We start from the raw sequence: 288,358 nt of genomic DNA on the forward strand, positions 1-288,358 counted from the left end.
TATCATGAATTTTTCGAGCGACTCGCCCACGGATGTTCGTAACGTCCAGAAAACGTTCCTCTCGAATGTTTCATGCTGTTTTGGTGCGAAGTAGTTGTCCAGTTTCTCAATTGCAACCTCGAACGGGTCGACCGTCCTTGAACCCTCGACATCTGCTCCCGGGATCGTGCTGAAGACCTCTTGTAAGTCGGGCCCGGCTTTTGCCAGGAAGATGTTCTTGATCCGCGTTCTGTCTCTCTCCCCCGTAGCAGAAACTACATACATGAAGTGGCGTTTGTATTTGATCCACTCGGACCGGACCTCATTCCACGGCAGGGCCTTGAATTTGAACGGTGGTATGTCCCACTTGTCCATCCTCTAAAGCGAAGAAATTAATTCTTATCAGAATTTTCGTAAATCAATCAATTTGCCTAATAAGTACCGTTTTCTGTTTGACGACTTTCCACTTCCGTCGGGCGGAATGTGCTTGCTTTCGGGGTTGTACCTCTCCGCTGGTCGCCTTTGCGAACTACGCCACTGGGCTTGCCAACTTGGTGGCTTCGAAACTCGGCTGCCTTTGCAGCTGGGACTACTGCCAACCACCTTTGTGATTGCTTTTCGACTGAGCTTTTAGCTCAAGCTCGGGCCACTCCGGCGGCCTCGACTGTAATTGAAAAGAAAAAAACCCGCAACGTTAGCCAAACTTTCTCCCTTGTTTTCTTAACCTCACTTTTGGTAAGCTTCGTTAATCCCTCCCCAAAAATAAAAATTGCTGAAAATCTCATGAATTTCTCTCCCCTCTCAAAGACTAGTAGCGTATACTTTACCTCGTCGCCATATGTACTATCCGACCGTCAAATAAATAAATGAAACAAGCAATTACCTTCTGATACCAAATTGCCGTTTATTCTCCGCGTGTTCTCCTATCCGATCAATCCTCTTCCCCCCTGTGTCTGACAGTTCCCCCTAACGCTCTCCCTCTCTCTCTCTTACCTCGAGCACGTCAGGGACGTACTCAGTTCCCACAGTGTTCAAACACGCAATACATGCACACGTAGATAACTCTATCCCACTCTTACACAACGATAACCAAACGATAACTGTCACCAGAGCAAGTGGGATAGACTGTTTGTTTACATTAATGGTTTCGTCATTTTAAAAAGTTACTAAGGAACTATTTAGGACACAGGGCCAGTACGCAGATCGAAAAGGAAAGGAGTCAAGAAACATTTTTACGAACAGCAGAACAACGAAGCGATTTTTGGGGGGGTTTTCTACACCATCTCTGGCTTGCTTTCGCTGCTGTTGTTGCCCATTTGAAATTTTCCTTGACTGGTTTCTTACCAAGTGCATACACTGCTTCAAGTGGTAGAAATCTCCCAGTTACGACAATCTAGCACAGTTCTAACAAAGCTGGAAATTCTTACAGCATTCTAGCAGAAATGCTCCACCGTTCTAGCAGAACCAGCTGCTGCTAGAATATTTCGTGACTGGGCTGGCTGGACCAACATTTGAAAGGGGTGGTACTACATTGCGGTCTTTCTCCCCATTTAAACACATGCACCATTCGAATCGAAAATTTGCCACCATTTCAACATGCTTCTTGCATAGTTCTTGGGCAGACTGGTCATGTGTAACATAACCTCCATCGGCTCATTTTTTTTTAAAGGTCCTATAAGCGAGGGGCGTGACAATCCAAAATAATTAAATAATTTAATTAATTAACTGCAGAAATTAACGAATTAACGCAAAATTAATTTTTGTTTACGATCAAAACATCGCCACCTCTTTTTACACCACATTGAACCAGTTTGACATTGCGAGCGTTTGTTTTTGTTGTTTTTGTTGTCAGAGAGAAGTGCCTACAGGAGAACGCGCAAAAAAAGAAAAAGAGACCGAGGACACGGTGAAGAAGGGATTCCTGGGACCACTCCAGCTGCTCGGTAAATAGCTTCAGCCAAGGCGCCCCCGCTGGTCGGCGGTCGATTCAGAAGACGTTTCTGTGGATGAGGCCAACAACATGCAGGACATTTGAGTAAGTTTTCAGTGGAGGATTCCTAATTCCAGGGGTAACTCCTTATTCCTATTTCAGACTTCTTCAAGGTGAACGACCAACATCAGAAGAACGATTCCACGCATGTTTCGATGAGCAAAGACCGCCTCCGCGACGTTACCAATCGCCATCCTGATCTTCATCGACCTTATCGGTTGAAACTTGTCCTGTTTCCGTGGGACAGTCCGCGGGACTTCTGAACCTTATGACGGCTGGGAAGCCTCACGGCCGAGCTGCGAGAAAACGCGCCACAACAGATCGTTCAACCAGTGCTGGCCCCTCTGCCAGCTGACGACCCGGACAGTTCCAGCGGAAATGAACTTAGCTATCTTGAGACTCTAGTGGCGGTCACAGTCGAAATGGAACGTGAGATGTTGAGATTAAAAAAGTAAAAATAAAAATAGTTGAAAAATGAAACTCGAATAAAATTGAACTCTAAGCGAGACTCAAAGGTTTCTTAAAATTGGGGAGCATAAACACAAGCAGAAGATTCTTTATTTGATGTTTCAGATCAAACAATTGCATGCAGCTGAATAAAAAAGCACTACAAAAATGCACAATTTTTGTTTGTGGATAAAACGCCAAAGCAACCGGCAGCAGCCATCCGGCGATGTTGCCACGAAGAAATCCTCATTCAAAGAGACCGAATCCCATGTCGTCATCATCCTCGGATTCGAACTCTTTTCCTTCTTTTGCTCTATTCTTCTCCTTGGCGGCAGCGGCCAGGGCAGCACCACCGGACGGCATCCAGGAGAGCTTTTCGCGGCGGGTAGCGAATCGCTACTAGCGATCAGTTTCACGACGGACTTGCCCTTCAGCTCGTTGACCAGCTTGGTGACTCGGGTTGAGTCGGCCTCGATACCGACCGAGCTCAGGACCTTCTCGATGTCGGGTTTCGACGGAACGGCAAGGAGACATGCGCAACTGCGGCGAACAGGCCCAACAGGAAGTTCAGATGAATACGGTCAAGACCTCTATGGTCGTTATAAGCTGCCGGTTTTCCGAGAATCCGAAATCTTCGATGGAAACTAGATGCGGAAATGGACGATGGATCACCTTTTGCAGCTTCTAGCAACAGAAATTTACTGATTCCTTCCGGAAACATTCGCAAAAACAAATTGAAAACAAAAAAAAACTGATCAGCTTTGCCAAATTTGTGACCAAGATCAAATAATCAACACAAACTTGACAGGAGGGTGCGCGAAGGAGACGCAAAACAAATCAATGTTTTCGACAAAGCAGGTTGGGCGCTGTCAAATGTAAGTTGACAAGAGGAATTTAATTCCTTAATACATTAAATGCGCAAATTAAATATATTAAGGCCAGTTTCGCGCCCCTCGCCTATAAGCTATTGTGTTTCATATGTTTAAAGGACCTATTCAAAAAGACTCTAAATGTTAAACAGTACAATTTATTAAAAATTATTACTTTTATTGCATGAACTGTTTGATAAACTTGATAAACTCAAAAAAAAAATCTAACCATCCACATTAACGACCCCCGGGTCTTTTGTGGTCTCTATTGCAAGTTTCTGCTCGATCCTAGGAGTCCGAAGGCTTGAATGGGGAGAGCACCCAAACCTCTTTCTACTCGAAGGAACCTTCCATCCCAGTGTTTGAACTGACGACCTTCGGATTGTGAGTCCAATCGCCGCCAGCGATTCCACTGGAGTAGGCTTGGTTTGGTGTGTTGTTTGTACTTAGGCTGGTACAAATATTTTTAAAAGTTTTTGTCACCCCCCCCCCCCCTACAAAATTGGCCCGAAAAATCAGGGGGCAAAAAAAATATTTTTAAACTAAACTTCAAAATTTCAATGAAAATTCAAGTGCAACCAACTGAGATCAAATTAAAATACATTCTCCTGCGTTTAAAATCATTTTTAGCATGTTTGGGTTTATTGAAAAATCTTATGATTTTTTGAAAATTTTCGATGCAAAATATTTTTTTCGATACAATTTTTGTTTTTGTCAGATCTTAGATTTTTTGAAAACTAATGATTGCAAAACAACTGAACTAGTGTAAAATGCATTTTAAAACACTTTTTTCATTTAAATGTGAAGACTATGGCTTGCTATTTAAATTTTTATATTTTTTTATTTTTTTGCCCCCCCCCCTTGACCTCGGCCAGGGCCGAGGGACAAAAACTTTTTTAAATATTTGCATCGGCCTTAGATATGCGTCGCAACCTCCCGCGGAAAGTAAAACACCAAACAGCAACCGGTTCCTCGATCGCAAACTGATTCCTTCCTGTCCCGTCTTCCGGAATGCCGGTCGAGTATACCATATTTCCCGTCCTCCTCCTCTTCCTCCTATACCGCCACGAAGACCAAAATCTGGAATACAAAACACTTTGATTCGGTCGCTCGCCCACTCCGGCCGGAACTTTCCGGCAGAAAAAAGTAATTCAACCTAGAACACAACTAACCTTTAAACTGTCCAAAATCCTCCCAAAGCCTAAAATTAACAACAACGGGTTCGACTCGGTTGCAATCAAGTCTGAACAAGATCAACTGAAGAGAACTGTCAAACTGTTTGCGTCGACGATAATCGACGTCGAATTGAAGGTAAATCGATGGAAAAAACAATGTCGGGCATGTCGAGTGTTTGTCGCACGTTTGTCGTCCTTTCGACCAATCGATATCGAAACGGTAAAATCAAAACCGTGCGACAACTCGTACGACGTGCAACATTTTCAAACAGGGTCGGGACAGCCAAAGCCAGCCGCACCTTCACACTCACACACGCACGCGAAAAAAAAAAACGAAAAACACACCGACGGCGGACGCGAAAATTCTTACGACCCTACGGAAAGGAATCGCAGATCTGACTGGCTCAACTGTCATCGGGACAGCCAAAGCCAGCCGCACCTTCACACACACACACACGCGAAAAAAACGAAAAACACACCGACGGCGGACGCGAAAATTCTTACGACCCTACGGAAAGGAATCGCAGATCTGACTCTCAATTTAGCTAAATTGAAATCAATTTAACTAAATTGAAATCAAATTAACTAAATTTAAACAAAATTAACTAAATTAAAATCAATTACAAAACTCTACAAAATGAAACATTATTTTACGATTTTTTTTTTCAAGATTCAACTAAATTATAAATTATGTTAAATTTAGATTAATTAAGGAAAATTATGTTAAATTGTGCAAAATTATGTAAAATTGAGTTATATTATGTTATATTAAGTTAAATTTAAGTGAATTTAGTTAAATTTTGTTTAATTCAGTTTAATTTAGTACACTTTAGTTAAAATTAAGTAAATAAGTAAAATTATGTTAAATTAAGTTTGATTAACTTAAATTAAGTTGAAATAAGTTTAATTAAGTTAAATTTAGTTAAATTTAGCTTAAATCAGTTAAATTTAGTTTGAATTTATTTAATTAAGTTAAATTGAAATAAATTAAGTAAAAACAAATATATTAAGTTTAATTAAGTAAAACTTAGTAAAAATTAAGCAAAATTAAGTTGAACTAGGTTCACGTAGTTAAATTTAGTAAACTAATGCTGAATTCAGCTAAATAGGTAAAATTTAGTTAAATTTAGAAAAAAGAAATTGCTGAAATCTACTAAATTTAGTTCAATTTAATCAAAAAGGGTAAAATTTAGTAAAATATTGCTGAATTTAGTAAAATTTTGTTAAATTTAGTAAAATATGTAAAACTAAATTGAATTTAGTCATATTAAGTAAAATTAAGTAAAGTTTAGTTCAATTTGGCAAAATTTAGCTCATTTAAGTAAAATTTAGTTGATTTAAGTTAAATAAAGTAAAATTAAGTTGAATAAAGTTAAATTAGGCTAAATTTATCTTTATTGAAGTAACATTTAGTAAAATTAAGTTAAATAAAGCTAAAATTGGCTAAACTAATCTAAATGTAGTAAAATTATGTTAAATTCTATTAATTTGATTGTATTTAATTGACTACATTGACATCAAACTAATAGAATTTAACATAATTTTACTTAATTTTACTTTATTTAGATAAGTTTAGCCAAATTTAACTTTATTCAACTTAATTTTACTTTATTCAACTTAAATCTACTTAATTTTACTAAACTCAACCTATTTCAATTTAATTTTACTTAATTTAACTAAATTTAGCCAAATTCAACTAAATTAAACTCAACTTAACTAAACTTAACTTAATTTCACTAAATTTATCTTAATTTCATTGAATTCAACTAAATTTTACTAAATATAACTAAATTAAACAAAATGTAACTTAATTTTACAGATTTAACTAAATTTTACTTAATTCAACTAAATTTCGCTTAATTAATAAGCCTATTTTTTCTTAATTTATTTGAATTTAACTCAATAAAACAAATTTAATTTAATTTAGCTAAATTTAGGTAAATTTTACTTAGTTTAACTTATTTCAACTTAATTTAAGTTAATTAAACTTAATTAAACTTAATTTAACGTAATTTAAATTAGTTTACCTGAATTTTACTAAATTAAGCAAAATTTAACATAATTTAACTGAATTTAACTTCATTAAACTTTATTTAACTCAATTTTACCATAATTCAACTTAATTTATTTAAATATATCTAAATATATCTTAATTTAACTAAGTTTCACTATATTCAACTATACTTTGCAAACTTTATTTAAATTTATTTAATTTAATTTAGTCAAATTTAACTTAATTTCTCTAAATTTAGCTTAGTTTAACTGAATTTACCGAATTCAACTTAATTGAACTAAATTTAACAACATTTAACTTATTTCAGCAAAAATTTACTAAATATATCTGAATCTATTTAAATTTATCTTAGTTTAACTGAATTCAACTGATCCTAAATAAAATCAATTTAGTTTAATTTACCGAAATTTAACTAAACTTAACTAAATTTAAATTCAATTAAAATTTTACAAAATTCAGCTAAATCTAACTAATTTAACTAAATTTTGCTTACTAAATTTAGACAAATTCAACAATTTTTCTTAGTTTAACTGAATTTTACTAAAATTAGTTTACTTTAACTGAACTTATCAAAAATTAACTAAATTTAACCAAAATCAACAAAACTTGGCTAAAATTCACTAAATTTGACCACATTTAACTGAATTGAATTAAATTTAAATAAATTTAACTAAATTTAATCAAATATAACGAAATTTTATCAGATTTAACTTCAACTTCGTTTAAAATTAGTCAAATATAGTTAAATTTAGTTTATTTTTGTTTAGTTATTGAAGAATTAAACAAAAATAAACTAAGTATACTATATTTGACTGATTTTAAACGAAACTTCACTAAATTTCAATAAATTTAGTAAAAAGATAACTAAGGTTTGCTAAATTTAACTTATTTTAACTTAATTTTTCTTAAATTAACTGAATTCATGTGAATTTAACTTCATTAAACTTAATTAAACTTTATTTAGCTTTTATTAAATTAGTTTATTTTAATTCAACTTTATTCTACTTAATTTAACTTGAGTTAACTAAATTAAACTGGTTTCAACTTGATTTAGCATATTTTAACTTAATTAAGCTTCATAATTTTACTTAATATAAGTAATATTTACTAAATTTAAATAAATGTAACTAAAATAATATTATTTTTTTTAAATAAGTTTAATTAAATTCAAATCAATTCAGTTAACTACATTTGACTAATTTGGACTAAATTTTAATAAATTTAACCAAGTTTAATCGAGTTTAATTAGATTTTTCGAAATTTATTTGAATTTAACTTAATTTATTCAAATTGAACTGAAAAATACAATCAATTCATTTGAATTCAACTAAATTTAATTAAATTTATATTAATTCAACTAAACTGAACTGAATTTAAATAAGTTTAACTAAGTTTAATCAAATTTAGCTAGATTTTACTTTATTTAAATTAATTTTACTCAATTTAACTTAATTTAACAAAATTTCACTGAAATATACTAATTTAAACTGAATTTAGCTAAATTAAACCAAACTTGACATTTAACTCAATTATTCTAAATTTACCTTTATTTATCAAAATTTATCTAATTTTAACTAAATTTTTCTTATTACTACTAATTTAAAGTTATTAAAACTATTTTGGTTAGTTTAGTAAAATAATTTTATCAAATTCAGTTATTTATACCAATAGGACCAATTGAAATTTATTTAAACATAATAATTCAACTTTTATTTATATAAGCTAGTTTTAAATAGATTTAGTGGCTTTTATTGTAATTTTAAGAGCTCTTTGAATAAACTTTTCAATCTGTTTTGTTTATTTGTCACCCTATTTGTATCGATCACCCTAACCGCTCTAAACTGAAACCGAAAATACTAAAGAAGAAGAAGCACCCCCAAAATGCGGCCCGTTCCGCTTCCGCTTTTTAGCCCGTTATCGGGGACAAAATGTGCCCAAAAGCGTGCCACAGACGGGCGTAACACATCGGCCAAAATACGTAACGCCCGCCTAAATGTTGCATTCTGGCACGCAATGGGCCACAACGAGGGGAAAAAACGTGCTGAAAATGGGGCCCGTTTTCAGGCAAAACGTCCCCGCCTTTTTCCGCCCGTTTTTCTATCTGGGTACTTTTTCTGCAATATTGTACACAGCTTGCAAATTTTGTATAAAAGTTTTTTTTTAATTATTTCAAAACCGAACTTTTGGTTTGAGGTATAAATTGCCGTCTAGTTCCCATGCGTACCAATTATTTTATATTAATTATGAATAGGTCTGTATCGAAAACATACGTCGTATCGCCGGACCGCATGACGTCATTGTTGTTGCAGGTGACAACAACCAAGGAAGCCTAGTCTGGAAGCACCTTTCTGGTAACCGATCCTACGTCGATCCGCAGCTCACGCGTACTAGAACCGAGAAAGAACGACTCACGCACGGAGTAATGTTAGATGGAATGGCTAACTGCAACATGCATCAATGCAATCTGGTGAAAAACGATCGTAACCGCATCCTAGATCTGATATTTGTCAGTGACGACGATTGCACCGTAGTTGCTGCTGCTGACGAGCCACTCGTGCCTCTGGACGCCCCCCATCCAGCGCTGGTGTTTGACATTGACGCATCTAGGACCGTGTTTGTACAGGTAGACAACAACGACCGGGTATTGAACTACAAACGAACTAACTTCGACGAACTGCAAAGGACTCTGGCGGATGTTGACTGGACCCCAGTTACCTCTGCCATGGACGTAGACACAGCTGTTCGGGAATTTTCAAACCTATTGAATTTTCATCTTGCCCAACACACTCCTCAATTCAGAACTCCGCCTAAACCAGAATGGTCGAACCTCGGGTCGAACGCTCGTCTTAAACGCCTGAAAAAAGAACGTGCCGCTGCACTGAAAACGTTCACCCTGCGCCGCTGCCGCATGACGAAACTGGCCTTCAACGCCGCTAGTTCCCGTTACCGCCGATACAATCGTTACAGGTACAACGTCTACATCCGTAAGACCCAATCGCAACTGCGGCGAAATCCCAAGAAATTCTGGACTTTTGTTAAATCGAAGTACAAGGAACGTGGCCTTCCTGCAACGATGGCGTTGGGCGATTCGACTGCAACTACAAACGACGAGAAATGCGAACTTTTTGCCAGACACTTTTCGTCCATATTCCGGGAGCCCGAAATCATTTCTTTCACTCATCATCTTGACGCTGTTCCCCGTGATCTGGTCGACATCAACACGTTTGTCATTTCGCGTGACATGATCGAGAAGGCGACGAAGAAGTTGAAGTCATCATTCTCACTTGGACCCGACGCTGTGCAAATCAACTGATTGAGCCACTTTTGGTTATATGTAACCTTTCCTTGCGTCAAGCCACATTTCCAACAGCATGGAAGAAATCTTTCATGTTTCCAATTTTCAAGAAAGGTTCAAAGTGTTCCATTGAAAACTATCGAGGGATCACGTCTTTGTGTTCCGGTTCTAAGCTTCTACAAATTATCGTCAGCGATGTGATCCTGTTTAACTGTCGAAGTTACGTTGCACCGGAACTACACGGACCTGAAAGCTGCTTTTGATCGGATTGACCACGATATTGCACTATTCTCCAAACTGGGTTTCTCGCCGATGCTATGCCGTTGGCTAGAATCTTATCAAAAGGGTAGAATCATCCAGGTGAAGATCAGCGCATCCGTTTCACTGGAATTTACCAACGGCTCCGGCATGGCTCAGGGGAGCAACCTCGGCCCTATAGTTTTGTCCGGGTTCTTCAACGACGCCAATTTCCTGTTTAGCGGAAACTGTAAGCTATCCTTCGCTGACGACTTCAAGCTGTTCATCCCTATCGACACGTTGGCCGACTGTTACGTGCTACAATCAAGGCTGGACAAATTCTCGGAGTGGTGCGGGCACAACCGATTGGAACTCAGCTCCGCAAAATGCTACGTCATATCCATCAACCGGAAACAAAGTCGAGAATTGTTCACATTTGATTACCATCTCGGTTCTCACGTGCTGGAACGCCTAAAAGTTGTCAAGGATTTGGGTGTTCTTCTTGACCTGAAATTGAATTTTCACCTGCAACTATCTTCCGTAATTGACAAAGCCAACCGGAAACTTGGTTTTATGTTCAAGGCTGCTCAAGAATTTGACGATCCGTTATATCTTAGGACATTGTACTGTGCTCTAGTGAGATCGCACCTTGAGACGTCAGCAGTTGTGTGGGCACCCTATCACCAGAATTGGATCGATCGCATTGAACGTGTGCAAAGGAAATTCGTCTGGTTTGCTCTGAGACGCCTCCCGTGGAATAATCCTGCTCAGCTACCAAGCTACGAAACTCGGTGCAACCTGCTTGGAATAGAGACGCTCCAAAACCGGCGAACAATCTCAAGGGCTGTATTCGCTGCGAAAGTTATTACCTCTGAAATCGACTCCCCTAATCTTCTTTTCCAGTTAAATGCCAGAGTGCAGCCAAGGAATCTACGCCCAACCCCTGGATTCCTCTCACGCCCGTTGGTCCGTACGTTTTATGCGGAAAACTCCCCTATTCGTAAGCTGGCCACAGCTTTCAACGAGTTCTACGGTACTTCTACCATCTGTTCGACTTTCACGAACCTGTGAACCGATTTTTGGAAAGACTTCGAACTGAACTCCGAGATCGTTTTCGTTCATCTCGTCCTGCTGAAAACCCACAACAACGTGCATCAAGGACAAGAAGATCTAGCCGTTAAATCATGTTTTTGTGTGGGCCCGAATAGCCCCCTCGATCTGGTTGCGTACCAGACGCAGCCTTCGAGTGACAGCGCATGGACGCACCCTAATGGATCTGACAGTTCGCGGGTCAGAGTCAGCCGTCGACCTCTTTCATCAAGCAACCGTCGAGTAAGTTGGTCGGCACGCTGCGATCATTCCTCAAGGAAACCAACTTCTCCACAATGGCGATCCTGCCAGGAGATCGATTATTTTGTTTTGACAAAGAACTTTGTCCTAAGGGCTCTATTCTGGTGAGGTGTCAATCCAGAAAAACGAAAAATGTCGCGCGTTACGAAAATGTTGCATGCTTGGTACTGCGGAAGGGGTCAGCAACGAATGAAGTGTGGCAACAATGGTGCAACATTCTCGCGTGACAGTTCCAAGAAAGCAGGAGACGAGGCAAAATTTTCACCATGTTGCCACATTTCATGCGGACTATATAAGCTAACAGATAGCCTCTGAACAGTTAGTTTTGACCAAAAATCCGTCAGAGACGGATCGACGGTGGTAATTTTATTGCTCACACACACATACACACATTGAAAGACACAGGTTGTGCACCAACTTGGGAGGAATAGAACGGTCACTCGGAAACCAGAATGATTCAAGGCAATGGGGTTGGGACCAAACTGGTAGGATATTGGCCACACCCGGAGTGGCCATGGCCCTGAGGGAAGGTTCTACCGGGGGGACATTTATCGAACCATATGACTTGGGGCAATATGGGTATCGAAATTCATGGTTTTTGATACTGGTGATGAAAATGGCCATTTTGACAGGATTGGCCACACCCGGAGTGGCCATGGCCCTGAGGGAAGGTTCTACCGGGGGACATTTATCGAACCATACGACTTGGGGTAATATGGGTGTCAAAATTCATGGTTTTTGATACTGGTAATGAAAATGGCCATTTTGACAGGATTGGCCACACCCGGAGTGGCCATGGCCCTGAGGGAAGGTTCTACCGGGGGACATTTATCGAACCATACGACTTGGGGCAATATGGGTGTCAAAATTCATGGTTTTTGATACTGGTGATGAAAATGGCCATTTTGATAGGATTGGCCACACCCGGAGTGGCCATGGCCCTGATAGAAGGTTCTACCGGGGGGACATTTATCGAACCATACGACATGGGGCAATATGGGTGTCAAAATTCATGGTTTTTGATACTGGTGATGAAAATGGCCATTTTGATAGGATTGGCCACACCCGGAGTGGCCATGGCCCTGAGGGAAGGTTCTACCGGGGGACATTTATCGAACCATACGACATGGGGCAATATGGGTGTCAAAATTCATGGTTTTTGATACTGGTGATGAAAATGGCCATTTTGATAGGATTGGCCACACCCGGAGTGGCCATGGCCCTGAGGGAAGGTTCTACCGGGGGACATTTATCGAACCATACAACATGGGGCAATATGGGTGTCAAAATTCATGGTTTTTGATACTGGTGATGAAAATGGCCATTTTGATAGGATTGGCCACACCCGGAGTGGCCATGGCCCTGAGGGAAGGTTCTACCGGGGGACATTTATCGAACCATACGACTTGGGGCAATATGGGTGTCAAAATTCATGGTTTTTGATACTGGTGATGAAAATGGCCATTTTGATAGGATTGGCCACACCCGGAGTGGCCATGGCCCTGAGGGAAGGTTCTACCGGGGGACATTTATCGAACCATACAACATGGGGCAATATGGGTGTCAAAATTCATGGTTTTTGATACTGGTGATGAAAATGGTCATTTTGATAGGATTGGCCACACCCGGAGTGGCCATGGCCCTGAGGGAAGGTTCTACCGGGGGACATTTATCGAACCATACGACTTGGGGCAATATGGGTGTCAAAATTCATGGTTTTTGATACTGGTGATGAAAATGGCCATTTTGATAGGATTGGCCACACCCGGAGTGGCCATGGCCCTGAGGGAAGGTTCTACCGGGGGACATTTATCGAACCATACGACATGGGGCAATATGGGTGTCAAAATTCATGGTTTTTGATACTGGTGATGAAAATGGCCATTTTGATAGGATTGGCCACACCCGGAGTGGCCATGGCCCTGAGGGAAGGTTCTACCGGGGGGACATTTATCGAACCATACGACTTGGGGCAATATGGGTATCAAAATTCATGGTTTTTGATACTGGTAATGAAAATGGCCATTTTGACAGGATTGGCCACACCCGGAGTGGGCATGGCCCTGAGGGAAGGTTCTACCGGGGGACATTTATCGAACCATACGACATGGGGCAATATGGGTGTCAAAATTCATGGCTTTTGATACTGGTGATGAAAATGGCCATTTTGATAGGATTGGCCACACCCGGAGTGGCCATGGCCCTGAGGGAAGGTTCTACCGGGGGACATTTATCGAACCATACGACATGGGGCAATATGGGTGTCAAAATTCATGGTTTTTGATACTGGTGATGAAAATGGCCATTTTGATAGGATTGGCCACACCCGGAGTGGCCATGGCCCTGAGGGAAGGTTCTACCGGGGGACATTTATCGAACCATACGACTTGGGGCAATATGGGTGTCAAAATTCATGGTTTTTGATACTGGTGATGAAAATGGCCATTTTGACAGGATTGGCCACACCCGGAGTGGCCATGGCCCTGAGGGAAGGTTCTACTGGGGACATTTATCGAACCATACGACTTGGGGCAATATGGGTTTCAAAATTCATGGTTTTGATACTGGTGATGAAAATGGCCATTTTGATAGGATTGGCCACACCCGGAGTGGCCATGGCCCTGAGGAAGGTTCTACCGGGGGACATTTATCGAACCATACGACATGGGGCAATATGGGTGTCAAAATTCATGGTTTTTGATACTGGTGATGAAAATGGCCATTTTGATAAGATTGGCCACACCCGGAGTGGCCATGGCCCTGAGGGAAGGTTCTACCGGGGGACATTTATCGAACCATACGACATGGGGCAATATGGGTGTCAAAATTCATGGTTTTTGATACTGGTGATGAAAATGGCCATTTTGATAGGATTGGCCACACCCGAGTGGCCATGGCCCTGAGGGAAGGTTCTACCGGGGGACATTTATCGAACCATACGACTTGGGGCAATATGGGTGTCAAAATTCATGGTTTTTGATACTGGTGATGAAAATGGCCATTTTGATAGGATTGGCCACACCCGGAGTGGCCATGGCCCTGAGGGAAGGTTCTACCGGGGGACATTTATCGAACCATACGACATGGGGCAATATGGGTGTCAAAATTCATGGTTTTTGATACTGGTGATGAAAATGGCCATTTTGACAGGATTGGCCACACCCGGAGTGGCCATGGCCCTGAGGGAAGGTTCTACCGGGGGACATTTATCGAACCATACGACTTGGGGCAATATGGGTGTCAAAATTCATGGTTTTTGATACTGGTGATGAAAATGGCCATTTTGATAGGATTGGCCACACCCGGAGTGGCCATGGCCCTGAGGGAAGGTTCTACCGGGGGACATTTATCGAACCATACGACTTGGGGCAATATGGGTGTCAAAATTCATGGTTTTTGATACTGGTGATGAAAATGGCCATTTTGATAAGATTGGCCACACCCGGAGTGGCCATGGCCCTGAGGGAAGGTTCTACCGGGGACATTTATCGAACCATACGACATGGGGCAATATGGGTCAAAATTCATGGTTTTTGATACTGGTAATGAAAATGGCCATTTTGACAGGATTGGCCACACCCGGAGTGGCCATGGCCCTGAGGGAAGGTTCTACCGGGGGACATTTATCGAACCATACGACATGGGGCAATATGGGTGTCAAAATTCATGGTTTTTGATACTGGTGATGAAAATGGCCATTTTGATAGGATTGGCCACACCCGGAGTGGCCATGGCCCTGAGGGAAGGTTCTACCGGGGGACATTTATCGAACCATACGACTTGGGGTAATATGGGTGTCAAAATTCATGGTTTTTGATACTGGTAATGAAAATGGCCATTTTGACAGGATTGGCCACACCCGGAGTGGCCATGGCCCTGAGGGAAGGTTCTACCGGGGGACATTTATCGAACCATACGACTTGGGGCAATATGGGTGTCAAAATTCATGGTTTTTGATACTGGTGATGAAAATGGCCATTTTGATAGGATTGGCCACACCCGGAGTGGCCATGGCCCTGATAGAAGGTTCTACCGGGGGGACATTTATCGAACCATACGACATGGGGCAATATGGGTGTCAAAATTCATGGTTTTTGATACTGGTGATGAAAATGGCCATTTTGATAGGATTGGCCACACCCGGAGTGGCCATGGCCCTGAGGGAAGGTTCTACCGGGGGACATTTATCGAACCATACGACTTGGGGCAATATGGGTATCAAAATCCATGGTTTTTGATACTGGTGATGAAAATGGCCATTTTGATAGGATTGGCCACACCCGGAGTGGCCATGGCCCTGAGGGAAGGTTCTACCGGGGGACATTTATCGAACCATACGACATGGGGCAATATGGGTGTCAAAATTCATGGTTTTTGATACTGGTGATGAAAATGGCCATTTTGATAGGATTGGCCACACCCGGAGTGGCCATGGCCCTGAGGGAAGGTTCTACCGGGGGGACATTTATCGAACCATACAACATGGGGCAATATGGGTGTCAAAATTCATGGTTTTTGATACTGGTGATGAAAATGGCCATTTTGATAGGATTGGCCACACCCGGAGTGGCCATGGCCCTGAGGGAAGGTTCTACCGGGGGACATTTATCGAACCATACGACTTGGGGCAATATGGGTGTCAAAATTCATGGTTTTTGATACTGGTGATGAAAATGGCCATTTTGATAGGATTGGTCACACCCGGAGTGGCCATGGCCCTGAGGGAAGGTTCTACCGGGGGGACATTTATCGAACCATACAACATGGGGCAATATGGGTGTCAAAATTCATGGTTTTTGATACTGGTGATGAAAATGGCCATTTTGATAGGATTGGCCACACCCGGAGTGGCCATGGCCCTGAGGGAAGGTTCTACCGGGGGACATTTATCGAACCATACGACATGGGGCAATATGGGTGTCAAAATTCATGGTTTTTGATACTGGTGATGAAAATGGCCATTTTGATAGGATTGGCCACACCCGGAGTGGCCATGGCCCTGAGGGAAGGTTCTACCGGGGGACATTTATCGAACCATACGACATGGGGCAATATGGGTGTCAAAATTCATGGTTTTTGATACTGGTGATGAAAATGGCCATTTTGATAGGATTGGCCACACCCGGAGTGGCCATGGCCCTGAGGGAAGGTTCTACCGGGGGACATTTTGATACTGGTAATGAAAATGGCCATTTTGACAGGATTGGCCACACCCGGAGTGGCCATGGCCCTGAGGGAAGGTTCTACCGGGGGACATTTATCGAACCATACGACATGGGGCAATATGGGTGTCAAAATTCATGGTTTTTGATACTGGTGATGAAAATGGCCATTTTGATAGGATTGGCCACACCCGGAGTGGCCATGGCCCTGAGGGAAGGTTCTACCGGGGGACATTTATCGAACCATACGACTTGGGGTAATATGGGTGTCAAAATTCATGGTTTTTGATACTGGTAATGAAAATGGCCATTTTGACAGGATTGGCCACACCCGGAGTGGCCATGGCCCTGAGGGAAGGTTCTACGGGGGACATTTATCGAACCATACGACTTGGGGCAATATGGGTGTCAAAATTCATGGTTTTTGATACTGGTGATGAAAATGGCCATTTTGATAGGATTGGCCACACCCGGAGTGGCCATGGCCCTGATAGAAGGTTCTACCGGGGGACATTTATCGAACCATACGACATGGGGCAATATGGGTGTCAAAATTCATGGTTTTTGATACTGGTGATGAAAATGGCCATTTTGATAGGATTGGCCACACCCGGAGTGGCCATGGCCCTGAGGGAAGGTTCTACCGGGGGACATTTATCGAACCATACGACTTGGGGCAATATGGGTATCAAAATCCATGGTTTTTGATACTGGTGATGAAAATGGCCATTTTGATAGGATTGGCCACACCCGGAGTGGCCATGGCCCTGAGGGAAGGTTCTACCGGGGGACATTTATCGAACCATACGACATGGGGCAATATGGGTGTCAAAATTCATGGTTTTTGATACTGGTGATGAAAATGGCCATTTTGATAGGATTGGCCACACCGGAGGCCATGGCCCTGAGGGAAGGTTCTACCGGGGGACATTTATCGAACCATACAACATGGGGCAATATGGGTGTCAAAATTCATGGTTTTTGATACTGGTGATGAAAATGGCCATTTTGATAGGATTGGCCACACCCGGAGTGGCCATGGCCCTGAGGGAAGGTTCTACCGGGGGACATTTATCGAACCATACGACTTGGGGCAATATGGGTGTCAAAATTCATGGTTTTTGATACTGGTGATGAAAATGGCCATTTTGATAGGATTGGCCACACCCGGAGTGGCCATGGCCCTGAGGGAAGGTTCTACCGGGGGACATTTATCGAACCATACAACATGGGGCAATATGGGTGTCAAAATTCATGGTTTTTGATACTGGTGATGAAAATGGTCATTTTGATAGGATTGGCCACACCCGGAGTGGCCATGGCCCTGAGGGAAGGTTCTACCGGGGGACATTTATCGAACCATACGACATGGGGCAATATGGGTGTCAAAATTCATGGTTTTTGATACTGGTGATGAAAATGGCCATTTTGATAGGATTGGCCACACCCGGAGTGGCCATGGCCCTGAGGGAAGGTTCTACCGGGGGACATTTATCGAACCATACGACATGGGCAATATGGGTGTCAAAATTCATGGTTTTTGATACTGGTGATGAAAATGGCCATTTTGATAGGATTGGCCACACCCGAGTGGCCATGGCCCTGAGGGAAGGTTCTACCGGGGACATTTATCGAACCATACAACATGGGGCAATATGGGTGTCAAAATTCATGGTTTTTGATACTGGTGATGAAAATGGTCATTTTGATAGGATTGGCCACACCCGGAGTGGCCATGGCCCTGAGGGAAGGTTCTACCGGGGGACATTTATCGAACCATACGACATGGGGCAATATGGGTGTCAAAATTCATGGTTTTTGATACTGGTGATGAAAATGGCCATTTTGATAGGATTGGCCACACCGGAGTGGCCATGGCCCTGAGGGAAGGTTCTACTGGGGACATTTATCGAACCATACGACATGGGGCAATATGGGTGTCAAAATTCATGGTTTTTGATACTGGTGATGAAAATGGCCATTTTGATAGGATTGGCCACACCCGGAGTGGCCATGGCCCTGAGGGAAGGTTCTCACTGGGGACATTTGATACTGGTAATGAAAATGGCCATTTTGACAGGATTGGCCACACCCGAGTGGCCATGGCCCTGAGGGAAGGTTCTACCGGGGGACATTTATCGAACCATACGACATGGGGCAATATGGGTGTCAAAATTCATGGTTTTGATACTGGTGATGAAAATGGCCATTTTGATAGGATTGGCCACACCGGAGTGGCCATGGCCCTGAGGGAAGGTTCTACCGGGGGACATTTATCGAACCATACGACTTGGGGTAATATGGGTGTCAAAATTCATGTTTTTGATACTGGTAATGAAAATGGCCATTTTGACAGGATTGGCCACACCCGGAGTGGCCATGGCCCTGAGGGAAGGTTCTACCGGGGACATTTATCGAACCATACGACTTGGGCAATATGGGTGTCAAAATTCATGGTTTTTGATACTGGTGATGAAAATGGCCATTTTGATAGGATTGGCCACACCTGGAGTGGCCATGGCCCTGATAGAAGGTTCTACCGGGGGGACATTTATCGAACCATACGACATGGGGCAATATGGGTGTCAAAATTCATGGTTTTTGATACTGGTGATGAAAATGGCCATTTTGATAGGATTGGCCACACCCGGAGTGGCCATGGCCCTGAGGGAAGGTTCTACCGGGGGACATTTATCGAACCATACGACTTGGGGCAATATGGGTATCAAAATCCATGGTTTTTGATACTGGTGATGAAAATGGCCATTTTGATAGGATTGGCCACACCCGAGTGGCCATGGCCCTGAGGGAAGGTTCTACCGGGGACATTTATCGAACCATACGACATGGGGCAATATGGGTGTCAAAATTCATGGTTTTTGATACTGGTGATGAAAATGGCCATTTTGATAGGATTGGCCACACCCGGAGTGGCCATGGCCCTGAGGGAAGGTTCTACCGGGGGACATTTATCGAACCATACAACATGGGGCAATATGGGTGTCAAAATTCATGGTTTTTGATACTGGTGATGAAAATGGCCATTTTGATAGGATTGGCCACACCCGGAGTGGCCATGGCCCTGAGGGAAGGTTCTACCGGGGGACATTTATCGAACCATACGACTTGGGGCAATATGGGTGTCAAAATTCATGGTTTTTGATACTGGTGATGAAAATGGCCATTTTGATAGGATTGGCCACACCCGGAGTGGCCATGGCCCTGAGGGAAGGTTCTACCGGGGGACATTTATCGAACCATACAACATGGGGCAATATGGGTGTCAAAATTCATGGTTTTTGATACTGGTGATGAAAATGGTCATTTTGATAGGATTGGCCACACCCGGAGTGGCCATGGCCCTGAGGGAAGGTTCTACCGGGGGACATTTATCGAACCATACGACATGGGGCAATATGGGTATCAAAATTCATGGTTTTTGATACTGGTGATGAAAATGGCCATTTTGATAGGATTGGCACACCGGAGTGGCCATGGCCCTGAGGGAAGGTTCTACCGGGGGACATTTATCGAACCATACGACATGGGGCAATATGGGTGTCAAAATTCATGGTTTTTGATACTGGTGATGAAAATGGCCATTTTGATAGGATTGGCCACACCGGAGTGGCCATGGCCCTGAGGGAAGGTTCTACCGGGGACATTTATCGAACCATACGATTTGGGCAATATGGGTATCAAAATTCATGGTTTTTGATACTGGTAATGAAAATGGCCATTTTGACAGGATTGGCCACACCCGGAGTGGCCATGGCCCTGAGGGAAGGTTCTACCGGGGACATTTATCGAACCATACGACATGGGGCATATGGGTGTCAAAATTCATGGCTTTTGATACTGGTGATGAAAATGGCCATTTTGATAGGATTGGCCACACCCGGAGTGGCCATGGCCCTGAGGGAAGGTTCTACCGGGGGACATTTATCGAACCATACGACATGGGGCAATATGGGTGTCAAAATTCATGGTTTTTGATACTGGTGATGAAAATGGCCATTTTGATAGGATTGGCCACACCCGGAGTGGCCATGGCCCTGAGGGAAGGTTCTACCGGGGGACATTTATCGAACCATACGACTTGCAATATGGGTGTCAAAATTCATGGTTTTTGATACTGGTGATGAAAATGGCCATTTTGACAGGATTGGCCACACCCGGAGTGGCCATGGCCCTGAGGGAAGGTTCTACCGGGGGACATTTATCGAACCATACGACTTGGGGCAATATGGGTTTCAAAATTCATGGTTTTTGATACTGGTGATGAAAATGGCCATTTTGATAGGATTGGCCACACCCGGAGTGGCCATGGCCCTGAGGGAAGGTTCTACCGGGGGACATTTATCGAACCATACGACATGGGGCAATATGGGTGTCAAAATTCATGGTTTTTGATACTGGTGATGAAAATGGCCATTTTGATAAGATTGGCCACACCCGGAGTGGCCATGGCCCTGAGGGAAGGTTCTACCGGGGGACATTTATCGAACCATACGACATGGGGCAATATGGGTGTCAAAATTCATGGTTTTTGATACTGGTGATGAAAATGGCCATTTTGATAGGATTGGCCACACCCGGAGTGGCCATGGCCCTGAGGGAAGGTTCTACCGGGGACATTTATCGAACCATACGACATGGGGCAATATGGGTGTCAAAATTCATGGTTTTGATACTGGTGATGAAAATGGCAATTTTGACAGGATTGGCCACACCGGAGTGGCCATGGCCCTGAGGGAAGGTTCTACCGGGGGACATTTATCGAACCATACGACATGGGGCAATATGGGTGTCAAAATTCATGGTTTTTGATACTGGTGATGAAAATGGCCATTTTGACAGGATTGGCCACACCCGGAGTGACCATGGCCCTGAGGGAAGGTTCTACCGGGGGGACATTTATCGAACCATACGACTTGGGGCAATATGGGTATCAAAATTCATGATTTTTGATACTGGTGATTAAAATGGCAATTTTGACAGGATTGGCCACACTCGGAGTGGCCATGGCCCTGAGGGAAGGTTCTACCGGGGGACATTTATCGAACCATACGACTTGGGGCAATATGGGTATCAAAATTCATGGTTTTTGATACTGGTAATGAAAGTGGCCATTTTGACAGGATTTGCCACACCCGGAGTGGCCATGGCCCTGAGGGAAGGTTCTACCGGGGGACATTTATCGAACCATACGACATGGGGCAATATGGGTGTCAAAATTCATGGTTTTTGATACTGGTGATGAAAATGGCCATTTTGATAAGATTGGCCACACCCGGAGTGGCCATGGCCCTGAGGGAAGGTTCTACCGGGGGACATTTATCGAACCATACGACATGGGGCAATATGGGTGTCAAAATTCATGGTTTTTGATACTGGTGATGAAAATGGCCATTTTGATAGGATTGGCCACACCCGGAGTGGCCATGGCCCTGAGGGAAGGTTCTACCGGGGGACATTTATCGAACCATACGACATGGGGCAATATGGGTGTCAAAATTCATGGTTTTTGATACTGGTGATGAAAATGGCAATTTTGACAGGATTGGCCACACCCGGAGTGGCCATGGCCCTGAGGGAAGGTTCTACCGGGGGACATTTATCGAACCATACGACATGGGGCAATATGGGTGTCAAAATTCATGGTTTTTGATACTGGTGATGAAAATGGCCATTTTGACAGGATTGGCCACACCCGGAGTGACCATGGCCCTGAGGGAAGGTTCTACCGGGGGGACATTTATCGAACCATACGACTTGGGGCAATATGGGTATCAAAATTCATGATTTTTGATACTGGTGATTAAAATGGCAATTTTGACAGGATTGGCCACACTCGGAGTGGCCATGGCCCTGAGGGAAGGTTCTACCGGGGGACATTTATCGAACCATACGACTTGGGGCAATATGGGTATCAAAATTCATGGTTTTTGATACTGGTAATGAAAGTGGCCATTTTGACAGGATTTGCCACACCCGGAGTGGCCATGGCCCTGAGGGAAGGTTCTACCGGGGGGACATTTATCGAACCATACGACTTGGGACAGTATGGGTATCAAAATTCATGGTTTTTGATACTGGTGATGAAAATGGCCATTTTGACAGGATTGGCCACACCCGTAGTGGCCATGGCCCTGAGGGAAGGTTCTACCGGGGGGACATTTATCGAACCATACGACATGGCAATATGGGTATCAAAATTCATGGTTTTTGATACTGGTGATGAAAATGGCCATTTTGACAGGATTGGCCACACCGGAGTGGCCATGGCCCTGAGGGAATCTCGGTGACATTTATTGAACCATACGACATGGGGCAATATGGGTATCAAAATTCATGGTTTTTGATACTGGTGATGAAAATTGCCATTTTGACAGGATTGGCCACACCCGAGTGGCCATGGCCCTGAGGGAAGGTTCTACCGGGGGACATTTATCGAACCATACGACATGGGGCAATATGGGTATCAAAATTCATGGTTTTTGATACTGGTGATGAAAATGGCCATTTTGACAGGATTGGCCACACCCGGAGTGGCCATGGCCCTGAGGGAAGGTTCTACCGGGGGGACATTTATTGAACCATACGACATGGGGCAATATGGGTATCAAAATTCATGGTTTTTGATACTGGTGATGAAAATTGCCATTTTGACAGGATTGGCCACACCCGGAGTGGCCATGGCCCTGAGGGAAGGTTCTACCGGGGGACATTTATCGAACCATACGACATGGGGCAATATGGGTATCAAAATTCATGGTTTTTGATACTGGTGATGAAAATGGCCATTTTGACAGGATTGGCCACACCGGAGTGGCCATGGCCCTGAGGGAAGGTTCTACCGGGGGACATTTATCGAACCATACGACTTGGGGCAATATGGGTATCAAAATTCATGATTTTTGATACTGGTGATTAAAATGGCAATTTTGACAGGATTGGCCACACTCGGAGTGATCATGGCCCTGAGGGAAGGTTCTACCGGGGGACATTTATCGAACCATACGACTTGGGGCAATATGGGTATCAAAATTCATGGTTTTTGGTACCGTCCCAAGTCGTATGGTTCGATAAATGTCCCCGGTAGAACCTTCCCCAGGGCCATGGCCACTTCGGTTGAGGCCAATCCTGCCAAAATGTCCATTTTCATTACCAGTATCAAAAAACCATGAATATTGATACCCATATTGCCCCAATTTATATGGTTCGATAAATATCCCCCCGGTAAAACCTTCCCTCAGGGCATTTGAATAAATTGATTACTCCTTTATTTGACCTCCTAGCCAAATGGTGTCTTCGGAAGAGTTGTTGTACTTGATAAGGGCTATCTTTTAAAGTTATTGACATACAGGGTGACGACCTTCCAGGGTGTCAACCAAAAACTAACTCTGTTGGATGACGTTGCAGGGCTTTGGTGTATTGCGCAAAGTTGTAGAGGAGAAAATTTCATGAAAGTTTGTCACCCGGTCACGGAAATTTCTAGCAGAGCTGGTTTTGCTAGAATCCTGCTAGAATGATTCTAGCAGGCCTGCCAGATTTCTGTGAGAATTTTGTTAGAACTTTCTGGCAGAGCAAAATTTGGCGAGAATGACGTCATTTTTGCCGAACCGCATTGTGACCGCCATCTTGTGAAAAAAAATCTTGTGGGCAAAAGCCACAATTATTTTTAATTCGGTAAAAAATGTGTATTCAGTGCATTTTTGTGGGTTTTCTGGTCACCTGGAGTTGGTAGGATGGTTATAAATAAGTCGTGTACTTTGAAGTAACAAAATTTTCTTAATTTTAATTCCCTAGGTACAATTCCGATTGGCAACTCCGGAAGACACGGCAGAACTTCACTATAATCTATCAACTCCGGCAGCCGCTTGACGGCCATCATCTAAGGAATTTTCCCGATCATTCCACCTCAGCAGGAGATTCCGGCCAAGCCACAAAGAGTGTAAATAGTAGAAGCCAGGAATTATTCAAAGAGAAGCAAAAAGGAACAGTGACAGTGATTTTTGGTTTCCTTAGTGTTTTTCATAGTGCAATAAAAATGGTAAAAATCTTGTTTCTTTTCACTGACATTAAACATAAATATGATTAATTTCTTTCTTTTATTATTTGAATTAAATTCTAGGTCGTCATTTTCAACCAAAATTTTAAGCAAGAACATTCTAACAAAATTCTAGCAGGATTCCAGCAGAAATTTTTGCCATTTCATTCTAGCAAGATTCTCACAGAATTCTAGCAGGATGGCCTGTCAGAATAGTTCTAGCAAATTCTAGCAAGATTCTAACAGAACCGGTTGATTTCGCCGGCTCCTGCTAGAACCGGTTATTGCATTTGAGCTAGAATTCTCAAAGAATTCTTGAGAAAATCTAGCAGGATGATGGCAGCGTTCTAGTACGAACATTTTCGCTCTGTAAGATTTCTATAAGAATCCTGTGAGAACGCCGTGACTGCACAGTAAAAAATTGTGTAAATTTTGAAGCTTTAATTTTGGAAGGTTGAATATTACCACTTTTATGATGTAATTTTACCTCAATTTAGACTGAAAAAGCGACATTACAACAGAAAAGTGGTAAAATTACACATTTCCAAAGGTAAAATTACACATTTTTCTGACATAAAAGATGTACCACTTCCCAGATGTAATATTACCATGATTTTTTTTCTGTGTGGGCAAATGCGCCAAATTTGTAGCTCTTAATCAACTACGTCATTTTTTGCAAAAATGGTAAAAAAAGCACTTTTTTGTGATAACTTAAAATGTTAGCATTTTAGCGGCCTACTATGTTCTGAAGAGTTGTTTATGACATAAAATTACACATCTTTGCCCAAGACAGCAAAATGTTGTAAGCCTTTATTGAGGAGTTATAACCAATTGTAAGTGATTTTGAGCATATTTTTAAATTGCAATGTTTTCGAAATGGCGAATTTTGGCGCAAAACCGAATAATGCACATGAAAGTACACACTTTCAACTACATTTTCTGAAAATATCTCCGTGTCTATCGGTGTCGATTTAGAGATACAGTGGATTCTCTCGTTGTAGATCTTCTCGATATCAATATTACTCCAACTGTCAATAAATTTTTCAGTCCCTTCAAATAGATTGCTTTGATGTTTTGTTCTATAATTTGATAACTCCTGCTCTCGACGGTCCCTTCAATATCGACAACGAGAGATTCCACTGTATCTCAATTTGAATTTGACGGTATTTAATCAATTTATTTATAATTTTTAAGCGGAATCTTATTGAAACGTGGCAAAAAACGAAACTATTGGCACTACGCCCCCCGGGGCATGGCCTTCCTCTAACGTGGGATTTCTGCTCCAGCGCCTCTGACGAGACAGGAGAAACCGGGACCGACGTTTTACTTCACCATCCGATAGAAGCTCAGTGGATAAGGCGGGAATCGAACCCGCGTCTCATAGCATCATCGGGATCGGCAGCCGAAGCCGCTACCCCTGCGCCACGAGACCCACAACGTGGCAATAATCGGTAAATTGAAAGGGTAAATTGATCGATTTTAATATTGCTTATTGCGAGATAAAATCACGTTTCTCCTTCGCTGTGAGTGACAGGAGATTATTGCCGCCTTATTACCGCAGTGTAAAAATCAGCAAGTTGAACTGAAATTCTGGTTGATTTGGCTGTCAACTTGGTTTGTTTTCAATATTTTCCAAAAAGTCAGTTCAAAACTCCAGGCAACCTTTGAACCTTTCTGTTAGCTTATATAGTTCGCATGAAATGTGGCAACAATGGTGCAACATTCTCGCGTGACAGTTCCAAGAAAGCAGGAGACGAGGCAAAATTTGCACCATGTTGCCACATTTCATGCGGACTATATAAGCTAACAGATAGCCTCTGAACAGTTAGTTTTGACCGAAAATCCGTCAGAGACGGATCGACGGTGGTAATTTTATTGCTCACACACATACACACATTGAAAGACACAGGTTGTGCACCAACTTGGGAGGAATAGAACGGTCACTCGGAAACCAGAATGATTCAAGGCAATGGGGTTGGGACCAAACTGGTAGGATATTGGCCACACCCGGAGTGGCCCTGAGGGAAGGTTCTACCGGGGGGACATTTATCGAACCATACGACTTGGGGCAATATGGGTATCGAAATTCATGGTTTTTGATACTGGTGATGAAAATGGCCATTTTGACAGGATAGGCCACACCCGGAGTGGCCATGGCCCTGATAGAAGGTTTTACCGGGGGACATTTATTGAACCATTCGACTTGGGGCAATATGGGTATCAAAATTCATGGTTTTTGATACTGGTGATAAAAATGGCCATTTTGACAGGATTGGCCACACTCGGAGTGGCCATGGCCCTGAGGGAAGGTTCTACCGGGGGACATTTATTGAACCATTCGACTTGGGGCAATATGGGTATCAAAATTCATGGTTTTTGATACTGGTGTGGGTCTCGTGGCGCAGGGGTAGCAGCTTCGGCTGCCGATCCCGATGATGCTATGAGACGCGGGTTCGATTCCCGCCTTATCCACTGAGCTTCTATCGGATGGTGAAGTAAAACGTCGGTCCCGGTTTCTCCTGTCTCGTCAGAGGCGCTGGAGCAGAAATCCCACGTTAGAGGAAGGCCATGCCCCGGGGGGCGTAGTGCCAATAGTTTCGTTTTTTCGATACTGGTGATGAAAATGGCCATTTTGACAGGATAGGCCACACCCGGAGTGGCCATGGCCCTGAGGGAAGGTTTTACCGGAGGGACATTTATCAAACCATACGACTTGGGACAATATGGGTATCAAAATTCATGGTTTTTGATACTGGTGATAAAAATGGCCATTTTGACAGGATTGGCCACACTCGGAGTGGCCATGGCCCTGAGGGAAGGTTCTACCGGGGGACATTTATTGAACCATACGACTTGGGGCAATGTGGGTATCAAAATTCATGGTTTTTGATACTGGTAATGAAAATGGCCATTTTGACAGGATTGGCCACACCCGGAGTGGCCATGGCCCTGAGGGAAGGTTCTACCAGGGGACATTTATCGAACCATACGACTTTGGGCATTATGGGTATCAAAGTTATGGTTTTTTATACTGGTGATGAAAATGGCCATTTTGACAGGATTGGCCACACCCGGAGTGGCCATGGCCCTGAGGGAAGGTTCTACCGGGGGGACATTTATCGAACCATACGACTTGGGGCAATATGGGTATCAAAATTCATGGTTTTTGATACTGGTGATGAAAATGGCCATTTTGACAGGATTGGCCACACCCGGAGTGGCCATGGCCCTGAGGGAAGGTTCTACCGGGGGGACATTTATCGAACCATACGACTTAAGGCAATATGGGTATCAAAATTCATGGTTTTTGATACTGGTGATGAAAATGGCCATTTTGACAGGATTGGCCACACCCGGAGTGGCCATGGCCCTGAGAGAAGGTTCTACCGGGGGGACATTTATCGAACCATACGACTTGGTGGGTCTCGTGGCGCAGGGGTAGCGGCTTCGGCTGCCGATCCCGATGATGCTATGAGACGCGGGTTCGATTCCCGCCTTATCCACTGAGCTTCTATCGGATGGTGAAGTAAAACGTCGGTCCCGGTTTCTCCTGTCTCGTCAGAGGCGCTGGAGCAGAAATCCACGTTAGAGGAAGGCCATGCCCCGGGGCGTAGTGCCAATAGTTCGTTTTTTTACGACTTGGGTAATCAATTCATGGTTTGATACTGGTGATGAAAATGGCCATTTTGACAGGATGAACACCCGGAGTGGCCATGGCCCTGAAGGAAGGTTTATTTGGGACATTTATCGAAATCCATATGGCAGACAATTGGGATCAATATTGGTGATAAATGGTTATCGATTGGCCATTAGTCTGGAACATGGTTTCGAGGGAGGTTTACCGGGGACATTTATTGAACCATTCGACTTGGGGCAATATGGGTATCAAAATTCATGGTTTTTATACTGGTGATGAAAATGGCCATTTTGACAGGATTTGCCACACCCGGAGTAGCCATGGCCCTGAGGGAAGGTTCTACCGGTGCCATTGTTCGAATGAATTTAATTAGAATTAGTTATTCAGGATTAAATAAATAGGCAAAGAATTAAAAAATATAAATAAAAAAGGTGCAGGTGGTTATGTTCTACATGACCAATATGACAAAGAACTTTGTACAAAACTCTAAAAATTATGCTATTTTTATTTATATTTTTTATTTCTTTGCCTATTTATTTAATCCTGAATAATTAATTCGAATTAAATTTATTCAATCAATGGCACCGGTAGAACCATTTTCATCACCAGTATCAAAAACCATGAATTTTGATACCCATATTGCCCCAAGTCGTATGGTTCAATAAATGTCCCCGGTAAAACCTTCCTCAGGGCCATGGCCACTCCAGGTGTGGCAAATCCTGTCAAAATGGCCATTTTCATCACCAGTATCAAAAACCATGAATTTTGATACCCATATTGCCCAAAGTCGTATGGTTCGATAAATGTCCCCGGTAGAACCTTCCCTCAGGGCCATGGCCACTCCGGGGTTAATCCTGTAAAATGTCCATTTTCATCACCAGTATCAAAAACCATGAATTTTGATACCCATATTGCCCCAAGTCGTATGGTTCGATAAATGTCCCCTGGTAGAACCTTCCTCAGGGCCATGGCCACCCGGGTGTGGCCAATCCTGTCAAAATGGCCATTTTCATTACCAGTATAAAAACCAGGAATTTTGATACCCATATTGCCCCAAGTCGTATGGTTCGATAAATGTCCCCGGTAGAACCTTTCCTCAGGGCCATGTCAAAATGGCCATTTTCATTACCAGTATCAAAAACCAGGAATTTTGATACCCATATTGCCCAAAGTCGTATGGTTCGATAAATGTCCCCCCGGTAGAACCTTCCCCAAGGCACTGGCCACTCCGGGTGTGGCCAATCCTGTCAAAATGGCCATTTTCATCACCAGTATCAAAAACCATGAATTTTGATACCCATATTGCCCCAAGTCGTATGGTTCGATAAATGTCCCCAGAACCTTCCTCAGGGCCACACTCCGGTGTGGCCAATCCTGTCAAAATGGCCATTTTCATTACCAGTATCAAAAACCAGGAATTTTGATACCCATATTGCCCAAAGTCGTATGGTTCGATAAATGTCCCCCCGGTAGAACCTTCCCCAAGGCACTGGCCACTCCGGGTGTGGCCAATCCTGTCAAAATGGCCATTTTCATCACCAGTATCAAAAACCATGAATTTTGATACCCATATTGCCCCAAGTCGTATGGTTCGATAAATGTCCCCCGGTAGAACCTTCCTCAGGCCATGGCCACTCCGGGTGTGGCCAATCCTGTCAAAATGGCCATTTTCATCACCAGTATCAAAACCATGAATTTTGATACCCATATTGACTTAAGTCGTATGGTTCGATAAATGTCCCCCGGTAGAACCTTCCTCAGGGCCATGGCCACTCCGGGTGTGGCCAATCCTGTCAAAATGGCCATTTTCATCACCAGTATCAAAACCATGAATTTTGATACCCATATTGCCCCAAGTCGTATGGTTCGATAAATGTCCCCTGGTAGAACCTTCCTCAGGGCCATGGCCACTCCGTGTGGCCAATCCTGTCAAAATGGCCATTTTCATTACCAGTATCAAAACCAGGAATTTTGATACCCATATTGCCCAAAGTCGTATGGTTCGATAAATGTCCCCCGGTAGAACCTTCCCAAGGCACTGGCCAATCCGGTGTGGCCAATCCTGTCAAAATGGCCATTTTCATCACCAGTATCAAAACCATGAATTTTGATACCCATATTGCCCCAAGTCGTATGGTTCGATAAATGTCCTGGTAAAACCTTCCTCAGGGCCATGGCCACCGGGTGTGGTCCTATCAAAATGGCCATTTTCATCACCAGTATCAAAACCATGAATTTTGATACCCATATTGCCCAAGTCGTATGGTTCGATAAATGTCCCCCGGTAAACCTTCCTCAGGGCCATGGCCATCCGGGTGGGCCAATCCTGTCAAAATGGCCATTTTCATCACCAGTATCAAAACCATGAATTTTGATACCCATATTGCCCCAAGTCGTATGGTTCGATAAATGTCCCCGGTAGAACCTTCCTCAGGGCCATGGCCACTCCGGGTGTGGCCAATCCTGTCAAAATGCCATTTTCATCACCAGTATCAAAACCATGAATTTTGATACCCATATTGCCCCAAGCCGTATGATTCGATAAATGTCCCCCCGGTAAAACCTTCCCTCAGGGCCATGGCCACTCCGGGTGTGGCCAATCCTGTCAAAATGGCCATTTTCATCACCAGTATCAAAAACCATGAATTTTGATACCCATATTGCCCCAAGTCGTATGGTTCGATAAATGTCCCCTGGTAGAACCTTCCCTCAGGGCCATGGCCACTCCGGGTGTGGCCAATCCTGTCAAAATGGCCATTTTCATCACCAGTATCAAAACCATGAATTTTGATACCCATATTGCCCCAAGTCGTATGGTTCGATAAATGTCCCCTGGTAGAACCTTCCTCAGGGCCATGGCCACTCCGGGTGTGGCCAATCCTGTCAAAATGGCCATTTTCATCACCAGTATCAAAAACCATGAATTTTGATACCCATATTGCCCCAAGTCGTATGGTTCGATAAATGTCCCCTGGTAGAACCTTCCCTCAGGGCCATGGCCACTCCGGGTGTGGCCAATCCTGTCAAAATGGCCATTTTCATCACCAGTATCAAAAACCATGAATTTTGATACCCATATTGCCCCAAGTCGTATGGTTCGATAAATGTCCCCGGTAGAACCTTCCTCAGGGCCATGGCCACTCCGGGTGTGGCCAATCCTGTCAAAATGGCCATTTTCATCACCAGTATCAAAACCATGAATTTTGATACCCATATTGCCCCAAGTCGTATGGTTCGATAAATGTCCCCCGGTAAAACCTTCCTCAGGGCCATGGCCACTCCGGGTGTGGCCAATCCTGTCAAAATGGCCATTTTCATCACCAGTATCAAAACCATGAATTTTGATACCCATATTGCCCCAAGTCGTATGGTTCGATAAATGTCCCCTGGTAGAACCTTCCCTCAGGGCCATGGCCACTCCGGGTGTGGCCAATCCTGTCAAAATGGCCATTTTCATCACCAGTATCAAAACCATGAATTTTGATACCCATATTGCCCCAAGTCGTATGGTTCGATAAATGTCCCCCGGTAAAAGCTTCCTCAGGGCCATGGCCACTCCGGGTGTGGCCAATCCTGTCAAAATGGCCATTTTCATCACCAGTATCAAAACCATGAATTTTGATACCCATATTGCCCAAGTCGTATGGTTCGATAAATGTCCCCTGGTAGAACCTTCCTCAGGGCCATGGCCACTCCGGGTGTGGCCAATCCTGTCAAAATGGCCATTTTCATCACCAGTATCAAAACCATGAATTTTGATACCCATATTGCCCAAAGTCGTATGGTTCGATAAATGTCCCCTGGTAGAACCTTCCTCAGGGCCATGGCCACTCCGGGTGTGGCCAATCCTGTCAAAATGGCCATTTTCATCACCAGTATCAAAAACCATGAATTTTGATACCCATATTGCCCCAAGTCGTATGGTTCGATAAATGTCCCCCGGTAGAACCTTCCTCAGGCCATGGCCACTCGGGTGTGGCCATCCTGTCAAAATGGCCATTTTCATCACCAGTATCAAAACCATGAATTTTGATACCCATATTGCCCCAAGTCGTATGGTTCGATAAATGTCCCCGGTAAAACCTTTCCTCAGGCCATGGCCACTCCGGGTGTGGCCAATATCCTACCAGTTTGGTCCCAACCCCATTGCCTGAATCATTCTGGTTTCAGATGTTCGTTCTTGCAGCTCCCAAGGTGGTGCACAACCTGTGTCTTTCAATCGTATGTATGAGCACAAATACTTGTCGTCGATCCGTCTCTGACGGATTTTCGGTCAAAACTAACTGTTCAGAGGCTATCTGTTAGCTTATATAGTCCGCATGAAATGTGGCAACATGGTGCAATTTTGCCTCGTCTCCTGCTTGCTTGGAACTGTCACGCGAGAATGTTGCACCATTGTTACCACATTTCATGCGGACTATATAAGCTAACAGATAGCCTCTGAACAGTTAGTTTTGACGAAAATCCGTCAGAGACGGATCGACGGTGGTAATTTTATTGCTCACACACACATACACACATTGAAAGACACAGGTTGTGCACCACCTTGGGAGGAATTCTGTTCTAAAGAACATTGTAAGAACGGTCACTCGGAAACCAGAATGATTCAAGGCAATGGGGTTGGGACCAAACTGGTAGGTTATTGGCCACACCCGGAGGCCATGGCCTTGGGAAGGTTCTACCGGGGGCATTTATCGAACCATACGACTTGGGCAATATGGGTATCAAAATTCATGGTTTTTGATACTGGTAATGAAAATGGCCATTTTTACAGGATTGGCCACACCCGGAGTGGCCATTGCACAGTGTTCGGAATGGCAAAATTAAGAGGAATAAATTGATAACTCTTTATTTGAAGTCCTAGCCAAATGGTGTCTTCGGAAGAGTTGTTGTACTTGATAAGGGCTATCTTTTGAAGTTATTGACATACAGGGTGACGACCTTCCAGGGTGTCTACCATAATTAACTTTGTTGGATGACGTTGTAGCAAAGTTGTAGAGGAGAAAAATTCATGAAGGTTGGTCGAAGGCGCCAAATTTGTAGCTCTTAATCTACTCGAGATATACGCCAGTTTTGCAAAAATGGTCCAAAAAGCACTTTTTTGTGATAACTTAAAATGTTAGCGTTTTAGCGGCCTACTATGTTTTGAAGAGTTGTTTATGACATAAAATTACATATCTTTGCCGAAAACAGCAAAATGTTTTGAGCCTTTATTGAGGAGTTATAACCATTTTTAAGTGATTTTGAGCCTATTTTCAAGTTGCAATGTTTTCAAAATGGCGCATTTTAGCGCAAAACAGAACAATGCACCTGAAAGTACACACTTTCAACTACATTTCCTGAAAATATCTCCGTGTATATATTTTAGATATCTCAATTTGAATTTGCCGATTTTTAATCAATTTATTTATAAATGTTATTCGAAATCATAATGAATACATGGTGAAAATCGTTAAATTGAAGGGAAAATTGATCGATTTTTATGGAAATTACATTGTCTATGAAAAATACGACAACCTTTCCAGAGTGACCACATATAAAAGGAAATACTTAATTTTAAATACGAACAATTATTTAAAATTTTCACTTACATTATTTTTAAAAACATGTATTTATTCATAATTTTAATGTGTATCATAATTTTAAGCATGAACAATGTTTTACTGCGGGCGTCAATAATTAGAGTTCACGTGCGGTGATACGACCGTAAGATAATGGTCGCATGACAGCCGCAAGACAACCGCAGAACAAATTTTTGGCTGTTGTCAAAGGTTGCCTGGAGTTTTGAGCTGACTTTTGGAAAATATTGAAAACAAACCAAGTTGACAGCCAAATCAACCAGAATTTCAGTTCAACTTGCTGATTTTTACACTGCGGTAATAAGGCGGCAATAATCTCCTGTCACTCACAGCGAAGGAGAAACGTGATTTTATCTCGTAATAAGTATTAAAATCGATCAATTTACCCTTTCAATTTACCGATTATTACCACGTTTAAATAAGATTCCACTTAAAAATTATAAACAAATTGATTAAAACCGTCAAATTCAAATTTAGATACAGTGAACTCTCTCGCTGTCGATATTGAAGGGACCGTCGAGAGCAGGAGTTATGAAATTATAGAACAAAATCAAAGCAATCTATTTGAAGGGACTGAAAAATTTATTGACAGCTGGAGTAATATTGATATCGAGAAGATCGACAACGAGAGAGTCCACTGTATCTCTAAATCGACACCGATCGACACGGAGATATTTTCAGAAAATGTAGTTGAAAGTGTGTACTTTCATGTGCATTGTTCGGTTTTGCGCCAAAATTCGCCATTTCGAAAACATTGCAACTTAAAAATATGCTCAAAATCACTTACAAATGGTTATAACTCCTCAATAAAGGCTCACAACATTTTGCTGTCTTAAAAGATGTAATTTTATGTCATAAACAACTCTTCAGAACATAGTAGGCCGCTAAAATGCTAACATTTTATGTTATCACAAAAAGTGCTTTTTTACCATTTTTGCAAAAATGACGTAGTAGATTAAGAGCTACAAATTTGGCGCCTTTGACAAACTTTCATGAAATTTTCTCCTCTACCGCGCAATACACCAAAGCCCTACAACGTCATCCAACAGAGTTAGTTTTGTTGACACCCTGGAAGGTCGTCACCCTGCATGTCAATAACTTTAAAAGATAGCCCTTATCAAGTTCAACAACTCTTCCGAAGACACCATTTGGCTAGGAGGTCAAATAAAGGAGTAATCAATTTATTCAAATGCCCTGAGGGAAGGTTTTACCGGGGGGATATTTATCGAACCATATAAATTGGGGCAATATGGGTATCAAAATTCATGGTTTTTGATACTGGTAATGAAAATAGTCATTTTGGCAGGGTTGGCCTCAACCGAAGTGGCCATGGGTACATTTCGTACACTTATGTGTTAGAAGTGGATGCAACTTCACATGAGATCATGCTAGAAGCCGAACGAGTGAACTTAGGCTGGGAACGTTGCAGAGTGATAGAGTGTTTCGGAATAATTCGTTGCTTCAAATGTTGTAACTATGGACACAAAAGTACAGAGTGCAAAGGAAATGAGGTGTGTGCTAAGTGTACTGGACAACATAGAACAGCTGAGTGTACATCTGAGCGGGCGAAGTGCATAAACTGTGAACGGATGAACAAGTCTCGGAAACTGAACTTAAGCATTGACCACTTTGCGTTCAGTCATGAATGTGCCATTTACAAAAGACTAGTCGCGAAAAACGTCAGCAAATTGAACACGATCAATAGCAACCAGTTCCATCAGGAGATATCCAGTGATTTGCCTTAATTGTGGTGGTTTGTCAGCAAATTTGTAGAAGTGAAGTTGTTGATCGAATCTGTGAAACCAAAGCTGGCCTTAATTACCGAAACACACGTGATACGAGAAATGGAAAGATCAGTTCATTAGAGGTTACACGCAGTTAAACTGCTACTCGTCCTCGCGGCACACCGGGGAGTGTTAATCTATGTCCATTCGAGTGTTGGTTACAGTAGCTTGATAAATAGTCAAAAGGGGAAAAACTGGCTTCTCGCTATTGAAGTTCGCAGGGAATGAAACCCGGACGCTTTGGTGTGGTGTACCATTCACCCAGTGAAAGTGATTCAGTGTTCCTAAACATCTTAGAAGATGAGTGGCTTGAAGAGTTCTTGGATCTGTCGAAGCAAAATATTTTAGCAGGAGATTTTAACATGGATTGGTCAAATGCAACAGATTCACAAAACTTGAAGCTAGTAACTGAAGCTGTGGGACTTAAGCAACATGTGAATCAGTACACCAGAATAGCTCGCTCTAGTCAAACGATGATAGATTTAGTTTTCTCGAACTGTGATATCAATGTTTGTGTTGTCAATGATTTTAAAATATCTGACCATGAGACTCTTTGTTTGTCCTTTCCGAACGAGACCGATGCATGTGAAGAAACGGTAGTGAAGATAAAATGTTGGAAGAATTATTCACGGGGTGCTTTATTGAGCTTGCTGAGAGAAAAAATGGCAGCTGTAAGATCTGCTGAAAATATCCACGAGCAAGCAAACTGTCTGGTTCAGGTGATTCGCCAGTGCGTCGGAATGTTGGTAGTTGTAAAGTTTGTGAAAACGAGAAAATCGAACAAGTGGTACACAGTTGAGTTAATGGAAATGAAAAGAAGGCGTGATAAACGATACCAACATTACCTCGAAGGGAAGTGTGAATGGACTTCTTATAAAGTGATCCGCAATGAATACTCCTGTACCCTCAGACGAGAGAAGAAAGTGTTCATACAGCGCTCGATAGAACAGAACAAAAACAACACCAAAGAACTTTGGAGAATTTTGAAACGATTGATAAAACTGAACAAGCACCATCAAACTGTGTGAACTTTGATGGTACAGATATCCGAGAAGAAAGTCAAATAGCGGACAAGTTCAACTCGTACTTTGTGGATAGCATTGAAGAAATAAGTAGTTCAATTGAGGATGTTGCAGAACCAAGTGCGTTGAATGGCTCGTTCACAGAAGCAGAGTTGAAATGTTTCTCAACAATTACTTTGGAAAAATTGCGCTCCGTTGTGTTGTCTTTGGAAACCAAGTCAGGTTCGGACGAAATCAGTTCACGTGTGTTAAAAGATTCGTTTGATGTTGTGGGAGAGTTTCTGCTCGAAGTGATAAACTCGTCCTTGTCCTCGGGTGTAATGCCGGGTTCATGGAAGGAATCAGTTATTGTGCCAATAGAAAAGGTTCCAGGAACGACCAAATCAACTGAATTTAGACCAATAAACATGCTCCCTATTTATGAAAAAACTTTGGAACTGATTGTGAAAGAACAGTTGTTGAACTATATCACGAGTAACAATTTGTTAGTGCCAGAACAATCGGGGTATAGAAGGAACCATTCGTGTGAAACTGCGTTGAACCTCATTTTAGCTAAATGGAAAGACGAATTAGAAAAGAAATCTAAAGTTATCGCAGTGTTTCTCGACCTAAAACGTGCGTTTGAAACAATATCTCGGGAAAAGCTCATAAAAGTCCTCGCCAAGTACGGTTTGAAGGAAAAACACTTGAATGGTTCTCGTCGTACCTGGAAACTAGAAGCCAAAAAACGAAATTCAACTCTGTGATATCTAGTCCGCTAGAAACCAAGTTTGGTGTCCCACAAGGCAGTGTACTTGGCCCAATCCTGTTCATTCTGTACATCAATGACCTGAAAAGAGTGCTCAAATACTGTGATATAAACCTTTTGCTGACGATACTGTGATATTTATTTCTTCCGACAATGCTTTTGCTGCTATTCAAAACTCAACTGTGATCTGTGTAATCTGTCCAACTGGCTTAAACATAAGAAACTAAAACTAAACGTCTCGAAAACAAAGTGCATGATAATAGCCAACAAAGCAGTGAATGATCATTGGAATGATGTGAACATTTCTGGAGAAGTTGTAGAACGAGTCACGGAAATCAAATACCTTGGCGTGTTGATAGATGATAAACTGAGTTTTAAGCAGCATATTGACCACATAGTGAAGAAAATAGCGAAGAAGTTTGGTGTTTTGTGTAGATTGTCGAAGGAATTGTCACAGTGGAGCTTAATATTTTTGTACAAAGCGTTGATATCTCCCCATTTCGATTTTTGTCCCTCAATTGTGTATCTGGCAAATGAACAACAAATGAATAGACTGCAAAAACTACAAAACAAAGTGATGAGATTGATTCTCAAATGCAACAGAAGGACACCTAGGCGAGTTATGCTGGAAACACTGCAGTGGCTATCAGTGAGACAAAGAGTAACGTTTTGACATTAATGTTGGTGCACAAAATTGCAAAAGGCCAAGCTCCAGAGTATTTGAATGAAAGGATAAAAAGGGGACGAGACATACATTCACATAGAACTCGGTTTGCAGATGAAATAAGAACTGCTTCGTTCTTACTTGCATCTTCACAGAACTCTTTATATTATAAGGGCATAAAATTATACAACAATTTGCCAAGTGAAGTAAAAAATGAGGACAATTTTAATGTGTTTAAACGGCATTGTTTGTGTTTCGTTAAGAATAATGTTAATTTGTGAAGTTCACGTGTGTTAAATCCCTAGAGGGTTGCTGTGAAGGAGGCACGTTATGACAGTCGGCATCCGTATAACGGCACACGTCTCTTTGGGTACACGAGAACAAACGTCTCTGGGCCGCGTATGTGAAGTGTTATGTGTATGTCAATGAACTTTTTGTTCCAGATGATGATGAGTGAATCATTGCACGTGTGTTAAATCCCTAGAGGGTTGCTGTGAAGGAGGCACGTTATGACAGTCGGCATCCGTATAATGGTACACGTCTCTTTGGGTACACGAGAACAAACGTCTCTGGGCCTCATATGACAAATTTATCAAAAGCAACGCGACTCTGGGCGCGGTAAAACCCTTGAATGGACTCATATGTGTGTGAGATGGGGCGGGGGGAAATAATCTCAATACCCAGATGGCCCCTGTTCAATGCAATGTTAAAGAAATAAAGGTTTTTTGATGGACGCGCATGGTTTAAAACAAGAGAATAAATACATAAATAATGAATCAAAAACACAGTTAAATTACAAAAATATCTAACAAGATAAATAAACTTCATGTAATCCCATGGGCGGGGGTTAGTGGAGGGCCATCATCATCATGGCCCTGGGGAAGGTTCTACCGGGGACATTTATCGAACCATACGACTTGGGACGGTACCAAAAACCATGAATTTTGATACCCATATTGTCCCAAGTCGTATAGTTCGATAAATGTCCCCCCCGGTAGAACCTTCCCTCAGGGCCATGGCCATTCCGAGTGTGGCCAATCCTGTCAAAATGGCCATTTTCATCACCAGTATCAAAAACCATGAATTTTGGTACCCATATTGCCCCAAGTCGTATGGTTCGATAAATGTCTCCCCGGTAGAACCTTCCCTCAGGGCCATGGCCACTCCGGGTGTGGCAAATCCTGTCAAAATGGCCATTTTCATTACCAGTATCAAAAACCATGAATTTTGATACCCATATTGTCCCAAGTCGTATGGTTCGATAAATGTCCCCCCGGTAGAACCTTCCCTCAGGGCCATGGCCACTCCGAGTGTGGCCAATCCTGTCAAAATGGCCATTTTCATCACCAGTATCAAAAACCATGAATTTTGATACCCATATTGCCCCAAGTCGTATGATTCGATAAATGTCCCCCCGGTAGAACCTTCCCTCAGGGCCATGGCCACTCCGGGTGTGGCCAATCCTGTCAAAATAACCATTTTCATTACCAGTATCAAAAACCATGAATTTTGATACCCATATTGCCCCAAGTCGTATGGTTCGATAAATGTCCCCCCGGTAGAACCTTCCCTCAGGGCCATGGCCACTCCGGGTGTGGCCAATCCTGTCAAAATGGCCATTTTCATCACCAGTATCAAAAACCATGAATTTTGATACCCATATTGCCCAAAGTCGTATGGTTCGATAAATGTCCCCTGGTAGAACCTTCCCTCAGGGCCATGGCCACTCCGGGTGTGGCCAATCCTGTCAAAATGGCCATTTTCATCACCAGTATCAAAAACCATGAATTTTGATACCCATATTGCCCCAAGTCGTATGGTTCGATAAATGTCCCCCCGGTAGAACCTTCCTCAGGGCCATGGCCACTCCGGTGTGGCCAATCCTGTCAAAATGGCCATTTTCATCACCAGTATCAAAACCATGAATTTTGATACCCATATTGCCCAAGTCGTATGGTTCGATAAATGTCCCCCGGTAAAACCTTCCCTCAGGCCTATGGCCACTCCGGTGTGGCCAATATCCTACCAGTTTGGTCCCAACCCCATTGCCTTGAATCATTCTGGTTTCTGAGTGTTCTTACAATGTTCTTTAGAACAGAATTCCTCCCAAGGTGGTGCACAACCTGTGTCTTTCAATGTATGTGTGTATGAGCAATAAAATTACCACCGTCGATCCGTCTCTGACGGATTTTCGGTCAAAACTAACTGTTCAGAGGCTATCTGTTAGCTTATATAGTCCGCATGAAATGTGGCAACATGGTGCAATTTTGCCTCGTCTCCTGCTTGCTTGGAACTGTCACGCGAGAATGTTGCACCATTGTTACCACATTTCATGCGGACTATATAAGCTAACAGATAGCCTCTGAACAGTTAGTTTTGACTGAAAATCCGTCAGAGACGGATCGACGGTGGTAATTTTATTGCTCACACACATACACACATTGAAAGACACAGGTTGTGCACCACCTTGGGAGGAATTCTGTTCTAAAGAACATTGTAAGAACGGTCACTCGGAAACCAGAATGATTCAAGGCAATGGGGTTGGGACCAAACTGGTAGGTTATTGGCCACACCCGGAGTGGCCATGGCCCTAAGGGAAGGTTCTACCGGGGGGGCATTTATCGAACCATACGACTTGGGGCAATATGGGTATCAAAATTCATGGTTTTTGATACTGGTAATGAAAATGGCCATTTTTACAGGATTGGCCACACCCGGAGTGGCCATTGCACAGTGTTCGGAATGGCAAAATTAAGAGGAATAAATTGATAACTCTTTTATTTGAAGTCCTAGCCAAATGGTGTCTTCGGAAGAGTTGTTGTACTTGATAAGGGCTATCTTTTGAAGTTATTGACATACAGGGTGACGACCTTCCAGGGTGTCTACCATAATTAACTTTGTTGGATGACGTTGTAGGGCAAAGTTGTAGAGGAGAAAAATTCATGAAGGTTGGTCGAAGGCGCCAAATTTGTAGCTCTTAATCTACTCGAGATATACGCCAGTTTTGCAAAAATGGTCCAAAAAGCACTTTTTTGTGATAACTTAAAATGTTAGCGTTTTAGCGGCCTACTATGTTTTGAAGAGTTGTTTATGACATAAAATTACATATCTTTGCTGAAAACAGCAAAATGTTTTGAGCCTTTATTGAGGAGTTATAACCATTTTTAAGTGATTTTGTGCCTATTTTCAAGTTGCAATGTTTTCAAAATGGCGCATTTTAGCGCAAAACAGAACAATGCACCTGAAAGTACACACTTTCAACTACATTTCCTGAAAATATCTCCGTGTATATATTTTTAGATATCTCAATTTGAATTTGCCGATTTTTAATCAATTTATTTATAAATGTTATTCGAAATCATAATGAATACATGGTGAAAATCGTTAAATTGAAGGGTAAATTGATCGATTTTTATGGAAATTACATTGTCTATGAAAAAATACGACAACCTTTCCAGAGTGACCACATATAAAAGGAAATACTTAATTTTAAATACGAACAATTATTTAAAATTTTCACTTACATTATTTTTGGGAAAAACATGTATTTATTCATAATTTTAAAATGTGTATCATAATTTTAAGCATGAACAATGTTTTACTGCGGGCGTCAATAATTAGAGTTCACGTGCGGTGATACGACCGTAAGATAATGGTCGCATGACAGCCGCAAGACAACCGCAGAACAAATTTTTGGCTGTTGTCAAAGGTTGCCTGGAGTTTTGAGCTGACTTTTGGAAAATATTGAAAACAAACCAAGTTGACAGCCAAATCAACCAGAATTTCAGTTCAACTTGCTGATTTTTACACTGCGGTAATAAGGCGGCAATAATCTCCTGTCACTCACAGCGAAGGAGAAACGTGATTTTATCTCGTAATAAGCAATATTAAAATCGATCAATTTACCCTTTCAATTTACCGATTATTACCACGTTTAAATAAGATTCCGCTTAAAAATTATAAACAAATTGATTAAAACCGTCAAATTCAAATTTAGATACAGTGAACTCTCTCGCTGTCGATATTGAAGGGACCGTCGAGAGCAGGAGTTATGAAATTATAGAACAAAAAATCAAAGCAATCTATTTGAAGGGACTGAAAAATTTATTGACAGCTGGAGTAATATTGATATCGAGAAGATCGACAACGAGAGAGTCCACTGTATCTCTAAATCGACACCGATCGACACGGAGATATTTTCAGAAAATGTAGTTGAAAGTGTGTACTTTCATGTGCATTGTTCGGTTTTGCGCCAAAATTCGCCATTTCGAAAACATTGCAACTTAAAAATATGCTCAAAATCACTTACAAATGGTTATAACTCCTCAATAAAGGCTCACAACATTTTGCTGTCTTGGGCAAAGATGTGTAATTTTATGTCATAAACAACTCTTCAGAACATAGTAGGCCGCTAAAATGCTAACATTTTATGTTATCACAAAAAAAGTGCTTTTTTTACCATTTTTGCAAAAATGACGTAGTAGATTAAGAGCTACAAATTTGGCGCCTTTGACAAACTTTCATGAAATTTTCTCCTCTACAACTTTGCGCAATACACCAAAGCCCTACAACGTCATCCAACAGAGTTAGTTTTTGGTTGACACCCTGGATGGTCGTCACCCTGCATGTCAATAACTTTAAAAGATAGCCCTGATCAAGTTCAACAACTCTTCCGAAGACACCATTTGGCTAGGAGGTCAAATAAAGGAGTAATCAATTTATTCAAATGCCCTGAGGGAAGGTTTTACCGGGGGGATATTTATCGAACCATATAAATTGGGGCAATATGGGTATCAAAATTCATGGTTTTTGATACTGGTAATGAAAATAGTCATTTTGGCAGGGTTGGCCTCAACCGAAGTGGCCATGGCCCTGGGGAAGGTTCTACCGGGGACATTTATCGAACCATACGACTTGGGACGGTACCAAAAACCATGAATTTTGATACCCATATTGTCCCAAGTCGTATAGTTCGATAAATGTCCCCCCGGTAGAACCTTCCCTCAGGGCCATGGCCATTCCGGGTGTGGCCAATCCTGTCAAAATGGCCATTTTCATCACCAGTATCAAAAACCATGAATTTTGGTACCCATATTGCCCCAAGTCGTATGGTTCGATAAATGTCTCCCCGGTAGAACCTTCCCTCAGGGCCATGGCCACTCCGGGTGTGGCAAATCCTGTCAAAATGGCCATTTTCATCACCAGTATCAAAAACCATGAATTTTGATACCCATATTGTCCCAAGTCGTATGGTTCGATAAATGTCCCCCCGGTAGAACCTTCCCTCAGGGCCATGGCCACTCCGAGTGTGGCCAATCCTGTCAAAATGGCCATTTTCATCACCAGTATCAAAAACCATGAATTTTGATACCCATATTGCCCCAAGTCGTATGATTCGATAAATGTCCCCCCGGTAGAACCTTCCCTCAGGGCCATGGCCACTCCGGGTGTGGCCAATCCTGTCAAAATAACCATTTTCATTACCAGTATCAAAAACCATGAATTTTGATACCCATATTGCCCCAAGTCGTATGGTTCGATAAATGTCCCCCGGTAGAACCTTCCCTCAGGGCCATGGCCACTCCGGGTGTGGCCAATCCTGTCAAAATGGCCATTTTCATCACCAGTATCAAAAACCATGAATTTTGATACCCATATTGCCCCAAGTCGTATGGTTCGATAAATGTCCCCCGGTAGAACCTTCCCTCAGGGCCATGGCCACTCCGGGTGTGGCCAATCCTGTCAAAATGGCCATTTTCATCACCAGTATCAAAAACCATGAATTTTGATACCCATATTGCCCCAAGTCGTATGGTTCGATAAACGTTCCCCCGGTAGAACCTTCCCTCAGGGCTATGGCCACTCCGGGTGTGGCCAATCCTGTCAAAATGGCCATTTTCATCACCAGTATCAAAAACCATGAATTTTAACACCCATATTGCCCCAAAACGTATGGTTCGATAAATGTCCCCCGGTAAACCTCCCTCAGGGCCATGGCCACTCCGGGTGTGGCCAATATCCTACCAGTTTGGTCCCAACCCCATTGCCTTGAATCATTCTGGTTTCCGAGTGACCGTTCTTACAATGTTCTTTAGAACAGAATTCCTCCCAAGGTGGTGCACAACCTGTGTCTTTCAATGTATGTGTGTGTGAGCAATAAAATTACCACCGTCGATCCGTCTCTGACGGATTTTCGGTCAAAACTAACTGTTCAGAGGCTATCTGTTAGCTTATATAGTCCGCATGAAATGTGGCAACATGGTGCAATTTTTGCCTCGTCTCCTGCTTGCTTGGAACTGTCACGCGAGAATGTTGCACCATTGTTGCCACACTTCATTCGTTGCTGACCCCTTCCGCAGTACCAAGCATGCAACATTTTCGTAACGCGCGACATTTTTCGTTTTTCTGGATTGACACCTCACCAGAATAGAGCCCTTAGGACAAAGTTCTTTGTCAAAATAGCATGATTTTTAGAGTTTTGTACAAAGTTCTTTGTCATATTGGTCATGTAGAACATAACCACCTGCACCTTTTTTTGTTCTCGTTTGGCTCTAGTGTTTTTTTTGTTGGTTTTCGGTGTATCCCCAGCGTGATGGGTCACAGGTGAGTGAAATTAAAAAAGAAGGTCAGTGAGTTGATTTTTTGGCTGTGGAGGGGGATCGACTAGAGAGCCTGGAGCTTATTAGAGAACGGACATCTCAAACCAAAAGTACCAATCGAAGCACGAGAACTGTCAAACGGAGGTACCAATCGAGCATAAGACAAAGGATTTTGCTCGATTGGTACCTCCGTTTGACAGTTCTCGTGCTTCGATTGGTACTTTTGGTTTGAGATGTCCGTTCTCTAATAAGCTCCAGGCTCTCTAGGATCGACCGATTGCTGCTCAGAAGCTGAATGTGAGTTTAGCAGTCGCACTGAGAGCGTGAACTTTCGGCTGAAATTTTTGATTTCTGCGACATTTGCATGGTTTGTTTTGCTGTGGTTGAGGAATGTGAAGACGGAAACGAAAGAGTGGGAGACTGGAAAAAGCTGAACTGCAAGAAAGAGAATGCTTTAAAGACTGCTCTTTCTGCATTGTAATTTAAGCTCTTGTTAACTATAAATACCACTAAATATAGAAGACTAAAATGTGGGCTGTGTAAAAAACGGTCGAAGTTTTTTTTTTCTTTTTTTCGAAAAAAAAAGGAGTTGGCTTGGAGTTGGTCTGTGAATGTCACCCATTCCTGACGGAGAGATGGCTTGTGAATATCCACTGAATAGGCCTGGCGAAGAGGAGGCTTGTGGATGTTCACTAAATAGGCCTGGCGAAGAGGAGGCTTGTGAATATCCACTGAATAGGCCTGGCGAAGAGGAGGCTTGTGGATGTTCACTGAATAGGCCTGGCGAAGAGGAGGCTTGTGAATATCCACTGAATAGGCCTGGCGGAGAGATGGCTTGTGGATGTTCACTGAATAGGCCTGGCGAAGAGGAGGCTTGTGAATATCCACTGAATAGGCCGGCTGGAGAGACGGCTTGTGGATGTTCACTGAATAGGCCTGGCGAAGAGGAGGCTTGTGAATATCCACTGAATAGGCCTGGCGAAGAGATGGCTTGTGGATGTTCACTCAAGGAAACCAATTTCTCCACAGTTTTGTTTAAATTTATTTTTTGATAACTTAACTATATTTATGTTTGTAAACTTCTTATTAGTTTTAAGTAACCAAACCTCATTGAGACCACCGGGTCAGATGATTTCAAATAAACAAACATATCACATGGAAACACGCATTCAAAACTTTGCCCCCGGCTTGCCGGTACTTGTCGGGTATCAGAAAATGAGTACCCGACAGGTACCGACACATATTTTTCTTCTACAGATGAACTTGAGATCAAATTTGATACCTGGGTCATTCCACCTGAAGGGTGCAAGAAAAAATGCAACTTTGAAAATTACCATCTCCGATTCTGCTCAAATTTGGCAGAGCTGTTAAGACTATCAAAACATGCAAAAATCCCGAATTTCATCCAAATCGGACCACCCCCTCCATTTTTGTACCCTCCCAAAAAATCGACTTTTTGGCGATTTTTGAGCGAAACCTCTATCTTCAAACGACGATAACTCAGGAACCACACATCTTAGAGGACTCAATTTTGAAGGAAATCTCAAAACAGCCCTATTTATTTTTTAAATTTGACCTCACCATCGTATTCCCCGTCCGACTTTACATAACAATCACTTATCGACAGCAAGGAATATGTTTCGTTCCAGAGATATCGAATTTTATAGTTTTAAGTATTTGAGATTACCTGTATTTGCTTTATCTGCCGCATCTGCTAGAAGCACTCGGGCGCGCTGATCAATAACTGCTACCTGTGTATTTATTGAAATAAGATTTCATCCGAAATAATCATTAGCAAATTAGGCAAAAAAAGAATGTACACCATTGTAGGAAACTGCTGTATAATCTTAAATAAAAAAAAAAAAAACAAAGTATACGGTGAACTTGTGTGCTAGCCCACAGGAAAGAGCAAGAACGACACGCAATACAGGGCAGAATGAAATTCCCGCAGTGCTAGCAGGAAATTGCAATTGGGTACTAAAGCCCTATGTCAATTTTTATGTACAACGGTAAAAAACACGGTTAAAAACCATTTCTGATCACTTTTTTCATTTTAATGCAAAAATTTTTTTTTGACTAGACAATGAGTGCACTGAAAATTACCCGGAGAGAGTGGTGCTCTTGTGCGGTACAGTCACGTTCGTGCGGGGCTAGTATTGTGGATTTAGCTCGTAGCTGGATTTTCTGGCATCTTCTCACGGTCATTGGAAACGGTCGTGGATAGACCTAGGGGTTCCCAGTTGGAGTGAAAAAAATCAATTTATAGAAAAATTATGGATTAAAATTTTGCTTTTTTATCACTTCTCCGACATCAGGAATAATTGTTTGAACATGCTCGCAATTTTTTTATTCGGTCGGAAAAATATTATTTTTCTTGTAAAAACTTTCATTTTTAATCACATGATCACCCCTAATTCTGGCTCGATGCCGCCATCATGCGACCGCGTGCTCCGTTTGTTTGTCAACAAAGCTGCAGCTGGATGGTGAGACGAAGTGAGGGGGGAAGAGATTTTGACATTTTTATGCCCGCATCTGGCCCGCCGCCTATTTCGTCGGTCACTGAGTCGCCGGTCGTTTCCAGTGACCGAGTCCAGCTAGGAACTAATCGTACAATATTTGAAGTTGGTTTTTAGCCGTGTAAAAAGTGACGCGTCTGGTTGAAATTAGTGCTTCGTGTTGTGCAGTGAGAGCGTGCATGCACCCGTGAAGAAATTTTCGCGAAATTCCTGGAATTAAGCCAGAATTCAGTGTTTGAATTGGTCGAAGATTTAATATTTTGAAGGCGGCCATGTTTTTTTTCACTTTTGCCAAGCCGAGGCATTTCGCGAGAGTTCTATTTGCGTGAGAGGAGAAGAGGGGCTGAGTATCGTTGGTGTTGGTGTTGGCAGTGCCAACTTGGCACGTTATTTCTCTCAAAGAGCGTCGGCGAGAGAGGAGCGATTCAAAGTGTGTGTGTGTTTTTTGGTTTGGCGATGACGAGGTGGCTCGGCGGCGCGCACGCCTTTGTGTGTGTAAAGGTGAAGCATAGCAACCCAGCGTGCGGGTGAGCTTTCGGTGTGTTTGCATGTTTTCTGCTGGTAGCGATGGCAGTACTTACACACACTAACTAACGCTCTGGTGTTGAGTGTGCAAGCGAAAATTCTTCAAAAGAACTGGGTGAGCGAATTCCAATTGGATTTTTTATATATGTGTGTAAAGTGTGTTTGATTTTGAGTAGGGTTGTTCTTGAATGAAATGTTTTTATTTATTTAAGAAGATTTGAATCGGCATTTCAAATAGGAGTTATATCGACAAATAATCCAGTAGTTCAATCGCGTGTGTGTAATTTTGTCTTTAGCTCTTGTGAACATTCATATTTAACTACATAACGCGTTCGGAATTAATACTTAAAATCCAGCAGTATTATAATTCATCATAACTCGACATTTTTGATTAGGTCCTATAAACATATGAAAGACAATCGCTTATAGCATTTTTTCAAAAAAAAAAAAAAAAACTCTGGATAAGACAATTTTGTTTCGGTTTTTCGTGTTTGTGACTTCTTCGTCGGTCTTTTGTTCGAAATACTATGAATCTCGTTTTAAATATATCAAAACAATAACTATTTAAACTTAGTATCAAAACTAAATTTGAATACATTAAAATAAAATAAAACAATTCAACAACTAAAAACCAAGCCTTAACTAAATTTACCATCAGTACACTATTAGTTTAAAATCATTTTCTACGTATGAAATAAAATTCAATTAAAATTTACATAATAAATAGTTAATTTCACTCTACAGCCGGCTGTTTGAGTTTAACTTTTAAATTTTAGTGCAGATACTGCTCAATACACTATCAGTTAAAAACTTTTGACACACCCGCAATACCTGTCAAGGTATATCCTAGGGTCTTACCTTTCTACTAACATTGAGTCCAAAACCTCCCTACAAACATCTATACCACTAAGGTGACGTAGGGGTCCCTGCGCACTTTAGATAGGTGTTTACTAACATTCCTTCATTTCCCCGAGGATAGCTTGGACCCGGCGTGGACCCCCTTATGCCCTGGGCTGTATTACACACTCATCAAAAGATGAAGACATGGTATCTCCCGTGTTGGATTATTATTCCGGATGAGGGTCTAACACAACCACACCAAACAGTGGGATAAGCGTAGTGGAGCCTTCCGGTGGTGGGGCGTCCTCCAAATGCTAATGCTAATGCTAATGCTAAATTTTTTTTGACTAGACAACATTTTTTCGATGGATCAACTATGGTCCCCTTGGAACTAGCTATCAAGTAGGAGCTTTTCTGTCAAGAAGGATCGCGAGGTTAATTTTTCAAAATTGATTTAAAAATCCATTTTAAACTCTTTGTGGTCGTACAAAGGGTCATTGTACTCAGAAAAATAAGCTTTATCGCTGTAAACAATAATATCAGCAATCTAAGCTTCATTTTAGGACCCAATTGATCTTGTAAGTAACACGTTAGAAAAAGTTTACGATACATTATCGTGTTAAACATTATGAATCAGCATGAATATAACTCTCGTGAAGGATTAAGGAGGAGGATTTCTGAAAAGTATAAAACTGAAAAATGTACACTGAAATGAAAATCATGATTGTCGCTATTAGTTTCGCATATAGATTTTTGCAAAATGCTTCTTCGCTTCGCTTCGCTTCGCTAGGAAACGGTGATTTTAGCGGATTGCAGACTGGATTTCGCCATGTTAAGTGATGATTGTCTAAGCCCAAGTTGCCTAGGAATTGATAACTGGGAAAAGAACCAACTCCACCTGAACCAGATTCTCAACACCATGGTAGCCGTCCATTGCCGGCCGCTCCCATCTCCACCGCGCACCAGGGACAAGGAAAGGGATTTGGAAGACGGGAAGTGTTGATGCTCCACTTTTTTCAGAGTATTAAGGGAAAATCTCCACGGTATCCTCAAGTAAGTTTCGCTTGGAGTTGGACGGTTTTTGGGAAGGTAAAGGTCTAGGATACGCTCTAAGCAAGCGTTGCGACCATTGGCATGGTGTGTTTAAGGGCTATAGTTTTATTCTCAAGGCAAGCAATCGGATGCTGCTGTAGAGACAATTCCCGTTTAATTACATTGGATTTTGATTATTATTCTCAAGGCAAACATCTGATGTTGCTGTCGAGACAATTCCCGTTTAGTATTAAATTTTAATCAAACAGTTCAAGCCTAGACAGCCGGCTGTGGAAAGCTTGAACTGACCAAAAGAGCATATAACTATGTAAACCACTTGAATTAAACGCGTCCGTTGTGAATATGCGATTTCATTCTCTCATTTTAAAGAAATATGTAGCGAATTTATCGAATATAGAATGCATACAAGACGCGATTTTAAATAAAACAAAAGAAAACACAAAAAAAAACGGCCACGCATCTTCGCTCCTTCCACAGAACTAGAAATTAATTATTTTAAAGAAAAACTATGTAAATAATCTAACAGGAAATAAATAATGTTGTAAATGCGCGATTCACGTGAATTATGATTCATGTTGAAGGAATGTACCGGTGTTGGAAAAAGGTACACACATACACGCACACACACACGCACACACACGCACACACACACACACACACACACACACACACACACACACACACACACACACACACACACACACACACACACACACACACACACACACACACAAACGGGCGCGAGCGCGCGCACCAAGCGTTAACACGGAACAAACTCACCGGAGTCATGCTTAATTTTTGAAATCCACAGGAGCAGCTGCAAAGATAGCAACAGATTTTTCTTCCTTTGTACAGATTTTGAAGAAATTGGTTTGGCACCATCGTCGTCGAAAAACGCGCGCGCTTTCTGGTGGTTAGTAGCGGAATCTTATCCCAAACAAAGAAGCAAAGAAAATGCTGGATGACGTAGTTCGTTTCCCGACGAATGCACTGGGATAGGCAATCAAACGTCAAAATTACCCCCCACTAGAGGGCGCTCAAACTTGGGGTGATGTTTTCATTATAACCTACAGCGAGTAAATTGGTTTGAAATTTGAAATTGTTTTATTTCATCATAAAATCGACATTAATAGCAAATTATACAATTTTCAGGTAAGAAATAAATAGCTTAATTGATATAAACGAAAATATTTTTGTTATGGCCGATTTAACCTGTTCATTATCTGATTCAAAATAAGGGAGTTTTTTAATCAACCAAAACCTAACTAATCTATTGAGAATGTAGATTATTCAAGTGGACAAATATTTTTTAAAGTCACTTCTACCATAAAAGCAAAGATCTGCTTGAAAAATGATAATTGGATTGATTTTCAAAATTAGCAATCTAACCTCATTCTCGCGTTTTCAATCCGGATCTCAGAATTTTCAATGAAAAAGGCAACTTAGCAAAAAAATCAAAAAGTCAGTCGATAAAACTTTTTATTTCTTACCTCCTGTTAACTTTATTTTATTCCAAAAGATCAATTTTCTTTTAAAAAACCTTAGAATAGTTTTCACTCCCCTTTGCACCTATCGCGCAAAAACGTAAACGTAACCTTGCACCAAAGTTCTCCTACTCGAATGTAGGTGGCGAATAGAGTTATTAGCTTTGGTTTTGGGGGCCTATTTAGGCACACGAAATTCCGTCTAAGCACTGAGTATTTCTCTAATATTCCACTATGTACATCACGTATACGGTCTGAACTTTAACAAAAACAAATAATAATACGATAGCACTTGAAAAAACACCAAAAATCAACCAAATTTCCGCGGACCGCGACGCGCTTGCAACCGACTGAAATGGCAGTGCTGCCGACTCCCATGGACAAAAGCATTCCATTTCATTTATTTACTTACTTTTTCATAGAGTTCTATCCACTTTTCTTCACTTTATGCAAAAGACTTAATTTTACATCATTTTTATCGCAAAAATCACGCCTTCACGAACGAGCTTCAAAAGCCGATGACAGTTTCTACCAAGGGGCATAGATTTTTGCAAAATGCTTCTGCACATAAACGGCGTGTGGCCCGCATATAAACTGTAAAAGCATAGCATACACATGGATACGAATTTGAACTAAGTTACCACATATAAAATATATGTGAGCGGCACTTGAACGGTAAATGCAATACTCACAGATTTGAAGATGAACTCACTTAAAACCTATATCAGTAAAGTTAATAGTTTTTATGACATTTTGCATTAGATTTTTAATAGTAATGCATTTTATTGTTACTTACTTATTCCTTATGATATTTTTCTATTTTAATTTTCTTTCAATTTTTATTAAGTACAATATTTTTATGATGCTGTTTTTTTTTATTTAAACGAGTTTAAAGTGTTTTTTAATTGCATTTTGAATAATATACTTTTACACAATCTTTTACAAGCAATTACGGCCGATGACGGGAACCTTTTTTGGCAGAGCCGGGGTGATCTCGTTGAATTAGGCCGCCGAATCGCGTCCTCCACCTGGTCCGCTTGTCAAATCCATCAAACTTAAATCGCAGTCGTCAAACAGCAACCGCCCAAACATGCAAACCTCCGCCATGGACACTTTTCCAACTCCTCGAGGAAGGGTCTTGTGGGTTACGACGTAGCGCCAATCTCCGGTGAGGAGTTCCGGGAGGAGGTTGTGTCGTTCGTTGTTTTGAATGAGTGCGAAGAAGTTAAAACACCTGCTCCGAGGTTCTCGGTCCCGGCAACACTTTATCAGACCATCCAAACCCCTCCGAATTGCGTCACACTCCTCTCCGGAACGAATCCTGGACGTTTCCGATCGCAACTGACAAAGTTCCCGGCTCAACTTTTCGCCAGCTGAAATGACAGAAAGGTGAAGGGGGTTACAAATCTCTCTCCAGCGGCCGTGTCGAATCTTTGCATGCAACAAAGCACCTCAACCAAAACTCACCATTGGTACTGCCCAGCGAAAGTCCACTCAGGTCCGATAGTAGATCGTTGGACGCCGGTTTTGGCGCAGGCTATGACACACCGAGCGTTGAGGACAAGCTGGAAGCGTGCGAGTGGTCCGTAAGGGAGAACGTCGATGACCTTTGTTATCTACATAAGCAAAATCACAAATAAAACCTTCCAGCTCAAATCAAACTGCCCCAATCAACTCACCTCCCCAATCCTCACTCGCTCCGTATATTTTCGCACCTGCTGTCCCGATAACCTCCGTACTATCCACCTCCCCCGGATCCACCGAACCGCATTCCAACTGCCGCGACAAGACCACATTCTGGAGAACATTCTGGTTTCCGGGTTACCGAAATGATGCCGTCGGACCAAACGGACGCCGAACCATTCACTAGGCAACCAGTTTTTTAACTCGCTTGATTTTTAATAAAATTTCGGAACTGCAGCAAATTATTCTGTTTGCCAATTTTCGCCATCTTGTTTGACTAAAAGCATTTATGCACACATTCGAGCACGCGTACATAATTGTTGTGAACATTGCATATAAGTTTTATGTGTAAAAGCATACTGCAAAAATCTATGATATCTCGCACATACAGTTTATATGCAATGCTCACAAAGTGTATTGGCGAGCATAACGATGTTTATCAAGCATAAAGCAAGCATGGTTATAGGCAACACGCATATAAAATATATTGAGATTTTGTTTAATAAACATATTTATGTTGCCAAATGAGGTTCATCAAGCTGTGCTATAGATTTTATAAAGCAAATTTAAAGTTCGTTTATATGCATTTCGCATATAATCTCAATCATGATTTTATTTTCCGTGTAAGAAAATCACAAAGATTAATCTGATTTATTATCTGATTATAAAGTGGTTTTCGGAATGGCAGCGGAAAAACGAAATTAAAACGAATTTAAGTTCGACTACAAAATTTCCGCGTGTTTATTCGAGAACGTTTTACTTGAGAATGATGTTTGACAGCTACACTCGCGCCGTCAGGTTGGTACTACTTCCGGGGTACAGGGTTGATTTAGTTGGCAGAGGTTGCCTTCCTAACACCCCTGCTCAACCGCTGCAACGCTCCAGTCCGATAGCGGAACACTGCTTGCGAAAAGCTGCTACAGGTAGCCCCTTCGTCATCATGTCCGCTTGCTGGTTCGCCGACGGTATGAACTCCAGCTTGATCCGCTTCTGCTTGATGAGGTCACGGATGAAGTGAATCTTGACATCAACGTGCTTGAGACGCCCGAAGTCTTTTGCTTCCTCCGCAACCCGGATCGTTGATTGGTTGTCTTCGTGAACTCGGACCGGTTCTTCTGGCTTGAATCCGAGATCTTGCAGGAGACGTCCCAGCCACAACTCGTGACACACCGCAGCACAAAGCGCAGTGAGCTCAGCTTCAGTCGAAGATAGCGAGACCGTCTGTTGCTTCCGTGTGATCCAGGCCACCGTCGATCCGAACACCTTGAAAATCCCACCGCTTACCGACCTTCTGTCCAGCACGTCGTTCGCCCAGTCTGCATCGGCGAAGACTTCCACGGTTGGCGCTTCCAAGTTCTTCCGGTACACAAGGCCAACGCTGAGAGTTCCTTTGATGTAGCGCAGAATCCGTTTGAGGTGTTTCCAGTGCGCTTCATTCGGGCAACTCTGATACTGGCTCAAGAAGTTTACCGCTGCTGCCAGATCCGGCCTTGTGGTGAGGCAGGCGTAAGTCAGGCACCCGATGAGCTCTCGGTAGGGCTGACTCGTCCGTTCCTCCTCCGTGCCCTTGTGCAGCTTCAGGCGACTTTCGATGGGAGTGGAAACAGGTTTGCAGTCTTCCATCCCAAATCGCCGCAGCAAACTCTCCATGTACTGCTTCTGGCTGATCCGCATCACGCCTTCCTCCCGGTTCCGTTCGACTTGCATCCCGAGAAAGCACTTTATCTCTCCGACGTCGGTCATGTCGAACTCGTTGAAGAAGCAGCGTTTGATCGTCTCCACAGCCTTCAGCGTCGTGCCGGCAATAACGATGTCATCGACGTAGAGCACGATGATCAAAGTCTGCCGTTCGTCCTTTCGTGTGTAAAGACACTGATCGTTCAGGCTCCGCTCGAACTTCAAACGATCCACGACGAAGTTGTTGAACCGCTCGTTCCAGGCGCGCGATGCTTGCTTCAGGCCATACAGCGACTTCTTCAGGCGACAAACGAGATCTGTCCTTCCTCGAAGCCCTCAGGCTGAGTCATGAAGATTTCCTCTTCCAGGGTTCCGTTCAGGAACGCCGTGCGCACGTCCATCTGGTGCACGACGAGCTTCTCACGATTGGCAACGGCAAGAACCGTCCGCAGGGTGTCCAGCTTGGCGACGGGCGAATAGGTTTCCCGTAATCGAATCCCTTGCGTTGGCTGAAACCTCGTGCCACGAGGCGCGCCTTGTACCGAACTCGATCTCCATCCAATCCGCGCTTGACTGCAAACACCCACTTGCAGCTCACGGGGCTCGGCCGTCCGGGAGTTTGGCCAGAGTCCACGTTCCGTTCTTCGTAAGCGATTTCATCTCGTCGTCCACCGCCGCCTTCCAGTTCAGCCAGTCACTTCTCTTGCGCGCCTCAGCCAGCGAACTCGGGACATCGTCCACGTAGCTGGTTGCGTTCAGCGCGAAAGCTGCGTACTCGACCTGGTAGTCCTTGTGCCAGTCCGGTGGATTACGCGGACGCTGCGGCCTGCCGCCGCTTGGTCCTGGTTCTGGTGGATTCTCGACGTTCGGCTCTTCCTCGTGTGGTTCACCTTCGGATTCCTCCTGGAAACTTTCGTATTCTTCGTCTGTCTCCACCTGGCTTTCTTCCGGTTCTTGCTCGTCATCGGCCGCAATCGAGTCTTCGTCGACCTCAGGTGACGGCAACAGAGCCACGTCTGCGTCGTTCCACTTCGCCTTGTGTTCGGGCTTCTCCAGTTCCAGGAAGTCCACGTCTCGTGTGTGCACAATGCGCTGCAGTTCTGGGTTGTAGATCCGGTAGCCGCCGCGGGTGTATCCGAGGAAGATCCCCTTCCAAGCTTTGGGATCCAACTTCTTCCGCAACTCCTTCGGCACGTGCGCGTACACGGGACAGCCGAAGGCACGCAACTTGGAGACGTCAGGCTTCTTACCTTCCCACTGCTCGTACGGCGTCACATCCGGAGGAAGCGCACTCGACGGACTGCGGTTCGTCAGATACGCCGCTGTCTGGATCGCTTGACCCCAGAACTTCTTGTCAACACGACTGTCCTCGAGCATGGCTCGAGACTTCTCGACGAGGGTGCGGTTGAACCGCTCGCTTGTGCCGTTCATCTCGGGTGTGTATGGCGCCGTCCATTCCACCTGGATGCCCTTCTCCTGACAGAACTGCTCGAACTCGTTGCTTCTGTACTCCCCGCCGTTGTCGCAGCGGAGCCGACACACTAGGTCTATTCCCGTACTTGCAGAATTGCAGAATTTCTGCAGCTTCTGCAGAATTCTGCAGCCCGCATAAGTCACTTTTTTGCAGCACGTTCCCGTACTTTTCAACTCGCTCTCTTCATCTCTCTCTTTTGCAGAAGTTCTGCAAGGAGAGAAGCAGCAATAATTTTGCCTGGGTAGCGCGTTCCAGTACTTTTTCTGCAATATTGTACACAGTTGAGTGGATTTACTCAAATTTGGTATTAAAGTTATTTAATGATTTCAAAAAATTAAAATAGAGGGATTGACGAGGGGATTGAGAAAAATAGTAATTGAAAGAAGTTTGCCTCTGGAACGGGGCATCATTTTTTTTATTCAACTTTATATTTTATTTAAAAGCATGCACCATTTATTAGAAAACTAGAAATTAATTATGCTTAGGTAGAAATTATACATTAAAATACATTAATTCAAAACTTTTACATTAGGTAAAAAATAGTGAGGGTTGCAGGTACGTTTTAAAAAATTATTTAAAAATGACAAACAAAGGTACCATAAATACACGTTTTAATAGCAAAATGTTTGAAATATTATTCAGGAAAACATAAATAAATTATAAATGGATGTCACTTGGAAGAACAACGGTGACGCAGCGAAATTGACAAATTTAAAAAATAAGTGAATCACAAACTCATAAATTTAGAAATCTAGACATTTAGAAATTCATGATTAAAAATATTTACAAAAAAAACTTATATTTTCAAATTGAGAAACTTAAAAAAATTCTGATATTGAGAAATTTAAAAATGCAAATATTTATATCAGAAAAAAATAAATAAAACGCAAATTCAAAGCCTCGTTCGAAGCTTGAAAAATACAAATAATTAAAAAATAAATATATCAAAATGTTCAAAATATCAAAAAAATCATAATTTTAAAAATTCAAAATAAACTTAAAAGTTCCTAAACTTAAAAATTCTTAAATTTTGAAATTCTGAATAAAAAAATCAAAAGCTTGAATATTCCAGAACAGAGTCCAGAACACCAAAACTTCAAAAGCTACAATAAAAAAAAAATAAAGCTGCTAAAAAATTTAAAAAATAAGTAATGTTTTAAAATTCTGTGAATCAAACATTTTAAAATTCAGATATTAAAAAAATAGAAACAGATAGTACTCTATTTTCCGAAGAACTTGTCAAAATTTCCAACCTCTAAAACCTCTAATCTGCGCTTCTAACCTAAAATATGACTCCAATAAAAATTGTACTTTTTATGATTCAAGATGGCGGCATTTAAAAATTTCCGAATTTTAGAATTTAATTTTTTTTTAAATAGAAGAATTCGACAAAACTAGGGTATTTTAACCATTAGTGGACCCGAAGCGCATTTTTCATAAATTTTCAATATTTTAAGCACTTTTTCATAACCCTTTGTACAAAACAATGAAAACTGAAGTCTTTCGAACAATTTTGACTATTTGTTTCATCAGTTATTTGTTTTTGAGCAGAAAAATAGCCAATTGAAAAAAAAAAGTTTTTTTGCCTGTTGTGGACCCCCTTTTCCTATAGTGGACCCGGGTCCATAATCCGATTGTGGACCCGGGTCCACTATAGGCAAACTGTTATTTTTATACCAAATTCAACCGATATTTGATGTTTTGATGTATGGTGTAGGTCTAATGATAAATATAATGAATAAAAGATGAATTTTGCTCACTTTTCATCATAAACAAATATTTTTTGTTAACAAATTTGGCTTTAAATAACAAAAAATCAAAAAGACATTTAAACACATTTATTTCCGAAAAAGATCAGAGAAAACGTCTCAAAAACCACTGTAAACATAAAAATAATTTAAAAAGAGTAATCTTGATGCAAATTTTTCCATATTAATTATATAAATGGTTGACCGATACTAAACAATAGAATTGTTTACAGTTGCTGATAAAACCACGCATGTTTATTGGAAAAAAAATGTTTTGTTATTGATTTATTATTATAAAATATCATTTCAAACTGCAATTATAGTGCTACAGTTAAGTACAATTAACCATAGTTTTGATTAATTATAAATTCTTACGGCTTCAGCATTATTGGTACTTTTAACATGAAAACAGCTATATTTATACTCATAATTGAAAAAATATGCGTTTAGGTTGATAACAACAAGCATTTATTGCATGTTTTAGAGAAACTTTTGCTTGAATACACAGTTTTCATCATTTTTCAAGGTTTAATAAACAGGGGTCCACTTTTGGAAAAGTTTGGATTTTCGTTGTCCTATATTGGACCCCCATATTTTTTGCTAGAAAATTGCATTTCTTCGCTTTATTTTAGTAAATATCCTTAAACATACATTACTTCGACTTGCTGAAGTTAAATAATCAGTCAAAAAATGATTGGATGGCTAATTCAATCATAAAATATAAATGCAGTTTTGTTGTGAAAATGCTAGTGGCCATGGCTGATTTCAGATGTCGAACTCAAAACACTTATTTTGGTGAAAAGGACAATTCAATGTCAGTCATCATTGTTCTAAATGATGCTGAACATGCCAAATAAAAGATTTGTAGACAACAACACGCTTGAAATTGTGATTTTATTGAATTTTCCATTAAAAACCCTTCAGAGGGTCCACTATAGGAAAGGGGTCTACTAATGGATAACGTACCCTACATCAAATTTTTTTGGTTCATATAAGAATACGAATTGGTAGCACCGTTAAAGGTACAATGTATTATTTGCCAATTAAATTTACCTATTATTTAAACACACATATTTAGTCTTTTCACAAACAATTGAAGATCAAAAATTATTTCTAAACAAATATTTATTTGAAATTATTAAACACAAAAGAAATGTGTCTTTTAAAAGATTTTTAAAACAATCTTTTATTATAATATTTTTTTTGTTGAGGTATTAGCCGTGCTGTAATACTGACTTTAGTTATCTTTTTTTGTCAGGTTAAAATATTAACACTAAAACATCGCTATATCATAATGTAGTTCAGCCTGAAACCCATTTCAATAAAAACAGACATTAAAAAAACTACCCCAAAAATCCATTAATTCAAAATATACAAACTTCCCTTCAAAAAGACTACTTCAATTTAGTAACAATAAAACATAAAGTTTATTGCAACTAATAATTAAATTGATGATTTCACCCAACTTGCAAATTTTACGTAAGCGTGTACTCAACATCCATCACACCAAATTGCAGTAACTTTTCAACAAGAAAGAGAAGAGAGAGCTTGCAGAAAAGTACGGGAACGGTTTTGCTGCAACTTCTACCTCTCTCACTGCAGAAGTTCTACCTGAGAGAAAAGTTACTTTTGTTGCAGAAAAGTACGGGAACGCTCTGCTGCCGTTTTTGTGCAGAATTGCAGAATTCTGCAGTACGGGAATAGACCTACTTTCTTCCCGAACTTGGCGGTCGCCATGGCCTCGTACATCTTGAAGTACCGGAAGACCTCGCTCTTCGCCTCCACCAGGTAAACCACGACGAAGTGGCTCCAGTCGTCGATGAAGGTCACGAAGTACTTCGCTCCGTCCAAGCCGTCCGGCGAAATGGGTCCGCACACATCCGAGTGTATCAACTCGAGCACTCGCGACGAACGTTTGCCTTCGCGCACTGCAAACGGCTTCCGGGTTTGTTTGCCGAGCACACAAGCTTCGCACGTAACGAGTTCTTTGCCATTCTGCCCACCGTTGAGCTTCAAACCCGAGACCATGTCCCGGCGAATCAGCTGGTCGAGCGACTTCGCGTTCAAGTGGCCGAACCGACGGTGCCACAGCTGGACGTTCTTCGGCACGAGTCCGCACGTCAACATCGACTTGTTTTCGCCAACGCGCGCGCGCACGAAGTTCAAACGGTACAGCTTCCCGTCTCGTTTTCCACTCGCGACGAGCTCCGACCCACGGTAGATCGCGACTTCACCCTCGGCGTAGGTCACACGCATTCCCGCATCGTCAACACGCATGACCGAGAAGAGATTGCAACGCAATTCGGGCACAAACAGAACGTTTTCAATCGTGCAGAGAATGTCCTTGTCGTTCACTTTGGAGATCACTTTCACCTTGCCAGAATGCTTGGCCACGATACACTCGTCGTTCTTCGCGATTGCAATCTCCACCGGACACTTCAGTGGTTCGAGTTCCACGAACAAGGACTTGTCGTTCGCGAGATGGTCTGAGCAGCCCGAATCGATGTACCAGGTCACTGGTTGCTCCGGAACACTTTCCCCTGCTCAACCCAGCGAAACACACTGCACTTTGTTCTTCCGCCATGTTTGCACTTGCTTTCACTTCCTTCTTCTTCTTCTGCGGGCAGTCGGACATCTTGTGTCCTTCTTCTTTGCAGTTGTAGCACCGCAGCTTCTTCTTCTGCTTCGGCTTCTGCTGCTGCGCCTTCGCCCCGACGAACGCCGTCTCCTCCTTCTTCGGGATCACAATCTGGACGCTCTTCTGCTTCGTCTCCTCGTCAAGTAGTCTGCACTTCACAAACTCGAGCGAGAGCTGCTCTTCCGGTTGCGTCTCCAGACTCGTCACGACGGCAGCGTACTTGGGGCTCGCATTCAGCGTCAGAAGAAGATGGCAGATAGCGTCGAGCTCGTCCATGTCCGCTCCAGTCGCACGGTACTGCCGGACCAGTTTGTCGAAGGTCAGGAAGTGCTGCTGCAGCGACGTGTTCCCCAACGCGAGCGTCAAGATTTCCTTCTTCAGGTACATCCGGCGCGCCAAACTTTTCCGTTGAAAAATGTGCTCCAACGCGTCCCAGATGTCCTTGGGGTGGTCTTGTCCTGGACATGCTCCAACTGATCGTCGTTAATCCGGGAGATGATCAGATTCTTGCACGAACGATCCCGCTTCGTCCTCCTCTCCCGCAGCCGCGCCTTTTCCAGCTGCTTGGCCGCGTCATCACCTTCCTCGTCCTTCAGCGCCGGAACATCTGCCACGTTCGCCTCGATGCACTCCAGGAACTCGCGTTCCTCCAGGAGGGACAGCATCCGATACCGCCAGGCATTGTAGTTGGTGCCGTCAAAGAACGGAAGGAACAACTTTTCCGACTTGTCCCCGTCCATCGCCGAAAACACTTTGACCGCGATAACCGGTAGATCCGAAACGTTACCTGGGCCCATAACCTAAAGTGGTTTTCGGAATGGCAGCGGAAAAACGAAATTAAAACGAATTTAAGTTCGACTACAAAATTTCCGCGTGTTTATTCGAGAACGTTTTACTTGAGAATGATGTTTGACAGCTACACTCGCGCCGTCAGGTTGGTACTACTTCCGGGGTACAGGGTTGATTTAGTTGGCAGAGGTTGCCTTCCTAACAGATTAAGATCAACTTCAGTTGTGTTGATTTCGACACCGTCCGAACCATAATCTTTTTTTGTTTGTCAACCATTTCGAAATCTTGGAAGACGATACAGGTGCTGTCCACATGTATCAGAAGTATATGGTTTTGTTTTTGAAATTGAATGTACCAGAATTGAAAAAAAAACATCAGTTATTCAGATGAAACTGGCTCACAATATAAAAATCGCTTTAATATGATCAATCTTTCAAATCAGATTTTGGGGTTTTTGCTGAATGGCACTATGTCGCTACCGCACATGGCAAAAGTTCTAGAACCCATGAGAATTATTTCATCTACTACAGCCAGCTCTACATTTGTTCTCGCTTCAAATAAAAGAAATAATTAAATTAAGTGGGAAGGAATGAAGAATTATAAAAAATAAAAACAATAGAAAAATGATTTTTGTTTTGCAAATAAATATTAAAAGTTCAAATTTTACTTAATATGGTTCAATGACACTGTGATCAGAAAAAACAGTGCATTCAAAATTACCCAATAGATTGTTCAAGGTATTGATTATCTCAAAATCGTATAAAATTATAAAAATAATTCATCTTACAGAACACCAGGTATTTATTGATCAGCACGACTGAGTGCTTCTAGCATATGCGGCGAGTGTAGCTAATTTAGGTAATCTCAAATACTCAAAACTTTAAAATTCGATATCTCTGGAACGAAACATATTCCTTTCTGCCGATAAGTGATTCTTATGTAAAATTGGACGGGGAATACGATGGTGAGGTCAAATTTTAAAAAATAAATAGGGCTGTTTTGAGATACGGCCATTTAAAGTTTTCAGTTGCGCAATACAGACAGAAAAAATATTTTAATCTAAATTTGGTCACGGAAATGGATTCTACGTCCGATTTCCTTCAAAATTGAGTCTAAGACCGACCCTCTAAGATGTGTGGTTCCTGAGTTATCGTCGTTTGAAGATAGAGGTTTCGCTCAAAAATCGCCAAAAAGTCGATTTTTTGGGAGGGTACAAAAATGGAGGGGGTGGTCCGATTTGGATGAAATTCGAGATTTTTCATGTTTTGATAGTCTCAACAGCTCTGCCAAATTTGAGCAGAATCGGAGATGGTAATTTTCAAATGCTGTTCCGCTTCAGATGGAATGACCCACCTGCTTTGCTACGCGCGGTGGGAGACTCGGGGGCAAACTCGAGAGCAAATTTGGTGGGAATCAAATTGGGTACCGTAAACTGGGGTCAATCAAGACACATGGGGCGAATTGGAACAGCAGTTTTAACCATGTTGGAGCACAGTATTTTGATTTTTGAGCATGAGCATGAGAGACCACCCATGGCTGTCCTTCTCCGTTGCTGAACAGGACCGTAATATCCTATCAGCACAAGCGATCATACGCTTCAACGATCTAGTGATGTTTCCCTTATCAACAGCATGCATGAATGCGCTGAAAAGATAAAACATCAAGATCATCAAAACTAGAGCTGCTGTAGATAGGTAACAGTCGTTGGCCACCAACGGCGCCTGCCATGTCAGTTTGTAGATCTCGGGGGGATTGGGACTAGAGATCCTAAATAGGGAGACTGGACGAAGTGAATTTGACGTACCCAAACAGACGCGAGTTTGACGTATCCAAACGAGCATTTGCCTTTACGCCCAGCAAAACTTATCAGTGTTGCCAAGCTCAAAACATACGTTGCCAGATCGATTTAGCAAGCTTAGACCAGTCTCCCTATTTAGGGTCTCTAATTGGGACGGGAATGTTAATTAGCACAGGCTGCTAAGGGTGGGTTCTATACGATATTCACACCCCCGCGTGTGCCGGAAAACTACTTCTACTTGGGATTTTGTTAGTAGGGAAGGGTAATGGTCAGGATTCATCATAAAAGATGATGATGTGACCCAAATAATCGATAAGTTTTGTTTAATGGGTTGATGTATTATTCCCAAGGCAAGCGATGCTGCTGTTGAGACTATTCCCGTTTATTTGTGATTTATTTACGTTTAGATGGATTTTCTTAGACAGCCGGCTGTGGAAAGATAAAACCACAAAGAATGTATTTAACAGGTAAAATATTAAACCCTACGTTAAGTGTTTAATTCGAGTGGATCATAGACGATTTCAACTTTTGAATAACTATAAGATTAGCGACCGATAACTGATGAGTTACGAAGCTACAAGAAGGGCTTAACAACCGCGTAGGAGAAATACTCGTTATCGTGCTCTCCGAGCTTTAATGCTGAGAGTTATTTTTTCATGCGTTTTACGGAAAACGTCTCTTCAAATTTAAAATGTATGCCTCGCAAGCGTATAGCGAACCTACAAAACGCATACTGTCAAATCGTAGAAATAATACAAGGAAAAACGGCTATATCGTTTATCAAACACGGTGACGAACGCGCAACACAAAACTGACCCGACGCGGTGCTAATCGGACTAAATTTCATTAAAATAAAATCGATCTCACGCTACCCGTTTGTTCTTATATTAGCAGTAAGCTTGCCCTGAAAACAAATATCAAATCAAATCAAATTATTCGCTCTACAGCATTGCCTTGGCGTTTTGTTGAGGCAATTGCGAACCTCTTTTTACACCTTAGCTTCCATCCACCCCGGGATTCGAACTGACGACCTTTGGATTGTTAGTCCAACTGCCTACCAGCGACTCCACCGAGGCAGGACCCAGGGAGACGACTCCTACACCTGGACTGAGCTAACGACCTAACCTTTTTAGCAAGGGTCCTGATTGCTCAAAATCAACCACTCCATTCGCGAGCACAAATAGCAGGCGACGCGATACTGCCCTGATGAATTCCTACCGTTTGTCACTTTCAAACCATTTGCTCCCGAACACTCTCTATTCTACTCTCCTTCTCTCTCTGATCGGCTCAGTCTCCGAACGGCTCAGGCAGGCCGAACGTCACCGATCACTCTGAACTGAACACATTTTTTCTCTGATGCGCTGCGTTATACTCATTGATTTGGGTTGCCTAAAATCAATGTTATCAATTAAATTGTGCATTTATTTTGATTTCATAACATTATAGATACCATTCAAAGAAACTTCCACCAAGAAAAAATCAAATTGATGGCAAACTGAGGGCATGAAGACAAAAAGGCTGCCGCGCTGGCATTTTGTGAGAATGGCTCTTTGTTGAGCATGGTAGTGTGTGAGTGTCGTCAAGCGACGGAGTAGGCAAATATGTTCACGATGTATTTGTTCGCTGAGTGAACAGTTCAGGCCACTCGCTAGCTGCTTGCGAGTATCATTCGCTCATGAATGCTAGCGGGTTGGAATAGGCGACGAATGGATAGGCGATGAGTGAGTGGTTTCTGTTCATTGAATCGAAAATCAGGACCCTTGCTTTTTAGGATAGTCCGGGGCCAACATTTACTTCCCGTCCGACGGAAGGCGTGATCAGACAAATCTCGTCTCGAAAAATGCCACCGGGACCGTCTGGGATCGAACCCAGGCCGACTGGGTGAGATGCAATCACGCTTACCCCTACACACCGGTCCCGGCTACAAATATATCATTAGTAATTTACATACTCTTTCAATCATTCATTCACTCAGCCAATCACACAAAAAACTAATAAATTTAAATTACTGTTTTAAAGACTTGAAATGTTCAGTGTCGAGATTTGCTTAAAGTTACGTTACAGCAAAAAGAAAAAAAAAACAAATACACAAACACACATACATACACCCGCACACGCTCAACCTTCATTCATCCCTTCCTCATCACGTTATTTAATCAGACAGAAAAACACCAAAGTTGTATTGTTAATCCGTTTCCGGCCAACCGCGGTGGACCTTCCTGAAATAATTGGAACCGTCAAAAATCCACCAAAGCTGGAGCAAAGTATTTTGATTTTTCTGGTTAAAACAGACTCAGGCCAACAAAATGTGTACATCCATTTCCAAATTTAAAAGCTTTAAGTGCGCTAAAAACTGCTGTCCCTATTCAGACTGTAGTCCCAATTCATCCCAGAATACGGTAGCAAATTGTTTAACTTTCGACATTTTCGAGAAATTAAATTCTTTGAAATTTTCAATAGGATTAAAAAGTTTAATAAACTTTTAGCATTTCTAGGTATGAATCAACACATAATTTTTGATTTTGAAGGTAAACGAGAGCAAAAAATTATAAAAAACTTATACTTGACTCGTATCGGAAGAGTAGCTTTAGAGCATCGCGATTCAGAGAGAGGTCGTTAGTCTGGTGTTTGATGTTGAAGCGAACAGTTTAGTTTTATGTGGTGGGTGGTGAGATCATAGAACAAAACGAAAGTTCGCTCCCAAGTGCGCTCAAATGAAAATATAAAGCTTGAGTTACGACAGTAGCAGGCTTGGCCGAATGGTTACGCTGTCCGCTTTGTAAGCGGATGATCATGGGTACGATTCCATCGGATGGGGAGGTAAAGTGTCGATCCTGGCCTTAGTTGTTGTTAGGCCGTTAAGTCATTCCAGGTATGGGAGTAGTCTCCCTGCTAAGACAAACATCACCAAGCCTACTCCGGTGGAATCGCTGGCGGCGGTTGGAGGCACAATCCATCCTCGTTCTGGTGGGCATGCTAGTGATATTGAATATGAAAATAAATTGCAAAAATATAGATAATCAATTGTATTTGTTTCACTCAGATCATGGTATTAGTTTCATTTATTTGTGCACCAATTGTATGCTTCGACAAACATATGATGCCACGGAGATGTGTGATATTTAAATGAGTTTGAGATATATGGCCATTGCCACATTTTTGTGCAGCGTTCAGGATGGGGCATGATTGCCAAATGTCTTCCATCTGGGGAACATAAACCAGCAACTCCTTCTATGCTACCGTTAGGGTTCATTGGATACGCAACGGTCGGTTCATTGTTATCGTCGACGTATTGCATAGCTATGCATTTTTTCCGTTTTAAACTTTCAAAAACTTGTTTGTTTTTAAATGAAAATTGCCCTTCACCATGAGCAATCCAACATCCCAATATACTGTTCGATAGCTTGCGTAGCATAAAAGAATTGCTTTCAGAAATCTTGAGTGTACTCCATCGACACTCAAACCGCTCTGAAACGTTTTGTATAAGAACAACATCTGGCACATCGATCGAATTATCAAGGTCATCTTCAGTTGAAATCCACCCAAGTAGCGCCATCAGTTGGCATCCATTGCAAACACCGAGGGAGAATGTATCCGCTCTAGATTTGAATGCTCGGAATTGCGATTTCAAAACCTGACTATGTAATATGCACGCAGCCCAGCCTTTGGCAGATCCTAGGGTGTCCGCATAACTGAATCCTCCTGGAATGCAATAAAAAATACATGTTTGAATGAAGTTTGACTGTCATCCACGCAATTTGAATTGTAAGGGGTAGGCGTGACTGAATGTTTACGCTGTTCGCTTTGTAAGCGAAAGGTTCTGGGTTCGATTCCCATCTGCTCCTATCGAGAAATTATGGAAAGAAGGAATTCTGAACACTTGAATATGAACGAAAAATTCATTAGCTCGCGGCGGGGTTCGATCCCCCATCCTGTGGGTCAGCAGACAAAAATGCTAACCACCAAACCACCGAGGCTTAGTTGACTATAAGGATTAAGAATGCTATAAGAATCCAAGAAACTTGATTGGAATCTGTGAACTTAAGAACAGGATAAATACATTGAATGCCAAGTTGAATTCAAGAACCTACTCGTTAGGCGAATATTGAACTTTTAACACAACCAGAATTCGCAATTTTCAGTGTAAGAACGGGCTGTGACCACCATGTTCCCGATGAACACGCACTTCGCTTACACCTACATCTCACCCTTGCTCTGAGTCAGTACGAGCAAAACGCTAAAACACGCATTGAGTGTTCCTGCCAGGCATGCACACCTACTTTTCCGGTTACGCATTTTAACTCAGCCGGGGGTGGTACATTGTGTTGGGTTTGATGTAAGTATAAGCGGCTAACCATAGTGTCCCTTTTAACATTTATTTAAGCGAAAAATGTATTATTAATAGTTTGAATTCAAAATCTAACTTTTATTTACTGGGTATTGTTTTCTCCTTGAATCTTCCCTATTGTTGAGTCGTGTTTATTGTTTATCTGTTGCTATTTCTTTTGTCGCGGTGTTTTGTTACAATATTTTGGTCCTAAGCATTTTATTAAAGTTTTTCAAAAGTACAATACTAATATTTGTGTTAATCCTTTAATCATTTCATAAGTTGAGTAAGGCTTAATCCATAAAGTACGTCATGCTAAAATCAGCCAAAATTTACAATAAAATCAAAACCAAATTGTGGATAGTAAACAGAAGAATCAGTGAATAAGTTTGAATCAGTTGAGCAAAATAAAAACAAAAGATAGATGGTAGATAAAAATGGAAAGAATAGAAACCCCGTTCTGTGATGTTTCAGGTACATCCACAGCAGTTGACTCAACATACTGCGAATCAAAACAATACCGTCTACAATCACAAATTATTTCCCTTTCCCACATTGTTGCGCCCCTTTCTTTCAGCCGTCTCGACTCTGACCCGCGGTGGTCAAAGGTTTACGAGCCGTTTCCACAGGCCACCAGCTAGGTTACACTTTGTCATCATGATGACTAAACCAAGCCAACGTGGAGGTAAGAAAATAGGACACTTGCAAGGAACCAGAGCTGTACTGTTCTGATCAAGATCATACAAATGATCTAACAGGATGTAGTTAGTTGCGCTCCTTCCAGGATGTTCCTTACCTGGATGTCAACCGAAGAGCACGCAACAACCCTTTTCCCTTTTGTACATGTAGGACCTCCTACATTTGAAATCACTGAATAGCGATAATAGCTACAATAAATGAATAAATGAAAGTTGCTGGTATTTAAAATTGAGGTGAAAAGTAATCGATTGTGATTGGACACTCAATAATATTTTAACTGAATGAATGTACATGAAAGAGAAAATCTGAATAAATATAAATTAAAAAAAAGAGCACGCAACAAGGTCAGCAGTGTTGCGATCCTCACGCGCTCGTGAGCGCTCATTTTTCGCTCATTCGTGAGGAGGAGCGCTGTGCGAGCTAGCTCACGTTTGTCCACGCTCACGTTTGCTCCGATTTTGTCAGCTCGCGTTTGCCCCACGCTCGCGCTCATTTTTCGCTCACGGAGCGCTCACTTTGGAAGTATCGCGAATCGAATCGTTTTTCGTTTTTGAGAAAGTTGTTGTTTTTCAATCCTAGTTAGATTTTTTTGCGCAGCATGTCAGTTGAAACATCACTTAGGAATAGCTTATTTTCATTAACTATGTTTTTGAATACTAAATTGGATTCACAAAGGTCAAATCATGTTGGAGACCTACAGTCAAAGTTGAAAATATAAATATTTTCGAATGAATCGGCCTTACCTTAATAATAGTTAAGGTAAGCAGAGACAATTGCTGGGGGAAGGGTATGAACGCGTAAACAAAAAGGACTGAAAACCTTAGAAAATCTTTCAAAACAATGAATTTGTTTGCGCACATACTAGCGTCAGATTCCCGGTGCCGTGCAAAATCGTATCTCTCTTGTAAATCAGAACTCGCGGGTTAAACAGAAAACATTTATTCTCAAAGTCGTTAAGTTATATTTCGCGGTCAGTAATTGGACGGACTAAAAGTGGACTGTAAACACTTAATCTTAGCTAAACTGCGTCTGAAATGGTCTGAACTGGTCAGTAGTACGGTTCGCAGAGCATTGCCCAACCGCTAGTCGGTTCCTGCTGGCCAAAGCTACTTAATTTGAACTCTGAACTCCAGGCACTCACTGGATGTTCTGTTGTTGTTGTATGTGTTATGCTGTCTGTTTTTGTGTTGCTGTACTACCCGAGCAGGGGTAAATAACACGGGAATACCATATTTTGGTTTTACTTGGCATAATAACAAATACCAAAATGTGCCCTTGGTTGCTCAGTAATAGATGGTATAATAACATGAAATCATATCAAAAAACTGTATGGGGAAGACTAAAGCAATACCAAAACGTGCCATTCCAAGGGCAAATGAATACCAGACAAAACACAACTTTACGGGTAAATAAAAATCTCATTGGACAAAAAACAAAGAGAATTCTCTATAGGATTACAGCTGGAATTTAATTTGGCTAATGGGATTGCAATGAGAAATGGGTAGAATATTAATGTTATATTTAAATCCTTGGAACAGGCAGGAAAACGAATTCTTGCTTTGGAGAGCCAAAAAATAACAGGTAAAGAAAACTAGAGGAATACTGGAATCGAACTCATGACAGGTAAGGTGCAGACACCATTTTAGCTACCCGTTTACCAACTGAGCTATCAACGCTTGTTGAAAACGAGCTGCTGCTGCATCAACATGTTTTAGCTGCAGGCAAAAATATCAGGAAATTCAAAGAATGAAAAACAAACTAAACCAGAACGAGAAAGGCTATAGCCCAGGCAGCGTGGCATTTTTCGTGGGATATTCGAGGATGCATGATTCCAGCTGAATAGGATTCAACACAAATCCAATATTAAAAGGATTTTAGAACGAAGTTCGAATACCACATGCATACCAACATTCTGGTATTGAAAGAGTTATTTTATCAAATTATCAAAGATTGACATTATTTTTTTGAGTTTATCGATTTTGACGAAAAAGGCAAACAATGTTAAGTAAAATCCATGCTAATATTTTAAATTTTTCACGTTTAACCTATTGCTTTTCTTATCATTTTTAAATGTATCAGCATACTTTTAAGAATGTTAAACATCATTTCAAATAGATTTTTTATTGAATCTCCATTATTTTATAATATTTTTATTTAAAATATCTTTATAATACCAATGTATGGTATTCCCTAATTTATAAAGATCATTAAATAACTTTTTGAGACCAAAATAAAAAAGTTGGCTTTAATTTGGAGTAGATTTGCGTTTTTAAGTATGTAAGTAAGAAACAGTATGTCAAAATTCGACATTTTCCTAAAATTTTCCCAATAACAAAACAATACCAAAATTTGGTATAATACCAATGATTGGTATTAATTTACACTTTAGACATTTTTTCAAGGGCTCTCGAAAACCAAAACTTGGTATTGATACCATTGAATGGTATTATTTTGCATTTCCCTTGTTATTTACCCATGCTCGGGTAGAGCATAATCTGTACTGGCTCACAAAATCTGTTCTGACCTGATCTGGGCGCGATCAGAATTAATTCAAGAAGATTTATGCTGTGGTAAGTTCGATTCAATGTTATGTGCTTGGTTGATTAAAATATAACATTAAACTGTTTTATGTACCTAAACAGTTTGTTGACTACCTTTCCAGCATTCGACCATTAAAAAAAGTCATTCCGTTTAATAAATCGTTCAGTGCTTGGAAATGGCTGATCAGTTTTTATAAGTATCTTTCTGTTTCTCATTCTAGAAAATAGGGTAAATTGATGAAACAGTTTTTTTTTACAAAAATAAATCTCTAAGCTGCTAGTGTTTGAAATAAACCATTTGAATGAAATAATATAAATTGCCATTGTTTTGTTTTACCACATAAAGGGTGGCTACTCTTCCCCCAAGTAAATTATATTTAACACGTCCGCTACCAAGCCTCTGAAAATATTCAATTACAGATTCAATAAGTGATTTTTTGAATATGGACATTCTCCATAATGTTCCGAATATGAGGGATGATTATAACTTTTATAAAGCTTACTGCTGGGTTTTTTTAAAGGTCCAATAAAACATTTTTTTTGCTTTTTTTGATGTTTTTAAAACGGCCTTGAGTCAAAACTCCGGATTCTTAAAACTTAAATTAAACATAATTTGTCAATTAATTAATTTTTTTGTACATATCAGTGCATCATTTCACGTCAATGAATTTTTATATTAAGAAAGAGTTAGCTCTTTGTTAGCTCACTCAAGGGTGAATCATTCTACCCCTTGGCTAATTCTAAATTTAAAAAAGGACCTATATTTCGGTTCGCCGACTATATCCATTCATTGCTTACTTTTGTTTGTTTGACCACTTTCTTGTTTGTTATTGCTGCCAACTACAACTACCTACTTTTGCTCACCAACTCACGTGAGCGCAAAACGCTCCGGTGAGCGTGATCGAGCACGAGCTACCTGGTAAAAACTCACGCTCCAGCCCAGTTAACTCAATCCGAATTCTGAAACGGAATCTGATTAGAATCGGATACAAATTCCGTTTCAAACGCAACAACCGGTTCCGTGTTCGAACCGGTTGTTGCGTTTGAAACGGAATTTGTATCCGATTCTAATCAGATTCCGTTTCAGAATTCGGATTGATTTGACTGGGAGCTGGAGCGAGCACTCCTTCCGTGAGCGCTCGCTCATTCGCAACCCTGAAGGTCAGTGCCATTGTATGCTCTTAGGTATCAATCCTTGGCCTGCCACAAGACCAGAATTCACCACAAAAAGCTTGGTGAACAGAATTGGAAAGCTTTCGAAATGAATCTAAAAACATACGAAAAATTAAGGACTATAAATAACTTTGACTAGAGAGCCTGGATCTTATTAGAGAACGGACATCTCAAACCAAAAGTACCAATCGAAGCACGAGAACTGTCAAACGGAGGTACCAATCGAGCATAAGACAAAGGATTTTGCTCGATTGGTACCTCCGTTTGACAGTTGTCGTGCTTCGATTGGTACTTTTGGTTTGAGATGTCCGTTCTCTAATAAGATCCAGGCTCTCTAACTTTGACCGGCCACATCACCCCAGTCAAATCAATCCGAATTCTGAAACGGAATCTAATTAGAATCGTATACAAATTCCGTTTCAAACGCAACAACCGGTTCCGTGTTCGAACCGGTTGTTGCGTTTGAAACGGAATTTGTATACGATTCTAATTAGATTCCGTTTCAGAATTCGGATTGATTTAACTGGGACTTACCACGGTGAATCCTGGCTTCACACCCATCTTTCTAACACCTTCAAAACCTCACGTGATACTCTTGTCGAAAACGCAGTCGATTTAGCGGTCTTCGTCACTCAAGTATCGGACTAAAAATTCCTATCCACTTCCCCGTGTCTTGACTAGCATGATAGGGACATTTGAAAGTTGCCAAGTGGTGATGATTGGTTCCTACTCTTCATCTGTGATCCACGGAGCAATTCTTGGAGGTCCTGGTCAATAACAGAGTAGCAACTACGGGTAGACACCAATTCAAAATGCTCAAAAATTCAATGTTAAACATTCAATGTTATTTTAAAAAATCTTTCCATAAAGAAGCGACTTTGCTCTTGTTGCGCAACCCTACATTAATTCAAACTGCTAGCTTTTTTCTAAAGAGTATGCATTACACTGAAACCCCGATGGCTCGACACCAATTTTTGTCAAACGATCGGGGCCACTTTTTAGTTTGACTCCCTCATCCCACAGAGCTCACACTGACTACCACACGTTTGACTTGATAGTAAATGTGAGTCCCGTGTGCTATTTCGAAGGTTATTGTGAAACTTTTTTTCCTTCAGTAGATTTACTCGATTCTTTAAGCACCCGCAAACTCTAATCCTTACATTGAATTAATCAGCTGTTGAAAGGTAGTCCACATCTCAGCTTAGGATAGTAACTTCATACAAGTAACGCTTAAACAACTAAATAAATTAAATTAAATTAAAAGAAATTAAATGTGAGTCCCGTGTAATAATTAAAAAAAAAGAACGTGGAAATTCCGAGGATTCCGAATAAATGTCAAAATTGAGCCAGAAAAGTGCCGTCTTGTAGGCTTACATGGTAAAAGTTAACGGTGTTGAAAGATTTTTTTAGAAAATTTGTATAATTCGACGGTAACATTTCAAAAGGCATCATGTACATTTTGACACTTTCTGGTTTATTGCATATTCTAAAAGTACTCCTAATAAGCTACCTCTCCACCAAAAATGAGCAAAAGTTACTTCAGTAAAGTCTGTTTTATCATGATTTTAAATAAAGTAACATAAATAAAATCTCTGCCATCAGCAGTCCCTGTTAATATAGCCCTGCAACCCGTCAAACAAAAGACTACATAAACCTCGTGACGAAATAAAGCATCATGAACAAAGCGCCATGTACATTCGGCGAAGAAAAACGAATCATTACAAAGCGCTCCCTCCAATGCCAGCAGGGTGATATAGACGTTGGTGATTTCAAGAGGAGTTATGTTTGTTTTTCTCAAATAAAACGACGGAAATAATGTTTTATTGAATTTGGATGATCAAGTATCGATGAAAGCAACGTTTTTCATCGTTTGTTATTATTAGAACATCTTATTTTGCTTTTATATTAAAATGGGAATTGAAATGCGTTTTTCTCAAAACGCATGGTTTGTACATGATGCTTTTTGAAATGTTGGCGTCGAACTATGAGAAAAACTGCGATTGGCAAAAAAGGAGTGCTTCAGAAAACAAAAAAAAAACTTCAAAACCCCCACGAAGTGCCAGCAGTTTTAAGATGATTACATAATATCGTGCTTTCCATTTCATTAGGGCACAAAACTTTTGTAAACAACACAGAAAAAATTGTGTAAATTTGGAAGCTTTAATTTTGGAAGGTTGAATATTACCTCTTTTATGATGTAATTTTACCTCAATTAAGACTGAAAAAGTGACATTACACCAGAAAAGTGGTAAAAATACACATTTTTTCTGACATAAATGTCCCTTCCCAGATGTAATATTACCATGATTTTTTTTTCTGTGAAGAGTGTGTCCCTCTCACACCTTATGCAAACTGTCATTTGAGTGAAAGGGATACACTATTGTTTACAAAAGTGTTGTGCCCTTTTGAAATGTTAGGCTCCATATAATAAGTGGTTATAATTAGTCTGAATCCACACAGAAAAAAAACATGGTAATATTACATCTGGGAAGGAGTACATCTTTTATGTCAGAAAAAAGGTGTAATTTTACCACTGGAAATGTGTAATTTTACCACTTTTCTGGTGTAATGTTGCTTTTTCAGTCTAAATTGAGGTAAAATTACATCATAAAAGAGGTAATATTTAACCTTCCAAAATTACAGCTTCCAAATTTACATTATTTTTTTCTGTGCAGTTTAAAACCTAAAATTAAGGGTGGTTTCCTTACATATAAATTTCGTACCTGGGAAAATAACACCACGATAGTTGTCTAACAGTGTCCTTCTATTAAGCAAATCACTCATAGTTACGTCATGTACTTCAAAGTTGGCCTCAAACAATGCCATTGACATTTCTCGATCACCGTTAATTCCTTCCTCACGCAAAACTGCTACTTTTGGCTTTGGTGTAATCAGTTTGTTAAAGTGCGCGATATCGGGATTAAACGAACAATAATAAGATGGGCCGCAACGGTAATCCAGTGTGGAATATTCTTCAGCAGCACATTGTTCGTTAGCTTGTCGTTTTTCAATTTCAAAGCTAGTTCTTTCCCATTGCTTGAATAAATCTAATAGGCGAGCATGAACGATTTTTTCATTACCAATATTTACACACAATGATCCCGGACTGCGAATGTCAGTTTTAAAGCCTTTACCAATGATGTAACATGGCACATTCGCTAAACAATATGCTTCAGTTATGCTAGAAACGTTTTCAGATTCAACTTCAATTATCCAGCCACATTCTTCAGCGAAAAGCAAATGCAACGAGTCCTGTTTAAACTCAGTGTACAGTTCAGTTAAATCAAGCTTCAATCCAGCCAATCCAGCAAATGCCATTTCTAGTGCACATATCAATAGTCCACCTTCGCTTATGTCATGGCCCGCCAATAACTTGTTAGCTTTTAGTAACTTCTGAGTCGTTACGAATGCTCGGGCTAGAGCATTCGGGTTTTGAATATCTGGAGTAATTACGCCTAGCTGATTGAAACATTGGCCCAATATTGAACCACCTAGCCTGAACTTCTTCTCAATGCATATGTATAATAATGTGGACTCAATGTCACGCGAAGCCGCTTTCAAATCAGGAGTAACCTTTACTCTTATGTCTGGGCATGGAGCGTAAGCCGATATGACCAAGGTTCCAGGACTTGAAACAGTTTCTGCAGAGCTCACACGCGCTGCCATTGATAGCGAATCTTTTCCACCATCTATTGCGATATTCAAATCTTTCATAATTTCGCACATTGCTTTGCATGCATCCACTAGTTTAGCACCTTCTCCATCCAGCTTGGCTGCCCACATCCAATTTCCAGAACACTTAACGTCAGCTAGCTCTGTGATCCCTGCAAAAACTAAATTAGATATCGCTTCTGCAACAGACATACGTGCTCCAGCTTTGTTATCAACCAATCCTTTTATCGGTTGGGTTCCTATTGAGGTTGCAATTCCTTCAAAACTATACTGAGATACTGCGGTCACAGCGAAATCTGCTAAAGGCGTGTGTAGTGGTCCTATACATTGTTGTTGTGCTATCAAACCGGTGACGCAGCGATCAACTTTATTTGTTAGGAAACGCTTACTTCCAACTGTTACGGAAGACAATACGCGCATTAGCGCTTCTAGAACTGTAACGTTTTCGACACACATTTCTTGTAACGGCAAAGGCTTACGACGTAATTTGAACTCTTTTTGGGGCATTTTTCCAAGCACATTATCTAAATGCATATCATACGGCAAATTTCCCCATGTTTCTCTTTTATTTCTTGAGAAGAATTTTTCAGTTTCAAAGTCACCATCGATAAGAGATATGTATCCGTCTCCAGTAACGAAACCAACAACACTAATTGGGCATCTTTCCCTCTCGCATATGCTCATCAACAACTGTTTTTTTTCTGGAGTTATCAATACAGCGTTGTTTTCTTGATACTCGGCTCCCCAAAGTTCCATAAGAGATATAGTAGGATCTCCTAGGTGAAATTCTTTTGAAAAAATTACGGCACCAGCGCATCCAGGTTCAACGAGTTCCTTCAACACATTTCCGTTACCACCGGCACCTTGGTCATGTATCGAAAGAATAGGATTGTCTGCGCCCATTTCGATGCAAGCCCGTACAACTCGATTCAATTTGTTTTCCATTTCAGCATCGCCACGTTGGACCGCATTAAAATCTAGCGTGCTGTCGTTATTTCCTTGAACATCAACAGAACTAGCTGCTCCACCTCCTACACCAATTCGGTATACAGGACCTCCCAACTTAACGAGTAACATGCCTGAGAAAAGTTAAATAAAAAATATAACAAATGACAAATCAGAATATGCAATAGGGTGACAATAAAAAAATCGACATCAGGATACCCTCTGATTCGATTCCTTAGGCCTTAGGCAAAAATAAGTATTCGTGCAAATTTTGAGCCAAATCCAAAGTTTATATGGAGAAAATCGCAAAAATATAAGTACGGTACCGTAAACTGGGGTCAATCGGGACACATGGGGCGAATTGGGACAGCATTTTTAACCATGTTGGAGCACAATATTTTGATTTTTCTGGTTGGTTTCGGTTAGAACAGACTTAGGCCAACATAATGTGTACGTCCATTTCCAAATTTAAAAGCTTTAAGTCAGGGGTGCCCAAAGTATGGCCCGCGGGCCAAACGTGGCCCGCAAGGTGATATTTTGTGGCCCGCGGACCCATTCTGAATGATCATGTAAAATGGCCCGTTGACCACTTGTAAAGTGAGTTTATACCTTTTAAAAATTAAGGTTTATTTTAAACTTTTATATGCTTATCTATTTTATTATTTGTTAATAAAAAAACGAAGATAGAAATAATTTGTTCAAATTATTCTATTATTAAAACAATTTCACACGTTTCAATGTGAGTGAAACTAGCAAATGTCGTCAAAACTTTCATCAAACATTTTTAGAAATATCAAAAAGACGTTCAAGTTTGACTTATGAGCAATTCTCTGAGATTTCGGTCATTCGATTTTTTTTTGTATTTTTTAATCCGGCTAAAACTTTTTTGCTGCCTTCGGTATGCCCAAAGAAGCCATTTTGCATCATTAGTTTGTCCATATAATTTTCCATACAAATTTGGCAGCTGTCCATACAAAAATGATATGTGAAAATTCAAAAATCTGTATCTTTTGAAGGAATTTTTTGATCGATTTGGTGTCTTCGGCAAAGTTGTAGGTATGGATATGGACTACACTGAAAAAAAATGATACACGGTAAAAAAATTTGGTGATTTTTATTTAACTTTTTGTCACTAAAACTTGATTTGCAAAAAAACACTATTTTTAATTTTTTTATTTTTTGATATGTTTTAGAGGACATAAAATGCCAACTTTTCAGAAATTTCCAGAATGGGCAAAAAATCTTTGACCGAGTTATGATTTTTTGAATCAATACAGATTTTTTCGAAAATTATCGCAAAAATTCTCAACTTCATTTTTCGATGTAAAATCGAATTTGCAATCAAAAAGTACTTTAGTGATTTTTTGATAAAGTGCACCGTTTTCAAGTTATAACCATTTTTAGGTAACTTTTTTGAAAATAGTCGCAGTTTTTCATTTTTTAAAATTAGTGCCCATGTTTGCCCACCTTTGAAAAAAATATTTTTGAAAAGCTGAGAAAATTCTCTATATTTTTCTTTATTGAACTTTGTTGATACGACCCATAGTTGCTGAGATATGCCATGTAAAGGTTAAAAAACAGGAAAATTCATGTTTTCTAAGTCTCACCCAAACAACCCACCATTTTCTAATGTCGATATCTCAGCAAGTAATGGTCCGATTTTCAATGTTAATATATGAAACATTCGTGAAATTTTCCGATCTTTTCGAAAAAAATATTTTAAGAAATTTTAAATCAAGACTAACATTTCAAATGGGCGTAATATTGAATGTTTGGCCCGTTTGAAATGTTAGTCTTGAGTTCAAAATTTTGAAAATATTTTTTTCGAAAAGATCGGAAAATTTCACGAATGTTTCATATATTAACATTGAAAATCGGACCATTACTTGCTGAGATATCGACATTAGAAAATGGTGGGTTGTTTGAGTGAGACTTAGAAAACATGAATTTTCCTGTTTTTTAACCTTTGCATGGCATATCTCAGCAACTATGGGTCGTATCAACAAAGTTCAATAAAGAAAAATATAGAGAATTTTCTCAGCTTTTTAAAAATATTTTTTTCAAGGGTGGGCAAACATGGGCACTAATTTTAAAAAATGAAAAACTGCGACTGTTTTCAAAAAGTTACCTAAAAATCAGTGTTGGTATTCTCGCGCTCTCGCGAGAAAAAATCCTCTCTCTCGAGTTCTCGCCGCGAGTCTCGAGCTGCCGAGAGAAACTCACCGATTGCCCGTGCTCTCCTCCGCTCGCGAACGGGCTTTCTCGCGAGCCAGAATTGCCCGTTCGCGAGAAGTTGAACGTGTTAGAAACGAACAAAAAACAACACAGCGATTGAAGTTACACCTCAATATCATCGTCTGGGTCGCATTCATAAGCATGATAAACAAATTGCTAGCTTGGGACGAAAGACTAGCACGAGGCGCTCGCGAGCGCTCGCGGCAAGAGCGAGAACGCGAACGAAAATGCGAGCGCGAGCGAGAAGAGAAAAATACTACAAGTTCTCTCCCTCGCTCGCGAACGAGAAATGCTTTCCATCTTCTCGCTCGAATTACAACACTGCTAAAAATGGTTATAACTTGAAAACGGTGCACTTTATCAAAAAATCACTAAAGTACTTTTTGATTGCAAATTCGATTTTACATCGAAAAATGAAGTTGAGAAATTTTTGCGACCAATATTTCGATTTTTTGAAAAAATCTGTATTGATTCAAAAAATCATAACTCGGTCAATGATTTTTTGCCCATTCTGGAAATTTCTGAAAAGTTGGCATTTTATGTCCTCTAAAACATATCAAAAAATGAAAAAAATTAAAAATAGTGTTTTTTTGCAAATCAACTTTTAGTGACAAAAAGTTAAATAAAAAATCACCAATTTTTTTTTTACCATGTATCATTTTTTTTCAGTGTAGTCCATATCCATACCTACAACTTTGCCGAAGACACCAAATCGATCAAAAAATTCCTTCAAAAGATACAGATTTTTGAATTTTCACATATCATTTTTGTATGGACAGCTGCCAAATTTGTATGGAAAATTATATGGACAAACTAATGATGCAAAATGGGTTCTTTGGGCATACCGAAGGCACCAAAAAAGTTTCAGCCGGATTAAAAAATACAAAAATTAAAATTAAAGAAAAAAGACCGATTCCGTAGAGAACTGCTCTTATGTAGAATTCTGTAATAGTTGCAAAAATAAAAGTTTTCTTTATTAATTTGCAAGTCACCCTCAAACTTACATTGCACTTCCTTAGGGATTCGAACTCATTACAGTTAGATAACGAATCTGATTGACTATCAACTGATTCAGGCAGACAAAATGTGGAAATCGGAGGACAAGCTTTCGTCGATCAACCCACCCCTCCACCATTATTGAAAAATTGACTCGAAAAACCAGGAGCAAAAATAAATTTTCAAAAAACTTAAAATAATGAAATTTAAGGGCATTCAGCTGGAATTAATTAAATATGCATTCCTTTGCATTTAAAATCATTTGAACATGTTTGGGTTTATTAAAAATTATTTGAATTTTAGTGAATTTTCGATGAAATAAATAAATGTTGTATCGCTTTTTTTTTTTTTGAAAATAATGATTGAAGGTTAGATACACGGAAGTTTAAAACGTTTTTCAAAAAAAAAAAAATTTCATTGAAATGTTGAAATTCTGAATCTCAACGATTTTTCATTAGCCACACTAAACTTATAGAAGAATTGTTTCGTTTTCGTTTTCGTTTTACGGAGCAAGGTGGGGGACGCGGCCTCAAGTCAGTCCAAGTCCGGTTTCTTGTGGAAAAAAGGGTAGTGGCCGAACTAGTATTGCATACCAAATGAACACCACCGGAAGATATAGGGGATCGGGAGGGGGAAGGTGAAAGAAAATTAGTGTAGGTGTGAGTAGTAAGAACTTGGATGACTTGAGCAGTTACGTTAATCTAACTTTAAAACTGAATAAAGGAAATATGAAATTATGATTCAATCAAAAACTAATTTGAAATTTATACAAAGGGAATCTGTAATGTATTTTAAATTTAAGGGAAATCAAATATATACTGGAAAATAAAAGATGAAAACTATTTTGTCACGGGAACATAAATCTCGAGGCCTTTATTCTGGCCCCCGTTCTGTCGCGTCCGTCAGTAGTCTTGTCTGTCGTACATTACAACTAGAAGCAGATCTGCCTATGAAATAGTACACTTTAACTAATTAAACCAATTTAACTAATCATTTGTGCCCAATTATTCATTTCAGGAAAGCTAAGCAACTTGAATCAACAACCTCAACTAAACTGTCTGAAAGTAACTTAAATCTCAAATCCTCGAAATTTTAATTACAAATCCAAACATTCCTTTACCTAATTCTTAAACCTGTTTTGCTGCTTCCAAAAACAATAAACATTATTGAAACGTTCATATTTTACAAGCTAAACACTTGTTGTTAAGACGACTAATTCATGCCTTACATTTCATTAGGGCACACAAGCTTTGCAAACAAGAGTGTGTCCCTATCATACTTTATGTAAACTGTCATTTGAGTGAAAGAGATACACTCCTGTTCACAAAACCAATGTGTCCCTTTGAAATGTTAGGCTCCATTTGATCGTCAAAACTCCAGTAGATCCTCGATTCGCAAAAATGGTCGATACAACCCTAATCCGAAAACCGTTAGTTCAACAGATTAACGAATTTTGTCCGATATCATTTCATTATTGATTGATCGAGACTCTATGGATTTTTTGACAATTCTGAATGGTTATTATTAGACCACATAAATTGAAATCAGAGATTCTGATAGCATTACTTAACTCGCTTACACATAGATAGAGTCTGGAACTATTAAACAACCTAAAGTTACAAAAAAACTAACTATTCTGAGTGCCTTGCAAAAAAACTCAATTATCAAAATACCAAATCCTAACCTTACACCCACTTAAAAAAAAGAAAAAAAAAATCTCAATGCATAGAAGAGGCCTCTTTTACTGTTGTGCGTAAGCGTTGCTTTGCTTTATGGATTTCTACCTAAGCTAACGATGTATCAAAAAGATTTAAACCTGTTCCTACCAGAACAAACAAGAATATTGAGATGCAAATAAAAAAAATCAATATCTTGTAATTTTACATAGTATAATAGTTGTGATTTCTATCAACACAAGTATATAAATATAAAATAAATGTGTGATATATATATCAACATCGGAAACCATCTTGGCAAATAGCCCTGAAACGACGGCAACGTGTGGCTCCTCTCCAGGGACTTAACTTATAGAAGAATTGTTCAACATGTAATGTCACCACAATTTTCGAAATATTAAAACAAAACTTTATTTTTTTTTTGAAAACACAAGTACATTCAGCTAAGAACTTTTTTTTCAAATACCAGAAACAACAATACCGATAGAAACTCGTTATTTTGTGGTTTCTATTATTTTGAAAAGATTTTTTTTTAAATAACAGAAATGTCCGATCTTAACATTAAAATCACGTAATTTATTTTTTTTAACAACCTTTTTTTTGCAAATTTGGCCCGCAAGCTCATTTGAGCTTCAAATTTGGCCCGGTCTTCAAAAACTTTGAGCACCCCTGCTTTAAGTGCTCCATATATACAGCAATTCCCCACGAAAACAGCATGATTCAAAAAAAAAGTTCTCCGATCGGGCTCAAAATTTTTCTGGGGGATCCTTGGAGGAAATAATTACACCCGTATTTTTTTGATTGGCCATTCGGGTGACCAACGCCGTGTTAGGGTGGTTCGAAAAATGGCAATTTTCGTCGATTTTCGCAAAAACCACTTTTTTCAAAAAATCATATCTCCGCGCCATTTCATCCGATTTTAGCTGTCCTAGACGCAAAAGAAAGGTGATTAGTTGGGCTATTTGGGAAAAATAGTAATAAGTTTCAAAAATCTAGCTTAACATTAGAAAAGGTTGAATGAAAACATAAAATGCTGTTTTGAAGGTCTCGGGACCAAAGAGCCTATGTCTGAAAATATTTTTATCGGATTCCTCGGAAAATTTCACATCACATATCAGAACATGGTGAAGTTATATTTTCGATACTCTGAGATACGATTTTTTGAAAATAAAAACTGGGTTTTTCGACGCACCACGCGCAAAAATAGGAAAATGACGAAAACGGGAAAAAACGACTTTTTTCACTAAAACTGCGATAACTTTAAAATTTCAGCGATGACCTATATACATATTAGGATACCAAAATTTTCGTTATTGAAAGACGCAACTTTTGGTACCATACCTACGCCGTGTTAGGGTGGTCTGAAAAATGGCAATTTTCGTCGATTTTCGCAAAAACCACTTTTTTCGAAAAATCATAACTCCTCGCCATTTTAACCGATTTCAATTGTCTTATACGCAAATAAAAGGTGATAAGTCGGCCTTTCAAAGAAAAATGGTAAGAAGTTTCAAAAATCTAGCCTAACATATGAAAAGGGCGTATGAAACTTTAAAATACCGTTGCGTCTTTTAATTACGAAAATTGGTACCCAAACATCTATAGGTCATCGCTGAAATTTTAAAGTTATCGCAGTTTTAGTGAAAAAAGTTGTTTTTTCGCCAATTTCGTCATTCTCTGGTTTTTGCGCGCGGCGCGTCAAAAAACACGGATTTTATTTTCAAAAAATCATATCTCGAAATCCTGTTAATGAACTCCTCCAATTTTTTAGTATGTTATGTAAAAATGTCCGGGGAATCCAAAAAATATTTCCAGACATAGGCTCTTTGGTCCAGACACCGTCAAAACGGCATTTTAAAGTTTCATACGCCCTTTTCATAAGTTAGGCTAGATTTTTGAAACTTCTTACTATTTTTCTTTGAAAGGCCGACTTATCACCTTTTATTTGCGTATAAGACAATTGAAATCGGTTAAAATGGCGAGGAGTTATGTCACCCTAATGGCCAAACAAAAAAATACGGGTCTAATTATTTCGGCCAGGGAACCCCCAGAAAAATTTTGAGCCCGATCCGAGCACTTTTGTTTTTTTCCATGCTGTTTTCGTGGGCAATTGCTGTATGTATAAAAAATTTCGACGGTTTTATTTGAACGCGAATCAATTCAACACGGAACGTCGGATCGAGGCGCTTTTTGTTGCGTTGGGTTCGTAAAAGCCCAAGGAAGGTTCTTACGTTAACTAATTTACACATTGGCCTCTCTGGAACCGATTCCGGAGCATCGGCAAATTTTACGGAGAAAGTTACGTAAAATTATATTTTGATCTCAGGCTGAATAAGCAAAAAATCAATAAACGTCAACAAACTAAAAAAAGGCAGAACGAAGTTTGTCGGGTAAGGCTTGTTACGAAATAAGAAAATTAAGAAATTAGGCAATTAGGGTATTAGGAAATTTAGATGTTAGGAAACTCGGAAATTTGGTAGTTAGGAAATTGAGAAATTAAGAAATTGATGAATCAGGAAATTAGGAAATTAGTGAATTAGGAAATTTGGAAATTATAAAATAATGGCTGGTACAAATGTTTAACAGTTTTTCTTATATTCTTAAATTCTTAAGAGGTAGTATTTGTAAATATACAGAAAAAAATATTCCAATAAATTTACATTATTTATCATGTACTAAAAGGTATCATGATAAATGATGTATATTTACAGTTCATTCATCATCAATTCTGATTGGCCAATGGGAATGAGAAGCTCGAATTCCCAGTCAAATCAATCCGAATTCTGAAACGGAATCTAATTAGAATCGTACACAAATTCCGTTTCAAACGCAACAACCGGTTCGAACACGGAACCGGTTGTTGCGTTTGAAACGGAATTTGTATACAATTCTAAATAGATTCCGTTTCAAAATTCGGATTGAGTTAACTGGGTTGGATTGCAGTAGGAAACCCACTCAGCGCGTTCCGTTTGAATTCCGTTTAGAATTCCGCTTGAGCGAAAAAAGTTCGATTCGAATTCTAAACAGTGTTCGTTTTAGATTCTAAAACGTATTCCGTTTCAAACGCAACAACCGGTTCCGTTTGAGTTTTCGCCGCAAATCGGTTCAAGCGGAATTCAAACGGAATCGAAACGGAATGGACGGATTAGTTTTGACAGCTGCTTCTTCTTCTTATTTTTTGTTCTTGGTTTGCTGTTTTGCTTTGGTTGAAATATATTCAACCAGAAAAAAAATTGCCTGAGTGTTTTTAAGGTTTAAAACATTTTATTGAAAATGCAAACAATGAAAACAAAGCCCCAAACCACATTAACCCCATAGTTAGTTTTAATGTCATAAAAAGATTTTACAATGAAAGTAGTGACCAAAGTGATGCGCTACCGTCTCGGGAACGTTCCGGAGGAATCTGCTCGTAGAAACGTCGGCTCCAATCTTCGTCATCTGCATGACTTCCACTCGACCTCGCTCATTGGGGCAACCGCGAGTTGACAGATCGGCCTTCCCCGCAGCTCCACGACCTTCGGTTTCGACACTCCATCCTTTTTGGCTGGCAGAATCTAGTCGTTTCGCGGAGTTTCTCCAGTTGATTTGCATCAGGCAGCTGGTCCTTTTCCGGATCCTGGATCCTGGGATTTTGGTTCTTCAGCTGCCGGACTTATGTGAACTGTCGCTCTCATTCTGCAGCAGGTTTCCCAGCAACGGCCTGGTCATCGCGACGTTGCCATCAACCGACTGCGGTGCTGGTCATCGTTGTGCTGGAGCGAGGCCTTATTTCTGATAGGCGGCGGCCGCCACCAGCTACCGGACATTTGCCGATTCCAAATCATACTGGGGGCAGCTCTCTGGAAGAATAAGTTGTCATTAGGTTAGGTTAGGTTAGGTTAGGTTAGGTTAGGTTGAAATAATCCAGAGAGCATTTGTTTTAGGCGCGATCATGGCATTTGGAACATCTAACAATAAGATCTGGACGAGTTACTTACCTCATAAGAAGCAGCAGGAACAATTCTGTCCAAAGAAAAGTCCGCGTTGAAGAATCTGCTACGGCTCGGGAAGAGGATTTTGGGTGAAGGACCACTGAAAAGGGAACATGAAACAAAAAAAAAACAATTACACGATTGTCGTGAACGTGAACATTGCTCCGATACGGTGACTAAGTCTTCTTGTAAACATGAAAAAAATACAAATCTTACCATTTTTACGCAAGAAACGGATCAAAGATAACCCGGAATGCCCGGATCCTTCACCGTCCTGAGTTGTGACGAAATTTTGACACTTTGCACTCACACAACCATCCCAAAACCGCTTCGGCGAATCGCGGCGAAATGTCATCGAGGTTCCACCGCACACCAGTAGGTGTCACCCTAGTGCAAAAATGGTTAAACGGAATCGAAACGGAGTCCAACCGGAGATTCCGTTTAGAAAATTTCGAAACAATTTTCGAAGCGGAATGAACCCGTCATGCGGAAAACCGTTTGATTGGGAAAGGGTGTGGCCTATGTTCTATTTTAAAATGATTGAAGCTCTTAGATGGGAAGTTATCCTGGGAGGTTATCCTACGGCTAAAAACGGCGGCCATCTTTATGGCATCCAGGATAACTTTAGGTTATCCTACGGCAGATTATGAAAAATAAATATGATTCAAGAAACTGAACACTGTTCAAACAATAACATAGTTTGGTTTTCCAAAATCTTAAAAACGGTGAATAATTTAGATAACGGATTCAAAATTCAATAAATTCAAACATTCTGAAAAATCCCAAGGCTCCTCAGAAATAAATAAAATGATTGAAGTAAACAGTCAAAACCTCGTAGGGCCAACTGTGAGGAGTTTATATGATTATCCTAATGATGCAGAACAATATTTCCAAGTCCTACTATCATGGTTTTCAATTCGGCATGCTTGCCAAGTTATTTAAAAAATGTTTTCTGAACATATTTTAATAAAATTTGGAAAGAATTCAAAAAATTCTCAAAGAACCTCGTAGGGCCAGCTATAGGGAGTTGATAAAATTATTCTAAAAATGTAGAACATTATTTCCAAGTCCTACAAGCATGTTTTTCAATTCGACGTGCTTGCCAAGTAATTTTAAAAATGTTTTCTGAACATATTTTAATAAAATTTGGAATAAATTCAAAGAAATTCTCAAAAAACCTCGTAGGGCCAGCTATGAGAAGTTGATAAAATTATTCTAGAAATACAGAACATTATTTCCAAGTCCTACAAGCATGTTTTTGAATTCGGCATGCTTGCCAAGAAATTTTTAAAATGTTTTCTGAACATATTTTAATAAAATTTGGAATAAATTCAAAGAAATTCTCAAAGAACCTCGTAGGGCCAGCTATAAGGAGTTGATAAAATTATTCTTGAAATGCAGAACATTATTTCCAAGACCTACAAGCATGTTTTTCAATTCGGCATGCTTGCCAAGTTTTTTTTTAAATGTTTTCTGAACATATTTTAATAAAATTTGGAATAAATTCAAAGAAATTCTCAAAGAACCTCGTAGGGCCAGCTATAAGGAGTTGATAAAATTATTCTAAAAATGTAGAACATTATTTCCAAGTCCTACAAGCATGTTTTTCAATTCGGCATGCTTGCCAAGTAATTTTAAAAATGTTTTCTGAACATATTTTAATAAAATTTGGAATAAATTCAAAGAAATTCTCAAAGAACCTCGTAGGGCCAGCTATAGGGAGTTGATAAAATTATTCTAAAAATGTAGAACATTATTTTCCATTCCTACAAGCATGTTTTTCAATTCGGCATGCTTACCAAGTAATTTTAAAAATGTTTTCTGAACATATTTTAATAAAATTTGGAATAAATTCATAGAAATTCTCAAAGAACCTCGTAGGTCCAGCTATGGGGAGTTGATAAAATTATTCTAAAAATGTAGAACATTATTTTCAAGTCCTACAAGCATGTTTTTCAATTCGGCATGCTTGCCAAGAAATTTTTAAAATGTTTTCTGAACATATTTTAATAAAATTTGGAATAAATTCAAAGAAATTCTCAAAAAACCTCGTAGGGCCAGCTATGAGAAGTTGATAAAATTATTCTAGAAATACAGAACATTATTTCCAAGTCCTACAAGCATGTTTTTGAATTCGGCATGCTTGCCAAGAAATTTTAAAATGTTTTCTGAACATATTTTAATAAAATTTGGAATAAATTCAAAGAAATTCTCAAAGAACCTCGTAGGGCCAGCTATAAGGAGTTGATAAAATTATTCTAAAAATGTAGAACATTATTTCCAAGTCCTACAAGCATGTTTTTCAATTCGGCATGCTTGCCAAGTAATTTAAAAAATGTTTTCTGAACATATTTTAATAAAATTTGGAATAAATTCAAAGAAATTCTCAAAGAACCTCGTAGGGCCAGCTATGGGGAGTTGATAAAATTATTCTAAAAATGTAGAACATTATTTTCCATTCCTACAAGCATGTTTTTCAATTCGGCATGCTTACCAAGTAATTTTAAAAATGTTTTCTGAACATATTTTAATAAAATTTGGAATAAATTCAAAGAAATTCTCAAAAAACCTCGTAGGGCCAGCTATGAGAAGTTGATAAAATTATTCTAGAAATACAGAACATTATTTCCAAGTCCTACAAGCATGTTTTTGAATTCGGCATGCTTGCCAAGAAATTTTTAAAATGTTTTCTGAACATATTTTAATAAAATTTGGAATAAATTCAAAGAAATTCTCAAAGAACCTCGTAGGGCCAGCTATAAGGAGTTGATAAAATTATTCTTGAAATGCAGAACATTATTTCCAAGACCTACAAGCATGTTTTTCAATTCGGCATGCTTGCCAAGTTTTTTTAAATGTTTTCTGAACATATTTTAATAAAATTTGGAATAAATTCAAAGAAATTCTCAAAGAACCTCGTAGGGCCAGCTATAAGGAGTTGATAAAATTATTCTAAAAATGTAGAACATTATTTCCAAGTCCTACAAGCATGTTTTTCAATTCGGCATGCTTGCCAAGTAATTTTAAAAATGTTTTCTGAACATATTTTAATAAAATTTGGAATAAATTCAAAGAAATTCTCAAAGAACCTCGTAGGGCCAGCTATAGGGAGTTGATAAAATTATTCTAAAAATGTAGAACATTATTTTCCATTCCTACAAGCATGTTTTTCAATTCGGCATGCTTACCAAGTAATTTTAAAAATGTTTTCTGAACATATTTTAATAAAATTTGGAATAAATTCATAGAAATTCTCAAAGAACCTCGTAGGTCCAGCTATGGGGAGTTGATAAAATTATTCTAAAAATGTAGAACATTATTTTCAAGTCCTACAAGCATGTTTTTCAATTCGGCATGCTTGCCAAGAAATTTTTAAAATGTTTTCTGAACATATTTTAATAAAATTTGGAATAAATTCAAAGAAATTCTCAAAAAACCTCGTAGGGCCAGCTATGAGAAGTTGATAAAATTATTCTAGAAATACAGAACATTATTTCCAAGTCCTACAAGCATGTTTTTGAATTCGGCATGCTTGCCAAGAAATTTTTAAAATGTTTTCTGAACATATTTTAATAAAATTTGGAATAAATTCAAAGAAATTCTCAAAGAACCTCGTAGGGCCAGCTATAAGGAGTTGATAAAATTATTCTAAAAATGTAGAACATTATTTCCAAGTCCTACAAGCATGTTTTTCAATTCGGCATGCTTGCCAAGTAATTTAAAAAATGTTTTCTGAACATATTTTAATAAAATTTGGAATAAATTCAAAGAAATTCTCAAAGAACCTCGTAGGGCCAGCTATGGGGAGTTGATAAAATTATTCTAAAAATGTAGAACATTATTTTCCATTCCTACAAGCATGTTTTTCAATTCGGCATGCTTACCAAGTAATTTTAAAAATGTTTTCTGAACATATTTTAATAAAATTTGGAATAAATTCATAGAAATTCTCAAAGAACCTCGTAGGTCCAGCTATGGGGAGTTGATAAAATTATTCTAAAAATGTAGAACATTATTTTCAAGTCCTACAAGCATGTTTTTCAATTCGGCATGCTTGCCAAGAAATTTTTAAAATGTTTTCTGAACATATTTTAATAAAATTTGGAATAAATTCAAAGAAATTCTCAAAAAACCTCGTAGGGCCAGCTATGAGAAGTTGATAAAATTATTCTAGAAATACAGAACATTATTTCCAAGTCCTACAAGCATGTTTTTGAATTCGGCATGCTTGCCAAGAAATTTTTAAAATGTTTTCTGAACATATTTTAATAAAATTTGGAATAAATTCAAAGAAATTCTCAAAGAACCTCGTAGGGCCAGCTATAAGGAGTTGATAAAATTATTCTTGAAATGCAGAACATTATTTCCAAGACCTACAAGCATGTTTTTCAATTCGGCATGCTTGCCAAGTTTTTTTAAATGTTTTCTGAACATATTTTAATAAAATTTGGAATAAATTCAAAGAAATTCTCAAAGAACCTCGTAGGGCCAGCTATAAGGAGTTGATAAAATTATTCTAAAAATGTAGAACATTATTTCCAAGTCCTACAAGCATGTTTTTCAATTCGGCATGCTTGCCAAGTAATTTTAAAAATGTTTTCTGAACATATTTTAATAAAATTTGGAATAAATTCAAAGAAATTCTCATAGAACCTCGTAGGGCCAGCTATGGGGAGTTGATAAAATTATTCTAAAAATGTAGAACATTATTTTCCATTCCTACAAGCATGTTTTTCAATTCGGCATGCTTACCAAGTAATTTTAAAAATGTTTTCTGAACATATTTTAATAAAATTTGGAATAAATTCATAGAAATTCTCAAAGAACCTCGTAGGTCCAGCTATGGGGAGTTGATAAAATTATTCTAAAAATGTAGAACATTATTTTCAAGTCCTACAAGCATGTTTTTCAATTCGGCATGCTTACCAAGTAATTTTAAAAATGTTTTCTAAACATATTTTAATAAAATTTGGAATAAATTCATAGAAATTCTCAAAGAACCTCGTAAGTCCAGCTATAAGGAGTTGATAAAATAATTTTAAATTGCAGAACACAATGTTGAAGTTCTAATAGCATGTTCTTTTATTCGGCATGCTTGCCAAGTAATTTGAAAAACATTTAAAGAAAATGTTTAAAAAAAAGTAATGTTCTTCATTTTTAGAATAAAGTTTATCAACTTCTTATAGCTGGTCTCACGAGTTTTTTTTTTTTTTTTTTTGAGATTCATTGAATTTATTCAACATTTTAAAATAGTTCTAAAAACCATATTTGAAGTTATTTGGCAAGCATGCCGAATTGAAAAAACATGCTTGAAGGACTTGAAAATGATAATCTGCACTTTTAGAATAATTTTATCAACTCCAAGTACGAGGTTTTTGAGAATTTCTTTGAATTTATTCCAAATTTTATTAAAATATGTTCAGAAAACATTTTTAAAATTACTTGGCAAGCATGCCGAATTGAAAAACATGCTTGTAAGACTTGGAAATAATGTTCTACATTATTAGAATAATTTTATCAACTCCTCATAGCTGGCCCTACGAGGTTCTTTGAGAATTTCTTTGAATTTATTCCATATTTTATTGAAATATGTTCAGAAAACATTTTTAAAATTACTTGGCAAGCATGCCGAATTGAAAAACATGCTTGTAGGACTTGGAAATAATGTTCTAAATATTTAGAATAATTTTATTTCAATTCAATTTTGTTTTATTAGTGGTAATTATCGGTGTATAAGTTGTGGTATTTAAAATACATTAAATAGAGATATGGGGTTCCTTTCAACTATTACTAAGTACACAATAATCTTTCGATGTTTTGAATTTTGAAAAGGGGGTGACAGGAGCAGGAAAAAAACTATCAAAAAACCTGCAAAAAAATACTTAAGGAAGGGGACAGGGAAAGGAAAACTTAATTCTAAAATGCAAAGCAAGCCAGAGCACTTCCGGCGTCGTAGATCTTCAGCACGCGCAGCAGTGTACCCTGCTCTCACGTACTTAATCATCAGCTCGCCGAGGGCCATGAATTGCTGTTCCTTATTCTGGCAAGCACAGAAACGGGGAAACATTTCCCGAGCCAGAGAAAGGAACTCAGTTAGGGTGAATAGATCAGCCCCTCCAGCAGCAGCAGCAGCAGCAGCAGCAGTGGTAGACGTTTCATCGCTAGCCGAGGCAGTCACGCTAGCGTAGGTACGCCCCCAACCAGGTGGATGCGTCAAACGTTGGACCGTCGAAGACGATGATTTAGCTGGTTGTTTGTTGGCTGGTTTCTTCCGCTGCCGCGAAAATTTGCTGTGTGGTTCCCTTGGCAGTTGACACACTTGACCAAAGCTTTATTTCGCTCAGCGTAGTCATTGTCCCCAAGTTTCGTCTTCCGAGGTAGTGAGCACTGGTCTGTGAGATGGGCCTCCCCGCATTTAACACACTTGGGAGGAAGCGTGCAATTGCGAGAGCCGTGTCCGAAGCGTTGACATCGGTGACATTCCCGAGCAGGGGTAGATAACACGGGAATACCATATTTTGGTATTACTTGGCATAATAACAAATACCAAAATGTGCCCTTGGTTGCCCAGTAATAGATGGTATAATACCATGAAATCATACCAAAAAACTGTATGGGGAAGACCAAAGCAATACCAAAACGTGCCATTCCAAGGGCAAATGAATACCAGACAAAAAATAATGAGAATTCTCTATAGGATTACAGCGGGAATTCAATTTAGCTAATGGGATTGCAATGAGAAATGGGTAGAATTTTGATGCTATATTTAAATCCTTCGAACAGGCAGGAAAACGAAGTCTTGCTTTGGAGAGCCAAAAAATATCACGTAAAGAAAACTAGAGGAATACTGGAATCGAACTCATGGCAGGTAATGTGCAGACACCATTTTAGCTACCCGTTTACCAACTGAGCTATCAAGGCTTGTTGAAAACGAGCTGCTGCTGCATCAACATGTTTTAGCTGCAGGCAAAAATATCAGGAAATTCAAAGAAAGAGAAACAAACTAAAGCAGAACGAGAAAGGCTATAGCCCAGGCAGCGTGGCATTTTTCGAGGGAATTTCGAGGATGCATGATTCCAACTGAATAGGATTCAACACAAATCCAATATTAAAAAGATTTAAGAACGATGTTCGAATACCACATGCATACCAACATTTTGGTATTGTAAGAGTTATTTTATCAAATTAACAAAGATTGACATTATTTTTTTTTTTTGAGTTTATCGATTATGATGAAAAAGGCACACAATGTTAAGTAAAATCCATTCTAAAATTTTGAATTATTCACGTTAAACCTATTGTTGTCGTAAAATAAATCGTCTAAATATATAAATGTTTTTCTTATCATTTTCAAATGTATCAGCATACTTTTAAGAATGTTAAACATCATTTGAAATAGATTTTTATGAATCACCTTTATTGTATAACAGTTTTGTTTAAAATACCTTTACAATACCAATGTATGGTATTCCCTAATTTATAAAGATCTTTAAATGACTTTTTTAGACCAAAATAAAATAGTTGGCTTTGATTTGGAGTAGATTTGCGTTTTAAAGAATGTAAGTAAGTAACAGTAAGACAAAATTCGACACTTTCTTAAAATTTGCCCAATAACAAAACAATACCAAAATTTGGTATAATACCACAGGTTGGTATTAACTTACACTTTAGACATTTTTTCAAGGGCTCGCGAAAACCAAAATTTGGTATTGATACCATTGAATGGTATTATTTTGCGTTTCCCTTGTTATTTACCCATGCTCGGGATATGTGGGATGACTGTAATACCAATGATTGGTATTAATTTACACTTTAGACATTTTTTCAAGGTCTCTCGAAAACCAAAACTATTATAAATTATTCGCTCTACAGCATTGCCTTGGCGTTCTCGATTGCGAGATTCCTACTCGAAACTAGGTGTCCGAAGGCTTGATTGTTGAGGCAATTGCAAATCTCTTTTTACACCTTAGCTTCCATCCACCCCGGGATTCGAACTGACGACCTTTGGATCGTTAGTCCCAACTGCCTACCAGCGACTCCACCGAGGCAGGACCCAGGGAGACGACTCCTACACCTGGACTGAGCTAACGACCTAACCATTTTTTAGGTTAGTCCGGGGCCAACATTTACTTCCCGTCCGACGGAAGGCGTGATCAGACAAATCTCGTCTCAAAATTTGCCACCGGGACCTTCTGGGATCAAACCCAAGCCGACTGGGTGAGAGGCAACCACGCTTACCCCTACACCACGGTCCCGGCTATTGATACCATTGAATGGTATTATTTTGCATTTCCCTTGTTATTTACCCATGCTCGGGCATGCACACCTAAAAAACGTCAAACAAAAGAAAGACAAAAATCGCTGCTGCACCACTAATCGCCTCCACTGCTGGCACTGAACCCGCAACCTTTGGAGTGTTAACATTCACACAAAAAAACATTAACTAAATTGAGTAAACATTGCCACAAAATCCGCTTTGTTAATACCACCCCGATACTCTTCAAGAGGTTTCCCTTAAAGTAACTGGGAAAGATATACTTTTTACCAAAATGTCCACCAAACATACAAATAAGAATAAATCAAATCATAACAACAATAAAACATATCAAATTCTTAGTATTCCAAATGATTGCACATCTGCCAACAATATTTATAAGGGGTGTCACATAAATTACACCACCAATTACGATTATTCTTGCAAAACAACCTTCAATCACCTTTTCAAACGCACTTTTTACTGTTTGTTTACATAAGTAAACAATCTAAACAACACAACACTTCTTCCAACACAAACTTAACAACGAAAATCAGCAGCCGCCGATTAAATAACAACGGTGAAGCTCGTTGAAAACTGACTGAAATGTCAAATTCGAAATAAATTCCTTCAGATGCAAACCGCCACGGCAATCAGCCTTTGGTCTCCGTGACTTTAGGAATAGCAATATTCCTTGCATCCAAAACTGCATTAGTTAAAGATTCCAAGGCTGAATCAATATCAGCTTTGGTTTCTAAAACAAAATCATGATTTAAATTATTCTCAATATGATGCTGATACCTGTCCCAATTAGCTTTGTGATAATTAAACACAGAACTATTGGGTCTGGTAACTGCTTCATGAGAAAGTGAAAAAGTTACTGGAAGATGATCAGAATCAAAATCAGCATGAGTCATTAAAGAACCACAATGCTGACTTTGATTTGTCAAAACCAAATCAATTGTTGATGGATTTCTAACAGAAGACAATCAAGTTGGCCCATTCGGGTATAAAACCGAATAAAGACCAGAAGTGCAATCTCTGAATAGAATTTTACCATTGGAATTTACACTTCGAAGATCTTCCTCCACTTGGTCTAACCACCTTGCACGTTGCGCCCCCCTCCGCCGCGTTCCAGACGGCTCCGAATTGAACACCAACTTCACCGGATTGATAGTCTGGTTCGGTTGGCGCGCATCCAGCGCCTCCGGCATTCTCGCGACGTGTCCGGCCCACCTGATCCGGCCAGCCTTGGCGACTTTCAGAATGTTTGGCTTGCCGTAGAGTTGCGCCAGCTCGTGGTTCATCCTTCTCCGCCACACAGTGTTCTTACGCACGCCGCCAAAGATCGTCCTAAGCACTCGCCATTCGAAAACTTCAAGTGCTTGCAGGTCCTCCTCGAGCATCGTCCACGTCTCGTGCCCGTAGAGAACGACCGGTCTTATCAGCGTTTCGTACATGGTGCACTTTGTACGCCGGGAAAGATGACCAGACCGTAGGGTCTTGTGGAGTCCATAGTAAGCACGACTACCGGTGATGATGCGCCTCCGAATTTCTCTGCTGCAGTTGTTGTCAGACGTTACCAACGAACCGAGGTACACAAACTCCTCCACGACCTCGAACTCGTCGCCGTCGATCGTCACGCTCGGTCCTATGCGAGCCCTAAGGGACTCGGTTCCTCCTGCCAGCAGATATTTCGTCTTCGCCACATTCACCTTCAATCCAACCATTTCTGCTTCCCGCTTCAATTCGGTGTACCGCCTGGCCACCTCCTCGAACGTCCTGCCGACAATGTCCATGTCGTCGGCATAGCAGATGAATTGGCTGGATCGGTTGATAATCGTGCCCCGCATGTTGACGCCCGCCTCATTACACCTTCAAGCCCAATGTTGAAACAGAGGCCGGAGATACCGTCGCCTTGTCGCAGTCCCTTGCGCGATTCGATCGGGTCGGACATCGCCCCCGAAATCTTCACGCTGCACCGTGCCCCGTCCATCGTTGATTTCACCAGTCTGATCAGCTTCCCGGGAAGCCGTTCTCGTACATGATCTTCCATAGCTCTTCGCGATCGACCGAGTCGTACGCTGCTTTGAAATCGATGAACAGGTGGTGCGTCGGGATCTGGCAAAAAGATTTGGTCCGTCGTCGATTTCCCCTCCACAAAACCGGCTTGGTACGGCCCAACGAAATCCTTTGCTCGCTCCGGCAGACGACAGAAGATGATCTGAGACAGCACTTTGTAGGCCGCGTTGAGAATAGTGATGGCTCGATAGTTCTCACATTCCAACTTGTCCCCGTTCTTGTAGATCGGGCATATTACTCCCTCTTTCCACTCCTCCGGTAGCTGTTCTGTGTCCCAGACCTTGACAATCAGCCGGTGTAGACAGGCCGCCAGCTTGTCCGGGCCCATCTTGATGAGTTCAGCACCGATACCATCCTTACCCGCTGCTTTGTTGTTCTTCAGCTTCTTGATGGCATCCTTAACCTCCCTCATCGTGGGTGCTGGCTCGTCCTCGCCGTCCACCATACCGCTGACGTTGTTTCCCCCGTCGTCCTGGTACTCCGCCTCTGGGCCGTACATGTGCTCGTCGAAGTGCTGCTTCCACCTTTTGATCACCTCACGCTCGTCCGTCAAGATTCCTCCGTCTTTATCCCGGCACATTTCGGCTCGCGGCATGAAGCCAGTCCGGGATTGACTGAGTTTCTTGTAGAACTTACGCGTTTCGTTGGAGCGATACAGCTGCTCCATATCCTGGAACTCCAACTCTTCCAGGCGGCGCTTCTTATTCCGGAAGAGATGGGTTTGCTGTCTTCGCAACTGTTTGTACGACTCCTTGTTCCCACGGGTGTTGCGCAGCAGCCACTTGTCCCGCGCTGCTTTCTTCTCGTCCCAAATCGCCTGACATTCCTCGTCGAACCAGCCGTTCCGTCGAACTCGGTCCACGTACCCGATGGCGCTCGATGCCGCTGCGTTGATGGCTGCTTCCATATGGCTCCAGCAGGCCTCCAGAGGGGCTTCGGCAAGCTCACCCTCGTCAGGCAACGCAGCTTCGAGTTCCCGCGCGTACTTGGTAGCGACCTCATAATCCTTGAGCCGCTCCAGATTATACCGCTGCGGGCGACGGTACCGGATCTTGTTGACCTCAGACAGTCGTTGGCGCAGCTTAGCCACCACCAGGTAGTGGTCCGAGTCGATGTCCGCGCCACGGTAGGTTCTGACGTCGATTATGTCCGAGAAGTGCCGACCATCGATGAGAACATGGTCGATTTGAGTCTCTGTGTCGTTTGGTGATCTCCAGGTGTACTTGTATAGGGAGGTGTGCTGGAAGAAGGTACTACGTATGGCCATGTTTCGGGAGGTAGCGAAATCGATGAGTCGTAGGCCATTCTCGTTCGTCTGCTGGTGAGCGCTGAACCTCCCAATAACCGGTCTAAACTCCTCCTCCTGGCCAACTTGAGCGTTCAAGTCGCCGATGACAATCTTGACGTCGTGTTTTGGACACTTCCTGTACTCGCGGTCAAGAAGCTCGTAGAAAGCGTCCTTGTCATCGGCGTCGCTTCCCATGTGCGGGCTGTGCACGTTGATGATGCTCAGGTTGAAGAATCGGCCCTTGATTCTCAACCGGCACATTCTGTCGTTGACTGGCCACCAACCAATCACGCGCTTCGCCATTTCGCCCAGCACGATAAAAGCTGTCCCCAGCTCGTGTGTATCGCCGCCGCTCCAATACATAGTATACCCACCGAATTCTCGGTGGTCCTTCCCCGTCCAGCACACCTCCTGCAGCGCCACGACTTCGAGACCGCGGACCCGCAATTCGTTGTGAAGAATGCGGTCGCTCCCATCGAAGTTGAGAGACCTGCAGTTCCACGTCCCGAGTTTCCAATCCCTGGATCCCCGAAAATCGGATCGGCGATTGGATCGGCTCGCATCTGGAGCTCTCTGCACTTGGGTTTTACGGCGGGTGCGTGTAGCCATCACCAACCCCCTGTCTCGCCGGAGGACCGTCGTACCAGGACTGTTTAGAGTCCCACCCTGGCACTGGGACTTTTAATCAGCTGCCCCTAACCTGGGGAACAGACGCTGTTTCGAGCCGCCCCTAACCTGGGGAACAGACGCTCGAGGGGGAGGGGGTCCAAACTCTATCTGCTGTAAGCCGCCCCTAACATGGAGAACAGACGCTTACCTCGACGATGGAGCAGGACACCAGTTACCTTGAGCCGCCCCTAACCTGGGGAACAGACGCTCGAAGGGGGGGGGGGGGTGGATCCGCTGTTGTCAGCCGCCCCTGACCTGGGATACAGACGCTTACAACGCACAAGTACTCGAACGCCACCCGATTTGAGCCGCCCCTTACCTGGGGAACAGACGCACTTGCGGGAGGAGGGGGGGGGGGCTTTGTGTGTGGTGGGGGCAGTAAAACACTTCACTTTGCTCTAATTAATTTTCTTTAAAAATTCTAAAAACTTTTCACTGCTTTTAAAAACTTTTTTCCCACACTCCGCGCTTTCCGTGTCGCAAAGTTGTATTTGCTTCTTCCACACTACACTATCAGCCGTACACAAAGGACAGCGTGGTCGAGGGACGACGACGACGACGACTGTTCTAAGGGGCCCGGCTAGGTGTATTGTTTTTTTTCCTGCTGCTGCTGCTGCTTTGACCCGTGGCCGAACGAAATTTCGCGCACTAAATTCACCGAAATTAACGACCGGCAGGTTCGGATTTAACCGGTAGCGGATTCACTGCGCGTTCCTGCGACGAATCCGGTCACTTTACGCCGCGAATCACCACTTTACCGCGAGTTTTGGGCGAATACCGGCGGAACGGTCCGGAGAACGACTTTACTCCCGTATACACGCACACATGCCAATCCCCTTTGAAATAATTTTTATTTTCCCCAGTGCATTGGAAAGGCAAATATGCAGCTGCAATCATAATTTTCCCAAAAGAAGTTTCAAGTTCAATGCCCAAACTTTCAATAACTTTTAACTTAAAGTCACGTAACGTACTAGAAGTCATACTACGGTGGATAACTATTGCAACTCCACCGCCATTTCGATTCATTCTGTTATTGGTTATAACTTTATAATCTGGATCACTTTTCAAATAAGTGCCAGTTTTTAAAAATGTTTCGGTTATAACAGCAACATGCACGTTATGAACTCGTAAAAAGTTGAAAAATTCATTTTCTTTCGCTTTTAAAGAGCGAGCATTAAAATTCATAATATTGATGGAATTACTTAGATCCATGATTAAACTTTAGGGTAAGAACAACATCATTCGCAAATTTTAATCCAATCTGGATAGTTTCCATCATAGATGTAGCATTACTCATTATTTGAATCAAACCAAACAGTGAGTTTTGCAAAAAAGTCATTTTTTCAAACGTAACATCGCCGAGATCAGAAGATCCCAAAGCGTTGCCAGCAGAAAAATTTTCAAATGAAATTTGAGGTACCTGACCAATTTCAGGAAGATTGGTAGAGGATTTAAAATTCGTGGATGAACCCGAACCCGAAACAACATTGGCATAAGAAATACCATTAGTGTTACCTAACTTTTCCACGGTAGGGGTATTTCTAGCATTGTTCGAGTGAGACAGCACGAACGTTTGATTTAAAGATGCAGGTACAACCTGACTTTGAGAAAATTTCGGTTTGGATTTCGGCTGATGCTTAGCACGAGAATCCAAAACCTTTTTTCTGATGGGGCAATCCCAGAAATTTGATTTGTGATTTCCACCACAATTTGCACATTTAAATTGGGTGACTTCTTTCACGGGACAATTGTCCTTGTCGTGAGAAGAATCCCCGCAAACCATGTATTTTGGAACCATGGCTCAATGATCAGTACCGTGACCGAATGCCTGGCAACGCCGGCACTGGGTCTGATTCTGGCCATTACCGCAATGTTTTTTAAAATGCTCCCACTTTACCCGTACATGGAACAAAAACTGAACTTTGTCCAAAAGTTTCAAATTGTTGATTTCATTTCTGTTGAAATTAATCAGATAAAATTGTGAAGTCAAACCAAAGCGAGAAATATTCCCGTTTGATTTTTTCTTCATTGGTATTACTTGGGATGGGGCAAAGCCAAGCAACACCTTAAGTTCGTTTTTGATCTCATCCACCGACAAGTCGTTGGAGAGACCTTTCAGGACCGCCTTGAATGGACCTTTGTGGTTTTTCAAATAACCAACAAAAGTTTGGTGATCTTGTAAAGATTCCGTCAACAAGCGACATTCTCCTCTTCGACCAAGCTGGAACGAAACCTTCAAATTGCAAGTTTCCTTGCAATTCTTCAGTTGCGTTCGAAAGCTGGCCAAATCGGAGACGAAAGTCACTACAATTGGCGGAGCCTTTACTCGTTTCTCGACGGCAGAAGGCTCAGTACGAGGAGAAGGATCCTTGTCAACAGTTTCGGATAAAACACCGAAACTGTTTGCCAATGGAATTGGAGGATTGACCTCACTTTCAGAATCAGAATCAGACCTCGGATGAGGCTGTTTTCTTTTTCTGTTTCCGTTAGCCGGTTTAGCGTTCAAACGCTTCACCGACGTAACGACCAAATCTTCAGAAGATTTGCGTTTACCTTTGTTTTGACGCATTTTGCAAGTTCTCTTTAAAAAGATGGCTTCGTTTGTAAAATACAACAAAATTTCAGGTGGGGTTAGTCTTCAAAAGACTGTTTAGAATTTGGGAAAATAACTCAGGTAGTCTTTAAAAAGACTGTGAATATTTTTTGAAATAGCTCTGAGCTTAGGTAGTAAAAAATACCGCAGCTCTAGTGTCCGTTCACCTCGAAGGTTCGCAAGACACTGGATTTTTGGCGGGTTTGTATAGGGGGGGCTTGTACCCAGGATGGAGTTTCGAAGGGTCAGGGATATCCTTCGGCACGTTCAGGAAGACGGACGGTGACCAAGTCCGTTTGGTGGCGTCCGAGTTTTTCGCAACTCGGCCTGGTGAAGCACCACGAGCTGAATGTGGCCGAATAAACGGATTGCGGCGCTCCGGAACGGGCTTATGTCCCCCCGGGGGAGCCATTCGCGGATAGTTTTGTCACTCGCGTTGGAAAAAAAATCGAAAAATTTGCGGAGCACTGAAGAAAAAAAATTGCTGGCTCCGAGTTGCCAGTGCTTCCCAGAATAATTTTATCAACTCCCCATAGCTGGCCCTACGAGGTTCTTTGAGAAGTTCTTTGAATTTATTCCAAATTTTATTAAAATATGTTCAGAAAACATTTTTAAAATTACTTGGCAAGCATGCCGAATTGAAAAACATGCTTGTAAGACTTGGAAATAATGTTCTACATTTTTAGAATAGCTTTATCAACTCCCCATAGCTGTCCCTACGAGGTTCTTTGAGAATTTCTTTGAATTTATTCCAAATTTTATTAAAATATGCTCAGAAAACATTTTTAAAATTACTTGGCAAGCATGCCGAATTGAAAAACATGCTTGTAGGACTTGAAAATAATGTTCTACATTTTTAGAATAATTTTATCAACTCCCCAAAGCTGGCCCTACGAGGTTCTATGAGAAGTTCTTTGAATTTATTCCAAATTTTGTTAAAATATGTTCAGAAAACATTTTAAAAATTACTTGGCAAGCATGCCGAATTGAAGAACATGCTTGTAGGACTTGGAAATAATGTTCTACATTTTTAGAATAATTTTATCAACTCCCCATAGCTGGCCCTACGAGGTTCTTTGAGAGGTTCTTTGAATTTATTCCAAATTTTATTAAAATATGTTCAGAAAACATTTTTAAAATAACTTGGCAAGCATGCTGAATTGAAAAACATGCTTGGAGAACTAGGTGATAATGTTCTGGATTATTAAAATAATTGTATTAACCCCTCATAGCTGGCCCAACGAGGATTTGAATTTTTACTTTCATTCATTCATTTTTCTTCTTGGGAGCGTTTAGGTTTTTCAGATTTTTTTTTTTGTAAATTTGAATTTTGCATCATTAATCTTGAATTGTTTTTTATTTTTATAATTTTTTAACACTGAACCTTGTAATTGTTTAAATAATGTGTACTTCCTTTAATCATTTTTATTTTTCATAATCTGCCGTAGGATAACCAGAAGTTATCCTTGATGCCATAAAGATGGCCGTAGGATAACCGTCCAGGATAACTTCACCCAGGTAATTCTGATTTTAAAAAGTTGTTTCACAGGTAGGAGACGACGGCCAAGTGGAATAACGCTGGACTGGAATCAAACGGACGACGGGTAGGATGATCGGTGTTACGGGTGTTACTGCTGCTACCCGCTGCCGACTGAGCCATCTTCGCATTTTATAAACGACCCACTCAGCGCGTTCCGTTTGAATTCCGTTTAGAATTCCGCTTGAACGAAAAAAGTTCGATTCGAATTCTAAACAGTGTTCGTTTTAGATTCTAAAACGTATTCCGTTTCAAACGCAACAACCGGTTCCGTTTGAGTTTTCGCCGCAAATCAGTTCAAGCGGAATTCAAACGGAATCGAAACGGAATGGACGTGTTGGCGTTGACAGTTGCTTCTTCTTCTTCTTGTTTTTTTCTTGCTGGTTTTCTTTTTTGTTTTTGTTGAATCCATTTTAAATTGGGATTTAACCATAGAAATAGATTAAACTTTTTTATGATTTTACTTTTTTTATTGTCCCTTTAACTAATCGTTCATTAAAACGCATCCCAACCCCGAGCCCGCTTTATTTATTTTTGTTTTAGCAGAGTTAACATATCGCATAGAATTTTTTGTTCCTCTCGAGACGGTTCACATCGACGTCATTCTTGGCGCACCGGTTGACACTTCATCTCTGCCATCGCCATCGCCAAGCAGCTTCAATAGGTTGGCCAGATCAAAGCAGGAAGTCTTCAGGACCTCGACCTTGGTGTGCGGCGGGTACACTTCCTGGCCAGCCTCCTAGGTGTCCTCTCCAAAAATCGCGTGGGCGGAGTGTCCACGATCGGGAGCGTGCCCTTGTCGCTGATCACGACGACATATTTGGAAAGGGTTCGGTGCATCGTCCTCGAAAAGCGCCGAGTATTGGTTCACCGGCTCGCTACACACAAAAAAAAAAATTTCCGAATGTTACATCATTTATGATGTAACACTTTTGCACGTCATTAAACATTTAAATTTAAATGCAATTTGATGTAAATTTGCAACAAATTATACGTAAACACGTGCTTTTACGTGTGATTCAACCGTTTACGTCGAATCTCAAGTTTACATCAAAAGAGTTTACATGAGATTCATTTTTTCCGTGTCGAGTAAATTCACATATTTTTTTCTGTGTAGTATCTTGTCCGTTGTAGAGTGAAATCGGCAGCTGGTCTCGCTGATGGCAGCTGACCCGGACGTTCCTGTACCTTATCTGCGTTCTGATTGGCTGTTGCCATCTTGCGCCCTCGTTGGCCGGAACTGCTGCTGCTGCTGAGTTTGGCCGGGGAAGCTGCATCTAAAAGGAGGAGGAAATGAAATGGGTAATGTTGATTATTGCACCAAGTCCACTCCGTTTCGAATTAGGTGAAGGAAATATCCAACTCACCTTGGCACGAGGAGGATACGCCATTTTCCATCACGTCGCGAAAACTTTGAAAATTAGCTCCCAACGACTTTTCGAAAATTCCAAGATCAAACATGTTTGACGTTTCTTAGAAAGCCGCCTCACAAATACACTCAAAGAAAAACCGCTTCGGCGAATCGCGGCGAAATGTCACCGAGGTTCCGTCTTACACCAGCAGGTGTCGCCCTTGTACCAAAATGGTCGAACGGAATTGAAACGGAGTCCAACCGGAGATTCCGTTTAGAAAATTTCGAAACAATTTTCGAAGTGGAATTCGAAGCGGAATGAACCCGTCAAGCGGAGAACGGTTTGATTGGGGAGCGGCTAAAGCATCAACCCACTGAGAATTTTGGCTCGAGCCTCGACTCGATTCAGGCTCGATTTCGAGCCAGATCGACTCGAGGCTCGAGCCAAAATTCTCAGTGGGAACTTGCTCAGGTCGAGGCTCAGGCAGTGGGCCAGCGAAATATGAGAGCCTTGATGAGAGCGATAGAAAGAGAACCAAATATAACTATTTTTAGTTCGGGTAGTTTTGAAGTCAGCGTTTGGCAGAAATACATTGGATATATAATTTACATTAAATAGGAATTTACAGGAAGCCGAACACGGGTAGAAATTCATCAGATTTGAGTTTCCATGCTCAACGTTTCCATTAGATTCATGATTTACATTAGAGTAATTTCCATGACTTTTTACTCTTTACGTCATATTTCAACATTACATTGAGTGAGTTTACATAGGAAACAGTAATTACGTGCTGTGTAAATTTACATATTTATTGCGCGTATTGAGAAAAAATCAGTTTTGGTGATTTTCTTGTAGGGGTCTCGAAGATACGAGCGCAAGCGTTTTTCAAATTCATCGATTTTCAAATTCATTGATTTTCATTTTCGATTGCTGTCAATTTACAAAGGTTTAGAAAATTATGTTCAGGAATTTCGCCGGATGCAACGGTTCCGTGGCCTTCGCGGCAGGCATGGCGATCCTCGGTCTTCGTATCGGGTCGGATGAACGCACTGTGGGTAGTGATGGCTTTGTCGGGCTGAATTGTCCCTCGTTGTTGAATCGGCGGCACTTGCATCCGCCATTCGAGCCCACACCCGGACCACCCGATGCTAGGGCTGCCAATTCAACTCCGACGATATCTGCCCGAAGAAGCCAGGAACGTAGTGCGTTCATCTAGCCAGGGGCGAAGCTAAAAAACACCAAGCCCGCCGCGAAGGCCATAGAACCGTTGCATCTAGCCCAGAAGACCGGCCAACCGCTGGCGTTCTTTTATAATGTAACACAGTAACAGGGGTTGGGGGCGGTTTGGTCAAAGACTTTGTTACACTTGAGAAACCGGATGGGGCCACCGGGGAACATGGGAAACTTGTCCAGCAGACGAAATTGCACTAGACTTGCTAGAAACACTATATTCAAATTTAAGAAGTTCTATACGTTGCATGCGTCATGCGCATGACCAGTTTATACTGTTTCCTCAATACGGTTCTAGATGTGGCCACCGGAGATCTTAAAACCCGAGTTGAAGTTCCATTCTTACGGATTTTTTTTCGTTTTTCGTTTTCGTAAAAATAAGTTGATGAAAATTCAACATCTGGATCTTCCGGTGGCCCGTTCTTTGGTTGGCTTTTGTAGTTGACGTGGAACCATGTTTCCGTAAATGGTTGGGTCCATTTTCCCCGTCGTCAGGCGGTTTAACCTCACGGCAGCAGGTTCTCCAACGAGGAGGGAGCCTGCCCGACAAAGCCAACAACGCCCGCAGTCCCTCCATTCGACGGTACGGTACAGCTTATCGCGAAGGTCGCAGATTCCGGCACCGGTACGGATGCCACTAAGCCGGCCGCGAAGTTCGCAGAACCGCAGATTCCGTCACCAAACATCAGTCCGCTAAAATCAACAAGCAATCGACCGCCAGCACCAACATTCCCTACGATTTTTTTCAGATTGACAACATGTTTTTTTTGTCTAAGCCTACTCTCTTGCCTTCTCTATAGGTTTTTCGATTGCGACGGTATCTTGCTGCGGCGATTAATTGAAGCGCAGGATTCTAATTTTTCTTGAAATTATTAATATTTCTGTGTATTGCTCGGTGTCAAATTGTTCGGTTATGTTCTTTCATTTTCTTTTGTCGAAGGAGAATGACGTTTTTTCTTTGCCACCTCGGTAAGTTTATTGTTCAAGAAAATGGCCCAACATAAACTATAAATTTTTCTTTTATTTCAGCAGTAATTGGATTTTCTGGCGAAACCTCGGAAATCGTCAAAATCGATGATGCAACAATGGCCCAGGAACAATCGCTTGGACGGATCGGAGCGGACGCAAATGGTGGAAAGTGTACACAGAAAAATATGTAAATTTACACAGCACGTAATTACTGTTTCTTATGTAAACTCACTCAATGTAATGTTGAAATATGATGTAAAGAATAAAATGTCGTGGAAATTACTTTAATGTAAATCTAAATCTAATGTAAATCATGAATCTAATGGAAACGTTGAGCATGGAAACTCAAATCTGATGAATTTCTACCCGTGTTCGGCTTCCTGTAAATTCCTATTTAATGTAAATTATATATATCCAATGTATTTCTGCCAAACGTTGACTTCAAAACTACCCGAACTAAAAATAGTTATATTTGGTTCTCTTTCTATCGCTCTCATACTTCGCTGGCCTGAGCCTTGACCTGAACAAGCTTTTGCCGCTCGTTTATAAAATGCGAAGATGGCTCAGTCGGCAGCGAGTAGCAGCAGTAACACCGAACATCCTACACGTCGTCTGTTCGAATCCAGTCCAGCGTTATTCCACTTGGCCGTCGACGAGAAAGCGTCCCCTACCTGTGGAACAACTTTTAAAAATCAGATTTTCCTTTTGCTGCCCTTTTCAATCATTTTAAAATATAACATAGGCCACACCCTTTTCCTACTGCAATCCAAGTCGAACTTCTCATTCCCATTGGCCAATCAGAATTAGTTGATTTGAACTAATGTAAATTCCAAAACTAATGAAAATTCCAAAACTAATGTAAATTTTCAAAACCAATGTAAATTTCCAATGAATCTAATGTAAATTTCCAATGAATCTAATATAAATTTCCAATGAACCTAATGTAAATATATATCATTTACCATGATACCTTTTGGTACATGATAAATAATGTAAATTTACAGGAATATTTTTTTCTGTGTAGTATGGATGTGTAATCCTCAAAAATAGTGTGTTAGGTGAAATGTAGAATCGCGGAATAAATTAAATAAATCACTTTTTTTCAACTTTAACCTGGGGAAAACATTTTGGTCATAACATTCTAACAAAATTCTAGCAGGATTCTAACAGAAACACCTGCCAGCATTATTCTGGCAGTAAAAATAAAGCAAAGTAATCCACTTTAACGACCCCTGGGTCTTTTGTGGTCTCTGTTGCAAGTTTCTGCTCATTTCTAGGCGTCCGAAGGCTATGTGTGGTGAGTCACTCAAAACCTCTTTTACGCAAATGGACCGACGTTTTACTTCCCCATCCGATAGAAGGCGTAGTCAGGCAAATCTCGTCTCGAAAAATGCCACCGGGTCCGTCTGGGATTGAACCCAGGCCATACTGGGATTCAGAGGCTACCACGCTAACCACTAAACCACCGGACCCGGTGGTATTCTGGCAGTATTCTACACAGAAAAAAAATCCGGTAAATTTACATCATTTATGATGTACCAAAAGTGCACGTCATTAATGATGCTTTTTAAATTGATTTCATTGTAAATTTAAGTGTCATGCAACGTAATCGTACCACACATCATTTATCATGATACCTTTTGGTACATGATAAATAATGTAAATTTACAGGAATATTTTTTTCTGTGCAGGGCAAAAAAAATCAGAAACCTGTAAATTTCCGATGAAATCAACGTAAATTTACCAAAGTGAGAAATTTTTTTAGACCCTTTGAATCTAGAATACGATGTAAATTTCAAACGCTTTTATAGAAAATTGTTTAGAATGATATACTTTTTCATTTCATTTGATCAGATTGAGTATTTGCACTATATGAAAACTTGAATTGGTTGACCATGAACGAAATTTCAAAAGTAAATCTTTCCAACAAGTTTAATAATGTTTGAATCTTACACCAGAAACCAAATTCAACGGAGGAATTGAAATTAAATGAAGATTTAACATTGAATATTACGCCGATTTAAAATGCTAGTCTTGATTTAAAAAGGAGAATGGGCGAATTTGGTCCAAGGATGTACACGAACGGGACCAACTTTTTTCGAAAGATCTCGCCGAGACATGAAAAAAAGTCTTCTGGACCAACTCTCTAAACCCCGGGGTTCAAAAGTTACATGCTGTTGAAGTTTGAGCATTTTGAGTAAAAATATACAAAAAATCGGACTTTTGCTATTTCTAAAATCATTTATAAATCTCTGTTTCATTATGGATTTCGATTTTCTTGACTTCATTCGACGCGTATCAGCAAAAACTATAAATTCTGATATGTCTTAGCATGATTGAAACATGATTTCTCTTGTTTTTATCCGTTTGAACCGTTTGTGCAAGAGGCATCCCATAGAAACAAGTCGAAACTTCAAAGTTTTGAAACCGGATCCGACCCAGACTGCTTCAGTGAGTATGGAAGGCTTCAGTCCAATGTTGTAACATCTTATTAGGATGGTCTGAGTCATCCGAGAACTCCTTGGAGTTAAGATCGGTGAGTCTACCGCCGTAACAAGCAAGATGTCGGCGGTTTATGACCACTAATCATACCCGCATAGCTTCAGTGAGTGTGGTAGACTACTTTGCTAATGTGTTAGGATGTCCTGGGTCATCCTGGGTAGTCTACCACACTCACTAAAGCACTCACTAAAGCTATGCGGGTATGTTCCGTTGTCAAAACCGGTTGACATTTTGCTTGTTACGGTAGTAGACCCACAGATCTTAACTCCAGGGAGTCCTAGGAGAACCCAGGACACTCCAACACATCAGCATAGTAGTCTACCATACTCACTGAAGCCATGCGGGTATGATCAGTGGTCAAAAACCGCCGACATCTTGCTTGTTACGGCGGTAGACTCGCCGGTCTTAACTCCAAGGAGTTCTTGGATGACTCAGACCATCCCAAAAAGTTGTTACAACATTGCACTGAAGCCTTCCATACTCACTGAAGCAGTCTGGGTTGGATCCGGTTTTAATACCTTGAAGTTTCGACTTTTTCTATGGGATGCCTCTTGTACAAACGGTTCAAACGTATAAAAACAAGAGAAATCATGTTTCAATCATGCTAAGACATATTAGAACTCATAGTTTTTGCTGATACGCGTCGAATGAAGTCAAGATGAGCAAATCCCATAATAAAATGGAGATTTTATAAATGATTTTAGAATTAGCAAAAATACGATTGTTTGTACATTTTTACCCAAAATGCTCAAACTTCAACAACATGTAACTTTTGAACCCCGGGGTTTAGAGAGTTGGTCCGGAAGACTTTTTTTTCATGTCTCGGCGAGATCTTTCGAAAAAAGTTGGTCCCGTTCGTGTACATCCTTGGACCAGCTCCCATACAAATTTGCCCATTCTCCTTTTCGAAATATTTTTTTCGAAAAGATCGGAAAATTTCACGAATTTTTCATGTGTTAACATTGAAAATCGGACCATTAGTTGCTGAGATATCGTCATTACAAAATGGTGGGTTATTATGGTCGGGTCCGGTGGCGCAGTGGTTAGCGTGGTAGCCTCTCATCCCAGTATGGCCTGGGTTCAATCCCAGACGGACCCGGTGGCATTTTTCGAGACGAGATTTGCCTGATCACGCCTTCTATCGGATGGGGAAGTAAAACGTCGGTCCATTAGCGTAAAAAGAGGTTTTGAGTGACTCACCACACATAACCTTCGGACGCCTAGAAATGAGTAGAAACTTGCAACAGAGCCCACAAAAGACCCGGGGGTCGTTAAAGTGGATTGCTTTGCTTTTTTTTTTGGGTTATTTTGGTGAGATTAAGAAAACTTCAATTTTCGTGCTTCTTTTTCTTAAAGCGGTTCTATCTCAGCAATCCGAGGTCCAATCTTCAATGTCTCTTAAACAATTTTATGGCAAATTTTGTGAACTTTTCAAAAAAAATATTTTTAGAAATGGTCACTCATGGTCACTATTTTTAAAAATTGAAAAACTACAAATTTTTCGCTAAAATCAAACTTTCGGTGGCTATATCTTTTCGATTGCAAATTAAATTTTGCATTAAAAAATAATGTCAAACTTGTTTTTGCATTAAACATCGATTTTTTTTCCAAAAATCACAATTTTTTTTTAAATTCTTAACTTGGCGGCAGATTTTTTGACTATGTTTCTCTATGGCTCAAAAGTTGCGGATTTTTGTCCCCTAAACATATCAAAAAATCTCGAAAATCAAAAAATACGTATTTTGGGAAATTGAGTTTTAGTGAAAAAGTTGATTAAAAAATCTGCAATTTTTTTTCCGTGTACCTATTTTTTTTCTTAAAAGTCCTCAACAATACCTACAACTTTGCCGAAGACACCAAATTGATCAGAACATTCACTCAAAAGTTACAGCTGTTTGAATATTTACATACCATTTTTGTATGGACAGCAGCCAAAATTGTATGGAGACTTGTATGGATGAACCAATCACACAAAATAGCTTATTTGGTCATAGGGAAGGCCCCCACAAAGTTTGAGGGGAGGAGTTGGCAGCCCTGCCATCGAGAGTAGAAGCTGGAGCTGTGCGGTCCGCGGAATTTCGATTATTTTAACGTTTGTTTTATAGTAATGACCTTGGAAAGTAGTGAAAAGATTGTAAAATGTGTAGATTTACTTGTGGAAAGTGAAGTTTTCCTTTAGTTTTATGAATTTGACCAGTTTTCGCGATTTTAATTTTTACGACGCCTGGTTTGACGGGTTTGACAGTTCAAGCAAATCGTCGCGGTGGCTTCGGTCTTGCAGCTGTATTAGTGAGATGTGAGCTAGCTAGCTCTAAGGGTGGTATTCAACCTGTTTTTTGGACGCCTAAAATAACAAAATCAAATAGTGCGAAAGAAAATAAAAGTAGCGTGCAATGGAATGTTTTTGGAAGCAGCGCTCAAGCAGTTTTATCTACTACTGGAGGAGGTGTTACAGATGAAGAGGAAGTACTTGGAAGATCAGTGAAACTACACTATGTTCTAAGATCGGGTGAAGTCGGTCGGAAATGGTGGATATTGCGCTGAAGCCGCAGTATTTCATCTGCAGCTGACCAAGAATTGCCAGAGAATCTGTACTCCAGGATGTGATCAAGCTGCTCGCAGCTGGAATTCTGGCCGCTTGCGAACAAAACAGGAAACAACGTCCGGGTGCTTGAAAGCTGCCTAGAAATTGGACAACCAGTCGATCCAGAAACTTGGTGAGATCTATCCGAACTGATATTTTAAAATTTTGCCTTCTTTTCAACAATAATTAAATACGCGCTGATCCCTGTTTGCCTGATGGGATTGGAAGTTTAAAGATAGATCGAGAACCCGTCTGGTTTTTGCTCTATGTTTAGGCGGGGCCGGACAATGCCCAACGACCTCGGAATTGGACCGCAAGGAGCTCTGTCATTCTGAAATGGGTCGTTGGAAGCAGCGCGAGGGCTATCACCACCTAATACCCGGGACTGAGATAAGCTGTATCAGCATAACCCAAGTCTGATACAAACTATACTTTCCCATAATTTCGCTGCCGGCCAGCGGGTATTGGATTGGACCACACACACACCAGGGAAGGCCCCCACAAAGTTTGAGCCAAATCAAAAAATACAAAAAAATCCATTTCCGGTTTTGGTAGAGAATTGCTCATTTGGGCTAGAATTCTCAAAGAATTCTTGAGAAAATTTGGCAGGATGATGGCAGCGTTCTAGTAAGTATATTTTCGCTCTGTAAGATTTCTGTAATAATCCTGTGAGAACGCCGTGACTGGGTGAAAAGCATAGTTTCAGTATTTTGCTGCCAGGTGGCGCGGGTCTCGCCCAAAATTGTCTAAGTTTGAGATTTTTGTCGAAGGGTGCAAAACGTTGATCCAGATTTTTGGTGATTTTTCTAGTAATAAGTATTTTTATATACTTCATATATTCATCAGGATCAACTCGAATCTTCTTGCACTGTTTGACGAAGTTGTAGGGAATTAAATTTCCTACAAGAATCTTTCACTTGGACAATTTTGTGCGAGACCTGCGCCACCTACTGCCAAAATTCTGAAACGATGTTCTCCCCATATATTTTAACCCTCTAACGCCCAGAGCTGTTTGCTTATCGTAAAAATAGTAAATAGCTAAATTTTGGTACAAAATTGCAGGAAATACTTTACTTTAACCCATAAACATCGAATTGGTGCAAAAAAGTTTAATTTGAAGTGGTGCACCAGAGCACCATCAGGAAGATGAGCAACTTTTTTTAAAATCACAAAATCTCGTTTTCTTGAAAGCTATTGGTTCAGTTGTTTGAAAATGCTTCGAATTGTGTTAAAAACTACTTATTCTTGTTTGTAAGACCATATTTCTGAAGTATGAATTACAAATTCTAAAATCTCTGCATTTTCAGATTTCTTTGATTGGCTCATTCAAAACTCACAAACAACCATTTTCATGAAAAATAAGGAAAATAATAAAACCATCGGTCTAATAACAATGTTTTGTCTTGTTTATGAATAGTCAAAACGTTTATAAACTTTTGTTTTGGTAAAAATAAGCTTTTTCTGTAATTTAGAAAAAAAGTGCTCCTAATTATTTAGTTCATATGCCTAGGTGGTGCTCTGGTGCACCACATGAAAAAGGTTGAAAAACACTCAAAATTGGTCCAAACTCACAATGTTATTCACAGGGGTTCTTGTCCAAGGTTCAAATGATAGCAAAACATTTTTTGTTTCATAAAATTTTGTGTTTGGTAATTTCTACGGGCTTTTGAAAACAGGTCTTATTTATTTCCCTAAATTTTGCCCATTTTTGTTTACATTTCGTACTGTAACTTTGCTTGTGCTTGACCAAATTTGATAAAATTTGGGGAGATGTTAGTATACATTCTACATGAACACCTGCAACTTAAAGCATAATGAAAAGTTTTGTCAGTTCCGAGATATTTGAGTTCAAAGTTTTGGTGCTCTGGAGTAACCATGGGCGGGAGAGGGTTAACCTTAACCGATTTGGCTCAAAATTGGCACAGTTACTTATTAGTGCCTAAACAAGTCGAGCCAGGGGGTATCTCCTCGGTTATTCCAAAATTTTACATTTTTCTTGTCACCCTAATATGCAACTGTTTTTGAGTAGATATAAAATTTACCTTTTTCTGGATTAATTTTATCCATTTGTTCTGCATTTGCTATTCCCAAGCCGCCACTAAAAAGTACTGGCTTTACATATTCGATTCGCGAGCCCTGTTCTGTAACAATGCCGAAAGAAATAGTGAATCCGGTAACAACAGGCTCTCCAAACTTATTTCCGTAGTCGGAGGTACCATTGCTGGCCTCAATCAATATCGTAAGCGGTGTAGAAAATGAAGCAGGATAATTCAGTTTTGTCTCGTAAGGAAGGCTATAGCCCGGAATATTAAGCATTCCCACGCAATACCCCACAGTTCCTGCAATGGGTAATCCGCCTCTGCCGATGCTTTGAACGTCTCGAATCCTACCGCCTGTACCGGTGGTTGCTCCACTGAAAGGAGACAATGCTGTTGGCATATTGTGAGTTTCCGCCGTAAAGATCAAATCAGATTTAACCGTTTTTGTTTCCAGCTTTCCACATTCGGTGAAGCTGCTAGCATGCAATGTTTTATGAGTAAATCCTTTGATAGCGCTGCTGTTGTCACTGAACTTGACAGTGTTGTTCGGATTTGAAGATTTTTGCGTATCAATAATTTGCTCTATCAATGATTGCTTTTCTTCTACGCCATCGAGAAAAATTTTTCCTCTAAAGAACCAATGCCGTGAGTGTTCACTGTTGCATTGAGCACAGTCAAATAACTCAACGTTTGTTGGATTGCGTTTCAATAAACTTTGAAAAAGCCGCGTATAGTAATTAATGTCCCATTCATCAAACGCAAGACCTGCAACAGATAAAGACAATTAAAACAATAGAAAATACTTAAGGTGAAGCTGTCAATCAGTTCTAGTGAAAATTGATCATCAGTCTAAAATGCTCTGTAACGTCATGATTAGAATTCCCGGATGCTTCGAAACCTGGACACCTCATCTTGTTTAATCAATTATTTGGATATAAGTTCGCAATATGAATGCCAAAACTGTGTTATTTGATGAATTCTAACATCAACTTTCATTTAAAGTTTGTTTGAAGGCTGTAGTTAATGTCAAAATAATAAAATAATAGTAGTTTATGCAACAAGTTGCAAAAAGAGGATTTTTTCAGCACGAGTCGTACATTTATCCAACGAGGTTCACCGAGTTGGATAAATACGAAGAGTGCTGAAAAAATCAAGTTTTGCAACGAGTTCCATACAACATTTTTTGCAATTCCGATAAACACCAACTGGGTGTAATTTTTAGTCAAATGTTCACGTATTTTGTCAATAATTCGTTTAAACCAAAAAAATGTTGAAAAGTGTTACTTTTCAAAACAAGTGCTGAAAAGTTCAACTTTTCAGCACCCATTTCAGTGCTGAAAAGTAGAACTTTTCAGCATTTATTTTAAAAAGTGTTGCTATTCGATTCTGTTATTTTTGGTACAGAAAAGTAGGCTATTTCGTCGTTCAAGAATGACAGGAAAAGTAAGTAGTTTCACGACGGAATTGCAAAAAATAAATTTATAAGTTTACAAAAAATGTGAAACTTTTCCATGAAATATGTCAAGCAAAACAATGGAAAGGGGCCAATGCGAGTTTGTAAACAAAGAGTCTATTCTGCTCACGTCAGTGGATGTTTACATTAGAAGTGAGCAGGATAGACTCTTTGTTTACAAACCTACATTGGCCCCTTTACATTGTTTTGCTTGATTTCATAGGCGTCCGAAGCACCGGGAAGGCAAAGCAAAAATGTGTGGTTTTGATTTCCTTAAATTCAAGCAAATTTTTATATAAAATATCGATTGTTTTGATGTTAACAGCTTATTTAAGACCTAAAGAATGCCATTCACTAACATTTCAGTTCGGTAGTCGTGTTTTTTCGTGCTCTATCGAGTTGTGTTTGGCGCGTTTTTCACGGCGATTCCAAGGCGTGTGCGAGCGGACAAGCCCGTTCCGGTGGTCAGAGGAGCCACAATCTGGTCGTCGTGGACACGGCGGCGGTGCAGCGGCGGAGAAGAAACGAGTTATTTGTTATTTTTATTTTATTGTCCATCCGACATTTATCTGTCTTAATGGACTGGGTGGTAAAAGCCCGTTCGAGTTGGATCGCTTAATTCGCCACTCTCGAATAGGCACAAAATCCACCTTTTTTTAAACATGGCCGAATCAGAGCAGCAGCAGCAGGAGGAGTGAGCAGCAGCGGCTGCTGAGGCAGCTGAGACGAGAGACGGTCGTTGGCCGGTGGAATCGGCCCCGGAGAGTCGACTGCGGTCGGCGGACCAGTTTTCGGCCAGGCCAGGTCGGAGACAACCCCCGTTGTTTGTGTGGCTGGCAGCAGGCAGCACAACAACAACAACAAGCGCGCACAAACAAGTTTCCCGCGCATCCCGCTGCGGGCGGCAGCCAGTGCACAGTGGTCCAGATCGCAAAATTAAAAATGGATAAGTTTTGGAGCTTTGGTGTCTTGAGAAGAGTTGTTGCATATGAAAAGGGGCAACTTTTGGTTTGGTTGAAAATTAGGGTGGTTCACGATTAGGGTGATTTTGGAAATCTAACTTTACAGGAATATTTTTGGGATTTTTTTCGTCTTCTAGAAAGTTGACGGGCTTGCCAATCCAAGCAACTTTGTTGAAGACACCAAAATTTTATCTCGTAATCTACGCCTTCTACGACCAAATTTATAGAAAGCATCTGAGCAAAACTTCAAAAATCAGTTTTTTTAACGTGGCAATTCAGGGTTAAGTTTTAGAGAAAAGTGTTATTCGGGGCACTTTTAGAGCTCTAAAAAATTAACATTTTTACTATCTGACAAGTCAATTTGGACTTAAGGGTCAAATGTTACAGCGATTTTAAGGTAAAAAAGATGCAAATTTAAAACTTAAATATCTCGAAAAGGCGCAAGCCAAATTTTAAGCACTACGTTGCATTTGGAAGAGAAAATCCAGCACTATAAACGCTGAGAAAATCTCAGGGGTGTTTTTCTTTAAACTTGAGATATCTTTATTTGACAAAGTCTAATTTTCAAGGGAAAACCTTATGGGACCACCCTAACGAACATCGAAAATAGTCCAAATATATGTTTTTCCATGTAATTTTGCCCGCTGAATCTGAATCTGCCCTCAGAATTGACCCAAAGTGTCGAAAAATCGATTTTTGGTCATATTTTGGGTTTCCATGAAAAATTATCATTTGAACCCAAAATATGACCAAAAATCGATTTTTCGACACTTTGGATCAATTCTGAGGGCAGATTCAGATTCAGCGGGCAAAATTACATGGAAAAACATATATTTGGACAATTTTCGAAATTCGTTAGGGTGGTCCCATAAGGTTTTCCCTTGAAAATTAGACTTTTTCAAATGAAGATATCTCAAGTTTAAAGAAAAACACCCCTGAGATTTTTTTCAGCGTTTGTAGTGCTGGATCTCTTCTTTCAAATGCAACCTAGTGCTTAAAATTTGGCTTGCGCCTTTTCGAGATATTTAAGTTTTAAGTTAAAATTTGGCTTGCGCCTTTTCGAGATATTTAAGTTTTAAATTTGCATCTCTTTACATTAAAATCGCTGTAACATTTGACCCTTAAGTCCAAATTTACTTGTAAGATAATAAAAATGTTCGTTTTTTAGAACTCTAAAAGTGCCCCGAATAACACTTTTCTCTAAAACTTAACCCTGAATTGCCACGTTGAAAAAAACTGATTTTTGAAGGTTTGCTCAGATGCTTTCTATAAATTTGATCGTAGAAGGCGTAGATTACGAGATAAAATTTTGGTGTCTTCGACAAAGTTGCTTGGATTGGCAAGCCCGTCAACTTTCTAGAAGACGAAAAAATTCCCAAAAATATTCCTGTAAAGTTATATTTCCAAAATCACCCTAATCGTGAACCACCTTAATTTTCAACCAAACCAAAAGTTGCCCCTTTTCATATGCAACAACTCTTCTCAAGACACCAAAGCTCCAAAACTTATCCATTTTTCGGAAAATCCATTTTCCACTTAATTTTGCGATCTGGACCACTGTGCAGTGCGGCCAGTTCGGCGGTGAGTGCGAAAGGTGAGTTTTTTTCTTTGTGTTAAAGCGGTATACGCACTTCGGAAGGAATCGGTCAAGAAAAATTTCAAATGGGCAACAGCGGCAGAGTAAGCAAGCCAGAGAGGGTGAAGAAAAGCCCCAAGAAATCGTTCCCTCTACTTTGTTCTGCTGTTCGTAAAGCTGTTTCTTGACCCCCTTTTTTCACGAACTTATTTTTATTAGGTCCTTTTAGGTGCTGAGACCAAGTTAGGACCGGGAATCTACATTTTGAAGTTTAATCTAAAAATAATTAAACATCAAACAAAATAACTGTGGACAACGGCGAGTTCACTGCGAGGTTCTTGGCGACTTCCTTGAATAAAGGTATCAACGGCTCGAGAAGCAATCTGGTTGGTTCACTCAAAACCGTCAGAACCATTTCCAAAATTTTGGAAAACGGTATTCGGTGGTCTTCAGGCTGCCCATTCTGCCTCGAAACAGCAGGCCCCGGCTTGGTGGTTGAGACTGGAGGAAACATACGGTTGAATGCTGCCGCTCCCGGTTGTGGCAGACGAGTTTCTGTTGGTGGATTTCCGGTTTTCGCACTCTGTGTTTTGCTGGATTTCTTCTTGATTTTCTTTTTTCGCTTTGGGCCTCCTCCTGGTGTAGAATAGACGAGTTCTTCTTCGGTGGCTTCCTCCTCCGATTGTGGGTCTTCTTCCGCAAGGACGGCGTAGTGGTTCTCGACTTTGCTGGTCTTCACGATCTCTGCAAAAGACCGCTTGGATCGCTTACTTATCTCCTGCTTCAATTTGTCCGACCTCTCCTGGTACTTCGGACAGCACCGAGTTTCGTGCACTGCTCCTCCACAAATCAAGCACTTAGTTGGTACTGCTTTGCACTGGTCAGTCTGGTGATTTTCTCCGCACTTACCGCAAATCGTTTTGTTGTTGCAAAAAGCCTTGGTGTGCCCCAGCTTTTGGCAGTTGCTGCAGCTCATAACTTTCGGGAAATACAAGCGAACTGGCAGGCGGAGCACGTTGCCGATTTCCAGATAGTCGGGCAGTGCTGTGCCAGCAAAAGTTACTCGGTACGAGTTCGTTGGAACGAACTTCTTGTTCTCCCCCTCGCCATCAGAATTGCCCATCTGCCTCACCTCAATGACCTGGACCGTCGGAAGGTTCTTTCTTTTGAAGAGGCCAACTCCCTTCAAAACTTGTTGCACCGTAAGATGATCTTCACTGACCACGCCGTCGATCTCCACCGAACGCGCTGGGATCCAAACTCGGTATTCGACGCAGAATTTCGGGTCACAAACAATTCCGTTTGCCTCCTTCGCGTTGTTGAGAGCAACTCGTAGCTTGTTCCGGTGGAGCTTCGTCACTTCTGTCACGCCCGAGTAGTGCTTTTCCAAGTCCGCCGCAATCCGCATCACGTTCAGGGGCTTGGACTTCGGCCGGAAGAAAACGAACCACAGTCCTCATGGATGGTCATGGTACTTGCGAACGCGCGGGGTTGGTTGACTCGATTCCGAAGACTTCTCCACCTTCTTGTCCGTTGCCGGCTGCTTCTCCGCCTGAAACCCGTCCGGTTTCTCAGACACACTCTCCTTGGTAACGCTGTTCCAGTAAAACAACTTCCCCTCCTTTGTCCTTTGTTCCGTCCACTCACTTTCCGCCTTCGCGGCCGCCGCCATGGCCGTCGGCGAAGGTAAACAAATCACCGTCAGAAAAAGCGCGCGAAATGCGAACTAGCTCAAGAGACGACCGCTCGCGGCTAGAGCTGACGACTGAATATCTCTTGACCCCTTTCCTTCCGATCAGCGTACTAGCCTTAACGCACAAATTGACGATTTTGTAGAAAACATTTGGACGACACTGTAGTAGAGATTCATGTACTTTTCTGTTGTATGTTTGTAGTTGTTTTAGTACATGTGGCATAATGTTTTGTAGAGTCTTCCCGGTCTAGGAGCATAGCTTGCTCAGAACTCCAAGAATCTAGACCAATGACTTCTGACCAGACGGTCGACCGGGACAGACACAGCAGAAACAAGATAAGTAAAGTTTACCCGTCCACAAACATTGTCTTTTTGAACGCAAAGCGGAATAAAGTCGTCCCTAAACTCTACGCGTATTTTTTGACTCACCGAACGTCTCAGACACAGGACCACATCCAACGCTTGGAATGTGCGTCAACATTTTTTGGTCCTTCGAGCACCGGATGTGTCGGGATCGTTTTGGTGAAGGGCAGTAGAGTTGCGCGTTGATGGAGTTCCGCGAAGAAAGTCCCGTCCAGAAGATGGCTAGCGTCGCCAGTTCTGTTCTGTCCAGTACCGTGAAGTTTCCCAGCCAATTTCCGTCCAAACCTGTTTGTATCGTCCTGTGAGCTGAAAGCATAAACATTGGCTGAAGCAAAACCGTAGTTTGCAAAAGTGAAAACATCCCGAATTTGACCGCTGGGAATCCCGTCAGAAGATCCGCCATTTCTGATCGAAGAAGCTCCATTGTGTCCAGTAGTTCTATTCCGCCATCGTGATATGGCCACTACGCGACGAAAATCCCGTGAACTTGACCGCGAACCGAACAAAACCCGTCGAAAACCGTAAAACCTGGGTCGAACGGAGAGAATCTTCTGTCTCATTTTTCACGCTATCTCTCGAGTTCTCCTTTCTGCTCTCACAACCGCAAGCTTATGAAGGTGGCTCGCACTGACAGCGGCTCGACATCCTCTCCGCTTGCCTTAGCGTAAAACTATTCCGTTCCATTCACAAGCAAAACAAAACCGTCGGAAAAACTGAAACGTCAGTAGAACTGTCAGTGCGCTACAACTTTCGAAGATCGAAGTCAGTGCGAAGAAGGTGTGACTTTTCGGTGAACGAATCTGCAGAAAGTGTTTCGAAAAGTCTGCAAGAAACAATTGGTCGTGAGAAGAAAAGTGTCGTGGAAAATTCGTGATGGAGAAAACGCCATGTTGTGGAGAAGAAAATGGCGTCTTGTGATTTACTTGCCAACCATTGTCGTTCGGCACACGAGTTTCCGCACTTATGAACACTTTCCGGGAGAAAATGTGCGCAGAAGTTTGTAGTGCGATTCCTTTCCTGCCACAATTCGAGAAACTACCCTAGTTCCACAGACTTTTGTTCGATCCCGTCAACCTTGCCAGTGTGGACGAACCTTGCTTTCGAAGAGCAGTGAGACGAGAAAGTGAGCAAGAAATGAGAAGTGAGATCGGCAAAACGTAAACATTGGCAGTGAAAGAAGATGCAGTTCGATCGTCGCTGCATTCGTTCGGTCGGTTCGCGAAGGAGGAAAAGTGCCAGTTTTCCGCGAAACTGCAACCGTGCAGTTCGATACGTCGTGTGGGAACGTTTCGGTCTGTGTGCGATGCTTGGCTGAAGAAAGCCACAAAAAAAAGTGTTTTTGAGGTGCGATCCGCACCATCCGTCGATTGTGGAGCGACCAGTTTGAAGAACGGTGCACTTGGTGCATCGCGCGGTCGCAGAAGAATATTCTGTCCGTAGCAGAGTTTGAAGAGGACCGTAAGAAGTGCAGTGTTCGTTAAAACGGTCAGAGAAAGCTGGTCGCATAGAAGTCCGTGTGTGATCAGCATCGGTGTGCCAGCAGTGCACACACAATCACACGCACACCCAGCTGCAGTTTGTGTTCTGCGAGCAGCAGAAAGTGCCGGTGGCGTCGTAGGGGCGCTTTCCGTGTGCGCATTTGTTGCGAACGAGTGCGGTTTGGATGCAGCTGAGGATCGGTGCCGTGTTGCGGTATAGTATGCAGACCATAGGCGTCGCGAGGGCGCTGAGACGTGCAGCAAGAACAACGGCAAGTTGCTGCAATTCGTTGCAGTTCCGGATCGGCGATCAACACCAGCCAGCCGGTCAGCGCGTCAAATGCTGACAGGAGGATCCAGCTTAAAGCCTCAGGGGCGGCGCGTTCGTGGTCGGACGGCCCAGAACATCCCCCCACCATCAACCTGAGTTAAGTATTCTCTTCAATTATTTAGTTGACCAGTTGCTTAGTGCACTTCAACTATCAGGTTCGGTGTTGCTGGATTTCTCGTCAGCTCAGCGTAGGCGTGCAACGAGTGTTCTTCGAGTTGCACCTGTACCATCGTCATCTGCATTCATCTCGGCTGACCTACCGTCCCGGTCAGCACAGCGTTCGAGACCAAGTGTTCGAGGTTCCAGCACTTGGCCTTAGGGGCAGCGCCGCAGGACAGGACGGGACTTAGCTGCTGCCCCACCGCCATCCTAAGTTAAGTAGATCTTTGTTTTGAACTCGACCAGTCGCTTAGCGCTTTCTACTTAGGTTTGGCGTGGCTGGAACCAACAACTGTAGGCGAACTTTTTCACCATCGATGATCCGTCGTTTACTGACGTTTACGGACTACCATCGGAGACTTCGCAGTCGGACGGACTGCTGGAGGTGATTTACTGTCTCGCGAGTCGGACGGACTCGTGGAACGTTGTTTTTGATCTGCGCTGCCTGCGCAGAAGTGCCAACGAACTTCCACAGTCGGACGGACCTGTCACCTGTCATCTGTCACCTGTCATCTGTCACCTGTCATCTGTCACCTGTCATCGTGTTGTTGGACGCGATAAACGTCACCAAAGATTTGGTTCGGTGTTGGGCATCGAACACAACCAGTATCGAGTACGCCGCAGGCCAGTGGGCCTCCCGTACGGCTGACAGACGACGTCGGCCTCCTTGTACCTGTCGTAAGCTTCCTGTTAAGAATCTCCTCCGGGGAAGGAGATGGATTCGTGATCCAGTAGACTTCTCCTCTTGGGCAAGATTCCGTTTGGACCACCTTCGTGGTGGTAATGCTGACGTTTTGGTTCGTCGTTCAGTGGAATTTCCTGTCCGTTTTGGTCCACCATCCTGTGAAATCCCGTTTCCCGAGCATGGGTAAATAACAAGGGAAATGCGCAATAATACCTTTCTCTGGTATCAATACCAAATTTTGGTATTCCTGGACCCTTTAAAATTTGTCTGGAGGATCATGCAAGAGCAAAATGTGGTATCATACCAATTTAAGGTATTGTTTTGATATTGCAAAATTGCATAATTTGTCAATGGTCGAACACCACATTTTGGTATTCTTTTGGTATTACTGTATTTTATCAAATTCCTCTGAAACTATGGGAAAATTTTGTCCAATTTTGACAAAATAATTAATTTTGCGCTAAAATGATGTCTCAAAGCGAATGCTTTAATTTAAAACCGGAAATTTCAAACTTGATTTTAAACATTTTTGATATACCCCTTACAGAAATGACTTGAAATTGTGGAAAATTTTCTAAGTCAGGATGGCACATTTTGGTATTATTTTAGTATTAAAGTGTTTTATCAAATTCCTCTGAAACTATGGGAAAATTTTGACCAATTTTGACAAAATAATTAATTTTGCGCTAAAATGATGTCTCAAAGCGAATGCTTTCATTGAAAACCGGAAATTTCAAACTTGATTTCAAACATTTTTGATATACCCCCTACAGAAATGACTTGAAATTGTGGAAAATTTTCTAAGTCAGGATGGCATGTTTTGGTATTATTTTGGTATTGAAAGGTTTCATCAATCAATCATCAATTTTCTCTGAAACTATGGGATTTTTTTTACCAATTTGGACAAGATAATAAATTTTTTTGAAAAAAAAATGTTAAAGCTGGTTTTAACATTTTTTGATATACCCATTACGATTTTTTTTTAAATTGTTGAAATTTCTAACCAAATACTTTGAAAAACGAGTCAATCGAAAGATTATTGAATTTTGGTGAATTTCAATCCAGTTTCATTTTAATAACACTTATTTTTCAATCTTGTTATTTTTCAGAAGCTTCAACAACTTCAAACACAGGCCGTTCATCAATGATAAATGCATTCGGTGTGGTGAAGAATATCACTAAGAACAACATGGAATCATCAGGTGAGTAGATTTGGCTGTTGCATATGGATCATTTCCGTTTTTTCACTCACTGCAACTGCTGCACTAAAAATGGTATGAAAATACCAAATTTTGGTATTACCTACTTGTGCAAATATCAGCGACCAAAATGTGCTCTTGGTTGCCCAGTAATAGATGGTAAAATACCATGAAATCATACCAAAATCATGTATGTAGAAGACAACAGGATTACCAAAAATGATTTTCCAAGGGCGCGGGAATACCTAAAATTAAAACCATGGCAATACCAAGTTTTGGTATACAAGCAATGTTCAAAAATCCAGAAGACCTCAACTTGGTATTGAAATGGTTTTATTTTGAGATATTATTTAACCCTTGGAATAACATGGTTTGGTTTTGTTGTGCCCTTCTACATACAAGACTTTGGTATGATTTCATGGTATTTTACCATCTATTACTGGGCAACCAAGGGCACATTTTGGTCGCTGTTATTTGCCCAAGTAATACCAACATTTGGTATTCCCGTGTTATTTACCCCATGCTCGGGTTGGTCCACTTTACGACGAAATTTCCGTTTGGTCCACATCTGTGGAAATCCTGCCATTTCTGCATGGCTTGCAGGACGGTTTCTTCCTGGGCGTTCACAGGAGAAACTGCTTAGCGGTTGCTCAACTGGAGCAACAACCTTCACGGTCGTGTGAAGCCGTTCTGATGAGCCTCTGTCCACCCGCAAAAGGTTACCAGCCCCGTTCTTTAGCATCAGAACATCCGTCGAACGCAAATGGAAGTCACGAACCCCCACCAAGCTTACACAGTCGTTTTGGAAACCAGATTGATCTCTCCCACATTCGTGATCGACCACCAGCAGTCGGTCTCATGACGTCACCATCCGGTTCGCTCCGCAGGAGTGGACACTTTTGTCACCTTCCTCTCTGGGCTCGCGATGAGGAAGTTTTCGAGTCTGTCCGCGCAAGGGGGACTACACTCCACGGACGGTGGAGTGCCGTATGAGTAACAACGACGTCATGGTAAACGGGACACCAGGTCCCACATTCGGTCTACGGACATCTATAGTTGAACCAGACACTGCGTTCGGTAACCACCTGTCGGTAGAGGAAGCAGATCAACTCTGGCCAAAAAGCAGTACGAGAAGGAGAAGTCAACCAGTCGATCAGTGGCAACACGCCCACCACCAGTACCAGTAGCAGTCATGCTCGGAGCAGCACATTCGTCAGTCAGCCTGCCATCGCAGAACATCCTCGTGGTAAGCCGCACGCACTCCAAGAATACGACACGTTTGCCCCCGCCGTTCACCGGCCAAAAAAGTGATTGTGTAAAGTGAACACGTGTTAAAAAGCCCTATACCGCAACGCCTCGCACATCCAACGAGAACGTGGTATCAGTCCGTAGGAGGTCCTCGTTCAAAAACCTCTGAGCAAGTGGACGCTGACCTTAGGGGAAATCCGGTCCTGTGACCGGTCGCCTGGCCTACAGCGTGCCAAGTGGACACTCTCTGGGTGCACTTGTCACAGTACGCCAGTGGGTTCGATAAAACCCTGAGACATTAGAGCCCACCGACGGCAGTTCTAACATTGGCTACGTGGGGATTCTCGTTGTGATCTTCTCGACGCACTTGAACCGAGAAGATAAGTTGCTTTCGACCTGCTGCGACCACCGGCCACGTGATCCTGGTCCAGACCGCGCGCCCAGCGCGGCCGAACATCAATCACTGAACGGGGTGAGCAGATCATCACCGCAGCCACCTGCGGCTTGCTGAACACCGTTCGAGAAACGCAGCTAGCAGATCAGCCCGCAGCCACCTGCGGTTTGCGTCGCGAATCCCGGTGAGCAGAGTATCCCGCAGCCATCTGCGGCTACCCGAACGCGCGCTGCACCAGCTGTTCGCGCGACACGACCAGGGAGAACCGACACCATGAACTCGCGAAACAAGGTCAGATAGAAACTGCATGCAAATCAGAGTCCCTCAAGTTCCCCCCAAATACTGTAACTTGGACCAAATAAACCCCATGGTACTTCTGTTCATCCCCAAACTTGCGTTTTAACTTATTGCGCGATAAAGAACTATTTGGTTTTGATTATTCTTTCCGCTCTTGTTGATTTTGGGCATTATGCCGCCTTGTTATTGATTGACTCCTTTACCTGCCCTGAGCATTGACTAGTCGGGAAGTAACAGACCTCCCGCAGTACGGTCCCGAGACCGTACTGGCGCGAAAGCGGGAGCGTTTTAAAGAAAGGTTGAATCTGGCCTGGGTTTTGGATTTTGCAGACGTTGAGTTTGAGAATAGGGTTTTCCAAATTATTTTTAGTTGGTTCTTCCTTACCTCGACTTAGCTGAAGCGCACCCGCACCACCCCCTTAACTGTTACACTTGCAGAATCCGCAATTTGCGAGACGAGACTGCTGATCGCATGTGTGTTATATTTTTTATATCGATTAAACTAATCAAAACAAAGCCCCCCCTTCCCCCTACCCACCCTCACAGAGAGCAGGGCAGGGCCAAATAGAGGTGGAGGCGTACTGATTGGGGTCAGGAAATGCCACACTTTTAGAAAGGTCACGCTCCCGAAACTAGGAGGAATCGAAGCAGTCGCAGTACAGGCCAGGATCAGAGGACTGGACATTTGCATTGTGTCCGTCTATGTTCCCCCACAGGTGTCGTTAACTCGACAAAAGTTGTGGGGTATGCTTGAGCTGTTGCAGGCACCGCGACTGGTTCTGGGTGACTTTAATCTTCACAGCACCGAGTGGGGAAGTCATAAAACAGACCTTCAAGCATATCTGATTCATGAACTGTGCGACGACTTCCAGATGACCCTCCTAAACAGGGACAAGCAAGTTACGCGGATTGCAACACCACCAACGTCAGCTACGTCCGGTACTAAGGCAAGTGCCATCGACTTGTCGCTCTGTTCCAACAGTCTGGTAGTTCTCTGTGACTGGAACGTGCTTCAAGATCCTCGTGGCAGTGATCATTTGCCGATCGCTATTCTGGTTAGCCATGGCCCACAGCAATCGACAACGGTGTAGATGCCTTACGATCTGACGCGAAATATCGACTGGAAACAGTACGCGGAGGCAGTCTCCATTGGAGTTGAGTTGCGAGCAGGGTTGGCACCGCTTGAAGAATATGCGTTTCTGGCTAATTTGATCTATGACAGTGTGATACAAGCTCAGACGAAACCCGTCCCGGGACCGTACATCCGAACGCGCCCTCCACTTCCCTGGTGGGACAAGGAGTGTACGGATATCTCGGCGGCCAGGTCTGAAGCTTATGTGGACTTCTGCAAGTGTGGAATCCGAGCGAACTTCCAAAAGTACAGAACTCTTGATCGCAGGTACAGTAATACTCTGAAGCGGAAGAAGCGAATGTACTGGCGGGAGTTCGTTGAAGGACTACCAGCAGATACGTCAATGAGCACTCTGTGGCGCGTTGCGAGGGCCATGCGTAGAGGTTCCGTTCCGAACGAGAGTGTGGAAAAATCGGACAAGTGGATATTGGATTTCGCCAAGAAGGTGTGCCCGGACTCAGTACCGACACAACCATCATTCGACGTTGTTGATGGGAGCGATTCTAATCCTCCCTTCTCGATGGTAGAGCTCTCCATAGCTCTATTGATGGTTAACAACACTGCTCCTGGTCCGGACAAGATCAAGTTCAGCTTGCTGAAAAATTTTCCGGACGTCGCCAAGCAGCGTCTGTTGAATCTGTTCAACACGTTCGTGGAGCAGAACATAATTCCACACGAATGGCGACAGGTCCGGGTGGTTGCCATTCAAAAGCCCGGTAAGCCGGCGTCCGACCACAACTCGTATCGTCCAATCAGCTTGCTGTCGTGTCTACGCAAGTTGCTGGAGAAGATGATCATCGACCGCCTCGAACCATGGATGGAACGAGAGCACTTGCTGTCAGACACGCAGTATGGCTTCCGGAGAGGCAAGGGAACAAGCGACTGTCTAGCCTTGCTGGCCACAGGGATCGACATAGCCCGTGGTAAGAAACAGCAAATGGCTTCTGTCTTTCTAGACATCAAGGGTGCATTCGATTCAGTCTCCATCGAGGTGTTGGGAGTAAAGCTGCGGCGGAGCGGTCTCAATCCGACGATGTGCAACTTCCTCATCAACCTGTTGTCAGAAAAACACATGCACTTTGTGCAAGGTGATCTGGCAATCACCCGGATAAGTTACATGGGATTGGCTCAAGGCTCACGCCTTAGTCCATCCATGTATAACTTCTACGTCAGCGACATCGATGATTGCTTGACCGGAGACTGCACCCTTATACAGTACGCAGATGACGCAGTGGTTTCAATCGCTGCCAAGAAAGAAGTCGATCTGCTAGAACCCTTGCAATATACCCTGAACAACTTGGCCCATTGGGCAGTTGGAAAGGGTATTGAATTCTCTCCGGAGAAGACGGAACTGGTCGTTTTTACGGGGTAGCATGAACCGGCACATCTCAATCTTTCTATCTCGGGAAAGACTATCGAGCAGTCGGACCACTTCATGTACATGGGTACCATCTTCGACCAGAAGGAAACATGGGAAAAGCACATCAACTACCTTAAGCAAAAGTGCCTACAAAGAACTAGTTTTCTGCGCAGCGTCTCTGGCAACCGGTGGGGTGCTCATCCTTCTGACCTGCTTCAACTGTACAAGACAACGATACTCTCGGTGCTGGAATATGGCAGTTTCTGCTTCCAATCAGCTGCGAAATCACGCTTGTTGGTACTCCAGCGGATACAGTACCGATGTCTTCGCATTGTCTTGGGATGCATGCACTCAACTCACAACATGACCCTCGAGGTCTTCGCGGGAATGTTGCCTCTGCGAACTCGTTACTACGAACTGTCTTACCGGTTCCTGATCCGGTGTGATTACAGGAATAAACTGGTAATTGACAATTTTGAAACGTTGCTGAACCTTAACGTTGAGTCTCGGCGCATGCTTCTATATTATGACTTTATGTCATCGTGGGAGTGGAGCCCAAACACAACGGTACAGCGCACGCCACCGTTAACCAGCAGCACCCTGATTGGCTTCGACACGTCCATTAAAGCCGATACTCGCGGTATCCCAAACCATCTTCTGCTGGGAGTTGTACCGTCGATCTTCGCATCAAAGTACAACCATGTTCCTCCAAACAACAGATTCTTCACCGACGGATCCAAGCCCGACGGATGTACGGTCGGTTTACGTCGCAGAGTTAGCCGCGTTTTACTGAACAACTTGGCCCATTGGGCAGTTGGAAAGGGTATTGAATTCTCTCCGGAGAAGACGGAACTGGTCGTTTTTACGGGGTAGCATGAACCGGCACATCTCAATCTTTCTATCTCGGGAAAGACTATCGAGCAGTCGGACCACTTCATGTACATGGGTACCATCTTCGACCAGAAGGAAACATGGGAAAAGCACATCAACTACCTTAAGCAAAAGTGCCTACAAAGAACTAGTTTTCTGCGCAGCGTCTCTGGCAACCGGTGGGGTGCTCATCCTTCTGACCTGCTTCAACTGTACAAGACAACGATACTCTCGGTGCTGGAATATGGCAGTTTCTGCTTCCAATCAGCTGCGAAATCACGCTTGTTGGTACTCCAGCGGATACAGTACCGATGTCTTCGCATTGTCTTGGGATGCATGCACTCAACTCACAACATGACCCTTGAGGTCTTCGCGGGAATGTTACCTCTGCGAACTCGTTACTACGAACTGTCTTACCGGTTCCTGATCCGGTGTGATTACAGGAATAAACTGGTAATTGACAATTTTGAAACGTTGCTGAACCTTAACGTTGAGTCTCGGCGCATGCTTCTATATTATGACTTTATGTCATCGTGGGAGTGGAGCCCAAACACAACGGTACAGCGCACGCCACCGTTAACCAGCAGCACCCTGATTGGCTTCGACACGTCCATTAAAGCCGATACTCGCGGTATCCCAAACCATCTTCTGCTGGGAGTTGTACCGTCGATCTTCGCATCAAAGTACAACCATGTTCCTCCAAACAACAGATTCTTCACCGACGGATCCAAGCCCGACGGATGTACGGTCGGTTTACGTCGCAGAGTTAGCCGCGTTTTACTGAACAACTTGGCCCATTGGGCAGTTGGAAAGGGTATTGAATTCTCTCCGGAGAAGACGGAACTGGTCGTTTTTACGGGGTAGCATGAACCGGCACATCTCAATCTTTCTATCTCGGGAAAGACTATCGAGCAGTCGGACCACTTCATGTACATGGGTACCATCTTCGACCAGAAGGAAACATGGGAAAAGCACATCAACTACCTTAAGCAAAAGTGCCTACAAAGAACTAGTTTTCTGCGCAGCGTCTCTGGCAACCGGTGGGGTGCTCATCCTTCTGACCTGCTTCAACTGTACAAGACAACGATACTCTCGGTGCTGGAATATGGCAGTTTCTGCTTCCAATCAGCTGCGAAATCACGCTTGTTGGTACTCCAGCGGATACAGTACCGATGTCTTCGCATTGTCTTGGGATGCATGCACTCAACTCACAACATGACCCTCGAGGTCTTCGCGGGAATGTTGCCTCTGCGAACTCGTTACTACGAACTGTCTTACCGGTTCCTGATCCGGTGTGATTACAGGAATAAACTGGTAATTGACAATTTTGAAACGTTGCTGAACCTTAACGTTGAGTCTCGGCGCATGCTTCTATATTATGACTTTATGTCATCGTGGGAGTGGAGCCCAAACACAACGGTACAGCGCACGCCACCGTTAACCAGCAGCACCCTGATTGGCTTCGACACGTCCATTAAAGCCGATACTCGCGGTATCCCAAACCATCTTCTGCTGGGAGTTGTACCGTCGATCTTCGCATCAAAGTACAACCATGTTCCTCCAAACAACAGATTCTTCACCGACGGATCCAAGCCCGACGGATGTACGGTCGGTTTACGTCGCAGAGTTAGCCGCGTTTTACTGCGCACTGTGAGTTATCGAGACCATACCACCTGACCACTACTTCATCTTCACCGAAAGCTTTAGCTCTGTTGAGGCTATCCGGTCTCTGAAGCCGACCAGGGAGTCTGCGTTTTTCCTCACGGAAATACGCAAGACTTTAAACAACCTGGCGGCTCAGTCCTTCAGCATCACGGTGGTGTGGGTCCGCGCTCATTGCTCGATTCCGGGTAATGAGAGAGCGGACTTGCTCGCCAAGAAGGGTGCTTAGAGTGGAGACATTTTTGAAAGGCCAATTAGCCTACAAGAATGCTACGGTTTTCGAGGCAGCGTGCGCTTCAGGATTGGCAAAACCAATGGGACGGCGACACCAAGGGACGTTGGATGTATTCCATACGACCTAAGGTGCAAAGAAAAGCCTGGTTCAAGGGAATGAACTTGACGCGTGGATTCATCAGAACGATGTCCCGCCTTATGTCGAACCATTACTCGTCCAAGGCTCATCTTTACCGTTTCAACATGAGTGATACGAACCTTTGCGACTGTGGGCAGGGTTATCAGGACATCGACCATCTCGTTTGGGCGTGTCCAGATCACCAGGCTCACAGAATTAAGCTGAAAGATACCCTCAGGGCCCGAGGAAGACCACCAGAAATCCCGATGACCTCAACTAGACCTTGATGTTCTCTATCCGATTTATCAGTTCCTCTCAGATTCCAAAATAACCATTTAGTTTTTCTTCAGTTAGTTTTCCTTCAGTTAGTATAACTCGCCTTCACACAAAGCCGTCGTTTCTGGTTTGTACCGGAAGCAAAACAAGATCGCCCCAGCAGCTGGACACCGAGTTGCGGCTGAGGACAAAAGCAAAGGCCAGCAGTGCCAACCAAGACCCCTACACAATCCCCCTTCCCTTCCCACGCCTTGTCTTCAACATTCAATCCCTTCCCTACTAACCCCGAGTAGGCCGCGGGTAATCGGCTCCCCTCCCACTAACATTTACACACAAGATCCTCTGTAATTATTAAGTCAAATGTAATTACAAAAACCGACTCGGTCCTAACCAGGTCCCAGTACCGAAAAGGACCCAATAAAAATAATTTTATGAAAAAAACATGATATAAAGCATCTTTTTCAAAACGGCGTATAAATCGAACTGTTCTTAAAGCATACAGCTTCTTGAAAATTTACTCTTGGCCAGAACAGATATGTTCGGACCCTCCGAAGAGTTCATTCGAACAATATCAGAAAAAACTTGCAACAACGCCTCCACCAACCGCCCTGTGCCGCTATCGATGGCTAAGTTAAGTTTCAAGCAGCACCACTACCCACACTAGTAATGTTACATCAGCGATGGATAAATTAACGTTTTAAATCAATGGTCTTTTGGCAGCAATTCAGATTAATAATTTGCATAATTTACCGTTTTTACTTTCAAACAAACAATTAATTAACAAATTAATCACATTTCCATTCGTCTTCGACAGTTCTGAGAGAGTTGACGTGTTTGTTGTGTCGTGCGCGCTAAAGGCACCGTTGCGTGCCTCGAGTTGTTTGACGGATAGAAGTGGAAGAGACCTCCGAGACGGATGATTTCCAACTCATCCCCGGAAATCGGAAGCGGAAGAAGTCCCCTGAGATCACCGGAGCTGTCGTCGAAGAAGGAAAAGTGGAACATAATGTGCTCAACAACAATAAGTTCAGCCCGCTAGCGGAAAACAAAAACAACAACAATGCCAGCCCAGCAGGAGGAGGAGGAGACGCCCCGGCGGTTCCGCCACCCGGCCAGTCGGCAGGCAAACAAAAGCAACCATCTTTGGTGGTAAAGAGCTCCACGGCCTTTTACAGGCTTGTGAAGATAACATCGCTGTGTTAATACGATTCCGAGCCAATTTTCAAGATTATCCGGTTTGGCAAGACTGTCGAAGACTTCGACAAGTTGCAAGTGCTCTTCAAGAAGCACAAAGTGGAATTCTACACCCACGAACGCCGGAGTGAACGACATCATCGGGTAGTTCTTCGTGGTTTACCTGATGAACTGAAACCGGATGAGGTCAAGTACCTGCTGAAGAGGGATCTCAAGCTGGACGAGCTGGAGGTGCATGTCATCAAGCGGAAGGAAAAGTCCACCGTGGACGAAACTCCGTACATTGTGGTCTTCCCCAAGGGATACACCAATCTGAAGAAGCTCTCTGCAATGAAGGTTGTGGCAAGCTATAAATAATGTCTTCAATGTATAGGGGTCCTGGAAGTTGTAGCTGAATCGTTTTATGAAATTTAGCATGTTCGTTGCTTTGAATACCATTGTATTGTAGTGTTCTATGAAGGTCAATTTAGAGTCAACTATTCCTAAGGCTCTTACATTGGAACACGTTGCTACTGGTTGATTTTCGGTGTTAATTACATGTGGTGTTCGATTATTTATACGGCCGGAAGGATGCAAGGAGAGCGCCATGGAGAATTTGGCGTTGACCAAGGATTGCCAGCGTAAGCCAGCCCATCTATATCCCCCCCCCCTTGCGGTGTTGGGACCTGCCGCCTGCCACTCCGCTATCGAAGGCTTCTTGGTGGAAGGCGCGGTCCTCAACATTTTGGTTCTTCGAGCCGGATAAGGGGACCACGGACCACGGAAGGACATCGGCGGATCGGCACTGGGTCGATCTCACAAGGCTTAGCTACGCTGACGGACGTCATTGCTCTCGCGATTACCTGGAGGTAACAATGCAACCTCGCGGGGATAATTTGACGTCGGCCATCGCGAACGCTCCAATTCATCGGTTCCGCGCCACAACGGCCTGGCAACTCAACTAGTGGCTCGCATGTATCTGGGGCCAACAAACTGGCCATCGATTAACGACCCCACGCCGTCACCAACCTCGGAACGGACCGACGGATTGAACACCCGACTAGATTGGTGCGGATACTAGCTGTCCAGTTACAGTATGTAAAAAAAGTATTTACACCCCTTGGGCACTATGCACATTTTGTGATGAAACATGTAAAAAATTTAAAGTTTGACAGGAACCTAGTACTACGTTTTGTTCAGAAAATCATGCCAAACATTTTGCTACAAAAAGCTCATGAAAAGATGATTTCTATAAAAAGTTATATAACAAATACTATTACGAAAATAAAAGGTGCAAAAAGTTTGTACACCTTTCGAAAAATTAACATAAATAATGTTATTTGTTGACAAATCACCATAAATCCAGTCTCCCAACTCCAAATAGGCATCCTTGACTGATTAAAAATAATTTGGATTGAATATAAAGTTTACTAACTACTTAGTATAAAAGTTTATATAACTCTGGAAATTCTATATAAAACTTATCTAAACTTAATTTTGCAAACTTTTAATTCAACTAAATGTCAATATATTACCATAGAATTGCTAAATAAACATTTTGGAGTGGGTATAACACCGTTTTGGGAGTATTTGTATCGATAGAATAGATTTTCGTTGGAATTTCGTACCAACCGGAATTACGTCGTAGGAAAATCCGCCGGCATCCGAACCGGTCCACGATTCACAAGTCAACCTATGTGGAATCGGAAAGGGCATAAAATTTCCGATCTTTTGATACCCATACATCTAGGTTTTCTTTAAAACCTACGTTTTTAAATACCTGGGCAAAAAGTAAGTTTGATCCACGAGAACAAAAATTACGAAATTCCATACATTTTTGGCAGGTTGCTCAAACGAAACCATAACAACGTTTTTGCTTAGGTATTTAAAAACGTGGGTTTTATAGAAAACCTGGATGTATGGATATCAAAAGATCGGAAATTTTATGCCCTTTCTGATGCCACATAGGTTGACTTGTGAATTGAGGACCGGTTCAGATGCCGGCGGATTTTCCGACGACGTAATTCCGGGTTGGTACGAAATTCCAACGAAAAATCTATTCTATCGATACAAATACCCCCAAAACGGTGTTATACCCACTCCAAAATGTTTATTTAGCAATTCTATGGTAATTAATTGACATTTATTTGAATTAAAAGTTTGCAAAATTAAGTTTAGATAAGTTTTATATAGAATTTCCAGAGTTATATAAACTTTTATACTAAGTAGTTAGTAAACTTTATATTCAATCCAAATTATTTTTTAATCAGTCAAGGATGCCTATTTGGAGTTGGGAGACTGGATTTATGGTGATTTGTCAACAAATAACATTATTTATGTTAATTTTTCGAAAGGTGTACAAACTTTTTGCACCTTTATTTTCGTAATAGTATTTGTTATATAACTTTTATAGAAATCATCTTTTCATGAGCTTTTTTTAGCAAAATGTTTGGCATGAGTTTCTGAACAAAACGTAGTACTAGGTTCCTGTCAAACTTTAAATTTTTTACATGTTTCATCACAAAATGTGCATAGTGCCCAAGGGGTGTAAATACTTTTTTTACATACTGTAAATATACACGACCGGGTATATGTCTAGTCGAGTCATCGGAATTGCATGCGCTAACACCACTTTTCTACGTTCTACACACCAGCCTCGGTCCGTGGGGACATGTGAAGGCCCTCGCGGGAGCTGAGCTGAGGCTACCGGGCGGGTTGCAGTTGGCGGATAGCTACACGCTCTTGCATGTTTACACTGGTGAGCACCCGGACCAACAGCGGGAATCGATCAGGACGTGGTGGAATTCAACTTGGGCAATGTTGTTGTTGTTTTCCCGCAAAAAGCCACACCAGTCCGTTAAACCCTTCCGACAAAGCGAACGAATGCCGCTTTAAGCGTTCAAAGGCCCTTACTTCACAAACCCAGATCCAAGATGTGCAGCCATCCGTGTCGAGGGATTCATGACTAGGAGGGTTTAAAACAGCCTAGTCGCTAACGATAGCCTGTGGGGCAACAGGGCGCACCCCACAGTATTGTAGCCCTTACCGCGATATGGCAGGGCACTGGCGCGGCGGACGGTGTATTTCCCTAGCGACTCGTGGGATGAACCAGCATGTTGTCAAATTCTAAAATTACAAATGAGGGTTCCGATGCACCCAAAGCCTCGGTACATGAAGCAAGTCCGGTGGAAAACGCGGAGTCTGGGGGGACCATCTCCCAGCCTGCCTTAGTAGTACCGGCCGTGGCGATAGCGAACCAGCCTGAGACTGCAGCGAGGACTGCAGTCAAGGGCCCGCTGATCGTGAAAAATGTACCTGTATACCAATTCGCGAAGACTGGGGCAGGGCAGAAAACGGTGGGAACCTACAAGCGATCTCTCTCTGAGGAGAAGATCCTAAGGGAACCCAAAACGTTTGAGGACAGGGCCGATAGAGCGGATGATAACTCCGAAACTACCGCCCATACCGGGACGAAATAGGAGGAAACCTCCTACCATAGATAGCGACGCAATACGCGAACGAGCGCACGTGGTGCTAAGCGACCTCCTGCCCGAGGGTAGCAAGACTAACGTCTACTACACCCTCGAGGAAGTCGCAAAGCTAAACGAGCACATCAGAAGCGCTGGCAACATCAGAAGTGACATCACCAGATCCGGACTGTCACTCACGGTGCTAGTGCGTCAAGCGAAGGAATTCTGGAATGAGTTCAGCTTAATCATCAGGCGTATCGAGTTGGTGAAGAAAATGCCAAGCACTTTCACCTTCTCGACCGTTTGTAACCAGGGAACGACCAGCGGTCTCCCTTCGACGTGCCCCACGTCGATCGCAACAGTTTTTTGGCGTTTCAGGCGCGCGCCGGCGGCAATTTCAAATCGATCAAATAATTGAATAATTGCTTCGATCGTCTCTGTTGCTGTGACTACCACCGATATGTCATCAGCGTACGCAACAACGAGATCGTGTAAACAGATACGCTCTAGCGCCAGCAGCAGGGGATGCATGTATAGCGAAAACAACACCATCGACAGGGGATCACCCTGGCGCACAGATTTTTTTATTTCAAACCGTGGGGACAAAAGCCGTTAAGCAGAATGCGGGATCCAGCTCGGGAGAAATGTCTTTCCAGCAGAGACACGAAGTTTGGATTAATCCCGAGAGAGAGCATCGTGCGGTAAAGGAAGGGCAGTGATACTCGATCGAAAGCATGATCGAGGTCAAAAGATATCAACTTACCCTTTACCTTTGGGGCCAGCAGACTGGCGATTCGGTCCTTCAGCGCGAGAGTGGCTTGGAAGATGCTCCGACGCTCTCCGCATTTCTGCGAGACGGTGAGCACATCGTGTTGTTGCAGCACCCTGGTCAAACGACGCCGCATGATACGGCTGAAAACTCGGCTGTCTGTATTGCACAGACTGATGGGACGATACGAGGAGATGTTCTCTGCGCTCCGGCCGCTCTTTTACGAGCACGATGGTCCCTTCGGAGAATTCTGCTGGTACGGGCGCCACCAGCAGTTCATTCATAACCGCGTGCAGTTCGCGGTAGATGACGTCGAATGCCCAGTTGAGCCACTCAGCTGTTAGTCCATCTCCCCAGGACTTTTCTTTTTGGCGACGATAAGATGGCAGTTTTAATCTCTTCGAGCGTGATCTCTTCCATGAGACTCGTGTTGGCGTCGTCGTCGACGGGGATAATTCTCTCGCAACCGAGGCCGGCGTCGATCTGTGGTGCTCTCGCAGGGTCTGCGGCGTACAGCTCAGTGAAGTACTGGAGCACGTGCTGCTCAATTTCGGGCTGTGTTTGCAGAACTTCGTTGCGCGCATTTTGTAGGCGCGTGATCGTCGTCTTTTTCCTTTGTCTTTCTCCCAGCTGGAACGTGGATAGGCTCTCGCCAGCCACGCGGGTTTCGTTGACGCGCACAAAATTTTGTGAAAATTCGCGCTGCAACGTCAGCATCTGCGCCTTCACGCGGTGGATGGTGGTGAGGATGGCGGGATTCTGGTAGTAGGCGTCGTACGCCTCACGTAATTCTGCGTAAAGCTGCTGGTGCCGCGCTTGGTGGACACGGTAGAGCTCGTTCGACTTCCACTTGAAAAAGGATTTTATTTTTGGTTTCGCGAACGAAATCCACCAGTCCAGCGCAGTTCGGTACCGGTTTCGCTGGCGCGTCCAGTACTGCCACCGTACGGCGAATTCTTCTTTATTTTCCTGGGTCAGGAGGTGGGGGCGCAAACTCCAAAACCCACGGCCGCGTTCGCCGCCGAGGTGGGGGAGACAGATTCGTACGGTCAGCGCCTTGTGATCAGTGAATGAACACACATGCGTGGCCGCAGTTCTCAGCTGATTGCACAGTCCCGCGCTCACATACACGCGGTCGAGTCTGGACTCGGCGTTGTGTACGACGTACGTAGGTGCGTGTGTATTGGGGTGTAGTTTCAACCACACATCGTGCAGTCGCATTTGCTGGACGGCCGTCTGTAGCGCGGCGCTCGGGTTCGAGCTCGTGGAATCGCACGGTCGTAGCACGCAGTTGAAATCGCCTGCGAGGACGATGTGATCGGTGTTGTACCGAAGGTAGTACGCGAGCGTACCGTTGAAGAAGCGCTCTCGCTCAGCACGGAGTGCGGTGCCCGAGGGTGCGTAAACATTGCAGAGCGTTGTGTTTTGGACACGCAGCGCAATGAGGCGGCCGTCCAAACTCTTTTCGACGTGCGTGTAAACGATGTGATCTTTTAGAGCGATCGCGGTTCCGCGTCTGGCGTGGTCCACGTTGCAGTTGACGTTGAAACCGGGGATCGTAAGTCGTTCGTTTTCAACTTCTTGCAGGAAAACGATGTCTAGTTCTAGCGTGCGGATGAAGCTTCGCAGGGCGTCGACCTTTGTGGCGTTGGTAATGTTGTTTATATTTATCGAGGCAAGGTTATACGATGAGAAGTCGAAGGTTACAGTACTTCTTCCTCATCTTCCTCGTCGTTGTCGTCGTTGTCTTCGCTGTATTTGGGTTTTTTACCCTTTGGGCGAAGTTTCCTGCTGCTGGTCGACGAGTCGGTGTCATTGTCATCGGATTTTCCATGGCCAGATTTTTTGAATCCTGCACCTCCAGCGGGGGTAAGCTGTACGTCCTGGGGTGGGGGCATCAAAAAAGGTGAGCCGTTTCCCTCGTCGGCTTGGGCTAACCGCCGTTTGGTTTCGACTTTCCGCCGTTTGGTTTCGGTTTGAGCTGGGGGTTAAGCGGTTGCTGTGGGTTGGGCGGTAGCAGCGGCTGCTGTGGCAGCGCTGGTTGCTGCGGCAGAATCGGTTGCTGCGGCAGAATCGGTTGCTGCGGCAGAATCGGTTGCTGCGGCAGCGCTGGTTGCTGCGGCTTCGCCGGTTGCTTGACAGCGTCAGCGAAGGTCTTCTGCACCAGCAGTTTTTTATTTTGCACGCAGCCCACTCCGACATGGATGTAGTCGTGGCAGTGTTTACATGTTTGGCGCTGACCGAAATAACTAAGGTTAGTTAATTCGGAGTTGATTACGACCCAAGAGCCGATGTTCTGCTTCACCACCATCTTGGCGATGCGGACACCTGTGTAGGCCCCAGCGAATGCCTGGGCTTCGTCGAGGGTTTCTTCGTACACGTCACGCACTTCGCCGTACTGTTCGAGGAACTTTGCGACGGCAGTGTTCGGGACGTCCTCCGAAAGGTCGTACAGCTTCACCAGCACTGTACCGTCTTCGATGGTGATGGTAACCGGGTGCTGCTTCTTGTCGCTTCCGGTCAGTTCGTGTTTTTTGTTGTGTTCCTCGCACACCTTAAGAGCAAGGTCGAGGTCAACAACAGTCACGAAAGTTACCCCAAGGGCGCGGCTAGACTGGATGCGGATCACTTCACCACGTTTCAGTCCGAGTTTTTCGGCGCAGAAAGTCTGCACTTTCTGCATTCCCGGTTTGTTTGGTAGAGCACCGTAGTCGATGCGGATCGTATTTTGTCTTCCCATTTTTCAACACTCGCGACGAGATCGCGACGCGTGATTGGAAGCGCACAAAAGAAAAAAAATGCACAATGGTTCGGTCGACTTCTGCCCGGCGGAGAAAAAACTAAACGCGTCTACTCGTGGCAGAGGAATGACGCTGAGTGACACATCGTGTTTTTCACATAACGCCACCTAAAAGCGAGTTATCGCAAGTTAAACGCGCGTTAAAGCGAGTTAAAGCGGTCAGCGTCTGCTCGACTTTTGAACAAAGCGAAAACGATCTTGCATCCCTGCTGTCATAGCTCGAGCAGTTTTTCGATCAAGTTTGGCAACTCGGTATTTGTTTTGATAAGTTTTCAAGTAGTTTCCGCAAAAAGAAAACATAAACAAAGCAGGTCGCGATTTTGTTTTGATCAAAGGTCGGAAAACTTTACTCCGATGGGATGACCGGCGCCGGCGTTTTGCTACAACGAGGCAAGCAGCAACTGGACCCGAAAGTGACCGGCAAGCTATAACTTGGTGGAGAAAAAGTTCAAGTGTAAGTTTTCTTTTCAGCGGGTAAGTTTGAGTTTTAATTAGTTGATGTTTTTTTCAGATCTTAGCAACGCCCTGGGTGTCATTCCGGTGTCGGCGCTCAATCGATGGAAGGCACCTCATCTGGGCATTTTGGTGCGACTCCCCGGGAAGTGTATTTTCTAACCAAGTCCAACAATGAGCTGCGAGAGGAGAACCGAGAGTTTAAGGCGGCGGCTGTCTCCCAACGAAACCGATGGCACAGTGGACGGTGCCGTTTGGTGTTTTTTTTTCGGGTGTTTAAGCAAACTAGCTCCCAACAAATGACGCCGACGAGCGGCTTAGCGTGTGGCTTGTCTGGACCACAACATCGGCGAGTTCTGCTGTAACCTGTATGGGAAACCGGTGCCATTGGAGTGGACAGGTCCATTTAGAAGAGGAAAATGCGCTACAGTTTGACACATTTGGCGAGAAGAATAGTAATAAAGTTCTAGGTGGAGTTTCGGAGGACTTTTTATTCCAACGCTTATTAGCATTGCAGGTCTAAATGCTGCGGATAAAGCCGCCGCTTCTGCCCGCCGCTTGGGGGGCAAAGGGGACGACTACTAGAACAGTTTTGAATACTTTATTGAATGTAAAGCCATTTCGAAATAATAAAAAATGGTAACGAAAACCAAGCCGCGACTTGTTACAATTTTCTTCCCTGTAAAGACAATCCCAGCGTACGTAAAACCACTTCCGGCAGCTCGATGCAGACGCTTTCTCTACCGTGGACGGATTTTTTGGCACCGTGTGAATCAACCAGAACCCACACCATCAGTGGCCTCAACACCTTTCGTGTGACCTTGCCGCCCCCAGTTTGCCCTCAGCAGGTTCATAATCGTACAGCATCGTTGGCAGACCCTTTGCACCCAACGCCGGTCCCATCGTGCAACCCGGAACACTCCCGTTTTCATGAGTGTCCATCCGGAAGCTACCAACTCGCTAGAGCTGGCCGCTAGTGTCCCTTTTGACCAGCACCAGACGAATCTTGCTTCCTCCACTCCGGGCGCCACCGTTTTTTTACCCCCATCCGTCCGGGTGACGGACAAAAATTCAGCAAAACAAACTGCTCGACTGATTTGACAACGAGAACTGTCTTTTGCTCTTGATAGTTCTCGCTGTCAAAAAAATCGAGCAGTGTGATGCGAGAACGCAAGAAAAGTCAAGCCAAAAAGCAAGTTATCGCGGTTAACGCGCGTTAAAGCAAGTTAAAGCGGAAAGGTGAAAGTGAACGCTGCAAAGGTTTGAAAAGGAAGCTTTATCGCTCGGTTAGCGCGGAAGTGACGTCCCCCTCGATAACAAGCCATAGTCTTCACATTTAAATGAAAAAAGTGTTTTAAAATGCATTTTACACTAGTTCAATTTTTTTGCAATCATTAGTTATCAAAAAATCTAAGATCTGACAAAAACAAAAATTTTATCGAAAAAATAGATTTTGCATCAAAAAATCTTAAGATTTTTTTTAATAAACCCAAACATGCTAAAAATGATTTTAAACGCAGGAGAATGTATTTTAATTTGATTTCAGCTGGTTGCACTTGAATTTTCATTGAAATTTTGAAGTTTATTGTAAAAATATTTTTTTGGCCCCCTGATTTTTCGGGCCAATTTTGAAGGAGGGGGGGGGGTGACAAAAACTTTTAAAAATATTTGTACCAGCCTAAGCAATTTTTGAAAAATTAAATTTCATATATAATTTTTTTTTGTGAACTTTCACATTATTTTAAACATGAGCATATTTTGTAATAAATTTCAAAAATTAGTTTTTCTTATATTTTTTTAAATAAATTCAAGCTTATTTTCATTTTCCTACAAAATGAGAAATTTTTGAAAATATTTTGTTGAACCGTTTTTTTTGTCATGATTTCTGTCTGTGATTGATAAAAAATAAAAGTGTTAGTGTTTGCAATATTGCAACATACAGGAACATTTAAAGATTATTTAACAAAGTTTTTTCGTGAGCATTACATTACATTGCATTACAATTAATATGAACAGGTAATGAAAATTCGTTTTAAAAATGCTGCTAGTATGCGTAAATTGTTGAGAGTGAAGAAAAAATGTAATGTTGTGAAAAATGTAAAGTTTCTGCAAACATTAATACCAAAATGATAACATTTGTGCAATGGTACCCATTAGTTGAGAACAACTGGGTTAAGGCGAAGAGATCGAACTCCGTAATCCGGTTGAATTGAATGCAATCATTCATGTTGTTATTAACAAAAAATAAAAATAAATGAGCGATCGATATTGTATCGGATTTGTGGTTTTCATAATTTTTCGGACACCTTTTCAATTTTTTTAGCGATTTTCACATTTTTTTAATATGCATTTAAATTATTGGCTTTAAGTCGCAATCTAGGTGGTAGCAAAGTGTGTTATAATCGAGGTCAGAATATGATTTTATTTTTCATAGTTAAAAATATATCGGCATAAGGAGGGATACCCACACGGAAGAAGTTTGTAGGTTTCATTGTTTTCTGTTTTGGTTTTTGTTTTCTGTTTTTCTTTTTTGTTTCCAGTTTTAGTTTTAGGTTTTTTTTTCTGTTTTCTTTTTACTGTTTTATTGTTTTCTATTTTGGTTTTTTATTTATATGTTTTCTGTTTTTTGTTGTCTGTGTCTCGTTTTTTTGCCTCCTGTTTTTGAATTTCTTTTTTTTAAATTTAGTTTATTCTGTTTTCTTTTTACTGTTTTAGGTTTTTTTGTTTCCTGTGTTTTGTTTTCTGTTTCTCGTTTTTTTGTTTCCTGTTTTTAAATTTCTTTTTTCTTTTTGTATTTTTTCTGTTTTATTATTTTTTTATTTTCTGTTTTTTTTTTGTTTCCTGTGTTTTGTTTTCTGTTTCTCGTTCCCATTTTTTTAATTTGTTTTTGTTTGATTTTTTTGGTTTTCTGTTTTTTAGTTTTGTTTTGTTTAGGTTTTCTGATTTTTGTTTTTTGATTTTCCGTTTGTGTTTTTGTTTTTTGCTTTTGTTTTCTTTTTTTCTGTTTTTGGTTTTATATTAGTTATATTTTATGTTTTTAGTTTGATTTTTTTTCTGTGTATTTCTTGGTACTTTTGTTTTCTGATTATTGTTTTGTTATATGTTTTTTGATTTTGCCCTTTTTTTTGTTTTGTTTTTTTCTGTATTCTCATTTTTGGTTTCTGTTTTTTTTTTGTTTTCTGTCTCATAAAATTGATCCTTGTTTTAAAAAATCAACTGCAATAAACATTTCTAAGGAATGGCAAATTAGATTTTCACCCAAACGATGGCAACCCGAGCAGACGGAAATAACGCCGGAATAACATTTTTTGATATTGGATAATACTAGGCCAATAACATTTTTTGTTATTTATAACAAGATTTGTTATTCGCCGTTATGATTTTTTGTTATTGAATTGTTATTGTAATAACAGATTAATAACATTTCAAGTTATTTTTCGAACAAATCTTTGTTATTATTTTTTGTTATTTTAACAACTAATCCGATCATCCTAATAACAATTGGAGTTATTCTTCCATAACAAAAAATGTTATTTCAAAGTTGTTTTGGCTCTCACACAATACCAGACCAATAACAACTTTTGTTATGATAACATAAACTGTTATTGAATTCTTATGCAAAAATGGATTTTGCAAGAATATTCCATAACACTTTCTGTTATTTTAACAGTATTTGTTATTGAAATGGCATGAATTCAGTTATTACCGTCTGATCGGGAAAGACGTTTATTTTACTCGACAACACTGCGACGAACGCTACACTCTGTTGTCAGGTACATCCGCGACGGATGGCCAAGCAGCGCGGGGACGGTAACCAACTCGGAAGTTCTTCCTTACTTCCACCAACGGGATTCGCCCAGTCTTGTCGACGGCTGCGTGATGTTCCACTACCGAGTGCTGGTCCCAAACCAGTTCCGGTTCCATCGTGGACACCCGGGAATGGTCCGCATGAAGGCGATTGCGCGCAGTTTTATCTACTGGTCCGGACTTGACAACGAAATTGAGGAATTCGTTTTCCATCGCTAGAATAGCACCCACCAAAACACCATTCGCTACGTTCGGTATTTCGGAAGTTATCGTTTCCGACAACGGAACCCAATTCACAGGCCACGAGTTTTGCACCAAGCTGGGAATTCGCTACCTTCGAACCGCTCCATTCCACCCACAATCAAACGGATCGGCGGAACAGTTTGTGGACCTTGAGGAAGCACTGTAGACGCTTCTGCAAGTGTACCGCTATACCCCAATCGGCGATCTCGGAGGCAAGTCTCCGGCGGAAAAGATGTTCGGCCGGCCAGTCCGGACCATCTCTGCTCTCCTCCAGCCGACCAAGGACGTTTCGCCAAGCAGCAGCGCTAGGGCGGAGAAGCAGAACGACGCTTTCAAAAAGCACGGCGCGACTCAACGGAACTCCTGGCAATAGGAGGTTGGTACCGTGATCGACGACGCCGACGACGCTTGATCCGTTAGCACGCGAACCAGCTGAAGCACCGAGTTTGGAGACTACTGTCTCGCCAGAGCCGACGCCGCTCTGATTGTTCTTCGACCGTTTTGGATTGGCCGATCCTGTGGCAGCCACAGTGCCTGCAGCGCCTGGGTTAACTCCTGTTCCAGTGGAAGACAGCGACTCGGATCTCTCGGACGACAACTCTGAAGAATCCGACGATCAGGAGCAGTTTCTGGAGGACGAGGACATCCGGCACCGTCGATTGAAAAACAAATCAAAAAATACATCAAAATCTATTTGTCAAGATGACATTTCTGGGATACGTTCACTGGTGCCAATTTGTCAAACTGACATTTCTGGGGTACGTTCACAAAATGCTGCAACAACGGCAGCACTGAACGCACCCACCGCGTGACAAAGCATGCTACACAAATATGTATCTGGAAATGTCAAAATGAAGTATTTCATTTACCGCGGTAGACACCGGTGGATAATATTCAAATTAACAAAAGCCCTATGGACTCATAGGACGCGATTTCTTTATTAAATACAAATGTTCAATTAACTATGAAAATTGGTTATTGACATTTAATTTTCAAGAGAACACCGTTGAGGTACCAATTGAGGATAATTTAAATAACTCAATAGTAGTACCGCACAGGTGCGAAATAATTAGAAGAATTCCACAACTTAGTGTCGATGAGGATTCTGTTGTGTTTTCTGAGGAAATCCAACGAGGATTATTCTGCGGAAACACAATAATATCCCCTAACACAAGTTGTGTGAAATTAACAAATACAACGAATTCACCAATTTTACTGAAGAAATTTAAACCGAAAATTGAACCATTAAGGAATTTTGAATTATTGATCCTAAACAACCAAAACAGAGTTGAAGACATAATTGAAAAAATAAATTTTGATGAAATTCCAAACTTTACACACGACCCTTTAAAACAATTAATCACAAAATTTTCGGATATTTTCTGCTTACCCGACGAAAAACTAACCACAAATAATTTCTATGAACAAAAAATTAACCTCACTGACCCTAGTCCAGTATATATCCGTAATTATAAAACTATACATTCACAAAAACCCGTAATTGAGGAACAAGTTAAAAAAATGATAAATGACAAAATTATTGAACCATCTGTATCGAATTATAATTCTCCAATTTTATTGGTGCCCAAAAAATCAAGTGATGGTTCTAAGAAATGGAGATTAGTCGTTGATTTCCGTCAGTTAAATAAAAAAATATTGGCAGATAAATTTCCATTGCCGAGAATAGATACGATTTTAGACCAGCTAGGAAGAGCTAAATATTTTAGCACCCTAGACTTGACATCTGGATTTCACCAGATTCCTTTAGAGGAGGAATGTAGAAAATTTACTGCATTCTCCACGGATACTGGGCACTTCCAATTTTTAAGATTACCGTTTGGCTTGAACATTAGCCCAAACAGTTTTCAAAGAATGATGACCATTGCAATGGCAGGTCTCACTCCTGAAGTATCTTTTATTTATATTGACGATATTATTGTCATAGGATGCTCAATGAGACATCACATTAAAAATTTAACTACTGTTTTTGAAAGATTGCGACATTACAATTTGAAGCTTAATCCTTCAAAATGTAATTTTTTTAAATCTGAAGTAACTTATCTGGGGCACAAAGTCACAGATAAAGGAATACTCCCAGATGATTCTAAATATGAATCACTGGTTAAATATCCAGTGCCGCAGAATGCTGACGAAGTTCGAAGATTCGTCGCATTTTGTAACTACTATAGAAAATTCGTTGAAAATTTTTCAACAATTGCTCACCCTTTAAACCAGTTATGTAAAAAGAATTGCAAATTTGACTGGTCTGTTCAGTGTCAACTCGCCTTCAACACACTGAAACACAAACTACTTTCACCAAAAATTTTACAATACCCTGATTTTGCCAAAACTTTTATTCTCACAACGGATGCTTCTAACGTCGGTTGTGGAGCAATTGTATCCCAAATTACTAGTGAAGGCGATCGACCGATAGCCTACGCTAGCAGAACTTTTACACCTGGTGAGAAAAATAAGTCTGTTATTCTCAAAGAACTAACAGCAATCCATTGGACAATTAACTACTTCAAACCATATCTTTACGGAAATAGGTTTGTAATCAGAACTGATCACAGACCACTTGTACATTTATACGGAATGAAAGACCCAACATCCAAATTAACACAAATGCGTTTGGATTTAGGAGAATTCAATTTCGATGTAATATATATACCCGAACAGACGGTAATAACTAAATTCAAGCCATTTCAATAACAAATACGGTTAAAATAACAGAAAGTGTTATGGAATATTCTTGCAAAATCCATTTTTGCATAAGAGTTCAATAATAGTTTATGTTATCATAACAAAATTTGTTATTGGTCGGATATTGTTTGAAAGCCAAAACAACTTTGAAATAACAATTTTTGTTATGGAAGAATAACTCCAATTGTTATTAGGATGATCGGATTAGTTGTTAAAATAACAAAAAATAATAAAAAAGATTTGTTCGAAGAATAACTTAAAATGTTATTAGTCTGTTATTACAATAACAATTCAATAACAAAAAAATCATAACGGCGAATAACAAATCTTGTTATAAATAACATAAAATGTTATTGGCCTAGTATTTTCCAATATCAAAAAATGTTATTCCCGCGTTATTTCCGTCTGCTCGGGTAGCTGGTAAGGAAAACGTGGGTGCGGACGCGCTCTCACGAATAGTTATAACAAGTGAACAACTACAAAATATGCAAATGCTCGTAGTAAACACGAGATCAATGCAGAAAACGAAAAGCATGCAAAGCACACAGGTTGATACTACCCAGTCAAATCAATCCGAATTCTGAAACGGAATCTAATTAGAATCGCATACAAATTCCGTTTCAAACGCAACAACCGGTTCCGTGTTCGAACCGGTTGTTGCGTTTGAAACGGAATTTGTTTTCGATTCTAATTAGATTCCGTTTCAGAATTCGGATTGATTTGACTGGGTAGTATCACCTATCAAGCGGCTTATACAGTTGAAAACATTAATGGAACGAGAAAATTATGCGCTTTACGTGTTGTCAATAACACTTTACAGATCTATAAAAACAAAAAAATAATGATGAAAATCCCATTTCAGCCAGAAAATGAAAGACCAACTTTAGAGATGACTCTTTCAAGGCTTGAAAAAGAATTAAAGAAAATGAGAATCGATCGAATATCTTTTTCAACGGAAGATGAAATTTTCAAAAAAGTAACAACTTCTACATTTAAAATTGTAGCTAATAAAACTTTGCAAAGTCTACAAATCTTAATATACAAACCACCAATGTATGTAGATAACATAAATAAAATTCAAGAAATCTTACGAAATTTCCACAATACACCGACAGAAGGACACGTAGGACAAACTAAAATGTACCTACAGATCCGAGACCTGTACCGGTGGAAAGCAATGAAACGTTCTATTACACTTTTCGTTCAGGCCTGCGAACTGTGTAAAAGAAATAAAATTGTACAACATACTAAAGAACCACAAATAATAACAACAACTCCGAGTAAACCTTTTGAAATCATTACAATAGATACAGTAGGACCCCTACCAAAAACCAACAACGGCAACAGATATGCAATAACAATTCAGTGCGAACTAACTAAATATATAGTTCTTGCACCAATACAAAAAAAGAAGCTAATACTATAGCAAGAGCCATAGTAGATAACTTCATCTTAAGTTATGGAAAATTTTTGGAAATCAAAACCGACCAAGGTACTGAATATAATAACGAAGTTCTTAGTCAAATTTGCAAACAATTGGAAATAAAACAAACTTTTGCAACTGCCTATCACCCACAAACCATTGGTGCTCTTGAAAGAAATCATAGGTGTTTAAACGAATACCTACGATGTTTCGTTAACGAGCATCAATCGGATTGGGATGATTGGTTGAAATATTATCAATTTAATTACAACACAACTCCACATACTATTCATGGGTACACACCTTATGAATTAGTGTTCGGTGTTAAAGCAAACTTACCACATAGCAATAATCAAAGAAATCTAGATCCAGTCTACAATTTAGAAGCATACCACAATGAGTTGAAATTTAGATTACAAAAGAGACAAAATTTAACAAAGTCAATATTAGAACAGCAAAAACAAGAAAAAACTCAAATTTGTAACAAAATAATTAATCCTATCCACATACAAATAGGCGATCTGGTTTATCAAAAAAAGGAAAATAGGAGAAAACTAGATTCATTTTATCAAGGTCCATTTAGAATCACACAAATCAGAGATCCGAATTGCGAATTAGAAGAACCTATAACAAAAAAGAAAACAATAGTGCACAAAAATAGAATAATCAAATAAACCACCGAGCCTAGCATCAACAATGCAGGTAAATTTTTCCCAGCAAAAGACTGCGGAAGTGAAAAATTCGGATACAAAACAACATACACATACACATACACATACACAATGTAACAAAACACAATGTAACAAAGCAAACACACAACAACAAAAATTCATAAATATATCAAATAAATTGTAAATGGCTACTGGAGAATGGCAAAGAATAATTTTACTTCATAAAACTATTCTTTTAAAGGGGGAAGGTGTAATAGTCTGAACACCACTGCACCCATTCACACTTAATTTCCATTTTCATTACCATGCCCGGACCTCGCACAACAAGACCAGGTTTTGTCTTTCAAAACACAAACCCTGCCTGGCTGTAGAGCCCACACACAGTTAGAACCACTTGGCGCAAGCATAATTGCTGATGCTTGCGTATAGCCTTTTTCGAACCATATTTCGGTTCATCGACAATTGGCCGGGACGCTGACTCCTGCTGAGCCAGCGCAAGGGTTCAAGTACAAGCCAACTCCAGAAGTCTATACTGTAGCTCGTAAGTGTCACCACTCAAATTACATGTGATGCAACAAATTTGACTAGTATAAATACCCGAGTTCAAATAAACAAAAAAGAGTCTTTTCGGCTGGAACATCAAGGCGACTTGTCTACTTTATTTCGAGCTCCGAGCTGGTTACTGCTCCTCGCAGTCTACCACACCTTGGATAGCTCTTAATGCAAAGAAAGTCCCTGCAGGTTTCCCCGCGGTTCTTACGCCTCGCACTGTCGAACGTTTGAGATATTATAATAGAAGCAAACACCAGACGGATCCTTGATCTATCTTAAGACTCCCAATCCCTTCAGGCAAATCAGGGATCAGAGCGTATTTAATATGAGAAGTATACAACATGTTTTATAACCTTCAGATGGCCGACTGGTTATAGTCCCAGACCATCAATCCAAAGGTGTGAGTTCGAATCCCACCTGATTCTGTTTCGTTTTTTTTTTGTTCATATTCAAAGTTCCAATTCCTGATTTCAAATTTCAAAGGTACCGACCGGGATTTGATCCCTGAACCTTCTGCTTGTGAGGCAGAAGCCGTAACCATTAAGCCACGGAGCCGGTTAGCTCGACAGGTTCGCCAACTAGTGCTCCGAAAACAGGATGGTTCTGAACGCTTCCAAGTGCTCGGTTATCTCTTTCACACGCAAGCGCAACACAATTTCTTTCCACTACATACTTTCAAATATCACCATACTTAGGACCTCCTGTGTGAACGATTTAGGTGTGATGCTGGATAGCAAAATGACGTTTGCTGACCACATACGTTCCAAGGCTTCCAAAACTCTTGGCTTCATCTTTAGGATAGCTAAAAACTTCCGGGATTTAGGCTGTCTCAAAGCTCTTCATTGTTCGTTGGTCCGCTCGACTTTGGAGTACTGTTGTATTGTTTGGGCTCCCTTCTACCAGAACGCGATTTAACGCGTGGAGTCGGTCCAGCGGAAGTTCGTTAAGTACGCGCAACGTCACATTATCTGGCCTGATCCTGCCAATCCACCGAGTTACACAGAGCGCTGTAAAATGCTTAATCTCGAACTTCTTACAGTAAAGCATGACGTTGCCAAGGCGACCTTCGTTGCAGATCTCCTTCGATCGTCCATCGATTGTCCTGCCGTTGTGCAACTGGTAAACATAAACACTCTCCCTCGCGTACTCCGCAATCACTCGTTCTTAACTGTCCGCAGGGCTCTCACAAACTACGGGCAGAACGAACTGGTTTCCAGTATGTGTCGTGTTTTTAACATGTGCTCAGATCTGTTTGACTTTGACATCTCCCGTGACACAATCAAAAAACGATTCCTTAATCACCTGAAATCCCATCCCTAACCTGACGATACACACGTAGATTTTAGAACTGTGATATTTATGTTAATTTATTGAGTAAGTTTTAAGAGTGACCCGGTCTTGTATCATTTGAGTTTTGTGTACTTGTTGATGCGATAAGATGAGGTGGTTTTGTGCCTTTTTGAGAAAGTGTCTTTTATCGATAACCAGACACAGCTCAAGGGGGCTTTTGTCCACCTCCAATAAAGAAAAAATAACAAAAAAAAATAAATAACAAAATAACCAGGGTACATCACAAAAGATAGCCTTCTCAGGTGTTCGCAGAGAACTTAACCCAATGCCCATTGGGCAACAAAAAAAAAACAGTTTTGGTATCAACAACTGACGGAGGTTACATCCACATCGATAGGTCTTCGATAGTGGGTGAGCGTGATCACACGCACACCACAGGATCTACGAGTATCGATTCTACATCAACAACGATTGTTCTTCAACGGTGGGTGAGCGTGGTACGCTAAACACAAGCTGTCATGGTCAGGGACTGTGCAACTACTATCAACAATCAACAGTATTGGTATGCGAACTCTGGATTCAGCTGTAGGAACCAAACAGCTGCTCTTGGCTCTCTTTGGCAAGGAAGAACATGAAGGGTACTTGGATTGCAGAGGTGCAACGGGCACCAACTGGTCGTGTACGGATGTTACAAACACTAGGAGTTGGATAGGGAAAGGCACCAATTGTACACACTTATCAACGCGAAAGGGTCGCTCGGAAATGGAAAACACAAACATTAGGGTCAGCCATCCCAGTCGAGGAGGACTTTTGTTTATTTTCAGGAATTGAAGTAATTTTTGGATGGGTGAGAATGTTCGGGAGTAGCCCTTCGACACCCTCAGGACTACATCCCTGGTTTTTACCACTTCTTCGCTCGCTGATCAAGACCTGGCGATCAGCTCGTCCACGGTTGAGCCAAAGGACGGACTCGAGCACGGATGACCGTAGGAGCCCAAGTAGCACTCATAACTTGTCGACTGTTGAATAATAGTTAGATAGCTGTTTTGGACCAACATACGAGAAAAAATGTCAACGTTAGTTACATATCAGTTTGTTTCACTACTTGTATAACTGACTTATGTAACTCATGAGATGTGTGCCATACAAGTGTTAAAACACATTCAACTTCACTCGTTTCCAACTTCTACACAAAACATAGGGAATATGCACTCGCTCCTAACTCCATCCAATTTGCTAATTTTCACTATTAAAACAATTTATTTTGGAACACTTTTGATAAAAACTTACTTGCTCACTTCCAATTGAGCTATTTATCACTTTATTTCACTCGAAAACACTTTTTATGAGCTGTAATTGAACGTCAAAGTGCTGATATGCCAAGATGCTGTTCCCTCATCTGCAATGTTTTACAGTTAACAGTTTGTTGAATAAAAACAATATTGCACTGTTTGTTTCACTGCTTATCTAACATTGTCATGTGACGGCATCTTCTAAAAAATGGGCGTGACCAACCATTCTATAAATAACCTTAGGTTTTCTCGCTTTGTTACACAAATGTTATCGGTGAATTGATTACATAACTGATGCTCAACATATACATTCAACTTGACATTGCGTGTTGTTAGGTGGTGTAAATTTGTACATGAGGAATTTAGAGTTTCAAAAATGTTTATGTATTGAAGATTGCAATAGTTTTGATTGTTGACCGATTTATTTGTGAACATATCACTGGTAAAAGCTACAAAAATTATCAGCTTATAGAGTTTATGATAGAGAAAACAACAAATCATAATCATACCGATTTTCAATATTACTCCGTGTTATAAGTTATATAATGGAGTTATAAAACTGACTTGAAACAAACTTATATAACTTCAATTCCAATGACAGCCTTTGTTCTTTAGCTAACAAAACAGACAGCAACCTTCTTATTGACGATTAGGTCAGCTTATTTACTATGAAGCCCCGTGGAGCAATGCGGAAGAGCGCCTGGACCTGCCGTGGAGATAACAACAAGTCGTCGAAGTCGTCGGATCGAATCTTGGGAAAGAGGAAGTTCATCAAAAAAGGAAAATCTAAAAGTTCGCAATGCAGGGGAATTTCACACTAATCACATGCGCGCCATGATTGTTTTTCTTTTTTTTAATTCAATTTCGAATTATTTTAAATAAATCTTGCAGAAACAAGCGTACTTTTTTTATTAGCTTCGTCGTTGATTGAAATTCTAATAGGAAACGTTTGTTTACATGTAAGTTAGTCGACGGTTAGACAGCTGTTTTCAATCTAACTTTCCTTTCCAGTGTGCGCTTTGATTTGACAGCACAGCCGTAAACCACGCCCCTTTTTTTCGTTGAATCTCTTGTTAGATAGCACAGTGTTGTCAAACACATTTGTACAACTTACTCTGATAACATGCATCTTTTTCTGGCAAGTTATACAACAAAAAAAAGTGCGCTTTTTCCACTTCACAGGAGTTGTAGAACAAGTTGTGATAACGAGGCGGATTAGTTATACAACCAGTTAGGAAATACGTTTATCTGACAAAGTGTGTTGCTTGGGAGGGAGCGAGAGGAGACTGATAAGGGCTGACATCGCGATCATCATCGGCTTATCATCGTGGTCATAGACGGCGATCGGGGGAGCGGACGTCTACTCCGATTCTCTCTGAGAGGATCGGAGTAGAGGTCATCGCACGACCCGTTTTCTCAGGTCACTTGGGTTCAAGATGACCCACCTAAATTATTAAAGCTAGTCAATCTTTGCCAGCCAGAGCGTCAAGATTGGACCAAGGGACGCGCACGGTGCGCGCTCCCTGGCAAGAATATTTCTAAGTCCTGTAAATATATGGTGTTAGGAGAATAAACGTTCTTTTACTGTTCAGTGTAAATTTTTGTGGTGTACTTATTTTTACGGCCGCAAGCGCTCCGCCCTGGAGAATTCGACGTTGACCAAGGATTACCAGCGTAAAACAGCCCATCTACAACCTCCCCCCCCCCCCCCTCATCCGGTGTTGGGACCTGCCGCCTGACCATCCCGCTATCGAAGGCTTCTTGGTGGAAGGCGCGGTCCTATCATCTAGACATCTTTACAATTCACTCAAAAAAGAACGCCCAAGAAGCAGCGAATTGATGTTACCGTTCCAACTTTTTTGGGGATATGGGTGTAAGAATTTCAAGAAAGTACCGCATTAAAAAAAAACTTACCCAGCTTGGTGTTTTCATCCCTGATTGCAGCTGCTCCCTTTTCCATAACAGGAATGTAGTACCACCTTTTCTTAGGTTCGGTGAAGCATTCAAAAAAGTTGTTTTTGGGAATATTTTCATTCGTATATCGGCATTGCGTCATTCGATCACAAACAGTTTCAATGAGTTGGTTTACTTCACTCTCGTCAATTTTGTTTGTGTCTAACGTGAGTAGATAACGTACAGACATCTCAATTCTATCAATGAATTTGAGCCCAACGTTATGGCAAATACTAACGGTGTTTGTTGATTCTGCTGTAGAAAAGGTAAAACGGGGACCGATTTCAAAAAGCGTTTCATGTTTTAGTTTTACACTGAGATGCGAATCTGTTGACAGATTGTCATCACCCTGGGGTCCTTTCAGTATCCAACGCAGCAGTTTCAATGATTCGGTAGACAAAGCACTGCTGTTCGACACTTGTATGTGATAACATTTCTCCGCTGATAAACTAGTGACATGAGGATTGACCTGCGAGTAGAAAAGCAAAATTGAATTAACTGCCTGTGCGGATCAATAAAGGACCGCACAATCTGCTCCAACCTTCCATCGGATGGGGAAGTCGGTCGGTCCCGGCCTTGGTTGTTGTTAGGCCGTTAAGTCATTCCAGGTGTGGGAGTCGTCAAAAAAAAATCAAACCATCCACATTAACGACCCCGGGTCTTTTGTGGTCTCTATTGCAAGTTTCTGCTCGAACCTAGGAGTCCGAAGGCTTGAATGGGGAGAGGACCCAGACCTCTTTCTACTCCAAGTAACCTTCCACCCCAGTGTTTGAACTGACGACTTTTGGATTGCGAGTCCAACCGCCGCCAGCGATTCCACCGGAGTAGGCTTGGTTTGGTGTGTGGTTTGTACTTATGGCATGGAGACGACTCCTACACCTGGAATGACTTAACGGCCTAACAACCAAGGCCGGGATCGACATTTTACTTCCTCATCCGATGGAAGGTGTGGGAGTCGTCTCCCTGCTTTTTTTTTAATTTATATTTATTCAGATTTTCTCTTCCATGTACATTCATTCAGTTAAAATATTATTGAGTGTCCAATCACAATCGATGACTTTTCACCTCAATTTTAAATACTAGCAACTTTCATATATTCATGAAATATTGTAGCTTTCGCTATTCAGTGATTTCAAATGTAGGAGGTCCTACATGTACAAAAGGAAAAAGGGATACCTTAAAACTAACTTATAAACTATATAAAGAGCGGATCAATGCAGCTGAAGACTGCAATGATTTCTGTCGAAATGCATCAATTACCTTATTGGACATAACATCCAAAGTGTCGACTTCGGCTAATTGATGAAGTTCACTGGTGCTGAACCAGGGAGGAAGTTTCAGAATCATTTTCAGAATTTTGTTCTGAATCCTCTGAAGTTTTTTTCTTCCTGGTTAAGCAACAGCTTGTCCAGATCGGCACAGCATAAAGCATGGCAGGTCTGAAAATTGGTTTATAAATTAACAGTTTATTCTTGAGACAAAGTCTAGAATTCCTGTATATAAGTGGATACAAACATTTAGAGAGTGAGTGTGCGTGCTGCCGAAAGCAATTGTCTTTTTCATCGTGCATCGTGATTTTGAAGTTTTCTGCATGAAAATGCTGGACTGCGTGGGGAAAATGTCGGAAACGTCGCGAGTGTGTTGAGGGATCTCAGAAAACATGGAGTTTTACGAAGTTTTGCCATAAGTAGTGATTTTTAGTGAGTTTTCAATCAGTTTGGAGCACTCGCTTGAGGCCGCCATGATGGCGCTACGCCATCCGGAATGTTTTCGACGGTCATGCTGTAGTGTGTGTGTGATACTGCTGCTTGTTGTAATTGTGTGGCCAAAAGTGTTTAGTAGAATCGCAAAAGAAATCAGTACCGAAACCGCGGGGGAAAGAGTGAGACAACAAATACTCCAAGCCTGGATAAATAAGTGCCTTTGTATTGGTGAAAGTCTGTTGACAGCGCTGATAAGTATCGGGGAAGATTCGCGAAAAACGAAACGAAATGAGCAACAAATTGTTAGCAGTTAAAGGTGTGCGCAATATTGGATTGCGCTAGTGTTAGTGGATTGGAATATTCAGGCTGGTATGCAGAAGGAAACTCTAACGGCAACGGAAGGGGACGTTGGAGGCAACCTGAATTTGCTATGCTGAGTTGCAGCGTTTGCTCGGCTCAGGCTGTGCGTAACCGTAGAGTAGAGCCTGTGTTTACAGGAGCTTTCCAATCCGAATGCGGCTGGTGCATTACCTGGCGATTGGTGAAAAAGCGTTCTCTGACCTGGCTTGCCGAGCCAAAGGTGGTGAGCGAGAGAAGACATAAATCAGAACGGTAGGGACTAAAGAAGCTGTTATTGGAGGTAAGATTTTTCCAGTTTTCAGAGTGTGTTGGCGTTCTGTTCATTAATCAAGGTCAGTCCACTCTTTTTATTTCTATCATATTTCTGTGTGCGTTTTGCGCTATTTGTTGTTATACTCTAAATCATTTTTTCATTTATCAGCTGAATCTGATTGAAATTTTAATGTTTTGTTTGAATCAAAAATTTGTATTTTCATAATAATTATTTTAACATTATCTCATCAACAGAGAGCGAGTTTTTGCGCTATAACCATGGCAAATAGTGTCCAGGGCATTTGTGGAAATACAATGTCCCATCCTCGAGGGTCCCGGAGCACCAAAACTTCTTAGCATGGTGCTCCCAACGATTCATTGCTCTAAAAAAACAGAAACGTGAGCGGGGGATCCCCACGTTTCTTCCTCCCCTGTAGATTCAGAAATGTATTGTTGTTTGAACACTCGTGCTCAAACTCAATTCAATTCAACGAATCATCTTTGCGGTAAACTTTACGCAGTTGGCCTGGCCGCTTTAACATTTGTGATGTTTCAATGCAATTTAATGCAATGGGGCACTGCAATTGTTAATAATGACAAGAGGATGCTAGGCGTTAATCAACCTAAGGCATTTTCCAGGATGCCCTCGAAAGACTGGCTGCGCTAGGGTTAGATTAGATTAGATTAGATTAGATATAAGTGGATACAAACATTTAATATATTTGTTACATTTAACCTGTATACTTTCAATGTGATCCTTGTAAGTAAGGTTTTTGTCAAAAGCAAGTCCAAGATATTTCACTTGATCCTACCACTTTAAATTTACCTCATTCATCTTTAAAATGTGATGAATTTTTGGTTTAAGAAAATCAGCCCTTGGTTTGTGAGGGAAAATAATAAGTTGAGTTTTTGTTTTTGCAAATAGTAATTTTTCATTCTTTCAAATAAGAATTGAAAATATCCAAACTTGTTGTAATCTTCTTGTGATGATACGAAGGCTTCTACCTTTGGCGGAGATGCTTGTATCATCAGCAAAAAATGATTTCTGACATCCTGGGGGCAAATCAGGCAAGTCAGAAGTAAAAATATTGTATAAAATTGGACCCAAAATGCTTGAGGGACGCCGGCACGTACAGGTAGTTGATAAGATTTGCTATTCTGATAACATACCTGCAGAGTACGATCCGTCAAAAAATTTTGAATCATTTTCACGATATAAATCAGAAAATTAAACCTTTTCAATTTGGCAATCAAACCTTTATGCGAAACACTGTCAAATGCTTTTTCTATGTCTAGAAGAGCAGCGCCAGCAGAGACGCATCGAGCTCTACAGGCTCAATAAAAACTCCTTACCTGCTCTGTATGGTAGAACAGAGTTAAGCTCTGTATGCAGCGACCAGCTCTGTATGGGGAAACATAATGTTGATTTGCATATATCTCAAAAACGATAAGTTTTAGAAAGTTGACATGTTCTAGAAAGTTGCTGGTACCAAAAGGTTCTATATTATTGTCTCAGACGTCATTACAATTTGATTGATTTTAGCTGTGCAAAACAAGAAAAAACTATTTATTTTCTAAGATACAAGGTATAGAATATTTTTGTTTTCGACAAATTCGCTCAGCTATCAAAAATGAACAACTCTCTCGAAGACACCAAATCTTCATTAGATACCGAAATAAAAAATAAAAACTATTTTTATAATAAATACTGCTTGCGACAAACACAAAGCGACCGCGTCGTAGGCACAGGTAATATGAGGCATGTTTGGTAGAAATCGTCTGAAGTGAAAACTAGTATAGCAGAGTGTTCATAGAGAGTTTTTATGTTAAATGCTCTCGTCTGGATGGTTGAAAGAAATTTCAGATAAAATTGTACAAATTTATAAAATTATATTCTTTTTATTGTACTGGTAAGTAATTATGATTAGAAACAATAAAATTATTTTACTGCTATTTTTATGTTTGTCTTGACAAAACAAATGTTTAACAAAATTACAAGTTTCGTACAACAAATTAAGATACAAAAACAATTTCAAATACGCATGTTAAAAAAATTAAAACAAAATCTTCTAACAATTCTTTTAATTTTATAAAAAGAAAATCGGTTAACATATGTTTAACCTTATAAAGATTTCAGGAAACTTTGCCATTTTATTTAATTCAACAGATAATAAACTATAATATTCAAGCAAGATAACCATTGGTAAGCTTAATGGGAGCTAGAAAGTTTTTCAAACAGTGAACGCATTGAAGAGTTTTTAGCTCTAAATTAGAGGTGGGCAAAATCGCTCTTTTTTAGGAGCCGCTCATTTTCGTTCGCTCATTAAAAAGAGCCGCTCTTTTGAACGGCTCTTTCGCTCTTTTTCAAAATTTGGATGAAAAGGTTTTTTTTAAGAATCGTGTGATTTTATAAGTTATTTCACATTGGACTTTTATAAATTATTTGATAAAAAAAAATAAACTGAAAACGAGAAGATGCCCTTGAAAACCATAGGTCTTGGTGGTCTTCATGTCAAGATTTCTACTCGAACCTAAACATTCGAGTAATAGAATGGCATCCAAACTTAAGGCTTGAGGTCAGGCCGGCGGGGCGATTTTTTCGCTTTTTTGTTTACGTTATTGTCGCTCTCAGCGCGAGCGGCGAATGCGACGAAAACTCTCTCGTTGCTGTGCCGTGCTGCCAGACTGTGTGTTTTACACTATAGGCAAGACACGAATTCAAAACAGGTGCTTATTGTTGGTATCAAGAAGCAAATTATACTAATTTGGGGTCGCTGAACTCGAATATGACCTCAAAAATACTCCAAAGTACACAGGGAATGTGTAATTCAAGATGGCGTCCAATATGGCGGTAGAAGAATATTGGAAATGTTTATACAGAAGTTTAGCAAGCAATCAGCATCTCAAGTTTAACTAATTTGGAGTCGCTGAGCTCGAATATGACCTCAAAAATACTCTAAAGTACACAGGGAATGTGTAATCCAAGATGGCGTCCAATATGGCGGTAATAGAATATTGGAAATGTTTATGCAGAAGTTTAGCAATCAATCAGCATCTCAAATTAAACTAATTTGGGGTCGCTTAACTCAAATATGACCTCCAAAATACTCCAAAGTACACAGGGAATGTGTAATCCAAGATGGCATCCAATATGGCGGTAGTAGAATATTGGAAATGTTTATACAGAAGTTTAGCAAGCAATCAGCATCTCAAGTTTAACTAATTTGGAGTCGCTGAGCTCGAATATGACCTCAGAAATACTCTAAAGTACACAGGGAATGTGTAATCCAAGATGGCGTTCAATATGGCGGTAGTAGAATATTGGAAATGTTTATACAGAAGTTTAGCAAGCAATCAGCATCTCAAGTTTAACTAATTTGGGGTCGCTGAGCTCGAATATGACCTCAAAAATACTCTAAAGTACACAGGGAATGTGTAATCCAAGATGGCGTCCAATATGGCGGTAGTAGAATATTGGAAATGTTTATACAGAAGTTTAGCAAGCAATCAGCATCTCAAATTTAACTAATTTGGGGTCGCTAAACTCAAATATGACCTCCAAAATACTCCAAAGTACACAGGGAATGTGTAATCCAAGATGGCGTCCAATATGGCGGTAGTAGAATATTGGAAATGTTTATACAGAAGTTTAGCAAGCAATCAGCATCCCAAATTTAACTAATTTGGGGTCGCTGAGCTCGAATATGACCTCCAAAATACTCCAAAGTACACAGGGAATGTGTAATCCAAGATGGCATCCAATATGGCGGTAGAAGAATATTGGAAATGTTTATACAGAAGTTTAGCAAGCAATCAGCATCTCAAATTTAACTAATTTGGGGTCGCTGAGCTCGAATATGACCTCAAAAATACTCTAAAGTACACAGGGAATGTGTAATCCAAGATGGCGTCCAATATGGCGGTAATAAAATATTGGAAATGTTTATGCAGAAGTTTAGCAATCAATCAGCATCTCAAATTAAACTAATTTGGGGTCGCTAAACTCAAATATGACCTCCAAAATACTCCAAAGTACACAGGGAATGTGTAATCCAAGATGGCGTCCAATATGGCGGTAGTAGAATATTGGAAATGTTTATACAGAAGTTTAGCAAGCAATCAGCATCTCAAGTTTAACTAATTTGGGGTCGCTGAGCTCGAATATGACCTCAAAAATACTCTAAAGTACACAGGGAATGTGTAATCCAAGATGGCGTCCAATATGGCGGTAGTAGAATATTGGAAATGTTTATACAAAAGTTTAGCAAGCAATCAGCATCTCAAGTTTAACTAATTTGGGGTCGCTGAGCTCGAATATGACCTCAAAATACTCCAAAGTACACAGGGAATGTGTAATCCAAGATGGCGTCGTTCTGTGTGCTTTGGGGTATTTTTGAAGTCATATTTGGTTATAGCAACCTCAAATTAGTTGAGCTGGTGATTACCTGTTACATTCCTGAATAATTTATTTCAATATTACATCAGATTAGTTTTTTCTTGAATAATAATATATTTATTATATTTTTATATTTTTATATTTTTTCATTTTTATTTTTTTTTATTTTTATATTTTAACATTTTTATATTTTTATATTTTTATATTTTTATATTTTTATATTTTTATATTTTTATATCTTTATATTTTTTTATTTTTTTATTTTTATATTTTTATATTTTTATATTTTTATATTTTTATATTTTTACATTTTTATATTTTTATATTTTTATATTTTTATATTTTTATATTTTTGTATCTTTGTATTTTTGTATTTTTGTATTTTTGTATTTTTGTATTTTTGTATTTTTGTATTTTTGTATTTTTGTATTTTGTATTTTTGTATTTTTTATTTGTATTTTTATTTTTTTGTATTTTTGTATTTTTGTATTTTTGTATTTTGTATTTTGTATTTTTGTATTTTGTATTTTGTATTTTTGTATTTGTATTTTTGTATTTTGTATTTTTGTATTTTTGTATTTTGTATTTTTGTATTTTTGTATTTTGTATTTTTGTATTTTTGTATTTTTGTATTTTTGTATTTTTATTTTTGTATTTTTGTATTTTGTATTTTTGTATTTTGTATTTTTGTATTTTTGTATTTTTGTATTTTGTATTTTTGTATTTTTGTATTTTGTATTTTTGTATTTTGTATTTTTGTATTTTGTATTTTTGTATTTTTGTATTTTGTATTTTTGTATTTTGTATTTTGTATTTTGTATTTTTGTTTATTTTTGTATTTTTGTATTTTTGTATTTTTGTATTTTGTATTTTGTATTTTTTTTTATTTTGTATTTTTGTATTTTTGTATTTTTTTTTGTATTTTTGTATTTTGTATTTTTGTATTTTGTATTTTGTATTTTTGTATTTTGTATTTTGTATTTTGTATTTTGTATTTTTGTATTTTTGTATTTTTGTATTTTTGTATTTTTGTATTTTTGTATTTTTGTATTTTTGTATTTTTGTATTTTTGTATTTTTGTATTTTTGTATTTTTGTATTTTTGTATTTTTGTATTTTTGTATTTTTGTATTTTTGTATTTTTATATTTTTATAATTTTATATTTTTATATTTTTATATTTTTATATTTTTATATTTTTATATTTTTATATTTTTATATTTTTATATCTTTATATTTTTTTATTTTTTTATTTTTATATTTTTATATTTTTATATTTTTATATTTTTACATTTTTATATTTTTATATTTTTATATTTTTGTATCTTTGTATTTTTGTATTTTTGTATTTTTGTATTTTTGTATTTTTGTATTTTTGTATTTTTGTATTTTTGTATTTTTGTATTTTTGTATTTTTGTATTTTTGTATTTTTGTATTTTTGTATTTTGTATTTTTGTTTTTGTATTTTGTATTTTTGTATTTTGTATTTTTGTATTTTTGTATTTTGTATTTTTGCATTTTTGCATTTTTGTATTTTGTATTTTTGTATTTTTTGTATTTTTGTATTTTTGTATTTTGTATTTTGTATTTTGTATTTTTGTATTTTGTATTTTTGTATTTTGTATTTTGTATTTTTGTATTTTTGTATTTTTGTATTTTTGTATTTTTGTATTTTTGTATTTTTGTATTTTGTATTTTTGTATTTTTGTATTTTTATTTTTGTATTTTTGTATTTTGTATTTTGTATTTTTGTATTTTTGTATTTTGTATTTTGTATTTTTGTATTTTTGTATTTTTGTATTTTTGTATTTTTGTATTTTTGTATTTTGTATTTTTGTATTTTTGTATTTTTGTATTTTGTATTTTTGTATTTTTGTATTTTGTATTTTTGTATTTTTGTATTTTGTATTTTTGTATTTTTGTATTTTTGTATTTGTATTTTGTATTTTTGTATTTTGTATTTTTGTATTTTGTATTTTTGTATTTTTGTATTTTTGTATTTTTGTATTTTTGTATTTTGTATTTTTGTATTTTTGTATTTTGTATTTTGTATTTTGTATTTTGTATTTTGTATTTTTGTATTTTTGTATTTTTGTATTTTTATTATTTGTATTTTTGTATTTTGTATTTTTGTATTTTTGTATTTTTGTATTTTTGTATTTTATTTTTGTATTTTGTATTTTTGTATTTTTGTATTTTTGTATTTTTGTATTTTTGTATTTTTATTTTTTTGTATTTTTGTATTTTTGTATTTTGTATTTTGTATTTTTGTATTTTTGTATTTTGTATTTTTGTATTTTGTATTTTTGTATTTTGTATTTTTGTTTTTTGTATTTTTATTTTTGTATTTTTGTATTTTGTATTTTGTATTTTTGTATTTGTATTTTTGTATTTTTGTATTTTTGTATTTTTGTATTTTTGTATTTTTGTATTTTTGTATTTTGTATTTTTGTATTTTTGTATTTTTGTATTTTTGTATTTTTGTATTTTTGTATTTTTGTATTTTTGTATTTTGTATTTTGTATTTTTGTATTTTTGTATTTTTGTATTTTGTATTTTGTATTTTTGTATTTTTGTATTTTTGTATTTTTGTATTTTGTATTTTTGTATTTTGTATTTTTGTATTTTTGTATTTTTGTATTTTTGTATTTTTGTATTTTGTATTTTGTATTTTTGTATTTTGTATTTTTGTATTTTTGTATTTTGTATTTTGTATTTTTGTATTTTTGTATTTTTGTATTTTTGTATTTTTGTATTTTTGTATTTTTGTATTTTTGTATTTTGTATTTTGTATTTTTGTATTTTTGTATTTTTGTATTTTTGTATTTTGTATTTTTGTATTTTTGTATTTTTGTATTTTTGTATTTTTGTATTTTGTATTTTTGTATTTTGTATTTTTGTATTTTGTATTTTTGTATTTTTGTATTGTATTTTTGTATTTTTGTATTTTTGTATTTTTGTATTTTTGTATTTTTGTATTTTTGTATTTTTGTATTTTTGTATTTTTGTATTTTTGTATTTTTGTATTTTTGTATTTTTGTATTTTTGTATTTTTGTATTTTTGTATTTTTGTATTTTTGTATTTTTGTATTTTTGTATTTTTGTATCTCCTTGAGGCTATCCGGATATGATCTGAGGTCAAAAATTACCGACCCCTACTTTGTTACGACGGTAGACCCATGGGCCGTAACTCCCGGGACTCTACAGAGGATCCAGATCATCATCACGTATCAGTAGGCAAGTCCCTGAACCTCCATGAGGCTATCCAGATATGATCTGGGGTCAAAAACCACCGACCACTGCCTTGTTACGACGGTAGATCCATGGGCCGTAACTCCCTAGACTCTATAGAAGACCCAGAACATCACCACGTATCGGTAGACAAGTCCGTGAACATCCCTGAAGATATCCGGATATGATTCTGAGGTCAACAACCACCGACCTCTGCCTTGTTACGACGGTAGATCCATGGGCCGTAATTCCCGGGACTCTACCGAAGACCCAGAACATCACCTCGTATCGGTAGACAAGTCCCTGAACCTCCCTGAAGATATCCGGATATGATCTGAGGTCAAAGACTACCCACCTCCGCCTTGTTACGACGGCAGATCCATGGGCCATAACTCCCGGACTCAACAGAAGACCCAGAACATCACCACGTATCGGTAGACAAGTCCCTGAGTCTCCCTGAAGATATCCGGATATGATCTGAGGTCAAAAACTACCAACCTCTGCCTTGTTACGACCGTTGTCCCATGGGCCGTAAATGCCGGGACTCTACAGAGGACCCAGATCATCATTACGTATCAGTAGATAAGTCCCTGAACCTCCCTGAGGCTATCCGGATATGACGTGACCAACCACCTCTACCTTGTTACAATGGTGGATCCATGGGCCGTAACTCCCGGGACTCTACAGAAGACCCAGAACATCACCACGTATCGGTTGACAAGTCCCTGAACCTCCCTGAGGCTATCCGTATATGACGTGAGGTCAGGAACCAACCACCTCTATCCTGTTACGACGGTAGATCCTTGTGCCGTAACTCCCGGGACTCTACAGATGATCCAGATCATCATCACGTATCAGTAGGCAAGTCCCTGAACCTCCATGAGGCTATCCAGATATGATCTGGGGTCAAAAACCACCGACCACTGCCTTGTTACGACGGTAGATCCATGGGCCGTAACTCCCTAGACTCTATAGAAGACCCAGAACATCACCACGTATCGGTAGACAAGTCCGTGAACCTCCCTGAAGATATCCGGATATGATTCTGAGGTCAACAACCACCGACCTCTGCCTTGTTACGACGGTAGATCCATGAGCCGTAACTCCCGGGAATCTAAAGAAGACCACGTATCCACGTATCGGTAGACAAGTCCCTGAACCTCCCTGAAGATATCCGGATATGATCTGAGTTCAAAACCACCGACCTCTACTTTGTTACGACGGTAGATCCATGGGCCGTAACTCCCGGGACTCTACAGAAGACCCAGATCATCACCACGTATCGGTAGACAAGTCCGTGAACCTCCCTGAAGATATCCGGATATGATCTGAGGTCAACAACCACCGACCTCTGCCTTGTTACGACGGTAGATCCATGGGCCGTAATTCCCGGGACTCTACAGAAGACCCAGAACATCACCTCGTATCGGTAGACAAGTCCCTGAACCTCCCTGAAGATATCCGGATATGATTTGAGGTCAAAAATTACCCACCTCCGCCTTGTTACGACGGCAGATCCATGGGCCATAACTCCCGGGACTCTACAGAAGACCCAGAACATCACCACGTATCGGTAGACAAGTCCCTGAGTCTCCCTGAAGATATCCGGATATGATCTGAGGTCAAAAACTACCGACCTCTACTTTGTTACGACGGTAGATCCATGGGCCGTAACTCCGGGACTCTATAGAAGACCCAGAACATCACCACGTATCGGTTGACAAGTCCCTGAACCTCCCTGAGGCTATCCGTATATGACGTGAGGTCAGGAACCAACCACCTCTATCCTGTTACGACGGTAGATCCTTGTGCCGTAACTCCGGGACTCTACAGATGATCCAGATCATCATCACGTATCAGTAGGCAAGTCCCTGAACCTCCATGAGGCTATCCAGATATGATCTGGGGTCAAAACCACCGACCACTGCCTTGTTACGACGGTAGATCCATGGGCCGTAACTCCCTAGACTCTATAGAAGACCCAGAACATCACCACGTATCGGTAGACAAGTCCGTGAACCTCCCTGAAGATATCCGGATATGATTCTGAGGTCAACAACCACCGACCTCTGCCTTGTTACGACGGTAGATCCATGAGCCGTAACTCCCGGGACTCTACAGAGGATCCAGATCATCATCACGTATCGGTAGACAAGTCCCTGAACCTCCCTGAAGATATCCGGATATGATTTGAGATCAAAAATTACCCACCTCCGCCTTGTTACGACGGCAGATCCATGGGCCATAACTCCCGGGACTCTACAGAAGACCCAGAACATCACCACGTATCGGTAGACAAGTCCGTGAACCTCCCTGAAGATATCCGGATATGATCTGAGGTCAACAACCACCGACCTCTGCCTTGTTACGACGGTAGATCCATGGGCCGTAATTCCCGGGACTCTACAGAAGACCCAGAACATCACCTCGTATCGGTAGACAAGTCCCTGAACCTCCCTGAAGATATCCGGATATGATTTGAGGTCAAAAATTACCCACCTCTGCCTTGTTACGACGGCAGATCCATGGGCCATAACTCCCGGGACTCTACAGAAGACCCAGAACATCACCACGTATCGGTAGACAAGTCCCTGAGTCTCCCTGAAGATATCCGGATATGATCTGAGGTCAAAAACTACCGACCTCTACTTTGTTACGACGGTAGATCCATGGGCCGTAACTCCCGGGACTCTATAGAAGACCCAGAACATCACCACGTATCGGTTTACAAGTCCCTGAACCTCCCTGAGGCTATCCGTATATGACGTGAGGTCAGGAACCAACCACCTCTATCCTGTTACGACGGTAGATCCTTGGGCCGTAACTTCCGGAAGTTCTTGGAGAACTTCAAACATCTCTACAGGAACAATAGAGTATCTTTGGATGACCTAAAACATCACTACATACAAAATTCCCCGAGACACCCTGAAGCTACGCAAGCATGACCTCCAAGTCGAAAATACCTCATACTAGTAGATGTCCGAAGGTTTGATGATAAAATATTTTTCGACAATCAACATACCATGATCACAAAACCCTTAGTCGACATAACAAGAAATCGACATAACTGACATAACATGCCGGTGGTAACATGCTATTTTGTCGACTTTCCCCAAAAAATAGTTTCACCAAATATTATGTTCAAAATAAAAAATATTGTACCATAAACTTTTACGAAGAAATACAAGAAATTATTCTGGCATCACTGTAACCGGACCCAACAGCAGAAAAGCGGGAGAGAGCGTGAGAGTGCAAAAACACGTGGAAATATTTGCTTTCAAATTTTTTTCGGAAATAGCCAAATATGTAAATATTTGTTAGGCAAACTATGACTTTCTATACACCAAATTGTAGGAATTATCTCGACTACAACCTAATAAAATATCATGCCTAAATTTGTGTTTTATAAGTACAAAATATTCATGCGAATTCGACATACTACCAAAATATGCCACTAAATAGCCAATATTTTACGTAAAACTCAATCAATCATGTTCAAATTTTACCCCGAGATACTTTGGGATGTTGTCAACAAATGTTAAAGACGGTTTTTTGAAAAACATCTTAGAATTCGAGAAATAAATATTCTCCCAAAAAATTTGGATTTGCTGCCCGATAGCCTTAAATCTTAGATGCCGGAAAAATTGCTTGTAATTTTAAAATTGTATTAATTTCTACATTAATTGAAATAATGCTAATATTTTATTTGTTAATTTAATTTAATCGGTCTTTATCGGTGAAAGTTGACGCAAATTTTAGAAGAAAGATAATGATTTTTTTTTAGGTCGATAGGTCGACTAAGAGTTAAGAAGAAGATATAAAGGACGGAAAACTAAGTCAGCGAAGGGCCATTTGAGGAAGTATGTGTGTGTGATCAAGTCTTTTAGCCTTCTAATTTGGCTCTGTACAAGTACTGAGCGAAACACACAGTAAATGTACAGAGACAACTTATTCCTGCAGCGTCATCCATATGACTCTCGGACGGCCAAAAGAAATGATCGCACACCGCCTATACATTCAACCGGGGTACGGTTGTACGCCGGTAATGCAGTACGGCTTTGTCTTGAATACTAAGCTACCAGAGCAAGGCTCAAGACACATCCCAGAAATATTCGAACGCAATAAATGTCATCGGTAGAACCAAAGTAACGTGCCGGTTGTATGTATAGGCTGTGTGCGATCATTTCTTTTGGCCGTCCGGGAGTCATATGGATGTCTCTGTACATTTACTGTGTGTTTCGCTCAGTACTTGTACAGAGCCAAATTAGAAGGCTAAAAGACTTGATCACACACACATACGTCCTCAAATGGCGCTTCGCTGACTTAATTTTCCGTCCTTTATATCTTCTTCTATGACTCTTAGTCGACCTATCCACCTAAAAAAATTCATTATCTTTCTTCTAAAATTTGCGTCAACTTTCACCGATAAAGACCGATTAAATTAAATTAACATCAGTTCTCGGTGACCAAAACAATATGGGAATATTTTATTTGGAGAAAATATTCTGTGAACTTTTTCTACATTCTGATTGAATCGATAAAATATGCAGTATTCAGTATTAAGTACATTTTTGGTAAGATTTTAACAAATCATTTACTTTTGGGATTAATTTTTATATGCATTGACATTTTTGAAATTGCATTTCCAATTCTAAAAAACAAATTTAATACTAATTTTTTTTTGAAAATTCAATAAATTATATTTAAATAAAAAATCATGCCATCTTGAAACGGTTCTTTCAAAAGACCGGAGATTAAAAAAGAACCGCGGTTCTTTTTTTGTGAGCCACGGTTCGTTCGCTCTTTTCAGTGAACCGGCTCTTTGAGCGGCTCGCTCTTTTTTTGTCCACCTCTAAAATGCTCTCTATGGAAATTTGCCATTTTATTACCTGTATTCTTAATATTTTTTTATTTTAGTTAATATTTTTTTTTAGTTAAAAAAAACTGGATTTTTCGACGCGCCACGCGCAAAAATGGAAAAAAGACGAAAACGGGAAAAATCTACTTTTTTCACTAAAACTGCGATAACTTTAAAATTTCAGCGATGGGAGGATCGAAGTAGCCATGCGCGAGATCGGACGTGAAATTTGTTCGGTGCCGAAAATTTGACGTTTTTCTTCGGTTTAGAGTTATTTTTCATTGGCAAATTCCAAGAAAGTTTCTGATGATTTTTTTCGGAGTTGTTTTTGCTGTAAGTGAATCTACAAGCTGAAAACAAAAGTAAAGCTCTGCATGATTTTTTTCGTGTGGCGTAACGGGAAGGATTTCCGTTTGGTTCCAGCCGTTCCGGCAAGGCCAGAAGTTGTTCACAACCCGCGGATGCCTGGATCCGATGATGTTCTAGTGAAGCAACAGCATTGTATTCGATGTATATTCGGTTTGTCGAATGCTTTGGAGACCCTTGGTGAGATCTTTCCATACGTTTTGTTTTTGCTAGATAATTCATATTATATTCTATTTATTAAATGCAATATCCTTCCTACTCCACCCCATCTACCATGTCCTTAATCCAAATTCTACCCCCCTCCTCCCTCTTCCCCCTCCTTGAATAATAATAATTACTTGCCAAATTTACACTTACACACCCAACCACAACTCATTCGGAGCGTTTGGTACGGTATGTCCACGCATCCTTCCTCCCCTGTTGATTCTGTGAAATGTGATCCGTTCTCAGAATCTGTCTCTGCGGTTAATGCAACGCAGTAGGCCTGGCCGCTTTAATTTTTGCAATACATGTTCGGGGTTACTCGGATGTAATGCAATCATTAATATTGACAAGAAAGGACTTGGGGCGTAATCTAAGCAAAAGTTCTTCCAGGATGCTTTCTTCGGACTGGCTGCGCTTGTGTTCGATTAGATTAGATTAGATTAGATAACTTTAAAATTTCAGCGATGACCTGTAGGTACCAAAAGTTGCGTCTTTTAATTACAAAAATTTTGGTATCCTAGATTTTTGGTAGCTAGATTTTTTAAACTTCTTACTATTTTTCCCAAATAGCCAAACTAATCACCTTTCTATTGCGTCTAGGACAGCTAAAATCGGATGAAATGGCGCGGAGATATGATTTTTTGAAAAAAGTGGTTTTTGCGAAAATCGACGAAAATTGCCATTTTTCGAACCACCCTAACATGGCGTAGGTCACCTTAATGGCCAATCAAAAAAATACGAGTCTAATTATTTCGGCCAAGGATCCCCCAGAAAAATTTTGAGCCCGATCGGAGAACTTTTTTTTTCGTGAGGAATTGCTGAATATTTAGAATACAGGTAATAAAATGGTAAATTTCCATAGAGAGCATAAAAACTTTTCACTAATGTCTTTTGTTTGAAAAATAAAAAAATATTTAGAATACAGGTAATAAAATGGTAAGCTTAATGGGAGCTTAAAACTCTTCACTGATTTCCTTGCTTGAGAAACAAAGAAAAAAAGGTTTTTGCTATTTAATTTCAATTTCTTATTTGGTTTAAAAAAGGTGACAAAATTTAAAAAAAATGTCATAGAGATTATTTAGAGCTTAAAACTTTCTAATGGTTATCTTGCTTGAATATTATAGCACAGACAAACAGACGTGACTCTCCATACAAATAATTTTTGAAAATCATCGTTCTTCATCGAACCACCAAATCACGGCGACGCCAGCGCTGCCTGGTGAGCTTATGCCGAAGCGCAGCCCAAACATACCAATAGAAACCCATTAATGTCATGTGTCATGTCAGTGTATGCGTGAGACAATCAAGCCTTAACGATTGTAAACATCAACAGCACATTGTTATCCGAGCATTCGTTGGAGAAGGTTGTCTGATTCAACATGACCCGTCGTGTCCCGGCGCAAAACACCGGCAATATCGCCCTACCTGCGGCTCAAGCAGGCAAAAAAGTGGGAATTTCCAAAAGGAAGGTTGAGGCCTCAACTGATGGCCAAAAACCGGGGATTTCCAAAAGGAAGGAGCTTTTGGAATTGACATCGAACAGCAAAAAGACGAAAAAGAGCGACGGTACTGTACCGATGGATGAGGAGGAGGAGAACTCTTCATCGCACGAGGAGCAGCTATTGAAGAACAACAAGTTCGCTGGACTGCCTGACGAGGAACAGGTAACGGAAGCAAAGGAGAATGAAGTGAAACAGCGAAAGGAGAAACTGCCTCCTTTTTATGTGCGGCAATCATCGGCAACGATCGACTTTCGAGCGGGGCTGGTTGAACTCATCAAGTCTGGGAAAGAACCAAGGCAACATTCGTCTGTGTCAGGATGGATTTAAGGTGCTGGTGCAATCCAGGCAGCACTATCAACTGGTCAAGGATTACTTGACCGAAAACGAGGCGGTGTACTTTACCCATGATGTCGCCATGGATAAGCCGTACAAAATCGTCGTCAGAGGTCTGTACGACATGCCAGTGGAGGAATTAGCTGCCGAGCTAAAAGTTTTGAAACTGGATGTGTTGGCCGTGCACAAAATGAGCAGACGCAACAAAGACATCAAGTACCGTGACCAGCTCTACCTGCTGCATTTGGCTAAGGGATCGACGACGCTTCCTGAGCTGAAGGCAATCCGAGCGGTTTTCAACATTATCGTGTCGTGGGAGCGATACCGACCAGTGCACCGTGACGTCACACAATGCTTCAACTGCCTGGGCTTCGGGCACGGAGGTAAGAACTGCCACCTGAAGCGTCGTTGCGCCAAATGTGGTACCGATGCGCATCCAAGATTCGCTGATGAAATGCCTCAACTGCAACGGTGAGCACTCGTCAACCGACAGAAAGTGCCCCAAGAGAGCTGAGTTCGTGAAAATTCGGCAGCAAGCATCGACGAAGAATCAGCCTCAGCGTCGTAGAACTCCTCCAGCCCTGGTGGAGCAAAACTTTCCACCTCTTCAACCGCGACGCCAGGTCCCGAACTTGGCACCCTTGCCGTTGGATCCCAGGAAGAGAGCTGAGATGAATCAACCGCGGCCGGGTTCCAGCCAGGAGCCGAGACCGTCACCACCGGGCTTCAGCCAGGAGCCAAGACCAACCCAAGAACCAGCAGTTGAGGAACATGGTAATGATCTTTACACCTCAACCGAACTCCTCAATATTTTCAAACAGATGTCCGCTGCACTGCGTGGATGCAAAACCAAGACCCAGCAGATTGAAGTGCTGACCTCGTTCGTCATCCAGTATGGATCGTAGGTCCCTCAAGCTGCTGAATTGGAACGCTTGCTCCATTAGGAGGAAGAACTTAGAGCTGGTGGATTTTCTTCGCGAGAAGGAGATCGACGTAGCTGCCATCACGGAAACTCATCTGAAGCCCGGTGAAAAAGTTTATCTGCAAAACTACAAGATCGCGACGCAGCTTGACAGGACCACCTCTGGAGGAGGAGGTGTGCTTGTCGCTGTTCATCGTGATCTCAAGCCACGCCGGCTGCCACACTTCAAGCTGGACATCATCGAGGCCGTTGGGGTGGAAATTCCCACTTCTTGGCCCAGTACTCTTCATTGCTGCATACTGCCCACGTCAGGTGAATTCCAGAGATGGTTCAGCAGCAAAACTGAAAAGCGATATCCAGAAGCTGACACGGCGGAGCGCAAAGTACATCATCGCTGGTGACCTCAACGCGAAGCATGAAGTTTGGGGCAACAGCAAGAGGTAACGGAACGGAGTGATTCTGCACAACGATCTGCAAAACGGATACTACAACGTTGTGAGTTCAGATCGTCCAACGAGGGTGGCTCGGTCTGGGAATCACTCAATCATCGACTTCTTCATCAACAATATGGCTGAGAATGTGGCTCATCCTGAGGTGTTTGAAGAGTTGAGTTCTGATCACTATCCGGTGGTTGTGGAGGTTGGAGCTTCCGTTACTCCGCAGAGGCAACCAACCCGGAAAGATTACCACAACGTTGACTGGCAGCAGTTTCAGCAAGTGGTCGACAGCAACATCGACTATGATCAACACCCTGAAACTTCTGCTGATATTGATCGTTCGCTGGAGGTGATCCAGCAGGCTATCAACCAAGCAGAGGCTGCCAATGTTCGGGAGGTTCCTGTTAATTTTAAGGTAACTGATATTGACGTAGATACTAAACACTTGATAAGACTTAAGAATGTTTGTAGAAGACAATATCAACGGACTGGGGACTATGACAAAAAGATTTCAGTAAACAATTTGAACAAAATCATACAAGACCGACTTGACAATATCAGAAATCAAGAATTTTCAAAACATGTAAGCCAGCTTGGGAATTATTCAAAACCATTTTGGAGACTTTCAAAAGTTCTTAAAAACAAACCAAAGCCTATTCCTCCTCTTATTGTTGAGGATTCTCCTTTGATTACATCCGAGGAAAAGGCAAATGCACTTGGGCTTCATTTTGTTAGTTCTCATAATCTTGGCGCTTCTATGACCAGTCGTAAAGAAACATCAGTTGCCAATAGTATTTCAACAATCAATAACTCTACCTTTGAATTTCCTGCAGATTCCCATGTTTCTGGTGAGGAAGTCAAAGTTGCAGTAAAACAAATGAAAAATATGAAAGCTCCTGGCTTTGATAACATTTTTGCCTTCCTCACCTCACTGAGGCAAGGCTATAAAATCACTCGAAAAATGAACTTCTTAAATACGACTCCTAGATATACCTTCACGTATACCTATCGACTCAGAATCAAATTCTGAACAAATGTCTGTGGGGATGTGTGTAGACATGATTTTTTTCCACACGATTATCTCAGAACTGGCTGAACCGATTTTGGCCGGATCCGCCTTATTCTGTTCGTTTTGAGGTCCCCTAAGACCCTATTAAATTTTATTCTGTTTAGTGAAGTACTTTTAAAGTCATGCCAAGAAAAAGTTTTTTTGTAGCTACAAAAAAGGGTGATTTTTGCATAACCTCAAAGGCCGGGTCTTTTTGCTTACGCGCGAGAGTCGCGCAGCATGCGTAGGGATTTTGGTCCGACCACGCGGGGGATTGATTGGCAGCCACACCCCCTTGCATGCGTATCGCCCGGTTGCCACATTGCTTAAGCAGCATCTGCGTCTCTTCTGGAAAAAAATCTGTATAAATTATGTTGCTTCATCATTTTGTCTCGACAAAGATTTACACGAACTTTTTACTGAAATATATAACTCATGAGACTTTTCTCCTTTATTTTGGAGAGTTGGTAAAAAAAGAATTGAAAATTGCTGTTCAAGTAAAATCAATATATTATAAAAAAATAAATGAAAAAATTTAAAAAAAAAACTCCTAAATTAATTTGTAAATACAACATGAACGCGAGGAAGGCACCAACCACCTTATGGTGGATTAAGTAACGTTTTAATCTAGTGTTGACTGTGTCTTGCGAACCTTCGAGGTGAACGGACACTAGAGCTGCGGTATTTTTTACTACCTAAGCTCAGAGTTATTTAAAAAAAATTCACAGTCTTTTTAAAGACTTCCTGAGTTATCTTTCCAAATTCTAAACAGTCTTTTCAAGACTAACCCCACCTGAAATTTTGTTGTATTTCACAAACGAAGCCATCTTTTTAAGAGAACTTTGCTTGCAAAATGCGTCAAAACAAAGGTAAACGCAAATCTTCTGAAGATTTGGTCGTTACGTCGGTGAAGCGTTTGAACGCTAAACCGGCTAACGGAAACAGAAAAAGAAAACAGCCTCATCCGAGGTCTGATTCTGATTCTGAAAGTGAGGTCAATCCTCCAATTTCATTGGCAAACAGTTTCGGTGTTTTATCCGAAACTGTTGACAAGGATCCTCCTCCTCGTACTGAGCCTTCTGCCGTCGAGAAACGAGTAAAAGCTCCGCCAATTGTAGTGACTTCCGTCTCTGATTTGGCCAGCTTTCGAACGCAACTGAAGAACTGCAAGGAAACTTGCAATTTGAAGGTTTCGTTCCAGCTTGGTCGAAGAGGGGTAAATAACACGGGAATACCACATTTTGGTATTACTTGGGCAAATAACAGGGACCAAAATGTGCCCTTGGTTGCCCAGTAATAGATGGTAAAATACCATGAAATCATACCAAAGTCTTGTATGTGGAAGGGCACAACAATACCAAACCATGTTATTCCAAGGGTAAAATTATACCTCAAAATAAAACCATTTCAATACCAAGTTGAGGTCTTCTGGATTTTTGAACATTGCTTGAATACCAAAACTTGGTATTACCATGGTTTTTTTTTTAGGTATTCCAGCGCCCTTGAAAAATCAGATTTTGCTATTCCAGTAGTCTTCCACATACATGATTTTGGTATGATTTCATGGTATTTTACCATATATTACTGGGCAACCAAGGGCACATTTTGGTCGCTGGTATTTGCACAAGTAATACCAAAATTTGGAATTTTCATACCATTTTTAGTGCAGTAGTTGCAGTTAAGGATAAAACGGAAATGATCCATATGCAACAGCCAAATCTACTCACCTGATGATTCCACGTTGTTCTTAGTGATATTCTTCACCACATCGAATGCAATTGTCATTGATGAACGGCCTGTGCTTGAAGTTCTTGAAGATTCTGAAAAATAACAAGATTGAAAAATAAGTTTCATTAAAATGAGACTGGATTGAAATTCACCAAAATTCAATAATCTGTCGATCAACTCGTTTTTCAAAGTATTTGGTTATCCCGACTTAGAGAATTTTCAACGCCTTTAAAAAAAATCTTAGTGGGTATATAAAAAAAAAATTTCCATAATTTCAGAGGAATTTGATGAAACCTTTCAATACCAAAATAATGAGTGTCGTGTGAGCAGCAGCGCCGGAAAGATGGATTTTTGTGGCGTTCTTTTTGTGCTGTATTCGTGATCGTGTTCATATCATGCATGCGGTGAGGGGGGTCATTGTGCTAATGAATATTATTGCGCGTCATTATCGTGTGAGCAGCAGCGCCGGAAAGATGGATTTTTGGGGCGTTCTTTTTGTGCTGTATTGAGGGGTGTCATTGTGCTAATAAATATTATTGCGCGGAAAGATGGATTTTTAGGGCGTTCTTTTTGTGCTGTATTCGTGATCGTGTTCATGTCGAATTATGTGGAAGGTGCGAAGCCGCGTTTTAGGATTCTTGTGTCTTTGTTGTTTTATTTGTGTTTCCATCTGGAGTATTAGTTTTAAAATTATTTTCATTTTTTACAGCTTCCTGGAATTATTTTAAATCAAATGTTTACATGTAAATTTGTCTACTCACTATATGATTTATTTAAATGTTCATATTATTCCTTATCCTATTCCTTTCCTGTAATATACCATCTCCTCATACCATATATGATCAAATTGCTTAAATTAACGAAACTTTCTAAAACAGCATGGGAACCATCTGGAGCATTTATATTTTAAATCACTGTTTTTTTTTTACAGCTTCCTGGAATCATCTTGATTGTATTTATTATATTTATTTTATTTACTATATTTATTATATTTATTATTTATCATTATTACAAAACTATATGCTTATTAGATAATACACTACAGACTCACATTTACACTTACAAACATTCAAATCATTAAATACATTACGCACTCAACCATTTTCATCGGCCCGATGAAATTCCTCTAACCCCCATTCCAAACCTCCCAAAAATATTCCGTTCACTTTTAAAAGTCGCATGGGTTCCCTGCACTTTTGCCACTAGTGAACAACAAAAACATCCCCTCCCAAATCCCCACGGGACTGTATGGGCGTAGCCTTGGAGCACAGTGTGGAAATTTACGTTCTTAGATTGGTTGTACCGGGCAGCAATCAAATTGTCTAAGAATATTGAATTGACCATTGTGGCACCCCCTACAGCGTGGTGCAGACCCGTTATGCTATGCTATGCTATGCTATGCTACCTTTCAATACCAAAATAATACCAAAATGTGCCATCCTGACTAAGAAAAATTTCTACAATTTCAAGTCATTTCTCCGGGGGTATATCAAAAAAGTTTAAAATCATTTCAATGAAGGTATTCGCTTTGATACATCATTTTAGCGCAAAATAATTATTTTGTCAAAATTGGTCAAAATTTTCCCATAGTTTCAGAGGAATTCGATAAAACACTTTAATACCAAAATAATAGCAATATGTGCCATCCTGACTTAGAAAATTTTCCACAATTTCAAGTCGTTTCTTTATAGTATGATGCTCCCAACGATTCATTGCTCTAAAAAAACAGGAACGTGAGCGGGGGATCCCCACGTTTCTTCCTCCCCTGTAGATTCAGAAACGTATTGTTGTTTGAACACTCGTGCTCAAACTCAATGCAATTCAACGAATCATCTATACGGTGAACTTTACGCAGTTGGCCTGACCGATGTTTCAATGCAATTAAAATTATCAACAGAAAATTTGATCTAAGGGGTCCCCCGAGCAAAAATTTACAACCAAAAAATTCACTAAAAGTTAAAGTGTCTATTTAATATGTTAAACTGCCTTACCCAAAGCGTTCTCATTCTCAGATGGTAGTCCCAGATGTCCCCTACAAGCTGCAGATCGAACCGAGTTAATATCTGGATAGAACACTTTTTTATTTGAGTTTGAAAATTATGCTATTTTTTCACTAAAATGCCAATAACTCCCTTTAGATTTAACCAATTGGGAGTTATAGCCATTTTAAGATTTTTGACGTTTTTGAACCTTCAAACTTTGTGTCCCGATTTGCCCCACTTCCTGTTGACCTAGAGTGCTCATATTTTTGCCAGATGCTAGTTATATATGTACAAACAATCCCTGAAAATTTCAGCCAGATTGGTGAGGTCCAAACGACGTCTAATACAAAGGGGTATGCCCTGTTCGTGGATTTGCTCTTAAAAACTGATAAGTCATGCAAATTTTAAAGCTCTAATGTAAACATAAACACACACAAGCACCAGAACTGTCAAAGCCAAGAAGCGTAAAGTAGCGGTGGGAATTCGTGGTTCGAATTTCGTTAGTATACTTACAAGTATATTAAAATAAAGTAAGTATACTAAGATTCATTAATTATACTTGGAGTTTCCTGTCCGATCTTATGCACTAGTTTCCCGACGAACACACACTGCCCTTACACCTACATCTCACCCTTGCTCTGAGTCAGTACGAGCAACACGCTAGAACACGCTTTGAGTGTTCGTGCCAGGCATGCACACCTTCTTTTCCGGTTACGCATTTTAACTCGGCCGGGGGTGGTACATTACGTAGGGTTTGATGTAAGTATAAGCGCCTAACCATTTATAGTGTGCCTATAAATTTTCCTTAAAGCAAAAACTGTTTTATTTTAGTTTGAATTCAAAAACTAATTGTAATTTTACTGTGTATTGTTTTCTCCTGAAATATTCCCTAATGTTAAGTCGTGTTTATCTGTTGCTATTTCTTATGTCACTGTGTTTTGTTACATTTTCTTGGACCTAAGCACTTTATAAAAATTTAGCAAAAGTACAATAGTAGTATTTGTGTTAATCCTTCTATCATTCCATAAATTGAGTAAGGGCTCGAACATCACTTGTTAGAAGAAAATGGTGAAGGTTGAAAACAATAGACAGTAATGGAGAATATACTTTATAAAGAATCAATAGTAAGAGAATCATAATTGTATGTTTAAAAATAAAAAGTATAAGCTTGACGTAGTAGATGTAGAAATAGGCAATAGTTAATAAATAGAGATAACAAACAAGCTTAAGTTATTGTTATGATGGGCAAGATAAAAAATTATTCAAATAAATAAATAAAGAAGTGAATCGACCAAGAATAGACAAATGATAAATAGACTTGGTTTTACTAGTACATTGGGGGAAGGTTTATTTTAAAGAAAACACACAGTTTGTTAAAGCAGAATTATAAAAAAAAAACAAAAAAAACCCCGATTTAATATCACCAGAGGTGAAATAGAGCCTTTCTTACAAAATGATAATGATAATGATACCATCCAGTGAGAATTTTACCTAAAGCTTCGAATCTAAACCTCAAATGCCATTTTTTTAATTTCAGAAGTACATTATTTGTCGCAAAAAAAAGCAAAGTAATCCACTTTAACGACCCCCGGGTCTTTTGTGGTCTCTGTTGCAAGTTTCTGTTCATTTCTAGGCGTCCGAAGGTTATGTGAAAAAGAATCGCGCGATTGAATAGTTCTTTTTTTGGTTTGCTTTGTTTCGGGCGCGTTTTTGGGGGGAATTGGAACGACTGCGGAAAGAGGAAGAGTTCCGAATGTTCGAGAGGTTTCATCGGTGTGTGTGTGCGCTGCAGAGGCACACAAAGTGGAGCGAAAAAAGAATCGCCGTCAGTTGAAAAAGAATCGCGCGATTGAAATGTTCTTTTTTTGGATTGCTTTTTTTTCGCGCTGACATATAGGATAGACAATCAGCGCGCGTTTTTGCATATTTTTTTTATTCGATTGTGAGTAGCGAGACCTCGCGGTTACTCTGCAACGTGTTTTCCGAGCCTTTCATTTGATTTTTTTTCATAGGGCCTTCTTTTATCATCGTTGATTAGAAGGCACGCCGCCGGTTTAGTTCGTTTAAGTTATTGTTTTAATTTCATTAGAATCGGTTACGTAGTGTCCTGTTTTCTTTTTGTTGATAATCGTGGATCGTAATAATTTATTGCAACTGGCAGTTCTAGTATTAACTCATTTTTATTTACTAATTTTGAAATTTGCACGCGTTATCTAAATTGTACAATTAGTAAATATATACTGATAAGTCCAGCCCATAGCACTACTGCTCGGTTGGCACGCGTTCGATTTAAAAAACTTTCTAACTAATCAATAATTTATCTTTCCGCAGCCGGCTGCCTAAGATTTAATTTTTTCAACCGATAAACAAAATGCTCATGGTCACATCACTGCCACTCGTGAATCCTGACCTCATACCCATCTACTAACCCCCTCAAAACTCATGTGATACTTTGTCGGAGAAGCAGTCGATTGGGCGGTCTTTATCACTCAAGTATCGGACTAACATTCCCATCCACTTCCCCGTGACTCTACCACTGGTCGTGGCCGGCGCCGGTATTGATCAGTATGATAGGGGCCTTTGAGAAGTTGCGAAGCGAGGAAAGATAGCACCCACTCATCTTCCACGGCTCGTGGATGTAACTTCTGGAGGTCCTGGTCAATAACGGAGTAGCAACTGCGGGTAGGCACCTATGCTTATGCTTATGCTTATTTCTAGGCGTCCGAAGGTTATGTGTGGTGAGTCACCCAAAACCTCTTTTACGCAAATGGACCGAAGTTTTACTTCCCCATCCGATAGAAGGCGTAGTCAGGCAAATCTCGTCTCGAAAAATGCCACCGGGTCCGTCTGGGATTGAACCCAGGCCATACTGGGGTTTATAGGCTACCACGCTAACCACTAAACCACCGGACCCGACTAGTCGCAAGATATTTAAATTTAATTAAGAAAAACATATTGGATTGACATTATTAGAAAAAAAATAAAGGGTACTCAGTCTATAATGTTAGTCTATGATTAACTTAAAAAACATGTATCGCTATTGCACTTTGTCGATCAATTATGAGAAGCCAGAAAGAACACTTTCTCGCGCAGCGTAAAACGCGCAAGCGTAAAAACGTTGGCGTTGAAGCTTCGACTTAACGACTTCGAGCGAGAACGAGCCGGGACTTCGAATTTGATGTTCAGTGTATGATTTTGTATAAATCCAAAAATTTAATAGGAAAAAATAGGGTAAAAATAAGACGAAAAACACTAAAATCGCTATATCTCTGGAAATACATTTTGGAAAAGCTTCAAATTTTGGGCCCATATTTTCGAATGGCTTTTTGTTTGAAACTGAATTCTTTAAATTTGATAGTGTTATCTGTAAAATAGTTCAAAAAATACCTCTAAAAATGGCTTTGACTACATTTACTGGTCGAAAATTGTGAATCGAAAAATTAAATGTTCGTCTCCGACCCCACGGCTACAGATCTGACTTATAAAAATTTATGGGTTTTACGAGCGGTTTTCCAGTGATGGAAGACACAAATTTTTAAGAGCGGATACAGATATCGCTCATGTATTTCAGAAAAAGAGCTCTAAAAAATCAGACTTTGAGTTCCGGGTTTCGGGCCAAAATTCAATCGAAAGAGCGCATCTAAACCTTCAATTTAGTAATAGGATTTTTTCCTGGGACGAATCCTCGCCGTGCACGATTTTTTTAAGATTTCTGAAAAAAGCGTTTTTCCAAATGCAAACCTTAAACCTTTCTTTTGTAAGAAAGGCAAAAGGGTGACAAGCATTGAGAGATACAAGAATCAAGAATTTCATAAAATCAAAACCAAATGGTAAACAAAAGAATTAGTGAAGAAGTACGAATCAATAGAGTAAAATAAAAACAGGGGATAGATGGTAGCTGGAAATGGAAAGGACAGAAACCCCGTTCTGCGACGTTCAGGTACATCCACAGCAGTTGACTCAACATACTGCGAATCAAAACAATACCGTCTACAATCACAAATAACTTCCCTTTCCCACATTGACGCGCCCCTTTCTTCTAGCCGTCTCGACTCTGACCCTCGCTGGTCAAAGGTTTACGATCCGTTTCCACATGCCACCAGCTAGGTCATCATGAAAACCGAGCCAACGTGGAGGTAAGAAAATAGGACACTTGCAAGGAATCAGAGCTATACTGTCAAGAATGATCTAACAGGACTACGGACGTAGTCAGTGACGCTCCTTCCAGGATGTTCCTCGCCTGAGCGTCAACTGAAGAGATATCATCAGTATCATTCGCCCACGGCCTGCAATTTGGCGGAGCTTTTTATACTATCAAAATATGCAAGAATCTCAAATTTTAGCAAAATTGGACACCCCCGTCTTTTTAGCATCACTCCAAAGTTTCACGATTTTTGTTTTTTTTAAACTTTAGTTTTTAAATTGCCATATTTTTAAAATAAAAAATTAAAGAGCATAATTCGATTGTTATATTTAAAAGAAATTTGACGCTGAATTGAATGGCTTCTTCAGAATTTCTATAGGAATCGAACATTGCTGCATTTTGAGCAATTCCAGAGTTTTTGTTGGAAAAGGTCCTATAAGCTATTGTCTTTCATATGTTGAAAGGACCTAATAAAAAAAAGTCGAGAGTAATTTTGAGTTTTGACCCAGAAGGAGGGTAACCGTATAAATTAGAGCAACACATGTCTCATGGTGAGAAATATTGGAAAGTGATAAACATTGAATAAAGAAGATAATTAGCGAAAAAAATGTGCACTGTATTCCGCCGGGGAATTGAACCCCGTTCTATCTCATACCGTGAGAACGCATCACCGATCTGCCAACGGAACCAAACCACCGTGCTGAGAGGCGACCTCTTAGAACGTGATCTGTTTCTACTGGGTAATCGTATGACGTTTGTTCCATGTCTCCGACGCAACCATAACACCAATTCTTTCGCTCTTCTATTATGTCAATTTCTCTCTCTTTCCAGTGGCTCTCCGAGATCCTTGTGGATCAAGTATATTTTTAGAAGCATTTGTGTCGTTGTTCATTAGGGTCATTGGGTGAATACTGAACACCTCGACCCAAATGCGACGTATAAACGCGGTTGCCTACTTGAACAATGACAACATTTGAGTGGATTAAAGCCACCGACTTATTTTCGCAGTAATTTTGAGTTTTGACCCAGAAGGAGGGTAACCGTATAAATTAGAGCAACACATGTCTCATGGTGAGAAACATTGGAAAGTGATAAACATTGAATAAAGAAGATAATTAGCGAAAAAAATGTGCACTGTATTCCGCCGGGTTGCGTCGGAGACATGGAACAAATGTCATACGATTACCCAGTAGAAACAGATCACGTTCTAAGAGGTCGCCTCTCAGCACGGTGGTTTGGTTCCGTTGGCAGATCGGTGATGCGTTCTCACGGTATGAGATAGAACGGGGTTCAATTCCCCGGCGGAATACAGTGCACAATTTTTTCGCTAATTATCTTCTTTATTCAATGTTTATCACTTTCCAATGTTTCTCACCATAAGACATGTGTTGCTCTAAAAGTCGAGAATTGAGAAAATGCTGGGATGGATGTAGATAGATTCTGCTACTGCTAGTTTATAAATTCGATATCCCAAGAGATTTTAACTTGCCCAACAATTAAAAAGCTGATTTCCATGTAAAATCGTCTAAGAAACACGATGATTTTGTTTTATTTGAAATTAAACTGCATATGTATTGAGAAAAATGCATCTAAAGTATTCAATTGCGAAAAGTGCACCAATGTTATATTCCAATAGAAAATCTGAACACGCCATCAAATTCAGTGTTTCATTTAAAAACTGCAGTCGAGTTTTGCTCTATATCTGGGTGCTGAATAGTGGTTCGCAAAACGGCCTCAATTTTGAACTGTCAAAGTGGAACCAATTTACTGTTCGCCAAAAGTAGAGAGTATTGTTATCGATCAATAAAAATTGTTTTTTTTGCAAGAATGAAAAATGTGTGGCATTTGAGAACCTGGAGTTGAAGTCAAGAAATCTTAAGAAAGTTGAAGGCAAGATCGTCATTTTTTATGGTTATGAATGGAAGTTGTTTATGGAGTCGATGCGGTTATATCCATCCAGAAGCTGTCTTTATTGTTTGATTCCGTTTGAAAACCTGGTTTTGTGAAAATCTTCTCTATTTGTTGGATCAACTTTGCTAGAATTAACGATGTTTTTTCGCTGGACCAGGAAGAGCTGCAGGATTCCAAAATCAGCCAGGGAGTTTATCTGCGACATCGCAAAATGACACTCTGGCCGCAGTTTTCGTCACCCGTAAAAAAGTAAAATCTCTTCTAACCGATCGAAACGCGACAATTTTCAAGCAAAAATGTCAAAAACTAGACAAAATAAAACACATACTACTGATTATCGGGTAGGGGTAAGCGTGGTTGCCTTTCACCCAGTCGGCCTGGGTTTGATCCCAGAAGGTCCCGGTGGCAAATTTTGAGACGAGATTTGTCTGATCACGCCTTCCGTCGGACAGGGAAGTAAATGTTGGCCCCGGTCTAACCTAGAGGTTAGGTCGTTAGCTCAGTCCAGGTGTAGGAGTCGTCTCCCTGGGTCCTACCTCGGTGGAGTCGCTGGTAGGCAGTTGGACTCACAATCGTCAGTTCGAACCCCGGGGTGGATGGAAGCTTAGGTGTAAAAAGAGGTTTGCAATTGCCTCAACAATCAAGCCATCGGACACCTAGTTTTGAGTAGGAATCTCATAATCGAGAACGCCAAGGCAATGCTATAGAGCAAATAATTTGATTTTTGACTACTGATTATAAAACAGCTCATTTACCAGTAAGAAAAAAGCCATGCTTGCGCTTGAACAGTCTCCTACTTTGTAGATGGAAACAAAGTGGGATCATTCTAAAATCACGTTACACATTCTCTCTATTCATCACCCAGCTCTATATATTCCAAGATATGGCAATTTGAAACTAAGGTTTTTTGAAAAAAATAAAAATCGTAAAACGTTAGGACGGTTGTGGTTTGGTTGAGCGTTTTAGCCGAATGCATTACTATGAATACAAAGAGACGAGTTGTTCCTTTTAATTCCGCTATATTTTTTTAATATCTTGACAGATACGTATTTCGTCTACTACAGACTGTCGTGACTTTCGCCCGATTTCCTTCGAATTTCTTTTATTTCGGACACAAATAATAACGCACGTCTTTTCATGCCCAAACAAAACACACGACTGATTTATTTCTCGTTTTCTCACGCACACATTCTCAACTTCTCTCTCGGCTGACCTGCTCTCTCATTACGCTACATGAACGCTCTCTCTTCTCACTCTCTCTCTTCTCTGCCACACTCATTCACTACATCCTCGTTCTTTCCTACTCTAAAAATTCAATCATTTATTCAGATTAACATCAGCTTGAAATCCTTTTATGCGGAAAATTCAGCTCATCTCAGAATTCGGCTTCGGCAGATGCTTCTCCGGTATCCTTGATCGTGACACATATCAGCCAGAACCCCAACGTCAACGTGGTTACCTGCAATTAAAGAAATAAAAAACGACAACTTGGAAAGCTATCGTGTAATTAATTGATTGAATAATACACCTGGAAATATACCCTTCAATTTTCTCAGAAATTCTATTAGGAGCTCTGATTCAAGTCGTGTAGGTTACAAGCCTATCGTTTCTTAAATCATCACTTCAAAAAGATTGAAAATCTAAACAATTCATATAAAATTCCTAAAATTGTTTTGCTTCATCTTCCCTGAATCCAATCATAACCTTAAATTTAAGTTTTGTAAGTGATGCCTATCGATTCTTAAACCATCACTTTAACAATATTGAAATTTGAAAACAATTTTCCAACTTCCTAAACATCGATAAAATTTACCTCTTATTAAATCATCCCTGAATTCCAATCATGAGCATGAATTTAAACCTGTCTATTCATAAATCATTTCTCAAAGATATCTAAAAAAAAAAAACTCTTCTCAAACTTTTCTAACAATCGATAATATTTATCTATTAATAGATCTTCCCTGAATCCAATTATAAACTCAAATTTTAGTCGTGTAGGTTAAGAGCCTATCGATTCTTAAACCATAACTTTAACAATATTAAAATCTGAAAATTTCATTCCTAACTTCCCCAACAATCGATATTTATCTTTTAAAATCAGAACATGAGCTCAAATTTAAGTAATGCAGGTTATGAGCCTATCATTTCTAAAACTATCACGTTAAAAGATTGAAGATGTGAAAAATCTTTTACCAACTTTAATAAATCGATATAATTTATGTTATACTATCTTCCCGGAAATCCAATCATGAGCTCTAATTTAAGTCATGTAGGTGATTTAAAATTCTACCCTCTCATGGAATTCACGCTAAAAGACTCCCACATCGAAGCTTTATAATCACAAAAACTCAAGCCAAAAGCTCAAACATCCACGCGCTACCCTATAGGGTACTCAAGCCCAGAGATTTGTCCTTCACTCTCTAACCTCACATGGGACTCTAGGTAAAAAATATATCATCTTCCATGCTCTACCCTCGCAGGGGATTCAAGCCCACAAACTCAAAAAATTACGCTCTACTCTCACAAAGGACTCAAGCTAAAAAAACTACAGCAATCACGCTTTACCCTCTCAGGGGACTTAAGCTCACAAACTCCAATAGTCATGCTCTACCCTCACAAGGGACTCAAGCTCAAAACTCCAGCAAATACACTCTACCCTCACAGGAGACTCAAGCTAAAAAAAATCATCATCCAGGCTCTACCCTCGCAGGGGACTCAAAGCTCAAAGATTCATCTACCAGGCTCTAACCTCGCAGGAGACTAAAGCTAAAACATTCAATATCCACGCTCTACCCTCACAGGGGACTCAAGCTAAAAATCATTTTCCATGCTCTACCCTCGCTGGGGGCTCAAGTTTAAATATTTATGATCCACGCTCTACCCTCACAGGGGACTCAAGCTCAAAACTCAAAATATCACGCTCTACCTTCACAGGGGATTCAAGCCCAAAAACTCTAACAATCACAATCATCTTCCATGCTCTACCCTCACAGGGGACTCAAGGTCAAAGTTTTTTATAATCACGCTCTACCCTCTCAGGGGACTCAAGCTCAAAAACTCCAACAATCACGCTCTACCCTCACAGGGGACTCAAGCTCAAAAACTCCAAAAATCACGCTCTACCCTCACAGGGGACTCAAGTTCAAAACTTCAACAATCACGCTCTACCCTCACAGGGGACCCAAGCTCAAACTCAAAATATCACGCTCTACCCTCACAGGGGACTCAAGCTCAAAAACTCCAAAAATCACGCTCTACTCTCACAGGGAACTCAAGTTCAAAACTCAAAATATCACGCTCTACCCTCACAGGGGACTCAAGCTAAAAAACTCTAACAATCATAATCATCTTCCATGCTCTACCCTCACAGGAGACTCAAGCTCAAAACTCAAAATATCACGCTCTACCCTCACAGGGGACTCAAGCTCAAAACTCCAACAATCACGATCTACCCTCACAGGGGACTCAAGCTCAATAACTTCAACAATCACGCTCTACCCTCACAGGGGACTCAAGTTCAAAACTTCAACAATCACGCTCTACCCTCACAGGGGACCCAAGCTCAAACTCAAAATATCACGCTCTACCCTCACAGGGGATTCAAGCTCAAAAACTCTAACAATCATAATCATCTTCCATGCTCTACCCTCACAGGGGACTCAAGCTCAAAACTCCAAAAATCACGCTCTACCCTCACAGGGGACTCAAGCTCAAAGTTTTTATAATCACGCTCTACCCTCTCAGGGGACTCAAGCTCAAAACTCCAGCAATCACGCTCTACCCTCTCAGGGGACTCAAGCTCAAAAACTCCAACAATCACGCTCTACCCTCTCAGGGGACTCAAGCTCAAAACTCCAACAATCACGCTCTACCCTCACAGGGGACTCAAGCTCAAAAACTCCAAAAATCACGCTCTACCCTCACAGGGGACTCAAGTTCAAAACTTCAACAATCACGCTCTACCCTCACAGGGGACCCAAGCTCAAACTCAAAATATCACGCTCTACCCTCACAGGGGATTCAAGCTCAAAAACTCTAACAATCATAATCATCTTCCATGCTCTACCCTCACAGGGGACTCAAGCTCAATAACTTCAACAATCACGCTCTACCCTCACAGGGGACTCAAGCTCGAAACTAATAAATCACGCTCTACCCTCACAGGGGACTCAACCTCAATAACTTCAACAATCACGCTCTACCCTCTCAGGGGACTCAAGCTCAAAAACTCCAACAATCACGCTCTACCCTCACAGGGGACTCAAGCTCAAAACTCCAAAAATCACGCTCTACCCTCACAGGGGACTCAAGCTCAAAGTTTTTATAATCACGCTCTACCCTCTCAGGGAACTCAAGCTCAAAACTCCAGCAATCACGCTCTACTCTCTCAGGGGACTCAAGCTCAAAAACTCCAACAATCACGCTCTACCCTCACAGGGGACTCAAGTTCAAAACTTCAACAATCACGCTCTACCCTCACAGGGGATTCAAGCTCAAAAACTCTAACAATCATAATCATCTTCCATGCTCTACCCTCACAGGGGACTCAAGCTCAAAACTCCAAAAATCACGCTCTAACCTCACAGGGGACTCAAGCTCAAAGTTTTTATAATCACGCTCTACCCTCTCAGGGAACTCAAGCTCAAAACTCCAGCAATCACGCTCTACTCTCTCAGGGGACTCAAGCTCAAAAACTCCAACAATCACGCTCTACCCTCACAGGGGACTCAAGTTCAAAACTTCAACAATCACGCTCTACCCTCACAGGGGATTCAAGCTCAAAAACTCTAACAATCATAATCATCTTCCATGCTCACAGGGGATTCAAGCTCAAAACTACAATAATCACACTCTACTCTCACAGGAAATTCAAGCTCAAAAACTCTAACAATCATAATCATCTTCCATGCTCTACCCTCTCAGAGGACTCAAGCTCAAGCTCAAAAACTCCAACAATCACGCTCTACCCTCTCAGGGACTCAAGCTCAAAAACTCCAACAATCACGCTCTACCCTCAAACGGTACTCAAGCTCAAAACTCCAAAAATCACGCTCTACCCTCACAGGGGACTCAAGCTCAAAGTTTTTATAATCACGCTCTACACTCACAGGGGACTCAAGCTCAAAACTCCAGCAATCACGCTCTACCCTCTCAGGGGACTCAAGCTCAAAAACTCCAAAAATCACGCTCTACCCTCACAGGGGACTCAAGTTCAAAACTTCAACAATCACGCTCTACCCTCACAGGGGACCCAAGCTCAAACTCAAAATATCACACTCTACCCTCACAGGGGATTCAAGCTCAAAAACTCTAACAATCATAATCATCTTCCATGCTCTACCTTCACAGGAGACTCAAGCTCAAAACTCAAAATATCACGCTCTACCCTCTCAGGGGACTCAAGCTCAAAAACTCCAAAAATCACGCTCTACCCTCTCAGGGGACTCAAGCTCAAAAACTCCAAAAATCACGCTCTACCCTCAAACGGTACTCAAGCTCAAAACTCCAAAAATCACGCTCTACCCTCACAGGGGACTCAAGCTCAAAGTTTTTATAATCACGCTCTACACTCACAGGGGACTCAAGCTCAAAACTCCAGCAATCACGCTCTACCCTCTCAGGGGACTCAAGCTCAAAAACTCCAAAAATCACGCTCTACCCTCACAGGGGACTCAAGTTCAAAACTTCAACAATCACGCTCTACCCTCACAGGGGACCCAAGCTCAAACTCAAAATATCACACTCTACCCTCACAGGGGATTCAAGCTCAAAAACTCTAACAATCATAATCATCTTCCATGCTCACAGGGGATTCAAGCTCAAAACTCCAATAATCACACTCTACTCTCACAGGAAATTCAAGCTCAAAAACTCTAACAATCATAATCATCTTCCATGCTCTACCCTCTCAGAGGACTCAAGCTCAAGCTCAAAAACTCCAACAATCACGCTCTACCCTCTCAGGGGACTCAAGCTCAAAAACTCCAACAATCACGCTCTACCCTCAAACGGTACTCAAGCTCAAAACTCCAAAAATCACGCTCTACCCTCACAGGGGACTCAAGCTCAAAGTTTTTATAATCACGCTCTACACTCACAGGGGACTCAAGCTCAAAACTCCAGCAATCACGCTCTACCCTCTCAGGGGACTCAAGCTCAAAAACTCCAAAAATCACGCTCTACCCTCACAGGGGACTCAAGTTCAAAACTTCAACAATCACGCTCTACCCTCACAGGGGACCCAAGCTCAAACTCAAAATATCACACTCTACCCTCACAGGGGATTCAAGCTCAAAAACTCTAACAATCATAATCATCTTCCATGCTCTACCTTCACAGGAGACTCAAGCTCAAAACTCAAAATATCACGCTCTACCCTCTCAGGGGACTCAAGCTCAAAAACTCCAAAAATCACGCTCTACCCTCTCAGGGGACTCAAGCTCAAAAACTCCAAAAATCACGCTCTACCCTCACAGGGGACTCAAGCTCAAAGTTTTTATAATCACGCTCTACCCTCTCAGGGGACTCAAGCTCAAAACTCCAGCAATCACGCTCTATCCTCTCAGGGGACTCAAGCTCAAAAACTCCAACAATCACGCTCTACCCTCACAGGGGACTCAAGCTCAATAACTCTAACAATCACGCTCTACCCTCACAGGGGACTCAAGTTCAAAAACTCAAAATTCACGCTCTACCCTCTCAGGGGACTCAAGCTCAAAACTCCAACAATCACGCTCTACCCTCTCAGGGGACTCAAGCTCAAAACTCCAGCAATCACGCTCTACCCTCTCAGGGGACTCAAGCTCAAAAACTCCAAAAATCACGCTCTACCCTCTCAGGGGACTCAAGCTCAAAACTCCAAAAATCACGCTCTACCCTCTCAGGGGACTCAAGCTCAAAACTCCAGCAATCACGCTCTACCCTCTCAGGGGACTCAAGCTCAATAACTTCAACAATCACGCTCTACCCTCACAGGGGACTCAAGCTCAATAACTTCAACAATCACGCTCTACCCTCACAGGGGACTCAAGTTCAAAAACTCAAAAAATCACGGTCTACCCTCTCAGGGGACTCAAGCTCAAAACTCCAAAAATCACGCTCTACCCTCACAGGGGACTCAAGCTCAAAACTCCAAAAATCACGCTCTACCCTCACAGGGGACTCAAGCTCAAAGTTTTTATAATCACGCTCTACCCTCTCAGGGGACTCAAGCTCAAAACTCCAGCAATCACGCTCTACCCTCACAGGGGACTCAAGCTCAAAAACTCCAACAATCACGCTCTACCCTCACAGGGGACTCAAGCTCAATAACTTCAACAATCACGCTCTACCCTCACAGGGGACTCAAGTTCAAAAACTCAAAAAATCACGGTCTACCCTCTCAGGGGACTCACGCTCAAAACTCCAAAAATCACGCTCTACCCTCACAGGGGACTCAAGCTCAAAGTTTTTATAATCACGCTCTACCCTCTCAGGGGACTCAAGCTCAAAACTCCAGCAATCACGCTCTACCCTCTCAGGGGACTCAAGCTCAAAAACTCCAACAATCACGCTCTACCCTCACAGGGGACTCAAGCTCAAAAACTCCAAAAATCACGCTCTACCCTCACAAGGGACTCAAGCTCAAAACTCCAAAAATCATGCTCTACCCTCACAGGGGACTCAAGCTCAATAACTTCAACAATCACGCTCTATCCTCACAGGGGACTTAAGCTCGAAACTCCTACAATCACGCTTTACACTCAAAATCAGAAGTATCCCTCAAAAGGATACTTTCTATCCTTTTTTCAAGTTCAAAACTCCAAAAATCACGCTCTACCCTCTCAGGGGACTCAAGCTCAAAACTCCAGCAATCACGCTCTACCCTCTCAGGGGACTCAAGCTCAAAAACTCCAACAATCACGCTCTACCCTCACAGGGGACTCAAGCTCAAAAACTCCAAAAATCACGCTCTACCCTCACAGGGGACTCAAGCTCAAAACTCCAAAAATCACGCTCTACCCTCACAGGGGACTCAAGCTCAATAACTTCAACAATCACGCTCTACCCTCACAGGGGACTTAAGCTCGAAACTCCTACAATCACGCTTTACACTCAAAATCAGAAGTATCCCTCAAAAGGATACTTTCTATCCTTTTTTCAAGTTCAAAACTTCAAAAATCACGCTCTACCCTCAAAGCAGTCTAAACATTATGCGAAAACACCACATAAAGCACTTTAAATTACCAAGATCAAATCTTAACTACGTTAATCGTGTTGTGAAACAGCAACAACATTCAACAAAAGGATTATTCGAACTTAACTCTTCAATTCCAGCACCGGTACTACAAAAATCGAAAATTCCGTCCAACATCAGCCCGACATCGGTCCGACAGTAAAGTGATTTCTATATAAAAACTTCGTGAAAAACTGGCCCAGATTTATCTGTACTTTGTTCGTCTTACCTTAGCGGGGAAACGCTTCCACACAGATGACGTTTTTTTTTCTCCTTTTCACTCTTTTCTTCCGGGGGCTACTGTAATTTTTTAGCAAACAGAACCACCAAAACACAGCTCAAGAAAAAACAAAAATCGCCACTCTGTCATTTCCCACAACACAGTTCTGTTGCAACCTCTCTGCCACCATGGTCACAAGCGTCAGATTTTCAACACTGTTGCCAAGATAACACCGTCGCCATCATGTCGTACGGCAAACAAATTTCTTCAAAACAACCCAAACACAGCTGAAGGAATTGAAAAGTTGACACTCCGTAATTCCACACAACAAAGCTCGGCTGCAAATTTTCTGCTACCACCAAGGTCAAACAAAACCGACGCCATCATGGCTGCTGCCGCTGCTGCCACTGCAAAAACATTTCGCCTAGCAAAACGCCAAAATTCACTCTTTTTTCGTTGTTTTCACAAAATTACGCTACACACTCGCGATGGGAGCAATTGCTGCGCCAATGTCGTGACTTTCGCCCGATTTCCTTCGAATTTCTTTTATTTCGGACACAAATAATAACGCACGTCTTTTCATGCCCAAACAAAACACACGACTGATTTATTTCTCGTTTTCTCACGCACACATTCTCAACTTCTCTCTCGGCTGACCTGCTCTCTCATTACGCTACATGAACGCTCTCTCTTCTCACTCTCTCTCTTCTCTGCCACACTCATTCACTACACAGACTTCATCAGTGTTCTGTTCTCGACTAGTCGAAATACGTATCTGTCAAGATATTAAAAATATATAGCGGAATTAAAAGGAACACTTCGTCTCTTTGTATTCATAGTTGGGACGGTGCCAGAAAAGTGGGGATGGTCCGATTTTGATGAAATTCGGTATTTTTGCATGTTTAGATTGTATAAACAGCTCCGCCAAATTTCGATTTCGAGTGGTGTGCCGCATCACGTGAAGCGACCCATAAGCAATTGTATGAGCAGCTTTTACTCTACAAATTGTTCTCTGCAATGTGAATGATTCTAAAATGTTTTGTTGTAATATGACTGAGCATTGAAACAAATTAATTGTTGGTTGGTATGTTACTGTATTATAATGTTCATGACAAATTATACAAAGAAAAAAACTCCGACAGTTTAGATGTTTGGGTTATTTAAAAAAAAATCTGAAGACAACAAGTGAATTTGTATGGTACGCTTTTGTTGACTTATACGCACATCCTATCACACACATACACCCCTAACGCCCTATAGAGTTTTTTACGTGCGCATGAATTGCGTGTACGTACACGAAAAAAGTGAGGTTAAATTTTGTCCGGCAAAATCAAATGGTGCGCTAGTGTGCGTACGCGAAACGTCATAAATAGTAATAGTAATAGTAATTTTATTTGGCAACGATATCCTGTTAGTTAGCTCTATAGAGTTATCTACGTGCGCATGTATTGCGTGTACGTTAGGGTGGTCCAAATCCGGACTTTTTTGGGGCTACCCCCTGAAATCAAAGATTGACCCATCACTAGGCTAAATTCCAAATTTGAGCTCATTCTGACCACGGGAACCCCTCCCTCCAATCGCTTAAAGTTTGTATGGGAAAATTCGTCAAAATGTATGGAGAAAAGCAACTGTTTTACCTTTTTACCTGTGGAAGGCGCCATAATTATCCGATTCTTACCAATTCTCAAATGTAGAACCTTCATTATATTTAGAACAACTTTCCCGAAGACACCATATTTTTAGGATTTTTTTCCCGCGAAGTTATTAGCGCCCAAAACTGACCCTTTTTGCGCGGCCACACAGAAAAAAAATGATGGTAATATTCATCAGGAAATGGTGACAGATATTGTGGCAAAAAAAATGATAAATTTTACCTAAGAAAATGATGAATTTTGTGGTGGATGCCTTTATTGGTAAGCATATAATAATTACATTGAATGCGCAACTGTATGTGCGGAATCATCACCAGTGCAGTGGACTCGTGTGCAGAATGAACAATCGCGTCGCGCGGAGTGAGGTTGGAAGCCTCAAGCTTATCGGTCACACTTCTTGTATAGATACACGTGGTCACCACACAATGGCGACGAGGATGAAGCGAAAATTCGAATAAAACATAGATTGCCTTTTGAAATAATAATTATGGTCAATTAATTAAATTTAAAATATGAGATGGTTAATGAAAGAACGTGCTCTCAACGACTGTGTTAAAAAAATATCGTGGAAAAAGTGTTTTAAATTATGTTGTGTTAATGTTTGTGATGCCATGTGAGGAATAATTTAAAAAAAAAGTATGTTATTGCAGAAAAGATTACATTTAGTGAAAATTGTGGTAGAAAAATGGTGCAGCGGGGATCGAAATTGACCGAACGTGACCTTGGAAAGTGTGTGCGCAAAGGAGTAAAGAAAGGTGTGCATCATCCGAGGCTGCAGGGAAATGACCTTGGAAGAGGATTACGATTAGCGCAACAAAGCATAAAGAAATGTGCGGTGATGGTAATTATGCACATGGAGCAAAAAGAGGTTCTAACTGTACATATAAGGTGCGTATTTTCTGTTATGTGCAACAGTTTTGGCATGATGTTTCTGAGTGATTATCTAATCATGATTGGTAAAAAGAAGAGATTTATTTGTTGTCATCAATTTATTACAGAAGTATTTAAATTTCTAGTCGTCATGGAAAAAAAAAGTTATGGATACGGTACGGAAATTAGATAATTTTCGGTTGTGGTAGAAGGTTAAAGTTACAGTTTGGGGAAAAATAATATCATGAGTTATAAATGCATCAGGAATGAACTCCTTGGTTGTGCATTCTTATTTTTGGTATTTTAAAGACGCCCGAATAAACAAAATATGAAAGTTACAGAAATAATGAAGTTTCCATTTGAAAGATAAAGATTAATATTTGATAATTGTTTCAAAAGAGTAAAATTTCTGGTTGTAACAGAGATATGAATGTTCTGGTAGTTGCGGAACGATAGGAAAAAAATTGGTTGATACGAGAAAAAAATTAGTTCCGGATATAACAGAAATTGAAATTTCTGGTTGATACGGAAAAGTGGAATCTGATAATTATTTCAAAAAGAGTAAAATTTCTGGTTGTAACAGAAAGATGAATGTTCTGGTAGTTATGGAAAGACAGAAAGTAAAAAAAAAATCTGGTTGATACGAAAAAAATAATGTTCTAGATGTAACAGAAAAATGAAATTTCTGGTTGATACGGAAAAGTGAAATTTCCGGTAGTCACAGAAAAATGAAAATTCTGGTTGTTACGGAAAATGAACATTTCCGGTTGTTACAGGAAGATGGAATTTCTGGTTGTTACGGAAAATATGAAATTTCCGGTTGTTACAGAAAAAGAAGTTTCTGGTAGTTACGGAGAATTTGGCATTTCCGGTCGTTACAGGAAGATGGAATTTCTGGTTGTTACGGAAAATATTAAAATTCCGGTTGATACAGAAAAATGAAGCTTCTGGTTGTTACGGAAAGATGGACATTTCCGGTTGTTACAGAAAATATGTATTTTCTGGTTGTTAAGGAAAGATGAAAATGTCTGGTTGTTACAGACGTTGTTTTGTAGTTTATTGTTGCAAAAAAAAAAAGAATTCTTGTTGTTCTCATACTCATACTCATGCTAAAAAAAATGAAGAATTTTTGTTGATTAAAAAAAACATAATAAATTTCCTGGTTGATACGAAAAGAAACATATTTCTGGTTGTAGAAAGTAAATATATATTTCTGATCTGATAGATACGGAAGACTGATTTTTCCGGTTGTCACATAAAGAATAAACATGTTGGTGTCTCTGCTGTTACACAAAAAAAAAAAGAGACGCATCTGGTGGATGTAGAGGAAACAAAAATGTTCTGGGCTGAAATGATTTTCTAACTGTGACGGAAGTAGTAAAGATTTGCCAACATCGAGGACCGTAGGCAGTATAATGTTGATTAAGGAGGGTGTAGTCGTTGTAGTGGCTCTTCGCAAAGATGTCCGATCATCGATCAGAATTGCAAACGTTTGGTCATTATGGGTTCTTGTATGCAATGGAGTTAAACATTTGATTGTTACCAGGGTGAGTGGAAATATTGCATTTGACGGTATGAAACAGGTCAATTTGAATTAAGGTGAACCGTTCATCATTTTGGGAAGAAAATTGATCATCACTCTAAAATGCTCTGTATTGAATTCAATTTTACGAATTTCTGCACCAAAATGAATCAGCATGTGTTGGTTGTTGCCTTCTTGAAGCGACTGAATGAATTTTTGGTCTAAATCAAATGTGTTTCAAAATTTATATAATTTTGTTGTACAATCATTGACGTCCTAGTTGGCAATCATTGATTAATGACGATTTCCATAACATTGCAAGGAATGAGATAATCGTTACCAAAAGGAATCAGCATGTGTTTATATCTTTGAATGAAAAAGTATTCGGAAGTATTCACGTTAAGACGAAGATTAATACGAATTGGTTACGTGTCCCGATGTTGTGCAGGAAAACTGCACATTTTAGATTTTGGCTTTATTATGAAATTACAAAGCTTAAGGTTTTAACATTGCATCGAGAGGTAGCTCGAAATTATTCATATGACGAACATTATTGACAGCGTTTGAAAGCCAGAACAGACGGGATCGTAAATACAGGATCGAAAGATACTAAAAGGCACTGCTTGGTAAATAACAGATTAGTGAAAGAGTCATCTATGAGGGTGAGTAACAAATAGTACTACCAATTTAATGTGGTTCAGCAGATTATTAGAAAAAAAAAAAGATTATGTGTATAGTTTGATATAAGCCAGGCGTTTACTTGGGTAGAGCTTGAAAAGGATAGCGGAAACATCGCCAAATTTTACCGATTGGGGTTTGTGCCGAGTGACTTAATCATTGAATTTAAACTGTTAGCCCGATATTTCTATATATATTTAGAAAGCATTCTATTACGTTTCCTCAAGCTTTGGTGTTTATCTGTTTGTTGACGATGTATAGGGAATATAGGTCACTCAAGCAGTTCATGATCGAACAGTCAAAGTTTCCTCAGTTTTCAAGTGGAAGAACAGGTGAAATCGTTGTTGCAAGGAATAGTATCAAGTTTGAAGGAGTAGATACTCAAACATGAGAAATATCGAGTTTAAACTGGTATGCGGGGTTACTAATATGATGTTGGTGATTTAACATGTAATGAGATTGTGTTAGCGTAGGAATAGTGTGTCGTTTAGTTCAGGTATTTAGTCGACCTGAGTTTGAAGTGAGAATCATTCCAGTATAATCTTGGTCCTATTCACCATTTAATTTCCTGGGACCAGTGTTCATCGGTGGGCTCATCCTGGTAATGGTTTATTATCACAACAGGTTTGTGGAATTGATTGTAATCAGTATTGAAAATGAGTGATAGAAATGGGGTATCATATGATCATTCCTGCACCAAAATATCAGAGAGTGTAGCGACCGTCGTGTTTCGTGATTTCCGCAAGAATGTTCTCTTGTATTACTACTCCACATTTCCTCGACCACGCGCATTCACTCCCGAGTTTTTCATTCTCTCAAGAAATCACCTTGAAAGTCTGTAAGAGAGTGATTTGGAACCGACAACGCATTACGCCTGTGGTTTAAAACTGTAGAAGGGAAATGAGTGAGAAAAAGGAAATGTCAAACGAGTGTGTGTTAAAAATAAAACGTGATTGGCGCGAAGATTATCAGAACGGAAAAAGAACAGTGATATTCGAGAAAAGAATTTTCGTACGATAGTTGTGTTCATGGAGAACTGAAAGTTTTGATATTTTCAAAACGCTAATTGGGATGAAAAATATCACAGCCCAAAACGGCAATCGCGGTTTCGACTAACGATCCCGATGTTGCCATGGTTCCATTTCATTTCCTCTAGGTGTTTTGTGTTCGACTGTTTCATTAGTATTCAGTTCAGTAGTGAAAACGGCGATGAAAACCGACATCGAGTTATTGAAAGTCAAATTGCCATTCTAATAAACATATTTAATAGTGAAAAACGGTTGGATTACCTTGAGTTTAATGTCTTCAGCTAACGAGGGGGAACTCATCACGCATCCTAATAATAGTCACAGGCCAATAGCATACATAAGGACAGGATCAGTCACTTCTCAAATGTAGAATCGCTCATTAGGTAACCGATTAGCGCAATTGGTAATCGGGAAATCTTTTAAATATGATTTTTTTGTCTATCTAAGTTTGAAAAATTTAAAAAGCGGGAAAGAGAGGGAAGATGTGAAGGAAAAGTTTAACAAAATTATATTTGTAGATTGGCTAAAACAAGTACCATGACCAAACTGTTTGTAACATGAATAAAATTTAAAGTAGTTGCTTAAAGTGGAATAGAGAAACTAAGTTCACTGGATCTTGACAATTTCCGCCTTGGAAAAGAAAGATTTACAAGAACACAGTAAAATTGGTTGTTCGTTAACACATTAATAAAGTTGAATAACAACTAAAAAAATTAAATAAATATATTAAAGAAAGGGAGATGTGGTGGATGCCTTTATTGGTAAGCATATAATAATTACATTGAATGCGCAACTGTATGTGCGGAATCATCACCAGTGCAGTGGACTCGTGTGCAGAATGAACAATCGCGTCGCGCGGAGTGAGGTTGGAAGCCTCAAGCTTATCGGTCACACTTCTTGTATAGATACACGTGGTCACCACAAATTTTCATCAGAAAATGATGAATTTTCATCAGAAAATGATGCAATTTACCTCAAATAATGATGAAATTTACCTAAAAAAATGATGAAATTTACCGCAAAAATGTTGAATTTTACGGAAGAATGTGTATTATTGCATTAAAAAATGTGTAATTTGTGGCTGAGAAAGTGGAAGGATAGGTATTGAACTGTCATCCATTTCAGAGAACGTAAATAAAACATTTGATCGAACGAATTTTTTTTTTCATGGCTCAGGGTACTGTGTGGGTCTCGTGGCGCAGGGGTAGCGGCTTCGGCTGCCGATCCCGATGATGCTATTAGACGCGGGTTCGATTCCCGCCTTATCCACTGAGCTTCTATCGGATGGTGAAGTAAAACGTCGGTCCCGGTTTCTCCTGTCTCGTCAGAGGCGCTGGAGCAGAAATCCCACGTTAGAGGAAGGCCATGCCCCGGGGGGCGTAGTGCCAATAGTTTCGTTTTTTTCGGTACTTTGTGGGCGGCAATCAGTTAGCGGCCAACTGCTTGATCGCTCTAAGGACCCGGGTTAGATTTTTTGCAAATATTACTTTAAGGTTAGACGGAACGCCAGTTCTTGGACAACTTTTGTTCAACTTAAATAAATGTCTGAACTCGACAGGTTGCTCACTATCGACCTATTTTGCGTCAGACAGAACATGTTTAAGTTACGGTGTTTTCTTTAAAGGTGCTTCGGGCTAAGGCGCCAAAAAAAATCAAACCATCCACATTAACGACCCCCGGGTCTTTTGTGGTCTCTATTGCAAGTTTCTGCTCGAACCTAGGAGTCCGAAGGCTTGAATGGGGAGAGCACCCAATCCTCTTTTTACTCCAAGGAACCTTCCACCCCAGTGTTTGAACTGACGACCTTTGGATTGCGAGTCCAACGACCGCCAGCGATTCCACCGGAGTAGGCTTGGTTTGGTGTGTTGTTTATGGCATGGAGACGACTCCTACACCTGGAATGACTTAACGGCCTAACAACCAAGGCCGGGACCGACATTTTACTTCCTCATCCGATGGAAGGTTGGAGCAGATGGGAATCGAACCCAGAATCATCCGCTTACAAAGCGGACAGCGTAACCATTCGGCCACGCACTGCTAAGGCGCCAGTCCATACAGTTAATGTTGGGCTTGAATCCCATCGGTGGCATCTTTTTTGTGTTTCCAAAAATTGTACATGCAAAGTGTTATTTTTTTCATAATGGTGATGTGCATGCGATTTTACCATCAGATTTTTTGCTGTGTACCACCAAAAAAAATGCTGCAAGCAGTAGCTACCTTCCCAGACGAAGCTTCACCAGTTGAAATCCTTGAGATATTATCCCACATGAAATATCCACCTGCAATAAAAAACGATTTTTTTACAAAGTGTCATATTCTTAAGAAAACAAAACTTATCTAAAAGTGGAAATAGACGTCGACTAATGGTGATTAGATCCGAAAAACATTTTTTTTTACTTATGGCGGCTGCTTTTTCCACGTTGGCTTTGGCATTTTCAAGAGTCGTTTGTTCTGAGAAGCTGTAAAGATGAGTTGATAATTAAATTTAATGATATTTAAAATTGTCATTAGGACTCTTAACTGTTGCGGTGTCAATCCAGAAACCGAAAAGCGATGCGTGTTACGCGAGAGGAGCCATTAAAGAATGCTTCTCACCAATCCAATTTGATAACACTCAGACAAATAATTAAAAACGATATTTTTGGAAATTATTGGTCCTGTTGCCTTCCTCACTGAGGTAAGGCTATAATCCTGCTCGAAAAATGAACTTTTGAAAAACAGCTCATAGACCTATATTCATGTATACCTATCGACTCAGAATCGAAAACTGAACAAATGTCTGTGTGTGTGCGTATTCCTCTTGGTGCTCGAAATTCTTGCCAAGTTTTCTCGGCACTGGCTGATCCGATTTGAGTCAAACAAGTTGCATTCGATCCGGTTTGGTGCCCCATACTGCACTATTAAATGGTTTGAAGATCCGATAAGTAGTTCAAAAGTTACGTATAAAAAAGTGGCAGAGTTGCAAATCGCGTGCTGGAATTTTGATGCCGGATCTCACTTATCTATACGAAAACTATGTCCGGATCCATCATCCGACCCATCGTTGGTTAGGTAATCAAAAGACCTTTCCAATAAGTCCAAAACATTGAAGATCTGGCAACCCTGTCTCGAGATATGACCACTTAAGTGATATTTAAGCTTTTTTTTGAAGCCGGATCTCACTTATCTATATGAAAACTATGTCCAGATTTATCATCCGACCCATCGTTGGTTAGGTAATCAAAAGACCTTTCCAATAAGTCCAAAACATTGAAGATCTGGCAATCCTGTCTCAAGATATGACCACTTAAGTGATATTTATGCACTTTTTTGAAGCCGGATCTCACTTATCTATATGAAAACTATGTCCGGATTCATCATCCGACCCATCGTTGGTTAGGTAATCAAAAGACCTTTCCAATAAGTCCAAAACATTGAAGATCTGGCAACCCTGTCTCGAGATATGACCACTTAAGTGATATTTATGCACTCTTTTTAAGCCGGATCTCACTTATCTATATGAAAACTATGTCCGGATTCATCATCCGAACCATCGTTGGTTAGGTAATCAAAAGACCTTTCCAATAAGTCCAAAACATTGAAGATCTGGCAACCCTGTCTCGAGATATGACCACTTAAGTGATATTTATGCACTTTTTTGAAGCCGGATCTCACTTATCTATATGAAAACTATGTCCAGATTCATCATCCGACCCATCGTTGGTTAGGTAATTAAAAGACCTTCACAATAAGTCCAAAACATTGAAGATCTGGCAACCCTGTCTCAAGGTATGACCACTTAAGTGATATTTATGCACTTTTTTGAAGCCGGATCTCACTTATCTATATGAAAACTATGTCCAGATTCATCATCCGACCAATCGTTGGTTAGGTAATCAAAAAGCCTTTGCAATGGATCCAAAACATTGAAGATCTGGTAACCCTGTCTCGAGATATGACCACTTAAGTGATATTTATGTACTTTTTTGAAGCCGGATCTCACTTATCTATATGAAAACTATGTCCGGATCTATCATCCGACCCATCGTTGGTTAGGTAATCAAAAGACCTTTCTCATGAGTCTTATACATTGAAGATCTGGCAACCCTGTCTCGAGATATGAACACTTAAGTGATATTTATGCACTTTTTTGAAGCCGGATCTCGCTCAAATGTATGTAGACTATGTCCGGATCCATCATCCGACCCATCGTTGGTTAGGTAATCAAAAGACCTTTCCAATGAGTCCAAAACATTGAAGATCTGGCAACCCTGTCTCGAGATATGACCACTTAAGTGATATTCATGCACTTTTTTGAAGCCGGATCTCACTTATCTATATGAAAACTATGTCCGGATTCATCATCCGACCCATCGTTGGTTAGGTAATCAAAAGACCTTTCCAATAAGTCCAAAACATTGAAGATCTGGCAATCCTGTCTCAAGATATGACCACTTAAGTGATATTTATGCACTTTTTTGAAGCCGGATCTCACTTATCTATATGAAAACTATGTCCAGATTCATCATCCGACCAATCGTTGGTTAGGTAATCAAAAAACCTTTGCAATGGATCCAAAACATTGAAGATCTGGTAACCCTGTCTCGAGATATGACCACTTAAGTGATATTTATGTACTTTTTTGAAGCCGGATCTCACTTATCTATATGAAAACTATGTCCGGATCTATCATCCGACCCATCGTTGGTTAGGTAATCAAAAGACCTTTCTCATGAGTCTTATACATTGAAGATCTGGCAACCCTGTCTCGAGATATGAACACTTAAGTGATATTTATGCACTTTTTTGAAGCCGGATCTCGCTCAAATGTATGTAGACTATGTCCGGATCCATCATCCGACCCATCGTTGGTTGGGTAATCAAAAGACCTTTCCCATAAGTCCAAAACATTGAAGGTCTGGCAACGCTCAGTATCAAGTTATGACCGCTTCAGTAACATTTATGTTGTTTTTTTTTAAATAGATGGTATTTGTGTCCAAACCCATCATATCACCAAATATTGGTAAAAAGTGAGGAAGGCACCAACCACATAGGTGGATTAAGTTAGTTTTTTTACTTACAAAATGAACATGAACACCAATCTACTTCAAATTTAACGTTTGTTGAAAAATTCAATTTTTCATTATATTTTGGATGAATAAGCACGATAAACAAGTCATTCCGACTAACCAACTATCCTGAAATAAATGGATCGTACATCAGATTCTTCATGAACTGTTCAAATCCCAAAATTCGGCAGGCAACTTCCTCCAAACTTAACCAAAAACACAACTTTTAAGGATTCTTGGACGCGCAAGTGGCCAAACACCCGGACTCTTCTTCCAAACCAATCCGGAAGAAGCACTAACACAAACTCACCAAAACAAACGACGACGGTGACACGAAATCTGCGACGATTCCTGGACGTAAACACCCGGCACCTTCCTCCAGACCGATCCGGAAGAAGCACCAACTCAAACTCACCAAAACAAACGACGACGGCGGCACGGAATCTGCGAAGATTCCTGGACGTAAACACCCGGCACATTTCTCCAGACCGGTCCGGAAGAAGCACCAACACAAACTCACCAAAACAAACGACGACGGCGGCACGGAATCGGCGACGATTCCTGGACGTAAACACCCGGCACCTTCCTCCAGACCGATCCGGAAGAAGCACCAACACAAACTCACCAAAACAAACGACGACGGTGACACGAAATCTGCGACGATTCCTGGACGTAAACACCCGGCACCTTCCTCCAGACCGATCCGGAAGAAGCACCAACTCAAACTCACCAAAACACACAACGACGATGGCACAGAATCAGCAACGATTGTTTGACGCACGAGCGACCAAAACTCCCGGACACGCGACGGTTGAATCACGATCCGACATGCTTCTGCCAACCACTTTTCAAAACGTTGCGTTTGACAGTTGTCAAAGTCAAAAGATGATTAATATTGTACCTAAATTTGATGAATATTACTCAAGTATACGAGTAACAAAAATAATGTTGAATATTCATCAAAAATTAGGTAATATTACACATTTTTTGTGTAAAACCTGTTTGACAAAAAAAAATTGTTATTCAACAATTATAGAGGTAAAATTCATCATTATTTTTTTCAACATTCTGTTTTCAACCTTCCATTTTTACATTATTTTTTGCTGTGCAGCTGTAAGGGGCTACCTAACAACGATGTTTATTTTTAATTCGTACACGCACGTGCTCTCTCTCAGGTTCAAACTCTCTCACGAGCTTACTCGCCTGCCTGTTTACCTACAAGCGCGCGCTGTTTCTCTGCTTGGACTTTTGTCGTCGTCGTCGTTTTCGTTTGCTATTCGCTGCGATGTGTTCTTGACATGTTTATTATAATTTTGAACTAAAATACCAGGTTTGTTTTGAGATATAAAATTCAATGTAATATGTGATCAACAAAACGAAAAAAACACAACAATAGATATCATGTTATAAGAGCGTGTGAGATAGAATACAAATTTGATGAATTAGTTCATCCATGAATCGTCATCTGTTCTGATCCAAACCTATTTGCAAACGTTTTGGATTTTAATTTATCTGCTTTTGTTACAAGAAATACCATGCTGTTTTTTAGATAAAAAAGGAAGGAATTTTCTTTAGATTTTTTTTAAACTGATCTGAATGTAGTTAACGATTGTGCAGAAAGAGATGTTTCCTGAATCGAAAAATGTACAGGTAAACTGACAAAAAATGATAAACAGTTGCAATATTTGTTGCTAGGTCTGGTCTAGGAACACAGAAAGAAATTTCCAGAAAGAATAAAAAAATAACTCTAAAATTAAAATTTAAATAAAAATTTTACAATGATTGCTGCAAATTTTCATTCATACTCTATAAAGAGTATGAATGAGAATTTGCAGCAATAATTGTGAAATTGCCTTGATTTGTACTAAAGTATATTTTTGTTAAAGCAGACTACCTAAAGGAACAACATTTGTATTACCTGATTTTTTTAAAACAATTGAATCATTATCATGTTTCTTTAGCATATACGAAAAACTGCGTGTAATGCTTGGGAAAACAAACAAACATTGTTCTCATTACATTTGCTGTATTTTGTTAACTGAGCCTAAGCTGTCTTTTCTTTAAACATTTTTTTTCAGCGCAGTTTTTTTATTTTTGACATAATTTAAGAATGTATATGCTAAATATATCTCAAAACAATCCTGCTATTTTAGTTGAAAATCATAATAAACATGCCAGAAACGCAGCGCAGCGGATAGCAAACGAAAACGACGACGACGACAAAAGTCCAAGCAGAGAAACAGCGCGCGCTTGGCTTGTAGGTAAACAGGCAGGCAGGCAGGCGAGCAAGCTCGTGAGAGAGTTTGAACCTGAGGGAGAGCACGTGCGTGTACGAATTGGAAATAAACATCGTTGTTAGGTAGCCCCTTACAGCTTGCCGCGCAAAAAGGGTCAGTTTTGGGCGCTAATAACTTCGCGGGAAAAAATCCTAAAAATATGGTGTCTTCGGGAAAGTTGTTCTAAATTTAATGAAGGTTCTACATTTGAGAAATGGTGAGAATCAGATAATTATGGCGCCTTCCACAGGTAAAAAAGTAAAACCTTGAGTAAAACAGTTGCTTTTCTCCATACATTTTGACGAATTTTCCCATACAAACTTTAAGCGATTGGAGGGAGGGGTTCCCGTGGTCAGAATGAGCTCAAATTTGGAATTTAGCCTAGTGATGGGTCAATCTTTGATTTCAGGGGGTAGCCCCAAAAAAGTCCGGATTTGGACCACCCTAGTGTACGTACACAAAAAAGTGAGGTTAAATTTTGTACCAGCCAGCAAAACAAATGGTGTGCTAGTGTGTGTGAGATCGAGCTTAGAAAGCTCTATCCCAGTCACGACGTTCTAGCAGGATTCTAGCAGAGTTCTCACAGAGCTGGATATTCTTACAGCATTCTAGCAGAAATGTTCCATCGTTCTAGCAGGATTCTGGCAAAACCAGCTCTGCTAGAATATTTTGTGACTGGGATGGATGAAAACACCCCCCATTGAAAAATCCTGGATACGGGCCTGATCAGGATTCTTACAAAACCGGTTAATTTCGCAGTTCCTGCTAGAACCGGTTATTGCATTTGAGCTAGAATTCTTTGAGAATTCTTACAAAGATCTGGTAGGATGATGGCAGTGTTCTAGTAAGAATATTTTCGCTCTGTTAGAATTCTGCAAGAATCCTGTGAGAACGCCGTGACTGGGAGTCAGCAGCATTATTTTCAGAAATACGCAATTCTAGAGATTTTTTTATTAGGTCCTATAAACATATGAAAGACAATAGTTTATTGGTCCTTTAAAAAAAAAACTCTGGAATTGTATTCATGAACCAAACCGTACTCTTAGATATTCACCACTTTTTAGAATAACTGCATAAACGACAAATTATTTAAAAAATTCGCCACTATGATGCGCTTTTATAATGAAAATTCATATACATTTCGACATGTCTAAACCGGAACTACGAAAAAGTCTGTACAATAGAAATAATATCTAGTATGTAAGAGAATTGTTAGTAGTCTACATAATCTTGACGAATAATTTTCATTACCTTTTTGAAATTTCGAAGGTACTTCTGCCGTTTGGTTTCTTCGACCGGACAAAACAACCTGATTATCTCCATTCCTATGATCCAACGGTGAACGTGTACTCCGGCAAATGTAACTCAAATGATAGTTTGAAGTTATAGTTTAACTGGTTCATGGGAACATCTAGTAATCATTAAACTGCTAACTGTTGCCATGCGTCTATCACTATTGATAACACAACTTTGCTTCCATTACATACTCCCAGACTAATTTTCGGGGGGCTGCGGGCGATAAACGGGCATCGCCAGTACCAGTTAAGACGGTGCATGCAATCCCAGTTACTGTTTATATGGAATTCCAATAAGAATGTTACAGAAAAATCAGGCTTCGGGTCCAAACTGTTAAAAAAATAGTTTTGTTTGCATACACAGCAAAAAAGTGGTAAAACAACTGCGTGTAAAATTGCTTTGTGTAACCATTTTTATGTAATATTAGACTGGTTGCAACGCGGCTCTACTTTGTTCTAGCTGTTTCATTTTTCAAATAGAACTGAAACAGACCACCCGCAACGCGGAGTTGCAGTTTTATTTTTCGAGCAGTATTTTGAAACCGGAATAAAACTGCTCGACGAGTTTGTTTCAAACGTGAGACGATTTGGAACTGGAATAGAACTCAGTTTCAAAAAAAATCAGATATATGGAGATATCCACGTATTCTTACACACACACTATGATGCTGTGTTGATAATCATACGCACACAATTAAAAGCATTTTTTGAAACAACATTTAGATCAGCGCGTTGCGAGCACCGTGTTCTAGTTTCATTTCCGCCAGTTCTAAAAATTTAAAACTGCTCGCAATTTGAAACAATTATAAAACTTCGCGTTGCAACCAGTCTTACACATTTTTTACAGAACGCCACTTTGCATTTTTGCCTAACATCTCTTACACCCAAATTGTGTAATATTAACAATATTTTTATTGAATATCGCATTCGCGTCATGTCTACTGTTGAGTTGTCAAAAGTTACTCTCATCCGCAATCAAATCAAAACAAAGTGCTAAGATTTGTCGAATTAAAGAGCCTGGCGGCAAAATTTAGATTGTTTTGTGGCTAAATGCAGCCGCTCAGGGTGCTAAGAAAGTGTAAGACTTAGTGTAAGGCGAAGAAAGTTCTGATGGAGTTGAAGCTGACCGAAAGCTGCTACTGTATCGAACTTGGTACATAACTCAGAGTTTCACCGGAACCGGAACATTTCCGAAAATAATACCAAGTTAACGTAGGCGTCATACTTAGTTTGACTTCAGTTCACTGGCGGTGGCGTAAGTCACCCGGGTTAGTTTGTGCAACACGACATTCGACGCTCGAATTCAATTTTGTTGAAGCGATGTCAGCAGATAATGGCTTCACTCAACGAGAGAAACACAAAGAAAATTAATTCAATTCCAAATCCAACAGCATTTCCGACAACAAAGGCATCCAGTTTTGATGTCAGCGTTGAAGAGGGACAGAGCAGGGAATAGGTCATTTCACCCTCGAGGAACGAAAAGTCAGCAAATATGTGGATGAAAACGTACTAGCGGGAGAAAAACATCTGTACATGTAAGTGTTTTCCTATAATTTATCAAACAGCTCTTAAAATACTCATTATTACTTGCAGATCATCCGCCAAGAACCAACCTGGCAGACAATCCAACAGTTGGCAGTCGCGTGTCTAGTTCGTCGATCTGGAACAGCCCGTGGTGGACGAAGTCTGCATCGGAACGCACCACCAGCTGTCACAGACGGAGCAGCTGATCACTAGCAAAGAAGATGCCGCAGACAACTACGACCGTGGCCACTACACCATCGGCAAGGAGATTGTCGACGTTGTGCTGGACCACATCTGCTGGCTAACCAACCAATGCACCAGCAAGGCTCCATGATCTTCCACCCGTTCCTCGGTGGCACCGAATCTGGAATCACCCCGCTGATCGTATGTTTGTCGAGTACGGCTAGAGGTTCAAGCCCGCAAGTCTCGACTGTTGTTGTAAACGTTGATCTGACCGATCCCCGAACACCTCCTTCATCATCATCATGTCCTTGAACACTGTCTCATCCCGCTTCGATGGTGCCCTACAAGTCGATTTGATCGGGTTCCAGATCAACTTTGGGCCGTGCCCGAGAATCTACCGAGAATGGCTCCGGCCACATGTAAGTTGACTTGTAGAAAGGATTGACATTTTGCTAATGCTTGATTTTTCGCTACAGGTTCTTCTGCTGAGTGGCCATTCTGGTGGTAACATTCTGATCGAGAGCATATCACCAATCGAAGCAAATCATTTGGTGAGCGTGTCGAGTACAACACGGCGGAGACAAGCACGGTACGGGAAATAAGTTCCGGCCAACGTTAGAACTACACGCGGAAATTCTCAGTTTAGCTACGATTTGGCTATGAACCGTACTACAAAGGCCACCATCTGAAGCGAGAATATCGATCGATTAGTTGCACCAGCTGCAGAAACTGAACGCCGCGCGCGGCCCGATTGAGTTGACCACGATCTGCACATCGGGCCTGTTCCAGATTCGGCCGTACTAGCTGCACTGCGGCGTCTAACTGACGGTAAGCTTAACAGCACACGCTGGAAATGGTCATTGCGACCATCAAGCGCAACGGTGGTGTGATAAGAGCGCAAGTACACAGAAAAAAAAGTGTAAATTTACCTGACTCGTAAACATTGTTTCAAACGTAAACACACTTCATGTAAATTTGAAATCTGATGTAAACGGTTGAATTTCACTTAAAGAGCCAACATTTAAAATCAGATTCAATGTTTTGGATGAATTTTACGTAAACGAAGAGTTCGTTCATGAAAATCAACAGATATGAATGCACGAAAAGCATGTAAACCATGAATCTTATTTAAAACATGTTTAACGTAAACGTGCAAACAATGTAAAATTGGTTAAGTTTTGCCTGCGTTTGGGATTGACAGCAAGCAAAATCAAAACAAAGTTGTGTTCTCGCAGGTCAGCTTGGATGCTCGCGGAATCTGTTCTATTTTCCGGTCGATTAACCAACTACCAAGATTGAATAAGCAGTCTCGATTGCAGTTAGGGACATTTTCGGTCGGTGTTCAGAAAGCCATTCATATTCCCACTTGCATCTGCTGGAGAATGAAAAACAATTTGTGCAGTTAAGAAAAGTGTTTCCGCTGCTGATGCTGACGGACAGATTTCAAGACTGCTTTGCTGGATTGTGGAGTCAGAACTACACAGAAAAAAATATGTGAATTTACTCGACACGGAAAAAATGAATCGAATGTAAACTCAGTTGATGTAAACTTGAGATTCGACGTAAACGGTTGAATCACACCTAAAATCATGTTTTAACGTGTAATTTGTTGCAAATTTACATCAAATTGCATTTAAACTTAAATGTTTAATGACGTGCAAAAGTGTTACATCATAAATGATGTAACATTCGGAAATATTTTTTTGTGTGTAGGAATTTTTAATCAACTTTGTGTGGAAGTTGTTTGGAAAGCTGGAATCGAAGTAGAAGTCGCTGAATCTTAAGAAACCGGAGTCGGAGTGAAAAAAAAGCGATCCACCTCCGCAGCTCTTCTAGTGGGTCTAGTCGCATCGCCAACGTACTGTCAGCCTCATCAAATCAAAAGAAAAGTAAGTACTTATCTTATTTACTTGGTGTGTGCCACTTCATTGTCGTTTTTAGGGCGCCAAAGTTGCGATTTCGTCTGGAAAACTCTCGTCGCTCGCACACGGCTTGTTTTTCCTCCCGAATCAACCTCAAAGATTATCCGGCCGGGCAGCTCCTCCCTTTTCTCCGTTACGATAGGTTCCAGAAGCAGCAGTATGGCCATCACGATCGTGACCAGTGTCGAACAGTACACCAAACTCATCAGCTCACCGGCCCTAACCGTGGCGTTGTTTTCCGCTGACTGGGCGGAACAGTGCACGCAGTTTCTCGCGGTGATGACGAAACTGGCCAAGCAGTTTTCCGCGGTTCAGTTCGTGGACGTTCCGGCGGATGAACTGTTCGAGGTGGTGCTCAAGCACCAGATCGATGCCGTTCCGACGGTGAACTTCTTCCAGGCGGGAAAGGCCGTTGATCGGATTGATGGTGTGGACATTGCCGCGCTGACGACCAAGTGTCGAAAGCTGGCCGGAGCAGCAACATCAGTTGGTGGAGGTGTCAATGGAGGATCGGCTAAAGGCGCTCATCAACCGGGCAAACGTAATGATCTTCATGAAGGGTGACCGCGACACACCTCGCTGTGGCTTCTCCAACCAGCTGATCGCGATCGTCAACGAAACTGGATTCGCAGGGCCTGAAAACGTACTCGGACGACTCGGACCGGGCGACCTATCCGCAGGATTACGTGAAGGGGGTGCTCGTCGGTGGGTTAGACATTATAAAGGAACTGCTGACCGGCGGCGAGCTGAAGGAGACGTTGAGTGCGTAAAAAGTTGTTGAAAATTATCAACGCTAGACGACAATGGAGCACTTCCATTCGAGCAGTTTTTGCTTTTTTCTACAATGTATTTCTTATGGAGCGAACTGTCAAAAACTGCTCGACTGCGGGTGCTCCATTACCTCATCACGGTGGAGGCAGCGAAGATGGCTAAAGTGCTAAATGTTGCAAAAATTGAATTATTTTGTAATTTTTTCAGCAATCCGCGAAATTTTTTTTGCAAAAAACACAATCAACGTTGTTAACTTGACAGCTGACCACTGCAAGTAACGGTATCTTACCAGATCAAAGTGATGTACGTTATAGGTGCAGCCTTTGTTGGAGTCGACAAAACTTTAAGCCAAATTTTGTTATGGGAATTGGGTCTTTAAATTGAGTAAGATTGGTTATAGGGGGAGAGGGGGTAATATGCACCCCCGGGGCAAAATGCACCCCCTGCTTTTCTTGGTATTTGGAAGAATTTTACGGGGAAAAATCATAGAAATTGGAAGCTTAACATTGCTAAACCATGCTGGAAAAATTTGAGCATCGCAGTATAAAAACAGCTCAAGTTATTTGCAAAACTTTAAAAAGTTGTGTTTTCATCTAATTTTCTTTGCACTTTTATTATGATTTTTGGACAATATAAAAAGCATATATTGATATTGTAAGTGTTAAGGTAAATAGTTTTTGCCATAATATTCGTTATTCTGTAGATAGATGAGTCCAAAAACATCAAAAAATGCATTTTTAATTAAATTTTCTGCAAAAATCGTAGTCGGGGCAAAATGCACCGCTGTGAAGCTCCTTAGTAAAAACAGCGGTGTCATCTAGTGGTGACTAGTGAAAACTGATTTTACCCGGTGCATTTTGCCCCATGTTGTGGTGCATTTTGCCCCGTTGTTGTAGTGCATTTTGCCCCAATGTTGCGGTGCATATTGCCCCGCATGGTTGTTTGAAATAAATCAAAAAATGTTTTTAGAAATTTGATATTTTCGAACAATTTTGAGGTTTTTTAAGACTTTTTTCACATGGATGACGAAGAATAATAGTTGTTTTAGAACATCGAACAAAATTCTTCCACAGTAATGCTGTAATGGTTGAGAAATCACAGTTTTCCCTTAGGGGGTGCATATTACCCCCTCTCCCCCTATTTTTGAATGAAGCGATAAATTTTGCGTTAAAGAGTACTTTTCTGACAAAAATGAAATTTTGATTTTTTTTAATAAAAATTTTGTATTTCAGATTTTTTTTTATGTTCTTTGGTAGAACTTTTTAAAAATACTTGAAACCAAAAAAAATAAAAAAATTATAGGTGAACGTAATTCCGGGGACCCCAAAGTTCTTGTTTCTCCTCGAGTTGAGCATACGCAATCATTTTTTTTGTAAATTTTGGTAAATTAGCGTTATGAGATGGGTTCAAAATATTTTCCATCGATTACAACAAAAGCTTTTATACTATATTTTTTCAACCAATTAGAATTTAATCAAATTTACATTTTTTTAGAACCTTTTATATAAATTAAAACAAGTTGATTATTTTTCTTCTGCCAAAGACCTTAAATGAATAAAAAAAATTGATTATTTTTCTTCTGAATACTTTGGCATTCTAACGCTGATGTACAGATTTATGACGCCAGGAAATACAGATGAATTGACCGTAGCAGGGCTACTAGCAACCCTGAGTCGACATTCTTTTGCGTGAGCTGTCACTACCGCACGACACAGAAAAATTTGCGTTTTTTGTTGTTGCACCACATTCGTTTGTTGTTTTGAGTGTTCTCACGATTTAGCGTTTTCGTCTCAATTCGATAAAAATCCCTCAGCTGTTCCGGTAAGATAACGATCACCAACCATCATTCCCACCTGCTGTGACTGATATATGCAAGTTTGTTTTGGTTTTCTTTTTGTGATAATTTACAATAGTCATAATTCGTTTGTTTCAGCTAGCATTTCATGAATCATGCCGGACGATTACAACTTTTCTCCACGAAACGTAAAAGAGTGCGGCACGCATCCCGCTGCCAAGTTTGAAGTGCTCTAATCAACAATGACCGAGACGCTGCAGCTCCGCGGCCAGCTGGTTGGCACTCCGGCTTAGTCAACCAGATCGCGACCAACCCCAAGTAAACGGACATGATCCTCGTCGCGCGACAAGACCCTGATCGTGTGGAAGCTGACCCGGGACGACGCCAGCTACGGCATCCCGCAGAAGCGCCTGTACGGCCACTCGCATTTCATCAGCGACGTCGTGCTTTCTTCGGACGGTAACTACGCCCTGTCCGGCTCTTGGGACAAGACCCTCCGTTTGTGGGACTTGGCCGCCGGCAAGTCGACCCACCGCTTTTTTTTTTAATTTATATTTATTTTGATTTTCTCTTCCATTTTTTCTTCCATGTCAGTTAAAATATTATTGAGTGTCCAATCACAATCGATGACTTTTCACCTCAATTTTAAATACTAGCAACTTTCATTTATTCATGAAATATTGTAGCTTTCGCTATTCAGTGATTTCAAATGTAGGAGGTCCTACATGTACAAAAGGGAAAAGGGATACCTTAAAACTAACTTATAAACTATATAAAGAGCGGATCAATGCAGCTGAAGACTGCAATGATTTTTGTCGAAATGCATCAATTATCTTATTGGACATAACATCCAAAGTGTCAACTTCGGCTAATTGATGAAGTTCACTGGTGCTGAACCAGGGAGGAAGTTTCAGAATCATTTTCAGAATTTTGTTCTGAATCCTCTGAAGTTTTTTCTTCCTGGTTGAGCAACAGCTTGTCCAGATCGGCACAGCATAAAGCATGGCAGGTCTGAAAATTTGTTTATAAATTAACAGTTTATTCTTGAGACAAAGTCTAGAATTCCTGTTTATAAGTGGATACTAACATTTAATATATTTGTTACATTTAACCTGGATACTTTCAATGTGATCCTTGTAAGTAAGGTTTTTGTCAAAAGCAAGTCCAAGATATTTCACTTGATCCTCCCACTTTAAATTTACCTCATTCATCTTTATAATGTGATGAATTTTTGGTTTAAGAATATCAGCCCTTGGTTTGTGAGGGAAAATAATAAGTTGAGTTTTTGCAGCATTTGGAGTAATTTTCCATTCTTTCAAATAAGAATTGAAAATATCCATCAGCAAAAAGTGATTTCTGACATCCTGGGGCAAATCAGGCAAGTCAGAAGTAAAAATATTGTATAAAATTGGACCCAAAATGCTTCCTTGAGGGACGCCGGCACGCACAGGTAGTTGATCAGATTTGCTATTCTGATAACATACCTGCAGAGTACGATCCGTCAAATAATTTAGTCGACCCGCCGCTTCGAATACCATACCAAGGACGTCCTGTCGGTTGCGTTTTCCGTGGACAATCGTTAGATCGTGTCCGGCTCGCGCGACAGGACCATCAAGCTGTGGAATACGCTCGCCGAGTGCTAGAACACCATCCAGGAGGACGGTAACTCCGACTGGGTGTCCTGTGTACGCTTCTCGCCGAACCACTCCAACCTAAAGATAGACCATCTAGGCCACAATGGCTACCTCAACTCGGTGTCGCCCGACGGTTCCTTGTGCACGTCCGGCGGCGTTCCTGTGGGATTTGAACGATGACATATATCTGCACTCGCTGGAGCACAACGATGTAATCAACGCGCTCTGCTTCTCGCTGAACCGGTACTGGCTGTGCTTCGCCTACGGACCGTCGATTAAGATCTGGGACCTGGCCTGCAAGACCATGGTCGAGGAACTGAAGCCGTCGAATGCCATCCTGCCGCAGTGCCTTTCGCTGGCCCGGTCCACCGATGGACAGACCCTGTACGCCGGCTACTCCGACAACATCATCCGAGTCTGGCAGGTGTCCGTGTCGGCTCGCTAAGAAGTATTCGTGTGTGCTCTAACTATATCCAGGGACACCAGTCGTCGGCAGGAGAAGAAGAGCGGCGTGGCCTATTACTCGTAGAAGCGAGGACGCTAGAAACCGTCGTCACATCGAAACATCATCCGGAAAGCAGCCCATCCGGAAGCAGCTCAGAAGAGTTACACGCAGCTGGTAGGTTGTAATAAATTCGCTACAATTGTGGAGTATAAATTTATACTTTTTTTATAGAGCTCGACAAAGCCACTGATCCATTCAGCCCATCCAGGAACGTCAAAAGAGATTTGAATTTGGTCGATCGCTGGATTGACGCAACAGGACGCAACAACTGCAACGACGGCCTTACAGTGACCAGAGGCTCTCCGCCTCCACAGGTGAGAAGACTTTTTTTAGTGGCATAAAAACCGATGGCAGAAATGATGTTGTGGATTATTTCAGCTCTCGTTCGAGCGTAAGTGAAAGTATTTTGCTGCGCGACGTCAATCTGCGGTCGAGCCGTCCGTGTTCGACTTTATCACCAGTTCTACAGTTCGAGCCTGAAGTGATAGTTGATCGAGATGAGTATTCGGCTAAAGGTGCAAGGTGCACGATTGCACGATGCTTAACTGTAGGTATTTTTTCTGAGTGAAAACCGCAGAGCTAAAATCACAACCTGAATTTATGTCAAACAAGTATGCATTTTGTGGAATTTTGTATAACTCCGTTGAATTGAAAATCCCATACTATTTTTTAAAGCTTTTGATTGCCTTTAGTTTGAAATGATTCTTTTTTGTTTATCTGATCAATAATATGCATTATTTCAATGGAATCGAGTCCGTTTTGCGATGCCTGTCCGTCGGGTCGCATGTTTTTTCGCGTCGTTCGTCGTCGGTGAGTTTGTCGGGTGAGTGCGTGCGTGTGTGTGTGTGTGAATGTGCGGCTTGCTCTGGTTGTCACGATGACAGTTGAGGCAGTCCGTTTTGTGGTTTTGTATGTTTGTCTATTCCTTTCTATTGACGTGGCTTTTTTTTCTTCTTAGTTAGATTGTAAAGTTCAAATATCGCGATCGTCTTTTTCGTTAGTCAGTCGGGTTTCTTTGTTCTATGATTCGCGATTGTTTCATGGGAAGATTCGTTCTTAATTGCGTTAGCATAATATAAATTATATTTGACCTTTCGTTTCCCGCAAAATCACCTTTTAGCATTATAGCTCGTAAAGCACGGTGACAAATAATGTTTCAACGCGATTGTTCAAGTCCTTCAGATAACTCATAACTCATCAGTAATTAATTGGTCGCTCATCTTATTAAAACTTAAAAGTATAAATAGTCTCAGGTCAACTCTACGTAAATGTGTTACGCTGAGTATAATATTTCACCTTTTAATTACACACAATTATGATTCTATCTTTCCACAGCCGGCTGTCTAAGATTAAATCATTTGTGCTAAACTCAACACCAAATAACCGGGAATGGTCTCATCCGCATCATCCGATTGTTTGCCTTGAGAATACATAATACATCACCCTATCACTCAACGAAATTCATTGATTATTGGGCCACATCATCATCCTCTATGATGAATCCTGGCCATTACCCTTTCCCACTAACAAAATCCCAAGTAGAAGTAGTTTTCCGGCACACGCGGGGGTGTGGATATCGTATAGAACCCAGCCTGTGCTAACTAACATTCCCGTCCCGTTCCCTCGAGATCTACAAACTGACATGGCGGGCGCCGTTGGTGGCCAATGACTGTTTCCTATTAGCAACGGCTCTAGTTTTGATGATCGTGATGTTTTATCTTTTCAGCGCATTCATGCATGCTGTTGATAAGGGAAACATTATTTGATCGTTGAAGCGTATGACCGGTTGTGTTGATAGGATATTACGGTTCTGTTCAGCAACGGAGAAGGACAACCATGAGTGGTCTCTCATGCTCATGCTCATGCTCATGCTCAATAATATGCATTATTTCAATGGAATCATATGCTTGAATTGATTAGAAAGGATAACAAAAGAGTGATCATTCACACTACATTTTGGCCATAAAAGTATTTGAAATTTACATCGGATTTAAAATTCAACGGAGTAAAAAAAATTTAAACCTTGGTAAATTTACGTAGATTTCATCGGAAATTTACATGTTTTCAAAACGCTTTTTGTTCTACACAATTAAATCGGATGGCATGGATAAGTGCAGTGCTTCTGGGGACGCGCAGTCTTGTTTTTTCGCGATAATTTTCGTCTCTTTTGTGTCGCTGTTTGTGTGCATGGGGTGATTGGTCATTATAATTGAATAATGCCTTCATAAGTGCAGTGCTTCTGGGGACGCGCAGTCTTGTTTTTTCGCGATAATTTTCGTCTCTTCTGTGTCGCTGTTTGTGTGCATGGAGTGATTGGTCATTATAATTGAATAATGCCTTCATAAGTGCAGTGCTTCTGGGGACGCGCAGTCTTGTTTTTTCGCGATAATTTTCGTCTCTTCTGTGTCGCTGTTTGTGTGCATGGGGTAATTGGTCATAAAAATTCAATAATGCCTTCATAAGTGCAGTGCTTCTTGGGACGCACAGTCCGGATTTTTCGCGATAATTTTCGTCGTAAATGATCGTTAAAATTTATTCCAACTTTCAGTTTTAGTAATTACTCATCAAACTATCGATTATATGAAGAGTAAAGCGTCATTTATTTACTATTTTTGAAATTTGCTCGCGTTATCTAAATTGTAAAAACAGTAAAATTATACTGATAAGTCCAGCCCATAGCACTAATGCTCGGCTGGCACGCGTTCCATAAAAATAAACCATTTTAAATAATCAATTATCTATCTTTCCGCAGCCGGCTGCCTAAGATTTAAAAATTTCAACCGATAAACAAAATGCTCATGGTCACATCACTGCCACTCGTGAATCCTGACCTCATACCCATCTACTAACCCCCTCAAAACTCATGTGATACTTTGTCGGAGAAGTAGTCGATTGGGCGGTCTCTATCACTCAAGTATCGGACTAACATTCCCATCCACTTCCCCGTGACCCTACCACTGGTCGTGGCCGGCGCCGGTATTGATCAGCATGATAGGGGCCTTTGAGAAGTTGCGAAGCGAGGAAAGATAGCACCCACTTATCTTCCACGGCTCGTGGATGTAACTTCTGGAGGTCCTGGTCAATAACGGAGTAGCAACTGCGGGTGGGCACTAGGGTGGTCCAAATCCGGACTTTTTTGGGGCTACCCCCTGAAATCAAAGATTGACCCATCACTAGGCTAAATTCCAAATTTGAGCTCATTCTGACCACGGGAACCCCTCCCTCCAATCGCTTATAGTTTGTATGGGAAAAATCGTCAAAATGTATGGAGAAAAGCAACTGTTTTACTTTTTAACCTGTGGAAGGCGCCATAGTTATCCGATTCTTACGATTTATCAAATGTAGAACCTTCATTAAATTTAGAACAACTTTCCCGAAGACACCATATTTTTAGGATTTTTTCCCGCGAAGTTATTAACGCCCAAAACTGACCATTTTTGCGCGGCCAGCTGTAAGGGGCTACCTAACAGCGATTTTCTTAATTCCAATTCGTACACGCACGTGCTCTCTCTCAGGTTCAAACTCTCTCACGAGCTTGCTCGCCTGCCTGCCTGCCTGTTTACCTACAAGCGCGCGCTGTTTCTCTGCTTGGACTTTTGTCGTCGTCGTCGTTTTCGTTTGCTATCCGCTGCGCTGCGTTCCTGGCATAATTTTCAACTAAAATAGCAGGATTGCCTAGGCTCAATTAAAAAGTTACAGCAAATGTCATGAGAACAGGGTTTGTTTGTTTTTCCAAGCATTACACGCAGTTTTTCGAATATGCTAAAGAAACATGATAATGATTCAATTACTTAAAAAAAATCTTCAGGTAATACAAATGTTGTTCCTTTAGGTAGTTTGCTTTAACAAAAATATACTTCAGTACAAATCAGAACCAATCAAGGCAATTTTACAATAATTGCTGCAAATTTTCATTCATACTCTCTAAAATAATTTTTTTATTCTTTCTGGAAATTTCTTTCTGTGTTCCTAGACCACCTGCAACAAATATTGCAACTGTTTATCATGTTTTGTCAGTTTACCTGTAAATTTTTCGATTCAGGAAACATTTCTTTCTGCACAATCGTTAACTACCTTCAGATCTTGCAGTTGCGGCCTTCCTTTAAGATACTCATTTGGATTCAGTTTAAAAAATTGTAAATAAAATTCCTTCCTTTATTATCTACAAAAACTGCATGGTATTTCTTGTAACAAAAGCAGATAAATTAAAATCCAAAACGTTTGCAATTAAGTTTGGATCAGAACAGATGACGATTCATGGATGAACTAATTCATCAAATTTGTATTCTCTCTCACACGCTCTTATAATATGATATCTATTGTTGTGTTTTTTTCGTTTTGTTGATCACATATTACTTTAAATTTTATATCTCAAAACAAACCTGGTATTTTAGTTCAACATTATAATTAACATGTCAAGAACGCAGCGGAAAGCAAAAGAAAACGACGACGACGACAAAAGTCCAAGCAGAGAAATAGCGCGCTGTTTACCTACAGGCAGGCAGGCGAGCAAGCTCGTGAGAGAGTTTGAACCTGAGAGAGAGCACGTGCGTGTACGAATTGGAAATAAACATCGTTGTTAGGTAGCCCCTTACAGCTGGTCGCGCAAAAAGGGTCAGTTTTGGGCGCTAATAACTTCGCGGGAAAAATCCTAAAAATATAATGTCTTCGGGAAAGTTGTTCTAAATTTAATGAAGGTTCTACATTTGAGAAATGGTAAGAATCGGATAACTATGGCGCCTTCCACATGTAAAAAAGTAAAACAGTTGCTTTTCTCCATACATTTTTACGATTTTCCCATACAAACTTCAAGCTATTGGAGGGAGGGGTTCCCGTGGTCAGAATGAGCTCAAATTTGGAATTTAGCCTAGTGATGGGTCAATTCTTGATTTCAGGGGGTAGCCCCAAAAAAGTCCGGATTTGGACCACCCTATTGTATATGCAGACGACATGAAATTGTATATTGAAATAGGAAATGCCAATGACAGTCATGTATTCCAAAACGAAATTAATCTTTTCTACACATGGTGTAGTAAAAGCCTACTCCAATTGAATGTAAAGAAATTTAATTCCATTGCCTTCAGCAGAAAACATGAAACACCAAACATAATAGTATTATTAGGAAACCAACCAGTAGAAAAATGCAAAAGTAGTACGTGATCTAGGTGTCATCCTAGACTCACAACTAACTTTTGTTGAACACTATAACACAATAATAAACAAGGCAAAAAGTACATTAGGCTTTATAAAGCGCTTTGCATTCAACTTCCAGGACCCGTATACTATTAAATTACTCTATATAACGTATGTCAGGCCACTCTTGGAATACTGTAGTATCGTCTGGAATCCATACTATACCGTACACCAAGCACGTATTGAATCTGTCCAAAAACAATTCTTACTGTACGCACTACGTAAACTTAACTGGACTGCATTTCCTCTCCCATCGTATGAAGCACGCTGCATGCTCATAAACATACAATCATTACAAGAACGTCGTAAATTTGCCATGCTCTCTTTCATCAACGACATTATTTCTCAACGCATACAGTCAGCAGCAATATTTTCAGTAATACGCAATAGTATTCATGAACCAAGCCGTACTCTTAGACATTCACAACTTTTTAAAATAACTGCATACACGACAAATTATTTAAAAAAATCGCCATTAAATCAAATGATGCGCTTTTAAAATGAAAATTCACAGTACATACATTTCGACATGTCTAAACCGGAACTACGAAAAAATCTGTACAATAGAAATAATATCTAGTATGTAAGAAAATTGTAAGTAGTCTACATAAGCTTGACGAATAAACAATAAATTTTAAAATAAACTCGTGTTGATGGCCGAAATGCGTACAAAGCTCGCCGAACCGGAACAACAAATGACGACTTCGTCCGACAGCGGGCCAAACCACGGAACGTCCGGCTTCTTGTTCACCGTCATCCGGGACAGGCTGCTCTTGAGCGGATAAATCACGATCAACACGTCGCGAAACTCCGTCGGCAGAATGTCCTGCCGGTAGTCACGGTTGTGTTCGCTCTCCATAATGTAGACCTCGTCGTTGCCGAGGTGCCGCGTCTTGTAAAGGATGAACTCCGGAGTGTCGGACGGCATGCAGTGGTAGAAAACCTCTAGGAATGAAGCGGTGTAGTACGGCGCAGTTTGGCCACCACCCTACCGACAACCGCCCTAAAACCCGTCGTGCGACTCCATCTCGACCTCCTAGCCTAGCGCCGATACGAACATCTCATACGTGCATCTCAGGACGTGTACCAGATGTACTGCAGCAGGTCGCCCTGCTGGTCCAAATCTGAGGAAGGGTCTTTCGCCACCGGCAGGTAATGGACCGGCCTAAGGGTGTGTCAAAGGGGTGCGATTGCTAGTCCCACCGTGGACATCATAGGATTGATAAAAGCGACAGTCCCGGCAAAGATGCGGTTCGAACCGCCTCCCGTACGGCATGTTGAGTTGTGTTTGTCCACGGACGGCGAACTTAACGACGAACTTCTCCAGCTGCGATCCGCACCTGTTAAATTACACGCAGTTGAAATGTGAGTCCTTGCACTGCGTCAACATCTCCTACTGCGCATCTTCCTCAATCTTGAGCAGCTCTTGGCCATACTTTTGCACCAGTACCAGCCTATTCTTGCGTCCGATTCTACGCGTCCGTATAGTAATAGATCGCGCCCTGCGGCGGCACATCCTGCTCGGAATCGGAACGCCTACACAGAAAAAAACCGGTAAATTTACATCATTTATGATGTACCAATGGGTCTCGTGGCGCAGGGGTAGCGGCTTCGGCTGCCGATCCCGATGATGCTACGAGACGCGGGTTCGATTCCCGCCTTATCCACTGAGCTTCTATCGGATGGTGAAGTAAAACGTCGGTCCCGATTTCTCCTGTCTCGTCAGAGGCGCTGGAGCAGAAATCCCACGTTAGAGGAAGGCCATGCCCCGGGGGGCGTAGTGCCAATAGTTTCGTTTCGTTTTTTTATGATGTACCAAAAGTGCACGTCATTAATGGTGCTAATTTACATCAACTTCATTTTAAATTTACATGCCATCCGATTTAATTGTGTAAGCATAAGCATAAGCATAGGTGCCCACTAGGGTGGTCCAAATCCGGACTTTTTTGGGGCTACCCCCTGAAATCAAAGATTGACCCATCACTAGGCTAAATTCCAAATTTGAGCTCATTCTGACCACGGGAACCCCTCCCTCCAATCGCTTATAGTTTGTATGGGAAAAATCGTCAAAATGTATGGAGAAAAGCAACTGTTTTACTTTTTTACCTGTGGAAGGCGCCATAGTTATCCGATTCTTACCATTTCTCAAATGTAGAACCTTCATTAAATTTAGAACAACTTTCCCGAAGACACCACATTTTTAGGATTTGTTCCCGCGAAGTTATTAGCGCCCAAAACTGACCCTTTTTGCGCGACCAGCTGTAAGGGGCTACCTAACAACGATGTTTATTTCCAATTCGTACACGCACGTGCTCTCTCTCAGGTTCAAACTCTCTCACGAGCTTGCTCGCCTGCCTGCCTGTAGGTAAACAGCGCGCTATTTCTCTGCTTGGACTTTTGTCGTCGTCGTCGTTTTCTTTTGCTTTCCGCTGCGTTCTTGACATGTTAATTATAATGTTGAACTAAAATACCAGGTTTGTTTTGAGATATAAAATTTAAAGTAATATGTGATCAACAAAACGAAAAAAAAAACACAACAATAGATATCATATTATAAGAGCGTGTGAGAGAGAATACAAATTTGATGAATTAGTTCATCCATGAATCGTCATCTGTTCTGATCCAAACTTAATTGCAAACGTTTTGGATTTTAATTTATCTGCTTTTGTTACAAGAAATACCATGCAGTTTTTGTAGATAATAAAGGAAGGAATTTTATTTACAATTTTTTAAACTGAATCCAAATGAGTATCTTAAAGGAAGGCCGCAACTGCAAGATCTGAAGGTAGTTAACGATTGTGCAGAAAGAAATGTTTCCTGAATCGAAAAATTTACAGGTAAACTGACAAAACATGATAAACAGTTGCAATATTTGTTGCAGGTGGTCTAGGAACACAGAAAGAAATTTCCAGAAAGAATAAAAAAATTATTTTAGAGAGTATGAATGAAAATTTGCAGCAATTATTGTAAAATTGCCTTGATTGGTTCTGATTTGTACTGAAGTATATTTTTGTTAAAGCAAACTACCTAAAGGAACAACATTTGTATTACCTGAAGATTTTTTTTAAGTAATTGAATCATTATCATGTTTCTTTAGCATATTCGAAAAACTGCGTGTAATGCTTGGAAAAACAAACAAACCCTGTTCTCATGACATTTGCTGTAACTTTTTAATTGAGCCTAGGCAATCCTGCTATTTTAGTTGAAAATTATAATAAACATGCCAGGAACGCAGCGCAGCGGATAGCAAACGAAAACGACGACGACGACAAAAGTCCAAGCAGAGAAACAGCGCGCGCTTGTAGGTAAACAGGCAGGCAGGCAGGCGAGCAAGCTCGTGAGAGAGTTTGAACCTGAGAGAGAGCACGTGCGTGTACGAATTGGAATTAAGAAAATCGCTGTTAGGTAGCCCCTTACAGCTGGCCGCGCAAAAATGGTCAGTTTTGGGCGTTAATAACTTCGCGGGAAAAATCCTAAAAATATGGTGTCTTCGGGAAAGTTGTTCTAAATTTAATGAAGGTTCTACATTTGATAAATCGTAAGAATCGGATAACTATGGCGCCTTCCACAGGTTAAAAGTAAAACAGTTGCTTTTCTCCATACATTTTGACGATTTTTCCCATACAAACTATAAGCGATTGGAGGGAGGGGTTCCCGTGGTCAGAATGAGCTCAAATTTGGAATTTAGCCTAGTGATGGGTCAATCTTTGATTTCAGGGGGTAGCCCCAAAAAAGTCCGGATTTGGACCACCCTAGTACAGGTGTTACGGAAACATTGAAATTTGCTAGCTGGAACGTACGAGGATGTTCGGAAGTGGAGAAGCGAGAAGCTATGGATGATTTCTTTGAGGCGCAGAAGTTTGTGGTGGTGGGACTACAGGAGACCAGGTTGGCGGAATGTTCGCTGGTAACGCAGAACTATCACTGGTTTAATGTGAATCAGCAAGGGAACGTGAAAGCAAGACAAGGAGGTGGCACCGCGATATTGATTCACAAAGCGATCTTTAGAAAGGAGAAAGTGAAGAGGATTAGCAACAACACGTGCTCGTATATTGTGAATCTATTCGGCATCGAAACGCTATTTATTGCTACTTACGTCAGGAACGCTGAGTCTTCGAGCTGTTCAGAATTTGAAGTCATCAACAGATACATCATCAACCTTCCGGCCGCCCTAAGGAACAAGATCGTCTTGATGGGAGACATGAACGCGTGGATTGGCAAGCGCGACCTTTCGGAAGAGGACATGCGCTTTGTAGGGACTAATCTACATCATGATTACTGCAACGCAAATGGTCTAGCGTTAAAGAATCTCCTACATTGTGAGCGTATGAAGGATTATCTTACGCTGAGCCAATCGAAGTCATGTAAAGTCACTTGGGCGAACAAAAGATCATCTTCCCAGTTAGATCACGTGGCAATCTCCAAGCTGGATTGGATTGTATTCCCGGAGGTGAAGTGCTTTTTCCATCCGCTAATCGTAAGCGATCACAAAGTGGTGGTGTGTGTCTTCAAGAAAGCGAAGGTTTCGACAAGTGCCCAAAGAGTGGCGGTCCCCAGAAGCGGCAGCACTGTCTCGCATCCGGCTAAACGAGTCCGTCTTGATTTGGAGGAGCTGAAGTTTAACGAAGCAGTTCGTGAAAAGTTTCAGCTAGAAGTGGATCAGCGGTTGAAGGACATCCCGGTGAGCTCGGACAGCAGTCAGCGAAACTGGAAGCGTATTGAAGAGGCAACGATCAAAGCAGCGGAAGCAACATTGAAGGAGGCAGGATCCCCAAAAACTCCTAGAAGGTTAGCGGCTTCCAAGGAGTATTTTTTGGCGCGTCAGAAGCTGCTGGCAGACAGAACGAACCCGGATCTGAAGCGTAGGCGAAACTTGGCCAAAGAGGAGTTTCTGCAAGCAGAAGAGGCCCACTTTGAGGAAAAGGTCGAAAAGTTCATTGACAGTTTTCAGGGTCTGGGTCCGTTGGAAAGGATGTCTAAAACTTTTCGATTTTTAAAGTCACACTCACGCAACAATGATAGAAGGAAGGGCCAGAAACGGTACATCAGTATCCAACAATGGCAGAACAAGCTGGCGGAAGCGGAAGACGTCCCATGTCCGCAGTTCGACGAAGAAGGTATCCTGGGAGACTCACCGACAAAGGAGGAGATCTTGGCGATCATCAAAACCATGAAGAATAATGCAGCGCCGGGTCTGGATGGCATCCCCCTGGAATTTTTTAAATATGGTTCGGAGGCTTTGTTGGAGGATCTAATCAACCTGATTCAAGATGTGTTCAGAAACAACACCCCGTCAGAGATCTGGCTGTCAACTCTCCAAGTCCCAATTCCGAAGGTCCCGCAGCCAAAGGATACCAACGACTACAGATGCATAACGTTATGCTCTGCGGCGTACAAAGTGTACGCATCCTGGCTTCTTCAACGACTTCGGCAGCAACTTCCGCCGCTACTATCCTACCAAATGGGGTTCCAGCAGAAACGAAGTGCGGCTGATCAGATCTTTGTTCTTCGTAGGATTCTGGATGAGAGGTGGCGGAAGAACCTGGTCACCATTCTTGTTTCAGTGGACATCAAACAGGCCTTCGATAGGGTTGACACTTCGAAGGTCGGGTTTGTTCTGAGAGATATGGGGGTACCGGTCTATCTCATCAATCGGATCATCAGAACGTGTCTGATGGAAAGAACGTCGCTTCAATGGTTTGGTCAGAGAACTGCCGTGGTGGAGAAAAACAGAGGCGTGAAGCAAGGCTGTCCCATAAGTCCCTACATTTTCACCCTGCTGATCCATCACGTTCTTTTGACCTTGTTGGAATTTATCCCGGAGCTGAGGCTGGAACATATTGGAACCATCTCGCTTCCTTGTGTATTGGCTTACGCGGACGATTTGCTGTTCCTAGTGGAGAAAGTGGAGGATGTTTCAAGAATTTTGGACAGCTTGCAACCGTTACTCGCCAGTATTGGGTTAGAGATAAACCATAAGAAGACCAGAGTATTGATCCGTGACCCGGCACTGATAGATAATCGAGAGCCGGACTCAAAGTTCATGTTCGGCACGCATGAGCTAGTGTTGGTGACAAAACTTCGGTACCTGGGAGCTTTCATCACAAGCAGTTTAACGAGAACGGAGACAACAGCAGAGAGGATCAAGAAGGCGGAGAAGGCGTTCCGGACGTTGTGTGCTTTCCTCACAAAGTTTAATCTTAAGTGGAAGGTAGTCAGAAGCCTGTATCACGCGCTCATAACACCTGTTGTCACGTACTCCATGGAAGTCAGCACCATACTGAAACAAAATAGAAACGCTCTCAGAAGGATGGAGAACGAAATGCTGAAAACTTTGATTCACTTGAGTGCTGATGGTCCGGAAGTCCTGTCTTCTCTCGGAATCTCGGAATCTTTTGCCACGGTGGAGGAAGTCTCTCAACTACTTCAAGACAGTAGGGAAGCTGTTATGTCTCAGAATTCCGGTGAATAGCTGTCACAGCGGGACGAAGGAGATCTCGAGCCGGTAATGGACGATGGGGAGAGAGAGGAGCTTGTGGAGTATTTGGCCCCGTTGCTGTTGGACGGCCGCACAATCAACAACAAAATAAGGATAGCCAGAATTGATTTCTACTCACATATTCTGAGAAGTACAACCGAGGGCATCCTCAAGACGGCGATGGAGTTCAGGATCCCTCTTCCGAAGAAGAGAGGCAGTTCACTTGGCGCACTTGCATCAGGCAGGATATCAGCCGAAGTGGGTCTCCAATGGAGAACTGGCAGTAGCTCGCTATGGATAAGAATAAATTCAAAGTGGAGACCAGGAAGCTATACAACTCGCTCGTGGAATCGGAGTATGAAGACAATGAGGAAGAAGAGGACGAAGATTCGGGGGATGAACTGATGCTTCCTGACTTCAACGGGTACAGCAGCGACAGCGAAGATGAGCTTTATGGTTTTTGAAAAAAAGAACCCACTTATAGTCTTGCTGCTTGATATAGTCTGGTAAGTGTTCGCTATAAAAAAATAAGAGGCTTAGTATGGCAATTTCTGTTTTGCTATCTCCCTCCTTCATTCTGGAGTAAGAGATTGCTTTGATATTATTGTTATACTACATTGGCTTCGAAAAACGGAAACACATTCTTCCACATGTCCCCAACAAGTAAGTCATCTTTATTTATTTATATTTATTATTTTTTCAGGTAATGTGGAATATTTTTCCTCAATTGTTATTTAATTTATTATTTGTATCTGTTTATTTTTGCAAAGTGAATGGGGGGATTAATATTCCCTAGTCGAGTTAGTTTTCATTGTTCGTTTTCCAGTAACTTTTTAAAAATCCATTCAGAGTTGGAATAAATCATAGATTCATTCGTATTAATCTACAGTTAGTTGAATATTCAAAAATCTTTACAAATATTCATTCAATTTCTTTCGGGCCTTTCACTTTGAGTTATAATTTTAAATTTCCTTTGTTCAGTTTTAAACTTAGATTAACGTAACGGTTCAAGTCATCCAAGTTCTTACCACTCACACCTACACTAATTTCTTTTAACCATCCCCCTCCTGATCCTCTATATCTTCCGGTGGTGTTCATTTGGTATGCAATACTAGTTCGGCCACTACACAGAAAAAAATCAATTCTCGTAATCGTGAATTAAGTTCACGAATGTGAGAACCACGAAGGAATTTATTCATGAGTATGGTGCATTTGCACTATAAACGTGCATATATTCCTTCGTGGTTCTCGCATTCGTGAATTTAATTCACGATTTCGAGAATTGATTTTTTTCCGTGTACCCTTTTTTCCACAAGAAACTGGACTTGGACTGACTTGAGGCCGCGTCCCCCACCTTGCTCCGTAAAACGAAAACGAATCATAAATGATGTAAATTTACCGGATTTTTTTTTTCTGTGCAGTTAATGCGAAAACACTCCAACTTTACTGCGCATCGCTCCAAACTTCAATATCTCTCAACCGGTTTGTTTTGTTGACTGCTTGAGCTGTCATTTGGGAAACAGATTTGTAATTGAAAATAAATGCTTTTTAAATTTACATTGAGCTACTTTTACATCAGAAGTACAATTACATGCTTTTCAAAATTTCAAATTTCATATTTGTCAGAAACAAAATTTCTATTTAGATTAGATACATGTGTTAAATTGAATCTCAATTTACGAGAAGGGCATTTAAATGCAATTCACCAATTTAAATGAAATTTCAAATTTACATTGAGCATGTTTACTAGGGTGGTCCAAATCCGGACCTATTTGGGGCTACCCCCTGAAATCAAAGATTGACCCATCACTAGGCTAAATTCCAAATTTGAGCTCATTCTGACCACGGGAACCCCTCCCTCCAATCGTTTAAAGTTTGTATGGGAAAAATCGTCAAAATGTATGGAGAAAAGCAACTGTTTTACTTTTTTACCTGTGGAAGGCGCCATAATTATCCGATTCTTACCATTTCTCAAAAGTAGATCCTTCATTAAATTTAGAACAACTTTCCCGAAGACACCATATTTTTAGGATTTTTTCCCGCGAAGTTATTAGCGCCCAAAACTGACCCTTTTTGCGCGGCCAGCTGTAAGGGGCTATCTAACAACGATGTTTATTTCCAATTCGTACACGCACGTGCTCTCTCTCAGGTTCAAATTCTCTCACGAGCTTGCTCGCCTGCCTGCCTGCCTGTTTGTCTACAAGCGCGAGTTGTTTCTCTGCTTGGACTTTTGTCGTCGTCGTCGTTTTCGTTTGCCGTCCGCTGCGCTGTGTTCCTGCATGTTTATTAAAATTTTGAACTAAAATACCAGGTTTGTTTTGAGATATAAAATTTAATGTAATATGTGATCAACAATAGATATCATATTATAAGAGCGTGTGAGAGAGAATACAAATTTGATGAATTAGTTCATCCATGAATCGCATACTCAGAGGGCCTTTCTTCAGGCAATCGTTATTCGCTCGAGGTGATTTTTTTCAACCTTGGTTCTGATCCAAACCTAATTGCAAACGTTTTGGATTTTAATTTATCTGCTTTTGTTACAAGAAATACCACGCAGTTTTATTAGATAAAAAAGGAAGGAATTTTCTTTAGATTTTTTAAAAACTGAATCCAAATGAGTACCTTAAAGGAAGGCCGCAACTGCAAGATCTGAAGGTAGTTAACGATTGTGCAGAAAGAGATGTTTCCTGAATCGAAAAATTTAAAGGTAAACTGACAAAAAATTGTAAACAGTTGCAATATTTGTTGCAGGTGGTCTAAGAACACAGAAAGAAATTTCCAGGAAGAATAAAAAAATAATTTTAGAGAGTATGAATAAAAATTTGCAGCAATAATTGTAAAATTGCCTTGATTTGTTATGATTTGTACAAAAGTATATTTTTGTTAAAGCAAACTACCTAAACGAACAACATTTGTATTACATGAAGATTTTTTTTTTAAATAATTGAATCATTATCATGTTTCATTAGCATATACGAAAAACTGCGTGTAATGCTTGGAAAAACAAACAAACCCTGTTCTCATGACATTTGCTGTATTTTTTTAATTGAGCCTAAGCTGTCTTTTCTTTAAACTTTTTTTCAGCGCAGTTTTATTTATTTTTGACATAATTTAAGAATGTATATGCCAAATATATCTCAAAACAATCCTGCTATTTAGGTTGAAAATTAAAATAAACATGCCAGAAACGCAGCGCAGCGGTTGACAAACAGGCAGGCAGGCAGGCGAGCAAGCTCGTGAGAGAGTTTGAACCTGAGAGAGAGCACGTGCGTGTACGAATTGGAAATAAACATCGTTGTTAGGTAGCCCCTTATAGCTGGCCGCGCAAAAAGGGTCAGTTTTGGGCGCTAATAACTTCGCGGGAAAAATCCTAAAAATATAGTGTCTTCGGGAAAGTTGTTCTAAATTTAATGAAGGTTCTACATTTGAGAAATGGTAAGAATCGGATAACTATGGCGCCTTCCACATGTAAAAAAGTAAAACAGTTGCTTTTCTCCATACATTTTTACGATTTTTCCCATACAAACTTCAAGCTATTGGAGGGAGGGGTTCCCGTGGTCAGAAAGAGCTCAAATTTGGAATTTAGCCTAGTGATGGGTCAATTCTTGATTTCAGGGGGTAGCCCCAAAAAAGTCCGGATTTGGACCACCCTAATGTTTACGTTCAAAACATGATTTCAGTGTCGGGTAAATTTACATTTTTTTTCTGTGTGGGACTGTCAAAAAAGGCCAAAATGACAACAGGGGGAATCGAAAAATGAACTAAACCAGAAGGCATAATTTACACGGAAAAAAACAAGTAAGCATCGAGCCACATCGAGCTGTCAAATCTAAAACATGGAGTTAAACTTTTCGAAGTGCCATAATAAACTTCACAGCAACTGCACTTCAGTTGCTGTGAAGTTTACCATGGCATATCGAAAAGTTTAACTCCATGTAGCACGTACATACTCTGACTTTTTATTTCTCGATACCATTCCATAAGTTGTTCGACAAATACGGAAGAACATTTCTAGAGTTTTTTTTTGAAAAGGTCCAATAAGCTATTGTGTTTCATATGCTTATAGAACCTATTCAAAAATAAACTCTAGATTTTTAAATAATTCCTTACTTTAAAAATATTGACAAAAATTTTGTGAAAAAAAACTAAATTTAAACAAACATACATTTCTAGAGTTTTATTTAAAAAGGTCCCAACCCCGAGCATGGGTAAATAACAAGGGAAATGCGTAACAATACCTCTCTCTGGTATCAATACCAAATTTTGGTATTCCTGGACCCTTTCAAATTTGTCTTAAGGATTATGCAAGAGCAAAATGTGGTATCATACCAATTTAAGGTATTGTTTTGATATTGCAAAATTGCAGAATTTGTCAATGGTCGAACACCACATTTTGGTATTCTTTTGGTATAACAGTATTTTACCAAATTCCTTTGAAACTATGGGAAAATTTTGACCAATTTTGACAAAATAATTATTTTTGCGCTAAAATGATGTCTCAAAGCGAATGCTTTTATTGAAAATCGGAAATTTCAAACTTGATTTTAAACATTTTTGATATACCCCCTAAAAAAATTACTTGAAATTGTGGAAAATTTTCTAAGTCTGGATGCCACATTTTGGTATTATTTTGGTATTGAAAGGTTTAATCATCTCTGAAACTACGGGAAAATTTTGACCAATTTTAACAAAATTATTATTTTACCCTTGGAATAACATGGTTTGGTATTGTTGTGCCCTTCCACATACAAGACTTTGGTATGTTTTCATGGTATTTTACCATCTATTACTGGGCAACCAAGGGCACATTTTGGTCGCTGTTATTTGCCCAAGTAATACCAAAATTTGGTATTCCCGTGTTATTTACCCCTGCTCGGGCTTACACAGAAAAAAAAATCGGGTAAATTTACATCATTTATGATGTACCAAAAGTGCACGTCATTAATGATGTAAATTTAAGTTATGTTCATTGGAAATTTAAATGCCTTCCGATGTAATTGAACAGAACAAAAACCGCTTTGAAAACATGTAAATTTCCGATGAAATCTACGTAAATTTACCAAGGGTAAAATTTTTTTTGCTCCGTTGAATCTGAAATTCGATGTAATTTTCATACTTTTGGTTTTATGCTGTACTCAAAGGCTGTTTCAAAACCAATGTTTTTTTTGTTAATAAATGAACAACAACAAAAACATTTCATTGAAAGCTTTCAAAAACAGTATAAAATCAAATATTTTGAAAACAACACCGAACCTCAAATCCAACAGAGCGTCAAAGAACTTTTTTGAATATAATCTAATCTAATCGAACACAAAGAACTTTTTTGAATATACCAAACTTACTCTATTTAGAATTTATTGGATCCTGTCATCGGCCGACGCGAAGTCGTTGATTGTCAGTTGTTCAAGTTTGCATCTTGAGATTATTTTCTCTGGAAGTCAGCAGTGAAGTGTCGATCAGCTGTTCCTGCCCGTCTACGGTAGCTGCCTTGCATACCATCCGCAGTCGCAGCAAGAATAATACCGTTCCGGAGAAGGAGTTGCCCAGGACCTTAAGAATGCTGGATATAAACACTGGCAAAAACGTTCTCGAAGATTCAACCTCCGATCACTCCCAGCACGGTTATCAGCAGCTCCGGGTTGAAGAAAACGGACTCGATAATCTTAACTACGACTATAACTTTTTCCTTCATAAGTTTAAGGGTGGAGTAAGCTGAGTCCGCCATCTGGGAGCACGGCGGAATCGACGGACAACGGCCATTAGCAGATTCAACGGGCTCATTTCCCGCGGCCGCGTTGGCTTTGATTATGGAGATCTCGCACAAAACGTATCCGATTAGGTTGAGGAACGCCAGCGAGATCGACGCCAACAGGAAGATGTACGACACATATTCGGGGTGTATTTTGGAGTACAATGCCGTTACTAAAATCGAAAAAAAAAACACACTTTAGTAACGCCCCATCAACTCACCAATGGGGAACACAATCGCAAAGTCGTTACTCTGGCTGCCGTCGTCATGATCCAATTGTCCTGTAGCATATTGAGCGGCTTCTGCTGCTGCACCTGCTTGAGCTGTTTTTGTTGTTGGTCTTCCCCTTAATCAAACGTGGGCGTATTGATAGAACTTTGGTTCTGGGAGATTGGAGGAGAGAGAGAGGTCTATCAAATATTAGTACGTAATTCTGCAACGTCACACTATCATTCCAAAAAACTTTCCCTTTAATGTGACCACCCGTTGCTGCCTCCGGTCTTTTCGTGCGCCAGCGTTATTTTTCCGGCAACGCCGCTTTCGCCACCGTATATCTGAAAAAACACTGCACCAACGGACAGGTTGTCCACCAGCGCCATCCGCCAGCAAAACAGTTCTCAATTTCGTCAGACAGATCACTACCGGGATGGACTTTCTCAGTCGAGGTCACACTTCCGACAAAGTCGATTGTGACAAAATATATCACTCAACCCAATCACACACATTTTTCAACGATCGCAGTAGGCGACGCTGTGGGCAACAGCAAACAGCCCTCCCAAATATTTATAAACAAAGCTTTTTTTTACGGGTCATCACTCCCACGCTCTCTCCTTTTATTTTCCTCCATCATCCACCGAATTCCTCACAATCCACTTGCACTAAAGAAAAAGAACCGTCCCCTTGTGCGCTCCCCGTTTACTGCGGATTTTGCGGCTTGGACCATTCCACGTTCAAAATCAGATGGTCGTAGCCGTGACCGTTGAGCAGCTCGATGGCGGTGGCGGTGTTGCGGCGGGACTTGAAGTGCACGTACGCGAAACCCTTGCACAGGCCGGTGTTCTTGTCGCGGGCCAGGAACATCTTGCTGTGCGGCCCAATCTTCTTCACCAGCTCCTCCAGATCGGCCTCGGTCATCGTCTCGGACAAGTTGGAGATGCGGATCGCCGTGGTGTCGTCACGGCCGCGCGGATTCGCACCCAGCGCAGCCTTCTGGCTGTCGCGCATGCTTGGCGGCACATACTTGCCACTCTTGATCGCCGCGCTCGACAATTCCAGTTGAGCCGCCGGCACCGGCTTTGCCTTGCCCGCCTCGTACGACGTGCCCTTGTACGGACACTGCACGGACCAATGCTCGCACTCGCAGATACGACACTTGGCAATGTTCTTCAACGAGTCCAGCGCGTTGTGTGACTTTTGCTCCTCCTCCTTGTTGCTCACAAACTGCATGTAAATGTCTTCCGATACGAACATCGTCTGCGGGTTGGGCCCCGGCCGAGTCGCCAAACTTGGCCCAGTTCTTGCGCTTGGCCACACTCTTCGGCACGACGAGCCGCGTAATCTTGTACGTCCGGACCACTTTCACCTTTTTGTCGTCCTTGTTGTACTTGTACTTGGTGACGACCTTCTGTCCGTTCTGGACGATCTCCGTCGGCGGCGGCAGCGATCCCGAACCCAGCTCGACCTCATCGGCCCAGGAGGACTTAATTTCGTCGAGCGCCGGCATCGTCGTGAACTTTACTCAACAGCTAGTTTAACAACGAAAAACGATGGAATTGTACCGGGAAAATGTTCCGCTCGCCGAAATTTACTTTTTTACGAGCACGTCAAAAATGCAAAGCTTGACGTTTGGCAATCAATGAAATTGAAAATTAATAGACCGGTAAACTAAAATGTTGATTTTTTTGTCGGAGTTCAAATTACCCAATTTAGGGTAACCCTGAATTTGAAACGAAATATTTTATTTTTCTTCTTGCAACAAAAGGAGCATGTTTGTACAGTAGGGTGACAAGCAAAGTTGGAAATTTGGAAAACCTCAAGAGATATCCCCTGGTTCGATGCCTTAGGCAACAGTAAGAAGCTGTTCCAATCTTTAAGCAGATAAGTGTCTCCATAGATCGATGAAGTTTGTATGGAAAATTCGCAAAAATGTATGATGAAAAACATCGCTTCAGAATTTAGCCGGCAGGTGATTGCAGACCCGGAGCGTTTTTCACACTTGACAAAGTTGTAGGGAATTGAATTTCCTTCAAGAATCTTATACTGGGAAATGTTGGGTGATACAGATACTTATTTTTACCTAAGGAATCGAATCAGGGGGTACCCTAATTTCGATTTTTTTATTGTCACCCTATTTTGAAACAGGTTTTAGTTAAAATTTTGAAACTTGGGCTAGAAGTTTAAAATTTTGTTTTTTTTTTTATTTTTTGTACCTTTCTCTGAAAATCAGTCAGAGTTCAGACATAAAAACTTTGAAAAATGTTTAATGTCTTCATGTGGAGAATATACATAATACCATTTGGCATTTCCAAATTATTTTTTGAAAAATTCAAAGTGCCGGTGACTCTGCAGACCAGAAAGTTCATGGCTTCCCTTGAATTGTTGTTTTTGTTAGTTTGAATTTAGTAGCAAATTTTCGCTTGAATTTTGATGCACAGTAATGTTTGTCTCTTTTTGTTAGTTAGTGTAAGCAAATAAAGCCGATGCAAATATTTTTGTCCTTCGGGAGGCAAATAAAAACATGGAAATAACATTTGAGTGCAAAAAGTGTTTTAAATGCATTTTACACTAGTTCAGTTTTTTTCAATCATTGGTTCTGTAAAAAAGTTAGATTTGACGAAAACAAAAACTATAGCGAAAAAAAAACATATTGCGATACGAAACATCGGACATTTTCAAAAATTCAAAATCAACCTGAACATGCTGAAAATGATTCTAATAAACGAAATTTCACAAATTTCCATCGAAATTTTGAAGTTTTTTGAAAAAATATTTTTCTTGGCCCCTGATTTTTTTAATAGGTCATATAAACATACGAAAGACAATAGTTTATAAAAAAAAAACTCTAGAAATAACAGTTCAAATTTGGGAAAAATAAGGGGAAAAATCTTTTTAGGTTTTGCTCCAGTTTCACAAACAATTTTACTCCCAAACTTGAGAAATCTTTTACTCAATTGTGGATAAAGCTGTGTTTTAAAATAAGAATGCATTTCTTGTCGGAGTTGTAAAATATCTTAATCATAAGTATGCCAAGATAGCCGTGCACATGAATGCAAACTCCGACAACTGTGACAGTTCTTTTTCGTAGCAGTCTTTTGGACAGTTTTTCTTCGTAGCAATGATCACAAAAACAGGATTTTTTTTTGCTGCTGAAGCATATAAAAATAGCAGCAGTAACGATCCATATTTTAAGTGCCCCGTATTTTGGTGTCTTGGAAAAAATACCAGATACGGTGCCTTTCCGTTCCAGTGATCTGCGCTCTCCGTCGGTGCCCCACATGAAGTTAAACTGGTTAGTTTTGGCGTGCCAAAGTGAAATTGTAAGGTTCCACGCTCCAGATACTGCGTCCGCATGATCCCAGCTGCAAGGACGACGAAACTAGATCGGCAAAAACTTCCAGGTTTACCGTTAGAAGGTTGTCGTTCGCATTGAGCGGATCCAGCGTAAGAAGGCCAACGGAACGAACGTGTACGTCGGTTTGCACCCATTCATGTGTCTGATCGTCAAGCTGAAGATGAACAAGGTTTGCAAGAGAATCCTGGGTCGCCGTCGCTGGACGCAGGGTGGCGTTTTCCAAGGACAAGGGCAAGTACACCGAGGAATCGGCCGCGACCTCTACGATGAAGGCTAGCTGTTAAGCTCTCCCCCCACAAATTCAGACCGCGATCCTTTTTTAACAATAACGGGCCTTCTGTGATTGGCTGTTCCGTTGCATTCTAAAAGAATAACAAATTCAATTAAATTTGATGTAATATTTCCACAATTAGGCAGCGGAACCAGCCAAAAGCAGTTAAAGATGAACGAAAGTTAATTAGTTTTAAATAAGAAATAGAATACTTACTGAAGTTTTCGAAGCTGAACCATTTAATTGCCAAATCAACAAATAGATGCCGTCCGCGACTATTTTTAAGTTGCCCCTCACCGGCATCCATTGTTTTTCAAATCTCCCGGAATACTTGCATCCAACATGACATTTTTCGAGATTGTTTTCGTAAAATTGGGCACTCTATCCACAAACAACATTATTTTGATTAGCGCAAACTATTCATAACATTGCACTGAACGGCAACGAATGGTTTGTTGTCATCATCCGCTTAGCTGTCATTCTCAAAGTTTAAATTTAAATTTAAATGCTTTATGCGTTTACGTTAGCAAAATTTTACATCAAAAGAGCATTTACATGCTTTTCATATTTTCAAATTGTTGATTTCTCAGGAAGAAAAATCCCATTTAAGTGTGATTCATGCTTTACGTTGAATCTCGTTTTACAATAAGGTTGTTTAAATGCGAAACATCCTTTTACAATGAATTTCAAAATTACATTGAGCATGTTTACGTTGAAAACATCGTTTCAGTGTTGGGTAAATTTACATTTTTTTTTTCTGTGTAGGTAGTAAAAAATACCGCAGCTCTAGTGTCCGTTCACCTCGAAGGTTCGCAATACACTGTGAGGTTATTGTTGGTTTCCTGTTTTGTATGGAGGGGAAATTTAGCTGATGACCACCGTTGGTGAAACTTGTGCACTTGAAGCGGCTGAGTTTTTCGGTTTGTGTACCCGATCCGCTTCACCAAACTTACGTTGCGCAGCCATTAACTTGTTTCCAGCGCGAGCATAGCTAGGTACATATAGGAGTTGCCCTGCCTATGTACCTCGCCTGTTCAAGGACGTGGGTGTGACCTGTTGATTAAATGCGATCATTTTTCCACTTATAATTTGATAATAATTATTCTACCGTGGGACCATGTCACCGCGGTTACAATCGTACCGATCGCCACGATCCATTCCCCGACGCTGCTGCTGGCCTGCTGGATGATTCCTCGCGACACAATTTGAGACGTTCCTAGGTCTCGGCGTCAAGTCCACGACCTCCGACGCCGGCGTGGCAATTCTGTTGCAAAGTAGGTGGCCGTTGACTGGCGGTCGATGATGGGCCGCTAAACGGCAACCTCCAGCTCCATGAACGGAGTCGTCACCGACGAAGACTCCTGCCCGAGGGGCGTGACAATAGTAAGAAAATTAATTTATTTAATTAATTAACGGCCAAAATTAACAAATTAACTTTTGTTTACGACCAAAACATCGCCACCTCTCCTTACACCACTTTGGTTTCACTTCGAATTTGACAGTTCAACAGCGGGCCTGATTGTTGTTGTGTTTGATTTTGATGGCAAAGTTTTATCACCAAAAAGAACCAGGATTAAGGCACATAAGAAATAACAGTGGCAATCGAGTTCCGGAGAACATTGCAGCTGATCATTCCGGAGCATAATTCGGCGGTTCAAGCAGCTATGCGCGCTGGTTTTCGTTCAACAAAATTGCCGAATGGATCAAGTTGGTGATCGATCACGAGTAGCTTATGCTGTTCCGCTATACTTGGTGGAGTAACGAGCCGGGTAAGACGATTCAATAACTGATGAAAAGGCAGATTTTACTTTCGTTTTCTCCACTCGCAGATTTCGACAAAAATGTTCCTGTTACTCAAGTCTGGCTTCTTAATCAGCAATCCCCCCGGCAGTTGAGCAAGTTCAACGCGGCCTGCTGGATGTGGTTCCTGCTGGTGGTAGATTCTCCAATGTTGTTTACCTTTGCACCGCTACCCAATTGGCGTCGTCCGTCAGCCCTGTGACGAACATCACCACCGGTACGATCAAGGGTACGACGGAACAGCATCCCTGGCCAGAGGATCGACTGGACAAGAAAAGGCCTCAATTTCCCGAGACAGTCCCGAGTGCAGTTATCCGGTGCTTTTGCTAAAGCTTCTAGCGCTGAAATTACTCAATTCGGAAGTAATCGAGGAATGACATGTTGGAGGTAAGGCGATCTAATTGCTGGAGAAAAACATGTTAATAATTTTGAATCCTCTACCCCGTAGATTGAACCCAAAATGATCCTGTTGCTCAAGTTTGGTTTCTTGGTCGAATTTTCGATAAGCAGCAGGTTGATAGTAAACAGTGATTCGACGCAAATCCGCGACGTCGTTTGGCCCCGTGACGATAATTTGTTGCAAATTTACCCGGAGGATTTAAATTTAAATGTTTAATGACAAAGTGTTACATCATAAATCAAATAACATTTTTAAATATTACCCAAAATGATCATGTTGAAGTTTGGTTTCTTAAACAATTTTCGATAAGCGTTAAGTTCAACGTAGCCTACCAACAGTGATTCCCGCGCATCAACCGGACGTCGTTTGGCCCCGTGACGACCATCTGCACCGGTGCAACTTTGAGCCCGGAGGATCAACAACATTTTAGACAATTAAAAACAAGTTTAACATTTTGTTCAAATAGTATTTTTATAATATTACATTTAATAAACATATGAATTTAAATCAATAAAATGACTTGATTCTTATAGATAGGTTTTGAACTGGGAACTTTGTAGAACATACCAAAAGCTAGAAGTGACCCTTTAAAGATACAGATACTTTTAGATGGTGGCTTTTGAAGGGTCAGCCACCATCTAAAAGTATCTGTATCTTTAAAGGGTCACTTCCTAGCTTGTTGGTATGTTCTACAAAGTTGTTCCCAGTTCAAAACCTATCTCCTACTATAAGAATCAAGTCATTTCATCGATTTATAAAAAAATCCTAATACAATGTAAAAAGATAGTTTCCATGGAAAATAAATCAAAATCCCATATAAATTTCAAATTAAAACTGGAGCTCCTAGACCTTACCAAATGGGCTCAAATTTTCAGGAGTGCTTCTGGGGACATAAAAGAACGAAATTCCGGTTGATGCAAGACAAAATAACAACTTTTGTCTTTTTCATAGAAACGTGAACCACGCTACTACCCAGGCAAATTAATGAACATTGTCAATTGCACGGTCAATTGTCGGTAGAAAAGTAGCCAAATCCTTCAGAACAAAAGCAATCTGCCAGGACGGAAACTTATTTCGTCTAAATTGGCCACGTCCTGCAGTACGATTTCAGATCTTAATAACGCACGGCTTCTGTGGCGTTCATGGCAATTCATGAAGTACAGAATGAAATCACTTCACCATGAACGGTAACCGGAAGTTGCCAGCATCGTCTGTCCTCTTTGTTCTCGTGCATCCTCAGGATTGTACCCTGGGCACAATCGAAGTTGGTTGCGTTCTTCAGAGTGTGACGGTTTGCACAGCGGATCGATCGTCGGCAGCCGGTAGATGGCAATGTCGGCCGAGTGGCGCGCTTCCGTCGCCAGCATACTGTTGCTCGGGTTGATCTGGCACGCGTGGATCCCCGACTGCGTGTCCGGACTGGTACCGCGGCTGTTGGGCAACGTCGGGATTGCGTCCACCTTGCGGGTGTTTACGTCGTACACCATCAGCTTGTTGCACTTGGTTCCGAACACGACCTGCCGATTGCTGAGCCATTGCGCGCAAAACACCTTGCTGATGTTCCCGAGCGCAATCGGCGTTTCCTTGAACATGTCGTGCGTCAAAATGTGCCGGCTGGTGTAGGACGGGTCTACGTTCCGCTCCTCGGTCAGGTTCGACTCCCGGCTGCGCACGTAATCAACAAAGTTAAACGATGTGCCCAGGACCTGGTGCTGCTGGGCTGGTGTTTCCTCCTCCGAGTCCGAATCCTCGAACGTCACAAAATCGTCCGGTTTGTCCGGCTTCCGGCGCCGTTCCTGCCGCAGAACGTTGCTCGGTGTGAAAAAGTTGTTCGTATCCTCTGGAGAATCCTGTAGAAGACACCACGATTGTTAGGTGGTGAGTTTCTAGGGACGAGTACTGAAGAACATCAACGTTCTCTTTACGGTTACCTCCACAATCTGTGAACTCTGCACAATATTCTCCTAATACTGGCGGATCCTCCGGTGGATTTCGGATTAGCGCTTTCCGGCTTGTTAATTTTCAAGTGGCCACTGGCCAAATTCAGCTGTGAAAATTGGTTGGCGAAATAGATTTTGAAACAAAAATAAAAACAAACTTGACAGTTCGCGCAAAAGCAAACAATGTTTTCAAAAAGCAGGTGTGGCACTGTCAAATGTCAAATGGCAAGAGATATTTAATTCCTTAATGTATTAAATGTGACTATTTAATATATTAAGGCCATTGTCACGCCCCTCGCTCCTGCCGGTGTTCATCGTGATATCGGTGCTGGTCTCGCTGCTGCGAGTGGCCAATGTTGGAGGTTGTGTTTGTTCGCGATGTCAGCGACCACCACCTCCTCCGTACGATTCACGAGATTTATCGCCCGACTGCGTCGGCAGTTTGGTCTATAAGATTGATGATGATTTGCATCGCCCGAGCCGAAGCTCGGTAGCATACTGTTGTATCCGCCTCCGCCCACAATGTTGTTTCGCATTCCACGATTGTCCCGGTCGTCGATCATCGGTCCCGACAATCGATCATCGGTCGGACATCGACATTGTGGCAAGAAACCTGGAGACGGTAAAAGATGTCTACACCAGACGGAAGGTAGAAGCAAGACGTGTAGGACTCATGGCTACGTCACGACTGTCATCCACATACAAAGCGAGTGAAGTCAAAATCGAACCAAGATCGAACCAAGTTTTTAGCGCGAGGCGTTTGAAAAGGTTCATGCGCATCGGACATAAATTACAAAAATAAAAACTTTTTGTAGTTTTTTTCTATAGAAAATGTTATGTTTAATCTCAAATGTGAACTAGGGGATCAACATATAATTCCATCGGAAACCTTATGTTGGCAAATCAGCAGTTTGGTGTTCAGTTACAGCTACACAGCAAAAAATAATGTAAAAATGGAAGGTTGAAAACAGAATGTTGAAAAAAATAATGATGAATTTTACCTCTATAATTGTTGAATAACGATTTTTTTTTTGTCAAACAGGTTTTACACAAAAAATGTGTAATATTACCTAATTTTTGATGAATATTCAACATTATTTTTGTTACTCGTATACTTGAGTAATATTCATCAAATTTAGGTACAATATTAATCATCTTTTGACTTTGACAACTGTCAAACGCAACGTTTTGAAAAGTGGTTGGCAGAAGCATGTCGGATCGTGATTCAACCGTCGCGTGTCCGGGAGTTTTGGTCGCTCGTGCGTCAAACAATCGTTGCTGATTCTGTGCCATCGTCGTTGTGTGTTTTGGTGAGTTTGAGTTGGTGCTTCTTCCGGATCGGTCTGGAGGAAGGTGCCGGGTGTTTACGTCCAGGAATCGTCGCAGATTTCGTGTCACCGTCGTCGTTTGTTTTGGTGAGTTTGTGTTGGTGCTTCTTCCGGATCGGTCTGGAGGAAGGTGCCGGGTGTTTACGTCCAGGAATCGTCGCCGATTCCGTGCCGCCGTCGTCGTTTGTTTTGGTGAGTTTGTGTTGGTGCTTCTTCCGGACCGGTCTGGAGAAATGTGCCGGGTGTTTACGTCCAGGAATCTTCGCAGATTCCGTGCCGCCGTCGTCGTTTGTTTTGGTGAGTTTGAGTTGGTGCTTCTTCCGGATCGGTCTGGAGGAAGGTGCCGGGTGTTTACGTCCAGGAATCGTCGCAGATTTCGTGTCACCGTCGTCGTTTGTTTTGGTGAGTTTGTGTTAGTGCTTCTTCCGGATTGGTTTGGAAGAAGAGTCCGGGTGTTTTGGCCACTTGCGCGTCCAAGAATCCTTAAAAAGTTGTGTTTTTTTGGTTAAGTTTGGAGGAAGTTGCCTGCCGAATTTTGGGATTTGAACAGTTCATGAAGAATCTGATGTACGATCCATTTATTTCAGGATAGTTGGTTAGTCGGAATGACTTGTTTATCGTGCTTATTCATCCAAAATATAATGAAAAATTGAATTTTTCAACAAACGTTAAATTTGAAGTAGATTGGTGTTCATGTTCATTTTGTAAGTAAAAAAACTAACTTAATCCACCTATGTGGTTGGTGCCTTCCTCACTTTTTACCAATATTTGGTGATATGATGGGTTTGGACACAAATACCATCTATTTAAAAAAACAACATAAATGTTACTGAAGCGGTCATAACTTGATACTGAGCGTTGCCAGACCTTCAATGTTTTGGACTTATGGGAAAGGTCTTTTGATTACCCAACCAACGATGGGTCGGATGATGGATCCGGACATAGTCTACATACATTTGAGCGAGATCCGGCTTCAAAAAAGTGCATAAATATCACTTAAGTGTTCATATCTCGAGACAGGGTTGCCAGATCTTCAATGTATAAGACTCATGAGAAAGGTCTTTTGATTACCTAACCAACGATGGGTCGGATGATAGATCCGGACATAGTTTTCATATAGATAAGTGAGATCCGGCTTCAAAAAAGTACATAAATATCACTTAAGTGGTCATATCTCGAGACAGGGTTACCAGATCTTCAATGTTTTGGATCCATTGCAAAGGTTTTTTGATTACCTAACCAACGATTGGTCGGATGATGAATCTGGACATAGTTTTCATATAGATAAGTGAGATCCGGCTTCAAAAAAGTGCATAAATATCACTTAAGTGGTCATATCTTGAGACAGGATTGCCAGATCTTCAATGTTTTGGACTTATTGGAAAGGTCTTTTGATTACCTAACCAACGATGGGTCGGATGATGAATCCGGACATAGTTTTCATATAGATAAGTGAGATCCGGCTTCAAAAAAGTGCATGAATATCACTTAAGTGGTCATATCTCGAGACAGGGTTGCCAGATCTTCAATGTTTTGGACTCATTGGAAAGGTCTTTTGATTACCTAACCAACGATGGGTCGGATGATGGATCCGGACATAGTCTACATACATTTGAGCGAGATCCGGCTTCAAAAAAGTGCATAAATATCACTTAAGTGTTCATATCTCGAGACAGGGTTGCCAGATCTTCAATGTATAAGACTCATGAGAAAGGTCTTTTGATTACCTAACCAACGATGGGTCGGATGATAGATCCGGACATAGTTTTCATATAGATAAGTGAGATCCGGCTTCAAAAAAGTACATAAATATCACTTAAGTGGTCATATCTCGAGACAGGGTTACCAGATCTTCAATGTTTTGGATCCATTGCAAAGGCTTTTGATTACCTAACCAACGATTGGTCGGATGATGAATCTGGACATAGTTTTCATATAGATAAGTGAGATCCGGCTTCAAAAAAGTGCATAAATATCACTTAAGTGGTCATACCTTGAGACAGGGTTGCCAGATCTTCAATGTTTTGGACTTATTGTGAAGGTCTTTTAATTACCTAACCAACGATGGGTCGGATGATGAATCTGGACATAGTTTTCATATAGATAAGTGAGATCCGGCTTCAAAAAAGTGCATAAATATCACTTAAGTGGTCATATCTCGAGACAGGGTTGCCAGATCTTCAATGTTTTGGACTCATTGGAAAGGTCTTTTGATTACCTAACCAACGATGGTTCGGATGATGAATCCGGACATAGTTTTCATATAGATAAGTGAGATCCGGCTTCAAAAAAGTGCATAAATATCACTTAAGTGGTCATATCTCGAGACAGGGTTGCCAGATCTTCAATGTTTTGGATTCATTGGAAAGGTCTTTTGATTACCTAATCAACGATGGGTCGGATGATGAATCTGGACATAGTTTTCATATAGATAAGTGAGATCCGGCTTCAAAAAAGTGCATAAATATCACTTAAGTGGTCATATCTTGAGACAGGATTGCCAGATCTTCAATGTTTTGGACTTATTGGAAAGGTCTTTTGATTACCTAACCAACGATGGGTCGGATGATAAATCTGGACATAGTTTTCATATAGATAAGTGAGATCCGGCTTCAAAAAAAAGCTTAAATATCACTTAAGTGGTCATATCTCGAGACAGGGTTGCCAGATCTTCAATGTTTTGGACTTATTGGAAAGGTCTTTTGATTACCTAACCAACGATGGGTCGGATGATGGATCCGGACATAGTTTTCGTATAGATAAGTGAGATCCGGCATCAAAATTCCAGCACGCGATTTGCAACTCTGCCACTTTTTTATACGTAACTTTTGAACTACTTATCGGATCTTCAAACCATTTAATAGTGCAGTATGGGGCACCAAACCGGATCGAATGCAACTTGTTTGACTCAAATCGGATCAGCCAGTGCCGAGAAAACTTGGCAAGAATTTCGAGCACCAAGGGAATACGCACACACATACACACACACAGACATTTGTTCAGTTTTCGATTCTGAGTCGATAGGTATACATGAATATAGGTCTATGAGCTGTTTTTCAAAAGTTCATTTTTCGAGCAGGATTATAGCCTTACCTCAGTGAGGAAGGCAACAGGACCAATAATTTCCAAAAATATCGTTTTTAATTATTTGTCTGAGTGTTATCAAATTGGATTGGTGAGAAGCATTCTTTAATGGCTCCTCTCGCGTAACACGCATCGCTTTTCGGTTTCTGGATTGACACCGCAACAGTTAAGAGTCCTAATGACAATTTTAAATATCATTAAATTTAATTATCAACTCATCTTTACAGCTTCTCAGAACAAACGACTCTTGGAAAATGCCAAAGCCAACGTGGAAAAAGCAGCCGCCATAAGTAAAAAAAAATGTTTTTCGGATCTAATCACCATTAGTCGACGTCTATTTCCACTATTAGATAAGTTTTGTTTTCTTAAGAATATGACACTTTGTAAAAAAATCGTTTTTTATTGCAGGTGGGTATTTCATGTGGGATAATATCTCAAGGATTTCAACTGGTGAAGCTTCGTCTGGGAAGGTAGCTACTGCTTGCAGCATTTTTTTTTGGTAGGTACACAGCAAAAAATCTGATGGTAAAATCGCATGCACATCACCATTATGAAAAAAATAACACTTTGCATGTACAATTTTTGGAAACACAAAAAAGATGCCACCGATGGGATTCAAGCCCAACATTAACTGTATGGACTGGCGCCTTAGCAGTGCGTGGCCGAATGGTTACGCTGTCCGCTTTGTAAGCGGATGATTCTGGGTTCGATTCCCATCTGCTCCAACCTTCCATCGGATGAGGAAGTAAAATGTCGGTCCCGGCCTTGGTTGTTAGGCCGTTAAGTCATTCCAGGTGTAGGAGTCGTCTCCATGCCATAAACAACACACCAAACCAAGCCTACTCCGGTGGAATCGCTGGCGGTCGTTGGACTCGCAATCCAAAGGTCGTCAGTTCAAACACTGGGGACATAGTCTACATACATTTGAGCGAGATCCGGCTTCAAAAAAGTGCATAAATATCACTTAAGTGTTCATATCTCGAGACAGGGTTGCCAGATCTTCAATGTATAAGACTCATGAGAAAGGTCTTTTGATTACCTAACCAACGATGGGTCGGATGATAGATCCGGACATAGTTTTCATATAGATAAGTGAGATCCGGCTTCAAAAAAGTACATAAATATCACTTAAGTGGTCATATCTCGAGACAGGGTTACCAGATCTTCAATGTTTTGGATCCATTGCAAAGGCTTTTGATTACCTAACCAACGATTGGTCGGATGATGAATCTGGACATAGTTTTCATATAGATAAGTGAGATCCGGCTTCAAAAAAGTGCATAAATATCACTTAAGTGGTCATACCTTGAGACAGGGTTGCCAGATCTTCAATGTTTTGGACTTATTGTGAAGGTCTTTTAATTACCTAACCAACGATGGGTCGGATGATGAATCTGGACATAGTTTTCATATAGATAAGTGAGATCCGGCTTCAAAAAAGTGCATAAATATCACTTAAGTGGTCATATCTCGAGACAGGGTTGCCAGATCTTCAATGTTTTGGACTTATTGGAAAGGTCTTTTGATTACCTAACCAACGATGGTTCGGATGATGAATCCGGACATAGTTTTCATATAGATAAGTGAGATCCGGCTTCAAAAAAGTGCATAAATATCACTTAAGTGGTCATATCTCGAGACAGGGTTGCCAGATCTTCAATGTTTTGGACTCATTGGAAAGGTCTTTTGATTACCTAATCAACGATGGGTCGGATGATGAATCTGGACATAGTTTTCATATAGATAAGTGAGATCCGGCTTCAAAAAAGTGCATAAATATCACTTAAGTGGTCATATCTTGAGACAGGATTGCCAGATCTTCAATGTTTTGGACTTATTGGAAAGGTCTTTTGATTACCTAACCAACGATGGGTCGGATGATAAATCTGGACATAGTTTTCATATAGATAAGTGAGATCCGGCTTCAAAAAAAAGCTTAAATATCACTTAAGTGGTCATATCTCGAGACAGGGTTGCCAGATCTTCAATGTTTTGGACTTATTGGAAAGGTCTTTGATTACCTAACCAACGATGGGTCGGATGATGGATCCGGACATAGTTTTCGTATAGATAAGTGAGATCCGGCATCAAAATTCCAGCACGCGATTTGCAACTCTGCCACTTTTTTATACGTAACTTTTGAACTACTTATCGGATCTTCAAACCATTTAATAGTGCAGTATGGGGCACCAAACCGGATCGAATGCAACTTGTTTGACTCAAATCGGATCAGCCAGTGCCGAGAAAACTTGGCAAGAATTTCGAGCACCAAGGGGAATACGCACACACATACACACACACAGACATTTGTTCAGTTTTCGATTCTGAGTCGATAGGTATACATGAATATAGGTCTATGAGCTGTTTTTCAAAAGTTCATTTTTCGAGCAGGATTATAGCCTTACCTCAGTGAGGAAGGCAACAGGACCAATAATTTCCAAAAATATCGTTTTTAATTATTTGTCTGAGTGTTATCAAATTGGATTGGTGAGAAGCATTCTTTAATGGCTCCTCTCGCGTAACACGCATCGCTTTTCGGTTTCTGGATTGACACCGCAACAGTTAAGAGTCCTAATGACAATTTTAAATATCATTAAATTTAATTATCAACTCATCTTTACAGCTTCTCAGAACAAACGACTCTTGGCCATATTTGTTTTTCGGATCTAATCACCATTAGTCGACGTCTATTTCCACTTTTAGATAAGTTTTGTTTTCTTAAGAATATGACACTTTGTAAGGCAGGTGGATATTTCATGTGGGATAATATCTCAAGGATTTCAACTGGTGAAGCTTCGTCTGGGAAGGTAGCTACTGCTTGCAGCATTTTTTTTGGTAGGTACACAGCAAAAAATCTGATGGTAAAATCGCATGCACATCACCATTATGAAAAAAAATAACACTTTGCATGTACAATTTTTGGAAACACAAAAAAGATGCCACCGATGGGATTCAAGCCCAACATTAACTGTATGGACTGGCGCCTTAGCAGTGCGTGGCCGAATGGTTACGCTGTCCGCTTTGTAAGCGGATGATTCTGGGTTCGATTCCCATCTGCTCCAACCTTCCATCGGATGAGGAAGTAAAATGTCGGTCCCGGCCTTGGTTGTTAGGCCGTTAAGTCATTCCAGGTGTAGGAGTCGTCTCCATGCCATAAACAACACACCAAACCAAGCCTACTCCGGTGGAATCGCTGGCGGTCGTTGGACTCGCAATCCAAAGGTCGTCAGTTCAAACACTGGGGTGGAAGGTTCCTTGGAGTAAAAAGAGGATTGGGTGCTCTCCCCATTCAAGCCTTCGGACTCCTAGGTTCGAGCAGAAACTTGCAATAGAGACCACAAAAGACCCGGGGGTCGTTAATGTGGATGGTTTGATTTTTTTTGGCGCCTTAGCCCGAAGCACCTTTAAAGAAAACACCGTAACTTAAACATGTTCTGTCTGACGCAAAATAGGTCGATAGTGAGCAACCTGTCGAGTTCAGACATTTATTTAAGTTGAACAAAAGTTGTCCAAGAACTGGCGTTCCGTCTAACCTTAAAGTAATATTTGCAAAAAATCTAACCCGGGTCCTTAGAGCGATCAAGCTGTTGGCCGCTAACTGATTGCCGCCCACAAAGTACCCTGAGCCATGAAAAAAAAATTCGTTCGATCAAATGTTTTATTTACGTTCTCTGAAATGGATGACAGTTCAATACCTATCCTTCCACTTTCTCAGCCACAAATTACACATTTTTTAATGCAATAATACACATTCTTCCGTAAAATTCAACATTTTTGCGGTAAATTTCATCATTTTTTTATGTAAATTTCATCATTATTTGAGGTAAATTTCATCATTTTCTGATGAAAATTCATCATTTTCTGATGAAAATTCATCATTTTCTTAGGTAAAATTTATCATTTTTTTTGCCACAATATCTGTCACCATTTCCTGATGAATATTACCATCATTTTTTTTCTGTGTAGTTTAAAGCATTTTCGACCGAAATATAGTATTCTAAAAGCGTAATTCATGTTAATACAACGGACAGGAAGGATCACACTAATTTAATTTTGTTTCAAGGAATCTAAAGCTATGCAGTTTCTTAGTTTAGTTCAGTGTGTTGTGATGTATTGCTTTAATGGCCAAGTAGAAATTTGTTTTATTGATCCAATAAATGTTAAATGTGGACAAATTTACGTAATATTTGTAATTATCTCACATATATATGCAAAAAAGTTAGAACCGATGTAAAAACTATGTGAAATAATAATTTTGGAAAGATGCATGTTTTTATTTCATACGACCTATTCAAAAACCCTACGTAAACAATATTGACAGCACTTCTGGCGGGGACTTCAGGAAACTGCATGTGTGTCAGATCCCTGGTAGGACTTGGCATGATGAATACGACGAAAACAAAGTACTCACATCGAGGGACGTCGGCCCCCCAAGTCACACCCTCTAGCTGTGGATGATGATGAGTTGGAGGAGGTGAGCGAGTTCGTGTACTTGGGATCACTGGTAACCGCCGATAACGACACCAGCAAAGAGATCCGGACTCGTATTTTTGCTAGGAACCATGCGTACTCCGGATTACGGAAGACCCTTACTTCGGACTGAGTGCAACGCCGCACGAAGCTGACGATGTACAAAACACAGATTAGACCGGTAGTCCTCTACGGCCACGAGACCTGGACGATGCGGCAAGAGGACGAATGTGCCCTTGGAGTTTTCGAACGGAAGGTGCTATACGAACGATCTACACAGAAAAAAAGTGTAAATTTACCCGACTCGTAAACGATGTTTTCAAAACTGCTTAATGTAAATTTGAAACTTGATTGAAACCGTTGAATGCGACTTAAACATCCCTAATGTAAAATGAGATTCTATGTAACTGGTGAATCTCATCTAAATGAATATTTTGTTTCTGAAAACCCACAAATTTTAATGCTTGAAAAGCATGTAAACAATGAAACACATTTAAAAACGCATCACGTAAATGTTTTGGTTGACGGAAAATTCCAATGCTTTGCCTTGTTTGTGAATGACAGCTAGCAAAATCAAAACAATTTTGTGCGGCAGCAGGCCGGTTTGGTTGCTCGGTTCATCCCGCCGGACCACTGGCAAGGTTAGATTGTCAAACTTCATCGTGAGTGGGTAAAGTTTCGACTGTTATTAAAACAGAAATGCAAGGTTTGCCAATCTGAGATGCGGTTTGTTTCTAACTCCGGAGCCCTGCACAGAAAAAAATCCGATGGTAAAATCGCATGCAAAAGCATGCACATCACCTTTGTGAAAAAAAATCACTTAAAATTACATCTACGAATGTACTTTGAAAAAAGTGTGATATTACGCAAAACCCATTTTGACCCCAGGGATAGATATCGAGTTGGTTATTTTTGATTAGAAATGACAATTTCAACATAAACAAACCGATTTTTTTTTTTCAATTTCATTTATTGCGCAGAATATTTGTGATTTATTCGTAATAAAGTCGTTCTACCATGTAAACAGGCCAGATTTTCGACGCAGCGCAGTATTTTCCGAGCCACCACGGAATCAAGCGACGTCCCTAATTCTTGGAGCAGCATCCGGTGGATGCTCGGTTGTGAACGATATGATCGCGAACAGCCCGATTGTGGACGAGGCGAACATCTTCTTCCTGGCCAACCTTCCATCCGTGGTCGTGGTGCTGATGATCGAAAAGGACCGGGTGTGGATGAGGTGCGCATTTTCATCGTGGCCAACCTTCCTTCCGTGGCCGAGATCCTGGTTATCGAGAAGAACGACCCGGGAGCGGACGAGGTGCGCATCCTCGTCGTGACCATCCTTCCTTCTGTGGCCAACTGTTGATAATTGAAAAGGTCCCGGATGCGCACTTCGTTATTTCCGGGACGTTCCCGATCATCAGCAACTTGACCACGGCGGGAAGGTTGGCAACGACGAGGATGCGCACCTCGTCCACTCCTGGGTCGTTTGTAATCATCCGAATCTTGGCCACGGATGGAAGGTTGGCCAGGAAGAAGATGCGCACCTCATCCACACCCGGGTCGTTTTCGATCATCACCATCAGCAACTTGGCCACGGCGGGAAGGTTGGCCACGATGAAATTGCGCACCTCGTCCACTCCCGGGTTGTTTTCGTTCATCAGCATCTCGGCCACGGAAGGAAGGTTGGCCACGAAGAAAATGCGCCCCTCTACAACACCGGGTCGTTCTCGATTATCAGCAACTTGGCCACGGATGGAAGGTTGGCCAGGAAGAGGATGCGCACCTCATCCACAACCGGGTCGTTCTCGATCATCTTGGCCACGGCGGGAAGGTTGGCCACGATGAAAATGCGCACCTCATCCATTTCCGGGTCGCTCTCGATCATCAGCAACTTGGCCACGGCGGAATGGTTGGCCACGATGAAATTGCGCACGTCGTCCACTCCCGGGTCGTTTGTGATCATCCGAATCTTTGCCATGGCGGGAATGTTGACCACGAAAAAAATGCGCTCTCTACCACACCGGGTCGTTCTCGATCATCAGCAACTTGGCCACGGATGGAAGGTTGGCCAGGAAGAAGATGCGCACCTCGTTCACTCCCAGGACGTTTTCGTTCATCAGCATCTCGGCCACGGAAGGAAGGGTGGCAACTTGGCCACGGCGGGATGGTTGGCCACGATGAAATTGCGCACCTCGTCCACTCCCGGGTCGTTTGTGATCATCCGAACCTTGGCCACGGCGGGAATGTTGGCCACGAAGAAAATGCGCCCCTCTACCATACCGGGTCGTTCTCGATCATCAGCAACTTGGCCACGGAAGGTGAGTTGGCCACGAAGCGGATTTGCCTTTCGCAGCAAAAATGTTATCTGTAAAAAGTTGATAATTCTTTTACTTTGAAAAATCAAAGCGGAGAAAAACTACTTACGACATCCAAATGGCTTCAAGTGGAAATTCCAAATGACATTTCTTCATCTGTTCAACGATTAGAACTGTCAAAATCAACTACATGAATTTTCGGTAATTTTCACAAAAATAGGCAGCGAATGTTGTACACAACATTGAGAGCAATATTGCTTAATTTTTTTAGCAATATTACACGTTTCGGGAGTAATGGGTGTTAGTATTTTTTATAAATCGGTGTGCTGAATAAATGTGTAATTTTACAACTATAAAAATACAAGCATGCAATGCATTTTACTACTTTTTCGCTATGTGATTAAAATTTTGTTCTTGTTCTCAATACTTTGATAATGATTCGTTTCGATAGAACAAACCAAGCAAAACAATGTAAATGGGGCAAAGCCGAAGTGTAAACAAAGAGTCTGTCCTGCTCGATCTTAATGTAAAGATCTTCTGACGTAAGCAGGACAGACTGTTTGTTTACACCTATTTTTGTTTGATTGTAAACAGTGAACTCAAGTGAATTTTAACAAGTGTGGGCAGGGTGAGCTGCTAGTGGCAAACTAAGTGTTGCGTCCGCAATTAGGATATTCGCCTTTGTTTTAGTTCTGCACACGATCCCACACAGAAAAAAAAAATCGGGTAAATTTACATCATTTATGATGTACCAAAAGTGCACGTCATTAATGATGCGAATTTACATCAAATTCATTGGAAATTTACATGCCATCCGATTTAAACGTGCGGTACAAAAAGGACTTTGAAAACATGTAATTTTCCGATGAAATCGATTGGGTTTGACCCGGCTTTCCGCAAAGCGATTCAAATTTGTATGGAAATTTGTATGGGAAAACCCTCTATTTTACATGTTAATTTTTATGATTTTCGTTTTTCACTCAATTTAAAAACTAACACCGTAGAAGTATAGCCCTGAATGTCCTCTAAAACTTTCCCGAAGAAAGTATGGTCCTATCTTGCTTCTGGAAAAAGATACAGAGTTTTTAAATGAGGCATTTCAAAATAAGTGCTGAAAATTATATTTCTTGCCAACACTGCCAGTACTTCGGTAGATATTTCGAAATCCTAATTTTTAACGCAATAAGGAAGTAACCTAGCAAAATGGTGTCTTAGGAAAAGTTGTTGTATATGAATGTGGCTTTTATTAGAAATAATTGACATGCAGGGTGACACACCTACAGGGTGTCAACCAAGCCCTAACTTCTACTGGTGACCTTTTAAAGCGTGGTGCACTATGGCGTGGCTATACTTCTACGGTGTTAGTTTTTAAATTGAGTGAAAAACGAAAATGATAAAAATTAAAATGTAAAAAAGAGGGTTTTCCCATACAAATTTCTATACAAATTTGAATCGCTTTGCGGAAAGCCGGGTCAAACCCAATCGCTCCCAAATTTTGGGGGCCCAAATGGGTCCGGAAAATGCCTGTTCTGAAAAATCGATCATGTCGAGCCACCCTAATACACATTCAAATATTTTGAAATGTATATCGAACTCTAAATTCAACGAGGTGAGAGAATCTTTGGCTAAAAATGACAATTTAAATTCGTAATTCCAAGAAAGACTACTCACGATTTGTTTTCCCACCGTCATCTGTTGACCCTTGATCGAGATGATCGAATTATTTCATCGGCTAGCCGGTGAACAGATCCAGTCCGATGAGGTCCTCGCTTAGACAGCTTTCCTCCTGGTAGCGCACGACGGTGACCTGTGCATTAAAAACGCAGCCGTTCCTGAAACCAGTTTCCGTCGTTGATCTAGTCCGTCACGGGTGTCGTCCTTGATTTGGGTGAGGTGGCGAACTTGTTCGGCGCTTGCCCAAGGGAAGATTTGTCCATTTGGTCAAACGAGTTGAGGGCGAGGTCAATGCACTTTTGTGTAATGACGACGAAAGTTGTGCGCGGATGACTTACGTGTCCCGGGCTGTTCGAATGACAGGTCCGCCAGCAGTTCTCTCGTAAGCAGCACTGTCTTGGTCGATCCGTGGCCGGTCTTGTTTTTGGTGGCACAATTGTAAACATTCTAAAACGAAAAATAAATTAAAGAGCAGCTCGTCCAAATCCAATCGTAATTTACCTTATCGTGCACCTGCAAAACTAGTGAAGCTTTAATGGCACTATTTAAACTCCTAAGCCAGGTTCTGGAGGCAACGGAATTTGTGCGGTTGCCACAAGATGCCGTTCATCAGACAGATGACGATGAGGTACCCGTCGATGTCGATGCGGCACTTGCCGGGCAAACCTCCTGCTTTCCGCTCCCGGGCTGAGTTCGGCACACAGCAACACCTTGTCGAGCATTCCCAGCACCACGGTGATGGACAAGATTACCACGTTCATGTACGGGATCTGAAAATGGGAGAACAAGATTATATAATAGGATTTTTTTCCAAATGATTTAAAATTTCACAATCACTTACCTCACTTTTTGAGGTGTTTTCGTGACCGCAAAAATTAAACTTCTGATTCTGACGTTTTGGCTGTCGGTGATCTGGTATACTGTTATACACAGGAGCAGCTGTCAGAAAAGTCTGTACCATGGAAAATTTACAGACAAATGCTACAGACTCTTCATCCCGAACATGTAATAGGGCTCTAAAGCCTTTTTTTCAAGAACGGGTATTGCGGCGTTTTTTCCCTCAACGACTACGGTAGACGATTGACCCAATTCATTCTTATGTTTTTTTTTTTTAAAGGTCCAATAAGCTATTGTCTTCCATATGTGTATAGGACCTATTGAAAAAAAACTCTGGATTTTGAAATCGCGATTTTTTTCTGGATGGTAAGGGTTAAAACAATCCACAGGCCCTTAATGTTTTTTGATAAAATAAACTTTATTTGATATTTTTCCATGGTTGCCTCAAAACCAAATTAAAATTATGTTGTTTTATTTCAAAAAAAAATCAAATTATTCGCTCTACAGCATTGCCTTGGCGTTCTCGATTACGAGATTCCTACTCGAAACTAGGTGTTCGAAGGCTTGATTGTTGAGGCAATTGCAAACCTCTTTATACACCTAAGCTTCCATCTACCCCGGGATTCGAACCGTCGACCTTTGGATTGTTAGTCCAACTGCCTACCAGCGACTCCACCGAGGCAGGACCCAGGGAGACGACTCCTACACCTGGACTGAGCTAACGACCTAACCTTTAGGTTAGTCCGGGGCCAACATTTACTTCCCTTCCGACGGAAGGCGTGATCAGGCAAATCTCGGCTCGAAAAATGCCACCGGGACCGTCTGGGATCGAACCCAGGCCGACTGGGTGAGAGGCAACCACGCTTACCACTACACCACGGTCACGGCTGTTTTATTTATAAATCTCATATTTTAAACATTATATCTCTTATTATTGGGCAATACGGAAACCTAAATTGTAAATCAAACATTGCTCAAATATGTAGCTTAGAGTGTCTCAAAGTTTATTCATAAGAAATTTGATAGATATGTACATAAATCTACCGATTTTCAGAAAATTTTCAAAATTGCAAAATTGAATAAAAGAAAATTGCCCTATACGAAATACTTTGATTCACACCGCAAAATGTAAGGAAAGATCTCATCTTTCATGGTGCCAAATATGAGACTTGTAGATTTTTTGTATCTTTATGTTTCTGGACAAACACACCGTGTATAAGATAATTCTAAGGCCTCTGCAAATTAATTTAAAGTTTTGGTCCCCCAATCCCCTCAAAATTTACTCAAAAAATCGAGCGGCAAACAAAATTATTTCCAAAAAAAAATGCAGGTTGATCGAAAAAAAACTTTATAAATCGATTGTAGACTAACTGGCTTTCGAAATATTTTCAAAAATTATCAATTTTGGAAACACATATCGGAAAAGACGTGAACCATAAGTATTAAAATTATTTGCATAAATTCATTGATATCAACTCAATCGGAATTCTGAAACGGAATTAAATTCGAATCGTTAACGAATTCCGTTTCAACCGCAACAACCGATGCGTAGATGGAACCGGTTGTTTAGTTTGAAACGTATTTCGTAAACGATTCTAATTGTTTCAGTCGTTTCAGAATTCTGATTGAGTTGACTAGGACAAAAACTTTAAATAATATTTGTACCAGCCTTACTAAAGTTGTAACGTTCTATTAAAATATATCTGTAAACAAAATACGTAACGTTTGAATCAAAACTGTTATACTGAAATAAACCCGACTGGAGTGGGTCAACTATAGTCTTCTCATCAAACGTGCCAAACTGGCCAGACTGACATAAGATAAAAAAAAGTCATGGCAGTGCAGGACGGAAGGGAGTGGAAAAGTCGATGGCTTCGAAGACGATTCGGAAGTGGCAATTCGCGGGCGGAACTGATACGACATCCGGAGCGAGAATTGTCCGCCGAGGGTGCGCAGGAGAAGGCATTATACGTGAGTATTTTGGAAGGAGGTTTGTTGTAAAGTGTTTTTTTTTAAGTGAAATTCCCCTCCAGCCGCGGTCCCAACAAGTACACTCGCAACTGGGAGGACGAGGACGTGTACTCCAAGTCGAACAACGTGAACAAGCACACACGTCCGCGCATGTCTCTCCCGCGGCCGGAGGAATTCCCGAGCTGGGCGGTGGCGTCGGCGGCATGAACAACAGCAGCAACAGCAGTGGCAGCGTTGGCAAGCCGCGCTCTAGCCAAAACATGCGCCGCACCAGTCGGCAGTCCCGGTGAGCGATCGATGAGCGGACCGGTGGAGGTCGTCCGAGGCCGCCGGCTGACCGGCGTCGGGTTGATCACAATCGTGGTGGCATGGAGAGGGAGTACGATCAACAGGTGCAGCAGCACGATGGTCAGTATCGGGATGGTCGTAACGACGGAAGTCGGTACAGCTCGGACAGGATGGCGAACAATAATAACAAGAAGAAGCTATTGAACCAGACGATCCAAGGAGAAGGATCGTAGAGGTAGTGACTGCAAGGTGACCACGTCGCTGCAGTTCAAGAATCAGACCAGGAACAAGACCAACGAGGGTGGTTTGCCGATGGTTGGTCCGGGACTCGGGAGGTGTTGCCGGAGGTCAGGTCGTGCACAGCAATAGTGCAGGAGCGCTGTCCGGAAGTGTCCAGAGCAACAAGATGAACAACGCAATTGTTTTACCAGTAGGTGGAGTTCCGGAGCGAATGTTGGACCAGCGACCGGTTCAGCAGCATCACTATTCGAACCAGCTCAGATGATTCCGCAGCAGCCTCCGCCGCATCTTCCCCAACAGCAGGCCCCGATCCAGCAGGCTCAACCGCAGCCGCAGCAGATCCAACAGCAGCAGCTCCATCAACAGCAATCGCCCTACGAAGATCACTACGATTCGTACGGGGATTTGAAGATGCCATGTTCCAGTACAATCCGCCGGCGAACGCCACCATCCAGTCGGTCGAGATTGGAAAACGGACATTCCCAAGTACACGCCGCCGCAGCCGCAGCCGCAGGCGCAACGCCTCAGCAAAGATCGTCAGCAGCCGCTTCCGGCAGGCTTGCCGGCAACCCACTCCGCCAGATCTTTGCGACGCCGCAGCAACAACAGCTGTACCAGCATTTATTTATTATTCTGTAAGTGCAATCACAATTTCTAAATACAGATATAATTTTCAAGATCTTTAAAATTTGGTGCTGCTCCTGGCGGCACCCGCAAATGAACGCCTCAACTTACCAGCTTGATATTCATAAACAATCGACGTGTTCGTCAATCGTAAACAATCGACATTTACTTCAATCTCCAATCACTAAACACACCACTTTTACCATTAGGAAAACTTTAAAACATTCCTGCACTCTTCCTCGGAAGCATCATGAATAATGAACTGTCATTGGCAATAACAATCTCTTTGAATTGAAATTTACGCTTTTAAAAACATTTACATTGAGCAAATTTTACATTTAATATTCAAATACATGCTTTTTAGATTTTCAAATTCATCATTTAACAGGAATAAAAAATCTATTCGCATGAGATTCATAAGATACGTTCAATCTAATTTTACATGAAGGCTCTTTAAATGCAATACAACTTTTTACAATGAATTTAAAATTTACATTAAGCATGTTTACATTCAAAACATGGTTTCAGTGTTGGGTAAATTTACATTTTTTTTCTGTGCAAAGGTAGCTGATCTTCAAGGCTATTTCTAATCCCCATTTCTGTGCACGCGGCACCAACAATTGGTATTTTGTTGATCCTCATGGTAGTTCGTAGCCCCTATTGAAAGGGGCCTATAAAAAGGCTCCCCGAATTGTAATCCCCATCCAGTACCACCAAGCCCCGGCTAAAGGGCACACCTAATAAAGAACCCCAAACCACGACTTTAGGACCTTCTTCTTCATCCGGACCAAGCACCCCCCCTCCCCCCCCCCCATCGGAGTTTTATTATTTTGGTCCTTCGAACCGGATAGGACCCGGACCCCACGAAGTGTACCCCTCGCCTCGCTCTTCACGAGCATTGGAAGCACGGTGTGGAGCTCCTGTGCGAGCCGCCGTCGCTTGGGTTGGCACCTGGCGTTGCCTCCCTCCCCCCTCAAGCTAGGTCTGGTAGCGGAAGTTGGTTCCTGTGTCGCGCGGAAGTTGTTTGTGGAAAGTGTACGGTTGAAAGTGATCGTGATCAAGTGCCGGTCAATCACGGTTACCCCCGTCCAGCTCAGCGGAGTGGTCGGAAGAGCACGTGTTACCGTTGGGTCATTCCACCTGAAGTGTGCAAGAAAAATGCAAATTTGAAAATTACCATCTCCGATTCTGCTCAAATTTGGCAGAGCTGTTGAGACTATCAAAACATGCAAAAATCACGAATTTCATCCAAATCGGACCACCCCCTCCATTTTTGTACCCTCCCAAAAAATCGACTTTTTGGCGATTTTTGAGCGAAACCCCTATCTTCAAACGACGATAACTCAGGAACCACAAATCTAAGAGGGTCGGTCTTAGACTCAATTTTGAAGGAAATTGGACGTAGAATCCATTTCCGTTTAAGTATCGACTTTCTGTCGATAAGTGATTCTTATGTAAAATCGGACGAGGAATACGATGGTGAGGTCAAATTTAAAAAATAAATAGGGCTGTTTTGAGATACGGCCATTTAAAGTTTTCAATTGCGCAATACAGGTAGAAAACATATATTAATCTAAATTTTGATCACGGAAATGGATTCTACGTCCAATTTCCTTCAAAATTGATTCTAAGACCGACCCTCTAAGATTTGTGGTTCCTGAGTTATCGTCGTTTGAAGATAGGGGTTTCGCTCAAAAATCGCCAAAAAGTCGATTTTTTGGGAGGGTACAAAAATGGAGGGGGTGGTCCGATTTGGATGAAATTCGGGATTTTTGCATGTTTTGATAGTCTCAACAGCTCTGCCAAATTTGAGCAGAATCGGAGATGGTAATTTTCAAATGCTGTTCCGCTTCAGATGGAATGACCCCGTTGCTAGTGAAAAGTGGACAAAAGTTAATCGGATTAATTCCGGAAGCCCCCGAAGCTCGTAAGAGCATTCGGAAGAGCACGCGGTTGCTGCAAATGTTCGACGGTCAAGCGTGGCCGTACCGGATTCAATCCGGACTCCCCAGAAGCCCCGGAGGTCCTTCGGAAGAGCATGGTGGTGAGCTTCGGCGAGTCACCGTCGCTAGTGAAAGTGTGTGAAGAAAGTGTCCTCCTGGAAGAACCGAAAGTTGAACGCTGCGCGAGGCTCACCCGAGCCGGCGCGATCCTGGTGGCACCAGGCGCTGCCACAGATACGTGATCAAGAACGATTGTTCAACCGTGTCCGAAACTGAAAAGTTCTTGAACAAAAAGTGAGAAAAAGTGGTTCCCAAGCGTTGCTGGATCTATTTCGGTGACCTTGAAGAACAAAGAGAGTGTCGAGAGTGAAGACCCCCATCGCTGCGCAGACAGCGTGGCGTGGTCATCGGAATTAAAGTGTGTGAAGCCGCCATTGCTGTGCGGATCACGTGGCGATCCAACAGTGAGAAAGTGATTTGTAGGTCCAGAAGAAGCTTTGCCGTTTCCGACCTGGTGTCGTCGGAGTAGTGATACACGCTCGCTGCAGAAGTTGCCATTGCTGCGTGGCCCACGTGGCGCGGTCGTGCGTGGTTCCTGAGCAAGTCGCCATTTTGTAACCGCCATTGTTGAGCAAGCACGTGGCGTCTGTACTGTTGTCGCTGGTCAACCCGGACTTTCCAGATTCCAGAACAAACGGCTGCACAAGCGGGACGCCGTTTCCCCGGGTTTGGCGTCAAAACTTGCACGAGCACGTGGCTGACATTGCTGGCCAGCCACAGAGGATTTGTATGTTGGTTTGGAGCAGCTGGGGTGAGTGAAACATACGATTTTTGTTAGTTTGGAGCGACTGTCGAAGCTACGAGAACTGTCGACGCTCGTGCGCGTCACAAAAGCTTCCATCCTGATGATTGAACGATTCGTGGACGCATTCAATATTGAACTTGATTGCGAGAAAGTGCCGTTCCGTATTCAACGGATGGACGAACTGTTCAAACGCCACATGGCAGCATTGGTCGATCTTGAGCTATCGACAGACGATGCAGAAACGCTGGAAGAGTACGCCAACCAGAGAGTGGACATGGAGGATCGCTGCAAACGGCTGCGAGAGTTCTTGGTGTCACATGAGCCAATTACACCTGATCTGGCCGCTGCGCTCTGTCCGCCCCCTGGATCAATCCCCAGTTGTTGCTCAGTTTGCTCTCGGCCGCATCGCACAACTGTGTGCGTGCAGTATCTACGATTGCCGTACGATCAGAAACAGGAAGTTGTCCTGCAGAAGAAAATCTGCCAGAACTGTCTGTCGGCCAGCCACCCCATGCGTGACTGCTTCTCGAACCCCTGCTGGCGATGCAGACAGAAACATCACTTTTCGTTGCATCCACCATCCCCTGATAATCGACCCCCTCTGACGCGGTCATGGACGACTGCTGTATCGCAACTCTCGAGCAAGGAAAGTACCCTCACCTCACCAACACTCACAGAAACAGAAGCTCTTACTCTCACGCCAACCCCCGAACACAACCACCCTCAGCCGGCAGTCCCTTGGGAAGTTCAGCTTGTCCCACTGGGCCCTGCATCTGGAGCTCCCCTCTCAAAAGATGTGGAAACAGATTCCGTCTCGCCCTTTCTTGCCAAGGTCGAGATTACCCGGTTTGAAAGAAAGGCCAATCACGCTCAAGGTTCATCCTTCCCCCATAGGCTCACGATCGACTTAAATGCCGTCTCGCTACAAATCATCGTCACCGAAGCGCAGCTGCGACGCAGCCTGCGTTGGTGTCCAAGTTTCGCTGGCGGCGGTCTCCAGGACTGGCTGTTTCGGACTGCTGGCCCTGTACTCCACGGAACTCAAAAGTCTGAGTTACACGCGCTCGGCACTACGGGCAAATTCTCTCAGCAACTCAATCCCCTGGCTGGTAGCGCGGTGAACACCTTGGCTCACTCGTGCTCACTCGAATCGGCAGCGATCCGGTTCATGCGCTCTGCGTCTCCCAAGCACGGCTCGCTTGAGAATAACGTCGGAACTCGTAATCTGTACACCCACGCAATGCTCGCTGGCGTCACTCCCCCGGATTTTATCAAGCTCAAACTCTCCTTACTCGGACGATACTCGTCGCCGACGAGATCCCCGTCGTGGACGCCCACCTGAGTCCAACCATAAAACCTCCTCTCTCTGCCGAACCGTCGGCACCGCTATGCCCATGGTACGCTGCCCTAGTGACCCCAGCCGCAACCGAAGGCGACCGGCTGCCTCCTGGAGCACGGCCACACTCATCAAGCAAGCAGATTTACGAAAGGCGCTAACGAGCTTGGGCCTCACCAATCCTTCACCAACACGTGACCAAAGCTGGCCTGGCGCTCCACGCACGCTGGAATCAAACTCACTCTGGAGATCAACCGAGCCAAAGTCGTCGGCAACGACACTCAAGGACAACCCCGAAGCCGAAGAGGTCGGTTACCCACCCGATGAGCTGCTAAACGAGTTGGCGGCGACATCTGAAGAACAGTGAAGTGTTAGAATCTAAGAAGTGTGATATGTAAATATTTTCTAGCTTTAATTCTGAATGGAACTGGCGTTCCATTGGTGGCCGGTATGTTGCGTCCGCAATTAGGATATTCACCCTTGTTTTAGTTCTGCACACGATCCCAAAGGTAGCTGATCTTCAAGGCTATTTCTAATCCCCATTTCTGTGCACACGGCACCAACAATTGGTCTTTTGTTGATCCTCATGGTAGTTCGTAGCCCCTATTGTATTATATCTTCAGTTTGACCTTGCCACCGCCTATAAAAAGGCTCCCCGAATTGTAATCCCCATCCAGTACCACCAAGCCCCGGCTAAAGGGCACACCTAATAAAGAACCCCAAACCACGACTTCAGGACCTTCTTCTTCATCCGGACCAAGCACCCCCCCATCGGAGTTTTACAGTCCACTCCCTGTCCTGCTGAGGACAATCCCGGCTGTCGAGAAGGTGTCTCGGCGCAGACACTAAGGTTTACGTCCTATTGAAAATCTGTGATTGATTTCTCGAAGTAGTGCTGATTTTCGAATCATCTGTAACAGATGAAACAAGACTGACTTAGAGCAACCTTACCAGCGTGAGTATTAGGCCGGTTTTAGGGTTTTGTAACGCGTGTTAGTAACTTTGCTCCCACACCGGTCGTTGCTAAATGGGTTGCGGAACTAAAACGTAACGCGTCGGTTGGGAGCGAGTTACCAAATCTAGCAACGCGCTAGCAACGCAACTAAAACTTGGAACTGTCAAAGTTCAAAACAAAGTTTGTTCAGTTTTTATGTTCGAATGTTGTTTATGTGTTTTTTTTTCGTCATTTGTCGGTCGAAGTGACCAAACCGCGCAAAAATTAAGAAGGAGGTGGATTGCGGCAATAGAAAATCCGGTAAGTATCGTGAGAAATGGCCTGGATTCCGGGTTTACTGGCCACGGAACCGGCTACTGAAGGATTGACTGCTCATGGAAATGGTTTTCCCAGTTTTCTGAATACTCGGAAGGCCAAACAGCATCCTTCCTCTTGCGCAGGGAATTCCTTCCGGATGATGTTTGCTGGTTTCGTAACCATCCGGAACGAGTTCCCTGCGCAAGAGGGAGAATGCTGTTTGGACTTCCGATAGTCAGTGCCGGCAAAAACATCCGGAAGGAGTTCCCTTTACATCAGGGAGGATGCTTCTTGGCTTTCTGAAAGTTTTTGTTGGTTCCGTGGCCATTAACCTTCCCTTGGGATTAAAAAAAAATCACACATAAGGTATTGTGGTCCTTTTCGACCCCAAACATAAAAAAAATCGTCATAAATCCAGTTTTTGACCAATTCCGGTTTCTTTTTGTCACAAATGAAAGCTTAGGACGTCCCCTTTCTGAAACCGACCTGGAAAACCGGATTTGGACACCGGTTGACACGGGAATCGGCTACAACCGAAAAAAGACCTTTTTGAGACCCCAACTTTGACGACCTGTATCTCGGGCAAATTTCAACCAATCAGGATGCTCCGGATTGCATTAGACAGCAAAACTTTTTTTTTCGTAAAATCGCGATAACTCGTGATGTTTATGAGCAAATCCCTTATGTCTATACATAATTTTTTTTGTAATTGTCTGCTCTACAACTTTGTAGAACATTGTTACACTCTAAAAAATAACCCTTCAAAGTTAGAAAAAACAAGAAAATTTAAAATGAAAAATTTTGTTCTGAATGAAAAAATGACCCTTGTGAGTCAATAGAGACGTGGCGTTACATCGTGCTGCCACCTGGTTTTTTTAAGCGCAAGAGTGTAAAAGTGCTGAGTCATCGTCTAAAAATAGACAGCGTCCTATCTCGCCAAGCAAAATGAAGTCGATAAAGTAGTCGGATTCGATGAGCAAAAGTGGAAAACGTGGTCTAAAAATAGCGACGCCATCCCCCTATGTAGATTCGAAGAGTACATTAAATTTCCCATAAAATGACATGTTCCTAAACTTTATACAGTCGAGTAACGGAAAATGGGAGAATTTTTAAAACTTTTTTAGTGTTTTTTTCGATGAAAAATACGTTTTTTTCGGAATTCTGAGTACGCCATCAAATCTGGCGTCTAATTTTAGATAAAAGTCCCTTTGACACCAAATTTCTATCTCATCACCGTTTCAGGCTGCAAATTATTGAAAAACACCTCTTTTTTCGCATGTTCAAAAATGGAAGGGGTCGTACCGCCCCTCCGTCACGAGAGATCATAAAACGGACCTCGGATTCGTGATCAGGGACAAAAGTTACCCCTTAGGACAAAGTTTCACGCAAATCGAAGAGGGGTCGGGGCAACTTTTCCCGATTTCGTGTGAGTTGGTAGATAATTACCCATATGTGATACCAATACTCTCAAAATAGTTGAAATTGATCCATGAAACTTACTGAAAATACAATACACGATTGCCAGAACCACTCTGGAGTGTTAGTGGCCACTTCCGGGCAACCTGGAACCGGTTCCCGGGTACCTGATGAACGGCCAACTTGACTTTTTTGGTGAAAACCGAGGGGCGCGACAATAGTAAGAAATTAAATTATTTAATTAATTAACGGCAGAAATTAAATACATTAACGATTGTTTACGGTCAAAACAACGCCACCTCTCCTTACATTACATTGATTTGACAGTTTGACACTGCGCGTGTTTGTTGTTGTGGTTGGCGCAAAAATTTGCGTCCTCGAAAAGCAGGTCGAGCAGATAAGTGCAGGCGCGGCACGGGCAAACCGGAAAAGTTGCGCAGCGCCATCCAGGGCAGTGACCAGGACGTACTAGGGACGATATCGAAGCTGGCCCAGCCGGAACCCAGTCAAATCATTCCGAATTCTGAAACGGAATCTAATTAGAATCGTATACAAATTCCGTTTCAAACGCAACAACCGGTTCGAACACGGAACCGGTTGTTGCGTTTGAAACGGAATTTGTATACGATTCTAATAAGATTCCGTTTCAGAATTCGGATTGAGTTAACTGGGAAGCGGCGCATTGAGACACACCTGGATGCTGCGTTTGCTGAAACGTATCCTCGACTCCAATTCTTCCCACGGGCCACATATATCGGCAAAAATTGTCCTATTTATTTGGTCTGGTTTCTTCGTCACCACTGCCGCCAAACAGCTGGGCATGTTCAACGAGACCCATCAGAAGTGGTTTCCCCCGATGTTGTCCCTACCGTTGCCACCCTCATCACCGCTCAGTCTTTGACCTCCGTTAGTCCCGTGACGACCTCCATCACCGGTACTACCATGAGCCCGGTGGAAATTCAATCGCCGGTTGACGGTGATGAAGACTCTTCCCGGGAACGGAATGTTGTGTATTTGTTCACGTGTTCGTCAAAGTCCTTAGCGATCGGCAACTTGGCATCTTTATTCCAGACACTTCAAGAAATTACCAATTCAACACGGTTCCACTGACGACCGTCGTCGAGCCGTCGTCGGTTCCACAGTTAATGCGATTCTTGTTGAAATAAATGAAACAACAGAGTTGAGTTATTTTATTTGTCTATATTCAAAAAATCTACAAAAAAGTCACCACCTAACGGAACTGAAGGCCATTTCAAGTAACCAACCCTGATGGTCTCATAATTATAATGGTCCACTCCCTCCTGGTTGCTTTTCCTTGACCCCTGATCCTGAACCAGCGAGCGTTAAAGTGGCCAGCTAGTCGAACCATTTGCCGGATTAATCACTCCAGTATCTGAGCGTGAGTGGACAACAGAATTTTATTTCATCCGGTGTCGACTTGTTGAAGGCATCGCTGTCACATGCCACCACCAGCTGCAAAGAAATCTTGCTAGTGTCCGACGCAAGGCGCGTCCCAGGATCTCGTCATCGATGAAACCGCACTTTCCAAGCTTTTTGATTTGCTACTGGCCAATGTAATCAAAATCCGCCGGCTGCAACTTCTCCGCCTATGGCACTTTTGCATCGTCCTGCTCCAGAATTTCCTCCGCTTCTTTTTTTTTATCCACCGTGACCAAGCGCGAAACCAAAACAAACTTGACAGCCGAGCGCGCGAAAGAGACACGAAGCAAACCAATGTTTTCAAAGCAGGTGTGGCGCTGTCAAATGTCAAATGACACGAGGAATTTAATTCCTTAATGTATTAATTAGCAAAAATTAATATATTAAGGCCTTTGTCACGCCCCTCGGTGAAAACCCATCTGTTGCACTTCAAACTCCATGAAATTGAAAAATATGTCCATCTTTGGTAATGCCGTTATTAGCTGAGCCATCCTGGCCAATCTGGAACCGGTTACCGGTGGCCCCTTGGGGACTCTTCCGGAATATGACATATACTGCCGTTCTACACCCAAACGGCGGTCGCATGATTGTGATGCATGGCGGAATGAAAGTATATCAGAATCTGCATGAAAACTGTCCTCATGCATTTTTTGCGATATAGGGGTATGACATTTTTGCCCGTTACCGACAGTTATCAACATTACCGACGGCTTTTTGGTTGTATTTCACAAAAAAAAACCCTTAACAGAACGAGGATTGAACCCTCAACTTCTAGGTAGCTGATCCGAGATATATTTTTCCTTTGGGTGTACGCATAATTGTCCCATGTTCAAAAAAGGGCAACTGAGAAAAACGCGACTGAAATTTTTCGATCGATTTCTGTGTTTCTACGCATAATTGTCCCGTGGGTCTCTATTCGCCCTATATGTCCCTAATCACCCCGGTTAACATTATATTACCACCAGCCCGGGAGCATGTTGACAGCTCCCATACAAACTGAGCGTACCCCGTTTTGTGGGCCCAGTGGGCCTAAGATGGCGGCCCTCGATATTATCTAGCCAAATTTTTGAAAATGGCGAATAGTTTAATTAAATATAGTTTTTGCCTTGTTTTGGTTTAAAACGACAAAATAAGCATTCTGGAATCGTTTTCTTGAAAAACTTGTTTAAAGATACGCCATGTTAAAATATTAGTCTCGAACAGTTGGAGGGAGCGTGCCGCGAAAGCCGTCACGAAAAAAAAGTTTCCCATGCAAATTTTGAGTTGCGTTTTTAATGGGCGGACTTCGACGAGGTCCACATGCCATCTGTCGGTGGATACGCGCAACTCACGAAAACTGTCATGTTAGGGGACGGCTGATTACCACAGAGTAAGCCAGAGCTCCCACTGCCTCTTGATTTTTGGTTCAACTTGCTGGTACATCGCAGGTACATCACTCTGTGTTACTCTGTAATATTACCCTTATTTAAAACTCATGATTTCGTGATAGAAAATACTTGGCGGGACAATTATGCGTAGAAGTTCAACGATGGGACAAACAGACTTGGTGTTGTTTTCAATGATTTTCTGAACAAAGTACTAGATTTTATGTGTTTTTCTGAAAGTATACGTAAAACTAAGCTTAAAAACTAATGTGGTAATAACTCGATACAAGGATGTCAGTTCTTCTGGGACTGGGTTACCAGACCTTCAATGCTTTAGACTCATTGGAAAGGCCTTTCCATTACCTAATCAACTATTGGTGGGATGATGGATCCAGACATAGTTTACATACATTTAAGTGAGATGCGGCTTTAAAAAAGTACATAAATATCACTTAAGTGGTCATAACTCGAGACAGGGTTGCCAGATGTTCAATGTTTTGGACTCTTTGGAAAGGCCTTTCAATTTCCTAATCAACGGTGGGTCGGATGTTGGATCCGGACATAGTTTACATACATTTAAGTGAGATCCGGCTTTAAAAAAGTACATAAATATCACTTAAGTGGTCATAACTCGAGACAGGGTTGCCAGATCTTCAATGTTTCGGACTCTTTGGAAAGGCCTTTCAATTGCCTAATCAACGGTGGGTCAGATGTTGGATCCGGACATAGTTTACATACATTTAAAAGAGATCCGGTTTCAAAAAAGTACATAAATATCACTTAAGTGGTCATAACTCGAGACTGGGTTGCCAGATGTTCAATGTTTTGGGCTCATTGGAAAGGCCTTTCAATTACCTAACCAACGATGGGTCGGATGATGGATCCGTACATAGTTTACATACATTTAAGTGAGATCCGGCTTCAAAAAAGTACATAAATATCACTCAAGTGGTCATAACTCGAGACAGGGTTGCCAGATCTTCAATGTTTTGGACTCATTGAAAAGGCCTTTCAATTACCTAACCAACGATGGGTCGGATGATGGATCCGGACATCGTTTACATGCACATAATTGAGATCCGCATATTTGTGAAAACACATTTTTATACATAACTTTTGAACTACTTATCGAAACTTCAAACAATTCAATAGCGATGTATGGGGCCCTAAACCAAGTCGAATGCAACTGGTTCGATCAAAATCGGTTCAGCCAGTGCTGAGAAAACTCAGTGAGAATTTTGGTCACATACACACATTCACACACACATACACACACATACACACTCACATACACACTCCCATACACACACAGACATTTGTTCAGTTTTCGATTCTGAGTCGATATGTATACATGAAGGTGGGTCTATGAGCCTTTTAATAAAAAGTTCATTTTCAGAGCAGGATTATAGCCTTACCTCAGTGAGGAAGGAAAAATGATAAAAAGTCAGAATCTTCAAAAAATGACATGGGACAATTATGCGTAAAACGGCAGTATAGGAGAGAGGGAAGAAAAAGAAAAAAGAAGAAAAGTGGAAGTGTCCCCAAGGGGCCACCGGTAACCTGTTCAAGATTGGCCAGAATGGATCAGTGAACAACGGCATGATCGTAGATTGACATATCTATCAATGGATTACCCGACGGGCCAAAATTTCTCATAGATGGCGCTGTTCGTTTGGTGGTAAGAAATTCAAATTTGTTCTGAGAAATTGACTATTAGGGAGCGTTCTTTTATTACGTAACGCGAAAAATCGGACTTTTAGACCCCCCCCCCCCCCCCCCCCCCTCGTAACAAAATTTCCATACAAATTTTAAAAATTTTGTATGGAGCGTAACACGGCCTCCGACCCCCTCCCCCTACTGCGTTACGTAATAAAAGAACGCTCCTTATGCAAATATCTAAGAAACAACATATCACAGCCGAATAAAATTTGACCTGATAGTTTAAAAAAAAATTAGCTTTCACCAGGTCAAACCTCGGCCTCAAGCATTGCTTTATATTAAAAATATTTATTTTTTTCTGATTTCCCCCATACATTTTTCAAACTGCTTACTACCAGCGTGACAGCGGCCGCCATCACATTTTTTTCTCTTTCTCTCCCTACTTTTGACAGCTAAATCTGTCAGGCAGATTGTCAACATTTTTTTTTTGTTTGTAATTTCTTGTGCAACGTGACAATTTACATCTTTTCCTCCACGGGAACCTTCCACAACCCGGCCAGAACCGGCCAAAATCATGGTAAGTGATTGCCAAAGTAGAGGCAATCGAAAAAAATACCACCAGCCGTTACACCTGAGCACATTTTGGTCACATTTTCTGTTTTCCCGCAAATTGTTCCAGTCCGCATCCGGTTCCACGTATTCATCTCCGCTCGATCCCCGGACGCTGGCGCGCAATTTGCCCTTCTACGCCGTAGCAAGAGGAAGATCCGGCGGAGTTTACCTGACCTTTCATGTTTGCGGAGGCCGGTTGAAAAACTTTCCTATTCGCCAGCAGACGGGTGTGTTTGTTTGCGAGCACGGTGACGGAAGTGTTTCGGTCGGCATTCAACATGAAATAACTCATCGACAACGATTGAAAAGAAGGCAGGTTCGAGAGCCGGGCTGGTGGAATTCGCCCCTTAGTATATCGAACTGCTGGGTAACGCTGGCAAGCACATCAAAATCTACCGGCACAGCGTACTCAACGACGACGGCCAAGAAATCGAGCTCTGCTTGTTGGTCGAGCAGAAGCTTCGTCCAAACAGGAAATCAAAGCCATCGAACTGCTGTACAGCGAGAGATAACCTAGGGACGGAAGCATCTCTACGATAGGAAGGCCATTCCGCGGAAGATTAAAGTTACGTACCGCACAAATAGGGTGATCCCGGTAAGTTAACCTACATAAATTCTGTTCATATTTTTCATTTGGTCGTACAACTATTCCAGACGAGGAACCGTTCGAGCTGATCAACGCGTACCCGATCCACGATGTGTACGAGTGGAAGGATCTGAACTCCAAATTCATCTTGTAGGTGTACCGCGACTACTACACCCAGCTAGAGGCGGACAACGCGGGCAAGTTCAGCTCGATAGAGTTCATCAACAAGGAGAGCTTCCGGAACCGGATGTCGCGAACCGAACGCGATTTCCTACTCGAAGAGAATGTATCCGGCCTGCAAGCTGGTGCTGGAGAATACCCCCTCGAGTGGGACATGGATAACGATGGCCTGATCGAGAACAAGTCCCCGGAAGGTACGATAGGAAGAAAGGCAGCTTCTCAACCGGTATCAAGCAGATTTATGCCAACAACTGGAGAACAACGTCGCCGAGTTCAGGACCACACAGCAACACAGATGGATGGCTCAACCCTCAGCAGACCTTACATATCTCAACGTGTGCTACCTTTAAAAATTCGCAACCGTCTTACTTATAGCAAGCAGCACGACCGCGCCGCGGTAATAAATGATGAGAAGGTGGAGGAGAGGGGGGGGGGGGGGGGTTGTTCAAGGTGGATTAGCGGTTGATGTATCGACCAAACAGGACGATCGCAGGGATCAGCTCCTGCTGGGACCACTAAATGTTGGAAATCTTAGTTTCTCCAGACTGCATGAACAGGTCGAGGTCGGTGTAGCCCTCGGGCGGAAAGTTGTCCGTATCCAGCGTGGCTCGAAGTCCTAGCCGGACGTTTTCTGGGATTGCTCAACGGAAGCCGGCACGTTCTGCATCAGTTGGGCATCAGTGATCTGCAGCAAGCCCTTGCTGATAACCTCGCTGTGAAGGGACGGATCGCGGGTACTGAACTCTTCCAGCATTCCGGCGAAGTGATTCTCAGGAACTTTCTGTAACTTTAAATGGGCTTTGTTCAGCATGTTTGAAAACTCGCTCTTCTTCTGCGGCTCGACCTTCCCTTTCTTCTCGTAGTTCTCCATGATCAGGGGGCCTTTTAGATGTTGAACTCCTCCTTGGCCTTGGCGTCGATCTCTTTCGCATTCTCGTTGGCCTCCTGCTAGATAATGGCCATGGCCATTCTGCGCTTGATCTACTTCGGAATATCTACGTCGCGCAGGGCCATTTTGGCAGCGTTTTGGTACGGCCTGGAATCACCATCACTGGAGAACCGATGTAGTCTGGTGGAAGCTTATCACTGTCAGCAGTTCACAACGGCAGCAGAATATTTTAAGTTTTTTCTTTCTATTTTCCTATTATGCCAGTTTGCTAGTTTTTCATTTTATTTTATTTTTTGCTAGTTTTCTATTGTGCTTGTTTGCTATCTGGTTCAGCAATTAAATCAAAGTTCGCTGATTTTCCCGCCCACCACCCTAGATTGAATCGCTCTCCATGGTACCGACGGCGTCGATTTCGTCGGCCACACGGAACAACTCGCGAACCAGCTTCGGACCATCGCCGAGATTTTTTAAACCAAATCCGACCCAAAAACGCACTGGACCGTTGCGTTGCCGACGTTTGATTGGACACGGCCTAAGCAAGTCATGTGTTACCGGTTCCCGGAGATCCGGACTTGCCTCATGGTACGGTCCCTTAGTCTTATGCTTCTTCTTGCCAACCCGAGTTGAAATCGGATGCCCGTTCTTTTTTTTCTCCGGCGGACTGAATTTTGTGGGCGGGTAAAAATGCGAGGCGAGGTGCCACAACGTTTCGATTGAACCGGAACCAGCAGCGACGCGTTTTTGCCGTCGATTCACTCACGTTCAATCGCTGCTTTACTGCTGCTGGCACTCGACCGGATTTTGGGCGTCCTTTACTTGCCGCCGCCGCCACCGTGACAACCGCGGTGCTTCTGGTTCTTGGCCGGCTGGGGCCGCTCGTCCTCCTCTTCACCGTCGTCGTCCTCGTCCATCACCTCGCCGGTGTAGTACAGGATGGCCTTCGGGATATACGGGCGCGCAGGAAGTGTCCGTCTTCAGGAGTATCTGCTTCTCGTCTACGACGTTCTTGTCGTCATCCTGCACCTGGGCGGGTTCAAGAACGAGTCGTTTGGCAACGTTAAACCCTTTCATGTTAAACGGTTCATTGGTCGATGGTGCAACGCTTACTGTTTCGTAAAGTGAAAAGTGGGACTCGATAACGTAGCTCATCGGGTCGGTCTTGCAGACGATGTCCACTTTGGTCAAGTGGGTCAGAACCGGTTTGTCGTGCGGCTGGATCATGTCGGCCATGGTCTGAGTATTCTTGAACACCGTCAACCAGAACGCCGGAATCAAGGACGCGTAGGCTTGAATATCTTCGAGTGCTGGTTCTTTAAGTTAAGGGCCATCCACTTGAAGCGTTCCGTCACTTCGACGTCAACCTCGTCCTTGGACTCTACCTTCCACTCGGCCTCACCCACCTTAAACTCCGACTACCCAGTGATGACCGCTTTCCTGCGGTCCCCCAGCGGCTGGCACAGCTCCTGATATTTGCCCTCCTGCAGGTGCTTCAACGCGTTCACCCGGTGCTGGTCATTCTCCGGCAGGGTCTTAATCACAGTTATCGCCTCCTTCATCATCATCCAGCGCGATGCACATCCGCCGGTTTGTCCAAAAAGTCCGGATCATGGTCTTCCGACGCCGACTCCACGGCTTTTGCGGCACTCTCAGTTCCAGCCATTCTACTTGGAAAAACTCTGCCCACAAACGGACGGAACTAGTTGCAGCGCGAACCCGGAATCTGTTGCAACGTACGCGAGGGGACACACCACACGTCGTTGCGTAGCCCAAGTTCTTTCCTTACAGCCCAAAGGAAAGAACCTGTGCTACGCGACGACGTGTGATGTGTCCCCTCGCGTACGTTGCAACAGATTCCGGGTTCGCGCGGCAACTAGTTCCGTCCGTTTGTAGGCAGTAGTACAGGTTCAGTTGCTCCCGCTGCTCCATCAAAAATTCAGAAAAAAAAACAAAACATCAACAAAAACATAAACAAGGCCTACCGTTCTGTAGTGTTAGTCTATACTAAACTTAAAAAAAAACAAAATGTGAGGGAAAATCTAATATTTTTGAACATAATGCAATGCAAATATATGGAGATGATTTTAGTAACATAATGACTAACTGTGCGCTCGTTAATTTGAATATTGGAGTGAAAAAAAAATATTTTTAAATATTTTTTCAAAGTTTCAGTTGACTACCTGGCACGGTCACTGTTTGCGTAACAGTGGCGGCATCTATGTTTTTCAATCTAGTTCTACGCAAATGACACCAGGGGGATCTAGCGTACAACAAAGGCGCACCTAGCGGCAGTTTTAGGAAACTGGCCGTCAGGTGTTCCATTTCATGAAGTTTGATATGCCGGATGATAGGATTTCTCTCATATTCCGGAATTGTCCTCAAGGGGCTACCGGTAACCTGTTCCAGATTGGCCAGAATGGGTCAGTGAACAACGGCATGACCATAGATTGGCATATCTTTCAATTTCATGAAGTTTGATATGTCGGATTATAGGGTTTCTCTCATATTCCGGAAGTGTCCCCAAGGGGCCACCGGTAACTGGTTCCAGATTGACCAGAATGGGTCAGCAAAAATCGGCATGACCGTAGATTGACATATCTTTCAATTCCATAAAGTTTAATATCCAACATGACAAGGTTTCATAAAAATAATCAAGTTGCCCATTTTTCTGGTATCCGTATCCATGTTAACTGGCCATTTGGCCAATAAGCATCCAAAGTGGTTCTGGAAGGCGCCTTCTGTTTTTGTAGTATGTTTTTTGTATCAATAAAAAAACATAATTTAAAATTGTGAAAGCTTTTATGTTTTCTTCAAACAATGATTTCGAATAATTTTCATGAAACTGCCATACAGCAACCACCGGTAAGGTTGCCGGGTAGTAAATTGCTAACCCAATTTAGCAACGACCGGTGTGGGACCGGGTGACTAAATTAAAATAGAAGCATTACGGGTTAATAAAATAGCAACAATTTCCGCAACGCACCGGTAATGATGCTCTTAGTGGGAGAAAACACCTAAACTCCCAAGCTCGAGAAAAAGGGGGAGTTTCCATATAAACTCCCCCTTTTTCTCGAGATTGGGAGTTTAGGTGTTAAACTTCTTGTATTAACGGGTCCAAAACATTTTTTATCTTATTCCCGTCCTGGAATCGCAGAGCCAGAAAATATGATCAGGCTGCAATGAGCTACATTACCTGCAACTTCCGCCGTAGAATCCGTTCCGCATCACGCCGAACTCCACTCCCACACCGGTGCTAACGGGTGCCGGAACAAAGCCACTGAGCCACACATTTTACAGCAGCTCGTACTAATCCGCTAAGTAAACCATTATTTGAATTTGAACAATCAATAATTATTCTTCAATTTACCTCGTTTTTGTTATTTTTAGCAGATTCTTTGCAGAAATTTTCTACTGCTGGAAAAGACGCACGATACAAAACAACAGCTGAACACTGTCCTAATATTTTGAATGATTTCCGAGCAAAATCAAAATATATACACGCTTATTATGGAAGTGGACATTGAATTTAGTGTTTAACCAAGCTAAAATGATTACTTATTCGTAATCGTGCACAATTCTAACTGAAATTCTTGCAGCGTGTACAGTTTGTTTGTTTTGCAATTTTTGTGCTTTCTTTGCACATAAGTTTGGTCTGGCCCGTTTCGCGAAGTGTAGTTAGTTTGGATATTTTCTGTTCTTAGCGTTGCACATCCGGACCGGAGTAAGTCCGTTCCGGCCAGCCGTTCCACGCCAAGGACGATCTCCTCAGTGACATGTTTTTCTTTGAAGTTTGCGGACTCCGGACAACTCGAGGAAGATTGGATCAGGTTTTGGTGCATTTGTTTGTTGTGGTTTACCGGCGAACTTTGGTGGTTGGCCAAAGTTGGCAACTTACGGGGACAACATGAAGCTGGTGGTTTACGAACTGAGGCAGTGCTTGACGAAGGAAATTGTGTAAATGTGGTTAGAGCGGATGGATATGAGCTTAAGCAACGTTGTGCCGGAACTGCTGCGGCTGTTCCTGTAAGTGAGTCGCGGATTTCTGGAATGCTTCGCTAACAAGACCACCAGTTTTCGGAGATTCGAAGCTGCCCGCCGGGCGAGCAATGTAGTTCCGACCGGATACCCAGAGTAAGTTGAAAGGAGGAATCAGAATTAAAGGCATTTCTAACTATCTCCCGCCTTAACAGCTAAACTACAACCATGGACCATGCGGAGATTAACACCATAATCGAAACGCCGAACATCGTCGATCTCGACAAGTGCCCTGCGATTGCCATATCAGCCGTCACTTGGGCCAAACGGTGCGGGTCCACGCAACAGCAGTTAAAACCTACCATTTTGTTTTTCGATTGCTGGTTCCCTCCGTTGGCCGACGACGGGGATCTATCCTCGGTGGAGGTCGGTTCCGAATCGAGCCTTGCTCAAGCCCTCCGTACTGGTTTCCCGTCATACCTCGTGGCATTATCCGCCAAAGACGACAGGTTAGTTTAACCGTAGATTTTTGTTTCAGCAATTTGATTATTGTTGATTTCAACCTGTTGAGGCCGCTCACTGCCGCGACGGGGTCGACACCATGCTGCTGCGTGGGAACGAACGCCGCGTCGACATCTCACGCGCGTGAGACGTGAGAAAGAGGAACGTGAACAATGACGGAACACACGAGCAAAGGGACGACAAACCAAAACAAAGTACAAACATAATTTACAAGCACAAGTTTGTCAGGGAAAGAAAAGTGGAGTGATTTTTGGAATATTAGGAGAATTTCGAGGAGTTAGGAGTGGAGTTTGGTGACCGGGTGTACGAAAAGTGAACGGCACAAATTCGAACCACACGCGGGTAGATCCGGGTGGCGATCCTCGAAGGGACGACGAGACGGGTTAGGAAGGACCAGGACAGAACCGCTGTTTGTGTACAACTACAACACAAACGTAGAACACAAATCCGGATCGGGTTGGACGGAAAACAGGAAACAAACAAATTCTTTGATCTGCCTCGAATAAATTGGCTGATAACAAGGAGTTGTTTCCGTTGGCGTCACGAACATCATCAAAGAATTCGTTTCCGGCGTGGAACAGTTCAGGATGGCCCCCAAACCCAAGCCGGATGTTCCAGCAGGCTGCGTAGTCTGCGGCAAACCGAAGGGTGACGACGCTGAGACGGTGGAGTGCGAAGCTTGCCGGCTTTGGGCACATTCGGCATGCGCTGGAAAAACGGGAAAAGTTGAGAATTACTTTTGCCCGAACTGTTCTCAGTCGCTGCAGGTGCCAAAGACCCGGAAGAACGCCAAGAAGCTGAAGAGCGATGCGGGCACTACTTCCGGCGCTGCTGACCTGCCAAAGGACGTGCTGGAACAGTTGGAGTTGAAAAGAGTGGAGCGGGAGAAGAAGATGGCCCAGGAGGTGATGATCCGTATGAAGCGGATTGAGATGGAGAAGAAATTTGCCGAGCAGGAGCTCCGGATCGAGAGAGAAATGCAGGAGAGGGAGTTTGCGGCGGCGAACGAGGTGCGCGCGCTGAAGCTCAAGATGGAGCAGGAGTTTTTAGATAGGCAGAAGGCTGCGGAGGAAGAGTTCCTCGCGAAGCAGAAGGAGATCAAGAAGCTCGTCAAGAAGAGTAAGCAGAAGCTTGAGAAGGGCGCGGTGGATCCACCGGCCGGCAAGGGCGAGGGAGCGGGAGCGGGCTCGACGGACACTCCGAAGGGGGTTCTAGGGAAGCCGAAGTTACCCGTCCCCAAACTCAGCGATTCCGATCCCGACAGCAGTGGTGATGAGAGCGATGAGAAGGAGGACCCGACGACACCGGTTTCTGGATCGCGCGAGGTCTCTGACGGGCCGGGGAAACCGGTCACGAAATTGACGAAAGAGCAGTTGGCGGCTAGACAAGCCATGTCCCGACATCTGCCGAAGTTCTCCGGGGAGCCGGAGGTGTGGCCTGTCTTCATAAGCAGCTTCAAGTACACCACTGAAGCCTGCGGCTTCACGAATGTCGACAACTTGAAGAGATTGGTGGATTGTCTCGAAGGGCCAGCGCTGACGTTGGTGCAGGGTCGGCTCGTGCTGCCGGATGCGGTGCCGGATGTCATCGAAGACTTGCGACACATGTTTGGCCGGCCGGAGAAGCTGCTTCGGGCGCTTTTGCTGAAGGTCCGGAACGCGCCAGCTCCCACGAGCGACAATCTCGACACGTTCATCCATTTCGGGATCACCATCAAGCAACTGTGTGATCATCTGGAAGTGTCGGGTATGAAAGACCATCTGAACAACCCGATGCTGGTCCAGGAGCTGGTTGAAAGGTTGCCGACAAGTCATCAGCTCGACTGGGTGCGCTACAGGCGGGGAAAGGTCAACACTCCGCTGAGAATGCTGTCCGATTTCTTGTCGGAACTGGTCGAGGACGTGTCGGAGGTGGCCGAGTTTGCGGCGCTCTCGCTTCAGGAGCCGACGAAAGCACACGGCGGGAAGGGCAAGAGGAACGAGTTCGTGCACCTGCACGAAGCGACGAAAGAGAAAGCGGCGGGTAGCAGGACGAGCATGGCTTGCTACGTTTGTAAACAAACCAACCACTTGATACGGAACTGTAGCGAGTTCAGAGGAATGCGGGTGCCTGAGCGCATGAAGACCGTGGAGCGCTTGAAGCTTTGCACGGTGTGCTTGAGCAGCCATGGCAACAGCGCGTGCCATTCGAAGATGCGCTGCCAGATCGGAAATAGTCGAGGACAACATCATCCGCTACTTCACCGCGAGGAAGCTGCGAGGCAGTTCCAACGGGTTGACTGCAACACGCACAAGGTCGACGGCGGGGTGATCTTCCGGACAATTCCGATCACCATGTACGCGGGGAGCAAGGCGTTCAACACTCTGGCGTTCCTGGACGAAGGATCGTCGAGTACACTCATGGAGGAGTACGTGGCCAACAAGCTGGGAGTGCAAGGAAAGCTGGAGCCACTGGTCGTGTCCTGGACTGCCGAGATCGATCGGCACGAGAACCAATCTCGTCGGGTGAGCCTGACGCTGGCGGCCAGAGGTTCGAGAGAGATGTTCCAGTTGGAGAACGTGCGGACGGTTTCGAAGCTGCAGTTGCCGCAGCAAGATGTGAGATTTGCGGAGGTGCAGAAGCGGTACGGTCATCTGGCGGGCGTACAGGTTGCGGAGCAGGTCAAGGAGAAACCGACCATCTTGATCGGTCTTGACAACATCCATCTCTTCGCGCCGCTGGAATCAAGAGTCGGTCAACAAGGCGAACCGATTGCAGTCCGTTCAAAGCTCGGCTGGACCGTGTACGGACCTGATACACCCAAGCCCTTGGTGCATACGTTCCTGAATCTGCATGTCGTCAAGCCGGCCAGCAACCAAGAACTCCACGACATGATGAGGGACCAGTACGTCCTGGACGAAGCTGGTGTTGCGTCGTTTGCGGTGTCGGAGTCTGCCGAAGAACAACGAGCGAAGAAGATCTTGGAGACGACGACGAAGCGCACCGGAGAGCGGTTCGAAACCGGTCTGCTGTGGCGCGAGGACGAGCGGCGGTTCCCGGACAGCTACCCGACGGCGTCGGTGCGGGGTGTCTCGCTGAACTCACAGCTGCTCAAGGGACCGGACATGTTGGTGCCGCTGCCACGAGTTGTGTGCCGTTTCCGGGAGAGGCCGATCGCGCTGGGTGGGGACATCCAAGAAATGTACCATCAGATCAGGATCAGAGAGGAGGACAAGCAAGCTCAACGCTTCCTGTTCCGCGAGAACCCTGCCGACGCTCCGCAGGTGTACGTCATGGACGTTGCAACGTTCGGGTCGGCTTGCTCCCCAAGTTCGGCTCAGTTCGTGAAGAACTTGAACGCGGACCAGTATGCGGAGGAGTTCCCGGAGGCAGCGGCGGCAATAAAGGAGCGACACTACGTGGACGACTACTACGACTCGGTGGACACGGTCGAGGAAGCGATTCGGCGGGCCAACGAGGTGAAGTTCATCCACTCGAAAGGAGGTTTCAACATCCGGAACTGGGTGTCGAACTCGAGGAAGGTGCTGGACGCGATGGGAGAAGGAAGCGTGAAGACATCCGTGCACTTCAACCAGGACAAGTCGGCTTTCTACGAGCGTGTTCTCGGTATAGTCTGGGAACCGGATCAGGACGTGTTCTGTTTCGCGGTGGCCTCGAAGCCGGAGTTCCGTGACGTTCTGGCGGGAGAGCGACGTCCGACCAAGCGGATCGTGCTGAGTGTGGTCATGGCGCAATTCGATCCAGCGGGATTCCTCGGACCGATCACCATTCTCGGGAAAATCCTGGTGCAAGATCTGTGGCGCACGGGGTGCGAGTGGGACGAAATGATCGACGAGCTGGCTTTCCAGAGGTGGCTGCGTTGGATCAACATTTTAGCGGACGCAAAGCACTTCAAACTACCAAGGTGCTACTTCGAGAACGCGCGGTGGGACGAGATAGAGGAGATTCAGCTGCACATCTTTGCGGATGCGGGCGACAAGGCATACGGATGCGTGGCGTATTTCCGGGCGATTGTCCGGGGCGAAGTGGTGGTGGCGCTGGTGATGAGTCGGTCCAAGGTGGCGCCGCTGAAGATGCTGTCCATTCCGCGTCTGGAGCTGGAGTCGTGTGTACTTGCGGCGCGCATGTCCCAGGCGATTCACGACAACCACAGTTTCCCGATCAGCAAGACCTTTTTCTGGACTAATTCGGCGGTCGTCCTGTCGTGGATCCGCTCCAATCAGCGTCGCTACAAATAGTTCGTCGGGTTTCGGATCGGTGCCATTTTGAGCATGACGTCGCTGATGGATTGGAATTTCGTACCAACGCAACACAACATCGCCGACATCCTGACGAAGTGGGGAAAGGATCCGAACGTCCGACCTGACAGTCCGTGGGTCTGCTGCCCGAGGTTCATCCACGATCAACAAGTAAACTGGCCGAAGAAAAGCTTGCCCCCACCGAACACCACGGAGGAACTTCGCGTGCATCTTCTTCTACACGACGTGAAGGTGGTGGACACCATCGTGGAGGTGAACCACTTCTCAAGGTGGACGATGTTGGTGAGGACCATGGCGTGCGCTCACCGTTTCGTGTCGAACCTCAAGCGGAAAACGAAAGGGCTGCGTGCGACGAAGGCGCAGGCGAAGATGCTGAGACCGACGACGGTACCGTCGGTTCGAGTTGCGTTGCAGCAAGACGAGTACAAGCAGGCGGAGGTGTACCTGCTGAAGATGGTGCAGGCGGAGAGCTTCATCGACGAGGTGAAAGTGCTGACCAGGAACAAGGATCGTCCGGCGGATCAGTGGCTCGCCCTCGAAAAGTCAAGTCCGCTGTACAAGCTGACTCCACTGGTCGACGAAGACGGCTTGCTGCGGATGGAAGGGAGAACCGAGAACGCGGAGTTTCTGCCTTTCGATCTGAGATTCCCAGTGATTCTACCGAAGGATCACCACGTCACCCGGATGATTGTCCAGCACTACCATCAGAAGTTCGGGCACGGATACCGCGAGACGATCAAGAACGAACTGCGCCAGAGATTCTTCATTCTGGGGGTCAACAATCTAGTTCGACAAGTGGCGGCGGCGTGCGTCTGGTGCAAGGTGCACCGCAATCAGCCGTTGGTGCCAAGGATGGCGGCGCTTCCTGTGCAACGCATCACACCGAATCTTCGCCCGTTCAGCTACGTCGGGGTTGATTACCTGGGTCCGCTCGACGTGTCAGTTGGACGCCGGTCCGAGAAGCGCTGGGTAGCGCTGTTCACATGCTTCGTTACGCGCGCGGTGCATCTGGAGGTGGCGTATGGGCTGACGGCACAAACGTGTCTGATGGCGATTCGTCGTTTCATCTGTCGTCGAGGCCCTCCGGTCGAATTCTTCTCCGATAACGGAACGAACTTTTGGGGCGCGAGCAAGGAGCTGGTGGAGACGGTGCGGAGCATCGGGAACGACTGCGCCGAGGTGCTGACAACGTCGCGAACGAAGTGGACCTTCAACCTACCCGCTGCACCCCACATGGGGGGTGTCTGGGAGCGTCTGGTCCGCTCTGTGAAGGAGGCGCTGGAGGCGTTGGACGACGGGCGGCGGCTGACGGACGAGATTCTGGTGACCTGTCTGGCGGAGGCGGAGGACATGATAAACTCACGTCCGCTCACGTACGTGGCTCAAGAATCGTCGCAGGCGGAGGCTCTCACACCAAATCACTTCATCCGAGGTGTTTCACCGAACGAACCCAACACGGTCCCGCCATCCCCTCACCCTGCAGAAGCTCTACGTGACGCCTACAAGCGGTCGCAGCAGTTGGCAGATGTGATGTGGCAGCGCTGGATCAAGGAGTACGTGCCGTCGGTGAATCAACGCACGAAGTGGTTCGGTGAGTCGAGGCCGCTGAAGGCGGGTGACCTGGTGTACATCGTCGACGGGAAGAACAGGAAGTCCTGGATCCGCGGAGTGGTCGAAGAGCCGATCGTGTCCGGCGACGGGAGGATTCGCCAAGCATGGGTGCGAACCAACAGCGGGCTGGTGAAGCGCGCGACAGCGAGGCTGGCCGTGCTGGAGATCGAGGGTAAACCTGCTTCAGAAGCCTCGGAACCGGGTTTACGGGCCGGGGGATGTTGAGGCCGCTCACTGCCGCTGCCGGGGTCGACACCATGCTGCTGCGTGGGAACGAACGCCGCGTCGACATCTCACGCGCGTGAGACGTGAGAAAGAGGAACGTGAACAATGACGGAACACACGAGCAAAGGGACGACAAACCAAAACAAAGTACAAACATAATTTACAAGCACAAGTTTGTCAGGGAAAGAAAAGTGGAGTGATTTTTGGAAGATTAGGAGAATTTCGAGGAGTTAGGAGTGGAGTTTGGTGACCGGGTGTACGAAAAGTGAACGGCACAAATTCGAACCACACGCGGGTAGATCCGGGTGGCGATCCTCGAAGGGATGACGAGACGGGTTAGGAAGGACCAGGACAGAACCGCTGTTTGTGTACAACTACAACACAAACGTAGAACACAAATCCGGATCGGGTTGGACGGAAAACAGGAAACAAACAAATTCTTTGATCTGCCTCGAATAAATTGGCTGATAACAAGGAGTTGTTTCCGTTGGCGTCCCAAACACAACCTATTTATTTTTCAGAGCTGCTAACCGTTCGAAGACGCGCAAATTCCCACCGCAAGCGGATTGCCTAAACGGTGCGCCGTCGTACGATCTATCGCTTAAAATGAACGACGTGCGGCATTCGTTCCACGACACCACCACTGCGCTGGCTTTGGCGAACCAAGGTCGTTTGGTTAAGACATTTTGCGGGTCAGTGCAGATTGTAGCAGAGCCAACCTGGATGAGTTGGCCAACACAACAGCAGATGATCCCGTCCTACGATGTAATGCAATACGGGCAATGATTGTGTGCGATCATCACGGATTACAAGTCTTACTATGGTCAACCGATGACGTTTACAATTAAACGGTAAGAAAAGATGATTATCAGTTTATGTTTTGTTTAAACTAATAGATTCGGTCCTGTTTCAGTTCAATTCCCAGCTAAATAAACTATTTAGCAAAACTTGTGGAATACACAGAAAAAAAAATGTAATTTTACCCGACACTGAAATCATGTTTCATACGTAAACATGCTCAATTTACATTTGAAATGCAATGTAACACGTTGTATCGCATTTAAAGTACCTTCATGTAAAATGAGATTCTACGTGATGCATGAATCTTATTTAAACAAAAAAATTGTTTCCATCAAATCGTAAATTTGAAAAGTTGAAAGGCATGTAATTGTATTTGTAATGTAAAATTTACTAAATGTAAAGTTGGAAAGCATTTATATTTAAATAAAAAGTTTGTTTTACGAAATGACAGCTCAAGCAGAAGACAAAAGCAAATCAGATCAATGTTGTGATGTTTGGTGCGCATTGCAGTGGGAGTGTTTTCCAATCAAAATTTCGATTTGGCTACAATATTTACGTTGATATCTGCATTAAATTTCCGGGTTCAAATTGATATTGAAAGTGAGACCAAGTAATTAGTTAGTTTCGGCCAATGTTCAGAAAACCGTAAACGGTAAGTCCTAAAAACAAGAGAAAACCTAACAAAACAAAGAAAAGGGCCGTTGTTGGTTTGTAAACAAAGAGTGTATCCTGTTCACGCTGGAGGAAGTTTACATCTAGCACGAAAGGGATACATTCTTTGCTACCAACTCAAAACGGCCATTTGGAACATAAATTAAACATCACCTTGCAGTGTCCCGCCGGTGGCGCTCAACGCCACCAGGTTTTGCTGGTCCAGGCAAGTTCCACGTCAACGGCCGCGTCGAATTCTGAACTCTTATTGGATCGAACTCTTCCACTCCGACAGCACCGGCGGTACGGCAACCAGCATCTTTCCAGCTGCCCGCTGGAAAAGGATTTAAAAGCAAACCGGGACTTCCAGAAGTGCCGATGCGGAAACGCTTGCTTCTGGCGCGGCAAGAATCGGTACGACCTCGAACAAGCTGCTCAGGTTCCGTTACTGCGCCGGTTTCGTTCCGGTTGTGCAATTTCTTCCTAGTGACTGTTCCTTGATCACTCACTACAATCTCGGCTTGATCGTAACTCAACGTAGAAGGGACGGAGCGTAGGGAATCTGCAACCGGATCTTGGACCAGAACCATTCCGAAATGCTCAACAATCCACATCAACGGTATAACCATAGACTAATAAAAGACTAAACAGTGACCTCTGAACCATGACTCAACCTTTTTATGACCCCTCGGCAGGGCCGGTTCACTGTCAAAAATGACAGATCAAAATGTCAAGGACTGGCTCCACTGTCGATTTTCTGACGTTTCTTTTTTTGTTTTTGTTGTGATTCTTGAATTTAAACAAACACACACATTCGTTTTATGGGGTGTGATTGTGCCATCCCAGAAGGATCGGAGAACCGGAACGACTGACAGCTTAGCCAAGGTTATGGCCATAATGTTTGTTTTGAAAAACAAGTTTCTTTTCGGTCCCGTTCGAATGATGGAACGATTGGTCGCTTACGGTATCGGTTTCGGTCGTGTATCGTGTCCCAGGACTTCCGACTATTGGTCGCAAAAGGAATGAATCCGGTTAGTACAACATTTGCGTAAGAAAAAGTGTGCTTTCCGGACAAACCGCGATGGCGGTAAGCGTGATAACTTCCGGTACATGGAACACAGGGGGAAGACGCGATTGACTTGTCGGTGAAATCGAAAGTAAATGAACATCAGTCGCGGGCCGCAAACCCTATCCGACTCGGGCAGGTCTAGATAGGCTGGCGGAATAAGCGTCGAAAGGGCCAAAATTGGAATTGGAATTGGACTTAAACAAGGCGCAGCTAAATACTACCCGGTGGTCGGCGGCTGCGGACACCGGATCGCTTAGCTTGCTTCGATGAGTAGGACAGCAACAGGCGAAGCAGATCATCAGTCAAATATTGCTTATTGATGTTTAATTTTAATAACTGTTTTTTCAAATTGTATGTGTTCGCTTTTCAAATAAAATAACTGATTTGATTATTTTAAAATTTTATTTCATACAATTCAATACATCATTTTTGGGATGGGTTTCTTCCCACTCTATCTAGCACTAGATTCATTTGACAATACGGATTCTTCACATTCTGGTACACAAACAGTTTCGGTTTGACAGTAACACATCTTTTCGAAGCTTTAGCGGTTGGACTGAGCAGATTGTACCTATGGTAGGTTCCGTCGTAAAAACCTTGGTGAAAACGATCGCGAGTGGAGTTCCCGTCCCTGCTGGCCGTGTACACCGACAAGACGCTACTTATCGCTGATCCAAAGCACGCGCCAGGCCGAACCGACCGTCCCGGTGAATGATGTCCTCCAGATTGTCAAAATTTACACGCGTGGACATCAACTTCATTTCTCGTACCGCTGCAACGACCTGCGCCACGCCACGCCGGACTTTAAAAACGAAATTGTGTTCACCGAGGTCCAGCTGCAGCCGCAGCTCCAGACCCAAGGAGTTTATCTTTGTCCTAATCGGCGCGTACGGCATCACCTAGTCGATGGACATCCGCACGATGGACCTGTTCGACGATCCGATCCAGGTCGGGAAGCGATGATGGCCAGAAGACGTCCAGCGTTGAAATGCTTTTCCAGGGTGGGTTCGATTTTGGAAGTCCTCTGACGTTTAGCGTACTTCTTGAGATGCTTTGCTGACTTCTTCACGCATAGTAGTGATTTCATAGTATTTTACCGTCTATTACTGGGCAACCAAGAGCACATTTTGGTCGCTGGTATTTACAAAAGAAATACCAAAATTTGGTATTTTCATACCATTTTTAGTGCAACAGTTGCAGTTAGTGAAAAAAACGGAAATGTTCCATATGCAACAGCCAAATCTACTCACCTGATGATTCCATGTTGTTCTTAGTGATATTCTTCATCAAATCGAATGCATTTGTTGTTGAACGTTGATGAACGGCCTGTGCTTGAAGTTCTTGAAGATTCTAAAAAATAACAAGAATGAAAAATAAGTGTTTTTAAAATGAAACTGGTTTGAAATTAACGTTTAAAAAAAATCTTAGAGGATATAAAAAAAATTAAAATCAGCTTTAACATTTTTGGGTTTCACGTCCTTTTTGCGCAAAATTAATTATCTCATCAAAATTTATAAAAAAAAATTGCCCATAGTTTCAGAGGAATTTGATGAAATCTTTCAATACCAAAATAATACCAAAATGTGCCATCCTGACTTAGAAAATTTTCCACAATTTCAAGCCATTTCTCTAGCGGGTATATCAAAAATGTTTAAAATCAAGTTTGAAATTTCCGGTTTTGAATGAATGCATTCGCTTTGAGACATATTTTAGCGCAAAATTAATTATTTTGTCAAAATTGGTCAAAATTTTCCCATAGTTTCAGAGGAATTTGATAAAATACTGTAATACCAAAAGAATACCAAAATGTGCCATCCTGACTTAGAAAATTTTCCACAATTTCAAGTCATTTCTCTAGAGGGTATATCAAAAATGTTTAAAATCAAGTTTGAAATTTCTGGTTTTCAATGAAAGCATTCGTTTTGAGGCATCATTTTAGCGCAAAATTAATTATTTTGTCAAAATTGGTCAAAATTTTCAGAGGAATTTGATAAATCACTGTAATGCCAAAAGAATACCAAAATGAGGGGTTCGACCCGAGCATGGGTAAATAACAAGGGAAATGCGTAATAATACCTTTCTCTGGTATCAATACCAAATTTTGGTATTCCTGGTCCCTTAAAATTTGTCTTAAGGATTATGCAAGAGCAAAATGTGGTATCATACCAATTTAAGGTATTGTTTTGATATTGCAAAATTGCAGAATTTGTCAATGGTCGAACACCACATTTTGGTATTATTTTGGTATTACAGTATTTTATCAAATTCCTCTGCAACTATGGGAAAATTTTGACCAATTTTGACAAAATAATTAATTTCGCGCTAAAATGATTTCTCAAAGCGAATGCTTTCATTGAAAACCGGAAATTTCAAACTTGATTTTAAACATTTTTGATATACCCCCTACAGAAATGACTTAAAATTGTGGAAAATTTTCTAAGTCAGGATGGCACATTTTGGTATTATTTTAGTATTAAAGTGTTTTATCAAATTCCTCTGAAACTATGGGAAAATTTTGACCAATTTTGACAAAATAATTAATTTTGCGCTAAAATGATGTCTCAAAGCGAATGCTTTCATTGAAAACCGGAAATTTCAAACTTGATTTTAAACATTTTTGATATACCCCCTACAGAAATGACTTAAAATTGTGGAAAATTTTCTAGGTCAGGATGGCACATTTTGGTATTATTTTGGCATTAAGGTGTTTTATCAATTTCCTCTGAAACTATGGGAAAATTTTGACCAATTTTGACAAAATAATTAATTTTGCGCTAAATGATGTCTAAAAGCGAATGCTTTCATTGAAAACCGAAAATTTCAAACTTGATTTTAAACATTTTTGATATACCCCCTACAGAAATGACTTGAAATTGTGGAAAATTTTCTAAGTCAGGATGGCACATTTTGGTATTATTTTGGTATTAAAGTGTTTTATCAAATTCCACTCAAACTATGGGAAAATTTTGACCAATTTTGACAAAATAATTAATTTTGCGCTAAAACGAGGTCTCAAAGCGAATGCTTTCATTGAAAACCGGAAATTTCAAACTTGATTTTAAACATTTTTGATATACCCCCTACAGAAATGACTTAAAATTGTGGAAAATTTTCTAAGTCAGGATGGCACATTTTGGTATTATTTTAGTATTAAAGTGTTTTATCAAATTCCTCTGAAACTATGGGAAAATTTTGACCAATTTTGACAAAATAATTAATTTTGCGCTAAAATGATGTCTCAAAGCGAATGCTTTCATTGAAAACCGGAAATTTCAAACTTGATTTTAAACATTTTTGATATACCCCCTACAGAAATGACTTAAAATTGTGGAAAATTTTCTAGGTCAGGATGGCACATTTTGGTATTATTTTGGCATTAAGGTGTTTTATCAATTTCCTCTGAAACTATGGGAAAATTTTGACCAATTTTGACAAAATAATTAATTTTGCGCTAAAATGATGTCTAAAAGCGAATGCTTTCATTGAAAACCGAAAATTTCAAACTTGATTTTAAACATTTTTGATATACCCCCTACAGAAATGACTTGAAATTGTGGAAAATTTTCTAAGTCAGGATGGCACATTTTGGTATTATTTTGGTATTAAAGTGTTTTATCAAATTCCACTCAAACTATGGGAAAATTTTGACCAATTTTGACAAAATAATTAATTTTGCGCTAAAACGAGGTCTCAAAGCGAATGCTTTCATTGAAAACCGGAAATTTCAAACTTGATTTTAAACATTTTTGATATACCCCCTACAGAAATGACTTGACATTGTGGAAAAATTTCTAAGTCAGGATGCCACATTTTGGTATTGAAACTATGGTTTTTTTTTATTTTTTTGACAAGATAATTAATTTTGCGCTAACTTGACTTGAAACCCAAAAATGTTAAAGCTGATTTAATTTTTTTTTGTGATATACCCACTAATATTTTTTTCAAAAACGTTGAAATTTGTCTAAGTTGGGATAACCAAATACTTTGAAAAACGAGTCAATCAACAGATTATTGAATTTTGGTGAATTTCAATCCAGTTTCATTTTAATAATACTTATTTTTCAATCTTGTTATTTTTCAGAAGCTTCAAGAACTTCAAGTACAGCCGTTCATCAATGACAAATGCATTCGGTGTGGTGAAGAATATCACTAAAAACAACATGGAATCATCAGGTGAGTAGATTTGGTTGTTGCATAAGGATCATTTACGTTTTTTCACTAACTGCAACTGCTGCACTAAAAATGGTATGAAAATAGCAAATTTTGGTATTACTTGTGCAAATACCAGCGACCAAAATGTGCTCTTGGTTGCCCAGTAATAGATGGTAAAATACCATGAAATCAAACCAATATCATGTTTGTGGAAGACAACAGGAATACCAAAATATGGTTTTCCAAGGGCGCGGGAATACCTGAAATTAAAACCATGACAATACCAAGTTTTGGTATTCAACCAATGTTCAAAAATCCAGAAGACCTCAACTTGGTATTGAAATGATTTTATTTTGTGGTATTATTTTACCTTTGGAATAACATGGTATGGTATTGTTGTGCCCTTCCATATACAAGCTTTTGGTATGATTTCATGGTATTTTACCATCTATTACTGGGCAACCAAGGGCACATTTTGGTCGCTGTTATTTGCCCAAGTAATACCAAAATTTGGTATTCCCGTGTTATTTACCCCTGCTCGGGTTGTGGAATTTTTAAATAGTTATTTACCTGTTGGCTCGAAATCTGCAAAACACGGTTCCTCCATAGCCATCGGATAATCAAGTATGGACTGTTATTCTGATATAACTTCTGGCACCTGTTTTTTTTAGTTTTAGCAATAACAATTTAGCAAAATACAAAAAAAATGTTAAAATACAAGTATAAGAGCTTAGTAATTTTACGCCATCTATTTAAAAAGCACGTTTTCTCAAGCTAATGTATATTATAAATTTGATCGTTTTTACGAAAAAAATAATTACTTAGATGATGATAATTACAAAATTTTCATAAAATCACTATATTTTGTATGAACAATTTTTTTTTATCAACTGTTTATCAGTTTTTAACTACTTTTATGTATTTATTTCCAAATAAAATATGTTGTTACAGCAATTCGTATTTTTTTTCCAAAAATCCAAAAATTGATTTTTCTAAAAATCCATATGGTAGATACACTTGCCTCACCTGAACAAGATTTTTTAAAAGCTCTCAACAGAAATAACCATAAGTTAAATCATTCTTTATAATAGGTGCAAGTCATTGATAGGGACACTACTGATCTAGGAAAAATAGCATTTTGATAAATGAGCCTTAAAAGGAACCCTAAGCCTTATTTTGTACTTTCCAAAAAATATAAGAAAACTAAGGTTTTGACAAAAACTTCATTCAATCTTATGCCCGTGGCGTTTACGTCGTTTTGGCGGTTATGTGGTAGTAGAATCAGCTAATTGCATTGCTAGCAACAATTCCTCAAACTGTAAATAATCAAAAGTGTAAAAATTATGGCCGTACGAGCGATTGTTCCTCTTGCCCCATATGGTCATCTTGCCCCACCTTCCCCTAAAAAGAAAATAAATTTAAGGATCAGTTTTGAAAAAATGTTTTTTATGACTTTTTAAATATCAATCGTGGTGAGCAAAAGTTAAAGATTGCGGTTCAAAATTTATTTGGTACGAAAAGAGGAATTTTTATGAAGATTTTCAGAAAATGTGGCAATTTTCCGGGTAAAAGGTTTTTTATTGTAAGGTTGTTTAAGAGCCAAACTCGATAAAAAAAACACTTTAAAACAAAAAACTTGCTCTGTTTTCAAAAAAGTCCAACTGAAAGCGTTTTCTATTCAGTTTTTCATGTTAAACAAACTTACATAGTAAAAAAATGCGAAACAATTTGTCCCTTTGATCATATATAGAGTTATTTTTTCGAAAAGGTCCTATAAGCTATTATGTTTGATTATAGGACCTTTAAAAAAATAGGGTTTTACACTTTTCTGAAAATCTCCTTACCTTATCTAATACATTTACATTGAATGTTGTCTGTAACTTTAAGGCGGGACTAAAACCCTGTTTACTTATCTAGTTCAGTATTTCACCTGTTTGGCATGCCTCTGCAAAACTCAGTCGTAATGTGACAAACGTCATTTCAGTAACAACTTTTCAATAGGGCGAAACCCTCAGATGTAAACAAACTGAGTTTTTGTCAGAATCATATAAAGCGAACAAAACTGATCCTAAAACACCCTCCATCATCACATAATTCCGAAAATACGTAGTTTTACAAGCAAAAAACAAAAGGGCTAATCAACAACATCAATCAAAACAAACCAAATTGAGTTTCCGCCTTTGTGTTTTCATCCAATCACGAGGGGCGAATGTAGTGTTTTCTGCAAGTTCCGACGTATATTTAGAAACACCAAATTTTCGGTATAATTCAGTGAATTTTAACCTGACAATCCTCAAAATGGATCAAAATGTATGTTTCTGATGTCTCTGACCACAATTCCACAACAAACACAGATTTGTATGATCCTAAACACATAACTTTTTAATTTCAATTATTGTAGTATCGGATCTGGTCTGGATTCAGAATCTAGATATAAAGGTCCATAATTTACCGGTTCTTGGAACATCCGGGGATTCTGGGTCTAGCAGTTGCAGGACAAAAAGTTAGTGTAGGGAGGTTTAGGAGGAATGCCGTACAAAATCATCGCCTCCGTAACCATTGAAGCTATGCAAAGATAGAGAAGGCAGGATGGTGTCGCGGGGTGGCCTAGTC

At 41.5% G+C, this 288,358-nt stretch overlaps 3 protein-coding genes, 2 long non-coding RNA genes and 6 pseudogenes across 6 annotated transcripts in view; 5 read left to right on the forward strand and 6 right to left on the reverse strand.

Annotated features, from left to right (window-relative positions):
* Positions 1-354, reverse strand: part of LOC119766251 (uncharacterized protein K02A2.6-like) — a 5,857-nt gene extending 5,503 nt beyond the window's left edge. Inside the window, exon 1 of the mRNA XM_038250690.1 lies at positions 1-354. This exon is cut by the window's left edge and continues 1,266 nt beyond it. Within this exon, the coding sequence (XP_038106618.1) occupies positions 1-354 (354 nt within the window).
* Positions 355-1,768: 1,414 nt separating this feature from the next.
* Positions 1,769-2,486, forward strand: LOC119767824. The gene is made up of 2 exons (XR_005277731.1): positions 1,769-2,014; positions 2,072-2,486. It is a non-coding gene; the product is annotated as an uncharacterized LOC119767824 (long non-coding RNA).
* A 63,354-nt stretch (positions 2,487-65,840) lies between these two features.
* LOC119766963 (phosphoribosylformylglycinamidine synthase) lies at positions 65,841-204,647 on the reverse strand. 2 transcript variants are annotated; one of them, XM_038253702.1, is made up of 5 exons: positions 204,385-204,640; positions 152,210-152,717; positions 112,163-112,924; positions 74,292-76,319; positions 65,841-66,531 (listed from the first exon to the last, which is right to left on the reverse strand). In XM_038253702.1, exons 1-5 carry the CDS (start codon positions 204,454-204,456, stop codon positions 65,888-65,890), a joined length of 4,014 nt encoding a protein of 1,337 aa, XP_038109630.1. In that variant the 5' UTR covers positions 204,457-204,640; the 3' UTR covers positions 65,841-65,887. The 2 variants fall into 2 exon arrangements, with proteins under 2 accessions (XP_038109630.1, XP_038109631.1); XM_038253703.1 differs by lacking the exon at positions 74,292-76,319 and having other exon boundaries at positions 204,385-204,647.
* LOC119766964 lies at positions 84,387-85,348 on the reverse strand. The gene is made up of 3 exons (XR_005277232.1): positions 85,277-85,348; positions 85,067-85,160; positions 84,387-84,928 (listed from the first exon to the last, which is right to left on the reverse strand). It is a non-coding gene; the product is annotated as an uncharacterized LOC119766964 (long non-coding RNA).
* Positions 204,648-208,089: 3,442 nt separating the features above from the next.
* Positions 208,090-208,827, forward strand: LOC6048371 (annotated as a pseudogene).
* Positions 208,828-210,865: 2,038 nt separating this feature from the next.
* Positions 210,866-212,733, forward strand: LOC6048372 (annotated as a pseudogene).
* An 18,248-nt stretch (positions 212,734-230,981) lies between these two features.
* LOC6048376 lies at positions 230,982-231,964 on the reverse strand (annotated as a pseudogene).
* A 1,715-nt stretch (positions 231,965-233,679) lies between these two features.
* Positions 233,680-234,104, forward strand: LOC6048377 (annotated as a pseudogene).
* Positions 234,105-268,109: 34,005 nt separating this feature from the next.
* On the reverse strand, positions 268,110-269,173 carry LOC119766252 (annotated as a pseudogene).
* Positions 269,174-269,177: 4 nt separating this feature from the next.
* LOC119766253 lies at positions 269,178-270,193 on the reverse strand (annotated as a pseudogene).
* A 7,055-nt stretch (positions 270,194-277,248) lies between these two features.
* On the forward strand, positions 277,249-279,072 carry LOC119766254. The gene has a single exon (XM_038250693.1). It carries the CDS (start codon positions 277,249-277,251, stop codon positions 279,070-279,072), a length of 1,824 nt encoding a protein of 607 aa, XP_038106621.1.
* Positions 279,073-288,358: the final 9,286 nt, after the last annotated feature.

Source organism: Culex quinquefasciatus, chromosome 2 (assembly GCF_015732765.1).
Source record: "Culex quinquefasciatus strain JHB chromosome 2, VPISU_Cqui_1.0_pri_paternal, whole genome shotgun sequence".
In the NCBI taxonomy this organism is placed as follows: domain Eukaryota; kingdom Metazoa; phylum Arthropoda; class Insecta; order Diptera; family Culicidae; genus Culex; species Culex quinquefasciatus.

What these genes read in the sequence shown, in the direction of transcription:
- LOC119766963 (XM_038253702.1), bottom strand. Translation starts at nt 204,456, where the DNA reads ATGGAGATAATCAGGTTGTTTTGTCCGGTCGAAGAAACCAAACGGCAG. An exon ending in ACCTTCGAAATTTCAAAAAG is followed by an intron (nt 152,718 to 204,384) that starts GTAATGAAAATT and finishes TTCTACTCGCAG; the next exon opens with GTCAATCCTCATGTCACTAG. An exon ending in TCGTGGTGTTATTTTCCCAG is followed by an intron (nt 66,532 to 74,291) that starts GTACGAAATTTA and finishes ATTGCATTCCAG; the next exon opens with GAGGATTCAGTTATGCGGAC.
- LOC119766254 (XM_038250693.1), top strand. Translation starts at nt 277,249, where the DNA reads ATGACGTCGCTGATGGATTGGAATTTCGTACCAACGCAACACAACATC.